Source organism: Buteo buteo, chromosome 2 (assembly GCF_964188355.1).
Source record: "Buteo buteo chromosome 2, bButBut1.hap1.1, whole genome shotgun sequence".
NCBI classification, from domain to species: domain Eukaryota; kingdom Metazoa; phylum Chordata; class Aves; order Accipitriformes; family Accipitridae; genus Buteo; species Buteo buteo.
This window is the reverse complement of record NC_134172.1, coordinates 42,803,142-43,066,429: the sequence shown is the minus strand read 5'-3', so window position 1 is coordinate 43,066,429 and position 263,288 is coordinate 42,803,142. Positions and strand designations below refer to the sequence as shown.

The window sequence follows — 263,288 nt, the reverse complement described above, 5'->3', positions numbered from 1 at the left end:
AGCGCACGCTACTTGCAAATATTATTTTAGCGTGTCCCTGCTCTTCCCCGTCTCGGCCTAATATTTGCAGTGGATAATTTCTAAAGCCTAAATAACATAAACTCGTGATTGAACATGCTTTTCCCGAGCTAAACTCCACCCTGTTCCAAAGTAATTGCTTCCTCTCAGTGCCCCGTGTTAAATCCTCAGGAGAACAGGACAGAGAGGTTCGACTTCTGAGTCTCACAGCCAAACCACAAAGCCCAGTGGTCACCCCCATGTGTCTGGGGGCTCCTGTATCACACCCCAATTCATCCCTCTTCCTTCCTCTGTCCCTCTGCACCCCGCTGTCATGAGTCAAGCCCGGCTCTTTTCCTGGAAAACAGAGGTCCCCTGCCTGGGGCTGGCAGCCTTGTGGAGCTCCTCCGGGTCAGGTCCCTGAACGGCCCGAAATCTCCCGCTCAGCTGCCAGCCGTGTGACAGGAGGCAGCGGCGGGTGTCACGCCGGGATGCATTTCAAAGCCAAAGAACCCTTGTTTTAAGTCTGTCACAAGCTTTGTGCAATAACCTTTCTCCCAGAAGATCGGTGATAAAGCTTTTAAAATTAATTTGCATAATTGGATCTTTAATTCTTTTTAAATGGAAACCAAAATGGCACTGTTCTCAACAAAAAAGACTTTCACAAAAGCCAAAGGATTGGTTGCAAGGTGGAGATGTGTCATTGAGCTGAAACTAAGCCCAGATAAAAGATATTTAGGCAGACTCTACCAAATTCTGGTTGCGGATGGAGCGGCGAGAGTTTGAGGTAACAGCACAGACTTCAGGAAAATTACTTCACGCTCGTGTCAGCATAACTGAGACTCGGTCTGCTGTAACTACTTTAATTTTTCAGCTCTGTGGTTAATTAGCAACCCTTTTAGTTTATGGTTCTTTTTTTATTCAAAAATTTATTAGATTAATAAACACTGCAGATATTTTTATGACAGTGGGGCAAATGTTCCATTTGTGTAAAAGACCAAGATACCACTTGAGTTACTCTGACTGTGATCATTTAATTCCGCAGAAATTTTGGCCCACTGAGATACTATCAGGAGAGCTGTGCATGGAAAACCACAGTTCAGCTAGTGAAAAACCATTCTCATGTGCTTGTAAATGAAAAGCAACATTTCTAATGAAGTGCAACATATTTTACCTTCCACCCCTCCCTGAATTACATGTGTGGCTTTATATGGTGTTTTTACCTTGAAATAAAAAAAGCAATTTTAATAGGTACAATCCACCATACTTGTTTCTAAAGAACTGGTTTTATTGTTAAAAATATCCAAATGGCAAGGTACAAACCTGTTCTACAAGAGAGCTTGTTTTTTCCCCCTGCTTGCAACAATTCATTCTTTAATCAAATATAAAGAAACTCCATCGATGTCCTCTACTCACCAGTGCTGTTAGTTACCCAAAGCAGCCTGAATACCAGCTAGAGGCTTATGGCTATAACCTCATTAGCCTTTGCTTTAAAACAGTAGTGAAATAGAAACACCGGAGCCGGGGCGAGCTGGCAGAATACAAATAGAAGATTTCTGCAACTTGTCAGTCCTCCTGGGTGCTCTGTCACTGCTTGTGCCATGGAAACGCAGCCCAGGCAGCGGGAACACGCAGGAAGCCCACAGTTAAATTCTGCTCATGGGTACCCTGGTGTAAATCCAGAACAATGCCACCGAAGCCACTGGACTTAATTGGGATTTTCACCTGGGCAACCAAAACGCCTGAAGAAGTAAGGCATAGCTGGGCTGCTGCAGACACTGCCAGGAATAAAGGTGAGCTGTCAAGGTTAGTTGCAAGTGCTGCTGCTCAGATCAATTTTAGCTGGTTTACAGCTCTCACAGATATCAGTATTGCCCATATTATTATTTTTGTTGTTGTTGTTGTTTTCTTTTGTACTTTTTCAAGGATCCTTGTAAGAATAAAAACTGTGTTGCTGTAAATTAAAAAACCCTCATGAAATATAGTGAGAGCAACACATACCACACCGTGGCACCAGGGATGTGATCTGTTTTAAGAAACACATGGCTTTATGTTTAATGAAGGGAGCCTGTTGAAGTATTGCAGACCAGGAGAGCACACTAGATTTGTTGTTTTATTAGGTTCTGGGTTACGTACTTCTCCTTTTGCTGGGTATCTGACAACACACGCCATTCCACTTGCAACTGAATGAGCTGGGGGAAGGAGGGCAGAAAAAAAGCATTTATGAAGGGCTGGAGTATTTTATTTTCTACTTTTTGAGAAAAGTGTTAAGGCAAAAAAATTGTATCTTTTTGTCTAAACTAGAAACAGAAACATATGGAAAGAGAAATGGAATTTAAGTAGATGGAGAAGAATAATCATGCTCTACAAGCACACAGAAGGAATTGTTAGAAATACATAAAATACACTCACCAACATCCACTTCATTGAAATCATGCACTTAAGATGCAGCAAAACCCCTCCAGTATATCAGGACTAGATCTTGGAAATACTTCACTGCCTGCAAGATTAATTGAAGGCACTTTCCATCACACATGGGATAATTTGCACTTTTGGGGGTCAGGAACTACATAGCTATGATCAGCCTGTGCTTGCAGGTACATGCTCCACACTCCATCTTTGGAACTGCCTGAAACTAGTGGGTAAGTGTATTGGTTTTCTGTGGCAAGGTTTTGGTAGCGGGGTGGGGTTACAGGGGTGGCTTCTGTAAGAAGCTGCTGGAAGCTTCCCCTGTGTTTGAGAGAGAGCGAGCCCATACCAGCCGGCTCTAAGACGGACCCGCCGCCGGCCAAGGCCGAGCCAATCAGTGACAGTGGAAACGCCTCTGTGATAACATTTTTAAGAAGGAAAAAAAAGTTGGGAAAGTGAGAAACAGTCACCGGAGAGAGGAGTGAGAACATGTAAGAGAAACAAGCCTGCGGACACCAAGGTCAGTGCAGAAGGAGGGGGAGGAGATGCTCCAGGCGCCAGAGCAGAGATTCCCCTGCAGCCTGTGCTGAAGACCCTGGTGAGGCAGGCTGTCCCCCTGCAGTCCAGGGAGGTCCACAGTGGAGCAGATATCCACCTGCAGCCCTGGAGGACCCCACGCCGGAGCAGGTGGGTTCCCGAAGGAGGCTGTGACCCCGTGGGAACCCCGCGCTGGAGCAGGTTCCTGGCAGGACCTGCAGATCTGCGGAGAGAGGAGCCCATGGAGCAGGTTTTCTGGCAGGACTTGTGACCCCATGGGGGACTCACGCTGGAGCAGTGTGTTCCTGAAGGACTGCACACCATGGAAAGGACCCATGCTGGAGCAGTTCATGAAGAGCTGCAGCCCATGGGAATGGCCCACGTTGGAGAAGTTCGTGGAGGACTGTCTCCCGTGGGTGGGACCCCACGTTGGAGTGGGGGAAGAGTGTGATGAGCCCTCACCCTGAGGAGGTGAAGCGGCAGAAAATAACGTGTGATGACTGTAAACCCCATCCCTGTCCCCCTTGTGCCGCTGGGGGGGCTTGGTGGAGAAATCCGGGAGTGAAGTTGTGCCCGGAAAGAAGGGAGGGGTGGTGGGAAGGTGTTCTGAGATTTCGTTTTATTTCTCATTACCTTACTCTGGCTGATTTGTAATAAATTGAGCTAATTTTCCCTAAGCTGAGTCTGTTTTGCCCGTGACGGTAATTAGTGAATGATCTCTCCTGTCCTTATCTCGACCCGCAAGTTTTTGTTATATTTTTGTCTCCCCTGTCCAGCTGAGGATGGGGGAGTGATAGAACGGCTTTGGTGGGCACCTGGCGTCCAGCCAGGGTCAACCTATCACAGTAAGGGGCACTGCTGAGGCTGGTGTTTGCTGTTTCTCCTCATCCAGCATCACTGCATGCCACTGCCAGAAGGGTCCGTCTCAAATTCCTCTCTAACCCGGTCTGTCAGCAGCAAGGTGTCCCCACCGCTTTATTTTGGATTTTGTGATCCTGCAACCAGTGCTGCTCCATTTCAAGTCTGCCCAGGTTCATTTCTCAGCAAACTGCCCTTTCCACACATGCCTCAGAAACCTCTTGACATCAGGTTAGCAAGTCGTGCCAGTTTGCCTACAGTTGTAACAAGGGTGAGATCTGAGGCAAAAAGAGATGAACTGGAATCTGTGGCTGAGGCAGAGGGAAGGGCTGGATCTCCTCTTCCAGCAGCAGCCTACATAGGTGTAGCATGAGGCCACAAGTCTAAAATGTGATCCGAAACACCCCTCAAGAAATCCAGGCCTCCTGCCAGTACACCATGGAGCTGCCAGAATGATCCCACAGAAAATATGAACAACAGAGGTGGTCTCCAAAATCCTTCCCTGCTCCCAAACTTCAGCAGTGGATGAGGGCTGCAGGAAGGTTCACTTCTGCTTGTTTGAGTTTCACAGCCCCAAGCCATCTCCTGAAGGACATAGAAACTCTCCTGCAACCTTTAACATGGTAGCCTTCTGTTCAAGACATTGATTCAAGACATGTGGAGACTTGAGCTCAACTCCCTTCTAACTCAGACAGGAATTAGATCCACACCTCCTAGAAATTTAAGGAATAGGTGGGCGTGAGGACAGGGAATCCTCCTCTCGATAGTCTAGCGGTGTGTGGCAATGAATGCATACTGACAGGGTTGCAACTAAGCAGAAGAGAGCATTAACCCCCTCCTCCTCTCCTAGGTCACTTCTTAGGGCAGTGAGTATAACTCTGCTCTTCAGCTCTTCTCCACAACCAAGATCAACACCTTGGTCTGCTCACCTCTTCAGAGTATGATGGATTTCATGCATTTGGCACTTTGGTGCTAGCAAAGCACTTAACACTGGCATGCTTTTACCTAGTAATGTCTTTGTTAGAGTATTTTAAGCCTGTTGCACAATGAAATCGTCATTACGGTACTCTGGTTCCACAACACCACCCCCTCAGGTGGGAACTCTGCACACTTTCCACTCTCTCTTCAAGCCCCTTGGAGACCACTTTTTGACCAGTTTTTTTTAAAAACAGTATTTTGCACAGGCTCCAGAATATTAACAGCAGGAATTTCTCACTCCCACACAATGCAAATATCCTTTTATTAGATACTAGAGCTACTGGATAAACTGGTGACAGTGTCTAACAAAACTCTCGTGCTAGTTCAGTTAACAGACCCCATATTTACAGTCTTCAGTCTTGGATATATAAATAGGCTAAGGCTCTGGGGATAGATTTCCCCCACCTTGTTGCTGCCAAAGAAAAATCGGTGAAGAAGTTGTCCAGGCAGAAGTGCTGGGTGTGACGGTCCCCTCTCTGGCATCCCGGGCTGCGCTCCAGCGGGGAGCGCAGGCACCTCTCTGCTTGAGAGCTCCATGCAGCAGCCCTGCGGAGACGGGCGTCCGTCCCATGGGGTCACCCTCTGGGGACCACCTTTCACTTTTAATGGTAGAGGGAGATTTCAGTTTTAATTCCCTGGTCACTTTTCCTCACAAGCTCAGGATAATGAGCTGTGACTCTTCAGCGAGAAAACCAATGCGTTTTAACATTTCTCTGAAAACATTCGGAGAAAGTCCCAAACCCATGGGGTTTTATTTATAATTGCTGCCAGGCTGATAAATCCTGGAGGCAGAGGAGTCTATATAAACAAAAAGATTTCCAGTAGCACAGGAAAACTGTGCAATACCAAGATATCATCACCTTCTAATAGACAAAACATTTATAGTTTATTGTCAGGAGGACTCTGGCTGAAAAGCATTTGCCTGAGCCAGAACGGACTGACCTTTTGCAGTAGGCACAATAAGGCAGCGAATACCGCTGAGCTGTCAGACCTTCTGCAATAAACCCAAATCCCTTTTGATAAGGGGAATCAAAAGCACACAGCTCCCCACCACCTCCTAATAATGCCCATGACTTCAATGGTGCCTTACAAATCTGCCACATAGTTTGAGAACTAGATGCAACACCTGCTTCCTGGCAGCAGGATTTTGTTTTCCTCTGGATAGGTGCTTAGTGATTTCAAATCACGTTCCCCGAGTGCTGGCTTCAGAGCCACAAGACAGTTTTCATTTCCTATCATGCTATCCTAACGTGACCTGTCCAAGAAGCCTCATCAATATTACAGCAGCAAATAGCTTGTCAACTGCCTTGTAAATAACACACTCCCACTCTGCTTTGTGCTCTGCATTTATTACTGTACTGGATATTTTAGAAATACCGGGAATCTAGTTGAAAGCATGTAGTAATAAGATAAATGTTTTGCCCATCAAGGGTCAAAGTGCAGGTTGCTTACTCCTAGCACCTTGTGAGTCACTGCTTAATAAAGCAGCAACCCAGAGAAGGCTCCAAACAAACCTGAAATGGGTACAATTACTTCTCCCTTTGTATTGTGTGTGTGTATATATATGTAAATTAAAAAAACAAAACACACCCCCCCCAGTATCACATTATGGAGTTTAGCAACTGGTCCTTTGTATTGGCTTTGTGTGGCAAGGTTTTGGTAGCAGGGGGGCTACAGGGGTGGCTTCTGTGAGAAGCTGCAGGACACTTCCCCTATGTCCAACAGAGCCAACACCAGCCGGCTCTAAGATGGACCCGCCGCTGGCCAAGGCTGAGCCCATCAGCGATAGCAGTAGTGCCTCTGGGAGAACAGGTTTAAGAAGGAAAAAAATTTGCTGGGACAGACAGAAAATGGCAGCCGGAGAGAGGAGTGAGAACATGTAAGAGAAACAGACACTGAAGAGGGAGGGGGAGGAGATGCTCCAGGCGCCGGAGCGAAGATTCCCCTGCAGCCCCTGATGGTGAAGACCATGGTGAGGCAGGCTGTCCCCCTGCAGTCCATGGGGGTCCACGGTGGAGCAGATATCCACCAGATATCCGTGGAGGACCCCACGCCAGAGCAGGTGGGTGCCCGAAGGAGGCTGTGACCCCGTGGGAAGCCCACGCTGGAGCAGGGGCCTGGCAGGACCTGTGGACCCGTGGAGAGAGGAGTCCATGCTGGAGCAGGTTTTCTGGCAGGACTTGTGACCCCGTGGGGGACCCACGCTGGAGCAGTGTGCTCCTGAAGGACTGCACCCCATGAAAGGGACCCACACTGGAGCAGTTCATGAAGAACTGCAGCCTGTGGGAAGGACCCACGTTGGAGAAGGACTGTCTCCCATGGTAGGGACCCCACACTGGAGCAGGGGAAGAGTGTGATGAGTCCTGCCCCTGAGAAGGATGAAGCGGCAGAAATAACATGTGATGAACTGACTGTAAACCCCATTCCCTGTCCTCCTGCGCCGCTGCGGGGGGTAGGTAGAGAATCCAGGAGTGAAGCTGTGCCTGGGAAGAAGGGAGAGGTGGAGGGAAGGTGTTCTGAGATTTGGTTTTATTTCTCTTTACCCTACTCTGGTTGATTGGTAATAAATTGAGTTAATTTTCCCCAAGTTGAGTCTGTTTTGCCCGTGACAGTAATTGGTGAGTGATTCCTCCTTGTCCTTGTCTTAACCCATGAGCCCTTTGTTACATTTTCTCTCCCCTGTCCAGCTGAGGAGGGGGAGTGATAGAACGGCTTTGGTGGGTACCTGGCATTCAGCCAGGGTCAACCCTCCACATCCTTGCACATACCTAGCCTACTGCAGCATCAAAAGCAGCAATCCATTCAAATCTCTTGCTTGATTTGCATTAAAAGGAAACAATTACTTTTATTTCATAAAACTTCATTGAAAGGGGGAAGGGAAAAAACCCAGAACTTAGGGAAAAATGAAACAAAGCCAAATAATGCCAGCCTGCTGGGAAGTCACCAGCCTTGGGTGGTGAACTTGAAATGCAAGTCCACATTCAGAACCAGGGTCTCAGCACCTAAGCCAGAGCACATGGGTTCAGGTATCAGCTCCAGGGGAACTGAAAATCAAAAGGAGCTTTAAGTTTTTTGAGTTTAACTGCTTTTTCAATTGGTTTAAACAGTTACTTAGATATTAGAGTTTCACAAACTCTTAAAAGCCCCTTAGTGCTTACTATGTCAGGCTGCTCAGTGCCTTCCTTACACTCAAACCCCTTCCTGTGCTTCAGTCATTCCTCCACTGATGTGGGGGTCCTTTGCAAGGTCACCCTGAGCCCAAATAATTTCGTTGAATAACTGGATATGAACTCCTCTCCTTACAAAATAAATACAAACTCTGGATCCAAAGAGGACGGGGGGTTCTTCCATGTGTCTTTGATTCAGGCAGTGAAAACCTAAGTAGAACGCAGGCCTCTCCGTTTCACATTTTTTGCTGGCAATGTAGGAAATTCTCCACTCAGCACGCAGATTTGCTGCAGTTTGCTCAGACACCAAGCCTCCATCTGCTCTGTCAGGGTTGTAAACCTCTTGCCTAGGGTCTGGGTTCTGCTAGTCCTTTGCCTCCCTTGCCTTCTTTCCTTATCTGAGGATAAGAAACGAAGTGAGAATAATAGCATTTTATTGCTGCACAGCGGGACTGCAAAGGTAATTAAAGATTCTGAGGTTGGAGTAAAAGGAGATGTACCTGTTCCCTGGATAGATGCATTTATTTTCATTTAAAAATGTAACCCCCAAAGATGACTGTAACAGTACGTTTCCTTCTTCCACCCCAAACAACTGAATCCATTTACCTGGAGTTTGATCAAGTTACAGCACAGCAAATCCTGTTTAAAAACAGGGCCCTCCTTTTTCCCTTTTTACTCTCATTTTACCGCTTTACAAAGCAAAACTCCAAACACTTTGTGAGTCACATATCACTACCAAATAAGTAGCAGTCATTGAATGGTGCCTCATAAAGGAGGCAGGAAACAGGAAAAGCTCAAAATAAAGCTGTTTGTAAATTAAAGAACTAAGGGGAAGAATGGATAGGAAATGAGCCCCTTATTTTTTCTTCAAAATTATTCTGATTAATGAGGAGAAAGATCAATAGTCTATCTGCAGCTGCCATTGGGAAGACAGGGTGAAGAGTGAATCCAGACCCAAGTATCCCCGCGGTGCCAACACATCACATTCTGCACAAGCTCGATATAATGAGCTGCAGAGTGAGATCTCATGTGACTGCACTACTTACCTGTCTGTCCATTCCGTCCCTTCATTATAGCTTGATGTGATCAGCTATAGGGTACCAAAAGGAGAAATGCATGGCATATATTTGTGAGCAGTCAGAAGAAGGATTGCTTTCATTCCCGCAACACAGCTTTCCTCCTACTGTAACAAGAGCCCCAAATACTCTCAAATTTCTCTGTGCACTGCTGCTGCACGCAGCTCTGAAGTCATGTGCATCATTTCCACAAGACGCAGCAACACCTGGGCCCATGGCCTGATGCAAAACATACTGAAAGCAGCAAAACATTCCCACTGACATTTCTGGATTTTGTTTTTCAATCAGCCCCTAAATGAAGTGCCTCAGATACTGCTGCTTCCTTTATTAATATTTGGTTTGGGGACTTCATAATTATGTTTAGCAGCTTTTGTGGGCCAGCAGATTCCTAGGCAAAATGACCTGGCAGGCTGCTGAGGCCATTTCCACTGGTTTTGGAGCACTGCATAAGGAGAGAATGACTGTTATTTGGATGGAGACCCTGAATGAAACAAGACAAGGCATCATGCTCCCATCCTCTTTGGCTTGCCCAGCGACGGGGAGAAAGTACCCAGCACTATTTCATTAAGGTCTTGGCATGTTCCTTAATCGCACTTGTCATAGTTACAGGCACAAAGGAAGCACTTATCCCCAGTCCCTTTTCCCATCTGCGGCCATTCATTTGCAGATCTGCCCAGAGATCAATCCACACTGGCAGGAGAGATAAGAGGGGACCCTGATGCTGGGCTTCAGAGATTACAGCAACCAGGCATGCTCCAAGGGCCAATGCAGAGCCACAGAAGGGTATTGTATTTTTGAGTATCCCCTGGTACATGCAGCCCAGAAACGCTATCACTGTCGGCCTGCTCCAGGCTCTGCAAAGACCTGATGGACACCAGCACTCAGATGCGGTTAGGGTGCGATTCCTCCTTTCTTCAGCAACTGGGAACATACAAAGCAACACGCAGAGCAAGGCTAGTGCCAAAAAATATTACCGATACACATTTGTAAGAGAAAACTCTGCTTCCATTGCCAGCTCTCCAGAAGACACAGTCTTCTTTCTGGCATTACCCTGCTCCAAATGGGGAGGCAATCAAAGGGCTTTTAGCAGAAACCCATTAGCAAGAGGTACTGCTCCTGCAGCCACAGGAGTGACTAGCAGATAATGGGATACAGTTCTTAAAGACCTGCCTCCTTGGCTATATATACATACATACGACATTGAAAAATGTTTCATGTGAGTATTTGTGAAATCAAGAAAAACAGATATACAATGCTCGTATTTAGACTTACTGAGGAAAATGCTTTCATTTGGTAGAGTACTTAACTGTATCCTTACACTTGGGCTTAAGCCGTCCCTAAAATTGGCTCAGGCTGCCACAAAACAACAGCTTAAACCAATTTAATTGCTGTCTGCTGCAATCCCACCCGCCTTCCCACCCCTGGTTGCACATTCCCTGTCTCCTTCCTTACGCCAGCTCTCAGTGCTCGTCTAACCCTGCTCTGAGCCATTTGTGAATGCAAGCCAGACACACACCCGTGACACCCCAAACCCCATTCTTTTCTACCAATTTAGCATGCTGGAGTGACACATCACCAGGTCAGATGCACACTAGAGCCAGTGTAAAGAAAGGGGTGGAATTGCTCAGTTGAGGCAGGGTGGGACCATCTGGCAGCTCATCGCTGTGGTCCTGCTCCCTCCACCTCCACCCATGCCATTTAATCCCATCCCTTGCTGAATTATCCAAATTCAAATTGGTTTCTGCAAGGTCGGTAAATTGAATCAGCTCAGCAAGAGTCCTTGCCAGCATGGAAATGCATGACTGGAGGTGAGAAGGGCTGCTCCCTTTCAACACCATGGAGCCATTAGATCAGCTAAGTGGTGGTGTCAAGCCGTACCCTCAGGCTTCTGCATGCATTTGAGTCCCTGTAACCCTAAGGCCCGGACTACAGAAGTGGAGACAAAGCTTTACACTGAAGAGGGCAAGGCACCCGCTGCAGCGAGGAGCTGAGCAATAACCATGCTGCTGCAACCGTGGCTACTCCTCCTCGTAGCAGCTGCCCTACCTGGTCATTCTAATAGCCCTGTTTTAAGATAAGGATACCAAGGACTAAGCCAGATCTTTCAGGAAGAGATGTAGGTTAATTTAAAGGAAATTCAAAGACACTGAAGTAGCCAGAACCTAATAAAAATAAATGGAAAGGGGGAAAAAAAAGAAGCAAAGCCCTACAGCAGGAAGGCAGCTGAAATTTCCGCCAGGATACCCTTCACTCACTGTCGATTTACCAGTGTTTTGTGATGTAGACAGAATCTTAAATATGAGGATAAACGCTCATCTGTAATGAAGTTTTCTGCATGCATTATGTAGCACTGACTCTTCCACACTTCATATATAGCTGTCTGCACCTATAAATAGAAATGATGCCTCATGTGCATTATCATATATTACAACCTCTGACGATGTGGTAAAGGAGAGGAAATGAGCAAAGGAAGTGCCAGAGCATACGAACTTTGCAGGGCCTTGGTAAATCAGCTTTCGGGCAAACCAGTGCTGTGAAATAGCCCAAAAACATGTGGAAAAGCAAAATGATGATTGAAGAGACAGTAAACCGATGGGTTTATTGCATGACAGAACAAAAGACCAAGTAATCCTGTGGAGAGCCTAAAAGACCAAAAAGAATCCTTGCACGCTTAAAACTGGAGTATTGCATGAAATGGCATGGCAAAAGTAGGGAGAAGCAGAATAAACAGGCCAGAGCAGGCCTGCTGGGAGGAAGATGACAGACAGGGGATTCCTGCAATGCTGAGTCTAAAGCCAGAGTCAAGCCCCAAATCTGCAAGAGATGGGGGGGTGGGGCTAGAACTGCTGATCTCTTCCCTTTTTCAAAATGTATCACCTTTGCATTGTTTGGGGTTTTTTTTCCTTTTTGTTTTTTTCTTCAAAAAAGAAGAAAATTCTTCTTCATTCTCACACATTTTATGAACTGATGAAATATCTTCAGGACTTGTTCTCATCCGTTTTTTCTTGTTTAGTATTTCAGACTGACCACTGTGCCTATGGGACTAATGAGCTGTGACTGGCAATACAATTAAAGATAGATTCAATGGCATCCTAGCAGACAAAAGTGTTTTAATTAAACTGAAAGAAAATTGTTGTTTATCATAGAGTTAGCCAGGAACCCATACGAATAGAAAAAAGTAAGCCTTTTGATAGGAAAAATGGGTGCCACATCTAAGGGACAGGGAAACTGAAGTTTAAATCTTGCCTCTAGCAGATTTCCAACAGACCCCATTCCTTTGGGCCAAGAGCATGTTTTGACTTGCCTTTTGGAAGACGTGGACAGTTCAGTCTCAGCCTCCTGAGAACTTCCTGGCTATTTTCGCTAGGCAGGGCTGAGCAGAGCCTGAAGGAGGCTCTGCGCTGCTTAGCGTCAGAGCCAATTCCTAGTTCTCCCCACAACTTCATTTAATAGTAAAACTCAGAGGTCAGTCATTAGAAGGCCAAGCTAGATTTGAGTTAGCCAGGGTTACACTGAAAACCACGAGATTTATAAAAACCAGTTCCCTCTCTCAACCTGTTAATGCTCAAACAAATAGCAAAATTTGCTTTGACTTTACCAAGAGTAAAGTAAAGCCTTCAAGTTTGCTATTTTAATCAACTTCAGTTAATTCTCATCAGCTTTGAAAGTAGTATAGTTTTGAGTAATGCCTGATTCATTGTGGAAGCAGCATATGGAGAGAGAAAGAATGGTAATGAATCAGTTCCTCCAAGATAGAAATATCACATATAGGCATTTCAAGGCCAGGTAGGCAGCATCCCCTATTGAAGTTGTGCAACATCTTTTCATCTTAATACTGCATCATCACTTGTTTCACTTTGTCAGCTTTTGCCGCTTGGTCTGAAAGCTCTCACTGGATGGCACAAGTTCATTGAGAAGATGCTTCTTCTGGTTTTATGCAAAGCATTTCAGTTTTCTTTAGACTTGTCAGGAAAAAAAAAAAGAAAAAATATCTTTAATATTTTTATTAATACACCTCCACAGCTGTGACGGTATACTTTATTTTCAGAGTCCAATAAAACAATTAAGTATGACCTATATGTAAGAGATAAGAAAACTAAAGTTGTTACACAACTGACAGGGTAGCCCATCTGTTAATGAGTTCACCATAATTGAGTGGGAAGTACAGAGGCAGAGGATCATTTACACAAGAACTGAATTTGATTCAAGACCACCATTATCTCCCGATGGTCATCTCTCTTTTAATTCAGATTCAAAAGTTGCGGTGCTTTACAGGTCTCTCACACTTTCTGGGGGTGTCTTTTAAGCTGCATGTAAATCCCCCCATTTACCATCAGCTTTCACCTGAAACAGAAAAAAACATCCCATGGTTTTATCGACTGAGGCACCTCCCGAGGCTTCAGTTGCTGCAACAAAACAGCTTTTTGTTTTGCAAAAAAGGATCATTCGCAGCAATATTCGTAATCCTTTCTCTTTTTCCCCCGCTCCACCACGTGAGAAGTCAGGTCTCCTCCCAGACAAGTGCAGGAGGAAGCCAAGCGTGGGGCAAACCTGGCTGCCCCTCCCGTGGCCACCTCTCCGAGTGAAGACATCCCCGGCAGCAGTGGGCAGCTGCAGCCTGTCCCGAGTGGCAGCAGGCCCCCCCCTGCAGCACGGTATGCCCCCTAAGGCGGCCTGAGCCACGCAAGCCCACAACCTCTGGTGATGCTGTCGCCGAAGTACGCATCAAGAATACACGGTTTTAATTGGAGCCAACTCGGGAAGAACAAGCACACGTTTAAGCTCCGAGAGCCAGTCTAAAGAAACTAAAAAAAAAGAATAAAGAGTGTCTTACAGCCAAATATCAACGAATAGAAAGGGAATCATGCCATTAGGCAGCTCTCCTTAACCTCAAGTAAAAGTCCTACTTACCCTGGCTCTAACTGTTGCTCCAGCACCCAACTTTTTTGGTAGTCTCCTACACCTGACCTGGCCAGCACAGGATGCCTTCATCCCCTCCCCGCTCCCCCTCCAGCTCCCACCTCGGGGGCTGCTTGTGGTGGCCATCAGCCCTCGAGGACAGGCCACTGAAAATCTCTGCAGCTCACTCCTCTGCTGCCAGGTTCTTTCCTCCTGGCAGAGGACAGCTGCTCTGAGCACCAGAGCCAGGTTGAACTCAGCACATAGTAAATCAAAACCTCCCTTTGCTTATGCTACTAACGACACCTCAGATTACTAGCACTTAATTGAATTTACTTTTCAGTATGCTTTTTATGTTTTGTTTTTCTATCAGCTGAGACAATAAAAATCAATTCCTGTAGGGCAATTTCATTTAGGTTTATATGGTGTTTTATATTCAGATTTTCAATGCTGCAACATTTGAGTGGCAAATCCGTGGAGGACTGTTTTTTAAGTACTTCTGTGAAATTAAAGCAGACCCATACTGAAGGTAGGCACTTTAACAAGCAAAATACTTTAAAAATAAATAAGTATGACGGAAAAACAACATCCTGGAGAAAAGTTATTTGGCCAACTGAAGCAGATTCATTAGAGAGATCTCATATACGTGCAAGAAATACAGTTACAGATATAAATATTTGGAGGATTGGTGACACAGATAAATAGTTACTTAATCATTCTTTTTTCTGTTGAGCTTTACATTAGATTTGATACAAGATACTGGTGAAATATTCCCCCTGGGCAAAACTACCTACCATATGAAAGGTCTTCGATTCTGAAAAAAGTCTTCACGTGCTCAGCTTTGTGGATCAAGGGCAGTTGTGCAGATCTACAAACTGTGTATAACTCGCAGTGCATGAATTTAACCATGGGACTGGTCAGTTGAGACTCTGCATGAGTCTTGTGGACCGTCCCTCCGGCTCAGGCAGGGTGGAGCAGTGTGAGAGCTGCTGTAGGGAGTAAGGGAAGACTTCTGAACCACCAGCTAGCACCTTACCACTTCCCTGGAAAATTATTGACATAGATATATTTTACTTTTCCCAAAGGATTTAATAAAGATTTGGAAATATTTTTTTTCCCCTTGCTGATGGGCTTTGCTGATTTCTGGGAGTGGAAATGCTTCTTTGGAGAAACAGGCCTTTAAAAGACAAGTATTTAGTATTCAGGAGTTTAGCATGGGGAGTGATTTTCATTTAGCAGTTTTAAATATTTCTAATAATAATTCTGATTAGGCTGTGTAATAACATGTATGAATTACCTGTCCACAGGCAACTAACGTTTTAATAGGTGTCCCCCCCACTGGAACAAGGCAAGTCCATAAATTTCAGGGCTGTGTACTATGTGTCTAGTGGAAGTGGCTCATCCCTGTTTTGTCAAAGTGTAGTGCAACACTAGACAGGGAAAAGCTGCTCTGTACTTAGGGATCTTCATTTATGCCTGGAAGGTGACATTTTGATCCTTAATTCACCCATTTGGACAAGTTTATTTCTGCTAGACCTGCAGAAGGTTTTCAGTGACATTTGCCCCCTTTTTTAATTACTAAGTGCCTCACCATCAGTTCCCGTTAGTGTTATTTTCTTTATTTTACCCTGTGCAGTGCTGGAACCACCCTCATGGGCGGCACCACGGGTCGTTGCGCTTCCACCCACCACCAGCACGTTGTTGGGGGCACTTGGATGTTGAACCAAACCCTCTTCGATCCTGGAGGTGCCAAGCGTGTGTCCAAAGCAGGCATGTGTATATGTATATAAAACATGCATCAGTACACATATATCACACATATATAATATACATATATATATATACTCTCAGGTGGGCTGGGGAAGCACCAGGCTGGTACCTGATTTTAAGCTGGGTCTCACAATTGTGAGTTTTCTTCTCCTCGGCACCTCTGCCCTGGCCCTCTGTATTGCCTCTCCTCCAGCCCTGTGTTGCTCTGCGTATGTGTCCTGGAGGCAGTGGTGGGATGAAGAAGGGCCTGGGTGAGGGTCACAGGGCTGTGGCCAGCAGCTGTCCCCTCTCCGGCCATCCCGAGCCTGGCTTAAAATAATATAGGAGAAGGATTTATAAATAAGAACACATGCAGTGTTACCCTTCAAAGTACATTCATCCATTGGCTTGATATAACCTAAGAAAAGGCAGGGCACGTCATCCACAAATACGGTCCAGCCATCTGGGTAAGCGTTGTGTTGCCTCAGCTCTGCACACATTTGGCAGGCTCTGGAGGGGAGAAACTTCCTGCTTCTCAGTTTTTTTCCTGCTACTGATTACATCTTTCCCCACTTCTCAAAAAAAAAATTACTTCTAGATCCACATACATGCAGGCTCCCAGGCTCAGCCTGCTGGGTTCCTGGGGGCATGGCAGGGGAGAGGCAGGGAGGGTGGGAAGAGAAGAGGAAAGGACCCCTGCACAGTGTGCACAGTGTTGGGTTTTTTTAAAAGAAAAGAAAACCCTTTGCACCAAAAAACCCCACAGCGAGTTTCCTAATATTGCCTCTCAAGGCTCGCGACTGCTGAAGCTGTGCCATGAACACGCCGACTTCCTGGGTTTACGCGTTCCATTCACGACTGGGAGCCTGGTACCCAGGGTGGCGGGGTGACAGTCCTGTCCTTGCGTGGAGACCTCGCGTGTCCTTGCCTTGTATGGGAGAGCAGTACCTGCTGGCAGTTTTGGCTCTACGTGTGGCTTCTGAATCCTGGAAAAATCCTTCTGGTTCTGTGTTAGATTGAAGTTGAACATGCCAGAGGCATGGTGGTACCTCTCGGGGGTCTGAGCGGCGGCAGAGGGGCTGGATGCGAGAAGGGGAGGAGGGGAGGGGGGCCTGGTCCCCTCAGCCCTTGGGAGCAGGGGTTTCTGCAGGGGGGACAAGCCAGGGGCTCTACCCTGAGCGAGCTGCAAGCTGGATTTAAAGCAGGTGCCAGGTGCCTCAGCTGCAGAGGGAGAACAGCATCACCCGGCAAGACACAGCCCCATGTCCTCCTCCCGCTAGTTTTGCATCATTGCAGCACCAGCAGAACTGCTGCCGCCGAATTTGCCCGGGCAGGCTCAGGCCCAATAGCATCTGATGAGTGGGATCAGGAGGAGGAGAGGGAAGCCCCTTTGTTAGGGGGTTGCCCTCGTGGGACCAGGAGAAGGCACGAGTCCCTCGGCTTTGCCATTTAACACGCCGACTTCCCGGGTTTACGTGCTCCCATTCACGAGCGGGAGCCTGGTGCCCAGCGAGAGCAGCGTGAAGCTGTCGGCTCTGGATGAGGTGCAGCAGTATGTTTGCTCCAACGGTTCGGCCGCCTGCAGCTAGCAGAGTGTGCTTTGACCCAAGGGGGATGCTGCAGTGTGTATACATCGTGACAGGAAATCTGTGCGCATGAGTGCAGTGTTTATTTCTGTAATTATTTTTCTTTTCATTTCTTCTTGGGGTTTGACTGCATCTCTTGTCCTTCTGCCTCCAGAGTTTCAGTGCCACTCTTCGAAAATTAGACAGAATTATTATGCCTAACAGCTCCAGCCAGCACATTAGCAGAGCTCGAGTGACTGCTGTCATTTTTTGTTTGCAGACTTTGCTCAATCTTTTTTACAAATTGAAAGAAAAAAGTTACGAATAGGATTATGTTTTTTAACACAAGTCCGTCCACACAGTACCACACTACTCAAGTAATAGAGTCTTCTTCTCCCACTAGAAAACTATTGATTAAAGATATTCAAATCTGTATTTATTTTAAATAGATAAAATGGCAAATGTACCCAGTAATGAAATATAGTATTTAATGATGTATATTATGAAATAGAAGAGAATGAGATTATTTCTTTAAGCCTATCAATTATTAAATTATCATAAAAATGTATGTATATAAATAATTCCATGAGCCTTTCTGATTAGATTACCTTGATATGACAGAGCATGTTTTGATTATTCTTTGATGCTTTGCAATAAGGATTTAAATTCTAAGTAGATTTCAGGAAGATTTTCTTTTAAAACTGCAGCAAGAGCCTGTGGGTGGACAATACATAATGAAGCAGAACAGGAAATAGGGGAGACTTTTTAATTCACACAGTTATTTTCCTGTGTAAAAGATGATGAAGTTCCCACTGCACACAGATTTTTTTGAAAGTTGCTTTCTATTTATTAGATATGTAACATTCAGGGCATTTAATACAAACCATTTTGCTACTACTTACAATACTCCTCCTAGAAGACCAACGGAGAGTGCTGTCGTGAACTTTGATACCAGGAGACCAGCAGAGAGTATTTATGCCTTCGTGTAAGTGCTGAGCACCAGGAGCATTACGTGCTCTTTCACATAAAGGACAATAAAGCAGGTTTTCATCCCTCTTTTCGCAAAAATGGCAGCAATCTCAGGCACTGGGGTGGGCTTTCCTTTCCTCGGTGAGATGTCAGCGCACTGTGGTGAGACAGCAATGGGCTGCGAGGAGCCTGGAGCACAGGTGACTGGTGTTCAGTGTGTCGGTGGGCTTAGCAAGTGGGGTTTGGGTCCCTGAAGCCTGAGTGAAGAAGCAGATTTAGGAACTGGAGAGCAGCAGAGAAGGAGCAAGGATGAAGGTCACGTGGTCTGAAGCAAGAAGGAAGCAGGATTTTTGCAGGTCCTTGGTGTTGAGGATTGCTAGAGAAAGGCTCTTCTAATTGAGAAGAAATGTCCGAGAAATGTAAATGGGAAGAGTTTGAAGACCAGCGAGAGCACAGTTAAGCTTTGCTACGAGCAAGGTGTTTCCAAAGTGCAATGGGCAAAAGCACTTTCTTTGCCTGGTTTATGACAAGTGGAGAAAGGAGCAAGGCTGTATTGAAATCTGTGTGGCTCCATTCATGTGAAGAGACTCCGTTCAGGGTCTTACAAAGGGTATGAGTCAACTGCAAAGAAAGGAGGCATTTCACAGAAACTGAAGTGTGACCCTTTGTTTTTCCTGACCCCAAGGTCCTCAGTGACACAAAAGGGGACCCCAGCACTGATTCTGCAGCAACAAATGCCTGTTGTGAGTGAGTGTATTTGAGGAGCAGTGACAATAAGGAATGACCCGAGGTCCTTGTTTCCAGCCCTTGTTTCCCAAGGGATTGCCAAGGGGGGAGTCCTGCATGCAGCCTGGCACAGAGGTGGAGATGAGGGTGCCAGGAAGCTCTTCCTAGTGGAAGCATTTCCCTAGAAAACCTCTCTTGAAACGCATGATGTGACCATCCACATTTACTATTGGGACACCTGGATAGTGGGTTTTTTGGATTCAGTTCTGCAAAATCTATAGAAGTAAACACAGCTTTTATTTAGCCATTACGTGAAGTGGGTTTTTTCTAACTCAGGACTGGCAAGGGATTAGGATGGCTTAGTAGCCTTGTCTTTATTTCAACGGTCCATTAGCCTGTGACTACTTTCTTTCACAACCAAAGTAGACATGAAAGGGATGTTTTGCTTTGCCCTTTTCATTATCCCGAAGTGCTGCAGGTCCCTATTAAAGTTCATGATGGAATTAGGGTGCAGAATGATGGATTTAAAGGTATCATAAAACTCTTCCTGGTAAATAGTAGCCCCCAAATATATTCCAGTTGTGACCTGAGAGAGGCTGCTGGAGGTGTCCCAAGCAGCCATGTGTTGGCTCTGCAGATCGTTTGAGCTGAGGAAATGCATTTGCATATGGATGTCATGCTAAGGAGGCAGGCCAGCCCGGATTTCATTACTGCTAATGACGTGTGTGGGAGAAGTGATTTAGTTTATAGCCAGTGCCAGGCGTGGCACAATGAGGAAGTACTTAATTCATACAAAGCTCTTTCTTGCTTCTAAGACCTAAAAATCAGGGGATTTCAGGAAGCTCCGGGAGGCCCAGTGTTATGTGACATGGTCTTGTTAGCACCAAGGGAAGAACAGAGCCCTGACTGAGGTGAAGGAAAGGTGGAGAAGGAAGCTTCAGGATTTAGCATTGATGCTGTGGAGGAAAGGATAGGAGGAGAACCGAAAGGGAATGAAAAGGAGAAGAGAAGAAAGAGCAATTGAGGATGGAAAACCAGCAGGCAGCTCTGGCTCTGCAGGAGTCACAGCTGCCAAGGCTGGACCGTTGGACTTTGGAAACTCCAGAATTTTTACTCTGAGTCCTTGCTTTAGTCTGCCCAACTCAAAATGCAGGCAAGCGCATTGGGCCTGGGGCAAGATGTCCAAGTTCAGAGACAAGAGAAGTTTCTGAGAACGGGCAAGGAGAAAAGGGACCCCAGGATAACGCTGGGGGTAGAGTAACTGGGAGTTGCTGTGCTGTGAATCATTGCGTGGCATCTTCGTACTCCAGTGGCCCCGCCGCTGCTTTTCCTGCCGCAGTGGGCACTGCTTTAGGCAAGGGGGAGCAGAGAGGGGCCTGGGGGCCCATTCTGGGCATGTACTTGGGGGGACAGAGATTACGATGCTCAGGCAACTTCAGGAAGAGCTATTTGAAATGGGATCAGTGTCTTGGGTGGCCTCTCAGCTGCGAGTAATGAATCAGTGAAGCAGAAGAAAGCAGGCAGAGAGAAGGAAAGGGTGAATGAGAAGGAGGAGTAAGTCAGAGGGATTAATGCTGGAGATAAGACAGCCAGCGAGAGGGAGCATGCTGTAACAGCAGCTCAGAGCATGCACGGCACCCAGAGCCTGCGCTGGGCCAGAATTTAAAAGGTTGAGAGGGCCTTGAAGAGAGGCCCAGTTTTGGGGTTTGTGGGGCACAACACCTCTGGTGTTTCATACTTACATAGTATGGCTGCACAGGGTAGCAGGGAAGAAGGGCTGCGAGCTGCTGCCCATTGCCTGGGCATGGGATATGACTGTGTATCCATCTGCAGCTCACAATAGGAAAACCTGAGGAAAGATCTTTGAAGGGGAATTATTCCTGCCTTATTCATGGCACAGCAGCTGGTTTTAATGGATTTTAACTGTTTGGCTGCGATCTCTCACAATGCATGTAATCAAAAGGGTTATGAGCTGCTAAAACTCACTCCTGGAGCAGTCTGGAAATGCTGTCTCTGGAAATACAGGATGGGTTTGGGTACCGTAATTTAAGCTACATTGTTCTGCAGTTTTCTGGGCAGGGAAATCAGCTGGTCAGTTGGACAGGGGGATATGAAGGACACTTAAATAATTCGTGTTTGGATAGTAATAATAGTTTGGAGAGTTCCCTGATTTCAGCTTCATCTGAGTTGAACTCAGAGTATGGGACATATAGCTGGGGTTACTGGAAATTAAATACTGTTTACCTGATATTGCAATTGAATCCAGAAAAGCTGTAAGATGCCTTTAAAGAACAAAACCAAGTTTCAGCATTTGTGTGTTCCTGAGAAAATACGGAGATTTGCTGAAGTGATGGCCTTTATATGCTGTTTTAGGACAACTGTATGCTATTGAATGTTTTACTATGTGTGAGTCATTTGAAAGACCTTCATACCCACTTGTAGGAGGGCAGCATGTGGGCTTCACCATCTAGAAGAAGTTAGAAAGATGGTTTGACATAAAAGAGGAAGCAGGAATCAGCTAAATTTGCATTGCATCTGAAGAGCAAAAGTGAGACAGAGTAATGTGCAATGTTTTCTCTATGTAGGAAAAAGAAAAAGAGAAAAAGAGACTATGCCACTATATTGTTGTTCAGTGGGGCTCTGCTGGCAAACTGAATTCTCTTGGGGATGGCTCATTTCTCCTCAGTGACAACAGCAGGTTTCAAATAACGCTTCGTATTTCCCAGGTTTCGCAGATGAAGAAAAGGAATTTATTGGGAGGCAAGTAGAGCAGATTTGCAAATAGAGGAGAATGTTTTATGGCCAGACTTGCAAACATTTGGCTCCTGCAGATGCCAGAAGAATCTGCATCTGCTTTAATCAACATGGGTTGATCCTTTCTGATTATTTCTTTGAGATCCCCATGGTTCTTAAGGCAGTAGTTTAATATTATCTAGGACAAAGTGACTGTTCAGCTTCACACAGAGGGCAACTTACCTGCAAATTCAAACTGCGCAGCTTTTGATTGGTAAGAAAGGCAAGTGAGAGCTGATGAACTGAGAATAGTCATTTATTAAGAATTCTGTGATTCCCCCTCCAAGGTACCTCAGCTGTCTTTCAGTTACGTCTTCATTAGAGATACCATAGGCTCTTCTGTTTATAATGTCTTCTTTATATTTTGGAAAAAAAAAATAGTAGGAATTAAAGACTTCTTTTTTCCAAGCAGGTTTAAAATGTACCTGGGAAATTACTGCATTTTGCTCGGATGAGTGTAAATAAAGGCTGCAGAGTGGCAGACACTTAAAGTAATTCATAAGAAATCTGAAATTGCCCATTAATTGCTGTCTCAGGGGATACAGGTCTTTTATGGCAGCAATAGCTTCAGCAGATGGGGTAAGAGGAGAAGTAATGCAGTCGCTGTACTGGGCAAGATGCAGTTGTTCTTTTTAATCCTTTTATCCCTTTGTTGTATTTTTACAGCAGGAAGGTTCCCTTCAGATGTGAAGGTACTTTGTGGCAAGTTGCATAGTGGAAGCAACTTCCAAAAGAAGCATGTGTAACAATTGTCCTGACAAGGTGTTCTGGCTCAGAGAAATCTGGTTTTGGGGTTTTGTTTTGTTTTATTTTTGAACTGTTATTGTTCTTTCGCATTGGTATTTAGGATCTGTTGGCCTCAAAATGTTGTATGGCCAGGCTTGTAAACAGTTGGCTTCTGCAGACACCAAAAGACTCTGTTTGCTTTGATTGAAAGAGACTGATTATTTCTTTGAGATCCCTGTGGTTCTTGGGGCAGTAGTTATATACCACCTACAACAAAGTCAACATTCAGCTTCTCTTCACACACAGAGGACAACTCACCAATAAATTCAAGCTGTATGTGTGTTCAGTTATTAGCAAATGGCTGAGAGAAAAACAAAACAGCCTGGAAATGCTGAGCAGCACAGTGGTTGGCGTAGAGGCCCTGTGGTGTCACCTTGACTGCTTTAGTTTTCAGGATGGTTGGAGTGTAATGGGATTGGGTCTCCCTGTATGTTTATACTGTCCCTATTGCAATATATCTTCTTTAAGATAAGATCTTCTTTAAACATAAGAGGCAAGGAGAGAGGGGAGAGGGCAGGCAAGCACTGTGTATAGCATCTGTAATGTTTAATTATATGAGACAGGGATTTTCCAATATGCCTTGCAACACAAAGAACATTCAGATATCAGCATCACACTATATATTTTCTAAATCACAACACCCACAGATTTCCTTAGCCAAGTAGAAGTTTTCCTCCTATGGCTGTGTATCTAAAATTAGCCTGAAGGTCAAATCTGAATAGTAATACTCTTGCCATTGAACGTGCTGGGAATGATTGGTGCAATGGGCTCAATTTTCCCATTGAAAACCTTCATTTATTTTTTTAAATAACAAACAGTTGCTTTTACAATTAAAGAGCTTGGAGAAAGGCAAAATGAGGCCGGCTGTATAAAATAAATAATCATCAATATTCCGCTTCCACTGCAAGGCTATTTTTATAGCCAACTATTTTACATGTAACAAGATGGATATAGTGAAGCCATAGTATAAAAGATGTAGCAAGAGGCTTCTGAATAGCTGACCTGAGCACCGGCATGTGAAATAAAGGCCTTAAAATTTGGAAGATGTTTGTATATGAAAGATACACACAATGAAGAAGTCTAAGTTAAGAAATGCATTGCTGAGAAGAAATGAATAGTTTAGGTCTAAAAATAGTTGCTTAACCTGGAGTTGTATTACGTGAGGACTATGCAGCCTATACTGCAAAAAGCACCGTCTTGCAAGAAGTGCATTTATCAGCCACAGTGTTTTATTGAGTGCTTTAATAATACAAGTGTACATCAACTGATCCACAGTCAAAAGTGGCAGGTCCCTAAGAAATTTACAAGCACTTTTCTTCTTTTAAGTAAATCAAAATACATATTAATTTGTTCAATGCAATAGCCTTTTGTGTGGGAAACAGAAGGCTAGTGATAAACACAGTCTTAGTAATGCACAGTGATTCTTGATTTTAAGCTTTTATACAAAACTTGTTCCCAGTAGCATGCACCCACCATTAAAGACTTCAGTACAAAAAAATAACCCTAAACACTACATTTAAGTAGAAACGAGATATAATTCTGAATTCATTTGTTTTCCCCAAAACCACATGAAAGAAAAAAAAACCCCACACATTAATACAAAGCTTTGTGACAAAGCTCTATACTATTACAGATCCAACATTCTTTGCACTGATAACCAAAATTCCCTGCCTACATTTGAGGGAAACAACTTTCAAGTTAACAGAACAAAAAACCCCAAAACAAATAAAAATAAAAATAAAACCAAAAGGAAAGGACAACCTTTTGTCACAAAATGGTTCAAAATTTAATAAAAAATAAGAATGAAGGGAAGGGCTATTGATGCACTTAGTGAATGTGCTTGCACAGGTCCAGCAAATCCTAGAGTAGGTTCCTATGTGGCATATCGCTTGGTCCACTGTCTGGCCATTCTGTCGTGCTCTGCTCTGTTAGTCATATACTGAGTGGCAATACTTCCAACCAGGGGGTCAGCTGGAAAGGAAACACAAACCGTGAAATACTCGTCAGCCTTGGAAGGATGAAAAAGCTATTCTTAGATCCACATTCATTCAGTTCTCTTAGGTTTAACTGTAAGAACAAGGTGCCTACATATACTAGTCCCATTTTGAAAGCATACAGGCAGAAAGGAAGAAGAGGATGGGAAGAAGTTGGCCGGCAATTAGCTATACATTTCTGGTAAACATAAAACTAAAACCATTTTCTAAAATTCTGCATCACAAACAGATGTCCCAATAATTTTATTTTGAGTTAAAAGTCACATTCAGGTGATAAGAATAAACATACTATGCCATTTATTTATGGTATTAGACTCCCGCAAATATCTATACTATCACCTAAGAAGAGGATGGGCTCTAACTATTATCAGGTTCTTTTTTTTTTTTTTAAAAAAATACTTTTAGTTTTAATGCATAAAAAAAGATAAGGAATTAGGACAGTAAGTACTATTTTCAAAGCAACAAAAGTTAATTCCAAACTTTGGGAATTGGTATTTAATTTATTAGATGTTTCTGAGCGTTCATATGGCCAGAATGCTGCATGATTTGGTCTGAATGTACAAATTACTTCACAAATAATTAATCAAAACCAATCAGCCCTCTAAGAAAAACAAACCAAGACAAGGCTTTCCTAGAACTGACTACATAATCAACATTTTTCTCTTTCAGACAACATTTTTCTCTTCTCAGAGAGATTTTCCCTTTTTTGGGGAAACCCATACTCTTGATATTTCTGCTGCAACAGTGAATTTCCTGAGGTTGTACCATGCAAGTTCAGCAGTACTGATACCATGTTTTTTCCTGACTTAGGACATACGAACATGAATTCTTCCGAAAGCCAGTTAATAATCAGCTTTGTAGTTGACTGAAGATGGTGCCATTGAACAATACGAATCTCGGCTTCCCCAGTACAGTCGTAATCTCAGTGTGGCATTTGCATTATTAACCACTGAAATTCCTGGGACTAGATGTCAGGCCTTCCGCAAAGCAGAGTAAATCTGGGCTTGTTTGTTTGTTTGTTGATAAGAGTTTATGGTAGGAGAAATACATTGGTTTAGCCAAAAATCAATTGGTTGGCTTACTGCCAACATTACTGAATATTGGTGAATAACATCTAACAAAAAAATCTTTTGCTTTGAAAGTATACCCTGTACTTTCAGGAAGAGCCTGTGATTTGAATCTTAATTTTGCGCCTTCTAAATTAGTAAGGCAAGTTATCACTATGACTGTGGTGTACTAAGTCCCCGTAGTCTCAGTCCTGCAAACACTTACTGCATATGCTTACCTTTAATATCTTAATATATCCAGAGGAGGTCACCGAGGCCTGGACTTTGCTATTTTTACATGCATGAGTGTCAAAGAAGCATATCTGATCTAAGATCCATTTAAAAAGTTTTCATACTAGAAAGTATATCACCTTTAACTCCTCAGCCAAGGAGAAGAACTATATAGGGGATTACCAGAAGGATTTTGTTCTGTGCAAAAAGAAGGCTAACAGTCTACGGGTGTTTAAGCAGCGTTTAAGTTGTTCATGGCTGGAATGAGGTTTGAGAAGCACTGTTGGGTAAATGGGGAACTTGGGGAATGAGAAAGGGCAAAATGTCTCTCAGCAAAAAATTTAGGGAGTAGCCACAGGGGAACCTTGTCATAGTGTAACGTAGCTCAGGGATGAATAAGCCTGACAGCACTGCTGTGAATTCCCACACCCTCCTTGGATGCAACACCACTGTGCGAAGAAACACTTTCACAGACACATGGAGAAATGGAGACTAAGGGCTGAAGTTGGAAGGAATCCTTGCAGCAAAATTTGATGAATGCGCTGGTTTTCATGCTGTTGAGGAAGGTGGGGTTTGGCCTCTGAGGCATCTGGCTGTGATGGGTTGCAAGAAAACCATGGCATTATCATCTGGAACGCAGCAAGTACTTAATGAGGTTTAGTGCGTATTTAAAGTGCTGCCGCTAAGATCTTTATAAACCCTTATGTGAGTCAGTGAAAAGTGATGTGCCGTAGTAAAGGTTTACCCAGTTCAAATCTGAAAGTCTTTTATGTGTGGGATGAATGTTTCTGTGAAAGTGTGTCTTTCACATTGAGAGCTGTAAATCAATTTCCTTGATATACTGAAAGGGTACTGAGGATCACATCATCATCACCAATCCTGGATGACAGATTACAATGTTTGGTTTCCTAGTGTGGGTTTCCATCTGTATCTCCTTTTGGGAGCAAGGAAGTATTTCAACAACGTACATCTTTGGAAGGATTTGGAAGGTACAAGCTCTTCCTCTCACCTCCTCCCAGCATGGGAGGGTATCTACTTTCTTTTGGGGTGGGGGAATCAGTGAGAGGAGTTCTTGATTAGAAAGTGGGGATATCTGTTGAAGGCTGGTAATGTAGGGAACTGGGCTGTTTATTTTTCCATATGTTCAAGCCTTTGTCTTTGCAGTATTTTGTTTGGCAGTCGGGGAAAGAGTGGAGGTGGCGGCCAGCAAGATGTCTGAGGTCTACATAGCTTTTGCCATAGTTGTGTAAATTCCCACCGAGTGACCTGTGAATCAACTATCATCTCAGGGTGCTTCCCTCAAGCCACTGCCTCCCTCCATCGGCGTCTGCCTATGCGAAGTAGGACTGCTGAAGCAAAGAGAGGTCCTTGCCTGCTGTAGCATGAGTAGGACCAGCTGCACCCGCAGCCAGCTGCCGAGCTGCCGCTACTAAAAGGTGCTCTCGGTAATAACAGGAGTAACACTGTTCTTTGCAATTTGGCTATACATTTTACTGGTTATAACAATATTGAATAAAAGAACAAACCCATAGTTTGGCAAAACCACTTGCTCGTTTGAGAGTCCAAACCGAAGAAATAGAAAAACAGTTACTGCCAGAGAGGCCCAGCTATTTCACATCCCTGTCAGAGGGTCTGGAGGTGTGTTACCATTACATGTCATTATTTATGAGGACTTTAACAAGGACTCTTCAACAGGTGTTTGAAGAGCTGGCTTATTTTAGCAGTTCCTGTGAAGCCATAAAACCATCAGAAGGCACAACTGCTTTGTTTGGGAAGTTGGGGCAGCTGGTGAGGAGGGAAATTTTAACTTCGAATCAAGGCCACCCAATCAGTGGCACACTGGCCAATTCGATGCAGCACACTGCATTTGTGCCAGAGGACATAAGGATGGCCTGTCAACTCCAGAAATGCAAATGGTCCCTTTCTCCACCTGCATGGGCAGCTTCAAGCCCATGCCGTATTGTCCCCCGTGGAGGAGGGAGCCGGCTGGCAGCCCCAAGGAGACAGATCTCTCAACACTTAATGAGTCATGAATCACCATTGCCATGCAGTTCACGGGGATGGGCCATAAAATGGAGATTACAAGATAAATTGAAGCACCTTCATTAAAACAATTAAAGGATTTAATTCCCAACATGCACGAGCCCTGGTCATAGTGTCCAAGCCCTACAAAACATCAAATATGAGGAACAAACAATAGTTCCCATTTACCCCCTAAACTAAGTAGCACATGGCTGAGCACCACCTGGTTCTCAGCCAGGCTGCACTATTTAAGGAGTATTGTGAAATCTCCATTATGGCCAAATGTCCAGTAGGGCCAAATATGTATTTATAAAACAACTGCTGTGTAAACTATCTAATTAAGAGATAAAAAGGAATACTGGATCTCAAAATCCATAACGGTACTCTTCCCATGTTTCCGTTTCTCATTACTGTAAAACTGTTTCTTATTTTCCATTTGTATGTATCTGTGGTTTTATTCTCAACGTTAGAAATTTGTTTCCATAACTAGCAAACTGCTCTAGCTTTTTCTTTTATTTTTGTCTCAGAAGTAGCGTGATTCATCAGTGAATCAGGGTTCATTTCAGAAATTCACTCCAAATGGGACTGTGTCCAAATGACAACGAAAACCAGGGGATCAGAATGTAAAGCTACACCAGAAATGTGTAATCAGGACAACCTAGTGAAAGAAATGAAAATAAACCCACAATAAATTAATAACAGTAACAACAGAACTCTGCAGCTCCTAGCCTGCCAGGAGGTGCGTACTCTGGGACCTCTCAGATCACCAGATGCACGGTGCCTAGCCTGAGACCCACGGGTACCCCATCCCTCGGGGCACTGGTGGCTGGAGAAGCCAGGATGAGGCAGAGTGACCGTGTGGGGCACTCGGCAGCACCGAAACCCGGAGGCAGCCTTGCGGGTGGTGCTGGCTGCAATAGCCACGCGTGGGGCGTCATGCCATGGCACGTGCTGTCAGCTCACCAGAGAAGCTGCTGCAACTCTGTGGACCTGGAAATCTTTAAAGTCTCATAATTTACTGTTCGTTCTAGTCCCAGACTCTCACTTCTAGAAGTCCGCTCCAGGATGCCTCTATAACCTTTAGCTTGTTTAAAGAACATTTTTTATCCAATACTCTGATTAGTTCCATGTAAAATTGGAACACAGCAGGAGTTACAGCATCAAATTTCACGTTAAAGGACAGCGCAAGAGTAATGAAGATATATAAAAAAAGCACCAAATTAAGCAAGCATGGACAGAAGCTAAGATTCAGTGACGTAGCTTTCATGGAAAATGTCAATCGAGAGAACTAAAGTATGAAGAAAAGCTTCTGGATGATTTATAGGAGGACCGCAGCTGCTAAATCCCCCCTCACCTCAGCATATGTAATCCTTATGTTATATCAGAATTCATGAAATTACCCTGTATTTAAATGTAGTTTTGAAAGCTGGGCGAGCTGGAGCTTGTCCCTAGCTTAAAAAGGTTGGATGCGCTGCTCTACAATGCCTTGTCATCTTCTTTTGCAGCCACTTAATACGACTGTATAAGGAAGAACATTTGTGTCTCATGTCTGTTGTAAGGCTAATCAAATTTACAGCCCAATTCTAGGGAGTTAATGCTATTGGGGATTTGGATGAGCTGAGGTTTGGTCATTACAAAATTTCAGCTGTGTTTAATGCTAGTTATACTGCTTTATCATTCAGAAGACAGACTATAATTCTTCTTTAAAACTACTTTTCCCCCAAATAAATGAAAATATATTGCTATACTGTATTTTTCTCCGCTTGTATTTTTACAGCTATTTCTATGTCAGCAAATAGCAATTTCAGAGCAGAACTCATCTCCTGGGCTTTTCAATGCTCTTTTAAAAATACAGGAAACATACTCCAGTGAAATAAAAAATGGAGATGGTATGTTTAACAGCTTGATTTCAATGTGCCTTCTCCATCAGCCACATCATATGCAAAGAAATTCCAATTGGTAGTGCCAACATGGTTAGAGAGACACACATTTAGACTTAAAATGTACATTACGGGTGTTTGTTTGCATTTTATGTATATTTTTTATGAGCATTTATAAACTAGAATTATATTTCTATTGGAGTATTTTACAGTTTTAATAGAGAACAGCTGATGGAGCCAGTTACTACACCATCACAAGTGGGTTCTCAGAAAGATTTCTGGAGCACCTTAAAAAACTAAAAAAACCACAGCCCTGTAAAAACCTCACAGTTTCTTTAGCCAAATATTTACAATGTTGGTTTTTTTTTTTTTTTTTGGTCCAGGTTTAGATTCAGCTCTGTATCAGGGGGAATTCAGAAGAGCTGGCCTCCAGCTGAAGAAGCAGAATTAAACTGGAAGAATTTCCAAAGGTTAGATGCAACTTGAAAGGTCTTATTCCATCTCCTGAGCTATAAATGACTCCTTTCTCATAGCTGTGAAAGGCATCCCATTGAGAAGCTCTATGGAACTACCTGTACCGAAACATCAGTCTCCAATAATTAAATCTGCTTCCTTTTCTTTGGACAGGCTGTGTGAAATGTAGAAGAAAACAACCAAGTAATTTCTTAGTTATTTGGACTTCAGTTACACATTTAGAAGAGGTTTTCGTTTATGGAATACTAATTGTTTTTTTTAGGGCTGCCTCTCTTTCCAAATATTCTGCTGTATTTCTTTTTCAATTAAAAAATAGGGAGTGCTTGGGTTTTTTGAGCTTTTTTTTAGGAAAAGTCCAGGTGCTCTGTATGTCGTCTCTAGGAGAGCTGCCTTGGAGTCATCTTTATACAGCAGTACAGGCAGGATTGGTTACCCCGAAATTAAACCTCCCCAAAAGAAAACTTCATATTTTCAGTAGCTACATTTTGTTTGGTGATTTCAGTGCAAATAATAGCACTGTAGGACAGAATATATTCCCATATTGGCTTGTAGTCAAAGCCAAGTTTTCTGAATCCAATTTTTGTGGTTTTTTAATATTGTACCAACCTTTAAGAAATAGGTCCCAAAAAGCAAACTAAAAAAAAAATAAAGATTGGGGAAAAAGCAGAAACTAATAAATCACTGAAACACCAGTTTTCTTAACAGAAAATGCTGACAGCTTGATGCACACCAAAAATATCCTTAAACTTAATTTAAAAAAAATATTTAACATCTAATTATATTTTCTTATGTTGTTTTCAGTGGCATCTGGGCTAGTGTTATGAGAAGACCAGTCAGTGAAAACTGCAGACAAAAGCAGTGTGAGACATGCTATACCAAATATGTCATAGAACAATTTAATACTCTGAGAGGAAGGGATTAAGAGAAGATTAATTGTTTGTAAGTAATTTTATTTATAGTGTCACTTTGCCTCAGGAAGTTTCCATAGTTAGCCACGTGTCACCTGTTTTAAACTTAATGAACTCCTAGAAGACGACGTCAAGGATACTGTGAATCTTGATGTGGAAAATGAGGTATGTGAAATGCATCATGGTATCCTTCAGTGATCTTACAGAAGCAGCATTGCTCTCTTTTGCTATGGCTAATAATAATGCACGGACTAAGCAATTCTTTGGAGGGAGAGACAGGTGAAGCACACTGACTTACTCCACTAACCTTGCAGCTTTGAAAAGAGTGCTCAAAATCAGGGCACAAGTGAAAATGAGTGCAGTGCAGCACTAATCCCTGTTTGTGCGGCAATAAAACTAGCCTCGCGGTTGGAAGTCTGATCAACACATGCGTAGGAACTGGAACAACAGAGTGATTCAAGTCAGAACAAAGGGCCGTAGCAGGGCTCTGAATTGTTTTACACACCCTACAAGCTGAACCACAATTTATTTCTGACTTTCATAAAAATCACACTTCCAACTATCCATATAGAATGTATTTAACCATCTACAAGGCTCTTTGAAAACTGTATGGACAAATGATAAAGTGATCAATAAACACCGTATTAAAAAAAAAGCGAACTAATAAAATTAATTGTTTCAGTAAAATAAAAAGGTAATCCTTAGAGGAGAAAGGAACAAATTCTAGAAAGGTCTAATGTCTACTAGGAAAAAAGTCAGTGAAGCTAATATCAATTTTAGCAATTATAGTTTACAGCAGAATTCATATGATATGGAGTATAATGAAGTCTGCTTCTCATGTCAGGAACTAGTTTTGCAGATTTGGTTGGTGACATCTCAACACTCAATAGAAAAATTCTAATATATAGGCTACGTCAGTGTGCTAAAACCTCAAAATATTCCTGCTGAAATTGCCTTAGAGCTCATGTACCTCATTAGGCTGGCTACTATGGTTGACATGGCTTTGACAAATTGGACAACCATATGACCTTCAAGGGTTGTTCCCACCAAAGGGAAATAAGAAGAGATGCAGTAAGATATCCCTTGACATAGCATTCTTACATACAAGGGGATCCAGTGTGTTGGAGTTAGGAGAAACAAAGGCTGACTTTGTTATGACACTTCCCAGTTTCAGATAAAACCCAGGATTGTCTTTCCAGGTATAGTATGGGAAATAAGTAAATACAGGGCAGATGCATAGGAACTTGAGACACAACCTTTAGAAACCGATCTGAATGTTTACACTAACCACCTCTGCATTTAGAGAACTAAGTGAAAACTGTGCTATACACTGTAGCTTAGAGACTGTGTAACTTTAAAGCCTAAGTTTGCCAAAAGCTTTTTTGTCCCTACATAGGAAAGCTGACTTAACCTAGCGATCACTGTGCTAACACAGGGCTAAAGGACTTAAAAGTTTTGCACCAGGCTTCCTATGAAGCCGTGTTCACCAGTACATCCCACAGTCCTGTTCACTCAGTCATCCAGTCCTTGGCTACCTCTCTAGCTATACACCTAAAGTCTTCTTCCTGGGAGAAATCAGCGCAGGTGCAGGAGGAGAAAGGGAGGGTGAAATAAAGCATGGAAGACCCTGAGGTTTCGTTCTGTTGTATAGCCAAGGTGTAGCCAGGGTGCACATATGGGCAAGTAAGCAGCAAAGCGGTCATGTCATACTGTTTGCAGGAGATGAAACTCTAGAGCATGAAGACTTCTTGGTCTTCATGGTTTGCAAGTAGTCATGATGACTCCAAGAAAGTGAAGTGGTCTTACAGTGATGCCTTAGTTTCCCATCTGTAAAACTGGACTAATGCTTCTCTATCACCCAGGATATTCTGAGAACAAATATGCTAGAAATTGCGACGTATCTGGATACTGTGGTAAATGCGGCTGTGTAGATGTGTACCGTAAAGACACTGATATCCATGACTTGACTCTAAATTTTGAGCTCTGATTACTGTCAGAAACACCTTTGACTTCTGTTAGTTTGTACAATGATTGAAGTTACACAAATATTAAGGCATGTTTGACTTGATTCCAATGTCCAAACTGTTGTTTGGAGAAAAATGCTACCTATCTTCAAAAATAAAAGAGCTCTGCAAATCCAGTTTAGAACACATCCATTTACTAAAATACCCATTCTGGATACATAGAAGGAGAAATTCATTCCTCTCTCTGGACTTGCATTTGATTGCTGTCAGGCTACCTACCACAGATCTGTGTGAAATATGAGGCTGCCTAAGAAAAAGATGTTTCAGAAATAAGGAGTATTATCTGGCCCAATTTTATTAACAGGGCTCTTAAAGGAAAGCATTGGCAGTGATTCATCTCTGTATTTTGCCAAGGGAAATCATTCTTGTTTAAAGAGTAAGGTTTTTTTCAGTCTTTAGTTTTTAGCAGGATTTCTATAAACTTCACTGGCTGACTGGGAGTTAGCTGAAGCAATCATGGATCAACGAGGCACAGTGTACTGATCTTGAAGAGTTGTCTTTAATTAAGGAAGAACGTGCACCTATTAGAAGTGCCAGCATGCTGGAACAATTAAAGTTCTGAAATAACACACTTCACTTTGATGCTTGGATGCGTCTCAAAATTAAAAGCACAGATGCATTAGCAATGTATCTGTTCATAATAATGAACTCAGCTGAGAAACAGTCATTGTTACTAGAAAAAAAATTAATAAAAAGGTGTTAGTAAATAAGGACTTGATATGAAAGATATTTCATGGCACGTGGCTTGATAACATTTGCAGAAAAAGTTACAGCGATATGCATTTACCTTGTGGGAGATGACTGTGAGTGGATAATAAGGAAATCACAGCACTCAGATCTCAAAATGCTGTCAAGCAACCAAAATGCTGAGATCCATAATGTAACTGGCATGTATCCACAGGGTCATAAATGTATTTTCAGAAAAACACTGGATGCTTTTTTTTGTCTGAAGATTTACTAAGGGAAGAACAGCTATTCTATAGGAATTCCAGTGTGTTTAGCATTTCTTTCACTGAAAGAAAAAATAACCAGTTTTCTTCTGGATTTCTTTCTTCTCACTTTCCACTAATCACCATCTCCAGGCAAAGGAGTGACCTATGGGTCTTACACATCCTGAACAAACAGTTTAATCCCAAAGGAACTGGGTGTAAAGGCATTCCCTGTGACCATGTTTTGTGCAGTGTTAGACATCCTATAATCACTAGATTACTCTGCAAGAAAACCAGGAGGTCCAATACAATCCACTTAGCATGTGGATTCCTGGGGGACTGGGAGGGGAGCAAGTCTTACTGCACGGTCTGGTCTTCAGTGGCATTTAGACACAGAGGAAAAGGAGTCCTAAAGGCATCTTCACTTTTAGTAGAAGGGTTTGAATGTGAGCCATACCAAAATCTTCAACTTAAACACATCGGGATCATTTTAGGTCAGATGCAGGAGTCATCTGAATCCTGCTCTTGAATCTATCCCTTTGTTCCTTTATTGCAATTAATCCTTGGAGTAACTAGAAAAGCCTACATATGTAATGTATGCTGCTTATTTTGGTTTAATCTGATTTTCTCCTTCTCGTCCTATTAAATCTCATTATTAATTTGACACATTTAAATCCAAACCTGTTATTAGGAATCCCATACAAAATGTCAAAAGAATACAAGAGGCTTTTATTTACCAAAGGGGGGGCTGGTGATGAATTTCATCCCTACTAAAGGCCAACAGGACTCTTTCTCACAGGCCAGAGCCTGAAACAGGAATAGGAACTTAGGTGTGCCTTGCATTAACACACCTCTTGCTGTTACCCAATCATAACACAAAAAAATAGTCAGGCCTCTCCATTGCCTCTCTGTACTTCCCTTTCTCCCAGGGAACATGTGGAAGGAAGTCACAGGCTGTATCTGGCTCAGATGTGTCTACGTTTATACCTGCATCAAGAGGCAGGGGAAGGAAAATGCCTGGAAACAAATTTGTTCAGGATTTTTGTTGGTAGGGCCCAGATGCTCTCCTTGATCGGGCTGGCTTCTTAGGGCTTTTCTGGGCTGCAGGCATGGATCGTTTGAGCCAGGTTGTGTGATTGCATGTTGGGACTGTGCCTCACATTGCCATCTGCATCTGCAGTCCATACTATCCTGGAGGAGGCGTCCCAAAATGTTACTGTGCTATAAATGTAGGAAATAGGTGCCATCTCAGGAGAGTATGGGGCAGGGACCTCTGAAGTAAGTCTCACTTCTAACGTGTACCTTGACAGGTTTCTGAAAGTCCAGCATGGTGAACTCCGATCCCTTGAGTGCTGCAGAATTTGCAGCAATACTGCCCTACCAAAAGAGGCATCCAGTGAAGATGCTTGTACCAACACACTGTGGCTCAAGAAAGTATGAAAACCAGAGTGCCATCCTGCCCTGAAGATTGATACAGGCCAGTTACGGCAATATTTCTGGAGGCTGATCACTGAGGTGACATGGGATATCATATGAAGGGAGCAGGGTGGTGTGAGCTCTGGCAATGACTGAGGAATCAGTGGGTGAGTAAGAAAATAACCTCATTTTAGTAACCACATGGACTATCCACTTCTAAATTAACTTCAGAACAGGAATATAATTAGGCTTAATTACAAACAGGTTCTAATAGGACTAGAAGGAAAAACAGGTTAAAGTAAATAATTAGCATTCATCATGTAGGCAGCTTTAGCTCCTGGATTAGTTGCAATGAAGTTACATGGTAATGTTGAATAAAGATTGCATTTATGATACTTACAGCGATAATTTCATATTTATTAACAGGTAAAATAACTTTATTTGGAAATCCTATCTTTCCTGCGTGAGGGGTCACATTGACTCCATTGTCATGCCTGACTAAATGATAATCACTTTGCAAAACGATTTCAGGTGTTGGCATAAAAAGTCCTAAGACTGAGCCATAGAAAAAAGCTATACAAGGTAGAGATGGAAAAGACATGGAAGGTCATGAAGACATTCCTTCTGCTAGTATAATATTGTGTCTTACAGTAACTTCTACTTTCATGCCGCTTTATCTAATTGGTATTATAAAGACCCAAGCAATGAGGATTCCAGCCCTTGAGAATTTTCCAAAATCTAATTCATCTTAAAGTTGCAAATGCTCCACTCCATAGAAGGGCCTTTTTCTAAGCCTTGTACAGATGGAAAATTCTTCAAACAATTTACTAATCAGAGCTCTATTTCTGTATCCCATATGAATGTGAAATCTTACAGTACAGCCCATCCTCAAATTCGGGACAATTACACCACACATTTTGCTATTTAAGTAACTGTCTGCTACTCCAGTTAATGCACCTGAACTTAATTTGCTGTGAAAATAGGGATTCTGAAACACACACTGCATATAATTTGTTTTATTTGTTGCCTTTAACGGATCTGCAAAACTGTAAAAAACAAACAACCATTTCCTCCTCCCCTGCTGAATAATGTAGAAAATTAGCCACGCAAAATAAGAGAGACACGTCTTGCAGTAGTGTAGATCATCTCTGAAGGTAGAATCTTAACAACTCGGGAATACTAATTTCTGAAATCTTACTCAAGAAAGTGAGAGACTAAATGATTTAATAGCTAACATACTTATATCCAGGATTATAAATTTTGCTTTTCAGGACTGACTCTACATTCTTGTGAATCTGCTAGAGAACCAAATGTAGCAGGCTTCTTTTCAGGAGCTTAAAGAATGTGGAGCAGTACGATTTCTACAGTGAAATAAGAATAGTTGTATTTTAAGAACAGGAAGAAGCAGCCTTAAAAATAGTTGTGCTAATCAGTGTCCTGAAGGTGGTTCATAGGCAGTTAGAAACATATGGCAAGAAATTTGAAAAACCTGTCCTTGTCTTCATGTTATAAAAGGTACACAGGAAAAAAACCCAACTCCCCAAACCCCACTTAGTAAAATGGAACAAAGTGTAAATGAAAAATCTGGGGTACAAAAATTGAGCAGGACTGATGCCAGTTTATTCCATCTTAGATTTGAGCTATTTGTACTAAATGGGAATAATGAATATTAGATTAAATTATCATGAGATTAGAGAACTAAGTGTAGGAATACAGGTAAAATGTGATGTCTAAATTTATTGATTTTCTAGTTTTAATTATTTTTCCTTTAAATATATACAGTTCTATTAGTGAGAAAATATATGCAGTAGAATCCAGAAGTGTTGTATCTACTTAATTCAAAAGATTCGAATGTAATTAAGGACATGTCTGTATTGGCTAGAGAAAACCTGCATAAACCAAAGAAAATACATGTAATGACTGTAAATGATTGGAGTATATTTTGAAAGTAAAAGGCAGTTTATTTTGTATCTTGGAATTAATTCGAATTAAGCTAGGATTCGTATTTTATACATGAGAAATAACTAACAGCTTTATTTAAATACTTCACATTGTTAAACATTTAACATTGATGGCTTATTTTAGTCTTGGTTCACACAAAGATTTATTATGTGTATGCACTAAATTACCCATCTTCTCTCTGAGGTAATGGGCATAGGAAACCTCCGCTGGTACTATTTTAAATTACACAAGTTTATTGGAAGGAAAATGAATTGTAACCTTTTGCATTTGTAGAATCCATCACTCATGCATTTTCTCAAGTACTTTTGATTTAATGATGGGTAAGGTATAGCTCATAGAAACCCTGTGTTTCTTGAGCAGAAATGCACAAACTTTTAAAACCCCTGTATGTATATTTATCATATAGCTTTTATAAGCTTCATGTAAAAAACAAAAATATCAAAATGGCAGGTGTATTTTCTTCCAGTTTTACTTCCATTTTGTGATAAGACTGAATTTTGTATGTTCTGGAAGCCCCTTTTGAGGAATAATACAAATTAGGAACAGTTGAGGGTAGTGACAAGACTCTTTTCTCTCATGAGTGCCAATTACATCCCTTTATATTTATTTCTTGACACAGATGTACAAAGCCTCTTTACTGATTTGGATCTTAGTCAATCTCTGATTTAATCAGATGACATTTAATAAACTGATGGTTGGGTATTATTATGTCTGAAGTTCAATTTTTCTCACCTTGTCTTAAATAAAAACAAAATAGAAGTAGAAAACGTATTGAAAAGGACAAGAAATCATTAGCGGCACGATCAAACCTTTCCCATTTAGGGAATGGTTGAAATCTAAACTTATTTCTTCTAGAAAAAAAGACAAAATAAGATGTGACAGGTAATTTTGTAAGGAAGATTATTTTAAAAAGTGGTCTTGCTTATCTTTTCCATAGTAAGAAAAGTACACAAACAAAAACCGAACGTATTTAGCAAAAATTAAAAGGAAGTAGACGCTTCATACTCCAAATAGTTAAACATATGCAAGAATATAGTGTAGGAATATTAGAAGGCGATTTAGGAAAATTAAAAGAGAATTAGAAAACACACTACTCATGGCACCACCTAAGTTACCATTGCAAGGGCTATTACTGCTCATGCTTCAACACATAATCTGATTGTTAGCTGTGGTTAGGAGGGAATTTCCTCTCCAGTATATTACTGTATGAGTAAAGTGCTTTGAGGGAATTTTACACTTTTCACTGAACCACTGAGCAATGAGTAGTTACAGACAACGTACCTGACTGAACCGAGTTCTACTGGTTTTCTGCTAGAGGATGACTATACTCCTAGTGATTATTCTTTGTAGAGTTACAGATACATCAGATAAAAAAAGAATAGGGTAACTGTGTGTGTGACTGGTATCTGGAGCTATAGCTAGTGACTACTTTATGCCTTGGATACCACAAAATCCAGATCACACATTTTATTTTTAAAAACTAATCTGTACCATTCACTTTCTAAATTACATAAACCCACTAGTATTATTATGTAAATAACTCCAGACACTTTTCAGAGAAAAAATTACTCAGACTGTATACTTCTGAAACCATAATGGGGGTTTTAAAACTAAATATTTCTAAACAACCTTACTTCTATAGTTGTGTTATCTTTTTAATGATGTCTTGTGAGCTCTGAATAGCCTAAATCTAAACACATGAAATGCCTCTATGCTCACAAACAACGCTCTTCTACCCATAAGGTGTTGTCAGTGTGCAACTGAAAAGCGCAAAGATTTAGGCCAACATAAATAGTAATCCCGATCCAAGCCTCTTCCCCCTGCACACATAATTAGGAGATATTCCAAGACATATTTTCCTGAGAACTACTAAAGGGATGACAGTTCACAAATGTTTTTCCTGCTGTTATAATAATCCCCACAGTCATGGGTTCATGTTGAGGGGACTTACTCAGTTGATAAGAACAAAATCTTGTAACATTTTCATCAGCTCTTTATGGCAAAGCAAATTAATTCTCTTTCGATGCTTATCTATGCATCATTTTCATAAAGTACTGCTGCACCGCTTGCATTTACATATGTTTAATTTCATGTTTATAGATCACATCCACAGAGTTTAAGACATATAGGTGTATGTGTCTGCAAATATTTGAAGACCAGACGTATAGAAAGTCTCTTCCTGGCAGTGCAGAGAGACTCCTAGCAGGACTTTGGATGCCTAAATCCCACGGGAAGTACTGAACACCCTGCTGGCTGGCTGCCGGCATCTTTAAGTGCCTAAACGCCTTTAACATATTGGTACTGTGTGCCCAGCTCAGAATATGAGAAACTTGAGAAACTGTAGTATAGATAGTATAGTACACTACCTTTCAAAAGGAATGGAAAGAGAAACCACTGATAGACTATCAATAAGTTGTAAACATCAGCTCTAGAATATATGATACGATCAGTCTGAATATGTACCTATTACTTCAATAAATATATAGCAGGTTCTACAAAATTGGCAGGGGAACGTAAGAGTAAAGATAAATAGGTACTTTCTGGCAAAAAGAACTTTGTTGCAACTGATGGGGTCATTTTGCTCATGTGAATGAAGTTGATGGTGATGGGTTTTTCCCAAAGCAATCCCACCTTTGATGCTGTTGTTCTGCACTCACTGAGAACAAAACAAAACTGATCAGTTTTATGATGCATTTTCCTTTCATGCTCCTTTAGGACAACTTCTTAAGATGGCCTTTATGTAAAACATCCATTCACTCTGCTCCCAGTCCAGCAGCACCAAGACAGCAGAGCAAGCACACACTATATTTTGTATTTGCTAAGCAAAAGCCTGCGGAGTGAGCTCATTTCATTTGGAGACAACCCAAGGCACAGATTTAAGAAGGGACAGAAAGGTTATGTTGCAACTTAGAACAAACCAAAAAAACATTACTACATGAATTGATTCCTTGCTGCTCTAACTTTTCTACCATCTCTTACTTGCTGCCATGCTTGAGTGACACAGCGTATTTTCCTGCTCCAGATACAAAGAGAGCATTTTCCATTGTGCTGAAACAGCCCAGAAACCTGCCCGTTTCCTGACAGAGCACAGTACATAAACTCTGAAGAAAAGGAAAAAAAAAGCTCCAAGCTAAAGAATATAAATAATCTCAGACAACAGAGCAATTTCATTGTTTACACGACCCTCTGCTGCTTATAAAAAGGATATATGGCAAAACGAGATTATTTTGTTGTATGTCTGATAGTACTGTGCTGTGACGTTGCACCTGGTGGCCTGTGGGTGCCAGGGAAGAATCAAAACAGCAGGGGTTAGCCAGCCTCATAAAATTGGACAAATTAAACATAATTTTGCCAATTTCTATGTATTTAATTCATTTTCCAGAATATTCATCACATTTGACAAATCTACTTAAATATGTTCTGGATTATTACAGAAGGAGTATTTATGATTTTCCTGTCTTCTATATGTCTTGACGAAAATGTTCTAAAAGGAAACAAAATTTCATTACAAACCAGCACAGGATACATTTGGGCACAGGAAAGACTAGGAGTCCTTTCTGATAAACTGAACAAAACTGTTGAGCTCCTAAATGAGAAAGAAAAAAATCAGATTGGATTCTGAAGCAAAGTTTCTGATAGTAGCAAAATGTGCAGATTATGGCTTTAAAGAAAAAAATTACAAGAATGAGGAAAATAAGAAGTGGCTCATCCCTTGAACTTGCTGGCATCCAGAGGTTCTAAATTCACTTCACAACTGGGGGTGAGGGGAAAAGAAAGAATGATAATTGGGAAGTCTAAAATATTGCAGAAGGAACATCTGACGTGAACTGGCACTGACAGAAAGCAGCCTCTGCTATGGAGAAGCACCAGATGAGGAGAAACATCATACACGCTTCCTGTTAGATCGAGATGTATAGAAGAACAGAGAGAAAAAAAGATACATCCAGTCGGCTGAGTGGCGAGGGGCAAGGACCTGTTCTTCATTACCCAGGGCTGGGTAGCTATTTTAAAGTTTGAACATGGAAGCCAAACAGCAGAGCTGTGACCACAAGTCAGCCAAATCCTCACTTGGAGCCAAACGCTCCAGCATGGAACAGATTTTATTTTTACAGCTATATTACATTTTCCTTTATTAAGCTGCCTTAGATTTATTTTTAAACGTTTTTTTTTTTTTGGACAGGCTAGTGCTTTCAAATCTCTCAGCAATTCTGAAAATAGATCTTTTTCATTGATACAGTGGACACCTATTAGTGTATTAAAATGCATGCTGGTATGGCTGGACCTTATCGGCTGAAAAAACAGAGCTATTCCTGTGGAACCTAACGTGTCGACACATGCTCGCTTTGCAAGTGGCCATGGCAATTTGGAATGTTAACGCCCCTGTACCAGAGATGATCAGTCCAAAGCAGAGTCAGGAGAATGGAGAGTGTCGGTGGGCATCACATTGAAGGCTGACAGCCTTGCTCCAACTCCCGGTGGGAGATGGGTTTTCCCGAGAGGGTTCAAGGGAACCTACTTCCCTTTGTCTGGGGTGTGCAGAAGACAATTCCATGGGCTTTGCAGGGGGCAGGAGCTCCTGGCAGCATGGCAAGGGACTTCCTTAACTGGCTGATCTAGATTTACCTGTCAATACCTTATGCAAATTGGCAGAGATTAAGGAATTGCTACAAACAAGCATTTGGATGAAGCTTAAATTTCCCAAATACTAACAAAAATTCAAAATGTGGAGGTGCTCAAAACTTTCTAAACACCAGATCTATCCATGTTGCCCTTGCGCCCATACCCTGGGGCCTCCTGCTAAGCATGTGGGTACGCACCCCAGCCGGAGCGATTCCGACCCGGAGCGTTGGGGAAGGCTGCTGAAGACAAACCTGCCAAGGGATGGGGCAGTGGCATTGCAGCAGGACACCAGCTTCCCTCCAAAAACATATACTGCTGGCTGAAAGGGAAACGGGCTGAGAAATCGAGACAGCATGCTAATTCAGTTCTTCCCCTTGTGTGTTGTCTGACTTAAGTCTCCCCACCTACCACTGTTTTGCAAAGGTCCTGGAAACAGACAGCAGCAATTCTAGCAGCTTAGTAGCAGGGCAAATACCGTTCAGGCTTTTAGAGCTTTTATGCTTATGTTGAAAAGTGACTCTCCAAAGTGCTGTTTCAGATCCCACTGAGGATCAAAGATATGCATTAAATTACACTATTGAATCCTTTTCTGCAAAGGATGACAGAACTGGGATTTTATATTCTCAGCAGTAAGAGTACAGAACCTTACAAACCTTTAGGAAAATAACAAGGACAAAATAAAAAAAAAAAAAGAAAAAGGAAAAAAAATAGTGTAATAACTGCATCCCATCTCTAAAGTTTCCTAAACACCAGCACCCTCATGCAGGTAAGTGTATTAATACTTTCTTTGGCAGAAAATTTAGGCAAACCTAAATCATGCTAAACCACATGGATAACTTGTAATTGCAATAGAAAAAAACCAATAGTATGCTATCCAAAATTGCCAGTTTTATCTACTCTGTGATGAAAACAATGAAGTTTCTGGGGAAGATAAAGGCAAAACATAAGAATGACTCATATAAAGAAAGCCTGAAAGCATGTCTTGTGTCCCTTAGTGAGACAAGTAAAGATCCCCATAATCTTAGGATCTTGTTTGACTTTGTTTATCTATGCTTAGATGAATGTAAGTCATTAAAATGCAGAGCCACGTTACTTAATGTGGGTTAACAAAGTATGAAACCATCTAGTAAATACATGATTCATGGCAGTACTTGTGAAACACCAGCACATATACTTCTAACCGAGGTACATTATATTTGAAAACCACAATATGCGTTGCAAAGTTTTTTAACATAAGCAGTCTACTTTTCAGACGTGCTGAGCAACTGTAGCAGTCTTTGTCCAACTCATTTACTCTTATATTTACTGTGAGGACACGTCACTTATATTTACTGTGAGGACATGTAGACTTCAATCTCAAACTACGTTCACAGCAAACTTTACCTGTAACACTGAACATACCATCTCACACTTTCTGGTAGGTTTAAAGGACAACAACAGACAAGCAGCTTTATGCTGCTGATATAACATGCCACTGAAGTGTCTGAGAGCAGAGTCAGACCAACTAACCTGGCTAGTGCTGCCCCAGGTGAAGTGGGTACTGCTGTCAGTTATTTGTGCATTTCCTTTGCCAGAGGTTAATGCCCTTTTCTAAAAAAAAAAAAAAAAAAAAAGCTTTTTCTTTCTTTCACTCTTCCTTCCTTTTTTTCCTTTTCCCATCATTTCACTAGATTGGGTTGTAAAGCAGACAAAGAGTGAAAATGACAGGGCTAAGAAAGAAATAACCTTTGACGGGGCTGCCAGTGAGATAGGGACATCCAACAGGGAGCAGTAAATATTTCGGTGATGAATTATGATGGTGATGATGAGCGGGTTAGCCTGTCTAGCTGTACCTCATGCCCTGATGAACTCCACATGAGTCAGGCACGTTCAGGAAGGATGACTGCAGTGTGATGCTGGGGCATGGGAGGGCTGCGAGGACAAGCAGGGGAACGGAAAACCTCTCTTACAGAAGGAGGCCAATAGCCATGGATCTGGTTAGTGTGGAGCAAATAAAGACCAGGGGGGAAGAGGATGGTTCTTCATTAATACATAGGGAATGAAAACCAGGAAAACAGTCACTCAAGCGATAGGATAAGAGTTGCTTAAAAACAAGTGGGTGTAAAATTCCTGCGAGTCAGTTCAGGCTAGCAATCAGGCAGAGGTTTCTAAAGAGCAAAGCAAGGGAGGCTCTGTAGAGCCCCTCAGCAGTTACTTTGGTTACAGCTGCCAGCCAAGCATTCAGCCCAACTGGGCGCATTTGTGGGAAAGCAATGCCGTGGCCGCTCCCCAACTCAGGCTGTCCCTCTTACCCTCTGTCTGCACCACCGTGCACATCCCCATCGCAGGAGCTGGCAGCTGGGCACAGCCGGCCGCACGTGGAGAGAGCCAGGAGCATCGCTGAAGCATTCGGTTTGGGAACGTCAATTGAGGGATAAAATCCCCACTGACTGCGGAACTTGTGTGTGGGAAAAACGGTAAGGAGCTAGAGGTGCAGGATAACACCAAAAGGGAAGAGGCTGGTGTGAGGGAGGTGTAGCAGGCTTTGTTCTGATGTCCTAATCAAGGCTTAGCCACGTGTTATTAAGCAGACACGATTTGACGTTAGACTGTTCAGACGTTGGGGATAATGAGGCCAGCCAAGTTCAGACTTTGAACGTATGAAGAAGGAGGCCACGTGAAGAAAAAAGTTGCAGTGCAGTCTCGTCGGTGTTTCAGTTTATTTTCTCTGAAGCATTTGCAAATAAGAATTTTCCTGGGGCTCGAGAACCTTTGGCAGGGCTGGGGTGGCAATGACCGACTGAGAACAGTAAGCATTTTAACCCAGATCAGCATCACCAGCTCTCTAAATATAAAAATAATTAATTTGTTTTTGTACTTCAAGCTCAGTAAAAACACAAAACCTCAGGGGCCATCCATACTTGAAAGCTCCTTTAGATTAAGGCAGTGTGGGAATTTACACTCCCTGGGCTCCGCTTGAATACTTAAAGTACAGTTGACTTTTACTCCAAGTAAGACAGTTTTTCGTGACTTGACTTAATACATTTTCAAAGAGGGGAGCGTCCACATATGGAGTTACTCTGGAATAACTACCCACATAGGCAAGCCTTAGAAGCTAGCACTGGAAGTAAGAATTTTCAGTGCTTGAGCACACAGCCTATGAGCACTTACTCACATACTCGGTTTCATGCAGATGAATGTATCTGTCAGGTTTCACAGGGCTGCTCATGCACGTGCCAAAATATTTACAGGATTGGGGCCCTGCTTTGTAGGAAGAGATGCATGCTGTGCCCCAGAGTGCCACCTTAAAGAAAAATACGAATCCCCGGATTGAATGCTAGTGTATCCCATCATCTCTCCCATCTCTCTGATACCATTCCAGTTGGCTCTCTCGCACTCCCAGATAATTCACACATGTTTACTCATACACAAATCCTACGGCACCCCTTCCCCCCATGAAAAAGTCAGCCAGCTGTTACAAAATTCAGACATTTCATTAACACAGTTTACTGGCTGATACTGCCAAGCAAAATAGAGACAATTAATAATAATCAGGACTGAAGGGTCTGAGACAGCTTATGAGTAAAGGATTGTATTAGTTGCTTAAAAAGGACAAACTCACTCCTGCCTGGAGTGATAGGGAACAAAGGGCGGTGATGTATAACCGGGGAGGAAAGAGACTCTCTCCGTGGCTTTTGTAGATTACTGTGTGAATGACAGGAGCGGCAGGAGCAAATACCTCTTTTCATTTGCTCAGCCTGCTGGAGAAGAATAGCAGCGCTTGCCAATGAAGCTGCAGCTGTGCTCCAGCTCCGTTTAATCACTGTGTATGACTGAGGGTTAATTAGCTGCCATTCTTACTTCTATTTGTTGTTCTAATGAAGATTTGCATAAATGTAAGACTAGGGGGTAACTGATACTTGATTTTTCCCTTCAGAGAGGCTGGGGGTGGAAAACTCGCCCATCCCGACTGTTTATGTTTGCGGGAGATTCAGTGTTGCCTTTCCATTTGACCTGATCTGCTTCTGGCTGATGAATGGTGAACAAAGAGTTCAAAGTTGCTTATCAAATCGAGACCCCTGTTGGGTTTCTGCCTGTAGAAAGGGGCAGACTAGTTAGATGAAGAGAGGATCGAGGGATTAGAAAACTACTCCCAGCTGACAGAGAGGAAAATACATGTATGCATGTTTCTGTATCCATATGCGTAGATATATATGTGATATCTTTCAGCGATAGGTATCTCAGTGATATATATATATGTGATGTATATCTCTATTTATCTATCTACCTATCTATCCATCATGTTCAATCTGAATGGCAAGGAACCAATCATTTGTTAATGATACAATGTCATAAAAAAATAATGGGACAGGCAGTACAACCAGAACAAGCTGTAGCGTATTAGGCAATATGCTGAAAAGTAAGAACTTGTAAGTTTTTACAGGCCTTCTGTTGTACATCACTAACATTCAAAGTTCACTTTTTAATAAGAAAAGTATCTAACACAAAACAGGCAATCTCAAAGGAAGTAAAAAATGACTCAGCAGTTCACAGCTACCTGCCATCAGCTCCTCGTAAGAGGGGAATTCACAATTCAAATCACAATTCAAATCAAGAAATTGCATTCGTTCCTCCAAAAATTATAGAAAGATTTTAACATGAAGCAGTAACAAAATCCGAAACTACTCTGTAATTAAAGAGAACATTTGAAAATGAAATTTCATAAAATTGTTTTATTTACTATGGTCATGAGAATGCTCACAGCTACTGAAAGAAACTGAAGAGAAGAATAACCTCCCATTTTTAGTATAACTTGTTGCATATGATAATATATTATGGGTAACTGTTTTCAGGGTTCCTCTTACACACTTGGTCAGCTAAAACTGCTGCTTGACAGCATCTGCAAAATAGTCTAAGGGAAAGAAGAAGATCGAGAGGGCAGAGGTAGTAAATTTCTAAATTTCAAATCACTACTGGAAAGTAGCCAGCTTTCAAGTTGACTGTATCCCTCCAAAGAGAGGTGACCACAAGTGAGCACATACTTATTGCCCATTTCTCAATCCCAACACAGCTTTGCAGTGTCTCTAGCTCTTTACCTGGTCTCTAAGACACATGAGCAAGTATTAATTTGCTTTTCTTTACACTTCTGTCATCAATCCACCTGACTTCCTACAGGCACCTCTGCATATCTTGGGGTAGACACTACAGAAATCAATCTTTCTGAGACATAAGCAGAAAGCATCCAACACACCTGAAATACATGTGCCTGAAATGGTAACACAGGGCTCCTCTACCGCTCCAGCTCTTAGATGGAAGGAGCATCATGGGTTTTAATGCTATATACAGTAAAAAACCCACATGAAAATAAAAGCAGTCAATTGCATTTTTGCCCACTTTCACCTTATTTTGAGCTTTGAAATAATTCAATCTTCTGTTACAGTTTTTGATTCAGCCCCCGGTTACACAAAAATCTCACATTCTGCCCTTTGCAAAGCAATTTTTAGCCCTTTGGTTGCGGAGAAAAATTTAAAAACAGGAAACCTAAAGGTTTAAGAACTAGATGGCAAATTAAAAAGATACTGAATTGTGCAGTAAAAAAACAAACCAGCAACAACCCTCACGACATGTAAACAGATCACTTAAGTTTTCTTTAATGTTTCTTCAGTAATTTCTATATACTATCATTTTCCAAGGCTATAGGGAGAATCGTTCATTGGTAAATAGGGTAAGAGAAAGTGAAATTACAGATCTAGTGGTCAATAACAGAAAACAAATCTAAAAGAGCTGAGGGAAGAGGTTAAGTGCTATGCTAGTTAATAAGAATGACAGCTTGCTTTGAATACTCATACTGGCTGTCCAAGATATTGAATAAACCTCATTTAAATTAATTTTCATTATTTGTAGAGTCTGTGTTAGACATCTATCATTGTCAGCACTATTAATATTCTTTTCAGAGACCATATTATCAGCATATTTAAATGAAAGCTTTCCTTTTCAATATTTATTAATTCATTAATATTTCTTGGTACTAATATCCTGGTTGTAATACTCAAATTAGTGCCTACTACAAGGTATTTTCTACTGATTCAACTTTCTGAATTAGAAGATTTTTATTCTCAGGTACTAAAAATGCACTTGAGCTCCTGAAATTGTGCTTTCTCTCTATACTAGGTCTTAATTTAAATGAATGGCATTTCAAATTTACATTTTTGTCTTTTTTTTGGTAGGTAGCAGTAAAACAGTGCACTGACCACATCCTAGTAGCTGACCAAATATGAACTGTGAATGAACGCAAACGTGAAATTTAATTCATCTTACCCGGGTTGCAGTCTGTGAGGAGGGAGCAGATGGAGAGGAGAACTTTCGAAATGGTTAACGCTGGACTCCAGTTGTCTTTTAAAATGTCCAGGCAGATGACGCCTTGGCTGTTAATATTACAGTGGTAGATTCTTGTCCGAAATGTTACCTAGAAAAGACAGCGTGTCTAAGTACAATGGTGTTCAAGCCAATAATTACATGATTATTAAGCAATTAAAAAATTATACAAACTAACATTCTGCTTTAGTGGTTGAAATGACAGTACTCTGCTACTGTCGGTTAAAGACTGGGCAAGATAGGGACATTCAAAAGAAAATAAAGAAAATAAAGTCTGTCTCTTCCACTTGTGGCTAGCAGTGGAACTGGTTTGTGCAAGGCGGGAATGGGACATATTTCCCGAGCTTCTTCTTGCCTTGGTCTCATCAATCTCATTATTTTTGTATGGGGCCAAAAAAACCCTATTCCAGCCCCTGATGTGGACAACATTCATAACTCAGGCCCACAGCTACTTCACATTTTGAAGGGAGGCAGAAGACAGATTCTTCTGCTGTCTTCATCAGTTCATCATTTGACCCAATAGATCAGGCTGGAAAAAACAATGTGGAGGCATCACATCAGTGACTCCTGGAAAAAGCAGAGTGAAATATCTTTGAGAAAGGATGCTCAAATAAGATGTTTTTATTTTCACAATTCAAGTAAGTCACAGCTGAACCAGTAGAATTGCTTACAAATACTTTTTGGGTTTTTGTAGTTGATTTTGAGGATTTCTGTATCTATTTTATATTGTCTCATAGGTGATCCCATATGTAACAAACCAAGAAGGAGATCACTTCTTTAGCCCAGAATGACATGCTTCTGCTTCACGTTGAAGATACAGGACTTTTATTTTAAAAGATGGTCAGCTATGAAAGTCCACATCATAGTTCAAAATGAATACTGGGGCTACTGGATAGGAAGGGACAGTATAAAAAAACATCTCTTGGGGTCATCAAGGACTAATTTCTCCATCAGTTCTACCCAAATGACAAGTCAAACCAGAAGGTTTTAATGACCTGTTCATAACATCTAAAATTAAGATGCACAATTTCAGTGGTCTACGCCAGCAATAACCCTGTCAACAGAGGGGCTGAGTAGGCAGGAGACAACAGCAGGCAAAGCACCCCCCAATTTAGGAAAGCTGTGCTCTTCACTAGAGTTGGACAGTGCTGATAACTGGGAGTGCTTATGCACCTATCCCTGCTCTACCACACAGATAAACCTGCTTGTGGAGTGTAATGGAAACTGATGACGGGCATGCTCCTGGTCTGATTTTATTCAACATCAGGAATCTCTGATTTCAGTGGGATTGAGATCAGGCCACTTATCAGAAGCAGAAGAGAGGATACAAGTGAAATAACACAGTACCTAGTTTACTTCTATTAAAAAAAACCCCATACTCTAACACACTGAAAAATTCTGTCCCTTTGGATTAAATCAAGCAGCTTTGACAAAATAACAGAAAGAAAAGGTAGTGGATTTCTGGTATTAAAACACTACATTCATCAGGAAATACTTATTCTCATGAGTACTTTTCCACATAAATCTGGGAAAGCACTTTCAGAGCCCACTCTCATGCCCCAGTGAGTTTTGTAATCAAGATCCCAACAAAGCAAGTTCATCAGTTTTTAAGCACATCTATGTCTAAAGGTATTGCCAATTAATAGGGTAATTTAATTGTTTGCCACTCCATACCCTACATATTTGTAGGTTCTTTCCTTCTCCCCCCCACTACAGTTGTGGTTTCGCCTATTGTTTTCCAGCCTAAGTGCTTCACTTCCGGAACTTTTATGAGAATTTAAAATATTTCTGGCACAATGAGCTCAATTCATCCAAACACTATAGCCAGATGATCTATTTTTTTCCTCTCATTAGGAGTCCATGCACATTCAGCATTTGTAGTGAAGGAAGTGTTCTGCAAGATCAAGAAAATAGTATTTAGTGATAAAATTAAATGTTCGTCTACAAAGGGAAGCTATTTTGAACAAGGAAGGTTACAAATCCACAAAAGTGTACACTACCTTACACAAAGTGTAAGTGTCAGAAGCGTCCACAAGGGGAGGTGGTGTGGAGGAGCATCTTGAGAATTGTAGGTCAGTGCTCATTAAGTCCCCAGCTAGATTAACTCCAGGCATTCTTACCCTTGAGATATAAGCAAATCAGGGAATGCTTCCTAGCAGCATGTCCCATGACTCAGGCAAACAATTTAGCACCTACTTAATTTTAAGTACTGTATGCTCACTTCTCAGTACATTGTTGGAATAAAGTTTTTGCTTAATTCTTTTTCCTGAACAAAGGTGCTGCTTTCCTATGCTTCCATGATGAAAAATTTGAGGATTTTATTCAGTGGTATCTGAATACACCGAGTAATAAGATACATGTGGTCTCACTGAATGCGGGGGAAACACGGAATCCATCGCACAGATTAAATTATACCCTCTAAATTATTTATAGACAGGTCAGTCTGAGCTTGTAACCTGCTTAAGAGAAGGCCATCAATTTGAGTCTGTATTTTAACATGTAACTGTTTTGCTGTCAGCTGAGAGGACAGACACTTTGCCACATGTTCCCCTGCCTTAGTTGCTTTTGAAGCATTGAAGCAAGGACACTGGGAATTTGGCAGGATTCAGAGAGCCACTGGGATGAATGGAGGTAGTTCATGTGTTTCCTAAACTGTTCAACGCTCCATTGCCACCTTAGGCGATATGGTGGATAAATGTCGGTAGGACTACACCCCTTTGTAGTTGGAAGGCTATTTTTAGCAAATACTTAGACCTGAAATGTAGCATTTTTTCACTATGAGCACATCTTAAACCCTTGACACTGAAGAAGGCACCCACTCACAAGATAAAGGCTTGCTGCTTATCACTGATAAGTATGTCACTTATCGCCAAACATGCCAGTGCACTTTAAAATGCCTGCCTAAGTACAGTGACACATTTTAATGACAAAAAAATCAAAGTTTTCAGAATTTCAAAAGAAGCTGTATTAATGACAGCCTTAATACGCTGGGAACTGCGGACTGACAGTGGCAGGTAACAGTGTTCTTATCCCAAAGCAGCACAGAGTACAACTGGGATGATATACTGCTTTCCTCATCCAGGTATTGCCTCAAATTGCAGCTAGTGCTGGAAATGCTGACATGTAACTTTCTGGATGTTGTGTTTACCATACCCACATTTTAAAGTTATGCAGGATCATTCCTATTATATGTGTAGAGAGAAACTAAGTGATAATACCATTCCAGGGGAACTACATTTTCTTTATTATGGTCATATTTTTACCTCTGATGCCACTTAAATCGTTCCTATAAATGGTGCACTCTAATTCTATTTATCCCCTAATGAAAATACCTGAGCAATCCCATGTAGGGGCTCAAGGGAGTGTGTGGGTGTATAGGAGAAGTTATCCTCAGACAATTGAATGGTAGAGGAGTAATTTATCTTTTTTTTTGAACGATAAGTGTCCTCCATGGATTTACTCTCTTTGATTCTGCAGTTTTAAGAGGGTATCTCATTTTTGTTGAATAAAAGTGCAGGTCAGAAAAATGCAAATTACAGGAAACAGGGAAAAATGGGACTACCTTCTGAAAACTGTAGGAGTACTATAAAAAAGCTTTTGAAAGGTAACGATAAGGAATTTATATTCAATCAGTTTTGGAAGTAAACAACAACAAACTCATCTGTTTATTGACTGCTGAATGCCAAACCATTCTGAATACTGTAAAACAGAATTAAACAAATTAAAAAACCCTTTATACGGTCTCTAAGAAGAAAATGAGGTTATCTATTCAAAGGCGGGAGAAAAAATGATTAGAAGGAAAAGAAGTACACGTAAAGCTATGGCTGCCTGTTACTGGATAAGCTTTAGGACTGAAAGAAGACTGTTTATAAAACCTGGGAAGAGTGAATTAAGATGTATTTCAGTTGAGTGATTGGAGGCAACTGGCTATAGGCAAGACAAATCACTCCTGGATCTCAGAGTGATTTTGAAGACCAGTTTTCCAGCATGATGTAGTCCTAAAATCACTCACTATCTCTCTTTTGCACTGAATGTTCCCCTGTTAGGTCTAAACCCAAGCAGCCACTGCAGCGCTGGCATCCATGTGTGTGACTTGCTTAACCTTTGCTGTGAGATTCAGAGACAGGCACGTAAAGGCACCACAGCTCTGAAAGGGCTGGTCCCACAAACACATCTCATGCACTTTCAGACTCCACTGAATTCAGTCGTAATTCTCTCCAAAAACGTCATCAGGAGGAAGAAATGATTCTCCAGTTTTGCATATTAGCACGCAAGGGGTTACAGTGCGCACGCAGGAATTTCTTTCTTCAGCCTGTGTGGGTTCAAACCCTCACCTCCCGTTCCTCATTCCTCCCACTGAAGCCTGGTGACTGTGCAGGGAGAGATGAAAGATTCCCAGAGTCAACAGGAGAATAACCAAAACCAACCCCCTTTTGCTTGGCCAAGACTGGAAGCAGGGCTGAGATGCCAGGGCTCTCGTTCCCGCAGTTTTGGGAAGTTCCTTTCAAGCTCTTTCATTTCTTACAAGGGTGCAATCCTGCATGCCTACCTGAGATGAAACTTCTGTCTTCCTCAAATATTCCCCAGGAGTTCTGTTTTAATAAAACTGCGGTGGCACTACCTGAAGTGGAAGAAGTTGTACTGCATACAGAAAAGGTTATATATATATTAAAAAATATGATGCCCTTTATGATGATGTTCATGCTGCTCAGGAGGGAGTAAGTAGTTCCCATCTCAGTTTGTCAGACTTTATGAGCAATAGATTTGTCTGCTTGAATAGAGAGAATAATAAAAACAAGATCAGGCCTACACTCTTTTAGTCATATTAGAAAAAATACTCCAAAACAACCTAAATGAAAAATATCTATAGCTCTGAGTGACACGATGTTCATGCAACAACTTTTACATTAATTAGCATCCTTAAATTTGTTACAGAGTGCACTTCATTTTACCTATACCCAGCACTGAGGCTGCCTTTCTAAGGCAGGGTGGTCCATCTCTGGTTTGTAACTACAGATTTGCAGCATGCACATGAACAACTGCTGAGATACTTAGTGGATTATCACATAAAGTGCATAATAAATGACCAACCACATGATGCTCATTGCTAAAGAGCATGATTTAAATATGTGCCAAGAAATGAACTTCAGCCAGTTCTTAAAAAAACTTGCTCACACCTAATTTTAGTTGGTAAAGAACAGCTATAGTTTATTTTACTGAAGGAAAATATATGTCATCTGCTTGACTTACAGAGAAGTCTGATATGCAAACTACTCTGGGTTTCTGTGGTAAAATGCACCATGTGAGACATAGCTAGCCAAAAGTGCTAATAATTTAAAAGGGATATAATAGCATCCACGTGAGTTAACCTTTAATATTACTGAAAATGAAACAGTATGCCATATGAGTAATTATTAATTATGTTCATGGTAATTATGAAGCTGAGTAACTACTAACACTGTGTCATTGAACAGACTGTTGCAGGGAAAAAAGTATTGAACAAGCACAGCAATACTAAAATGAACTCATTTTGCACACAGATTTAATAGCAGAAAAAGTAAAAAGCTACCTTGGTAATCTTTGATATACCTGAGAGGGCAAATAAAAAATTATCCTAAGCTGTGCAGTTTTCTGAAAATAAAGGAAGAGCAGGAGAGAACAAGGGAAATGGATTACTGTTCGGGTTAGGGACGCTCAGAATAGAAACAATATTGTAAGATGCAAAGCATCAAAAGCTTTCTCTGACAAAGTCAATATGAGTTTTTATAAAATGATTTTCATTTAATCAGCATAATCTTTCTTACAATTAGTAATTCCGTATGGAAAGTCAGCAATAAAGTCCTTTTATAGAGAGGAACTTCTTTTAAGATTTACTGGCCATTTAATTTTTATAAAATAAATCCTCCCTTTCGTAGTTGAAAGCATGCAGGCTGTATTGTCCTACACACACGCCTCTCTGAGCTTGCCAAAGCACTCCTTCATGTTTGCTTTAATGCAATCCAACTCTTCTTACCTAAATGTGAGTAAGCCTAGCACATAGCAACTTTTTTATTCTACATGAAAACCATCGTATATCACCATGTGACAGACAGTACCTGGCGTTTTACTGTTCTTCCTAACTCTGCTATGCTTCTGTAAGAAGGGAGCTCCGGGCTCTGCTGCGGGAATCGAGGCAGAGGCAAGCACTTCCACGTCCTAAATTTTCTTCTAAAAAACTTGGACTTTTATTTTTTTTCCTCACCCAATTTTAATAAGCCTTTGGGTATTTAGGTGCTCCCTACATGAGAAATTCTAGGCAGGTGGACCTTGAAATCATAGTTTTCTGTCCTAATCACTTCATCTGCTCTTATTCTATAGGAACAATGTACATAAAAGTCTTTCTCTCACATCTGTATATATATCTGTGGGTGTGAACGAGGACAAGAAAGAACATTGATACATGATGTACTTTTAGATCATGTGTGGATCTTATGCAGTAGTAAAATGTGTGTGATATGGTATAATTACGTAGTTTCTGAAACATCCAATAGACACCAGAAGTCCTCTTTTGAAAATGTATTTGACAGGCAGTATGCAAACCACTGCTGTGAGGCAGAACATACTCCCCACAAGATGCCTCTACAGGCCCTTCTGAGGAGCTTCATGTACTGGGTATTTACAGGAAATAGAAAGAAATTACAAACCACCTAAGTTTTGGAGAGGGAAAACAGGAGGATTTTAGCTGGATAGGGACATTTTCATCAAGACTAAATAAATCAATACAAACTACTGATATAAATTAGTATATTAAAAACAGAGTGAAAAAGAAGGCTATTCATTAGAAGAAATGGCAATTCAATTTGGCAATTACTAGAAGAATTATCAGATAACTCAATTCAAAGGAAACCTCAGAGATTTACACGGTATTGTTCCCATCAGAAGTGACTTTTGCATTTATTCACAATAAAAGGTAGTTATTGATCCTTTCCTCAGCCTGACATGTACCTGCTTGCATCTCTGTCCTCCACTTTACGTCTCTGTGATTCTGTCATTTTGAGAGACGTTAAAGTTTCTAAAGGAGCCGCCTGTGTTTGACCTGTCCCGAGCCCTGCACCGCTGCATGCTGCCCTGTAGGTTCGGTGTTACCTGAAGATACGGGACCTATGGAATGAAGAGAGTTTCACTGCGGGTGGGAACCACACGCTGTGGTTCGTGTGCCTGGGAAGAGTCGCTCTGAGGAGAGCGGGACTCGGGCTGATACTGCTAGCTCTGACGCCGGTCCGCTGGTGGGAGGTTGTCCATTTCTCCCTCTCAAAGACTCCCGTGCATCTGATTTCTGCGTGCAGCCACCCAAAGTCTTCGCTCGCTGGGAACGCCTGCCGGCTCCATTTATTGTCATGGATGGAAGGATCCACGGGCTGCTCTCAGCGAGAAGACGTAAACAGCAAGGCCGGGTGAAGAACAAGGGAGTGCGGAGGCACAGCGAAGGGTCCGGGGAAGGCAGCGGTGTGGGAGTGCCCCAGGTGAGGGACCACCAGACAGACCGTCAGGAGGAGGAGGATGGGGAGGGCAGGAGGCAGCTGAGAAAAGCTGTGAGCAGCACAGCGCTGAGAGCTCACGTGATGTGACAGAGGCTACGAGAGAAGTATGACGAGGCAAATGAACATAAGGGATGACAGGAGACCATCGCATTTGAAGGCTGGTCATACGACGGCAGTATCTGGGGGGGAGGGCAAGAGAAGGCAGATTGAAGCCCTACCTGCACCAGGGTTGCAGAGATGGTAAATAGCAATGATCAAATAGGCTGTACTTAAGGTTATTCCGAGTTTGAGAGCTTCAAATGTAAATTGTGTTAATAGTGAGTGTGGGTCTGCCTTGTAAGGTTCATTTTAACAATTTAGGTTAGAAACACCAAGGAATGCTTGTTTTTTCTCATCTACTCTTGTAAGCACTGTTTTTCTATTACACTGCACATAATAGTGTCCTTAACAGCCAATCACATATAAAATAAGTATGAAAAAGTAGAGTAGAAGCCGGGAACAAAAAGAACTGCCCTCATACATGAGACAGAACTTAGGAAACAGGTAGAAAGTTTCTACCACAAGAGAAGGATTCCACATAATGATATTTAGTGCATAGAGATTAGTGCTATATGACAATTACCTATAAAAAAATTGAAGAGATGCTTAATATTGCCATTAAGACCAGATTCTATAGACACTGCAGTATATTTACAAAGGAAAAAGACCCTCCTTGCAGTCCAACAGCTGATTTAAAACAGCTAAGCTTTCAAATGCTGAGAACAATTTTTCAGTCAGTTGATAGACATAGCAGATTTACAAGGAGGAAATGGAGTTTTCTGTTATTTTAATTTTGATTTAGGGCTGATTTAGCATGTTGCAGCTTTCAAGTCCTGCAAACCATTTTTCAGTCAGCTGAGATTAAAGTCCCTAGCAAGATTAATTGTAGAGTTGGGATTAAGAGATCTTATAAATCACTCGAATTCAAAAATAAAGCTAGCAGAGTCCTAGGATAATGATAGATATATCCATATTGTATCAGCTACAGCTGAATTGAATTGACACTGTAATAGACTGAATGCAGTCAAATATGAGAGTAGAAGTTATTAATAAAGATTATTCTTTATGAAAATGCAGACACCACCACAGTGACAATTCCTGAGGGAAAAGTTCTCCTGGAGAGCATTCATTTTTCTACAAACACCTGTATGAAAGACCCTGGTATGGCTTCCTGATTTGTCAAGGCTTCCTGCCCCGGAGGGACAGTATGCAGGATAATGAAATTACTCCCCTTCCTTCAATAATGATAGTGAACATAATGATGCAGTGTTAATTTGTTGTTATGGCTAAACTTTAAAGGATCTCAGATCAAAAGTTTGCATACTTGGGTACTCACCAATTTCTTGTGTGGACTGAGGACAGAAATTGAGCTGAAATTCTTTCTGTCAGATCAGGCTGACTAAAAGATGTGATACCTCCTAGTCATATACACGTGTGTGTGTGTATATAAGTATATATACATATGTGCACCCACAGATTAACCCCCCTCCACCAAGCCAAGAGACATCTATCTATGTGTAGCTATATATCCCATTCAATACCCCAAAGAAAGAGACAGAGCAAGAGAGAGAGCTTTCCTTTGTTAAAGCCAAGGGGCAAAGTGTCTGAATCCATTAAGGATGAAAGGAAGATAGTTAGCAGGAAAAAGAAATCTCAAAGGTATTTCTAAAAATGGTTGAGGGGTCACTGAGGCACTGGAGAAATGTAAGGTTATTTCCTTGGCAGGCCATCTAAGTATTTTTATTCATTTCTTTAAGTGGCTGCTCTGAACAGGGCACAGCTTTCTCTGTTCTTCAGCCCACTGCACCACAAGGGAGATGCTGTATTTTGGGGCTGAAGTGAAACCTCACCTTGTGACCAAGACTGAAGCCTCAGCAGCATCTGGCCTTTAGCAGAAGGTGAGATCACATCCACATCTATGCCTCGCTTTGTCTGTTCCATACCTTCCTTCTGTCTGGTATCTCATAAAACCAACGTGATACTTAGGATGCAGCTGAAAAGAGAACGGCGATTCTGCAGGCTGTCCGCTTTCTTGCTGACTCAGCCAACTGGGTGCTCTGCTAATTTCCGCAGTGCTACAGAAGCTTCCTCACAGTGGAGGCGAGGAAGTATTTTTAATTGATTAGAGCCTCCCAGAAAGCCAAAGCTAATTTGTCAGTTCTCAGATGAGCTGTTCTAAAAATCATGTTCTCTGGTTGTAGAGATAAACTGGAGTTAGGCAGTGATGGCCCTCCATCACTCCTATTCAGGCTGCATCAGTCACACGTAGATAAACTTTTTTGGGGAAGAACAACTCCCTCCTCTGCATGAGCATGCTGCAGTTGTGAGTGAAGCCAAATGCCATTGATTTAAAAGGAAAGCAGAGCTGAAAGGGTCAGTAACCTCTGGCTCAGAAAATCTGGAGTCCAGTTTCAAGGCATAAGACAAAGTTCAAAAGACTGAAATAGACTGACTTCAAAGGGGGAAAAAATGAATATCACGACAGCAAATTATACTCTGACTTACCACACGGTATATTCCGTTTTGGTGAAGAATAACTTAGTTTGATATTACGCTTATGGCTTAGCTTTAGAGAGACACTGACAGGTAAGGACAGACAAAAAGAACCAGACAGACAGACCTGTAGGGGAAAGACTGGTTGGTGCAGACTGGAAGGGAAACCTGATGGCAGTGATGCTTGGCTGTACAAAATGAGGAATGTGAACTGGACCACACGGTATAATTAGAGGATGTAAAGAATAGAGATAAAACTTCAAAATCTTAAGGGGATGTGATGTTGAAGACTACAAAGGTGTAAAAACTGAAGAAATACATAAAAATGAAAGTTTTGGATAGATACTTTTTCTTTGTTTAAACAAAACCTGAATGAATGAGTGATTCAATTTCTTCTACGTGATAAGGTGGGAAAGCAGGTTGACTATCTAGAAGAAATGAAAATTACTTCATACATTCATTAAAAAAACCCCAAATATAGGCCAAACATCTTTTCTTCACGTGCGAATGTGCTCTCAGATGTTTAATTTTATTTTAGTTAATGTTTTCCAATATGCAGCAAGGTACCAAATGATCAGAATAGGCATCAACATTGTTTACAGAAGGAATCTGGATCCTTTGGAAAACATAGAGAACTTTGTATAATACAAACCAAACAATGGTTACACCACAAATGTATTTTAATTATAATAATAAAAATAAAAGATATTTATCCAGAATCCACTTTCAATATATTTTTCTTATTTTAAAAATTATTTTACCCTTCCCAACATCCATGTGCAACATACACATGCACGATAACAGAGTCCATAACATCTGAGCATAGATAAGGAAAAGGGATTGTGGAAATCTTTCTGCAGATTTTAATACACTTTGGATTAGGCCCTTTAACAGTAACTATGTTAACTGATATGGGCATTTGCCTTTGGAACCTCAGGCTGGGTCAAGTAATTGCATCTGGGAAATACAGTTTCTGTTTCTTCCCAGGTCTTTTGTGGTCACATTTTTGGAAGATCAATTTTGACAGTACTCATGTAAATGTTTCCTTACTTCATAGTAAAAGAGGGATGAAAATGGCCCACAGAAATCTCAGGAGTAATGTATGAATTCAATCATAGTGAGAAATGTGAATTAGACCCTTTCTGCTATGTACTTACAGGGAGGTAATCTTGCCAACACTCAGGAATACATTTTATGTCTTTCTCAGTACATTCCACAGTCTTGTACTTTATCTCTAGATTTTTTAAGATGATAAGGAGTGGGACTATACTCAGAAAAAAATCTAGGATGATCTATTCCCATAACCCTAGGACCCATGATTTTGAGAACAGCACCAGGTATCACAAATCTTGTAGTGAAGTAGAAGAGATGTCAACACGCAGTGACACAGATAGCACCGTATTGTGAGGCCGTATGTTATGTTCCACATACTCACTACCTTTCTTTTGCTAGAAACAAGCGTGTGGAGAACATATTTAACCACCATTTTCCAACACTACTGACTGGCAGCAGCTTCCTTATGATAAGCAGTCATCTTCCCACGCTGCTTTATTCAAGGGATTTCCCAAACTATTCTACCTCTGAATCAGTTTCACAGGGTCTGGAAAATAGGTGTAATGAAATAGCAACCGTTTGAGAGATCCTACAGCACAACTGAAAATAGGGGTCATTTACAACAGTGGACAAAGTAAATAGAATAAGAATCCATGTGTACAAAATACGCTAGCAACATAGTCGGTCATATCTGACATTAGTCACCTGTGCACATGTACTCATTACTTTCTTTCAGATAACAATTTCCTCATCATAAATACTGGCCTTTTAGTAATACAATACGGCATCATCAACTCTCTCATTCTTTATCAAGCAGTACATTTTCATGTGATTTATATGCACACATTTCTTACAATGACAACTGGCATCAAGATAAAGGCAGACAAAAAGATCTGTTACAAAGCAGGACAAGAACCACCTCTTTGCTTGATATTTCATTAATAAGCAATGCACAGCTGAATTACTGATATCTCAAAATAATACAGTCACCAAACATAACTGAGTGTGGATTGAAAAAATCTTTACCTCGTGGTGAAACAGCAAACTGGACCTTCACCTTCTCTTTTAAAAGGATGCCTATTGCATATATTGCCTCAAGACTCAATAGATTCAACAGAGAGAATGACAAAAGACATCCCTCAAACTTGTATTTCACATCTAGTTCTTCAAATATTAGGTTTGGATCTCTTAGAGAACTTCAAGCTCCATTTTATACTCAATAAATCCATTTAGTGGATATGCCAATATCCCCTAAATAATATAATTTTAATTTGCTGGTGGACTGAATGTAACCATTGCATTACAGCTACTACAAAGAGACTAAGCCCAGCAAAGAAGCAAACAAAAGGGTCCTGTTAAGACGGACCTTGTATAGCAAGTAAGAAGTCTGGACTGGCCTGGGCTGGGCGGGAGGCAGGAAGACTAGGGCATCACCCCAGCTCAGCGTGCCCAAAGCTTTAGCTAACTGAAGGAGAAGTTATAAAGTTTCAAATTCTTTCTTCACTGTGTAATCACAGTTACCTAATCAGAAAATGTGCAGTCAGCAAGGTGTACAACCCCTGTAAGACTTGTCATTGACCTCAAAGCTTCCCTAAACTGGAACTCTACAAGTGGGAAACAAAGTTAGACTACCTCTAATACTGCTATACTGACCCATCTTTAGGTGACTGGCTGGGAAAGTCCAATTTACAGAATGACAAGTACTTTGAATTCACATCTCTCATTCTTTTATTAAAACTTTTCCTGATAATATCAATGTTAACTACTATAAACATTACTACTGTGGCATTAAAATTCTGTTTATAAAGACCTCTCTTTCAATAGTATACTCATGGTAATCAAATAGGAATCAGCTACTCTCTCTTTTAATGCAATACTTTTCTATTATAGACCAGTGTGGCATACCAACCCTTTCACAAGTGTGTCAAAAAGAAGGTAAATATTTTTGCTCCCATAGCTCCTCCTGGGGAGCTGTTCTAGACCCTCACTCTCCACACTGGCAAGGTGCACAATTCACCTCTTTTCACTTTGTTTCATAACAGACAGGCATCAATTTACTTGATTCTATTAACAGCCCTGTGGGGTAAATTTTCCCAGTTTCTGTTCCTGTTAGTGAACACATATGTTAAGAATTGCATTCAGTCTTCCAGACAAGGTCTTGCAAATGTCTTTATATGACATTTGTAATTCCTTATCTCTACAGGTGATGCCAGAGGATGCATCTTAGGAGTGTATTTGCCTTTTTTATAGATGCATTAGATGGGTGGTTTGTAATAATCCTGTGATCACCCAATAAAGCCTCATTTTGACACCCTCCCTCAATTACTGCTACTGGTTATCGATGCCACTCTGCACTACCGCAATTCATCCCATTTCTGTTTTTCCAGTCTTCAGAATCACTAGATTTTTCCTGTTTGACATTCTGAGCCTATTCGACCATGGTAATGACTGGCCACCTTCGTGTTGTTAGTACAGTTCTACGTCTGTGGTTAGCGTCATTATTGACAGCATTAGAAAATGAATCTGTAAGGAATTCTGTAAATCTCTGTCTTTCACTCCAGTTTCTTGCATTTGCTGCTGTATTTCCATGTTCTTCCAGAAAACTGATGTAAAGCAATTACTTATAACTTCATGAACAATAGTGTATCTTGCACCTGCAGAAGTAATTTATACGGGGTACTGCAAAAGATGCATATTTTTGTCACACTGCCACAGACCCCTGATGAATGATACGGGTCAATAGGAAAGATTAAATATCTCCAGCTGCTTATAAAGGGGTACAACTCCAATATAAATGCTTTCATATTAGAAACAAATCCAAATCAAACAAATAACTGCTGGAAATTATGCAACCATTTGCTAAATAAATCCGTATCCATCCAGCTATACCAGCAACATGCAGGCAAATTTTAGGCAGTTATTTAAATTCTTCACATCCAAATACTCAGTTTAAATATTCATTATTGCCTTGAAAGTTTTATAGTTCATCCTACAATGATATACCAACATACATGTTAAAAAATATCACGAGGACTCCTATCAGACTTTTAATATCCTCCTACTAACCTTAGGTGGTTTAAAAGGATAATCCGGTGAAAAGGTAATGTCAAGGAAGAAAACTCCACCTTCATATACAGACCCTGGAGGCCCCAGTATAGTTGACCTCCATTCATAAATGTTGTCTCCTTTGGGTCCAGCACTAAAATAGAAAACAAAAATATAACATAATAACAACATACAATCAAGAATATACTGCATCAGTTACACTCTACTAGTAGTATCACTGGTTTTGCAGTAACACTACAAGTTAAAATTGTGTATCACATCATTAAGTTAGTCCTGGATAAAACATGTAACTGGTGTCCTAAGCTCTGTCAGTGAAGTGATATATTCAGCCAGGATGAAGTATTAAAATCACATTATAAATTATTCAAATAAGCACAGAAAAATTCCCGACTGTCTTATGTCAAATATTTTAGTGGGCAGATGTGAAGTATTTACAGTGCAAGGATACAGAGACTTTGCTGAGATGTCTTGTCACTGTCTTGCCTCACAAGCCATCCTATTTTCACTTATCTCCTCATCCACCTACCTCATCAGTCAGTAGCAGTATAATTACACACATTATTATACAGCACAGACTGTACTAAAGACTGAGCAGGGTACAAACGACCTTGCAGCTGCACTTTCTAAGTTACTAACCCCAGGTCTCCAGTCACTAGTACAGAAGGCTGCTTTACTCTCAATTGTTACCCTACCTTAAAAATATTATAAACAGGAAGTGGGTTAAACTGTTGGATTATGTTAATTCAAAGTCCTCGTTTAAAAACACAGTACTGAAACAATATTCAAAATGTACAAACCATAATCCTGTATGTGAAACAAGAAAAATCTCTCACCCACACAGTCAATTCCTGATGAAATCAAATTAAAAACTAATAAAAGTTCTTGGACATGACTCTTCCAAAAGCCAACACAGCCTTCTTTCATACAACATAATGCTTGACCATAGAAATACATATTTTACTCAGGGTGGCCTCTTAAGGAATATGAAGATTTCTTTTTTGGTTCACAGCTTGCTGATACCAGTCACTGATACAGGACCTGAATTTTAATTAGGACCAATTGGGATGGTGACTTCTAGATATCTGATTAATATTTTTCAGAGGAAGGCAGTGCTGGTAGATATTTCAAATAAGTGATGTGGTATTGTCTTAAGGCATTTCTTGTGAAACAATTCTTGTTATGTTTGCAATAAAGATTTCCACAGCATGCAGGAGTTTGTGAAATAACCCTGTGTGTAGAACAGATGAAAGCTCTTGGCTATGCTCCATGCCTCACAATGTACCCAAGGCATACAATTATTATACGACATCATGTCATGTTCACTGCTCAACTATTCATTTTGTTCACTGAAAGTTAATAAAACCCCCTTTCACCTGAAATTCCTTGGGCTCCCTTCATTAAAACTTCTGACTGCATGATTCCCTGCATATAACTGCGTGACTTAGTACTGCACAGTGTACTTCATTAGTCATGGTATCTACATCAATTTTCTATAATAGCTGTTAATGCTTCTTGGCTTTCCAAACTACATGCTTTCTTAACAAAAATGGGTTACAGAGACTATAACATTATGGAACATTCATTTTCTGTCGGCCATAGTAACAAAAGTAGCAATTGTTTTAAAGATAAAATCTGGCTTTTTAAGTGTCACAATAGCAGAAGTGTTGCCATCCATATTTCACAGTGTCTATAATACATCAGGTTGCTAGCTGCCAAACAAATTTAATTTACCCAGTTCTCAGTTTGCATTAACCTTTGAATAATAAAGCACAGCTGAGACTGCTGTAAGAAACAAACCAGAGAATGAATAATTAAAAACATCTCCACTGCCTTTAGAAAGACCAATCCCGAGTCAACAGGGAAGGTTTAATTGTGACTGAACTAGGCATTAAGGGGCTAATTGAACTCTTTATAAGCCCAAATGAATGTGGTCCTACATCAGTGCTATGGTATACAAGGTTCACAGAAAGTAAAACCCTTACAAAAAATAATCAGACAATTAGTTCAAATGGAAAAGGGGCAGTCTAAAACATACATGAAAAAAAGCCCATAATATGTGAAGGAAATCCTTTCTCATTTTCTGTAGAGAAATGTTGTAATGCTTGGAGAAGCAATGACTCAGGTGATGCCAGCAGGTTAAAATGGAAGTGATATAAACATCGATCCCAGAGAAATGGTTGGAAAAAGCAAGTAACAAAAGCAAGCCCTGTCTTTTTTAGACCTTATTTAGCCAGAAGGGGATGGTTGGGCCCTTTCCGGGTTTGAGCGAGGCTCGCTTTTTTGATCAGAACTCTCTCTGATAGTGGCATTTTCATAACGTATATTATTTTTATTTGTTTTGCCTATTTATTTAATTGCATTAACATTTGAAATGAGCAGTCATTAATTAGAATAGTTGGAAAATGCTCCATCTGCCAGTTGAACTGTTTCGGCACGTCCAGCTACAAGCCCAGCCTGATCACATTCTGAGGATGCTGATTAACATTAATTGAAGGTTTTCTTTGCAAATGAGAGATGAAGCTTTATTAAGTATTATTATTAATTTGAAGAATAGCTTGAATTGTATGGAGTGTGGGAAGACTGCTGTTATTGATGCTGCCTGTTAGAGTGCTTGCTGGCAGCGAGGTTGTTCAGCCGGTGTAAAATACCAATCCATGTGCACTGGCAACAGCTGGTATTAAGGGCAACAGCATGCACAAGCATAACGTTTTTTCACTTGCATATTAATAATACAGAAAGTTTGACAGGTGTATTATCTTCGTTTTCCTTCTTTCCTAATTGTTAAGCCTTTTATTTATCCACATTATTGGCAACAAGAACGACGACTCATCAGGCTTCACCAGAGAAAACTCCCATATGTGCAAGACCTCAGCCAGAGCCTTATTCTATAAGGTTTATAATGCAAGAGGATTTAATTGCCCTTCTCTCTACATGGATATCTGCCCGGCACACTGAAGCCCAAATGTTTTACATTCAGTATGATTTATATTCCAGCTCTATTAATGTTACTGGCAACCAAACCACAGATCTCAAAGAAAGCAAACCAAACATCTCAGTGCCTGAAGTTCTGTTATCTTTGGAAGGACAGATTCAGATGTGCACCCGCTCGGCAAAGGGCAGGCTAAATCTGTCTTGAACTCAACTGACCGAGGGCTGGAGCAGAGGCGTGCTGTCTGCTACTAACCCACTGCTAAATCAGTCGGCTTCAGGGCAGAAATAACGGTGGCGGTGGCAGCTCCGTGTGGAAGTGGCTGAACAATATGGATAAGGCAGTCAGGAGAAGGACAGGTCTGCTGTCAGACCAGCAGCACAGCCTCCCGGTTTGAGCCCCGGCGCTGAAACCCTCGTGAACCTGCAGGACGAGGCGATGACGGAGCCCAGCGAGAAGCACGTGGTGAGACTCTGGAGCTGGCACTCCCCACGCCTCCAGCATGATCGCCCAGGTGGAATTTGTAGCATGGGACCAAGGAGGTGCAGCTGAGCATAAAGGCCCTGGAGACTTGAAGTTATCAATGTCTTATTGAGAGCTAGCTCTCTGCTGTCATTATGCGCCCATAGCTGACGAGACGCTGCACAGAATATGGCCTGGTTTACCCGCTGCGGAGGCCTTGCTCACCGGAAGAGCTGGGGTGGATGGACATGGAGCCAGCCTTCTTCCTCTTCCAGAATGTGACATCAGTATGGGTGTATGAAATTCAGGACAAAGGAGTCAAGACGTGTAAAATAGTTTCCTTTGCATTTCACTTTCCTTTGCCTCTCCTTACGTATTTCAGTTCTGCCACTGCTTCCCACATACACACTTGCAGGTGAAATGTATGCACATCAGTTACAGTTAGTAGCAAAATACTTTAAATGCTACTATAACTGAATTCATTTTGCTTTAAATATGCTTAACGCGCTGAGTACTTTCTATTCCCTCAACATGTTTTAGGCAGGCAGTCACTTGAAAGTAGTGCTGCTAAAAACTGCTTGGCCAGTACAATTCATTATAAACACCAAGCCTTCCCTGCATTTAGAGTATCTTGAAATATTAAAATTTAAAATGATGTATTAGGAGAGTTGTGTGAGAACAACAGCATCTATGAGACATACTAGATGAAAACCTGTCTGGAGAAGTTATGAAAATACAGTTGATTTTTAGTTTTATCAGAGCTGCAATTTGTATAAAAATTTATTCAACTTCCAGAGAATAACCCAAAAAATAAAAATGCAGAAATTCAAAGAAACAACAGTATCCCATGTTTATCAAGGAGTCATATGGAATAAATTAGTCAAAATAATATTATTATTTTCTAATCTAACTTAAGTTTCTTGATGAGGGATCCCCTACTTCCCCAGAGCTTGTAACTGGAGGTAGCATAACCTTATACTGTAGAAAATGAGGGCTAGTTCAATGTCTTCCCTCCCATTCTTGGTCTCTGAATCTTGCTGGTATCCACATTTAAAGTGTAACGGTACTCTTTAACACAAGGGAAAGGCAAGTCTATAGCACAAATGAAGGAAGTAAGAAAAGGAATTGTAACTTAAATTGCCTTCTAGTTCCGACACGCTAATGGTGTGTGTGGGGAAGCGATCAGGCCAAATAAAACAGGAAAGCGAGACAGCTGGGAGGCCTTCCCATTCCTCAGGACTCAGAAAGAAATGGAAAGATTCTTCTGGACTGGGTGAGTTTAAGTTAATTTTTATCCTCATCCTTTATTGCAGGTCAGAATAAAGCAGGACCAGGATATTATACAAACTTTGTCCACAAAGTTACTTTCCATGGCATTGTCTATGGCAATTCATTCTTATTACTGCATTACCTAATCTAAATTGCCTTAGCACACAGAAAACCACATCAGAACTGGGGTACTCCTGCACTAGGTGCAGTCCATGGAGGATGTAGACCCTCCCAGCTAACTTCAGTAACATATGACAGCAGAAAGCAGAGGGGTACACCCAAGTCTCTGCCTTTCCTTTTATTACAGAAAGCCTTGGCTTTACTATTTAAGAGATTGCCCTCCGAGGAGAGAAGCTCACCACAGAATTGTCTCCATTTATAAGACATACAACAGTTTTTCTTACAATCCTGTTTCTTGCACATCTAACAGTTATGGTGGAGAAGATCCTGCCTCTAGCTGCCCTCCGTGAATGCTTCTGGGGAGCCAGTTGCCCAGCCAGCAAAGTGGGTACAAAAGTATTGGAAGATTGGCAAAATAATTTAAGAGCACAGCTGGTGAGGGAAGAGGATGGATGTGACAAAACAGAAGACTGAAGATTCAGTTTTCAGTGAGATACATCTCTTGAGAAGCTCATACGAATCTCATTAAAATAAACCCAGTACATACCTCTGCTCTCTGTTTTGAACATGGTGCCGGTACCGAAACTGGTCCTAAGCAAAAGCATTGCTTTGGTCTGTACCACAGATGGGGGCTGTCCCCGTGCCTGGGGACAGCCGCGAGATCAGCAGTGGGGCTGTGCTGGCAAAGCGGTTGCTGGGTAATCTCAGACTGGAAGAAGTCAGTCAGCAGGAGCTATGCTGACACTAACATCACCCGGTGACTCAGACCCACCTGTGCACACAGCCCAGCCCCGTCCAACAAAATGCAAAACCAGAGCCATTGAGGAGCATTGGCATCACAGCTCCGTGAGCAACTGGAGTTCTCAGCCCGCCTTTCCCACTGTTGTGTGCCAGTGGCTTTGGAACAGATACAGACAGTGCCAGCAGCACCGGTCATCTGCCGAATTTCTTCTGTTCTTCTCCCAGTTCTCTCCCCTCTCCATCCTGGAAGCCCACCTGATCCACCACCTCTTGAGCCTTCACCCTTTCTCTTCCCTTGTTACTGACAGTTCTTCTTTGTAGAACCTGTATTTCCTATCTTCTGCTTGAGGGTGGTTTCCCTCCCACCCCCTCTCTGTATGGTGATAATTCATTGCTCCTTCTTCATGGTGCACGGAGGATCCTTCCTCCCTTCAGGTACGTGCAGAACCCCCTCCCCTCAACGTCCCCTTTCTTTTTCTCTCATCAACAGCCATCAACACATCCTGCTATTTTTCACCTTTCTCCAGAAAGGAGGAGGGGGTGGAAAATAGTGCAGGGGGATTTTATTACAGTACAGCAGTTACTCATTTTGTTTCTTTCCTTCCCTGTTGCCCTTCTTCTGAGACGTAGAAAATGAAGAGCAAGCAAGCAGAGCGGGTGCTGCAGCAACAGCGGCATAGGGAAGGGAAAGGGAGTCACAGCTGCCTACCCAGATGCTACAGTGATATCAGTAGGTACTTTTATAAATGTATGTAATAAACAGTTGCCACAGCAGCCAAAGGAATACATTTCTACAAAACCAAACCAAAGAGACAGTAGCTAGCACTGAGACTGCCTGTGGCAATGGGCACAGTTGTATGGTTAATAACACCTCTGCTATGAATAAAATTAGCAGGCTAGCCTCCAAGAAGTAAAATCAAAGAACAATTAAAGAAATAAACCCCTTCAGAATTAGAGATAAGTGCTTAGTTCGGCTATAATATCGATGACTTAAACTCTCATCAAGAAATAAACCCTCCCCAAATTTGTACCTTTGGAATGCATAAACTTTTCTTAATTTCCTTTTTTTCCTGAAGATCTGCTGAAAACTCCTAAAATCTTATTTCCTTTTTTTTTTTTTACATTTATCCTCATCTCAATTCCTTCATCTAGATGGTGCAAAAAGTGCCATTATCAAAATACTGGAAGATGCTCATGGTTTTTACTCATTATTATCTAGACCAAAGTTAGAAATTCTTCAGCATTAAATTCGAGGCTCAAGAAATCTGAATTACTCGAAGAAAATTAACAATATATATACATTTTTAAAGAGTTGTTCATTTTACTTTAACTAGACACTATATGTAGTGAAAAAGCTTGGCTTTCCATGATCTAACACTGAAATTTGCATCTATGCTAGATCCAATATTTTTGATCACCCTGCAATATTACCAGGAATTTATGTTTTACATGTGTTGGAGTATCAGCATAATTAGATGAAATAAGCACGATTTTTGGGTAGGTATCTTTCATTAGACTTAATTATTCATAATGGAAACCGAGGGTGAAGCAACCGGGCCACTTGTAACTCAGAAAGGCTTTGGCAGAAAGAGAAACTTCAGAAAAATCCCTTACACCACTTAGTTTCCATTACAGTGAGAGAATTCAGCTGAAAAATTTGGATCAGACTTTCTTCCAGTTCTTCCAGTTTTCTGACTGAGACCATCTTTCCATAAGAAACTTTTTTTAAAAAAGTACTTTTAGGCAAGCACTAAGGGAAGGAGGATATTAAGACATTTTTCTAACTCATGCTACAATTCTTTCAAAGTGGTTAAATCCTGCTTTTATCAAGTACTTTTTATTGAAGCCAGTTACCATTTTCATCTACACTTTGGAACCAATATGTTTGCGGTAAATGCGATTGTAAAAATATCTAGGAAAACTGATCCCAATGAGCTGTGAAAGGAGCAGCAACATATTACAGGACAACACAAGATATTGCTTCTTATGCTTATTGAGAGCGACTGAATTCAGTACAGTATGGCATTTTTTCCCTGTGAATTTTCTCTAGTTTTAGCATGGTGTTTCTAGAGGTCCATTTATCACCCAAAGTGATGTGCAGTTTAACTCTGGGACTTCTGCTTCCTTGCAGCAAACCTGCAGCACACCAGGTCAGTGTGCTGAAATTCTGTATGAGCCAAATCCTTTTTTTCTTGTGATTAACTTTCTCTGCCCTCCTGTCACTGGAGCCATTAAAAATTATTGGCTGAAGCTGCTGAAGCTGTGTTGTGTTTAAAATTAGTAAGTTTTGGCCACCATAAAAATAACAAAAAGATTAAGACCAAAGCGAATATCACTTCTGAGTTGATTTTATTATTCACTTCTAAATAATATCACTAACAATTATTAAAAGTATCCTAGCACTTTAGCAGACTGGTATTATTCAAAAAGTACTTTGATGCTTTTCTTCTCTGAAGTCCTGTCTTCAGAGCATTCCTGAGATAGAAACCATCATGAAGAGAACTGCTTCTTAATGCACAAAACAGTTATTTATATTATAGTATCTACAGCAATTTATTCATTGCAAACACCATTACACAGTGTATGATCACAGCATGCTGAGTATTCACAATGAGATTTTAAAAATGGCAATTTTGTTAAGTATTCTCCACTTTGTTCAGCTGAACAAAATTACATAAAACCCTTCACAGAAGGCTTTCCTTGTTCAACGCCAGAAACAATCATTTGCCTCCTATTACACATCTATGGGTTCGATTCCCTTTTGCCATATCTTTTTCTTTCTTTTTCTTTTAAAGTAATACCACTAACTGTAGTTCCAGCTCTTTTATACCACCAGAAATGGACTGTATAGTTTAAATAAGATAAAATATTTATCAGCCTGATTTGCCTCTGTGGTAAATTATATCAAGCATGATTTGTAGTCATATTTTAGCAAAAGAGGAAAACACAAGTAACTAGGAATGAAAAACACTACAAAAAAAAGGAACAGATTGTCCTGGGACCTTGTAATATGACCTCCAACCCTGCAACTTGCCAAGTGATATTATTTCCATGTTACTCCTAATTTGCTTTTCCTTGATTTTTTTTTTTCTTTCCCAGGATTGCCATTTATTTTTCAAAACATAACTACTTTTTAATTTCACAACATTCCCCTTTACCCACAACAGCTGTAATTTACCATTCTATCTTTTCTAAGTTAAACAGAAAACATGACACGCAACAGTGGGGTGGCACCATCAGGCACTATATTTTTAAATTCTAAATCTAATTTAAAAGGATGAGGTGACTGAGTGCGGACAGATAGCACAGAAACCCCATAGCAGCTGGAAGATTTAAGAGGTGTAGTAGGGAAGAAAGCATGCTTTAAAACAGCATTGACTTTTTAGTTTCTGTGGAAACCTTAGAGGCAACGCAGGAGAGAGAGGTAGACAAGGCTAAAGCAGACGAGCTCAAACAGACTAGAAAGACTTGTCACGAATGGGTGCAATATACTTGAAAGCTTTGGACTTGAAAACCATTTGATATGTTGATTTGATCACTTATAAAAAAATGATTCCAAACGCCTGCTCTTCATCACAAATGATGAAAAATGGAAAAAACCCGCAACCCAAAACAAAACATGAATAACGTATTAGCGATGAATGGATCAGCTGAACTTCAGCTAACGTCTCTCTCACTTTCTGATGATGGACTGATGATTTCATGTAAGAAATTTTTTGAAGTCTTACCCAAAAAAGATCTCTACAGTATCTTACTTTAAGAAATATTAGTGCAAAGATAACTCTGCAGTAGTCAGCCATTTCAGTAATTGAGAATGATCTATACAGGATTATTTCTAATATATGTATACACACACTTTCTGATTATTATGAATACTATAAGCAAGGCAGTAATATTTTTCAATGACTGCATATTCTCTGTTCCTCACAAAGCTGGTTTTCTGTATAACCACTAGTCATTGTATCTTTCCCCTACTTGGAAATGATTTATCCAACTGCCTATAAAGAGGTTTGATTTGTTCAAGACTGTCATCTTTAATAATCCTATCTACAGGCAGTTGTCTAAATAGGAGCCTGGAAATTTTGAAACCTTATGCAACAAGAATAATTTTGTAGCTTTTTTTCTGAAGGGGCCCAATTCTGAGATTTCCTTTTGTGACATTTTAGAGACTTTCATTTCTACTCATAAGCTGCCTGTAAAACTGTCCCAAAATATTAATGAGGGAAAGCAATGAGAAGAAAAGTTAAAGAATTAGTATTTACAGAGAGACATATCTCAAACATACATTACAGCTGTGTAACCAACAAGTCTGCTCTTCTGTCCATCCTGTAAACAGAGGAACAGGCTTGAATACAGACTCCCCTCATTTCAGTGAGAGATTCACACATGCTTACACGTGAAATGCTTGCTTACACAAGGAAACAACTCTGTATTCTGGTACAGATTAACTAACATGATGTTAAACACATTATAAAACAAGTCATTTCCTCCTGAGTAAACAAGCCTATAAAGCCAACAGGCACAGAAAAAGGAAATTTGATTTTGAAATCCATATACTTCAAAAGCAGATTCCTTTTATTTAGTCAATTTAGTTAAGAGGCTGTCTTATTTCTCCAGATCTCTGGTAAACAGAAGAAAACACACTTGGAAATTACTGGCAAATGGACATGTTTTCACAACATTTGTTCTTAATTTGAAATTATTCTCTTCAAATATGGAAACCAGCCATAGGTCCAAGGTGAAAGAAACCTTAAAATGCCTCAACTTTTGATTGAGACTGATTGCCCCCATTGCAGCTCACATTCTGACTTACCAGAGGGAAAACACTATTTACAGACAATTTTCTTTGCAGTGTCTGTGAGGACTGAGCAATTTACACCACTTGACTGACTAGTTGAAATAAACGGGGATCTGGCAGATTCTTGGGGAGTGTTTATGTGAGACTGGGACCTGGTAATGTGGCTTCTTCTACTTCATTAGAATATCATTAAGACTTTTTAATGTACTCCCTCCCTCAGGTGGGGGACTTATCTGGAACCATGACAGGGTGAACAGAAAATAAAATATACAGAAATTTCTCATTTTTCTATCATCAGGGTAATATTGTCCTAGGATCTTTTGGGAGAGTCTTTGGAGCTGAGGTTAGGAAGGGGCTTATGTAGGACCGAGCTTTCTGTACCGAGGTTGCTGGAAATCCTCTCAAAGTCAGACCTGGAGTTACCAAGTGAACTTGCTAAAACAGTCCCAGAAACTGGTTAGGCCACAGACTTCACTATAAGAACGGGGTCATTCCAATGTGTTTTTCAGTAAAGGTGAGCTTATCTGCAACAACCGAGGCTACATTCTTCTCAGTACACAGACCTCCACTGTGTTCCCAGGATCAAGTCTTCTGATTAGAAACCCCTTCCCTATAAAATGGCTTAGTTTCATCCCTTGCTTTATTCAAAAGCATTAGGATGGAAAGATGGAAAGTGGTCCTGGGAAGGATGATGGCAAAATTGGTTCAAGAAAAGAAGGACGCTTGCTTGTCATTTGAAAGCCATAATGAACGCATATGGCTGGAAACAGAAGTGCTCAGCCTGTGTTCTCAGGATGGGAAGGCAAACAACCGGTGTGCAGGTATCTGCTTGTGAAAAGTCTTCATCTTAGAGCTGGAGTTGGGGAACTCAGAGGTCCGTAAAATCCCTCTCAAAGTTTCAAGTGACACTTTCACTGCTGTAGGCCTCACACATGATTCACTCTAGAAATGACGCCTTGTCTAATGAAGAATCAACATTTCTAATTAATAAGGGAGAACCAGCAATTTAATTTGTAAGTCGTAACCAACAACTCTATCATAAAAGAATAAAACTTCACGTATGTAAGACCTGGGGTTTTTTATAACCACAGTGTATGTTCCCTACACCAAGATATAATACCAGCAACAGTTGAAATTGCCATTATAATTTCCTTGGCAGCAACAACTTGGAATCCTTACTCACACAGATGTTTTTTGCATGATAAAAATTACATTTGAGTTATTTTCTTTCCCATTTTCAGTTCCAGCTCATCTCCTTGGTTCAGCTGCCGGTGATACCTTCTCTCATCATTGTTTATTCACTCATAGTATGACTGGTTGTGTGCATTAAGTGACAAATGACCAGTCTTTGAGTCACAGCTACTACCACAAGGAGAACCATAGAATACTGCACTAGTCATCCTGAAATTCACAACAAAAAAATAACATGTAGCTTAACCTATGAACACTAGAGTTATATTACTTATCTTTATCATGTGTTACTGCTTATCTTTATTATCCTGAACACAGATGTGTAAGTCTTGTGTATTCAAAGCAAACAGCTGGAGCAAATGGCTATGAGCTACAGAAATGTTCATCTTGTGGTCTTTGGTTCAGCGTTAGCCTAGATGGCTTCTGTCCAAATTGTTCGTACTTGGAGGCTCTTTGGTGGTCTGCATCTACTGAATAGGTTTTTTACAAATTTATTTCTTAGTGGACAAATGTCCCAAGTCATAAGAATATCACTGCTGATTGCAGCCTCACTGGCAACTTTGAGTGGATGGAGGAGGAAATACTCTTTGGCTGCATGTACTAGCTCTTGGTTGAGGCCCTGAGAATGCTGCGGAAACACGTGCCAGACAGCTGCCTGTCTTTACTGGTTATTCACAGGTTAATTAGGAATATATCTGTACTAATCGCTATAACGGTCAGTTGGGTACTCTTCCCAAACATTGCATCGGATGGAAAAGTTTTAACAGAAAAACTTTTTTTCTAACGCAAAGGGAAGGCATGGTGGAGATATTTCAGGTCATATTACTGTTTAAATAACTTGGGTATGATCAAGATCAGCAATGGTTCACCCGTAGTGCTTGTGATAATTTAGCAGAAATCTAGCTGCCTGAGAAGGATTTAAATATACCACTTTATGTATTAAGAGGAAAAAGTGTTCCTCTGTCAGATCATATTGAATCACCAACAGTGTGCATATGTATTCCTGTCACAGTTTTCTGCACTTCTACTGGTTCTGACGCCTTCAAAAGAATCTTTTTTAAAATTAATGTACTTGCCAATTGTATGTTCTGAAAGGGAGAGCAGCTGTTTCCTCACAACTGTACACATAGCCTTTCGAAGAAATTTTGTTTATTAATGGTAATCTGTTTTTCATAGCTTCACAATTTCTTAGGTAATAGGGTAAAACACAATTTTCCTTTCATGTTCTCTGTATACTGAAGAGAGATGCAATTGCAAGAGACTACTCATGCTGAGGGCAAAACTTAGTACTGCTTAATGTGACTTACTTAATGACTAAAAAATGTGTATCATTTATAGATGACATCTAGTACTCAGCTAAGATATTATTATGGTCAATGAGTACTCTTCCCTGCCAGTCAGTAAAAGGATTTGGAATTAAATTTGGAATTAAATCTGTTTTTATTTTACTTGTTCAAGTGGACACACTGAAGGCAACCAAGCTAACCACATAAGTAACACAAATGGGATTTAATTCTTGCTCTTAATCTCTTTCTAGACAGAAGCTCACATATAACAATATATATTTTAACTTGAAACACAGAACTGAGAGAAAAAGGAAAAAAAACCCCTCACGACTGAAGAAAGGCTATTTTACAGCTACATAGACATGTAAACACCTCCAGGAACTTTGCTTAATAAGGCCAGCTACTTTCAGCTATCACTCCACGGCCCGTCACAGTCTTTGCATGAAAGCATTTCTTTCTCCCCCAGGCAACACTATCAAGTTAGTGCAGTTCCCTCGAAATACATAAATGCTGTATTTAAAGCTAAATGTATAGCATATGGAGGACTGGAGCTGCGCCCTGGAGAGCATGCCCCTCAGCCCCCGACAGCACTCAGCCACGCCAACGTCCCTACGAAATGTGGCAAATATGACAGGGAAAATGTTAGAATGCAGAAATTTCCTGTAGGTTTTAACTCGTGTCAGGAGACACTCTTGTGTAATAGAGATACCACAGGGTCCACAACTGATCTTGAATTACCTCAGGACACAATGTACACAAAGAAGTAGTCAACTCAGCTGTGTTAAATGCATGGGCGCTGTTTCCCTTATGGGATACATTACTTAGCTTTTCCTAAAGATACCGAAATGCTTTACATGTTTCTTTACCAAACAAGGTGCATTCAACCTCAAAGCAGAGAAGCTGTGACTGACAGTCAACCTTCCTGGGAAGCGAAGGCTCAATTTAGTGCACTCAGGAGCTGATCTGGGGTTCAGCGATGCCAGTGATAAAACTCCTGCTGACTTCAGTACATTGAAATGCACAAAAAAAGAGCACTTACGAGCCACTTGTAAGCACATAAAATGTGCATGCAGGTGTGCTTGCCATTTTGAAATCCCCTGTTTTTAGTGAGTCTTGTTTAAAAAAAAAGTCTTGCACGTGCAATTGTACATTCAAATTTATGTTGACCTACTTTAAATTGTTTTCATTCATATCAAGTTAGGAAACATATTCTAAAACTGTATGCTCAGATGATCAAAAAACCACCACCCCAAACCTTCCAAATCAAAAAGCAGTGGGTGGTGGTCCGGTCCCCACAACCGCCAAGCTTTGATGAAGGTTTTTCCATTACAGCAATGTTTTAGAATCATGCAAAAATATGAACCAAACTTGTTGGTTGACTTCCATTCCTATCACTTCTGTGGAGGTCTGAGATTGTGCAGAACAATTTAAATACAATTCTCTGACATTCAGAACTGAAATGTCAGTTCCAGTGTGAAATAAGAGAGTGCAATAATTTGGGAAGTCTATTAACTTATTTGAAAAACTAGATTTACTACAGTTTCAGCGTACATTCCTTCATAAGCTAATATTCCCTATTTAATGAATATTTCTATTTTCATTTGCATTTTTACACTTATTTTCAAGTAATTTTATCACTAATAGGGATTATTTTTGGGTTCAGGGCTCAAATCTTACTACAATTTAAAAAATGGGAACACTTTTACACATAAGGTCACATGGAGTAGCAGTAGACACGAGAAAATCGATTAGCAAACTGAAGGAAAGATAATCAGTCTGGTTTCAAGGTTAACTTTCTGTTATTTATTGTAGGTTGCTTTTTTTTTAAAAAACTTCTAACAGTATGCCAATCCAGTGCTCCGGCTTGCTGTGCTACCACAGCAGAAACTGCACAAATAGAAACAATGTCTAAAAATCACAACCCCTTTCAGAAACCCACCCCTGCTCCACAGCTACTCCCTCCTAAAAAATCTGGAGCAAAGAAACACCCTTTTTGTTGCAAATCAGGAAATTGAGGTCCTGGCAAACTGAAAGGTAAAGTAAATTTATCTTCCTCAAAAACATGACTGTGTGAATAAGAGGTGTGCACAAATGTAGAGTGGCCAGCTACCTCCTCGGATGTGACTGTAAATACTGTGTTTAAATACAGAATCATAATATTTACAAATAGAAATTACACACAGCGTGTCTTCCAAAATCTGTCTGCCATTGTCCAGAGGTTTTTGTGGAAAACAAACCAGCATAAACAGTGGGAAGTAAAAGTGGTTGAAAAATAATTTTACTTTTTGCAGATGAAGCAGTATTAGCAACATCAACAGCTACTACTCTTGTATTGACACTGTCGTCTTATTTTATTCCTCTTACTTTAACTTCATCAAACCAATAAATATATTTTACTTCACAAATAGAGGAAAATCTGCAAAATACAACTTTTTCTCACTTTGCAAGCTTTGGAGAATTTATCTAAAAAATTGTAACACTCAGAAGCCCAGAAGTTATGCCTGAACTTTCACCTATTCCCAAAAAATGACAAGAGAGATTTAGTGCAAGTTAGATGGCACTGCCACAAACACAATTTCAATTTATGGTTATCAATTTAGGCAAAATAGGATTTCCCAATGTTAATTAAAAGTTTTGTATTGATATATCTCTTGTCCAAAAAATCAGGTACTTTTTTCATCCCTTTTCATCTCAGTTTTCCTATTATAGCTACAAGTATTTTTCATTTGTGGGCTATAAAACATTACAGTTATTCATTACATATGGTATTGGCATACTTGTTATAGCTACCTAGTGTACATCTCAATACCAAAATACATTTCTCAGTTTAATACACTACTAATGAATCAAATAAAATACAAGTGGTTTGAGGCTTCAGCTGACACTTTAACTTATTACCCCATAATCACATCATGAGCAGAAGTGGCCTTGTACCTCTTACTCCATGTTCAGGCAGTTGCAGTGAAACTCACTAATAATATTCTTGCTCTGTGGTTTATAATTAGTTCCATATTTCAGAAAATGTATTTACATGCCCATTAATATTTTTTTCAGGGGGGTTTCTGTTATGCTAGCCACCACAGATGCCCCAAAATAAACATCCAAAAATGTATATTCAAATATACATCCAAAATATTTTTTTTAGCATTTTAAACAAAAGACTTTGCTTTGTTAAAATACTTCACACCACACTTCCTCATCAGAGACTGACCCAGAACCAGAAACTCCTGACCGGGGAGCAGGGGCGGGCAGCTGTTCCCTTGCCAAATAGATTTTCAAACCCTTTCACAACCCACGCTTAAGACGTTCTTCGTTTATTCAATAACATTACTTTAACAGGCACAGGGAAGAAAAACGAGAAAGGTTTGGAGCAATGCTCAGTCCTTTGCTGTGGGCTCCCCACCACTGCCGAGAAGACCTGGACTGTAGGTGTTAGGGAATACTTTTATAAAGTTACTTCTCTGCAGTCACATGTAGCACAGCTTGCAGTCATTGCTCTACAATATTTAAAACTTAATAACATGTTGCTGCAAATACTTTCTACCAGGTGACGCCTATGAAAATATTCACAGTACTATAAAGAGGAGTCATTAATTATCTTCAGGTCTTACAAAATGTTAGGACCTAGTACCAAAAATACACATGGACGTGAACAACAATGTTTTGTGTGCATAAAGCTACTTAAGGACACAGGCTCTTCAGGACTCAACACTTCCCAGCTGCAGCATGCTGGTTTTGACAGCAAAATGAAAAGCTGCATTCCAGGAATTGAAATACATTTTTTTTATAGCGTTATTTTTCAGCTAGTACATTACCAGGAGGCACTAATAAGCAAGGCCTATTTAGTTCTGTTGGGCAATGAATAAACTCAATTATCCAAGCATGGAATATTTCAGAACAAGTCCTAAGAGTTTCATATTGGATTTTCAGGGGGTGTTCTAGAGCTTGAGGTGAAGGGACCTAACTGACCTCCTCACCACAATGCCTCAGTGTGCTAGTGGCTGTCTGTCGTAATTGACTCTTTTAACTATAGAAATAGGTTCAGCCTCATTGCAATATATATATTCTGCATGGAGAGGAAAATGAGAAAACAGACTGTGGTACCTCTAATGAGTAGAATTCTTCAGTCCATATTCAGTCAGATTCACTGATTGTGAGGAATCTACTCTAAGCTGGGTGAGCAAAATCTCTGTCAATGGGTAGAATAAACACTATTTAGAGTGGAATCACTTGTAACATGCTTTAATTAGCAATTTTCCCCTAATGACTAATATAACATCTTTCATATGAGGATTCTGCTGCTGTGATTTTTTGTCCCTGTATTAAGAGATATGAAAACTGATGCACAGAATAAATTCTCTTAATAACAGTGCTTAGAATAATACATCCATTATCACAGGGATCACACTTGTCTCCTATAACTACAGGAAGCAACCAGAGCAAGAAAGTAATATAAAACACTCACAAACTTAAAATCAACATCTTTGCTTCAGAACAGATGGCAGTATAAAATATGAATTAAGAGTAACATCACATAAATTAAGCAATAAACTTATATTGAATAGTAGAAGACACCTGACTGTTTAGGAGCTGTGCTTACACTTAAAATGTTTCTTCCGCATGCAGGTACGGCCAGGAGGTTCAGTCAACAAAGAAGGAATTGCATATGTTTTTTGTAGGCTACTCAGTGGCTTGCAGACTAGACAGATTGACAATGCCAAAATGTCACTGAGGCCATCTTTCAAAGGGACAGCTGAAAGAGTTCCACACAAATGTAATCTGCTCCAGAGAAAAGGTAACCTGAAATAATGAAGTCCAGTTGACTGGGGGCATCCAGGAGCTGGAACATACTCTCACAGAAAATTGCTGAGTGTTGATAAGGTGAGTTTCGTTGGTAGCTATACTATACAGTTTAACTGGAAAGTCTCAACTGAAGAAAGTTTTAATTCTTTATCTTTTAAAAAGGCTTTTATATGCTCTGTTCTTCTCACTTAAATTGGGCAGTACCTATCCCTTAAGGGTCTGTAATGGGACCAATACCATCTTCATTGATGACGTTGACAGTGGGACTGAGTGCACCCTCAGCACATCTGCGGATGGCACCAACCTGAGTGGTGCAGTTGATATGCTTGAAGGAAGGGATGCCATCCAGAGGGACCTTGACAGGCTCGAGGAGTGGGCCTACATGAACCTCATGAAGTTCAACAAGGCCAAGTACAAGGTCATGCACCTAGGTTGTGGCAGTCCCCAACACAGACTGGGGTATGAATGGATTGAGAGCAGTCCTGCAGAGAAGAACTTGGGGATACTGATGGATGCAGAATTGGACATGAGCTGGCAATGTGCGCTCACAGCCCAGAAGGCCAACCGTCTCCTGGGCTGCATAAAAAGAATCGTGGCCAGCAGGTCGAGGGAGCTGGTCCTGCCCCTCTACTCCGCTCTGGTGAGACCCCACCTGCAGTACTGCATCCAGCTCTGGAGCCCTCAGCACAGGAAAGACATGGACCTGTTGGAGTGGGTCCAGAGGAGGGCCATGAAAATGATCAGAGGGCTGGAACACCTCTCCTGTGAAGAAAGGCTGAGAGAGTTGGGGTTGTTCAGCCTGGAGAAGAGAAGGCTCTGAGGAAACCTTATCGTGGTCTTTCAATACTTAAAGGGGGCTTGTCCTGGTTTTGGCTGGGATAGAGTTAATTTTCTTCCTAGTAGCTGGTATAGTGTTATGTTCTGGATTCAGTACCAGAAGAATGTTGATAACACACTGATGTTTTCAGTTGTTGCTAAGTAGTGTTTATACTAAGTCAAGGATTTTTCAGCTTCTCATGCCCAGCCAGCAAGAAGGCTGGAGGGGCACAAGAAGTTGGGAGGGGACACAGCCAGGACAGCTGACCCAAACTGGCCAAAGGGGTATTCCATACCATGTGATGTCATGCCCAGGGATCGCTGCTTGGGAACTAACTGGGCATCGGTTGGTGAGTGGTGAGCAATTGCATTGTGCATCACTTGTTTTGTATATTCTAATTCTTTTATTATTCTTGTCATTTTATTATTGTTGTTATTACCATTATTATTTTCTTCTTTTCTGTTCTATTAAAGTGTTCTCATCTCAACCCACGAATTTTACTTTTTTTTTCCGATTCTCTCCCCCATCTTACTGGGTGGGGGGGAAGTGAGTGAGTGGCTGCGTGGTGCTTAGTTGCTGGCTGGCTGGGGTTAAACTGTAACAGGGCTTATAAGGAAGATGGAGAGATATATTTCACCAGGGCCTGTAGTGACAGGGCAAGGGGCAATGGTTTTAAACTGAAAGACAGTAGATGTGGACTGGATATATGGAAGAATTTTTTTTATGAGGGTGGTGAGGCACTGGAACAGGTTGCCCAGAGAAGTTGTGGATGCCCCATCCCTGGAACTGTTCAAGGCCAGGCTGGATGGGGCTTTGAGCAACCTGATCTGGTGAAAGATGTCCCTGCCCATGTCCCCTAGTCCAAGGGTGGGACTAGATGATCTTTAAAGGTCCCTTCTAATCCAAACCACTCTGGTTTTCTATGATTCTATCATGTTGCTCTATATTAAAAAATAAACTGGACGATCATAAAACATCATACTCTATGAGGATATACACATTTCCAAGATTTCATTTTCACTAGAATAAACACCTACTTTTATGTTTCCCAATGTGTTCTTATCAGAATATATACTCTTTCAAGAGTTCACCAGTACCAACTAAAGCTGCTTGTAGCAGAATGAAAAAACCTGCTTCTAATACATGAATATGTAAAAAACCTCTCGTAAATTAAAGTAATGGGGCAAACATTGTCATGATACAATTCACTGACTTCAGTGGAGTTGTACTAGCTTACTTAAGGATTAAACTTGGCTCAGTGAGATCATTAGGAAAATAAAGGACTGCAGAAATAATTTTTTGAAATCATGAAAGTGGATTGTGTAAGACCACAATGGAATAAAAATGTAAATAGCAGGATAAAGATAATTACACAAAACTCTGTATGGGTACCCAGACCAAAAATTGTCAGAATGTGATCTGATGTAAAGAAACACACATACAGTACCATAAGAACAAGAATACAATAATTTCTCATAAGTTCAATGCAAAAGACATTTTCCCCTTAAAGAAAACCTTACAAAAGGCTTCCCCCCTTCAGAGAAGGCAACGGAATGGAAGGGAATGAAAAGTGATAGGTAAAACCTCTGCATCTCCCAACATTCTTCAAAGTTAGAAAATGAAAATGTTTCATTACAAGATGAGGAAAAAGACATAGCTGATCAAAGTCAGTCAACTCGCTTACTTATATATCAGCAAACACCTCAGGTCTGCACTTTGTCAATCTGCAGAAAGCAAAAGATTTTTCTGACCTCATAAATTGGCAAGAAATGGCTTGTGTACTAATCTATTTAGCTCAGCAGATAGTGGGCACCATTTATCCTGGGTCTTACAGAACCAAATACACCTACCATGAGGGTGATTGCTATGGAGTTTCTCAAAGTCGTTTAAGCAACTGGTACGTCACAGTGGTGTCATGTTGACTCTGCTCTAATTGCCTGACATAGCTGAAGATGGTGACCACTGAATGCTACTGTCGTTGCTATTCTGCAGAAATACTGACTCTGTACACACTTCTAAAAAATTGTCAGCAATGTCATATTAAAAAGTTATGAGGAGATGACACCTTGTTTATGACCTGGAGGTTTCGTTCAGCTTCCCAAATCATTTGCTATCCAGAGATCACCACTGAAAAGTTGCAATATAGTGCTGTACAAGCACGGAAGCATTTAAAGAGAATGCCACATCTAAACATACAGGAGCAGCTGAATTTGTCCTGGTAATATATATTCACGTTCACATTCATCAAGAATAACCTGGTATGTGAATAGGAAGTAAGGTGTTTATTCACTAGCCTAAATGAGATTTTGCAGTATCATATTCATTCCCTCTTAGCTAAGTATGCATGCTGGCAAGATCCATGTATGGATTATATGCTTGGACTAGACTGTGGACAGAATTTACTCTTTTTTAAATAATGTTAACTTTCTTAAAAATATGTATCTTGAAGAAAACTCTTTTAAAATTTTCATTCTGTAGTTTAAAACTCCGGAGCCCCTCTCCCATTTGAACGGGGCATTTGAGAAATACAACTGTACTGTCTCCTGTTCTACGTCAAGACTGTCATGCACATCCACTGATAGCGAGGCAAACATGTCAGACCTGTGGCTATGGAGGGAGAGTTTCTTCCATGTATTGTTTCTAAAATTAGTACAACTATTTTGCACCTTCTATATGCATCACCTCTGCAGAACAGATGTAACCTCAGACTCCTTTTCAGATAAGCTGGTTTTCTGTATCCTGATGGTTTTCTTTAAAAAAATATCAGCATGGCCAATTAGCTCCACTACATTAATGCAACCTGTATAGTGAGGACTGGCCACCTAGCAGATGCTGTGACAGCTACCCTTTTAAGCAAAAATGAAAGGCTGTAAGAGAAGAATCACCTGTTTTTATTTAGGATTTCACATTACCTCTTCAATGGTTTCTGCATGCTGACAAGCAAACACGACCTAGGCATCAGCAGCTAGAATTACCTATTCGCTGAAAGTGTGTATTTGCTGACTTAATGCCTTTGCATTTGTCACATGCACAGAGGAGTTGACAAATACAATCTTCTTGTCCTTACTTAATAATTTTGTGGAGCAAGGGATGACTCAGTTCATTCTTCTTCCTTACTTTACTTGCTCCTAACTGTGGTAGTGTGCCAAAAAACAGCTCATAGCCATTTCCCTTCTCTAACACACAAAGTCAAAGTAAATTGCCAGCTGGCGAATGAAATGCAATGTTGATTAGGAATGCAATATATTTGAAACATTTGACCTTTAAAGTACAAAAACCCTTGCATTTGAAATATAGTAAGTTTGTCACATATCCACAAAGCCACATCAAATCAGGAAATGCAGTTGTTAGAGCTAATTAATGCTGACTTTGCAGTTTCATGATTTTTTAATGTATGTGTCATAGTCCTAACTCTGTGGAAGAAACACTGCCAAGTACTTGACTTCCCAAATATGTTCTACTTTTAAACCACTATCCTCTTGTGGAATTATGTTATATATATTCCAATTATATTATGTTTAACTAAGATCTCTGCTTTTACCTTCAAACTGACAAAGTGTATCAAAGAAAACATCTGAGAGCTTGACATTGAAATACACTAAATCTTACCAGTTTCATGCTATTGATAATTGCTGTGTCAAAAGTCATCAAACTGAACTTTCTTCATACTATTTTCAGCTCATCCACTGAAAGACAAGTTCTAGAAAGAGCTTGACATTTTTTTCCTGTGCTGATAAACTGATTTCTGTGCTCAGACATTGTCTATCAGGTGTCTAACAGTAAGAAGCACAAAAAATGAAACACTGAATATGAGAAGTGTTTAGTTATGTACCATTCGATCACTTAAATTCAGGTCATTTCCTCATTCTATGCAAGTGTGGACTTAAATTCTCTCCATATGGAGGAACGCTTATTCAGACCTTATGCTTCAGAGATTACTGCACCAGTTAGTTCTTCCCAGGACTTTCTTCATGGATCTGGGGGAAAAAAAAGTTGGGAAAAAGGGGAAAGAGTTCAGGTATGCACAAGCTCTCCAGCTCTTCCTCTTGTGTTACAGGCTGCAACATGAAACATAGGGCTATGGTGATTAAAAAATAGCAGCACAATTTCTCTTACAAAGACTTATGCCAGCAATAGGTTGAATATTATTCGTGTTGAATACAGGCAAGTTGGCAGCACAGGCTCCTGGTAAACTGTATGATGTTTGGGATTCAGATTTTCCTCTTAGAGATTAAAAACATTCACCATTTGTACCAATCCCGCTTTAACAAGACTGGACAGAACTTTGTACTGATTTCAGTAAAAATTAAGCTCTTCACAAATACAGTTTTGTATTTTGTTTACTTGACTGCACAAGCATGTTTGCCAGTAGAGGGGGTATAGCTCACTCAACCGTTTCTCTTCCTAGAAGGGGCTGTCCAACTGAGGACAATATGAAACAGAAGAGGTAAACAGGAAAGCTGTGCAAATTTACATGCCTTTAGAAAGAGGAGCTGCAAGGGGAGAAGGGCTTCTGGAACACAAAAGAAAAAAGCAGTAGGAAAATAAATATTAATTTCAAGCTTCTAGCAGTTTAATATAAGCCAAACAAAAGACAGAAAAAATCACAAGTACCTTCAATTGATTTCAGACTGAAACCTCTTCTGTTAAGTATTTTAGCTCAACAGTGTACATATCCTACTTATTTTACAGAAATTTTGCCTGTTAAAAATTCCAGGAATAAAACCAAGAATCATGTAATTCAATGAGTTTCTGCATTACAGCAAAATAAGGTGTTGATGCATTCTCCTTGAGAAATGATGGGTAAAAAACTTAACACCATTATATGAGTCCAGTCTAGTTGAACTGGAACAGTTGTATGACACTTTGCTATGTCCCCATTGGTAACAGCAAATTCTGGTGAGGAAAATTCTCTCCAAAAATATGGAGCACGCCTCAAAGACAGACAGAAGATGCATTTTTATGTTACAGAATTCCTGACTGCCATCAAACCAACAGCAACTAGCTAAAGGAAATTTTTCAGCTTTCCAAAAATATGCTTCAAGAATGTTGACAAATATATGAGCTGCCATTAACAAGCAACTTCAGGCTCAAACTACCAAACCAATCTCTCATTTAAGAGGCCTGGGGTTTTGAGTAACTATATTAGACATTTTTATGTGAAGATCTCACAAATACCTTTGAGGCCAAGGTGTGGTTGCCCAGCACTTCCCAAATTAGACTATTAGGTCATGATTCAAGAAAGCTCTTTAATAACTGCTTAATTACTAATCCAAATGCATGGGTGTTATCCTGACCTTCAAAGCCAGGCTCCGGAAACGGCGGCACCCAACACAGGAAACCCTTTCTGAGTTTGCTCCAGCCCAGTAAGCGCAGCATGCCTTGCAGACCGTGTCCAGGAGGACGCCTGGTCAGTTTTGAATTCTGCAGAAGCTTTGTAACACTGCACAGAAATACCCATGTATTCTCAGACTCTTAACTGTAGTGTAGTTTAAGATAAAAAAACCTGCTACAATGTCTTAGAAGGTAAAAATGCTTTGTTATAGACCAAAGCAATTCATGTTTCAGAGGCATAATACCCTGATGCTATATGTCCAGCTACTCCTATACTGTAAAAGTGAAATAAATTCTAGTGTTGAGTCTTACAGCCCATGGCTTCAAATGGAGTTAAAGGGGTGTAATTCCAGACAGCATTAGCTCAACTGTGGCCACTCGATTTGTATGACTAAAACCAGTACCAGATGGGCAACCGTGCACATCTGTTCTATTCATGTAAATGGCAGGGGAGGGTATACACATCAATTTTGTGCATGTAATATAGGCATCTATCAGTTAAAGAAACAAAGTGTACCTGTGCTACCTAGTTCACTGTATCTCTGTTAATGATGTTCAAGGTAATCCCAAGAGGTGCTTCTTTTTTACAGGCCACACACACATGGGATGATTGTCAACCACAGGGATCCAAATATACTTAGAAATAATTTTGTCCATAGGAGGGAGTCTTTGCCCAGTGTACACTGCACAGCCACCTACCCAGCTGAAGGCTTATAAAACTCAAGTCTCCTTTATCCTCTGAGAAACCAAAGGGAGGGAGGGAGGGAGGAAGGAAGGAAGGGGAGACATCAGTGCAGTAAAGAACAGAATTATTTCTCGCACTAGGCTGAACAGGCACAAGTCCTGCCTGAGTGACTCTTTAATCTCCCCATTTGCCCCTTTTTCCCTTTAATCTTTTGTAATTGCAATACTCTCAGACAGTCCTTCTCACCTCTAGTAAACTGCACCTTGCAGCTCACATGCTACCCAGAAAGATAGGATGAAAAACAAAGGCAGAAGGCCCCACTTTGCCCAGCAAAAGGTTACACAATTTTCTGGACCTAAAATGTATATCCATATTACATTCTTTTCAAGTGCCAGGAGGCTAATTATATAATTAATGGAAGGTCTGACATTAAATGAGTTAATTTTGTTCTCCTCACTGTGGGTAACATCTAAATTTGAAATTTCCTCTCAAATCATTAATTAATTTTTCTAATACAGACCGTAATTCCCCCAAGTGAAGGAAACCGAAGAGAAGCATGTTTGGAGCCCAGGAGTGCCGCTGCCTAACAAACTGCTGGGGTCAATGCTGAACAGAGGAACATCTACCTCTGCTGTAAGTAAAGCAGTGGGGAGAACCATGGCCAGTTTGTTGCAAAAAGTTTAGATGATAGTTTCTGGAAAAAGCTGGGGGTAATCTGTTCAAATGATGTCTTCTGGCTTTAGGAACCCTGGCTGTATTCGTACCAGTCTGGATCGAAATCTGAGAGATGTGGGTTCAGTTCCTGGCTGTCACAGGCTCCTAGGTCATCAAACAGGGCAGAGGAATCAATTAATTTCATTATGTCTCATTTCCAGTTGTAAAATGAAGATAAAAAACTCCTTTATGAGGGCAAGAGAAGAGGTGGACCAATCACCTATGAAAATATTTAAAAATGAGTAACTGAACTCCTTCCATAACACCAAGTTAATAAACTTTTAGGAAAAAAAAAAAGCTCTTAATTTTTTAAAGAAAACAGAAGAAATCAGTATATATATATATATATTTTTTTTTTTTTCCCCAGCAAAACTATCTGGTTTATTGAAAAAATATTTTTAGTTTAAAACAACGAATGGCAAATTTCACCCAGTTGTGCTCACTGAGGATTACCTACAAGTTCAAGGACTTGAAAAAATACATCTGTAATCTTGATTTAGACTTTGTCTCACACACAGGCTGCAGTTTCATGAGTAACATCACCTTATTTACTGCTACTGAGAGCAGCAGTCCTGCCCTCCCCGTTGTCCGTGATGGTGTGCTCCAGCGCCCTTGTTTGTGCTGGCATCAGTGCTCGGGCAGCTGTGCAGCTGGACTGAAAATTAATCTGACCACAGGAAAAAAAAAGGGGTTTTTTTCAGCTGAAGCAGCTCCCTGAACTGACAAGCCCTGTGCTGACACAGAGAGGGGCAGCAATGAATTACTGAAGGATAAAGCAGAGGGAGGGACAACCTCTTTCAGTGACCCCAAGGATTTAAATAGGCTTAAATCCATCATGAAACCACTTCCTCAGCCTCACCCCCACTGGCCAGAGGATCCTTTTATATCTTTGGTGCGGAAGAGAATCTTTGTACAGACAGAAGGCTAACAAGTTACTCCTCACAGATGCTATCGGTGCATACATAGGAAATGAAAAGCTACTCAAGACAATTTGGCCTGGAATAAACCAGAGGTAATCGACATTGCATTTACCATGGGACAGACTCTGCCCATGGTCAGTCACCACCACAGCATCGCATGTGCTTGGCTTACGTCCCTTTTGGTAATATGCATTTTTACTTAGCATAAAATATATGGTAACTCAGTATTTTAAGTCCCCAAATAATGTTAGGAAAAGATTTATTTGACTCAAATTAATGCAGTAAAAGGGATCATAAAACTGATTTAATTAGAAAAAAAAAATGGTTTTGGTCCACACAAAATAATTTGTCCAGGGAAGGACAGAAACATTCTAAAAGTAAAAATCTAAATATTCCTACAATGGGTACCCAGCATTACAATTACAGCACTCCTAACATTTTTCTTTTCTATGCGTCTTTGACAGAATACTGATTTTAATACAAATACTACCATCATCAGGATAATCTCAACTTCATTTTGAAAAGACTCACTTTTCCTGAAATTCAATTTTGATAATAAATGTTTGGTCCTAGATAAACCTTTTATTTCTCAGACTCTGGTGAGAACTTACGAAAAGGGTCTCTAGTGACATTAGCTGCATATTCCTTGCAGATTTGTAAAATATTTTGCAACAGAACTGTTGTAGAAAGTAGAGTATCATTTCATTGAAAGTTGAAACATAATTCAGTAATATCCTCAACTTTAATTTTTAATGATGTCAATACCACATTGATACTTCAATGTTGTGTTGATTACATTTCTAATACTTTTTTATGAGCAGCTTAAAAATAACAGAGTAAGAACACTGTCTTCATGTGATTTAAAAACACCAACAACTGAAATGAATCTTCTGTGTAGTCATGCTTAAATCAATTAAATAGATCCAGATCTTAGGGAAGTTCTCTAATTATACTTCAATTATTACCCAAGCTTTAAAAAAATACAGAAAGAAAAAAGCTTGAAGTTATCAGGTGCCTCATCTTCCTTGTTATTACTTCGAATACGCAATGTTAAAAGATATCGTATGTTAAAAGACACCAATAATGAGTTCTTCATTTATGCCAAGTGAGCCGATCATTTTCTTATGATGAAAGTATTTCTCTGAGCAGTAACACTTACTTAAATAGAAATATTCACAATCTTCTTCTCCAGCTAATTAAAAGCACTCAGTCTGATTAAACATGAATCTGAACAGTGTTTTCCATCCCTATCCCTCCCTATTCCATTACAAATCAGTGCTCTCGAGTGAGCAGAGGCTCTTGTTTTAAGTACTGTCCCTACACTAATTTTATTTTTGTTATTTTAAGAGTTCTTAAAAATTCTAGCTCAAGCGAAACATGAAGGTGTGAAGTCTTTCCATGAAGGCCTAACAGATGTTTGCCAGCTTATTGTTTCTAACACTTTAATAAATGACCACTTCCACAAAATGAAATAGGTAACATTTTGCGCTGTTGCTGAACGGTCGCATGGGCCATTCGGTAATTGGAAAGAAATTAGCTGACTCCCTCTTCTTAGACCTCACACAGCAGCTCGTCCTACGGCTCAGGGACTCGGTGCAAGTTCCAGCCAGCAAACCCTTCATGCGTCACGCTTCCCTTGCAGCCCCCGGGACCCCTAGACCGACGGTCTTCCAGTGGCCATGGCTCTGGGACAGCCACCTCGGCTGCCTGGCAACTATGGAGGGATGCTAGTTTTCATCTGGTGCTTGTGAGTTTCCCCCGACACAACACGGGGTCAGGCGGCGGTGGTGGCGGGGAAGTTGGCCTCGGCCGGTGCCCGGACAGCCGGCTCAGCTTCGCCTGCTCCTCTTCCTCTCGTTGCGTCTCTAACCGCCGTGCTTGGCAGCAGCCAGAAGGTTTTAGAAGCCTTTGAATGGCTCTTGTCAGGCAGTCGTTTCTATAGATGGGGCTGGTAACCTGGCAGACCCCAAGCAACTTTCCTGGAATTAAGGGTAACTGGAAGACTAGACTATGCTCTGAAACATAGAAAATGAAAGGGTACTAAAACAAAGACACCCCTGCAACCACTCTGCATCATGAGTATCAGAATAGGGCTGAGGTAAACACGGCTGAATTAACATATTACCTACACGTTTCCCATTTTTATTATACGAATTCACCTGGTTAACTTAGCTGTAAAAAAACCAAACAAGCCCTGCCACAAAGCCCAGTATTGCTACTTGAACTATCAATAAACTGAGCTTTTAAACCAGTTTTGTTTCAGCTAGTAGTGTTTGTAAACATGTCTGAAAGTCGCAATTCATTCTCATAATGTAAAAAGAAAAATGTTTTAAAAATATTGTTTTAATTTTTTTGAATGTTACCACTGTAAATACTTGAACAGGTTACTAAAAAAAGCCAAAATAAGACTTTGGTGCACCTTTTATTACTTACTATACCATTTGCTGTTAAATTTATAGTACGATGAAAAACCTTTTTGCTAAAACCCAAATAATTAGGCATGCAGTGTATTTTCAAAGGAAGTCCTAGTCCATGTGAACAAAACACCACACCACCATTTTAGCTCTCTGCAAAAATAGATGGCTAAAGATCGTGGCCTGCTCATGAAATCTTTTTTAATTTTGCCTGTGGAGCTCCCATTCACATCATGCAGCCTCAGAGATGGTTGAGACACACATCCAAGAAATATGATAATTATTACTTTTCATAAAAGACAGAAAGCATAGCTGTAAGATTACCTTCTAAAATGCCTCCAGCTATCTGAATTTGGAGTAACACCCTTACAAGGGTAGAAGGTAACATCTCACAGTATCAGAGGCTGGGAGGGAAAGACAAGAGTTTAAAGGAAAATAGCAGCTCCTCTTTTTTGAATTTGAAGCCTAAAAAGTTTGAGGTAATTGTACAACTAACAGACCATGTTTAATCTTTGAAAGAACATTTGAGAGATCAAACACAGAAGCTGTAAATTACCAGTAATGACAGTAATCTTTTCATTTAACTATCAGTATATCAAACCACAAACTCACTGAACACATAATAACTCGAAGATAGGAATCTAAGGAGACTCAGCCTGTGTATTTGTTTGGTTCTCAGGTACACTGTTAAGCTGGAAGAGACAAATATGTTTGGTTTTCTCAGCAATAATAGGGATATAAAAAGAGGTTTATGCAAGAACTAAACCACTGAGTGCCAAAAAAATTACATTTCCCAAACACTGCAGGTACAGAGCCAGGTGCAAAAAAGCATTTTATGCTGGAACACCCACACGAAGGGAACGGCTGAGGGTTATTTCAGTGCAGCTACCGAAACAAGGGGGAGCAGCCCAAAGGCTGATCTCGCTTGCACTCCCATGCGTTCTGCCTGGCTTATCACAGCCTTGAGGGAAGAATGGGACCATGTGAAATATTGAGATGAGTAGCTCTGGAACACCTGGCTATGTCTTCCGTGCCACAGGCAGCACCCGTTGGTCTATTACCGGTATTCAAAACTCAGGATGTGAGCTTGTCATTTTTGAGAAAGTTTGCTGACATCATGTGTAAGCCTGGGAGTCTGGCCTGGGTCATACCTGAGAATTCTTCCCGTGCAATCAATTTACTCACATGTGCATTATTTTGGTACCAAGACATTCCTACTTGGGAAAGGCTTAGTGAACATATAACTACAGGGCTTTACTGATACCTGTAGCAGTCTAGTTACTTCCTTTTCTAAAGCAAAAAAATACACAAACATAAGGAACCTCTGTATCAGTATAAGTGAACTACATGATGGCAGCTGTTTAAAATACATGTATGGATTTAATTAATGTGATAACATTTTATAATATATATAATGCAAAAACAATCAATGATAACCAGCCACAATTTACTCTGTAACAAAATAAAAACAGGCAGTAAAACCATGTGCTATTTCAATTACAACTGCTTCTGTTTTTCCTAACAGTGAAGCACTTCATACAAATATTGCGCTTTCAGTGCTCAGTGTTAGAGTCTATAAGGGAGGATCTTGACCATACAGCAATCTGACTTTATTCTTCTCTTTTTTCTTTCCCATGGAGTCTCTTTGTGAAAGCAGTATTCTCTAAAATTGTTTCACATCAATCAGAGCCCATGGTTTGCAATCTATACATCACATCCTTTTTAAGGCATGACTACTGTAACTTTCTTTAGATCTTTAACACTGCACTACACATCCACAAAGTCTACATTATGATCTAACCGAACACCATATCCATTTTTAATGGATGGGCTAACATCTCTCTTGCCTGTTTTTCTTCTCACGACATACACAGTGTCACTTACCGCTTGTGTCCAGTTTATTACTGAGTGACTGGGGATGTTTTCTGCAGCCGCAGGAGATTAGCATGTGTTTGGCATTAAATGTGTGAAGGGATTTGGGTCCAGCAATACTGAGGGTCATTACTTCTCATCCTAAATGCCTGGGATCCAGACTGAGCCGCTCAGGACTGGGTTAGATGCCTGAGGTCTCTGCCTGTGGGAGAATCGGATGCCTCGGAAAGGAATTCAGAGCAGACAGTAAGGCTGAGCTGGGAGCTGTTGAAACTAGCCAAGAGAAACACTAAGGGAAGGGTGTGCCTCAAATTCTTCTCCTTTTGCAGCTTAGGTATCTTTTTTATGGCCTGCAAGGCAGTGCCTATGTCAGATAGGGTTTCAAAGCCCCAAATCCACCCTAACTTGTTCAAGTGCCTTGCTTCCTCCTTTCACAACCAAAACACAATAGATGCCTACTCTTTAAATACTGTCGTAGGTTCAGAATACAGAGGACGTGGGATTAATTCCTGGTTTAACTCCTTCTCTAGCCTGGCATGGTTCACACCTATACTTCTCACTTCCCAGCAGAATGTTCCAACCCCATTACGCTGGCGAAAAAACAGAGGTAGGAGAGAACAAGGGGTTACTGGCTCCTTTCTGTCTAAATTGTGCCAGTACTGCAATGAAGGCAATTTACTTAGTTAAAGCAAAAGGCAGTTTACAGTAGTCTGTTGCTCTTTGGACAAAAGTCTGAAGTCTATTGTTTTTTAGATTATATTGCCCATTACTTTCATATTCTTATTCCCTTGCTATGTGACAGTCTCTTGGGATTCTTCACAATTCTATTTAAATTCCAGGGACACGCTGCTTAGCAGTGACATTCAATTAGTTCTCCACTTAAGAAATAACTGTAAATAATTGAATATCTTTGTAAGTATTAAACATAGAATATATTCATTGTTAAAATTTAAAATCTTTAGTTATATGCTTGGAGCCAGTGAATGGCATTGTTCACATTAAAATAAAATCAAGGGATTACAACACGAATGCTTATGTTTAGAAATGGATCATTTGCAATTTCAGAAAACAGATAATTTACAAAGTTTAAAATAAAATGCATGATTGCATTGTTCTAAGCATTGAGGGACTGAACAAAAGGCTTCCGCTTTCTTATCAGCATCAATTATGGCATGCGTATGAATAATATGAATTGTGATTGAATCATTACTAACCATTTTTGCATAAATTTCCACTTTCACTTCACCAATATAACATTTTTATAAAAGATAAAATTATAATTCTTCTAAAAGCCATAAAGAAAAAACCACAGAGCTTGATCTGTGACAATTATTAAGAAGCAGATACAGATGATCTCTCTATCCCCAACAGTTACGGCTAATAACACTCCTGCGTCCTATTTCCCAGCCATTGCTCCCCACGCAGAAGGCCTTCACCTCAGTTTTGACAAAGCCAGAATTGGGACAAAGTTTTTCTTCTGCAGTCTGTTATGCTTTCAAGACAGTCAGAATCAGGGGACCAGGTCTGCCACACAAACTGGGTGCCAGCAGGATTTGTTCACTCTTTTGAGAAGCCACAGTAGGTGCAGAAAGAGAAGCTGGCTTGCTTTTGGCCTGCGTTACAGGGATATACCCAGTTACACAGAAAACTGAATAGCATCTGGTGGGAGGACAGAAACTGTGGTGTTACGAGCGTGTGAGACGTAACCAGGCTGGGCATTGCAGCCTATTGATGTAGGGGATGGGGGAAGAGTGATCAGTCCTGTGTTAATTACGGAGCCAGCAGATCATTCAGCAACTAAGACTTCTTTTGCCTGCAAGGTGACTTGAAATGGTGACAGCAAAAGATGATTACCATATAAACACTATAGATTTCTATACCTTTCAAACGTAAGCCTTAATTTGGACCAGGAAAAAGATGAGATTAAAAGAAACTTGCACTTAAAGCATACGATAACCAATCATCCAGAAAAAAAGTTTGATTATATGTATTGTGTTACTTAAGTGCTCTTTGAAGGCAGATGTGATGATGAAACATATGTTTAAATATGTCAAACATGTTCAAGGAATATTTTAAACAGCTATTGTACACGAAGATGTCTTAAGGGATAGGCTCATGGGACCATAGACTTGGGCCCTCATTTTGAAGTGGGATACACCGAAAGGCTGGACTCTAGGTTGCATAAATCACTCCAGACATGCACATATGGGGACAGGGACTCTAGCACAGCCTTTTTGCTACATTTTCAAGAAAAATTATTGTTTTTTCCAGAACTTATTTAACACGCTGAAAGAACCCACAGAATGCAGCAGGAATCAATGTAATACTGTGTTTGGTAATGATTTCTCTCCATGTTTGTGCAGTTGTCTCTCTAAGGATCATCTTTTGTGAGGTTTTCTTTAGGAGTGTCTGGATTGGTAAAAAGCTTTTAGTTTTTCTGTTCTCTGATGGTTATAATTTTTGTCATGTATCAAAGGGACTGCTGATGCATATAAATCATTAAACAAAATTTAATGAAGGACAATACAGATGTTTAACTGTAAACACCTGCTATAAATCTTTCAAGGAACCCTGGGAAGTAGGGGGCACAGAGATTTATCAGGGTCTTAGTTGTGGAGGCATCTTCATTTGAATAAAACTAAGTGAAGCACAAAGGAAAGATTTGTGAGACAAAAAAACTGTGTTATTACTACAAGGAGTTTTTTCTATCACATAAAAAAATGAGCAACAAGTGTAAGCTAGGTCTCCTGCTTTACTCAAATGAAAACAAAAAACTGCACAGTTACTTAAATACCTTCCAAAAGAAATTTTATATGAAGGCTCCAAATTTCTTTGTGCCACACAAAGGATAAAGCAGCCTAGGTGAACATTCAGACTTTTGGCAATCCCTGTAAAAATTAACTGTGTTAAGATGAAAACAGAGCCCTGCCCAGTAATAATGCCTGAAGATGCTGCATAGCCAATTCCAACCTACCAAAAGAGAAAAGAAATCAGTGTCTAAGAAACTTGCAGAGGACAAGGAAGAAGCTGATTACAGAGAGATGTTTTACAGTCCTCTTTTACAACCCAACAAGGACACTAGAAGGAATGCCTGATGATTGGAATAACTGCATAAACAAACACACTGATAATCAATCAAGTTAACAGATAAATTAGTATGGCTTTCCTAGGGAATTCAGTTGTTTCAAAAGCTCAAATTATGGCAGATGGCTGTAGGATGTTCTCCATTACAGACCTGTGGTACCAAACTTAAAATATAACCTACTTATTCTACACCCTCGATTTAGGTGGATCTACCCTAGGAGTTGGATGGATTGCCCTTGAACATCCAGAGGTAGTGACACAGGGTCTTATCATCCAGACCGCTGCCCCGATGTATCTGGGTTCTATGGTATTATTCAAAATGAAACAAGCACTTCCTAAGTTTCCTTGTGTTGAGCCATTATGTATGACATTTGCCTTCTGAGCATTGCTTCCCTGTTGTTTTACCATGCTCGTGTGGTTTTATGCAGACGTGCTCATTTGCACTGCAGCCTTCTTGTAGAGCATCTTTTGTAGGGCAGTATGAACGGCTGCTATGCAAATTGGGAGGCTCTTTATGGAGGACACCCCTTGTGATACTGCTTTCCACTACTTTCTGTGCACACTTCCGAAATTACAGCCAAACCCTGTAATTTTGTATTCAGAAGCTACGTGCAGAGCTTTTTCCAACTCTAAGGATTCACTCCTTCCTGGAACTTGTAAGAGTATTAGCTTCTTAAAACCACATTTTCCAAAACAATTATTTAAGAAGGCCATTTTAGATATTGCTGTGGTGATTATCATGCCTTTCCACAAAGGTGCTGGCAACCAGCTTCATCCCATAGCGTATCAGGACCAACCCCACTGGCACATGCAGGCACAAATACTTAACTACACAAAGACACCTACAGTCTCCGTAGTATAGCCATCACCCTCAGAGGACCTGGGATGGGGAAGGGGTGTAGGTGCCACAACCCTTCAGTCTCCCTATTGCCAAGCAGGTGGACCAGGTCCATGGGGCCCCAGGGAGGCACCGTACCCTGCCAGTGAGTTAGTGTGGGCCGGTGTCTCAGCACTTGCTATGGTCTCTTCTGCTTTTCTAGGATTTTTTATGGCTTTCTCCATGATGTTCAGCTCGGTACTAAGCAGGGACTGCAATGAAACTTTTGGTGTGAATTTGTAGTCTTCATTTCTTAGTTGGAGCGTTCTTCCTTTTGTAAAGGTAGTGCAAAAACCATGCCACATGTAATACTTTTTTTGGAATAGTCTTTACTAATCTTAAAAATGACTGCACCAAACTTCCTCATCACTGTTTTCTTTTATGGACACCATGCCATACCGAGATGTAATTTGTTTTTTTTTTATATCTATTTTTTTCCCATAACTTTTTTACTGTAATGCTCAATAAATACTTAAGTGCCAGCATGAAGTGGATTATTGTTAACATGTTGCAAGAAAATTGCACAGTGCTAAAGCTTGCAATAAAACTAAGCAGAACGCCCACTGTTAATACACTGTAGTTAAGTGTATTAGCTGTTTTCAAAAGCATTAACTCCCACACAAATAGCAATGCTATTTTGTCCAATATATTATTATCAGACAGTGAAAATCAGTTGGGGACTATCTAAAGCCTTTATGCCCATATGTATTAAAACAAAATTGTTTCACAAAATTAGGAAATTGTGTGGGGACAGCACTTAAGATTTTACTAGGTGTAAACAAATAATAGTAATAAAAAATTATGAAATTACATACCAGTCGTACAAATGACTCTTCCCTGTTCCCCACCTGATATTCAAAATCATTGAAAAAAACCTTTTTTTCTCCACCTCTCACTTTTCATTGTCTTTTATGTTTCATTAGCTGGTGAGACTTCATAAATTTTGAGCTCTTGTACTTCTCCCTTCACCGGAGTGGGAAAACTAATATTGGATAAAAATGATACATAAGAAGAAGCAATTGTTAATGATACTAATGCGGCAGTGGAAGCTCTTCATGAATTTACTGATCATCCTTTTGTTTCTACTTCCTGTTCATCTGCCTCAGCAGCGACATCATGAAAATAATAATAATTTGCACCCAGATTCTCAAAGTGGTTTGCAAATATTAATTAATTGCAAACCTAATTAAGCCTCTGAGACAGATTTTATGCTCCTATTGCGCTCCAGAGACCTACGTGCATCTCTCCTTAAAGCGTATTTCTTCTCCTTATGGGGCTATTCAAACCCCTCTGAAGTTAAGGGGGAAAAAAAAGAAGAAAATTAAGGGGCAGGAGAGGGGGAGGGAGAGAAGGGGGAGCAGGGGAGGGAGAGAGGGAAAGGGAAAGATAGATAGAACAAACCCCTCTTATTTTTCTAGGTGCTGTACTGGGCTCTACCTTCCTGATAGAGGAAAAACGCTGTGTTTTCATAGCATTTTCTGTTAGCAGTAATATTAAAGATGACTATGTTTTGTCCTGAGGTACTGTTATGTGACAGAAGGCAAAAACATGACTAAAATGGTAAAACCTGTCAAACTGTGTCTTAATTTAACACGTTCTCAGATGACGACCATCATCTGGCACGCAGCAAGCTCTGCTTCACATGTGGCTGTGGTTTTGGGTTTGAGCTGAGCTGCAAGGTTGCGCTGTCACGCAATCGGGCATGCTGTCACATAGCAGGTATAAACCCTGCCACATCTCCCTTCTGGTGTCAAACCATCACAAGCTCAAATAACAACTTTTCAACAACAACAACAGAGAAACTCTTGAAAATGCATCTTCCGGGGAAGCTACTCAGGATTTTCCTTTTTTGTTTTGGAAGCATACTTTGGTATGAAGCCAGCATATGTGTCCCTTGGAATAACAATTATAAGAAATGCTTCTTTTACACCTCTTTTTGTTATGGTGGTCTTATTTCTCTTTCAGAAAATCCCTCATCCCTTTGAGGGATCAAAATATAGACAATACTGCTGGTTACCTTTTCCTCACTTTAACATCATGGGTAGTCAGTCAGGTAATTCTGCCCTGCAAGCACTATTTTTCTGCCTTCAAAAATTAGGAAAGAATTATTTCAGTCCTAAAAAGCTGCCATTTAAGTCTCACCCCCTTACAATAAGAACAAGTAGAAGAACAGGCCAATCAGAGCCAGCAAAACAATTAGCTTCAAATCTCAGATTGTCACCAAAATATCTGTTTGTCCTAACGGAAATACACATACTTCCACAACATAGGTGGTTTACCAAACGGAACAAAGCTATGCAGTCCTCCAGATGTTTTACCAAAATTAAATATTCTCCCTGTAGCAGCACACAGGCTGATGAAGAGCAACACAAGAACTAGAGCTCAAGCAACATTTAGGACACTGCAGGAGTGTAGAAAATTCAGGTAAAACTGGGATGACAAGTTTAAGATATTTTCTTTAAAACCAAAGTAATTAAAAGTGTTTGAAATCACTTATCCTGACTAGCAGAATGTGAAAAAGTGAATACTCTTTGAAAACCTCAATCTTATTTTTAAAATTCTTACTTTTTTCCTTTCTTCACCTAACAGCCTTAAAGTGGACTGCGTAGCGGTCAAAAGGATTTACAAATAATCTATTCAATTAATTCTGTCAAATGCACACTCTATAATGAGTATCTGACTTTTAAAATGAAAGCAACTTCTCTTGATATTTTGGTCAAATGCAGTTATTTGGTTTACTCATTTTGTTTCTGAGAAGAGTAGTTGAACAGCTGACAGTGGTTCTGCTCCTCCTAGCATTTCCACATTTTGGAATACAAAACCATGGATAATGTTTTAGAGGTGAAATTCATATGAGACGAAATAGCTGAATGCATTGAAGGATTTAATAAGATGATCAAAAGATAGAACAAAACAACTTGTAGCTTTTTCACCCACTCATTCCCTAAATCTTTAACCCCATTTTTTTAATAAAAAGCAACTTACAGGCTTACAAATCAGAACATAATTCTTTAAGAAATTGAAAGCCTGAGATGTGAAGCTGTATCAGAGTCTTGCAGAAAGGGAGTTGTAATATGCTGGCAATGATCTCTGGAGCAGCAGATGGCAGGAGTAACTCTGTCTCTTACCTTTATTCACCATATGCCATTTGACTGATTAAACTGTATTTATGTAGCAAAAAATAATACAAAACAACACACGTAACTACAGCTCTTCAGTGCACATCATCCCACTAATTTTTTTGGTGTTCTGGTAATCCATCTGCAAACCTCACGCATTTTTGTCTAGGTTTCCCCTCCCTGCGTGAACTTGCTTTATGTTTCTGCACCCCTGCAAAATAACACATATTCCAAACTGTTAAAGCTGTGACCTTCCTATCTGTCTGAGTAAACACAGATGATTCTAGAAGAGGGAAAACCTGTAGAAAGGATCGAGGCACTTCAGAAGGTCTTGGCAATTCAACAGGTGGCAACTTTCTTTCTCGGCAAGAATCTGTAGCGCCAAACAGTGTGGGATGAATACCACCGCATCTTTAATTTGAGAATGAGTTTCTTCTATTTTGACTGATTTGATTACCACAGGGACCAGCCAGGTGAGCATCAGATCAGCTCGCCACGCACCTTACACATCCTTACATGACGGCTTTTGCCCTTCTCCTCCAGCTACCCAACACCTTCACTCCTCTTCCCCTTCTCCTCTGAATACCAGCCTTCATCCCCCCATCTCCTCCAGCAGCGCTCCTGCTCGCCTCCACGGCTAACGCAGCACTGTCTGTCCACGACGGGCTCGGTGCTGCCAGGCACCTCCTGCCCCAGCCACCCTCGGTACCACTGCGTACCTCAGTAAGAAAACAGCTGTCGGGAGTGAAGAGAGAAGTGGACGTGTGTCACTGCTTTGGGTCAAAACTGTTGGTGATGCGCTCTAACTTGCCTTCATTAACACACAGTCATCTGTTTAGCCAAACTCTGCCGAGCCCGGCAGGTAGTCCAGCACATCCCTGTGGCTGCTGCTTTCGAGCTTGGTCCTGGCATGTGGGCTAGCCACACTGTCCCCTCTGGAGTTCTCCCCGGCTAGGTCTTTTATTTGTAAAAATGGCAATTTTGGCAACTCTATAAGAAAACCATGAATGGCCTGTAGATATGAGGTGAAGTTTAATTTGCTTCGCTCTGACCTGATTTTCTCATTTCCCTGAGTGAGGTGAGGATCATTCCCACCTTGTTGATGAAGGCTCCACTGATGTCAGTTATAGCCTGGAGTCAACTGGGCCAGACTGAAGTGGCTTGGTAGTAAAGAGTGAATATAGGAAGATTAAGCAAAAACTAGAGACCACCAGGACTAAAGCCAGTGGAAGGCAGCGGGCTGTAGGAAGTGTGGGAGAAAGACATCAGATATGCACCCAGCCGATTCTATTTAAACCCGGCAAAACCTCATTCTCAAATAAGTGTGCTAAGACTTCTCTGCAAAACTGACAGAATCAGCAAACTGGGAACAACTGGTTGCAGTGATTGCACCGACTGAGAGCTCCTCCGTTTGACTTCAGCAGGGATTTACCATCTGCATCAGCTGACAATTGTAGCCCATTGTTAAAGACCGCTTCTAATAGCTTCGGGCCATTATTCTTTGTCTTGATATCCTCCCAGACTGGGAATAATTCCTTCCTTCATCTACACAGTTACTCTAAAAGTATTTATAGATGATAATTGGGTCCCTTCCTTCCATCCTACTGAGTTTTCTCTAGGCTGTAGGACTATCTTATCATTTGTTATATTATCCTATCCTTCAATCACAATGCTATTTAAAAAAAATGCAGCTTCAGATATAAAGGCAATCAGAACCATGTAATACTTCTGATGCTGCAGGATCCAACAATGTGAAATACACATTTATAAACTGTAGAAAACAAAGTCTAAAAAGAGAAAGTGAAATAAAGTAGCTCTCTCTCCACATTCAAAAGATTCTTTGGATGGGGTCTGTGAATATTCATTATACAGGTCAAAATTTTTGTTAGTTAACGCCAATAAAATACAGGAAGGAAAAAATAACAAAGATTTTAATAACATTCAGCAATCAACTCAGTGAAGCTTCTGCTAGTTATTAAATCAGTTGTGGACTTTTTATAAAATATTCCAAATTACTTAAACATACAATTGAAATGGTGAATCAGAACGTCTTGCCAAAATGTCTTTAAGGGTACAGATAATTTGAACTACACACAGATCTTGGTTTTTTTAATTCCAATATGTTATTAATTCTCCTTCCTCTGTAAGTAATAAATCAGATTCTTATTTTAGCTAGCTCTGGATTAAATGTGGAGTATTCTCATTGAAAAGTAAAATTTTAAAAGATGGCCTAAAGTGCCCTGATTAAAAAACCCAAAGTATTACCATTTTGCATTTTTTTTGTTGTTTTAGGGGTTTTTTTTTGGCATTTGGTAAATAAAATTTTGACACCACATGTAAGGCTAATACAAATTTGAAAGAGGTGTACTAATCTGAAACAGGTATTTAAAAACTGGATTAATATTTCCCTGGTACACGGAAACCAACACAAACTAGCAAAGCTACTGTCCCTATAAAAAGTTCCTCATTTCTATTTAACCCTGCCAATTTTCAGGGTATTCATGAACTATTTTCAATATTCCCAAAGATGGTTTCATGTTGCCAAGAGTTTTTCATCCTCCCCTTTCCAACAAATGACATTATACTCCTTCCCATGCTGACTGCCTACCAGTTTATTTGGTGAGAGATTATTATTAACTATCTTCAAAAGAAGAAAACACTGTTTTATTTGCATACATCTGGTAATTATATTCCTGGGTCTAGACAGGTGAAACAGGAGTTAGACAAGATACGTTAGTGAACCTAGTTCTGTATTTCCAAAAGAATAAAAAGGTAAAACTTGAGAAAAGTGATGTAGTTCAGTACAGTTAAAAAAAATTAAAAATGCTACCAAAATGTTTTATTCAAGCCTTTGGAAATTGAAATAGGGATTCTTGCCATCTATAGTGATTCAGTAAAATAAAGCAATTCATATCAAATTAAGCATTAAACTGAAACAATACACCCACTCCAGTTAAGTGAAGGAATAAATAACAACAAACCTGTTTTGTTATAAAAAACAAATAGAAAAAACTTCATTAGCTTTTATTCATAGATATAGCAAATATAACATCCTGCATTCAGGAACATTTCCCTGTCTCGACATTATAAGGCATGAGATTATTTCAGTAAGATTTACCCCTGACAAATCACAGACAAATTCCCAATCCACTTAAACTATTAACTCCATGGATTACATGTGTTATGTGAAAAAATTTAACAAACAAAACTGAGCCCTCCTGAACATAAATATAGTATTTTTTTAAAAAGCCCCTGACAGTTCTATCAAGTGAAAGAACAATTTGTCTCAGAGTAGGTCAGTTTTGGACATAAAGCTCTTTATCCCACAAAATGACAAAAATATTAGAGTAAGGTGGTATTATTAGGTATTGTTCTCCTTATTAAAAATCATCAACAGTCTGTTTTTATACCTATTGTAAAACTATAATGATCATACAACTACCTGACTAAGAACTTGCTCTTAGCTATCACTGTTTGAAATCTGTAGTTATCTATTCATTTTTGATGAGCTGTACAACATTTAATTGATTTCATTATTTTATATACATATATTATATGGCTATTTTATATACATATATTATATGGCTTTAGCATACCATACACTAGAAGTCTATTATTTATCTATAGGATTTATTTGTGAATTTAAGAATAATTGTACTAGATCCAATGCAATTATAATCCAAATTGCTAATTTGATAACAATTGAATTTATATAACATCCCAACTGCACTGAAGTCAGGTAAATACAACTTACTTATTTCCTCCCATCTGAGCCATGGGTCCAGTGACAGCTCAAACTGTGCAGAGACTCGTCAGATATAAGTCTATTCTCACCAACTCCAAGTAGGTCACCTGCATAAACCCCATTTCTTAGGATTTGCCAAGGCAACATGGATTTTATCATAATATTTAGAATTAAACTGATTATCTTTAGAAATCTCCCCAAATCCTTCCAGCTAGTTACATGAGACTGTCATTACAGTGTCTTTCCTCTATGGAGGACTACGATCTTGTTTCTGTTTTTTCAGTTTAGAAAAACCTACAGTGCTTTATTTCATTTACTTTGCTCCTGTAGTTTTAAATGAAACACTGCCTTGGGCTAAGGAACTTCTGTTAATGATAACACAAGGTTACAAAAATTAGTCCAGATAGTAGAAACCAGATTAAGACTGTGTTAATCTAAATACCAGACTCCAGATTTCCACCATCACACATTTTTATATGTATTTATCTCAAAGAAAACAAATTACTATCATATCCATTTTTCCTGGAGAACAGATGATGCTTGGTGTAATCAACCCAAACTTCTTATTTACACAAATCCTCCAAGAACGATAACCCTGTAATTTAAAGTAAAACAGAGACAGTATTATTTATGTGTCCTGAACTGAGTTATAACCACCAGGCAAGTAGAGAGAATATTCCTGCAGAGTCTGGATCACACCGGGGAGTGGCTGTGAAAGCAGAACGTGGAGCTCCAGCTTGTGTTAGGTTGCTGAGCAGATGTGTGCAGTCACTGAGCGGGGCCAGGATACAGATATGGGATGAGGGAGGAAGGGGCAGGGAAACCCAATGAGGACAGCTATTACTCTGAAAGAATCTTGCTAGGAACTTCTCAAACTCGTCTGTAATACGGACCTTCTCTAACCAAACACACTACAGTGAGGAAAGCCTGCATATTGCATCAGTGGGAACCAGCCTACGTCCTCATCTCCTAAGATGCGTAACACCCACGTGGACATTACTGCAGCTTTTGGAAAATGCACAATGTCTTAGGGAAGCATATATGTATTTTTAATCATCTTTCTATGCATGTTAGTAGGGATCAAAGCCAGCTGCTCATGAGTGGCGATGTCCATTTGGAACATTGCAAGCATTTCATCATTAAGTCTGGGGGCCTGTTTTCAATTTGGTTAAGTCTTCTGGAGTTTGTTCAGCATGGTGATATTTTTAATAGTATCCTGTAACATTACATATATCGATGTACAAAACTGGGTAAGAAGATCTCAAAGTCAGCCCCTAAAAGTGATGTACCATGAGAGAGCATTTGGAGCGAGGGGCAGAATTAGTTGCTTACTATTTTCTAACCATAAGGCATTACATTCATGAATATGAATGATATTATTCTGTATGGATCATATGAGGCTCAAACGTATCTGGATTCAGTGATCAGCAAACAAAACGGCTGAGCTAAAGAACAAAGATAGCAGTTTGTCTGTGAAATAGAAATTTCAACAGTAAGGCTGTAGACTCTTGCAACTGAAAAGTGTGTAAAATTAAATTAATATTCCTAAGCCCGAACCACTGATTTATAACAAATTTTATGTTTTATATAACTTTTATATAAGATTTTTATATAAGCTTTTATATATTGATCTACTGTTTCTCATAATTATATTGCTATATAATGATAATTCATTACAGGAAACAAGGTAATTAAAAACTGTACCTAGAAAGTGTCTTATTTACACCTCATTTTGTTTTAAATCTGCCTCTCTCAGTCTACTTGTTAAGTGATTTTTCTATCTGATATCCTTTCTTTCTCCCCAGAATATTTTAAAATGGTCCAGAAATAAACAAACAAACAAACAAAAGAAAACTACATGGCCAAAAAGAAACACATTTTTAAAATTTTTAACTTGTCTTCAGCTAAGTTCTGGGGAATTTCAAGCACTCAACAAATAGTATGCAGGAAGAGGCCCATTGCTCACGTTTGGCTGAAGACTGCTCTTTGCCATCAACCACTTGATCTATATCTCTTCCTTTTATCATTTCTTGTCTGAATAAACAAGCTTTTCAGGAATGAAATTATTTTTGCACAAAACAAAACTGCACTCAAGATTTAAGTTATACAGCAGCACTTTCTTCAATGAATCAGCTTTAGTTTCTTTCTTCAACTACTTTACCATTTAAAAAACCCACTTCTTGTTGCACAAAGATGTTTTTCATGTAGTACCATGGATATCAGACTAAGTGAAATATTCTGCTGCCTGATAATTATCTATCTTTAAAAGATTAAATTATTTATTTGTACCTTCTATGGTATCCTGCACTTTTTCTCCTAAATACTTTTAAGGTCACTTAAAAAAGCAGTAATTTAAACTTCTTGTGCTCCTTTTCATTTGTGGCACAAACTAACAACTCTTGTAAAGGTAGCTATGTAAACTTCCTTTGTGGTTATTTCAGTAGTATTATAAAAATAAAAAGCAGCTGACTTCTGTATTATTGTAATTGTGCTCTCTTCATTTCTTGTAATGCCAAGTTACCAAATTGGTTGTGGTTAGTCTGAATTATTGACACTGCTTGCTTCTGACGACTCTGCACTAGAATTTGTTATGAAATGTTTGTATTTTTTTCTCTTTTTCACATTCTCAATTTATATAATTGAAAAGGTAACAATTGTAATTAAATTGATCATGGTATCTTCAGTATGCACGCATAGAACTGGATTTTCAAGCAAACTGATATTATGTATTTTAGTTTTCGTATTTTTCCCAAGGCATTAAGAAATAGTGATGCTGATATTCAAGTACAGCATCTGTATCAACTGGGGGAACAGAATCTACCATTATTTCAGAAAAGACTGTAATTTTCATTAATAAATGGTATCTCTTTATTAGGTATGCTAATCAGTTTCACATTCACCCATAAAGTAAGCATGAAGAGAAGTACCTTAATTTCCTTAGTGATCATAAATCAAAAAAATGTTTTGTAATCTGAAAAATGAAATACGCCATTGAAGGTAAGTTTTCTTAACTAAACATTAGGCTACATGACCCCTATTTTTCTAAGTATATGGTTTATTAGCTCATGGTATCAAGGCCTGAACAATACAGGTATTGTAATATGAAGATCTATGTTTAGATAGGTGCTAACTCTTTAATCTCACTTGTATATTGCTAAGCATATTTGAACAATTAAAGTAGCATTTGCAAAGTAATACCAAGTACCAATTTGAATATGACGAAATTTGGCACTTGGAGACATTAACACAGTCATTATAATATTGTACAACCTCACATTTGCTTTAAAAAATCATAGAAACCCTGTATTAGCATAAGCTTGCTTTTCACTGTAGTGGGGACTAAATGATCCAGCACTCAAAAAGCCTTTCTTAGTGCATCATTCAGTACCTAAGTGTGCATGATCCTTGGGTAGGTCCTTGACTATTTCCCTATCAGACACGGTCAAAGAACTCAAAACATAAATAACAAGGCTGAATATTTAACCCACATGATACTATGCTAAACATATTCTGAGTGTTTCCCCAAATGGCAGTTATGGTCTTGAAAATATTAAATCAGCATAAAGATTGAAATATGTCAAAATTACTGACAGCTAAAATTGAAACCATATTAATTTTTATTTTGTTTGCACTTAATTGGGCAATAATTTTGAGGATTGGATTTTATTAATTATCTTGGGAAATGGTCTTTATCTTTCTCTGTCATGATGAGAAACATCAAACATAGTAAATAAATTTAAGAAATTTACAAATATTTCTGCAATATCCAACAGGTACAACTGAAATACTTCTGGACTGAGAAACCAAAGGAGTGACTCTCCAAAGAACAAAACACAGAGTTCTAGGTACATGTTTCTTATTGCATTTAGCGCTTATGGGTAAATACACTCGATTAGACAGAAACGCAGAGCTCAACATCAATTTATTCTCTTGTAAAATTATTTATTTCAGACATTCTCGACATATTTCCTGTTTGCTGCTGTAAACACATCATCTTTACTCTCCTGATACTCAGAGACTTCTTTACATAGTGATCCTCATGAGTAAGCTTAAACACGTTATACTGAAGATTTTTCTGCAAAAAGGAGCTTTATTAAATTAAATTGCTTCAAAATACCATTTTGCCAGAAACTTAAACTCTGTTTTGTGAAATTTAGATAGTTTACATCCTACGGATGAAGCCAATAGCTTCCTAAAGCTTTTAATAGTAGTTGCAATTGAAGCAGAGCCTGCCAAACTAAATTTTCAGGCTATGAAAGCAATAGGGCTTTTTTGTCTGGATTTTTAAAGATATTCAGGCATCAATGGTCAAGATAATTTCAGTACCAAAGTTCTGTTTTCAAAAATGACACACACAGATATCAAAAAGATGCAAAAAATGACACAGGCCTAACCTCACTGAACGTTATAAACCTTCACTGCTGAAACACTGTATAAAAAGTTAGCAAGGCTAAAAAAAAGCAGGACTAAATATTTTTTAAAAAATGACAGCTTACTTCAGAGACGGGATTACAATATCTGAACAACACAGTTCAGACTGTATGGCTTAAGAAATTGTGTACCCATAACAAGGAACAAGACAAACAACTGCACAAAAGAAAACTCCTGCATGCATAAACACTGAAGAAAATAATTGTGTTTAAGATGCTTAGACTTAGTGCCTACCTTCCCTGTCTCCCTGACAAATTCTTTTTCTTGCTTTTTTCAATACTTCTTAATAAATGCAGTGGTTATGGAAGCCATAATTACTATTTGGCTATGTATTTTACCTGCTCACTGTAGGCAAGCACACAAAGCTACAGAGATGGGCAGCGTCTTTATAGTCACTGGATACCCAGTAGCTTAGTTCCCCTCAGCTTCCAAAATCTGTGCTACTAAGAATGATTTTTTTCTCAAGCATCCTACTAAGTAGACTTGACTGACATCTTCACAATTATAACTTTAAATATTTATATGACATATAACCTTTTACTAACACTGACTTATCACAGGATAGTCAAATAGGTTTAGTGCCTCATCTGCCTAGTAACTAGGGCTAAACACACTGATCTCACCAAATCCACGAGAGCTGCTTATTATTTTTCATGCAGCAAGGACAAGAGGTCCAAATCAAAGGTCAACATCCCTTTAGGTAATACAGCCATTGCATTTAATGAAAACATGGTTCCAGTCCAAAAAGATATACAGTATTGTGGTGGGTTGACCCTGGCTGGACGCCAGGTGCCCACCAAAGCCGTTCTATCACTCCCCCTCCTCAACTGGACAGGGGAGAGAAAATATAACAGAGAGCTTGTGGGTTGAGATAAGGACAGGAGAGATCACTCACCAATTACTGTCATGGGCAAAACAGACTCAACTTGGGGAAAATTAACTCAATTTATTACCAATCAACCAGCGTAGGGTAATGAGAAATAAAAACAAATCTCAGAACACCTTCCCTCCACCCTTCCCTTCTTCACGGGCACAACTTCACTCCTGGATTCTCTACCACCCCCCCAAGCGGCACAGGGGGATGGGGAATGGGGTTTACGATCAGTTCATCACACGTTATTTTCTGCCGCTTCATCCTCCTCAGGGGCAGGACTCATCACACTCTACCCCTGCTCCAGCGTGGGGTCCCTCCCACAGGAGACAGTCCTCCACGAACTTCTCCAACGTGGGTCCTTCCCACAGGCTGCAGTTCTTCATGAACTGCTCCAGCATGGGTCCTTTCCATGGTGTGCAGTCCTTCAGGAGCACACTGCTCCAGCGTGGGTCCCCCGTGGGGTCACAAGTCCTGCCAGAAAACCTGCTCCAGCGTGGGCTCCTCTCTCCCCATGGGTCCACAGGTCCTGCCAGGAGCCTGCTCCAGTGTGGGGTTCCCACGGGGTCACAGCCTCCTTCGGGAACCCACCTGCTCCGGCGTGGGGTCCTCCAGGGCTGCAGGTGGAGATCTGCTCCACCGTGGACCCCCATGGGCTGCAGGGGGACAGCCTGCCTCACCAGGGTCTTCCCCATGGGCTGCAGGGGAATCTTCGCTCCGGTGCTTGGTGCACCTCCTCCCCCTCCTTCTTCACGGACCTGGGTGTCTGCAGGGTTGTTTCTCTTACATGTTCTCACTCCTCTCTCCGGTTGCCATTTTCTGTCTGTCCCAACTTTTTTTCCTTCTTAAAAATGTTCTCCCAGAGGTGCTACCACTATCGCTGATGGGCTCAGCCTTGGCCAGCGGCGGGTCCATCCTGGAGCCAGCTGGCATTGGCTCTGTCGGACACAGGGGAAGCTTCTAGCAGCTTCTTACAGAAGCCACCCCTCTAAACCCCCCCGCTAGCAAAACCTTGCCACACAAAGCCTTCTAAACAAAGGAATAGTGAATAATACTGATGTGAATAAATCTTGATGTAAACTAATTCAAAGAAGCCAGTGTACGCATAGGCAAATACAATTTCAAGAAAGAAAGAATTTCTTTCATTAGATCAACTGATGCAGGTGGAGAGAGAGGGCATGCTTTTAGATATACATGCTCTTCTTTCCTCTACACACACACACACACACACACACACACGCTTACCACAGGGCAAGGCAATTTTAAGTTATCAGGGATCTCCTCTACAGACACAGGGCAGGTAGAGCAGGGCACTGTAGGAAGTCAGCCAGCGGAGAAAGTGAGTGGCCATGAGAGTTCAAAGCTCTCCTGGACAGGGTCACCATTCAGCTGCTCACAGCAGACCACGTTTCAGGCAAATAAAGTTGGTTTTTGATTACAGAAACTGTATCAAATGTACTTTAAACACTCCTTACATGTGCCCATTAAACTGAAAGAGGTGACACAGTAAGAGGTTATAGGACTGCTTTGACAATCTTTAAAAGGTCTTATCCACTACACACGACATGTATAGAGGAAACACAATGATACACATATCACAAGGACTAGTTTTTTCTGACCATATTGTATTAATCACAAACAACAATTACTCCAGTGCCTCTAAGGCTCTCATTATGGCAATTTCTTTACTTTGGTAAAGAGGCGACAGATCTTGGCAATAGGTGAAACATCAGACTGTTCATTTGCTACTTTAATTGAAACTATCACATCTGATATAATTATGATTTCCTTTTCCCAATATATAACTGAAATTCAGGATCATAGGCATCAGTCTTTTTCTTTCCCAAATTTTAAAGAAACTGGACTTTTTGTGGTTTCCCTTGACCATGTTGGTGGAATTTAATTAGACACAAACATTTACTAGAAGTCATATTTTTATAAGTCTATGAAGCTATGAAAGTATTTCTCAACCTGCTTAATGAAACAACTGTTAACCAGCACAAAGAAGATAGCTGTTGAGATACAACTGTGGTTGGAAAAATGACTAAGTAAAAACAACAATATTTTTTCCCAGCAGTTTTACTATCTGAATGAGTATGCAATTGGTTGGGTTTTGCAGCAAAACTACCATCTTTTTACTGCACTTTATTCATTGGTATGGCAGCATCAGCACAGGCGTGAGAGACAGGGAGCAGTAACTATTATCACCTCACATTTTAACAAGTAGGTGTCAACCATTCCCCAATATGTCTTTGAACTAGGAAACATGAAGGTGAGGAGAATACTTTTAAGTGTTACTATCTTCTCTGCTACATCCCACAGAAACACTTAAGATGAAATGAGAATCTCCACAGGAAGGGTGTAGTAAATATAAGAATTGCCTTTTTGTTTATAAACTGACTATGCTATTTTATAAATAAGTAAAAGTTGGCCATTTTGAATTGTTAGAATACTGTTTTTTTACGTTTACAACCACCACTGCAAAACTGACATACTCAGAGAATGTCACAGCTTTTTTTTTAGTGGTGTTTTCACACTATTAATAAATGTTTTGTGGAAAGAGATTGCTCAGCTTTTTTTGGTACTACTTTTCAAAATATGTCCCTTTTATTAAATTGACCATGAGTAATTCAGAGCAGACTAAACAATGCTCAACTACTTCCATTCACGTTCACTCATTTTCTAAAGGTATCTTAAATTTCATTTGCAGTATTTTTTATCAGTTTTTCTCCTCCTTGGACTCCCAGTCTAATTTGCTGACAGGTCAGTGATCTGCTTGTAAATGCTAACCACAATACATATACACCCCTCCTCCCCCCTTTCCTGCCTTTTCAAACTTTATTTTGTTAGGCTATCTCCAGCCGTCTTTCTCTCTCTTTTGGCCGTCGCTGAGGCAGACAGGTAGTGTAAATCTGGCAAATGTTCTGGCTGCATGGGTAAGCTTTTAAAGCTGAATTTCTATAAATAACATAGGAACATTCAATTTAATGAGAAATGACAACATAAAAAATGGTAGAGAAATGACACATTCATTTTTTACACGAGAATTACAGATCTCATTTTTTTAGAGATCAAGGAAGTCTAATGCTTCACAAGCTTAAAAAAATAGATGCATAGAGATGAAGGGAGATCTCATTTGTCTGTTGTTAGTCTTCTTGTGCCTTTTTTCATGCATCTTTCAATGCAAAGCATTGGCCTCCCAGTATGGTTGCTTATATGCTTTCTAAATATGCATCAGAATTAGATAGCCAGAATAAGTGCCCTTAAAGATTTTGAATAGTACTGTGGTAGTGAGGGGCTCACCAAGTTAATGAATCTGAATCATTTTCACTCAGTTTTTTACTACGTGATAATATCTGCAGATTGACTTGGAAATCCACTGTGGCAGATGTTATGCACACAGACAGGACAAATTGCTTCCTCTTCCAGGGAGTTTATGGTTGCATTTTGAAATTAATGGATGGTCTTTCTGGTCCTTCTGAAAAAAGTAGCAGCTCAAATGAAATAGGTATTAAAATTTCAACAGCTATGAAAATCAAAACATTCCTCCATAATATTTACTGTCATTGCTATATTATTTAAATATTTTGTTTATTACGTGATTGGACTTTAAGGTTTTACCTTTTCTCTTCAGGGTTAAGAACTACACACATTTCCTCCCAACAGTTTGGGCACAAAGCATCATGTTCCGCTAGTCCATATGAATATTAAGTATCCACGTGATTCTCTTTCCTTCACTTATATTTCCCTCTGTCCCTTGCGGCTTATAATTTTAAATAGATTTGGATAGAAAGCTGGGAATGAATAATACTATTGTTGACTAGAGTAAGACTTCCTTAAACAAAAGCAAAACAAACTGCCACCCAATATTTCATTCCTCTTGCTGCACAGTGCAATTCGGATAAGGTCACCCTGGGATTTCTCCTTCTGCAAAGTGACAGCAATAAGGAAATGACAGGAATAAGGAAAATGTCAGTAAAGCAGGCATCCAGCTTTTTGGTTTTTAGATGACCTGCCTACCCTGGAAGGATGGATCTTTCTCTTTGCTTTTCTGCAGCAGAACCAATCAAAAACAAGTATATGAAGCATACGCCTGTATATGAAAAGGGCAATTGATGTACATAGTCATAAAAAAAAAGTTAGCCAAATACCTGTGAAAGCATCCGCTGAAATCAATGTACTTAAAGATGCTATAATATCTGCCATTTATAGCATCCTATAATCCAGTTCCTAATCTATGAAATATTTAGTCTACTAATAAGATCTCAAGGCCATAGTTATCTATTAATTAATCCATTTTAGTATCATGATTTCTGCAATAAGAAAAAACCCAACCCATTGCTTGCTTGTGTCATGTGATACCAGAAGCTTAATTAAAGCTCTTTAAAAATAAAATCCATTGGATGCCATAAAAGTGCCAGGTGTACAAGTCATTATCTCAGGAGAGAAAAAGACACATTTTACTGGCCATAAAAGATATATTTTTCAAATACCAGCACCAATAAACCTTTCAGTTAATCTGAAAATGCACAGTGCTTGTTAAAGGTAACCACAATGAAAGTATTATCTAGGACAATTTTTCTTCTAATGAACAAAAATGTAAAATTAACTGCAAGAGAGCTCACAGTATTGACTGAACATGAACAACTGGAGACTGTGGCTACTGCATAAGTACATACATTGTGGAACAGTCGGTTTAAATAACCCACAAGTTTACCAGTTCTTCTAGAGCAATCTTACATACTTAACAAGTATTAAGAAAAAAAAAAAAAAAAGTAGTACCCCAGCCCTTTTAGTAAAAGGCAACTTGGGATACCCAGTGAAGAATGATGGTAAGAACTCAAAGTCTGTTAGTATAGGTAATAAGTCTAAAGCAATTACTACCTGCTACGGAAACAGTCTATTGATTTGGCCACTTAAGTTTGATAAATGGGTGTCATATAGCAAAAACCATAAGAAGGAAGAAGCTCATAATCCTGGCACTGAATCTTAATTTATTGCAAGAATGTCAAAGTCAATATTTAAAAAAAATACTGGTATTTGTGATAATGCAGACTGCTTTTCAGATGACACCCTCTTCCCTTCAGCATGCCAAAATGTCGCAAGCATTAATATTTCATTATAAACTGCTTCTTCCATCAGAGAAGTTGCAATATACACCACACAATTGTCTGCAATCCAGAACATAGAAATAATACTTGCTCTACTTATTAATAAAGATTATTTTAGAATTTTTTGTATCATCTGCTGGCAACAACAACATCCATATGCCATTAGGATTTTCACATCTTCAATTTACTTCTCCCTCTGTGATTTACTATATAGAATTTACATGCCCAAAGCACTGCAGCACAGGACTGATAATGAAAATGCTCTGCATGTATAGAAACTTGTTCTAAACTTTAACAGCCTATTGAAATACCATGCCTTATTATTGGTGTAAGTAGTTAATACCTGTAAGAACCATTTTGAAATGTACATACTCAAATCACTATTGTATACAGTTGCATGCTTTAAGAATTTTTGCAAATTCTGTGGAGAACTTCCAGGACAGCAGTTTGCAAAACCAGAATAAATAATGAATTCATAAACCTTTATGAGAATAGGAGATTTACTCCCTCAAAAGGGACTAGACAGTTTCTAGATCATCAATAGACAAGCTTGGGATGGAAATGGTGGGAAAGTGCACTGAAACAGAACATTTGAATAAATTAGCTAACGGTAGAGTCCTACATCTTTGTAAACTTCTGGTTCAGCTGTTAATTTAACTACCTCCCAAAACATCCACTAAAGGTTTTGCATTCACATAATGGCCATGAATGAGGAATAGCTCATGATTAAACAGGTGTTTCTAATACTCTTTTCCAGGAGTCAGTTCTTGAATCAACACTATTCAATCATTTTCATTAGCGATCTGAAAGGCGATTTCTGATAAAACCACAGAATGCCACAAAGATTGGTGAACCACAGTAAAACGTTAAAGAGGATATTGCAGTCACACAGGGCTTGTCCACAAGGTGCACTGATGGTGAGAGAGGAACCCAAACTTCATGAAAACCTAATGGGAATTGGTAAGTATTCCTAGCACATTGCAGTGTGGCAAGGACTGACCAGCTCAGATCTCGGAGCGGCACGGTACACTGCTGCTGACTCAGCAATGCTACTTTTAGATTGAGGCAGCTCGCAGGACTCCAGCTTGGGGTTGTCTAATGCAGACACAGCTGAAGAGTATTGGGGTCTCTGGTGTAGAAGTGACTGCAGAGCAATCTGGATTATATCATAAACTGAGCCCAACCAGACAGAGTGTATTTTAACACACTGAAAACGTTTAGGGACACATCATGCAGGCCAGGTCTTCAGAATGGGAGACTGTAAAGTCATGGTTCTATAAAATTACACTGGATAAGCAATGTTGCATCAATATTCAGTGTTGTGCAGTGGCAAAAAGGACATATAGTCAATAGAGAAATAACTTTACTTATATAGATGGTGTTGGAATACTATATAGTATTCTGGTGCTCATATTTTCAAGAGATCTTGGAAAATCTGGAGAGTGTAATGAAAAGAAGCATATATATGAGTCAAGGTCTGGAAAAAATGCCTTATTGTGAAAGATATAAACTGCTGAATACTGGACTCTAAAGAAAGCTTATTTAGCAAAACAAAGTACAATATGTATGTGAAAGCTTAAGCCAGATAATTCAAATTGGAAAGAAAATATGAACTCTTAGTAGTGAAAGTGGTAATTCACTGGAATAAACTGCCAAGGGAGGTGGCAGGTTCTTTTGATATCTTCCAATCATGAGAAGATCTCTTTCCGGAGGACCAAGCATAAGATCAGTCATGCGGTAAAGGTAAATGGTGGAAATGAGGGTCTGTGATAAACAGGAGGTTAACCTGCCTCCTAGTCTTCCCTGTCGTAAGCCCTGTGAATCTAAAAAAGTAAAAAGCAGGTAACAAGAGCGTAAGATTCTTCTGTATCCTTTCATTTAACAGTTATAGTGTGAGGTATTGATCCCACTGTCCTCTGGAGAGAAATGGATCAATAGAACAGGCGCACAAAAAGAAAATGAAGTTTGGCTCCAAAATTGGTAACTACATCTTCTAGAAGTAACAAGCTGGCTTCTGTGTTTTGACTGAGAATACATTCTACAAACAATTGTAAAGTTTGATAAAACGGGAAGAGATATGAAACTTAGGGCTGATATTTTTAGGTAACTTGAGGCAAACTGGGGATTTTGAGACCTATCATTGATGCAGTTAAACAGTTGTATACAGAATTTATTTGCTATATCAGGAAAAAGAACATGACTTCAAACTGGTCATTGAGCCAGGGAATTATTTCAGTGGTGCATAATGTTGTGAAGGTTGCCTAAGAACTGGTAAACAAGTACTCAAAATGAGAGAGGAAGAATGGGCAGATATAGCAGTGAGATATTTTTTCCACTGATAGCCAGAGGTCAGTAATTACATGGAAAATCTGTAAGCAATGTCACACAGGAGGTGAGAGAGGAAATGAAATATGATTAAGAGTCTTATTTAGGCACGCTGTGTGAAAGGCATGTCTGTTTGCCACCTCAGATAAAGTTGTTGAGGATATCACATTATAGACAGGTCTTTTTAGAAAAAATATTCTTCTGATTCATATCTAATTGACTAGTGTTCCATATGCCTGTACTAAGTATGTTATGATCTTCTGAAATCGGGTCATGTTAACAAGTCTTGTAAACTTACCATCTCATGCGTGCCTTTGTTGACCACTGATTTTTACCACTGTTCTTCCATACAGATTAGCAGGAGAGACATCACTGCATAGCAGTTTTCAGATGCAGAGAGCCATTTTGACCAAGCCAGTGGTGGGTACTGGGGCTGCCACCGCTCCATGGCACCATGTGACAACCAGAGGAGTAGGTGGACCTCAAACCTGTGCCCAAACGATTCCATTTCTTCCCAGAAGGACAGAAAGCTCTGTATTAAGCTGCTGGAACAGTCAATATAATTATATATATATTCACAGTGAGATGAACAGTGCATGCACCTCACCCTAAATGTATGGACTCTGATTTGCATATCAGAAATATTGATGTTCTCCTAAAAGCACTTTATTCGTAACTCGAGGCAGCAGATTAACATGCCAAAATTTAGACATGACTTATTTATTGAAAGGCGGGCAGATTTCCATACTAATTTCAGGACTTGAAAAATAAATTTCACTTTTTAAAAAGAAAAAAACCTGCAACATGTTTATGAAATTCCTGTGGATTGTTTTCTTACCAGTGTAACACTGAATAAGTTCTTCCATTAAAGTGCTTTAGTAAAGGAAAAAACAGACTGACTTCTGCAGATTTTGGGCCAAGTCTTTTGCCTAAATAGTACATCCATATTTTCAAGTGGTTTTCCTAACAGACTGATCTAAAGCTCACCAAAGTTCATCAGATTCTTTCCTTTTGAGTACAGTGAAGTTTGAATCCAGCCTATGAAGCAATCATTCCACAGGATCAGACGCATGTCTGAGAGGAAAGACTGAAGTTTCACTTTAAAACTATAGGAAGAGTCAACTTCTGTCCGTAAGAGCGCTTAAAAAAGAGAAGTAGAACCATTAGACTACAAAGAGGGTTTGAACCCCCAAAAGCCTGGCACTCCTTACTACCCACACAACTCCTAAAAAGTAACTAAAAAACCATGCAGAAAGAATACCGGAATTGCTGATTTCTTTGTCTCATGCTGAGTCCAGCATTCACCATTGATGGCCAAAATACGGCGTCTATCTTTGACAGTGTCGGCTACAGTCATGCACCTTCAGCCACAATGATTTTCTAAGTGACAAAGCAAGAGCAGGAACGTGCATTATTTTTAGGTAAAGCAGCCTTAAATGGAACTTTCAGGCCCTCAGCTGGGTCAAACACTTCCATAGAGGAACTGAGAAGGAATTTCCCTAAGTAGTCATCAACATCAGGACGCCACTGGGATAACCAGATTTAAGAATATACAATCCTGCCACACACACCACCACCACCCTGGTGTAAAATACACGATGTTAACATTTACAAGTTGCTTCATGAGATTCCTCTAAATATTTTTCTTTTTCAGCCATGCAAAATGGAAGCTCAATGAAGACAGATATCTTTTATTAGATCAACTGATGCATCTGGAGAAAAAAGACAAGTTTCCAGTCACTTAGCCCCTTTTTCAGTTTTCAGTTAGAAGCAGTCATCTTCAAAATGAAATACAAATTAGGGACAACTGTTCTAACTAGATATATTGATCAGTCAGAGCACCCAAAATGAAAGGGATACAGTATCTGGGCAGTCGATGGGGCATTAGCAGGAAGAGGGCTGATAAAGTGCTTATCTCTATAAGAAGGAAAGACACAGGTAAATTATCAGGCACATGGTTCATTCTTCACTGTTTGAAGCTTCTCTATTTGGATGAATGGCCAAGACCTTGAGTAAGAGATACTAAGACTGCTTTTTAGTAACATATGCCTTCATGATGTCTATACATGCACAAAGAATCACTTCAAGAATTAATAGTTTATAGCAGCTTGGAGATCTACACAACATAATGAACACAAGCAACAAATCTGAACTTGAATCTGCTACAGCTGCAGTGCTCCATGTATCGCTAAGCAATATACTGTAAATTTCATAGTAGCCTTTTTAGCTTGTTTTTTCAGTCTTAGAAAAGGAATGTAGTAAGAATCTTTGGACATTGAGAAACTGTGCCTCACTTTCCTGGATTACTTCTCTGGGGCACAATGTTACTAGAGAAATGCCTCTCTCTGTGTTTCAGGCTGAGAAGTCAGTATTTGTACCTTAAAGGACACTAACCATCTAGGTCCTGGATCCAGGCATTAAAAGAACACTCATTTCATCAAGAAATGTATCACTGCAATACAGAGGAATAGGAAAGCTGTGCCTTTTTTTCAGTAAGAATCAATATTAGGATAAGATAGGCCTTTCTTTAATGTTTTTACTCCCAGCAGGAGTAGTAGGCAAGGTAAGAACAACTATTTAAATCCTGAAAGTTATGGACCTAAATCCTAAATTATCCTAATCCTAAATGATCCTCAACAGTTTAGGATTTGATTATTCCTTTTTATTATCTTTCTCAATTTTATTGGGTATTTTTGTCCTAAAACGTTCTTAATCAAAACACAAAGCATTGTTTAATTCTTATTTAGATTATTTTGATGATAACACTCTACCTTTTCTATTGAACTTACTCAGGTACTTGGTGTAACTGATACACTCCATGATATTTAAAGGATAGCTTTTAAAAGTTTATTAGATTATTTCCTAATTCAGACGTTTTGCCTAGTATTTTTCTCTTTCTGCAGAACAAAGTAGATCATATCCTCACAGGAATTCTGTTACTTCCATTCCATAATACGTCAGCGGTAGTTTTTAAAAATTATTTTTATATGACTGCAGCTTCTCTTTTTTTAAACATATGATTTTCACTGTCAAATGGGAAAAGTGACTGAAATAGTACAGACTTACTCTCATATCTGAAATGCTATTTTTTCATGCTTGGAAGTATTTTAATGTTCAAGGGAGCAATTAAAATTGTTCCACTGTGTGGTAATAAAGAATATGATTCTTAAGCCAAGTGCCAGCCAAGAAGGTTTCGTAAACTAAGAGAACACTGAATTTCTGGATGTTATAATATGCTATATAGATATTTACTCTGAAATTAACAAACTTCATTATAGTTCCAATTTTTTAACAAAAAAGTGAGAAAATAATTTAAATAGTGTCCACAGCATTACACCAATGCAATGGACCACTTAGAAGGCAAACCATTTGATCAATAAGATTAAAAATCTATAAATATAAAAAATATTGTTTTATAACTGAGCAAACATTTTCTTTCAGGAATGTTTTAATTTTGTATCACATACCATAAAATATATTTGGTTTCACCATAAAATATATTTGGTTTCAGTGGCTTCACCAACCTCAACATTGCATTTTTCTATTTAGAGTGACAAACTTAATCCTATTTCTCCTTCTATTATATATTAATGTTTACAAAAATATTGTACCCATGAGAGTTATATTTCTAGGATTCAATTTCAGTACTTGAAACAGCACTGATTCAAAGGCTTTTATAGAAATAATATGTGAAAGCATTTCAATGAAACATTAACTGCTTTAGGATTTCCCTTCAGTCCCTTCATGACACACTTAACAGTATTTCTCACACTTTCAAAGAGATCTGATCTCTTAAGGAAAATACAGACAAAAACTGTAAAAAAAAAAGGCATTTTGACAGGTATCAAACTTAAAGCAAAGTGCAGTAACATTAACACATGGCAAAGCATACCTCTTTACTATGCACAAATCCTTTTTCAAGAAAAACAGTAAGAGGTTAGTATAACTTGTAACACCATCCCTTCCTCTCCGCCTTTTAATTATTCCCAAGCTCTCAATTTTATGCAACTCCTGAGCCACATGCTCTCCAGCTTGGCATTACACACACACACCTGAGACTAGGTATTCCAGATAATTACTCTGCGCTGAGCAGGCAGGACTGCACAAGACCTTTATTCCAAACTAAGCTACTTGCACACATTAAAACCAAAAGTTTTTCTAACTGTGCAATTTCAGTGCGATGAAAGATGTCAGTGGACACGGATAACAGGGGAGCTAAGGATACATCAAAAGCTCCAGTGCCATTAACTGGTGTAGCGTGTCTAGTGGTGGTAGTGGGGTGGTCTAGTTGGATCATATTTCTTCAGCAGGTCTCCTTCTGTCTCCTATTTTACATTTATGTCACAACCATCTGCAAGTTACAGTTTCTTACCCATAAAATTAGGAACGGCTTTTTCTACATGAGTTCTTTTGGTTGTCATTTTATATATGTATATTTATTATGGACATACTGACAACATTGCCAGTGTAAGTCAGACTCAACGTAAGAGCTAGACAGGCTACCCTGGAACCACAGAGCCAAGGAACTCACATATTACATTTTGCACTGAAGAGATGAAACAGCACTGTTCAGAGTTATCTCGTTCAATTAAATGCTCCACCGTTCTAGCTTTGTAAATTTTATAAAAGTAATTCTGTTCTATGTAACTGTGTCTCAGAACGAGCAGACTAGGCACAGAGCACACTGACACTGGGATGGTGCATCATTTTACTTACAGCAGATATCCCTTCAGCAAGATACTCGGAACACACATTGTAGATAAATAAGCAAGGCCTGAACCATATGCTGAACAACTATAGACTTAATCTGTGCATCAGGCTCAAGACTCCCCCTGCCTGGGTCTGGCAGAGAGATCCAAATTTCAGGCACCTCCACAGAACTGCACATACTTCTACTTCTCTCTCACACTTCAGCGATGGAGACAAAAAGGGACTGGCCTGAGGAACGCAATCAGTTGCTCTGCTCTGTTGTCTTTTGTGGAGCAAGAATTTGTGGAGCAAGAATCCCTTGCAGTGAGTGTGAGGTTGGGCAATGAAGTATGCAAAGGGATGGAGAGGTATTACACAGTAAAGAAAAAACTTGAGGAGGTTTTCTTTCTTGTATTTTAGTATTACTATGTTTTGAAACAATGGTACATAAATGAGAGTTTTGGAGAAGTATCTTTCCATATAAATAAAAGGTAATATCCCAAAGAGATTAATTTCTATTTAAAAATTTAAAAAGTAAAGATGAGGGTATCAACAGAAGGATCTAAAGACAGCTATAGTATAGCCATACTAAGAGTACATATAAATTAATACTACAGAGTCAGCACACTGCATTGTAGTTTGGCAAAGAGCTCAGAATTCCTGAACCCTGGCCCAGGGGATCAAAAGGTGAAGATCTCAACATCTGGCTGATGGTGGGAGAGAAGATAGTTTAAGTTTCCAGTCTCTTCAAGTTGGCTAATATGTCAAGCTGCATTTTCAGCACAGTAATTGATCTCTTGATTAAAACAAAGTGTTCCAGATTTCAAGGAAAAAAAAAGCAAACACCCTTATATAAAAAAGAGAATATTTTCAAAAAGTTTGGAATCCTCAAAGCCTACAAATCTTTTGTGTCTAACCAAGTTCAACTTGAAAATTAAAATGAAACTTTTTGTGAAGTTGACTGTATAATTTTTTTTATTTAAACGTTTGAGGTAAATTTAATAGGTATCCTTTGCTTCAGAAACATTAAAGAATAGCAAGTAGTATTTTTGCATACTAAAATAGCTTTGTTTAGTGTTTGTAAATGGCATAGAGAAAACTCAAAAATGTACATTAGGGCAATTTCACACCATCTTTTTATCAATTTTACAGTGGGTCAATGTAACAGTGGGTGAACAAGTAACACCTACAATGAAAAAATCCAGTGGTAATGAAATAACCATAACTTTTCATCTTTTCCTTTATAATATGCTTGTATGCTTACACAGAAAGTGTTACTCTGTGATTTGAGTAATGACTGCAAGACAGAAGTGTCAAAATAGTCACTGCCTAAACCAAAATAGTATCTAATTTTTCTTCAAACAAAACAAACAAGAGTTTCATGAAAGAAAGTATCCTATGCTGTGGATGATGGCTAAAATGGGATGGGAAAACCCAAGCATTTAAATATCTTTGAAGATATCCTAAGAATTAAAAATAGAATCGAGTTGGCATACAAATAAAAATTCAAGTGCTGGACTAATCACTAAGAGCACAGCTGGAACAGCAAGGACAACAAAGATCTGGGTCTCTGCCATTCTTCATAAAGTAATGCTTTCCATGCTTTTTTAGCCAAGGATCCCATGCTTTTTGAGAGCTGCCTTACCATTATGCAGAGGGCAACCAATGCAATACAAGATCCTCTGACTTCTCTAGGGTCATGTAACCAACCAGTTCAAGAAAAGAAAAATCCATCCCATATCTCTTCTCGCCTACTCCCGTGCTCTCAGGTTGTGTGCTACTCCACCCCACCTTTCAACACACATTTCGGTTTGCTTAAACTCATCTTTCAGGGCAGCTAGAATGAAGTCTATGGACCATGCTGCTACAAGAACGTGAGCTTCATAGCCACAAACACACTTGAGCAATTAAAGACTGTATAAGTAACACAGAAAAGTGAAAACAACAAAATAAATCCTAAATAATGGGCTAGATTAGCTTCTGCTGCTGGAATTTTAAGCCTTTTTGGGCTCTTTCCTCACTGGCTGTTTCAGAGTAGATGGAGTTCTACCAAAGTCTGCATTAATTTCCCATGCTTACCAAAGCCAGGGAAACACAGCAATAGAAGAAAATTGCATTCTTTTAAGACTGAAGTATTCAAATGGCATAGCAAATGCCCAGGGGTTGGCTCTGCACTTCTCAGGCTTACTCAGGCTGGCAGAAAGGAGAGGTTCAAAGGGATGATTTCATCTGAGATGTGACAAAATGCAGAGAAGGGTGCACCTGCTGAAATAAATTGTTTTGGTTTGTGTGTGCTGTTTTGTTTTTGTTTTTATTTAAGAAAGTAAAGCTCTCATTCAAAGAGAGGTTTTCTTAATAAAAATATTTTTTATTAGGGATAACTGTGATAAGAAGGCTTTCTACTTTCTAGATGTAACTAAGATCTCTTTGATTTATTCAGCTCCTTTATTCTAACCTTCAAATGACTCCTGCAGTCTTTTTTGCACAGTCTGAATACAAGAAATGGAAAGCTTCACAAATAAGAAAAAACTGTCATCAGATGAAACTGGAAATTTGGAACTCAAATTCCTCAGACTGTAAATGGCACAAAAACTCAGCCTCCCTTATCCTTGGAGACTCATTTGTGTAGCTACAAATCATAGGAAAAATCTTTCAAGATGAAATATGAAAAATGATAACAGAAAATAATTGCTTAACACATGCATAAAAGTATGACCTGAGCAGTAATGCTGTGATTACATTTACTACCTGAATAAACACTTGGCTTTGAGGAAAAGAGATTCTCTCAAAAGACGTATCTATAATTACAACTCCTTTGAAATGAATGTTGTACAAGTCCTTAGAAAACATTACACACCACTAAACAATTTCTGTAGCTAATATACAGTGGAGCCTGAAAACCCTCTGGTACATGTTACATGAAAACACCAAGTTTGTCTCGTTGTGAATTCCTTCTAAAATTCTGTACCTCTCTGGTAATGATCCTTTCTTTACTTCATTCTCTTTACATGCATAAATACTACTAGAAAGAGGAAAAGGTGGGTGGATACCTTTGGAGTATATGAACGTTAACTATCCATAACTTTGCTAAAATTTCTCTAATAAATGACTGAAGCTATGTGAAAAAAATTGCATCACTTCATGCTGCCTGTGCAAATACCTCTTCATAACTGATCCTTTACTATAAACGGTTATGCTTTTGTTATTTTTAGTTAACTCTACGCAGGATGCCCTCGGGAGGCACAAACTCCAGTTATAATTGCAGCTACAGTTTTGAATCTATCTTCTCACGTGCACAATGCCTTACACTGACCATCAAACAGAAGTCATATACAGAGATTTCTCATATGCTTCAACAGAGCAGGGTGACCTCTGCCTGGTAATTAATGTAATTCCACCTTTATTGTAGGCTCTGCTTGTGTGTTTCTTTGTTTAGTCCTGTCTGGCTGACTGGAAGATGCATGCCCTCATGTAATCCTTCTCCACCTTTGAGTAGTCCACCACCTTTCCCACTGAGTACCTACCTACTCCTTCACTGGACAGCTGCATAGTCCTGATTCATGGCAAATGTGGCAAGAATTTGTTTCTAAGTTATATAATGATCTAAAAATGTATCTTACTGGTTGCTTCAAGTCAGCTGGTATTTCACAAAATAAATTGTGTGGGATATGCTGTGAGGAGTCTGGAAGAAAAGAGCAGTAACGCCTGAGAAATGCAGAGAAAAGCTGCAATACTTAAGATTTTTAAGTATTTGGGGAGATTTTCAGTCTCCTCTTCCATTACGCAACTTTTTCATGAAGTTGTATTTTCTCAGTTCTTAAAACATGACCACATTAAGTATGTGCATTTCTATTTTACACAGATGTAAAAATCTCTGATATATTGATATGTAGCTCATTAGCAGTGTTTTGCAGTATCCAGCCTATTGCAAACACTAACTGAGAGGAGAGTTGGTGCTTTCTGAAAAGACGCTGTGGTCTAATCCGGCCGAACCCTTCTGACACTGAGGCAGGATCTGCCACTTTTTCTGCACTTGGACAAAATTTCCCACATGCTTCTTTCTGCCTGGCATGTACTCACAAAGAAACCACTCCCACTAATAAAATGCAGATGAAATGCAGAATAAACAATATACTAAGTATTAAATACAAAGCCATTTCAAGTAAAATATTCCCAAATCTAACACCAATCCTATGATCGTTCCAAGTTCCTTACAGCAACTACACACACTGCACTCTCTTTTCCACCCTTCATGTGGACGACCCAGAGTATTTCCATCAGAAAGTTCCTATGCGAACCATACACCTCCTTCTCTACAGATTTGGGAAAAATCAAGCCTTGGTTACACCTTCAGAGGGAGCATTCCTCATCCCCCTGGAGACCCCGTTTCTGTAGCTTCCTCATCTATGCTGGTGTAACTGCTTGATACAGCTATATGATGAACTGATACAGCTACAAAACAATAAGCAATAATAATGGCAATGACAACATTGAAGATGAACTTAGATAGAGGCTGGAGGTGCTGCTGAAGAAAGACCTGGATAAGTCTGGTCACAGCGGGAGAACATCTGCAACAGTTACTTGTGCACCAGCCAATGCAGATAAATCTCACGCTCCAGGTGTACACAAGTATTTGCAAGACAGCAGCAAATGAAGGTACCTAATATATTGGCTTGTAAACTTGACAATTCTGAATATAACCCCATTCCTAGCTCCTACTACATTGATTTTTTATCCACATTTCTCTACCACAGGATCCTAGCACTTTCTTTCAGAGGGGACAGCTGGAGACAAGGAAAATGCCCATGAAGTGGGACCCAACGTGATTATTTCATTCTAGCTTCATTCCAAGCTGGAGAGTTGTAATTTTACTGATTTTGAGTTAAAGTCAAAATGAGAAGGATCTCTGACCTCTGAAATGTTACATGGGAAATTTTTGCTAAATTAGGACTCAAATCTCCGTGAGTTGGATGCACATATGTTGTGCGACAGGTATGTTTTACGACTGATAAATTACTTAAAACACATGCAGTATAAAATATGGTTAAGCATTTCAGCAAAACTTAAAATAACAACCACAAAGCACCAGAAAAATGCTGTAAAATACCCATAAGGGCTTGATTCAAATAACAGAAAACAAGAAATTAGGGGGTTGAGGCCTGAAACTATCAGAAAATGCCTTAAAATCACATGAATTTCAGGGAATTAAAAGATGGTTCCAGGCTATACTTTGAATTTGGAGGCATCTATCACTATGAAACAGGTCATTAACAGTATTTAAAACTAATCTTCATGTGAATGCGTGGATGTTTTTAGTTGCATAACATTATATAAACAAAAACAACCAAGGGCAAATTTGATGTTTTAATTTATGAAATGGTAGAAATCCTGCTTTGCTTATGCACCTGACCTTGCTATGCTCATGGTGTCTCTTTGCAAAACTGCTGAATGCTAATTTTTAAGCACGTCGTCCTTCAAGTGCTGTTTTAAGCACCCCCTACTACATGAACAGATGAAGCAAACTGCCGACAAGCTGCAAAGCATGTAATACACACAGTGTGGTTTAACAAACAGTGTTCTGTAAAACCACGAAGACCAACTAAGTCTCTGATTAAGTCAAATGAAATCAGTATTGTTACACCAGGATTACATTTATATCTAATTTCTTAAGTTTTAGGCATCTCTATCTATTTAAACACAGATGTCTTGAAAAATTTCTTACCCTCTCTGTGAAAATATTAGACAAAACTAAGCCTGACCTTGGAGAAAATTTGTAGAAGGGGAACAAAGCAGCAATTAACCCCTAAGACTTGCACTTCCATTTTCTACCCTCCCACTGCTGACTATGTCATTCCTTTAATAACATAAGGATTTTCCAAATTTCTAGTCCATTAACCAACAGCTTGTGGACACCAAGAAGCAGACGGGAGAAGGCATATTAAAATTAGGTTTTGTTCAGGAAGGTAAAAATAGAAAACGCTGCACATAACTGTACAGAAAGGAAGATGATATCAGACCAACTCATAATCTGAAGCTTTTAAAAGTATTTAAGGATGTTTCTATAGCTTTAGAGGACTCAGGCTTTGGAGTCATGTTGATAACCAGGACTATTTTCTGCAGAATTTCTATCCTTTTTACCATGAAGAGATAAAATATATTATTCAAAATCTTTGAAAAATAATATAGAATCAGTCTTAATGTCTGATACCTTAAAGCTAATTAATACAGATGTACTGAATTTTATAAATTAAATGTTACTTTAATACTTTACTGATTCAGTGTGTAATATGATGTATCTATAGATATCAAATTTTACAATCAAATGCACTAGAATAATTAATTTGTAAAAATGCCATCCATTTTCATGGCTTTATTTTATATATTTAACTGAACTTTCTACATTGTAAATTACATTCTTAAGGGACAACGTCTTCCATTTCATCAGATTAATGCTCTGCCAATTTAATATGCTCACTAAGAGTAGTAGTTTTCATAACAATCAACTAGTTCTCTGAATCCTCTTTTGGATGTTAAAAAGACATTATTTCTATTCCTAAGATCTTTGCTATTACTCTCTCCAGACCTAGCCTTCCTCATAATATTAGCTATCAGGAGATTAACATAATGTGCTAAGCGCTAATAGAATCTTTTATATGTTTTGTATTTATTATTTGAGAATTTCTACTTTCTCTCTTTATCAACACAGTGCTGTGACAAAGATTTGGACAGCAATTCTATGAATTGCCGTAAGTTTGTGATGAAACATTAACTGAGATCTGTGTTCAGGTTATACTTTGACTCCACAGAATGTTCTTCTTGAGCTCCCTGTATGGAAATGAGAATGAAGAAATAGAAATTCCTCTGAGGTTATAAAGTTTCTGGTGTCTGATAGAGGAGAGAGGGAGAGAACAAGAACTGTTCTTCTACCCCCCAAGTCATTTCACACACACACACACACACACAAAATCAAAGATAGGCAGCCCTGAAATGCCGAAGCTCCATTTCCTGCTCCAGTCAAGGAGTGATTATTTACACAAATCCAAGCAGCACCCCGGGGATACAGCAAGGGTACACCTCCTTGGAATATGCCACAGCACAGGATTTCCCCAGTCATCTTCACAGGAAAAGTCAAGTCTACTCAGGCCATAAAGGAAACTGCTCAAGGCTTTCCTGCATCTGGATGCATTTCTCCCTCCTAAGGGATGGAAATAACACCAGTTCTCCTTCTTCCGCTTTTATACATATACTTGTTCATTTTTTTGGTTTTCTTACAATTTCATGAGGGCAATTTTGAAAATATTTGAATTTTTTAAAGAAAAAATGAAAGGAAATCAAAAGAAAATGGAAAGAATCTGAAAACTTTCAAGTTTCTCCCTCTCTGCCTTCCCAAACTCTCTTCTCCTGCTCACGTTTTGGTTCGCATGTGAAATTACAGATTCCCAATGAGATTTCCCACTGTATTAACTTCAGCATCAAACATTTTTGGGTGGTTGCATTCCCTGCATGTCAGAGTGCAGCACGAACACTATAAGCCTCATCCAAAGGCTCATAATCCTAGAGTTCAAGTTCAGAACTTTATTTTTCATTTAAATGACCAAATATGTTTTTGTCCCTCATTTACAAGGAAGCTGCATTTCATGCATTTACATTTACAGAAATCTACAAAAAGTCCAAGATGACAGCTTTCTGGGTGTTAATTACAAAGCCCAATGCTCTAGGGAATCCCACTAGAGCACAAGCAGGGGGCCAGACATGTGCCAAGAGATTAAGTAAAAAACCCCCACTACCTATAGCTGGAGATACATTTCAACTACCAAGTTAGCATTTAGAAGGTTTCTTTTGCAGATGTACCTGCTTAAGGAAATCTGCTTTTTCCAAGGCGAGCAGACTATTGCTCTATCGGATGTTGTTGCCAGTGCCCCCGCCTTCGACATCAAGAGTCTCACAGCAGCTCTTGGATGATTTACAGAGCCATGAAGCAACGGCTGGTCTTAAGACTGCCTTAATTAACCCTGATTCCCCTCACCGCTTCTTTTACCTTTGTGATCCACAGATCTGAGAAAGCACTTCCAATCCCCTTCCACACCTTCAGCAGTCTCTTTAAAAGGTGGCAGCTGGTAGTGTCACTCTCCTCAAATTAATCTAAATAGCTTCATGGGGATATCCATCGCTCGGTTTTGTGATGCCAACGGTCTCATTACTGCAGGACCGAAATTCCCACAGCAAAGTGCAATAATTTTAGGAGGAACCACTCTCAGCCTCTGAAGTATCTCTCACTGTCGCAAGGACACAGAGCTACACAAGACAGAGAGAATAGCCTTCCCCCTCCCCAATCTCTGCGATAGTTGCTCAAACAGGAAAAAGCTCACAGATCTCTTCCCCCTCTCTTTATCAAAGCAGAAGAGAGCAGGATACATTTTTTTGCTCCTTGCACATAGTTGAATGGAGAAAAAGCATCAGCTGGATCCACACAGCTCAAAGCCACTGCTAACAGCAAGAATGTTGCTGGTTTTCTCAACATGAGACAACCGCAACCTGGCAGATTAATATTCAGACAATACTTAACCAGTGAACCCACAGACCAAGGGGCACTTACCTAACTTCTTATCCTCTGCATCAACAAATATCAGAGGCTGTATCTCCCCACAATAGACAGGTTTTTTCCATGAAAAGATTCATGTTACTCATTTAGTCACACGTTTCTTCAACTTGTTAAATTCTAGGAGGCACTTACACAGATGCATACAAATACGCCATTTATATATCAACAAAGGACTAAAGCAATTACAGAGTGTTTTTAAATGTTACAGCACATACTGTATTATGCAAGTGAGGAACAATATATTAGTCTCACTGTTCTCCTAGTTGAATATAAATGTAGTATTTGTATAATCCAACCATTCATATCTCAGACAAATATTGTAATTACTTACTTTGTCTATGTTGCTCTGCAATATCTTACAGCACGATGGTATCACTTAAAACAAATGGCAGGGTACAGGCATTTATAAGCACCAGCCTTGGAATATGTACATATAGCATGGTTTGGGGAACCATTCTTAACATAAACTGTAGGACATGTATGGGAAGATCACCTGCCAGATTATCCCAGGGGGAAAGGAGCTGGAGTACTGCAGATCATTAGATATGACATACTCATCACCATTACAGCTGTGAAGAAAATGAGGGGAGAAGAACTGTCACAGAGGATCCTACAGAAAGAACTCAGTAATACAGTATCATATATAGGCAAAAGTAAACAAGAAAGAACCACCCAGTGTTCAAAGAATCCTAATTAAGTTAAAAAATCAAGTGCTTGAAAGTTTGAGAATGTCAGATTTACATTTTCTGTGCACTTGTATTTTCTGCTCATTGTGCAGTTGTCTTCTGTACTATGTAAAGAACAACCTACCCATCTCGCCACTTTATTTACACAAACACACAGAAGAATTATCTCAAGTACTTCTTTGTCCACATTTTCAGTGCATGGTTATCGGTTCCACTGAATTTATTCTGCATTTACTACTAATTGACATGAATGTCGCATATTCACCAATTTAATGATAATCTAAGGACTTTTAGAGATAAGGACAGGAAAGAAACAAATGTAAAAAATACATACACAATCTCAGAAGCATTTCTCACTTTCTATTTTCTTTTCTCTCTCAAGTGAATTGGAACTGAAGCAGAGTAAGGATTTACTAAAGACACTCACTGTTCTGCTGAGATGAATCATTTCACCTCACTCTCAAACTTAATTAGCAATATGTTAGCGGGTGGAGAGAACAGATAACAGGCATCTAATCTGCCAAATGCTGCACCCACAGAGGCCCATTTATCTAACCTGTGTGGTGTTTGGTGAAAATCTGGACAGATTGCTACGCCCTTAGAGAAGACGGCCTTTGTATCAGACGTGACCTTGCAATTTCTGAAACACCAGGTTTTAAGTTGCAAGTACTGAATATTAGGGTATAAAATACTGAGCTCTGAGGTAACATGAAAAATTGATTCACAGTGATGCATATTATACTGAAAAAAAAATCTCATTGGTCATTTAGGAGCCATTACAACTATTACCTCATGAAGGTGATTAATCTCTTCCAAAAATACTGGGTTTATACTTTGGGACCCATTTCATTTCATATTTTAGTTAATGACCTTGGGATGAAAATAAAGATGCATGAATGCAGTTTGTTGAGGATACAAAGTCAGGAGGTAGAGTCTTCCTAGAGAAGGAGAATTTGAATGTCCTGTGGGGGGAAATGCACGATCTTGAAGACCCCAGGAACAGAACTGGGTTGAAAGTAATAGTCCAAAGGGCACATGGGACTAACAACAAGAATTCCTGATATATACTGGGAGCTCATTAGTTGGAAATAGCAACCTATTTTAGTCAGTCACAGGATTACTATGAGCCACTAATTGAATCTGATCATGAAAAGGGCAAGGCAAGCTATTTTCCTAAAGAAGAGGGATTCATACCACTGTATAGCCTGTACTGAGACCTCATCTGACACATTTTGTATAATTCCAGTTATACATGTTCAAAAAGAGAGAGGAATTCCAGTTTGAACAGGTGCCAAACAGGACTATTACAGAGATCAAACATACCCCTATCTATGGGAGGAGATTGAAGGGACTTGGGTTTTTTATGCTGAAAAATGAAGCCTGGGAGGAAAGATGATGGCTTGCAGCAAATGCACTGGGCCCAAACGATTTCTTAAATCTATGAGAGAATGTTGGTGTTAGAACAAATGGGTAGAAACTGGTCATGAATAAATTAAGGATAGAATCTGGAAGAAGGTTTGTAATCATCATTACAGGAGTGTGGTCCTACAGCAACCTTCCAAATGGAGAGACTGGGGAAGGAAAATCTAATAGGTGGAACCTAACCAGTCTATGAAAAAGACTGTATAATGTTGCATGCCACAGCAGAGGACTGGATTTGGTGACCTCTGAAGTCCCTTAAAATCCAGTGTTTCTATTGGCTTAGCTGAAAGCCCTCATGTCTCTAAAGAGCTGTTTGTAGATATAAGCACCACAGCCACCACAGCCCATACAGTTGTTAAATTTGTTTTAAACAGCCTTTTTCATTCTGAACTATATTTATACTTCAGAATAGCCATTTGTAAAACCTTAATGAGGCACAATTGCTCAGTCATACTTTCAGCACTCATAGGAGAATTACGGTCATGCAGTTCAAGATCACGTTCAGTGTCACAAGCTGTCTACATCTAAAGCGTACAAGTTGGAAGTGCTCTGCATCTAGTGGGCATGTTTGGCTTTTAAATGTGGTATCTTGTTTGAAGCGGCCAGCCCATCTCAGGATAAATTAAGACCATAAAAAAGAAGCCATTTTAACCTGTATAAGGGAGGATGCTAATAGCTAGGACAATGACCTCTGGGTATTTATTATCTACTTAATCAATTGTTTACTAAATAAAGCCTCTAAATAAACCAAGAGTGAGAGAAAAAAGAAACTCTTGCAGCATGATATATGATAAACAATAATTCCATATTAAATAATTATCATCAATCTCCTCTTGCTTAACCAACTACAGCAGGTGCGCTTACAGGCTTTCATAATCCAAGCTAAGCAATCTATATATAACCAAAATTTGATGAATGCCAATTTCCAGTACTATTCCTTTTTGTCTCACTAACATAGCTTTTTGTGATTTTCTGTGCCTCTGCTGTATAAAAGTTCTTCCAGATAAAATATGATATCTCAAGATAGAAATAGTTTCACACAATTATTAGAAGAAGTCAGTCATTTGCTCAGTTATGAGTTATAATATGGGAGGAAGCTTCACAATGTCCTGTAATATTAAGATTTCTAAATGAGCATTTCCATAATGTTGACTGAACCTTCTAAGTATTTAAAGATGTGAACAGTTAATATCACAATGTCTAAAAGGCATCAGTTAGTCCATGTTCAAATTCAGAGACCATTAGAGAACTGCTTTCTCATGTAGAAGAAGATTCATGGCAGCCTAAGTAATTTCTCAAGACACGAAAGAGTTGTTCGAACTGTTGTGTTGTCTGTACAACACTTATATAAACACAATGGGAGAAGATAAGCACTCAATAATTTAGTTCAACAACAATATAATTCCTTCTAAAATAGCTTGTTGGAAACACTCTGATTTTAACTCTATGGAAAGAGCTTGTCATCCCATTATTAAGGCCTGCCAGAATAAAATAAATCTGACACAAAAGCTAGAGTTCTTAATATTTATCCAAATGTAAATTTTCAGCAAAATTATTCTCTACTCAGAGAGTAATTCCTCTTTGTTAGAAGATGATACAGCATTTTTCATACAGCACAAACCACTTTGATTCCTGTTCTAAGTGTAAAGTAAAGCTATTCAGTCAAAGCCAGTTGGTACCTCTAGAATGCAAAGTCACGTCACACAGCTTCAGAATACGCTTTGAAGTTACATTTGGAGCTTTACCCAAAACAGAACCGCATATACACAGCCTGTTACTCTCTTGCTGGGAAGGCTTATGTTTCCATTCATCAGAACAGAGTAAAACATTTTAAAATACTAAATAACTAAACAGATTTTAAAAATATAGCTAAACAATATGTAATTTCTTCACAGACAAAGCCTTCAAGTACTATCTGAACCAAGGGGCTTGTGTCTCTTAAAAAAGGAGACAAATCATATCAGCTGATTTTTCTATACCATCCAGTGCCCAATACAAATATTTTTACATATTAAAAAAATCTGTACATATGGTGAAACTTCATAATACACATAGGGATGTGCCTGTGATTCTGAAGAACTGGGTTTACTTTTACATAATGAGATCAAATTGTTACATTGGAAAAAATATAATTAACTTCGCTAGATTTGCTCAACTAAGGAAACTACAGGATCATGTCAAATACATGCCTGTCTATAAAGAACTAAACTGTGAACTGACAGTAGCAGAGGTTCACCCTAAACTCCAAATTATTTTGCAATTGCAAGGGTCGTGTGCTACACCTATAATCATTACAGTTTTGCCAAACTGTCTCGGCAACTTACTAATAAAGATATAAAGTACATTCACTTGACACAGTGATTGATAGAAATACTAATGGTATTCTGCCTACTTATAAAAAAAAAATTACTCTGGCTCTTCAGGCAAGTTGAATTTTATGAAACTGAGGTATCACAATGTTAGTTTACAGTTTGCAATTTATATTAAAGGATCCCTTTACAATTAAAGACTACCAAACCCCAAGTTATTATGTGATCAGGGGATATAAAGAAAACTTGCCCCTTCCTGATATGTCTTATATCCTCCAAAACTCTTGCCGCAATAATCTAATGTCCTGTCAGATGTCCTCCACAACTGCTCTCTAGTTCAGTGCGATACTGTCACCGTCTCCCCACTCACTACTCCTCAACCCACCCAGCTTACACCTTTCAGCATTTTTCCATTTTCTTCCAAATAATTTTGGGCAGGAATACCTGTGTGTGCACAGAGTGGCTAGATATTGAATGTGGGCCAAATTAACTTGAATTTCTCAAATTTATACTGCAGACCTTCACCAAGCAGAAGAGTGGGGGGAGAAGTGGTAAGAGAAGCTCATCAGCAGCTCTGCTGAACTGTTGTTTTTCATGAAACTTGTAAAACTGACTAATGAATGTACAGAGAGGCAGCAAAATAGTGTACATCTCATTTAATGAGAAAAATAAAGTTTACAATTGTCCAGACCAACTCAAAGAAGCAGAAGAATTTCTAAGAGGAGTATGCTGTACTTATTTTGCCATTTGTGGTCAAAATTACTTAACCCTGATAACTTAATTTACATTTATTTCTTATCTGTGCTCATTGTTTTTCTTCTCATGCCTGAGCTTTTTTTCCGTGTTTTAATTTTAAGGCACAGCAGGGTTCCTGCTCTGTTCTTAATAGCTCTCACTGACAAAAGAACACATGCCCATAATACAACAGTGAAAAAAATTATAAGCAGAAAGCAACCAAACCAAAGCAAACCAGCACCCAAACATGCACACATACAGTAGGGGAATTCTCGCCGACTTCAGCTGCTGATAGCTTTTTCTTTGGCAGCTTTCTGTTCCCCTGAAAAGCTCCAACCTCATTTAAAACCTGGCCGAGTACGTTCAGCAATAATTCCGCTTTCTATTAGTTTTAAGTGGCTAATAACAGGATGTTTCTATACAGATGCCTGGAAACTCTGCAGTGGCCCAAGGCATGATGTTTCATTCACTTGAGGAATTGGTCCTGGAAGAGTCAAGTTCAAGTCCCTAAGACAGCGGTGCCCCAAACAAATTAAGAAAGGCAAAAGGACAGTCCCTCATTATACCACAGGCAAGCAAGGCCCCTAAAAGAGCTTCTAGGTCAGCTGCCCTTCAGAAGAGAGGATTTTTCTACAGAGGAAGATTCTCCACTGACTCCTCTAGAAACTTTAAGTCCTGTCATCGTGTTTATGCAGTACAATATAGCTACAGTATATCAAATAGTCTAGTTTCTATACTCTGCCACTCGATAACTGTATATCTACAGTACGCAAAGAGCTGGGAAGTTTATATGGCAGTATTACAGACTGACAAGCAAAACACAAATATATGTTTCCATGTGAAATGCATCTATTCCAGTAACAAATTTTATGGTGCATTGTCTACATCAGCCATTTCTCAGTCAGCCATTATAAAAGCACAAACTTAGATCGACTTGAAACACCTGCACTTGAAATTCTGTGTCAGCAGCAAGCTGATAACATAAGTCTTTCGTGTTAATAAACAATGTAATGGAACTGATACAATGTGTGGCTATTGTCCTTTCAAGTTGCTTTGAGAACATCTGCATAAATTAAATGCTCCTTTTTTCATTATCAAATCTCTGAGGTTATGATGTGCTGTATTTTATTAGTTCAGCAGTCTCAATCAAATAGTAGCTATCTAACACAATCCTTGCAATTAGTACCTTATGTACATTCTTGAACCAAATTCCTCCTCTGGGATTTAAAGAAAACCCAGGGTCTCATTTGAGCCTCTCTTGTAATTCAGCTACACGCTACACTTTTAAAGCTATGCAAATTAGCTTCAAGGAAAACTGTGATGTACAGCAAAGGAAGAGATCTGAAAATTAAAATCCTGCAGGAGAGAAAATATTTAAAATTTCCTTTACATTTTTTCTTTTGTTTAGCTAATCCCTAAAGGCATTAGGGCAGCATGTTCCATCTTGAAAGTCCCTGTAGAATCATGTACTATTGAGCATAACTACAAATGTGATGCTTTGAGCAGCCAGATAATGGTTTTTAATTGGCTCATCATTGCAGCTTCAGCCCAAAAGCACAAAAATGAATTTAGAACCAATATTAACAGGTGATAATTAAATTATGGGGTCTGCATGCTTAATATATTGGAATAAGGCAGATGAGGCAACTAAGACCATTAACTTTAATAATGGAAATCAGTATCTACCTTAAGTAGTATTTTATAGCACATTAGCAATGGTTGATTAGTGTTAAATCATAAAGTAAATTTTGTTTTCTTACTGAAGCTTTTTTTCACTTATTCTACTCTGTACCCGTGTATTTAGCATGCACACTACACTAAGGATGCCCATTTAAACCATTGGGCAAATGGGCAAAACCCACAAATAAACCAGCTAATTAATTCATTGTGATGACTCAAGTACTTTTATTTGTTACTTGAATAAGTTATTTACTACCACTTAATATTAAAGCATATGTAGATTGAACAATGAGTGCAGTGGGAAACTGTTCGGAATTAAATAGTTTTAATAGAAGTATTCATCATTCAGTCAGCAAGCTCCATAACCTGGGTTTCCCGTTCTCCGTTGGTGAAGCAGAAATACCTGGGTGCACTGTTCTTACCACTGTAAGAAGTGATGCCATGTACAGATTAACCCTGCACTTCCTCAGAGCAACAAAAACAAACTTCGATGATGTGTCAGCATCACTTGAACTCAACAAAAGAAAGTGCTGTTTTCTCTTTTTTCATGTTTTCTTTTCCATGCCTTTACACCTGAGGAAAGAGGCAGGCTTTGAATTTTCCTGTTGTCTTCAGACAGGCAGTCCACTATGTGTCTTTTTCTCTATCTCCACTCTCTCCTCCATTCAATTTACCTTATCTAATACAGCACTATCTCCTCAATCTTGCAAAACTCTGTATCATCACCTATTCTAAGGCTCCCATGACTGCTGCCTCCAAATTAAAGCTTTCATTCTGCTTGCTTTTCTGCTGCTACCTACACTCTTTTGTCTTTTCTGCAGTCTATCCTGTCAACTTGCTCTTTCCTGTTACAACAGAGTGCTAGGGTTCCTTTTTCTACTTCTATGTCTGCTCCTTTGGCTTGAGTTCAGCTATCAGCTTCCCCTATTTCCACTCCTACTTAACGAGTGTGAGCTATCAAGTGCTTTAGGAAACAGTTTTTCTGTGAGACTTCTCTCCATTTGCGAAGTCTCATTTCTGCTTCTCTCTTCCTGCTCGAGCTCAGTTTTGATCAGCACTTGTACCTTCCATGCTATTGAGGATTTTCCACGTTCGGCCTCCATCTGAAGCAGCCTTCTTCAAAACCTAGCCATTCATGCTCTGTTACTTTCTTTTCCTGCCTTTTAACTTTTTCTAACATCTTTCATCTGGATGGACACATATGAAATCCCTTCCTCCCTATAAAAAACAACATAAAAATGGTCCATGAATCTATAGAGTGAACCAGGCATAAAGTTACTACAAAGCTACCCATTCCCACTAGTGGATCCAGTAACATAGATAAATTAAGCCATGGAGGAGAAATATGGAGGTGTAACCACTTGTTTAGGCAGCTATGTATGAATACAGAAGCCTGGGTACCTAAATCTTTGAATGAAAGCACCTATTAAGCTTGAAGGATTGAAATAATCTGCGGACCATGAACCACAAGGTTATCACTGGCCCTTAGGGAATATATTCCATAACTCTTTTCAAAGGTGCATGGTTTATTAATACATACTCTTAATATCCTAAGTACTGAAGTCAGACTTTATGTAAAATGCAGAAGCCAGAGGTAAGGAGGTGGAAATGGCGCTTCAGAATATGAAAATCAAAATCTTGAAGCAATTACGTAGAAGTCAAATGTGATCCACACAAGTTTCTTATGACATCATTGCCACCCTACGGTTGTTAAGGTCAAATTCCAGTGGAGTGCTATATAAGCAACTGAACAAAGATTGAGCAAAGATTAAACAATTGAACTAAAGAAACAACAATTCTTCAAAAAACAATAATTCATTTCAAACTGTAAGTTGAATTTTATATCCAAATAACATGAAATTGTTGCAACACCTGTGATTTTCACCAAAACCAAAGTAAAATAAATGCTTAATATGCTTAATGCAGCTGTGGTGAAGGCTAAAGATAGACCAGGTCTTGAATGAAAATGGAGCTTGTCAGTTACATAACAAAAGTTTGATACACATATGTGACTGTAAAAAAAAGAAAGATTGTTACACTCACCCCAATGAATTGTACAGCTAAGGTTTTACCATAAATGAGCCCAGCAATATTGCCTTATTTTAGTGTAGATCATCCCAAGGGAGTGTTCATAATACCTGTTTTGCACCACCGTTTATCATATTTATAACACATATTTTGCAGACAATCTATTTTAGATCCATGTTAGAGATTTACTTTTTTATTGATAATATTTCTTATATATCTACATGTAAAGCCACTTGATTTTATTATCATGAGTTCAACTTTATAGGCCTTAAAGGGAGAATAAAATGATAATGAATATATTTCAATAACCTATGAAAATTATTAAAATATATTCCCTATAAGTCATGGTACTACAGTTTTAACATCCAATAACTCAGAACCTACCATAAATTGAAAAGAATGTCTTGCAATACCAGAAAATGGAATTTTCAGCTCTATTGATTAAGCTTTTAACAGCTTACAAAATATTGGCTCTTAGACCACTGAGTAAGGCACAATAAGACAAAAGCATTTTAGATTTTTTTCAAGATGCATATGGTGCAGGGGAAAATAAATGTTTCTATTTTACAGGATGATACTTCCACATAACACTGAGTCCAAATCAAAATGAATAGTGATGAGAATAAAGGTGAGGCAGGCAAACATGCATTGTAAATGAAATTTATCTCACGGTTCCACAGTCTGTCACAAAAATCCCACTGTCAAACATACAATGTATGCACAAGGCATGTCCCATCTGCTGAGTATCCTTCAAAAACACTGCAATTCTCAACGCTGAGATGGCATTTGCATCCAGCATGCAGAGAAACACAGCAGAGAAAATGAATTCTAAAGAAGTATTTATGTATCTTTCAAAATGAACCGGTACAAGCTTGGAAACAAAGTTCATTAAAGAACCTCCAGCTACTGCTGAAGAAACTCCTTTGAACTTCCAGCAGCAGGATTGAAAGGTCTTTCAATGAAACTACTCTGTAGTTGTTGTACCATTCATACACAGAGTACCTTACATGGTACCATGGTCTTCTGTGACCTGGTAAGAAATAACAGCATTATGGGGCCAGTAATACTTATGTGAAGTGACAGCAACACAGAACTCACTGAATTCTTCTGCAGTTTTCATTGATTTTGACAGCAGTGTCATCCATGCTACTGAGAGACAGATCTAGTTGTTTTTAAATGCACTTCTATTCTCACTTTGTAGAAGTCTTAAACACACAGTGTTCAACCCTGCATTGCCAACTCCAAGTACTCAAATTAAAATGGTAAAATAATAACATATATTCGGAATTCCATTTATTTAACTTCATTACTAACTTTTAGGAGCATGTTCTTTTGGTTTTCTCCAAAACCACAGGAATTAGACATATTCTTCTTAAACAAAGGCTGAGTTTTTAATGTGTGTGCATATCTCCAAAAGTACGGCACATACACACACACACACAAGAAATATGAGAGTCCCAATGAAACTCAAAGGTTTGTCAACATTGTGTAAACATACATACATCTTCTCCAAAGGGAAAAGTTATGATGAAGCTAAATAATAGGAGAGCTTATAAAAAAAGTAAAAAAAAAAGGTCAGGCATTATAGCAAGCAAGATCAAATCAGTAACAAATCACGTGTCAAATAACGTGAAGTGTTGTCACTTCTGAAGTCCTGTAAATGTGCTTCCTCTCAAACGCCGCGGCAACGGAGTCTCAGGTTGTTCACAAATTCCTCTAACTGAATACATTCTTTGGGCTTGCCGTTCAGAAAATATGTTTTTAATTCAGAATGGTGAAATGCCACATTCAGAATTCCTGTTTCATCTATGCCTGGAGCTCACAAAAATGAAGAGCCCAGGGAGACCCCTGTTTGCATGGAAGTACCCGTGAGTGGAGGCAGGTTTTGGCCACTTGTGAAAACAGGATGTGGGATATTCCATTTGCCTTTTTTGGGGAACAAGGAGTGCTACTAATTGGCTCCAAAAGCCCTTTATTTTTGACCTCTTTATTGCAGATTCCTCTTCACAGGACCTTCCATGCAACACTGCAAGGAATCTGGAGAGATCCCAAACCTCCTGCACAACCCCAAGGCAGCAAATGCTGGAGCAAATGAAACCTAGCAGCGAAGAGTGAGCAGCTAGAAGGAGATCAGAGTAGCAAAGGGAGGAAGAGCTAAAGGATATACTTAGATAAACAGTTCGCAGACAAAGTGTCATAGAAGGAAGTCAAGGCTATGTGCCCCACTGGCTTTTGTCGAATCAATGCATCTTGCTGTACACAGCAAATGATTGCCTCCGTGCAGCCTTTCACTTCAGGTCTTAATAATGTGAGACTTGTATTCCTCTTCTATTATTACCTAATATTACTATTATTGATTTATATACCACTGCCAGACAGAAAATTTAACAGACGGAGCTGATTTCAATAAAAGCTTTTACTAAAATGACACTATCTAATTATAAAATAAAATTGAAGTTTTAATTTTAAAACACTAAACATGGAAAATGAAGAATTCATATTTATGAAAAAAGGGAGATTGCAGTTAATACACAAAACCTTTACAAATCATTACACTCGTAAGTTTAGAAATGGAGGATCCCTGGCAGCAAAATTGTGAAGACAGAATGTTTATTTATTAGTGTTATTTTTAAAAGGATGTTCCAAGTCAAATTCGACAGCTTGTTTACAGTGGGGTCCTGCCCAAGGGTGGCTTAAAAGATATTAAACAGGCATACAACCAGAATATCATGTTACTGTACAAGATACCAGTTCGCCTTTGGCTTGATTTTACCGTGACTGCTTTAGCAATTTCTTATTTATTTTTCAGGAAGCACTAATCTGTTCTAGCTTCCCCTCCCTCTGAAAAGAAAAAGAAATGCAAGACAAAATCCTTCAGGTATATAAATATATATAAAATATATAATTCTAGAATCAATAGAATATATATACACACTCATATTTCTATATGAACAAACTAATAGGATGATGCATAGAATCCATGCCAAGTGTTGCTGCTGTTTCCAGGTGTTGACTTTCTTCACAGAACATTAGCTTTTTCACATCTGTAATAATTTTAAGGAAGAACAAGATTTTTTGCAGATTTCTCAATTTCCAAAATGGTTCTTAAAAGGATGGTGATTTCATTACAGAATAGTAAGTGTTTGGTAGTCCTTCCCACAATACAGGTTTGAAAAGGAACAGCTTTGAGAAGGGATGAATTTCCAGCAGGCAGTACTCTTGGTAACATCATAGAGGTGAGAGTTATTTTGGAAATACAGCAGCTGTTTCTGAGGCTGAGAACATCAAGTTGGAAACTGAGAGTGGGCTAATGGGAAACGACCATGCCAAACCTGACAGAATCCCTTTATTTTAGAAAAACTTGTCTTCAGGGAATATTTAAGTCTTCATATAAATATTTTTCCTATTTTATAAAAATGGGTTTTCTTAAGAGATCTACCAGTTAAAATTCTCAATAGGAAAAAGAAAAATGACTTTGCAGAAGATACCCCCCTGATTTCAGGATCTCCAATCTAAACTGGCCTCAACTTTAAATTATTTTAGAGCTGCAGCTTCTGAGCGGCGTTTGGCTGAGCAGAGCTTACTAGAGGCTGATTATTAAAATCCCACAATATTTCCCCAGCACTGTGAATGCTTCATCCCAACATCATGTCACATGCTGCTTGCTAAACCTTCAGACAAGACACAGGCAAAATATTATGGCACAAGGGGTAAGTTTAATGTTAGTACTTTCTGATTTTTTGAAGTGTGGTTATGCAAAATGAAAATTCAATTCACACAGATGATGTTACATGTGACATATGCCAGGTAATTTTCGTGTGCACATATAGTGCATATAACTACAACATTCAAAACAGGGCTGGTCTACAGAAGAGAGAAAGTGGAAAGGAAATCATGTATCAGAACTTCTAAACCACTACACCAGAATTTCCTCTTCTACTACTGCATTTGTCTACGGAAATAATAGATGTGATGCACAACACAAATCCCTACAGGGCTTGATAATAAAATACTTATATGAAGCCATAGATGGCACAGATTATATTAAAAGATATGCAATAATGAATGCTTTGTATGCAAGGACTAAACTGAAACTTTTCAGACAAAATTTTTGCTCTAAATTACATTTTAATCAGCATCACTAAAGTAAATAGGAATACACAGGTATAATGGAGGCATAATCTGGCCCCTTGTAGCTATGTTTGGGTTTTCCATTTGAAGCAGAATCTAATTTGCAATATTAAAATAGCATTATCAGTCATTTATGAAACATAGCAATAAATTTACTACCTCCCTAACCCAATAATAATGTTTACCAAAGAATCAGACAGTCCAAATTTAAAAAATGAGGTTTGCATTCTAGATCAATTTGTCAAGACGGTAATTTCTACTTTGACAATAACGAAGCTTTCCTGAATTACCATTTAATGTTGGTATTTAGATGGAGCAATCTTTTACACTGCATTGGAAGTTTAGGCCCGTCATGCCTCCACTTCAATAGTATTCTGGCACTAGTTCTCATTTTTTCCCTATTTTTTTGTTGCTGCCTCCAGTTTGCCAGTACAGGGAACTGATCTACCTCAAAAATAACCTTATTAAATTTTTTTTTTCTGTAACTTGGCTCAGATGCCTGATCTGGTTCGCTGCATGGCTGCACAAATACTTCTACCAACACACCCAAGGAGCTACATGGGCTGTATAAGCCTGAACTGCAGCCAAAACCAATTACATGTTAAACTATGGTCTACGTTTGAGCAGACAATTTTAATGTACTAGATATAAAGGATGTTGAGAGGTCTGTAAATGTTATGATTACATAGCTAGCTGATAACATTGATTTATGTTGTCTGCTGTCAGAAGAGTGTAAGGGGTTAATTCAAGTGCATTATTTAAAGGGGTTGGGCACAACAGCTTCACATGGGCCCATTTGAGAAAGCAGATGTCATGGAGTTTTAAGTTTTACAACTGTAAATGTTTCATATATATGAACTTTTCAAGTCTGGGTGAGTTCTAATATAGACCATGCCAGAAGAACCACAGCAGCAAGGACTTTTTGTAAAAAGACTCTGAGAATGAATAAAATGCCCAGCCTTCAGAGACAATACTAGGAGGCTGACAGTGAACAGTGTAGCATTAGAGAAGAATAACACCTCTCCCACTACTTTTTTGCCTTTTTTTCCTGATCGCAGTTCCAAACTGCTCTCGTAGACCCTTTTTTGAGCACGAAGGCAGGGTAGAATAGTAAACCTTTACTAAACTAACTCAAAAAAACCCCAAAAGCAAGCTCATGCCTTACTACCAAGTACTGAAGAATCCACACAAAGAAGAGAGTTGGTTAATGTGGCTACCTACTGTCCTTCTGTCACTCACTTCTCTGACATCAAATCCTCATCTGGAAATAAAGAACACAAAGGAAATTACTTGCTCTTCTCCACATTCATTCCTCACCAACTCTTCCAGTGTGCACCTACTGTTGGGTCTAAATTGCATTTCATAAAGGTTAACTTTAGCATACGGAGACTAGTTTTCCTTTTCAATTAGTGGTTAAGAACCTCAAGAGAACAATTAATTTAGACACCTGCTCTCTGAAATTGCCTTTTGGATATATGTCTCTTTTCACTTGTTCTAGAGAAAGACCAAAGGATAACCTACCCAAGGAAGGCTATCCACTAGTTGTACCCATCACCATGTTACTATGTGCTCTGTTACAGAGCAAGCTTAGTCCGAAGGCCCAACAGCTTAGCAGTCACAGTTAGCACTTAAGAATAATCTTAGGGCCCAAACTAACAGGAAAGGAATCACAGGCTCCTTCCCCTTGAAACAGAGAACAGCCTGTTCTCTGCAGAGAGAACAATGTACAGCTGCTCTGTGAATCGCAGGACGCCGAGCAAGTCCATGCAGGTGGCTGCGCAGTGAGCTAAGGGTGTGAAATTGCAGCGTGCGTACAATGTGAAGTGTCAGGAAATTTGCAAATTCACAACCTCAGCTACTGTGCCTGGGCCCCAAAGCCCTGAGAACCCAAGACAACACGGAGCTGGTGCAAGGCATATCGCCTCCCCGACACCGCCTACTCTGGCAGTACAATATAGCACTTCAGCACTATCTACTCGGGTCACAGCTGACCATTTTAGAGTCTAGATATTGTTAACTGCAATTGCTGTGTTGGCTGCATGTGACAGCAATGGATCTGAACATAGTTTTTTCCTTTTATAAATTCTATCTGTACTGTGCTTTTGAAAGATAGTACTTCCTTAATCTAAAATGATCACAGGTAGTACATCTCTGTTAGTTTCAAATGTGAAAGCCAAAATTCATGACACCATAGTTTAATGCTGCTCTTATCAGAAACCTGCAGAGATTAGAAACTGTAAGAAAAACATTGATGGACGTTTTCAGGCTTTCTGGATTAGTTTGGAATTAACCACCGGTGGCTTGCTTTCTTTGACAACTCTTTTATAATTGGGCACAGATGGATGAAAACACAGTACAAACACAGTGAGATTTTCTTTAATCATTAATTTTCACTTAATTTGCCAGATGGCTTTGGTTTCTAGTATACACTTTATTTGCTGTTCTGTCATTTGCAGGGTAAGTTTTACTTTTTTTGGTTAAAGTTTTACGTCACCTGAAACCCTTATTTTAGTATTGTCTTCCAATCTCTTTCTAAAACCTAAAGAAGATGAATTTGTGCATTTGATTGTTTTACTGTTAATTTCTTGTAAGGACTTCAGTTTTCCTTCTCAGAAACAGAAGACTTTTACACTACCAATAAAGTTTTAATACTGAAAGTTAAAACGTAATATGTTACTTTCCTAAGCTCATGTACAAAATGTGACTCTAAAAGTAGCCTGATTTTTAAAACATACATGCCTTTCCTAATTATACATGTGTATTGTTTGTGAAAATGGGGCATTTTCATTTACACATTTGCATTGCTTTTCCTGGGTACTCTTCTCTCTGCCTTGCCTCACACTGTAATTGTTGAATTCACACCTCTTTGTGAAAGTATTTGAATGGAAAAATTAAATACTCTGTTCAGAAAAAGAGTGTTTCTTAAACCTGCATTTATTCCACAGTTAGGAGTGACTTCAGAAACCATTTGTGTTTCATGTCAATTAATTTTCTGAGGCTTTGCTCATTCCTGACATAAGCCAAAATGCTCCTTTGCAGGTTTTTCATTGAAAGTCCTTTTCTTTAACCAGGATGACAAGATGCTGCTGCTCTTTTGGGTTAAAAAGGGAGATAGCTGTTTAAGTAAGTGGAAAACTTTTCTGATGTTGAACTACGTGTATTGGAGTTTCTTAGTCTTTTTATAGCCCAAGATTTACTCCGAGCTGTATGTTGTCATACTTCCCTGCAGGACAATGTCTGGTTCCATGACAAATGTGTTGGACACCAGAGAGGGCAGCATGTGGAGCGAAGAGCTTCTCATCGTAGGTGAAAGCAGCAGAATCTTTTAAGGAGTGTCAAGTCTCTGATAAGCAAAAGGACTAAAGGAAATGCTAAATTTGAACCTGTGCATTTTGCTGCAATGGGGTTCTCCTCTGCGTTTATACAACCTTGGTTTGTTCTTAGCCACTCTTCCTTCAATGAGGCACTGATGAGATTATGTCTGAAGGTCTTTGTTATTCTTTCTGCTGATACATTGGATGTAACATTATTCTAAACTGATGAATGAAGGCAGAAAGAAGAATGGAGAAAGTGTTAAATGGATATGAAATGGAATATTCAGAAAACAGCCCCAGGCAATTAGAACAGGGCAGGGATGAGTGAACAAAAGAACAAGGTTATCTACTCTCATACGTTAAAAATTCTCAGGAGGCTCTGTGTCAACCTTTAAAAAACCAAATCAGAACAATACAGCAACAGAAACAAGCAAGGAAGAAAGGAAAAATTTCCCATTTCTTTCCTGTCTGCAAATGTTACTTTATCTTCCATTGCAGCAATGGATGCCTTTACAAGAACAAAAGGGAACGAACAGAAGGTATAATTAGACTTTCCAACACTTAAACAGTTACAAAACTCTTTTTTTTTTTTTTCCCTAGAGAAAGATGATTCAACTTTTTTAATACATGGTATTTAACTTAAATAATATAGGGAGTGATGCAGCTACAGCACAGGCTGAGAGCTAAGATTCTTTGCACATAAAACTGATGGGCAAAGTTATTCTGTAGAGCAGTCTGCCTGCTTAGGTATTGTCCTGGTTTCAGCTGGGATAGAGTTAATTGTCTTCCTAGTAGTATAGTGCTATGTTTTTGAGTTAGGTATGAGAAGAATGTTGATAACACTGATGTTTTCAGTTATTGCTAAGTAATGTTTAGTCTTAAGTCAAGGATTTTTCAGCTTCTCATGCCCAGCCAGCAAGAAGGCTGGAGGGGCACAAGAAGTTGGGAGGGGACACAGCCAGGGCAGCTGACCCAAACTGGCCAAAGGGGTATTCCATACCGTGTGACGCCATGCCCAGTATATAAACTGGGGGGAGTGTGGCTGGGGGGATCGCCACTCGGGGACTAACTGGATGTCGATCTGGGGGTGGTGAGCAATTGCACTGTGCATCACTTGTATATTCCAATCCTTTTATTATTACTATTGTGATTTTATTAGTGTTATCATTATTAGTTTCTTCTTTTCTGTTCTATTAAACTGTTCTTATCTCAACCCATAAGTTTTACTTCTTTTCCCGATTTTCTCCCCCATCCCACTGGGTGCAGGGGAAAAGTGCGTGAGTGGCTGCCTGGTGCTTAGTTGCTGGCTGGAGTTAAACCACAACAGGTATACAGGCAGCTCTCAAAGTGAAGAAGCAATCTGAACAATATAAAAATAAAGAGCGTGCATTTCCACTGAGATTCCTAAGGCTTTTACTGGAAATTCCCCTTTGATATGCACTTATATTTATAATATTAAAACAAACTCTCTTCTTTGATGAGTTAGAATTACAACTATGAATGCAAGTTTCTATTGATTTTCACACTATTCCTATTTCTTTCCAGTTTCTTTTTGACAAAAAATAAAATCACAAATCCAAATTATTTCTTCTGTAAAATTTAAACAATATGTCAGAAGTTTCCAAATGGTATAAAGAAAAAAAAAAAAGAAAAGCACTTGTATGCAGAATCCAAATGGTACAGGCAGCTGTATCAGTTGTACTAGTCAAACCATGTCCTGCAGAAAGCACCCTGGATCCTGTTGACATCAATGGAAGCTCCACATGCAGAACTGAGTTTTGGCATCAGACTGCAGTTGATGGCAAATGTTTACATCATTTTAGTCACATCTGATTGATACGTTCATGGCAGATATGGATTTCAAGGTATGTATAAATCAAGAATAATGAGTGCTGGGCGTGACACTTCAAAGAAGGGGATTAATAAGAAATGCGCAACTGAATTTAAGTAGTTTGGCCTTTCTTTTTACTGAAGAGAGAAAATTTAAGGCTCAGCAAACTAATAGAATTTTTATTTGACTAATATTAGCTTTAAATAGCATGTGTTGTTAACAATAGCATTTAAGAATAGGGAAAAACCAGAGTTAGTGAGGCTTAAAACCAGCAAGAGAGTAGAATATGTTCCAGTAAGAAAGCATATGAATCACAGAGAACTGCTTTCTGTTATAGCAACAAGATCAATTAGATCTGCAACAGCTGAAAACCATTAACTGCTGTTGGCTGCTGTTAGTGTAATGGGTTTTTTTCTGCTCAGTATTCTGGTGTCAGTTTATCACTTTACTACCCAAACAGTTCTGCCTGAAGCCGTGGTAATCTTAAATATAGAATTGTTAGGAACAGAAGAAAATCTCCCGGCATACAAATTGAAGTATTAAATATTACTAACCTGTTTATAGATTAAACACAGCTTCAGCTGCCAAAATTGTTCAGTATAGTGTCAGAGATGTCTTTGTTTTATGTTTTCATTTTTTATTTTGTGAGAGGCAGAGACAGTTGCCTAATGTTAGTCATGTTAATTAATTTCTAGCCAGACATATAAGGGGGAAAAAAATTGGGGCAAGAAAAGCTTCCTTAGAGCAGCCAGCAACAACACTTCTTCTTTCATCTCCCACTTTATGGAAAATAATCAAAATTAAGTTTGTGAGACTGCTGTTCTTCTCATTGTCCTGGGGTTCCTGTACTGTCCCCAAAGTTCTGTACCTACTGCGCTTGGTCCTTTTCTCTTTCAAATTAACAACACATTGCCTTCTCTAAAACCATGGCATCTTTTTACACAGTTTATCATACATTGTGCTATTACCATAGCACAATTTATTAGTTTCTGATTTTCAGAAGAGAAAAATTGTATGTCTTTTTCATGTTTTCATTTAAATATTCATAGCATAACATTCAAAGTGACAGGCGGTCTTCTTCTAGATGAGGTTTGTTTTCTTTTGCTCATTAATGGTTCAACCTCAGGCAGCATTATTTCTGTAACTTGTCAACTCTTTTTTCTCAGTTCAGTGCTACTCCCTTTCTTCATCATCTTGGTGGCTGCTTTTACAGGCTTTCAAATTGTTGGGTGGGAAATATCAGGAACACCAGTGCTTACTCTAGGCTAGATTAATGCCTCCCATATGAGGAGCAACGTAAGCAAGTGTTGGGGGTTTTTTTTGGTAGCGGGGGGTAGGGGAAATGAAATGCCAACACTGATTTATGTTCACAGGATTCAATTGAGAGATAAGCCTGTCTGCTTCAAACAACGAGGTGTGGTGAAGAGATCCACAAGATGATAGTACTGAACCAAGAGAAATGTTTGCACAGGACACTCAGACACTACGCTGACCTAGCCAGGGGGTGCGAATTACAACAGACCCCAACTTCAATTAAGAGGCAGCACAGCTAGCGTTAGCATGGTGCCACACTGAAGCTAGTAAGCTGTGTCTTTTAGGACCCCGCAGTTTAGGCACCCACACTGCCTGCAGTTTTGGAGTAAGTCACCAGCAGTTTGTACAGACCTCTGGTGCCCAACATAGGCGTGCTTGGGTGACAGTCCCCGCAGTAGGGATATGCTTAACACCCCTATCTCTGTCCCAGGCACAACTACATTATGACCCTCTCCGACTAGAGGGGCAATAAAAAGCTGTTTTCTTTACCGTCTTCATCGAAATTCTCTTCACCCTATCCTTGTGTCTCAGACAGAGCTCTCTGTGGTTAGGACAGGACTGATGTGCTTTCAAGCCCTCAATACATAAGTATTTAGAGGAATACCCTGCAGCCTCTCCTCCACCGCACCACTTGGCTGCTTGGCATCATCAGAGTATCTTTGTATGAAATTATAGGAAATCATGTTGCCAAGAGCCACCTGTAAACACAAAGAGGAAATCGGTAGCAAAAGACTCCACCCTCCCTTTTGTGCACGAATTATGACAGATAAATAATAATAAAAAAGAAAAATTGCAATATTTCATGATAATTTATATAGCAGCTAACCCACTTTTCTTTACTTGTCCTAACTTACATTCAAACTTACAATGCTATAGCTTCACACTTCAATGCCATTCAGTATCTACCCCTGTCTTAGAAAGGAAAACAATTGGGGAAAGTCCTTGTGCAGCTGAGGCAATGGGGTGGAGAGAAGACAAGGTGGAGACGGAGAATAATGCAACCATCTCTCTAAGGATCAATTAAATACCAAATTTTGTTTTCACCTCACACACATAGTTGTGTTAATTAGTGAAGTGTGCATTTACAATAGCCAGCCAGAAGTGTGAACAGTGTTTCATTTTGTTTTTCTACACAGACATGGATTTTTTATAAAAAAGGGAGAATATTTTCAAAGCTTTCAAGATCCATCTCTCAAAACTTGTCCTTACTGCACAAGGCGGTCCCGTAAGAAGGGACCTGTGCTTGCTCCAGTATTAGAAGCACTAGGTATGATAATGTGGGCTGAGGCTTGAGCTCTCCTGCATGAAACGCAGGAGCATTCTGCCAGCTACGAGGTCCCCATTATCACAGTCCACACGTCTGAAACTAGATGACTAAATAAATGTTTAATATCCCCCTGAAGTATCCTGACTTTAAAAGGCAGCTCGGGAGCTTAATAAACATGCATCCCAGGGGCATTTGGAATTGCCCCAGATGGGTGATTTTCATCTTTTCTGGGAGGCACTGAACAAGGGCTTTTGTAGATTTTATGTCTCAGAGTTTTAAAGTAACAGCATTTGTACCTATGAAAATAACCACAGACAATTTCATAGATTCTTAGGTGTTCCAATGTCATGTGTTCAGAGATCTTCTGCCATTGAATTCTGCAAAGAAAAGGGACTATACCAGAGAGACAAAATACTAAGCCAATCTTTTTTTTTTTTTTTAAACCACTATTAACTGTATAAATTACACAGAAGATAAGCAAGAGGCTGTGTAAGCCTTTTGGGGGGCGGGGGCTAAGTCACAATTCCCTCCCACACTCCCAATTTAGGAAAAACTCTTAAATTCAGCTGGTGTGACCAGGGTCTTGAACAACTGCCTAAGATCCTTTTTAAAAAACAAGTCCTTAACTGGGGACAGAAGAAAAGTTAATGTAGAAGATCTGTTCCCCAACAGTGATGTAACATAAAACACTGCATTTTTCCTGTAAAAAAAAATAATGTATCTGTCTTGTTTAATATTGAAGGCTAAAAGTGAAGAATTTCAAGAAGCAATTACAACCCTTCATGTGCAGGTTTAAATAAACTTCAATCCATGGCTAAAAACAAACCCCCAAAACTTCTTAATGCAGATGTTACAAAAACGGTTTAATGCCTTCATTCCTTAAAATAACTGAATCTAGTCTAGTCTAAATTAATCTTGCTTTTTCTTCATTTAAATCTGCAATCTAGGAGGCATTCTTTAAAATTCTGATGGTGGGCAGGCCTTTGAACAACATGAACTACTGTGAAATGGCTGACAAATAGATGCTTATAAATTACCGTGAAACAGCAGAGAAATCACTCTGCTAGCTAATGCATATTGAGATGTTCCTTTATATTGTATCTGTTAATCAGATACTTGAATGGCAAGGCATAAAAACAGAGAAGATATTGCCCATATAAATTGGCTCATGATGGCCTGTTTTTAAATCAAAAATTAAATCTATATTGACAGAATGGTTACAGATAAAAATACAGATCTCTGGCATTCTAATACAAAATGGTGTGTCTCAGTGAAATAATGGGTTCATTTTTATTCTAATTAATAAGAAAATACCAGTTTACTTTAGGAAATGTACGATCATGGTGCAGAAGTATCCTGCTTTACAGTAAGCAGTATAAATCCAACTCTTTACAACAAGAACTAAACAACTATTCAAATACCAATGACTGAAGTTTTAGTGAAGACTAATGCATTGTATCACATTTAAAATTTTAAAGTGTTGGCTTATTTTAAACCTAGGCAGAACATTTTAAATGAAATGAGATAAAAATGGTTTTTAACAGGACCAACATAATTTTCTCATGCAGAATCCTAGCCAGCTCTCAGTATCTTCTGGTGTAGCAGCACTCTATTAGCCACGCAGTTAAATATTACGGTATTGCCTGAAAAATTTCACAAATCCTTACTCTTTCCTGGAATTATTAATAGCTTGTATACAGACTTTTGTTTGCTATAACAAGACAATTCATCTAGTAAAACAAACAAACATCTACTAAAACAAATCATTTCATCTGTTAAAATCATCATAAGCAGAGGCAAAGTATATGCCTATGTTGATATCTGAAAACATAAAGTGAATGTTGAATACCATTAAGTCCTTGACCTCAGGAAAATTATTATGCTAGACTTTGGCATTGGAAGGCTTGCAATCCTTAAGAAATTTAGATACAGGATGAAAAAAGTGGTCTGTTGTTTTAAATCCCAGAAAATATATCACATTTTCCAAATTTCATCTAAAGAATAAAGTAGGAACCTAGAACCAAGCTGGAAAATGCCAACAAAACTGCCTAGAGATAGCCAGGTGGATAGACATATACATACGTAATTAGTGTTCTGCTAAACAATTAGGCCTGCATTAATTCTGTTTTAATAGACACATGATAACTGAATTTTTCTTGCAACCCTACTTTTTCTCAAATACACAAATACTGGGAAATCCTGTCTCATCACAAGTAACACACAAACATTTTCTTTTTTTCTTCCTTACTGTTACCAGGAACAGAATAAAAGGAAGACTTTCGTTTGGTAAAAGCTATTTTAAGATTTGCACTATTTTTAGCAAAATACTTCTTAAGCCGAATACTTATTGTGAAGCAATGTGAAAGTAGGAAATAAAGCAGGTGCAAACAAGTACATTTTCTCAGGAGAGAGTGTTCAAATGTGAGTCCTGGCCTCAATCCCCGTGGCAGCTCATAGACTAATGCTGCCCAAGTTAGAGAGTGGTGATGATTCTCGATTGCTCCCAGTACAAAGAAATAGACGTTACAATGTTTCCATGGACTTTTTACCCTCCTTCCTGCCTCGAAGAATATCCACTGACTGACTAATCTGGTAAACTATACAACTTGATCAGCTGTTTTATGTGATCACTAGGTTAGATTAAAATGAGAACTGCTTTAGAACTTGCAGAGTTGGCATCTTTCCACGTGTAGCATTTCAAAGGCTCAAGTAAATCGTTCTGCCAAGATAACAACAGCGTAGACTGAATAATAAGAAAGTATTTCAGACATGAATTTAATTTTCAGTTCATGATTAAGCTTCCGTGAAAGTTACTGTTTGGGGAGAAATCCAAGCTTCGGGCCACTACAGTGCTGCCTTACCTGTTTGCAAAGGTTCCTATCACTGTATACTTAGTTTACATTATTGGTACAGGGTTTGAGGAGAACCTGCACCATACATAAAAGAAAGAAATCACATTAAGGTCTTTATTAACTGCCAACATAACCAATAATTTCTGTTAGAAATTTGTATGTGATGCCATTAAGGGAAAATTATCTTGCGTTTGCCACTTTGAAGATCTTCTATCTTCCCCCAAAGCAAGCAGTTTTGACTCTGAATGACATGTCAAATTCTACATTCCCATAGCAAAGAACATATTAAGAAAGCAGTAGAATCAACTATGCAAAACATAATAAAAATAATTTTTAAAAGTAAGGAAGGGAGAATTAGTTCATTTGATGAAAAGGAGCACACAAGACTTGGGGAGATGATACTCAAATTCACCACTCTATGGTGACAGTAGTCTTGCCACCCTATCTAGAACAGCAGAGTAAAGGATCAACACAACAATTTTACACCTCTCTCCTTGTACCCAAAAGATTATAATAGGAAAGGAAAAAGAGACAAGCTTGTTGAGGAAGGGAGAAATCACAACGTAACAAAGAGACAGCCCATGGCTGTCACTGAGGAACCAGTCTGGAAAATGTTCTGGTATATTACCATTTTCTGCAAGGTTTATTTTTGTAAAACTGAGGGTAATCTCAATGTCTATAATACCAGATACAGATACCAGGAATAAAGCATTAAACAACAGCTAAAGTATAGTACCTAAATAAATACCATTTTCAGAAGTACATTCACCTTGTTATATTCACCTACTTCTATTTTTTAAATCTATGCTTCAAATTTAAGTGTAAATAGTTTAAGCACAATGCTGAAGCCCTCCTAAGTGTATATAAAAAAGAAATACTCATCTTGGTTATCAGTCTGTTTATAGGATTTAAAAAAACACCTGCAATCATAAAAGATTTTCTAAGCCCTGTTCCGTGACAGTTGTGTGAAATATCTTCATTCATAACAATGGAATTTTTATTTGAAAACTTGATGGTATTACTTAGTTTTAGTATCTGACTTCATGAAGTATCTTGTGTTAAAAACCCTTAGTGGACTTCAGAAAGCATCAGCTAGCATTTATCTCCTTTAAAAGAAATGCTATGCCAAGAGTGTTCTTATGAATTCCCTCCTTTGCCTGTTAGACAGGCAGGAGGATTTCTTGTGGGTAAGGGTCTGGGGTGGGAAGGACCCCTGTTACGAACACTGCCTTTTGTGTGAGATGAAGCTTTTTTGAAGAGAATGGTTTTGCAGATGTTTCCTAAGACTGTTTACACTCTAGCTTCATGTAATTTCTCAGGGATGTTTATTTTACATGGAGACTGTGTTGGTGGAGGTTCTTCATCCCCACTTCTCGCATGCTTTGCCTTGGATATTGCCCAAGTAAAAACTAATCATTTCACTGTTGATCACTTTATTAAAGCTGCCATCCGAAATAAAGTATATCCATGCTTGAGAGACTACGGCTTTAAAGGAGAGTAAGCTGTAAGGAGGGAAAGGAAAGCGTTTCCTTGCCCTGGAGCTTACACCAGTGTCTCGGATGGGATACAGCACTTCATCGGAGAGGGAGCTGCTTTCATGCAGTCTAAATTGAATCTCAACCAAGAGGTTTTGCCATTGGAGCTACGCCTGGTGGTGGCACAGTATTTTCCACCTTATGACTGAAATAATCACAATGGCAGAACTTGAAAGCATAAACCAGCCACAGTCCTGTGAATGAGATCAAAGCCACATCTTTTTTTTTTTTTCCCCTCTCCCTTTTTTTTTTTGCTCGAAGGCTTTGTTCTAATAGTAATAGTCAGCAGAAAAGCAGAATAGCCTGATGATTACTCTGTTTTTAACAGATGACTCATCTTTTGATGAATCTTGAGGGAAAAGAGCACTCAGTTTGCTTATGTCTTTCCTGGAGTAGCTTCAGGCCTGAGTGAGTCAAGCCTCATGCGCTTAGAAGCACAAGTCTACAGCATTTGCCACTGTGTTAGTAATGAGCATGTTTTGCATCAGCTAGCGTACATTTCTTCTTGAGGCATATATTTAAACCATATTACTTCAGCAAACATTAGATAATTGGCAGCTCTTAATTCTAGTTTCATTTCTTACCTTTTCCTTTAAATTTTAAAATGCTATCAGAAATAAAAGCTGTTTCAGTGCTTCAGAGTTGTTCCGTCTTGCATTATTCCATCAATTATATCTGGCAGGAACCCAGTTAAAATGTTTTGCAAGTTCCTCCCTGGGCTACAAAAGGGTTAAATAACCAAGCCAAAAAGCCTTTAATGAAAATGCTACAATGACTTTAATTTAGTTTCACAATAAACCTAGATATTTATAGATTTTCTGTGCACTAAGAACACAAGATACAGTTGGGCCAGGTAACAAGTGCGGTTTAACCTTACAGTTCAGTGTGTTTAGCTCTGTAACATGTGCGGGCACACAGCATACAATTGTATCGCTGCTCTCTTGACAAAGCCTACGCCAGCTCAGATATGGTTATTAAGTACATGTGGTTTGAATAGGGAACACAGCTTTTTACAGTAAGGAGTTGCTTGTACTAATTAGGCTCTCATATGTTCAAGCCACTTTTGTGATTCGGTTACATAATATGAATGTTCCTTTTCAGATGTGTCCTACACATAAGATCACAGCAAAACAGATGCACAAGAAAAATGAGGAAGGGGGAAGGGGAGGGAAGCGCTTTCTCGATCATTTTAAGTTCCTACCATTGCCTTTGATTTTTCAGCCCCAACACCCTCACGATTCCAAGATCCTTTTTTAATATGTTGCATTACACCAGTCTATTAAGTAATTTTAATTGCAATTTGATTATATTAAGTGCGTATTTCAGTTGTAGTGGAATTTTTTCTGCACATTTACATGTACTAGTGACCACTAAAGTTTGCTGTTAAGCATTCTTGCAGAATATTTCAGTTGCTGTTTAGTTTGCTTGCCAACTCTCTTCTTAAAGATGGCAAATAAAAAACGCCCAAATCTGTGAGGGTCTAATTGTTATCTAGGCTTTAAAAAGCAAACAGGGAAGTATTTGAAAATGTTTTTTATATGAAATATTATTGGAAGATAATGTATTTATATGACTTCCACTGTTCTAGCATCATTGCATACGAAAAGTTTCAGGAAATTTATCTTTACAGCCATGCTGCAGGATAGGAAAACTCATTATTCCCATTTTACACATAGGCAATTAAAACATACCAAGACTAAGCAACATGCCAAGTTATGAAAGAATGTGGGACTGAACTTTTGTCTTCCAAATCACACACTAGCACTCACATCATACAAGCCTGATTGCTTCTTTTTCTAGAGATAAATAGCAACCAGCTCAACTGAAGGAGTATATTAGAAGGTTCAACTGCAGAAAGCACCTTTCACACAGAATGTATTCCTGACATATTTTTGAGATTTAACAATTCTTAACTATCTTTCCCCATCAACTTAACCCATCCCCAACAATTACCCAAACCTACAAATAAGGTCAACCAAAACTATCTCAGCCATGAATCCAAGTTACAAACTGGCCATACAATAACTTGGAACGAGGATGTTAGCCTTTCTAAATGATTGTATTGGGAGTTCAAGTTCAGAAAATCTCCTTTGCTTGTTCCCTCAAAAATGATGCACTGTATGTAAATATTTCACTTGCTCACATCCAGTTTATGTTATCTATGTTGTTCTGCAAGAATAACCCATGCCGTTCATTACCACTCCCCCAATCACTTGTGTGAATCAAGTCGTGCAAGTAATTTTATTTCTACCAGCTTATTAATTAAAATGTTATGCAATACAGAGTGAAGAACTGATTCCACAAGATCCCAATAGAAAATGTGCCTTGTTTACAGGTGTATTGACATCCCTTCGTTTGCCAATTTCTAATCCAGTTAGAATGCCAGATTGATCTTGTATCATTATGTTTAAATAGAAATGTTAGACAGTACTATTTCAAGCCTCACAGAATTCTGTATATCTTATAGTAATAATATTAGCTTTCATCAGCCAAAGTTTTAATCTAATAAAGACAGATGTACAGTTAAACGAATATTGATTGGCGAATGTTACACTTTTCTCCTTTACTTTGTATCAATGGAGATCTGCATCAGCCTTTCCATTACTTCAACTCAGAACAATGTCAAGGACAGGCTATAATCACATCAATAATTTTTGTTAACATTAAATACTTGCTTACAGACAAGAGAATTTCAGCTAAATTAAAAAGAGGGGAAAAAGACCTAAATAAGAGCTTGCTGGACTAAAGACTTCTGAATGTTGGCTTCTAATTTTGAAGTAGTTTCCTCATTGTTCCAGGAACTTACAACATGCCTCACACCAGGAAGACAGGGCAAGATTTTGGTCATTGTTATCAGTCATTTCTGATGCTGCATTTGCCAAAATGGTGCAGGGAATTATCTGGAGAGGGAGGAAAGAAAGAGGAAAGAGGAGAAATACAGGGGTAAGAGGGAGAACAACTTATTTTAAGTCCCCTCTTCCCATGGAAGCAGAAATACCTCTAAGGTCAGGCTTCAAGAGTTTCAGTTGTAGGCTAGACTGGTCTCCCCATCAGTGAACTTGCTGAGCACTCCCATGGCATTAACATTAAAGTTTGCTAAAGTGAAGCAATTTCAAATGACCAAAACTCGTATATGCAGTTACTCATTTTAAGTGAATACAATGCATTTTCCTTGTCAACCTTGTTAACGCTCAGTCCTGAATCTTATTTCCCTGCCTTTATGAATAAGGTTTCTGCATCGATTCATGTAGGAAGCAACCCAAAGCAAGTACTGTACCTACGCTGTATTTCAATTCTCCACAGTCTGACATGTACAATTCCCAGTTATGCCTTGCTTGCACCCAGGACATGGAAGGGAGGGCCCAGATGCATGTTCTTGAACAACTCTGTAGAATAATAAGGTAACACCTTGAAAAAACTTAAGACTGCCTTCAAATCAACCATGCATGCGAAACACACATTATCTAGAAACTCCTCTACATGGGAAAAATAATTAGGCCTAGTTGTGTTAAACAGAAGATAAAGAAAATACTTACAAGGATATTATTATAAGGAATGTGAACAGATTGTCCTCCTTCATTTAGAGTCTTATCATGGAAAAGAGGATATGCTAGATGTAAAGCTATATTTGGCTAGACTCAGACTGGCTGAATGAATCTAAGCCACCATTTCAGTTTATTTAATTTAAAAAGCAGGTCAAAGTGCTGCTTTTAGCTACCTATTAATATTGAAAAGATCTTCTGGTTATTACAGTTATGCTCCAAAATGTCTTCAAAGCATTACAACTATACTAAATTGTATGTCTTGCTGAACAAAAAGAATGATGACTAAACAATTTTTTGAGACTTAAGAGTGCAAAAAGATCATTAATAACACTAGAGTAAAAAGAACCAACTTATTGCTGCCTGATGTTTTCAACAAAATGTATCTCAAAACACCACTTTGGACTAATCAGAAAAAAATGTTTTCATTAAAAATAAATTCTCCCTGCTGTTCTGCCTTTTCTCCTCCCCTGGTTGCATTTATTTACTTTGTGAGCATCTCTTTCCTCCATACAGTAAGTCCTAATAAAATTATTAACCAGAGAGTAAAAAATTCTGGAAACACTATTTAAAATTACATTTTTTACAAAAATAATAACAGCATTAAATTTAACCTTATACAACTAAAAAAGACTGATTGTTTTTTAATTTGAGGGATCAGAGATCAAAACAGGGGACAAGTCGAATTTTAGCAAAATTACATCTCCCATATTACACTATCTATCCTGTAATACCTTGAGTTCCTGCGACTCAATTTCATTACATCCTTCTGCTGTTCATTCATACTTTATTTAGAGTGATGTTAAAATGGGTATAAAAAGCTAGAATACTTCCATAGTAGAGCTTGATACACACTTTGTTGCAAATGGTGTAGGACTGAGAGAAGATACTCTTTGCACTACAAGCTGGTATTAGACCCTGATTTTGAAACTTGTATATACGGTGAAAAGCGAAGAGGGCTACATAGAGTGGGTGAAGTTAAGCAGGTGCCCAAGTTTTTGTAGGATCACAACCTTAATTCTACATTAAGTGCGGTTTGCTTATTTCCAAGGACTAGAGGGTTACTAAAAGCTCTGTTTTAGCTTTCTCCAGATCAGATTTGCTACAATGTAATGTCCGTGATGTTCCTCCTAATCACACCATAACATGAGGTGTTTTTTTTTTAATGAGAGAGAGAGACAGAGAGAGAGAGAACTGAGTATTATTTCAGCTAATTATTAGCTAATCAAAACAGAAATTCCCAGGCTATTTACCATTAACAGTATAAGCAGATTGCTTTGTGGAGAGAAAACCGGACAATCATTCAATATTCTTGTAATAATACTGTAAGTTCCTGTTTCATAACTGCAATAGTCTCATTTGTTCAATTTATAACTAATCAACAGCAATCATTTAATATTTTGAAGTAAAGAATTCTATTAAGAAAATGCAGTTGTGTGCAGGATGATAAAGGCTATCTGTTCACAAATTAATGCTTTGCTTCAGAATTAAATATCAAGAGTTGTCCTCCAAACAAGGACAGATTTGATGGGGAGGCTGAGGGGAGTACAGTACAGCCTGTGTGCTCTAGGCAATTTCCCCATCTGTATCATAGATGCATCCAGCCCTGTCCAACCCCAAACTCTCTAAGTCTGAAAAAAAAGAAAAAAAAAGACTCATCTAAGTGACTTTGAACTTGTTTGCTTTACACAGTTCCAACAAAACCTCACCTATTTGTACTGTAAAGAAAATGATGCATTTTTGCACAAACTGTTCTACCTATTGTAAAAAACCATGTAATAAAAAAGGGGCCATACCAAAATTGGTACAATTCTGAAATCAGAATGTACTGGCAAACACAGAAACAAAGGCCAAACCAGATGTGTTTTCATGCACCTTTGGTTTGCCTGGGCAGATTCTGAGATGCCCAAGCAGTCCAAGAGTTCTTATATGAAACTCAAGTGTGACTATCCACAACTTAAAGCAAACCATTCCTTTTTTTTTTTTTTTTTTAAAAAAAAAAGGACAGTTGGAAGAAAATAAAATGTTACAGCTTTAAATTGATTTCAACCTCTTTTGGTACTAAGTAGTCTCTGCTTCCAGCAAGCAGGACAAACTTAAGTATTAACCGTTCACATGAAAAAAAGGTTTGCAGAAGCAATCTCTAAACTATGTAACTAAATTCTTCTCAGACAACAGAATGAGTATCAAGCATATTGTTGGACAGCACTGGAGTAAAATCCATCTAATTTAATAACTACAGATTTGTGAGAACTTAGAAGGGGCCTCTAAATATATATTCACATTTTCATCAGACTGAAAGGTTTTGGTTTGACTGTGTATTGGGTTTGCGTTGCAAGGTTTTGGTAGCAGGGGGGCTACAGGGGTGGCTTCTGTGAGAAGCTGCTGGACACTTCCCCTATGTCCAACAGAGCCAACACCAGCCGGCTCTAAGATGGACCTGCCGCTGGCCAAGACCAAGCCCATCAGTGACAGTGGTAGTGCCTCTGGGAGAACAGATTTAAGAAGGGGAAAAAAAAGTTGCTGTGGGCACAGAAAATGCAGCCAGAGACAGGAGTGAGAACATGTAAGAGAAACAACCCTGCAGACACCCAGGTTCAGTGAAGAAGGAGGGGGAGGAGATGCTCCAGGCGCCGGAGCGGAGATTCCCCTGCAGCCTGTGGGGAAGACCCTGGTGAGGCAGGCTGTCCCCCTGCAGCCCAGGGAGGTCCACGGTGGAGCAGATATCCACCTGCAGCCCGTGGAGGACCCCACGCCAGAGCAGGTGGATGCCTGAAGGAGGCTGTGACACCGTGGGAAGCCCACGCTGAAGCAGGCTCCTGGCAGGACCTGTGGACCCATGGAGAGAGGAACCCACGCTGGAGCAGGTTTTCTGGCAGGACTTGTGACCCCGCGGGGGACCCACGCTGGAGCAGTTCATGAAGAACTGCAGCCCGTGGGAAGGACTCACGCTGGAGAAGTTTGTGAAGGACTGTCTCCCATGGGAGGGACCCCACCGTGGAACAGGGGAAGAGTGAGGAGTCCTCCCCCTGAGGAGGAAGGAGCAGCAGAGACAAGGTATGATGAACTGACCCCAATCCCCATTCCCCATCCCCCTGCACCACTGGGGAAAGGAGGTAGAGAAAATCGGTAGTAAATTTAAGCCCAGGAAGAAGGGAGGCGTGGGGGGAAGGTGTTTTAAGATTTGGTTTTATTTCTCATTACCCTGCTCTGATTGGATTGGTAATAAATTAAATTAATTTCCCCAAGTCAAGTCTGGTTTGCCCATAACGGTAATTGGTGAGTGATCTCCCTGTCCTTATCTTGACCCATGAGCCTTTTGTTATATTTTTCTTTCCCCTGTCCAGTTGAGGAGGGGGAGTGATAGTGTGGCTTTGGTGGGCACCTGGTGTCCAGCCAGGGTTAACCCACCACAGAGTGTTTATACATTGCTGCTTATAGTGCTAATTTTCAATATATCATCACAGCATCTAAGAAACACAAAGAAAACCGATTTCCTTCATATATTTGAACTGACAAAACACTGAAACATTAAATACATTATCTGAAGCAAGTTATTACTTAAGCATTAAGCTAATGAGACAGTCAAAATACTGGAAAATTATAATCTTATCACAAATCAGATCACAATGTATCTCTGCCAATTAGCAGCAGAAAAGCAGTAATAAATTACTTGTATTTCTTGTTGTCCACTAAATTGGCTTTCAACATATTCTATACAGTTCTAAATATGAAACCACTGCTTCTCACTAATAAAGAGTTATTAAAATACCAGATTCTTATTGTTTTAAAGCGTTTAGTCTTGGAGAGCTCTATAGAAAATAACAAAGATTTTTTCTGAGGGGGGGAGCAATGGATCCTTTCAAATGTTAATAGCAGCATTTATCTAACATACCTAAAATATGTGCTGGTGTCTAATAACTAAAGGCATAAAGACACTACAGAAAACACTTCCCAAGCACTTTGAGCCCAAACTCAAGTGCAGGTCCCCAAGGCAGCATGAACATTCATTCAAAGTTCAGGTCTAGGATAAGGCTGGTAGCTCTGCTATTCCCATTGGAGGCACCGCATTTCTCATACCTCCCTAAACTGGGGGTTCTCAAATCAAATTACGACTGAACTTCTGCTCAGTCCAATGTTTGGAGATAATCCAGAGGTTCATTTTCACCAGTTGTCCTGTGTAAGAATTTGTTTCATTGCAAGGCTGCAGATTGGTGTGATGACCTGATTACCTTCTTGTTATTCCAGAATACTATTTTTCAGACTTCCATTCTCATTTACTGCTTTTTACATGATGGTACAGAAAATGAGGCAGTAGTCTCAAAAAAACAGAGCAGAAGGACTGTTGCCTTCTGTGACATTTACCCGCTGAAGAGCTGCACTGCTATGGATGAAAGCACTAAGCAACACCTTTTGGTGAATTTGGGGAAGGTGAATGAGTAACAGTTAATGCCGATCCTGATGGAGAAAAAAAGTTGTCTATGAATTTTATTCAGACTCTACAGGGTAAATAAGGATATCAGTGACACATACTTCTTACACAGACAAAATATCATTTAATTGGGGACAGGAATGTTCAGAGGAGGAATGTTAGTGTTAAAAAGCCTAGTGAAAGTGGTTGTGGTAGAGAAACAGAGAGAAAACGTTTTCACTCTGTACCACATTTCACTTCTTTCACTGTTCAGCTTCACGTCCTTTTTCACGGGAGCATCTGCCACACGAGATGCACTCACAAGGGGAAAGTCCCTAACCCGAGAAGATTCCTGCGTCAGGACAGACAGAGACTGGTGAAAGAGGAACAAAGATGATGACTATTACTTTTCAGCAAAGCGAATGGAAACACTTTATGAGGTTGAGTCAGAGCACTGACACACTTTCCAGTGCATGTGTACTCCCTCCCCCACCACTTCCTACACAGACTCACCCCGCTGACAACAATAAATAAGTCAAAATCAAACCCAGAAAACTGCTCAGTTATCAATTCAAAGTTGCAACTGCCTCCTGAAAGCAATTAAAATAGCCAGACTTGCCAACCTTCTGCTTGTTAGTTCAGGGTCTCCCTCTCCTGTACCACAATCTTTCCTCAGTTTGCTTTCTTTTCAGTCAATTCTAGTCCAAGCATCCCCAAGTCCCCCAAGTGGGTTTATTTTCCTTTTCTTCTTGCCATAGAGCTGGTATACCCCAGAAGACTTTATTTGCATCTGTAAATGATAAAGACCCTTCAAAGGGTTAGCAGCGGATGGGGAATGAATGGTGGCTGGGGAACTCTGAAGAGGTGAGCAGTGCTGAAAGCAGAGAAGCAATTGGAACAGACGATTCAACAGTGTAGGAGAAAATACTTATTTTAGGCTTTTAAGCTGTGCTGGAAAGGGTATGGTTGCCCCCTGCAAAGGAGCTCCCTGAGGAATAGCTCATTGTACTAGGAGTGGGAAACATGAAGGCAGGGGAAGTATGAGCTCAGATGCAGAGACAATGAGCACAAGGCTCCTTCCAGAGTGACTCATCCAGCCTCTGGGACAGAGGAAACCGATCACTCCATAAATCAGCATCTTTTGCTAACTATCCAAGTAGTGGCACTTGGCAGTGGGGAAAGCAGCTGTTCACTGCTTCTAACAGCACATGGGATGGTGCTGGGAAGCGGCAGTTAAATAGAGGTTTGGGGGAAATGACATTTGGTGACAAGCCGAGAAGGAAATAATACAATAAGATACTTAAAGGAATTAATTTGCCTTTGCATAAATAATAGGCAACTGGATCAATGTAATATTCCAGTAACACTAAGGTTCTGCTAGAGCAAAGGAAATTTTCGAACTTGTGGGCCACTGAACATTTTTCTTGTAAGCAAGGGTTCATTTTTACATAATTTATGTGCCAGTAATGTAGTTCTCTCATAACAAAGCCCACTCTAATATCTGATAGAAAGGAGACAGAGATTTTGGAAAAAAACATGCTTTTTCACATAGTTATTAGATTTTATGTAATAAAATTACATGCAAACTAATTGGGAAAAAAACCCAGTATTTATTCCTCAGCTTTACTACTTTTAGCACAGTAATACTTAGGAGTCTGCAGGGAGGAGTCCCTTTTCTCATGAGCATTGCTCTCATCTCCTGCCTCGAAAAGCTAAAGAGCTTCTACTCTTACAGAAGGCAAATAACATATCAGAACACTGAATTAAGTGATGCACTAAATATTATGTTAGTTTCACTATCAATTAATCAGGACCAATGGTTTGAGAATAAGATTTTTTACTAGAAGTGGCTGCTTTCACAGCTTCTCTTACAGCCTAGCAGTTACGGATGTCTCTTCTGAGCAGTTTCTCTCATCTCCCTCTAGCCCCAGAAGGATTGTTAAAAAACCTCAAAACTGATTGTTTTTACTATCTTCTCAAAACTATCAAGGATACAACCTAAAGTATCATGAAGTTTTCAATTATATTAACCAAACAAATCTGATGTAGATAACTGAGCCAGGAAAGCTCACCCCAGATGTTAAGAATCAGGCTGGGTCCTCTATAGCTTACCTATCACCTCTGACTGCATATAGACCCCTACAACCCAGCTACATGTGCAGCAGCTCTCAAGGAGAGCCAGGACTACTGATACTTGAAGTTCATTGCTTCTACAACCATCAGGAGGGCCCAGGTGCCAGCTGGAACTGTTCAATCCCCTATGATCTCGTTTCACATGTGGGGAGCTGAAGCAAAGGACAAGTGGGATTCCTACTACATCAAAAGTTTTGAACAACAGAAATCCTCTCCCTCCCATATTCTTACCAGGGAGCCATAAAAATAATTAAAAAACCAAACCAAGCCAAAAAAACAGAAAGAGGTTAGTTTGCAAGCAACGGTCGGTCCTGAAGAACTGCACTCAGCCATTTCAGAGGTGACTAAATATTCTGAAAACCATTTAAGTGTTTTTGCGCTGGAAAAAGGCAAAGAATGGCAGGCAACAGACACAAACGCTCCCTCTCCCCCTCCCTCTCCCCCCGCCTTTCCCAGGAAATGCAATTTCCTTTAAAGAACTGGGATAATCTACCAAAACTGGAGACTAATCCTTTAGAAAGAGAAGCCTGTGGTTAACGAATCCAAGCCATTTTGACTGAAATAGCCATATTTACAGATAAATAAACAACTGCCCACCAATGTCACATCCCTGAAACCAAGAGAAACACTTCTAATCTGAACACTGAAATATCTAACTTTTTTCAGAAAAGCTTCCTAAGGCAGCCTTGTTTGAGAAAGAGAACTCATAACATCATTGAGAAATCTTTCTTGGGCTGGGAAAAATATTTCTTCAGTTTTGACAATCTGGTAAAACTCTAGCCGTGATAGTAAGCGCAAGATGAAAAAACAACCCTGAAACAAACAATCTCACTTTTAGCCTTTCACACATTCTCAGTGCTTGATTTCTCCTACCAAGAGTAGAACAGCCTTGAGAGGATGAGCAGCAGTGTCTGAAACCATGGAAACTGTAGTTTGCCTGTTTTTCTTAAGAGTTGGGCAACAGGCCCTGTCTGAAATCTAGTTTCCACAAGGTTTTGCAATTAGAGAAGTTGAGTATGAATGCAGCAAGTTAGGGAACAAAAATAAACAACATTTCATACTTCATCCTAAGAGTTTCTGACTTGTTATGAAAGCCTTTGCAGAACCACCCTTTGAAACTGAAATTACTGAGTTACCATCTGATTTTCTGACCAAGAGCGCTTGCAATTTAAAGAAAAGCAGCATAAAGAGCTGTACTGGTGTGACATGGGTACTTTGCAAGACAGAATTTATATACCTTCTTTTTTTTTGGTATTTGACATCTTTCTTGAAATAAAAATTTTATTGAGACATTATAGAGCAGGAATCCAGTTCTGCAATTTGCCCAGAGAAAGACACATGCAGACCAATGGAAAAGATGAGCAATGGACAAAGCCTTTCAAGACAAAATCCTTCATGAATGTTGACTAGAATTTCCCCATCACCCACACAGAAACTGGTTAGATGTTCAGAATGGGGCATCACAGAGAAGACATCAACTACCGGACAACTACTGGGGTAACCTACATTTTTAGTTCTCAAAATTGCAAATAAATCCTGCATTACCTTTTGCCCTGTCCTTCAACTTCCTCCTTTGAATTTTACAGAAAAGAGGACAAAGAAGATAGAAGACATAATTTATGACCTTCAGAGTACTATGGTTTGTTGCAGTTTCTTCTGCACTTCTTTGTATCCTCTAACATGCAGCAGCTGGTAGAGGGTAAGCAAGATTCAGCTACAGAAACCAGAGAAGGACTTCCAGTTTCTGCTTCACCCACAGGCCTGAAGTCCTTCTTCAGAGGCGTAAAGACTTTGCTGTGATACGTATACAAGACTCACCACTGTAAGTCTGCTGACACTGTCAGACTGAACAATTTCATCTCTTTGCCTCTGTTTCTTCGTATTTTGCAGCTTTTTAACAGAAGGACTGTTGTTTTGTTTCTGATTGTACCTGAGACTTATTAGTCCATTGGGGGCCCAGTAAGCACTCTACCGTAATAAGAATGGATAGCAGGAGAAAAAGATCAGCTGGCCACTTCCTAATACCCTATGAGTCTGCTAATCCTTTGAAACTTGTGTTCTTGTGGATAGTACTGCAGTTTCTTTCCCTCTAAAGAACAGGAGATGTACAGATGTGTAATTTCCTGACCCATTAGATCCAATGCATGAGTCCATAAAAAGGAAAGTGGTAAATTGGATACGCAAAACTACAAGGCGGCAGAGTAGCATTGTGGCCTTTCTCTTAATAACTTGACTACTCTGCTCTTCTGTCATGGATATAAGTCACACAAGAAAGTATTTGTTCCCATTAATTAGCCCCCAGACCAAGTATCATGCCTTGCATTTCCACTACTATGGAAAGTCTTCTATGGATAACTTTTACTAATCCCTAAGTAAATTTATAGCAAAAGAAGGAAACTATATTTGAGGTTTATGAATATGAAGTTATTGCTTCACTAAAGACAAAAGCCAGAAGAACAAAGCTGGCATTTTGCTGAAGTACAACTGAATAAAGAAGACTTTTTAAGAAGCTCTGCATGAGCGGGATTATAAGCATTACAAATGTGAAGGTTTACTTTGAATCATGGTGAAGTGCAACAGAAAGCAGATCTACTGAAGAGAAAAAGTGCACAAGCCAAACACAAACATAATCACCATACTTATTCCTAAGACTGTTTATTTTTATAACACATGCACGGCAGTTGTGCTTATCTGTAAAACTGCTTACGCGTAACTTAAAAATTTATGCAAAAGGTATTACTACATCAGTGCTGGATAAAGGAATTCTTGGATGCCCTAAGTTGTTCATTAGAGAGGTGCATCTCATTTCTGCTAGAACAGGGACAATAGCCATTAAATCTTAGCACAGACACCCTCTCTTGTCAGGTAGAAACAAACTGGAGAAATAGCTGAAGACTAGGAAAACCAAGTTTGAAGTGATGTATGGGAAACTGAGTTTCAAACCATAGGAATGAAAGCAACAAAGAAAACACCAACCTCCCCTCTTCCAGCATTTTTACTGCTGCCCCTTCAACTCAGAATTTTTGGAAGACTGAGCAATGCTATAGGGCATTTCATTTCATATATATACCTTAGAGTCAGTTTAACAGACCTTTAGGTCTGCTGGAATAAATAGGTTGCAATTTAGTAAAGATGTCAATTAAGATTCACAGGTCACTTACATTCCTTAGCTGACCAGACCTTATGTGCCAAACTTTGGACTTTTCACTTTTACTCCCCAAAAGCTTAACAGACAACGTGAAGAACATGCTCTTTTCTTTTAAAAGCAACATCTTCAGGAGGAAAACTGTTCACAGGCTGAAAATATCAGCAAAGATCCAGGAACAACGAGAAAGACTTGCATTCAAACACTGACCTACTTCCTATTATAGCTTTCCTCATAGCTGAAGAACACACAGTGCTTCTTTAGTAAAACTGAAATGCTGTGGCATATGCTTCTGTAGACAAATAAAATGCTGACAGGGAATGCAGTAAACCGAGCCATGCCACTTTTTCCTCCTGTGAAAGCCCTTTAAACATCAGTATTACATTATTCACTCGGATAATGACTGAATACTTTATAAATGGGACAGAAAGTCAATTATTCTACACATTCACCATCACAAGCAACAGTGTAAGATCAATGTGCCTATAACCTATTTTATAAATACTTTAACAAAAAACAAACAAGAGAATTAAGTTTGTAGTTTCTTAACATTTTTCCAGAGCTGCTAATGTATGCACTGTAACTCACAAAGGCTATTTATAGAGGCGAGCTTCTGCACAGCATTCTTAGAAAATCGTTTTTATTAACCCTCAGATACCATGTTTGTTGAAGCCCTGAGGATGTGTTACAATTAATAATTGGTGTGAAATTTGAATTTCAACAGTGTTTTTTATTACCCAGACATAAAATGCTGGTTGACACTTTGTGATTAAGATGAAACACTATGTATTATTTGATTAAAATTAAAAAAAGAGCAATAAAAGCTACCAGTCCTAAATACCCCAGTGTTAAATGCAACATGTCTCTCACTAGGATGTGCAGCAGGCATACTTGTTGAGAAACCTGCACAGCATGGCTATGACTTGCAAACATGCAAATTTAAAAGATCAGGATTTATTTTGAAGCAAAGTACTACAGGTTTAATATTAAATACCTTTTTCTTCAGCAGTTTGGAAATGAACCCATCTGCTAGCATTCATTGCCTCAATTTTCATTTGCCAAAATAAAATGTTTGGGTTTTTTTGTAGAGCAGAGTGTACCTTAGTTGTGTTATGAAAAATAACACAAATTCTATGGAGATCCATTTGTCGGTTTATCCTAATTATTACAGTAAAACATGTTTATTGTTTTGTTGCCCATATTCAACACATTAAATCTACTTACAGTTGCTAAATTTAGGATTATCCCTACATGAGTATATTAAGCCTGAAAATGAAATGATTCTAGAATAGGCTACCAATTCTCTTTAAATAACTGAAATGTATATTTGTTAAGTATTATGCTGTTCCAATGGATAACTCCTCTATTTTAAAGAAATTAATTAGTAAAATATATGCATAATGTTTAGGGGTGCAATTATTAAGTCTAATTAAAGAGACCTTATCAACAGTTTCTTTCTGCAAATTCAGACCAACCTTTTAAAGCTAGACAGAGCATAGTTAAATGTATTTAGTAAAGAAACATGCCAGAGGGAGGTTTTTTGTTAGCCTTCTAAAAATATTCTGTGCTAAATATTTTTGCCATATACTTAAATTTCACTGGGAATGTTTTTAAGCAATTTCCTCTCAATGCATTGTCTAAAAATACAATATAGTATAGTAAAAATACTGTCTAAATAATATGGAATATTTAGGAAATTTCGTTGAGTATTTTAACAGTTCATAAAAATCTGCATTAGCATTTTTTGCCATACCTTGCTAAACCTGCACTTAATCTTGCATATTAAAAAACAAAAGGTAGCACTGAATTCCAATAAACATCCTCAATAATTAAGGAAAGACAGATGAACAAATGCTTCTGAAAATAGTTTAAGTAATAAAAAAGACTGAAAGAACATTTATGCAAAAAAAGAATTAAAATACTATTCAAATTCTTGAATATGAAAGATATTCCAACAATTCTGGGCATAGTATATTTTCTCCAGTATGAACACTCCTACCTAATGGTGAGGCTATCAGAGTGGATTATTGATATATTAACTTCCTCATATGGAAGCACAAGTAGAACCCAAGTATGAAAATCTGTCACAAGAGCATATGAAATCCCAGACTATATTAGTGATTCTATGCTCTGATACCAATAATTAAAAGTGAGAATTTGCAGAACCTACTGCTTGATCAGTACAGATAATGAATTATAATTAGAGAAGTATACTTAAAAAGCATTGGTGACAATGACTAGGTAATTTGTAGTTATGCTTTCAAGACTTAATTAATAATTTGAACTTCAACCATGTCTGCTTCAATATGCGCCAGCTGCAGCCATTATACGATAAGGTTTGGGAAAGAGGAGCAGGCAGTTTGCACCTGTAAATCTAGCCCCCATTGAGACTGTGCCAACGCATGCTGGAGCAAGTGCTGTTTTGCACACTAGGATTTAGACCAGAACAAATAGCCTTGTCTTAGCTGGCTACAAACATGCAAGCTGAATCCCAAAATAGGCAGGCCCAAGTATACCATTAATGTATTTGTCATAATATAGTAGTATTTTGAAAACCTCCACCTAAACATAGCTATATAAAAAGGAGGATAGAATCTGCTTTAGAAATTCATTGTAGCTGTGTAAATCAAAAGTTAATAGAAGCAGATAATTCAGCCCTTTTTACATTCAGAAGCATTTAAGAAGGTGAAAATATAATCTGTTCAGGAAATATTTAGTTTAGTTTAAAAACAACCCACAGGGAAACTAATGATAAAAAGCAAGAACAAGTTATAACTGAGTAGACGCATATTTCATTAGAGAAACAGATTCACTATGTGCAAATATTGAAGGTGGTTGTAGATCGGTATTTAGGAGATGTGCCTTTTTAGGTTTTGCCTTCCAAATGTTTTATGTGGGTTTTTTTCAACGAGTCAATACATTTGCTGTAACAACTTAACATCTTACTGTTGCTTTTTTACTAACAAATAACAACACTGTGTTGGGGGACAAATAGCACAGGCACATGGTAGTACAGCTCATGGGAGGACCAGAGAATAACTCAGAATCATTAGTATCTGTAATTACTCTGGTGGCCCCCATGGGTTTGGAAGCTACTCAGGAAAATTCAAAGTTGGAGGAGTCCATCAGCATCATGCTGTAAAAGAGCTATAATTTCTATAACAAAATCAGGCAGTGGCCAATTCAAAGTGGAGTAATTCCAATCCAAAATGAGTAAGGAGTCAAGCTGCTGGTGATGTAACTTGTAATGGCCAGAAGACCTGAATTTTCTATGTCTCAATAGAAAAAAATATTTTCACACTATTTGTTTTCCTTTTATTTTAAGCATGACAATATTATTTATTCAATTTTTAGAAGTATGTAACTTGGACTTGGCCCCAGTCTGAAATTAGAAAAGAAAAAAAGAAATCTGTATCTATCTGTTCACTTTTAAAGGGTAGATACTGCTGATTCTACAACTGCCATAGTCAATGTTGTAATGATTAAGAATCTCAATGGAATAGTCTGACCATTATTATTGTTTCAAAGGAAATTTAATAGCAGTAGTAGCCATGTAGAAAACCATGACTCCAGGAATAAAGTCAGACAAACAATTCTTATTTTTTATACTTGAATTTTGTTTTTATATACCTGGCTTTAAATATTTTAACTATGTTATAGTCTTTGACACCCTGTCTCATGAAAGCACCTCTCTTTCTGAATTCTGATGACAGGAGATGAGACTGTGTCTAACAGAATCCAACACCACATAAGCTAAGAACTCCACTTCTACAGCTCCCTGCTTTTATGGAGAAGTAGTGAGCGCTTTGTAAACAAGCTTTAAACGTTAAGCATCAGCATCCAAAAATAAATGCTCCTCTATTCAGAAACAACAACCAAAAAAAGCTTTAAAAATAAAAATAATTTAAGGGTCTATTTTTAAACAGTTATTTTTAAAGAGATCAGCCTTGACATCAGAACATTCTTCTGTCATCATAAGAAAAGGGAGTTTAATTCTGAGGGATCAAGCTGCTTGCTTTACTTTGAGTTCCATAATTCTTCCTTTCCAAACTTAACAAAAGCTACCAGAGTGTAACTGCTCAGCAGTAATTGACTTAAACATCTAGAGAAAATAACAATTAAAAAGGTACAAAGGGTTCCCCGCTGTACAAATACATTAAAGTAGGTAAATATGAATTCTGAATAAATGAATTTTTAATACATTCACTCTTTGAAAAGAACTCTTTTATTCTGTATACACAAGCATCACAAACTGTTTATGAAAACAACTGTTTTGAAAAGTAAATAAGACACTGGCAAAGAGTGTGTTGTGTCCTACTTCTGTGGCTGATCTAATAGCTGATAATTCACTTCTGTACTTTGTGGTTTCACTCCTTTAGCTCAAGTATTACAGTGGGTAGATTGAAGGGTCACCTTCAGGGAGACATTGTATTCCAATAACTTATTTCAATGTTCATAATATCCAAAGCAGAAATACTGATAGACAATAGCATGTGATGACATATGTCAACCATGGGAGGGAAGTTTAATAAAGCAGGACATGCCATAAGGAAATCTGGCTTCAATTTCTGGCTCTGATACAGCTTTTCTTTATGTGACAAATCATTTCATCTGCCTAAACTGCTTTTCCCACAATTTAAATTGGATAATATTTGTTTACTTTTCCAGATAATGTGAGAATTAATTTTTTCATACTTGGGAAAGCATTTCAAATTTGTAAAATGGGAGTCTCTACTGGACCTCAGCATAAAGTTGACCTGGGACTGGGAAGACTTCTTGTCAACAGCAAGCAGTCAGGCTCAGATATCTTTATCACAATTTGAAACCCCCTTCATGCAACTTCTGCCACAACTATTAAGAGAAAATGTTTATTCCTGGCACACTGGCATTAGCAGTCTTAATTATACCAGTCTTATATGTGAACACACAAGAACAGTAACCAAATTAAATTTATTGCACTGCAACTGGATTAAATTTATAGCACCTTCGTGGTCTCTAGCATAAATATAACAGGTCTTTTTAACATCTGGAGAATTTCTCATTCTACTACCTATCTCTACTTCATCCCCACAGTCCCAGAGCTCCTTTTTTGCCTACGTGGTAAAGACTTAAGGCTCAGGTATAACTGGCCCAACATGTGGTACCCCCCCGCTAATGGTCTGAGTAGTAAAATGTAAAAATACACATAACGTTTTTAAAGTCTCCAGATCAAGGCTAAAGATATTAAGGAAAAAATATATAAAGATACATTTGTGGCACACTGTGGAAACAGAACCTCAGAACTGTCCTGAATCATTGTCAGAACAAACTGTCTCAGCAAATTCACTGGAGACTGAGTACACCACCAAGGTTCCCTACATGCACATCCCATCAACCCAAAGGAAGATGGATTTGCTCATTAAATTATAAATAAGTTATCAGTAACTGAGCTCTCAAGAAAACACAAATTAAAATTATGACTTTTGAAACTCCAAATACCTAGTTTAACAGCTGCTAAAGAGTAGGAAACATATAAAGAGGCTTACCGTCAAGTGTGCAAAATTACAGAATCTAATAGTGTGAATGGCCAAACAATTCTCCTGATATCACAGTTAGGTGCTGATAAAAGAGACAGTTTAATCCTAGATTAATTTTTATTCCAAATAATTGGAAGAAAGCTCTTGATAACAGTCGTGCATTCCTGGCAAGTATCCAGATGGTCCCAGGTAAAGTATTTATCATTCACACAACACTTCTACTATCTATTTAGAAGAAAGTGTGCCTATTTTAATCAACTGAGATTGTATTTCTATACCAGCAGTATCACATTCACTTAGCTTAGAAGCTGAAACTAACGTAAGTTGGTATGAATTAAGAAGGAACCATATGTTCTCCTTGTAAAAAATAAACTAAAAATTTATAATTACAGTCTTTAAAGAAAACAACTAATATTGAAAACAAACAAACTTGTATCCCAACCAAAATTTCAAATTCTTTTTTTTCTCTCCAATCAGGTACTTTTAGAAAAAGTGAGATAATTCAAATCAGTTGACTCATATTTCATTACCTTGAAAGACCTCGCTTTTGCCACTGGTTAACAGCACATATGTGGACAGATCAACTTGTGTTCCCCATTTGTCTATCTGTCTAAACCCACAAATGAAGACTAAGAAAAAGAAATAGCCATAGCTCCAGTGCGCATGAGTTTTAGCCAGTTTGCCATGAAATATGGTTCAAAACTGTTGTTGCTATTCCCTATTCTCCCTAAAATAGTAAATGGCAAGAAGTGTCAAAAGAACGAAGCACTCACTGAGAAAAGGCCAGCTCTGGTGCAAATCCAATGCTATTAAATTATAGAGTGGCAGTAATGAAGTACAGATTGTCACCTGCTGCTGTTTTATTCTTAAAAACTGAAAACAACAATTAATTAATTCTAAATTAGAAACGGATGTTCCAGTCACTGAAGGGTTGCAAACATACACACCACAGAAAAGGCAAAGCAAAAACATCAGCACAAGATGGGATCCTACTAGTTGCTGCTGCTTTTGGAAAAAAGTGGTGTTTCTTCAGAAAGAAACAATGGCCATGAGCAGCAGAGGTGTCACAAGACGTGCACTAACAGATGCTAGTATAACTGCTGATCAGGACTGAATGACAAAAAAAATAATCAACCCTTTCTACAAACTTCAGAAGAGAGGGAGATACAGAATGCTCAGCAGGACAGTTTGCCTGAAAAGGTCCAGACCATTGAGTCCCAACAGAGACCATGACAGTATTTGTACTTATTTATCTTTTTTTGTCTACAATGAAGACCTATAAATCCAACACAGAGCATTCCCTATGCTGTTCTTTGGTTTGTTTCGTTAAAAAGTATGTTGAATTCTGTGTTAGACTAATGGTGATTTGTAATTAGTATTTTATGCCGGAGTAGGAGTACGGTACCTGTAAGGTATGCTGGTCAAAACCCCGTTTCCCGTGCAGCAGCTAGTGGCACAGAGTCCTTTAGAATTCAGACAACCAAGGAAGCAGACCGCTGTGAGATGTCCTGCTCTGAAATACCACTAAATAACTCTAATACTCCCAAAATGAAAAGATAAATTAATATCTAACTATCCTCAAAAAAAAATTTTAATGTCTCTATATGATTATCTTATCCAGCTAAGAGCTCTAAAATTCTGAAGAAAAGAAGAAATCTCTGGCTGTGTATTTATTATGCTTACAAAATGTGATGGGATAACCTTTATCCAGAGGACGATGTTGGACATCCTACACTGTGCTGTGAAGCAGCAGCAGCAGAGTAGCTCACCATATACCTTGAATTTAACCTGCACACACTCATTCCATAGGGAAACACACCTAAGGAATCCATATAGTGATGGAAGTGGGCCAGGGCCTGATCATAAAAGCTGGGAGAGGATTCAGTTTAAGGAGCACACTCTCATTCACTCTCTGTCCTCCCTTTCCATTATGTTTTCTATGGTTTTTCTCTACCATCAGTGCAAGTTATTGCTAGGCAATAACAAGAAAAAAGAAGGACCTAAAAATACTTCAGCTGATGTTCTCCTGCCTTGGATTCTGAACAGAGCAAGAGATTCTCATTTTAATTTAGTGAAGTAGAGTTTATATAAAACTTCAAACAGTTTAGAGTTATTTGACCACATCAAATGCCTAATCTGCACCTAACAGAAAAAGTCCAAAGCACAGTCTTGATGTTACAAAGAAAATAGAGTAATTTAGATAAAGTACTAGAAGCCTCTTACATTCTGGAGAGCTTTTTAGGATGTGGCAATGCTGGGTAGCAGGGATTAACCTGCAGGTTTTCCTCATTAGATCACCTGGTTTTGGAAATTCTGTCATTTACAGAGCTCTGTCACCTAGTAAATCCCCCCCCCCAACTCAAAAGAAACCGTAGATGATTTGGGTCATTCTAATTCTTTCTAAAAAATCTCCAGAAACTTATCAACTCATTAATGGATTTAAATTGCCCTTAGTTTTAATGGCTGTGCATGCTGGCAATTTATGTTTTGTAACACCATTTTGTTACTTTCCTTCTGTAGAGTATAGCCATCCAAAAAAGACTATATTGAGGAATTTTTTTCCTTGTTTCTTAATGTAAAATACTTCAACTGTTTTCTTCCCCCAAAATACCAATACATAGGCAGCCAAACTCTCACGCACAACCTAGATGCAACAAATCCTTATATAGGCAATATAGGGGAAGAAAAAAGATCAGGGAAATATTTCAGTATTAAGCTTTTGTTGATTACAACAGATGACAAAGTTTTGAATGAGTACAAAAATAGTAACTATGTCGTGGTTTGTTAGAACAACAAACTCCTAAACAATGATATGCTTTCCGAGTGCCTGAGCTAGTGATACCATCAGCTGAGAATCTGATGACTCAGAACACTGTCAATTTTGTTTGCCGACATTGTTAAGCTGAGTACCCTATGTCACAACCTCTGAGTAGTTTATCTACAGTAAGCCCAAAGAATGCAAACTTTATTATTCAAAATTAGTTACTGTGCCTAAATATTTAGGAAGAAATGCCAAGTTTCAAACACACTGGAGTATTTCTCATAATTTAAAATTAACCCTACAGCTGGAGGCCATATAAATTCAGTACCTAAAGTAGAATTACTTGCATGGAAGATGCCTTATGTCATACACAGTGCAGTGGGTCTGGGCTGACCCATCTGAGCAACTGCTGCCTTGTCCCGAACGCAGCTGCTCAACAGGCTCTGCCGGCCGCAGCGGAGCAAAAAGAGGGAGCCCAGCTGCTCCCCTGCCTCGCAGAGCACCAAGACACTCACTGAAACCACCACTTGCTTACAGCATGTGCTTCCCTGCTGTGAGTTGTTTCTTACTTCACCCGTATAGCCAGCCTAGCAGAAGGCCAATGCAGAATCTGGGAACCAAAAAGCATTGCCCCCTCCTCCTTTCCAGGCAGGCCATGCAAGAAATTATTCTACCTTAGGTCATCAGAGAGCTGTGGATAAAACCAGAGATGCTCTCCTCCCACAGCACCCCGGGTTCTGCCTGCTTCTGGGTTTCAGCAGTGTTGGCTCTGCACTGCTGGGCTAGCTATCCTTGTTGGGGTCTTCGGTGTAACTCACATTCCTTTTATATTTTGTGTAAAAAATAAGGCAAAACATGGGAGAGAAAGTATGTCAAAATATACTTTGTGGTCTCTTAACCTTTTGCTAAGAGGAGTATGTTCAACCCTCAGGCTGCAAACCATGAGCATCACTATAATATATGCTTCACTGATATATGTGATAACATTCTCCCTATGCATCACTTTTTATTGTAGCTAGGGAAGGGAAGAGGAGGAAGCTAAAGAAATCCATTTAAAAGAATTGCATATTTCTTTTAGCTGCTGATTTTCCCAACAATTACTAATGAAATACTTCACGGTCCTGTTCTTTTTATGTAAAATATACTTCCAAATACAATCTCTTTCTTCTTCAGCCTTCTCATTTATTTTATACACATGGACAATTACACACTTACATCTTCCTGGTACCTCACCATTTTCTCTATCCTACGAATTTATGGTGAAAAGCAAGGTTGTTGAGATAACAGGGATGGGGAAGATGGACACATGAGTATGAACTGTATATCCACCCTTTCACACTTTCATCCACACACACCTCCCCAATCTCCCTCTCCATCTCCTTTGTTTCTCTTAAAAAATAAATGTCACACATTTTTCATTACGTAGTATAGAAAGAAACTTACCCTTCCACATCCACTTGTCTCTCAGAATACCTTCCTCTACAATGATAAACTGACAAATGACGAGTCTTACAAGTAAGGAATCTTCCTGCCACTCTTACAGTATAGATTTGCATTCTGCCTTTCATCACCGCTAGCCTCCACCACTGTCAAAAATGATTGATTGGCTGTTGAAATATTAATACTTTCATCTCCTTTTCCATTCTGGTTGTTTGAACTGATGTAAAATGAGATCACAGCCCAATACTGTAGGCGACACGTGACATAAACTGTCACATCTTCTGATTTCCTACTCCTCCAATCAATCGTTCAAGCATCTCCTTAGGAAGAGCTTCTCCATCTGGACTTGGAGAACTACCCTCTTCAGGTAGAGAGGACACATTCTGTAAGTCTTTTTCTAATTAATTCCCTTCACTCTCTGCACATTATAACCAGATAAAGCCAGCACCAAACACAACTACCATTTTTCAAAGACCACTCAGACATCTGCCATTATTTTAGATACACTGCATTCTCTTGACAAAATCAAAATATAGCTCCATCTCTCTAAAAATCTGCCAGCTCACATCCAGCCACCAGTCCTGTCTCCTTCCTTTACCTCTCCAAGCACTATCCTCACCCTGCTATTATGCAAGCTGATAGTTAAGGCGATGTTTTTTTATTTAGGTCTTCTAGTTCTGTTGTATTTGAGTCATATCTAAATGCTTCCTTTGTCACTGCCCCATGACTTACATTTTTCCTACCCTTCACAAAGCATATTCCTATTTGGGACCTGATCATGTCACATTTCTTTATTGCACCTTCTATTTCTCTGGCCTTTTTCTTTCTCGTTTCTTTAGCAAATACATTTTACCACATTCACAACTGCTCAGAGTGCACCTGCAAGGATCAGTTTCCTAAGCTCTTTGAATCACCATGTAACCCTCTTTATAAGTTCCCCCCACTAACACCTGCTCCTCCATCTTATTAAATACAAACTATTTGCCTTCACTTCATGCCCTATTTCCACTTCACCATTTCTCATTTTTATTAGCTCTCACCTCCAACTGGCCAATATTACTTCCCTCCATCATTCACTTGTAAAATTCCTAAGTGCTGTTGTCTAGGGTGCTGGTCCACACTTACACTGACCTAGTACTGTGGTAAAGTTAATAATGTTAATTCTGTGGCATCCATTGAGCATTGTCATGCAGAGGTAGTAGAACAGATCTCAACCTAATTAAAAAAAAAAAGTCACATTTACTGTTCCTTGCCCATTTCCGGGCAAATATGTCCTGCTCTTCTTTTTTAAATCTGGCATTCCGACCACTGCTGACAATCATCATTGATCATTTAAATGTTCCCATTTTCTTTTGCATCGTAGGCAGGTATGCTGTATTTGGTTAGGTGACAGCCTGTGCTTACCTGAGGATGGGTTCATTAAACATTACTCATTCACCCACCTCAACACTAGTTGCTTTTATTATAAAGCCTTTTCAACTGAAATAAAGACAAGCTGTTTTCACTTATGTACTAGGTTTGTGTGCTGGGGTTTTGGTAGCAGGGGAGAGGCTGCAGGAGCGGCTCCTGTGAGAAGCTGCTGGAAGCTTCCCCGGCTCCACGTCAGACCCACCTCTGGCCCAGGCCGAGCCCATCAGCGACGGTGGTAGCGCCTCTGGGAGAACAGATTTAAGAAGGGGAACTTCTTGAGTAGGGGGACTGGGAAGTGAGAGAAACCCCTGTGCAGACAGCAAGGTCAGTGAAGAAGGAGGGGAGGAGGAGCGGGGGAGGAGGGGATGCCCCTGCAGCCCGTGGTGAGACGGCAGGCTGTTCCCCCCCAGCCCACGGAGGGGAGCGGGGGAGCAGATGCCCGCCTGCAGCCCGGGGAGGACCCCACGCCGGAGCAGGGGGATGCCCCCCAAGATGGCCGTGACTCCATGGGAGAGCCCGCACTGGAGCAGTCTGTGCCTGAAGGACTGCAGCCTGTGGGAAGGACTCACATTGGAGAAGTTTGTGGAGGACTGTCTCCCATGGGATGGACCCCGCAGTGGAGCAGAGGAAGAGTGAGGAGTCCTCCCCCTGAGGAGGAAGGAGCAGCAGAGACAAGGTGTGGGGAGCTGACCCCAACCCCCATTCCCTGTCCCCCTTGCACCGCTGGTGAGAGGAGGTAGAGAGAACTGGGAGAGGAGTTGAGCCAGGAAGGAGGGAGGGGTGGGGGGAAGGTGTTCTAAGATTTCGTTTTACTTCTCATTATCCTACTCTGATTTGATTAGTAACAAATTAAATTGACTTTTGGTTTTTTTTCTCCAAGTCAAGTCTGTTTTTTGCCCATAACCGTAATTGGTGAGTGATCCCTCCCTGTCCTTGTGCTGACCCACAAGCTTTTTGCTATATTTTCTCCTCCCTGAGAAGTGAGTGAGCCGCCTCATGGTGCTTTGTTGCTGGCTGGTCTCAAACCACAACAACTTAAGAACTTGAAAGTCACATTGTAAATGACAGCAAATATTTTAAAACACTTTTATATCTCGTTATATACAACACCCTATAACCCTATGGAGGGTTTTGTTTACAATAAACTATTAGTGTATCTGTACTCAATTATTTTTAAAGATTTTTAAAGATTTTCATAACATATTCTACTGCATTCCCTGCAGCAATATCTCAAAATCTTTCTTTCAGTCTTAACTTTCTTTCTCCATTATAATCTCCACTCAAACTTACATCTTTGCAGAAGAAAATGGTTGCAATGATCTTTTCATTTGTTACCTCCAAATAGCCTGGACTACTGCAATTCATACAAGCAAAGGCAGCAGAAGGCCTACATCGATGAACAAGTAGCTCCTGCCAAAACTCAAGCACAAAAAGGAAGTGTACAAGAGGTGGAAGCTGGGTCAAGGTGACCAAGGAGAAATACAGGGATACTCTAAGCTTGCAGGGATGGGGTTAGAAAAGCCAAAGCAACCCAGAGTTGAGTCTGGTGAAGGTACATGGAAGGCGAAAAGGGCTTCTACATGAGCAGCAAAAGGAAGACAAGGGAAAATGTGGGCCTGCTACTGAATGGACACGGGTCCTGGTCACAAAGATATGGAAAAGGCTGAGGTACTCAATGTCTTCTTTGCCTCAGTAAAGAAGGTAAGACCTGCCTTCAGAAATATGAAGCTCCTGAACCAGAGGGGGAATGTGGAGAAATTAATATTTTCTCTTAGCGGAGAATGATCAGGTTAAGGGACACTTAAACTGGACACACACAAGTCCATGGAACCAGAAGGGATGCAACAAAGAGTGCTGAGGAAGCTGGCTGATGTCATTGCAAAGCCACTCTCAAAATTGTCTTTAAAAAGTCATGGCAATTGGGAGAGGTTCCTGATGACTGGAAGAAAACAAACTGCACTCCTACCTTCAGGAAGGGCAGGAAGGAGGATCTAGGGAACTACAAGCAGGTCAGCCTCACCTTGATTGCATCTGAACACAAGAAAACACTTTTTTTACTGTGAGGGTGGTTGAACACTGCAACAGGCTGCACAGAGACATTATAGAGTCTCTATCTTTGGAGATATTCATCTAACTGGACACAGTCCTGGGAAAGCTGCTCTCGCTGATCCTGCTTTGAGTGGAAAAGTTGGACTAGATGATCTTCAGAGGTGCCTTCCCAACCCAGGCAGGCTGTGATTCTGTGAAATACCTTATTTAAGAGTGAATACTGAGTCCCAAATACGAGTGCTTTTCCATACAGTCTTTCTATATAATAATCCAGAACTATGCTATCTTCCATTAGATGCTACTGGTTTTCATTTACCAAATCTTAGGCCAAGTGTCCTTACTTTCAAAGCCCTCAGTGGACCTAACACTAGCTACAAAGGCATTTACTGCTACCAGAACAAAACACTGTGGTTTTCTTCAGCAAACACAGCTAAGAAAACTGGCACAAAACATGGGACAGCAAGTGAAGACATTCACAGTGGAGGGAGCCTGGAACAAACTTGCAAATCTAACCAGATTAAAAATGCCTCGTTAGTTTTAAAACATAACAGAAAATTGCTCCTCTGGCTACAGCTTTCCTAACTTTATGAAGAAATTATACAAAAGAGAACCCTATTTAATTTTTACTTACCAAAAATACATCAAAAAGATATTCAGAATTGGAAAAGGCACCATTCCATGAGAAAAACCTGCTGGTATTCCAAAACTACTTAAACCACAGTATGAAAGCAGCCCAGAAGGTACTTTAAGGGATTTGATGCTGCCTGCTGGCAAACAGCTATCATGGTGGAACAGAAGCTGGTATGGCGTCCACAGCCGGTAGCTCTGAAATTATCACTGCAAGATTTTATCTTCTTCATCAGGGCAGATTTTGCCTGAGTCAGAAATCTGGGTTTGTTTTCAATTAAAGCATTAAAAAATGAGGGCAAAAATTTTAATCAAGAAACTTATTTATCCCATAGCCAAAGAATACTATGTGGATTAATCATTTCTGTTCACATGCTTTTTTTGTTTTTGTCAGGGGCAGGAGAGTTAATAGCATATTTGGGCATAAACAGTGAGCACATGGCAGTTGAGATGCTCTAAAAGACAACTCATGTATGACCTTATATCAGACTAAGACTTGGATTCATTTAGCAGATTTAACAGTGCTACAATAAACATCATGGGTAATTTCCTGCTTTGTCTTAGGTAGGAGAAGCTGGCAGCTATCTACAGAATGAATCAGAGATTTTTCAGCCTTACAATTTGGGGCATAACAAGAGCAGCAAGTATGACTGAGCTTGCTTTCCCCTTTTATAAAGCCTTAAAAAAATTACTGTAAATATTTTTCAGTAAATAGATAACTAATGCTATTGTTATTTAATAGGCCTGTTTTTCAGACACAGTTATTTTTATTTTGTATACCTACACAAAAGAAATCATTATTAAAATAATGTAACATAATAAGCCAATGAAAACAGATACTGTGAATTTGTACTTCAGCTGAGGACAAACTAACAGCATCCAGAAGAATGATTTAGCAGTCTAAAAGGATGTGATATTTCTTAAAAACAAAGCCCCCATACCCTGACAGAAAAACCTATCAATATGTAATGCAATATTCTCTGGGCTTCTTTTTTGTCAAACTGCTAAACTTTAATAAAACCAAATTAATATTTTCAGTGAAATAAAAATTATCTGATATTACTGTAGTAGACACTTAAAAATAGTCTAAATGAAATTGGCAGCTGGGTATAAAAACTCATTTAATTTTCATGAAAGCTTTTAAGTACTGTTGCAGTGAGAAATCAATATTACCTAGCTGACATAACAGTGAAATAGTTGGGTGCAAAGCAAAAAAAAAAAAAAAGTGCAATCAAAGTAAATGAACTGTGATCATACCAGCAGGCCTAGCAAAATTAGCTTTAATCTTGGGAATATTTATGAAGTCTATGTGTAATTTTTCATGATAAAATTTCACCTATGGTTCAAAGCATACCAATAAAACACTTTTTGATAGGTACACAAAACAGTTTGATTGGAATTACTTATCTACCAAGTGCACTTACACTAGAAAATAGACAAACTTCACAACCAAACAGAATGTTTTTGTCTCAGATTCTGGTTTCACATCTGCTTATGAGGACTGTCTCCTTAATGAATTAATTATCATTAAGGAACCACACACATTGTATCCACTCCCATTAATAATATCTTTTAAAATAACCCTTCAGGTATCTTGGCAGGCATGGTAAAATTAGTATTTAATATTTCTCCATCGAACTAATTAGGATGAACATAAAATATGAGATACAGGATTTGTAAAAATATTTTCTTACGAAATTACACATAATTATAGTCTTTTTCAGCTATGTGTGCCTTTTAATATGGTACTTAATCTCTCTTCTGTTCTATGAAAAATGTGAAATAATAGCAGGACCTATAAAGCTTTTCTTGTATCAATGAGCTGAAGAAAACTCATCTGTACTTAATGCAATATTCCCCTTGTATTTGTTATTATGAACATATTTATAGTATAAAAGTTACACTAGATTAGAGGTTGCATAAATAATTTCTATACATTATTCACTACAGTTTCTGTGTGTCAGTAATTTCAGCCTCACCAAATAATTTTGTGTCTGTTAGAATCAATTTGACCTTTCTGATTCCCTCTTTCCCTGATTTACATCATAAATAATATAATCATATTGGCTAACTACACTTCCATTATATTAACTTTTTAAATAAAAATATTTCTTTGCTGAAGACTAGTGATAGACATTCATTCTGCAACAAAGTAAAATGGCCATCACAGCAATAAAAAAAGCACCATAGCCCTGTGCATCTTCTTTGCTTTTTCTAGTCTTCTTTTCATTCACCTGACAAGCCAGCTGCCAGTGGAGCTTTGTAGTGGAGTACCTACAACCCTCATGACTATTAGACAAGCAACCATTTTTCTCCTATATAAGTGTTCCTACTTCAGTAAGAACCATACAAGTCCTCAAGAAAGCATTTGTTGAGAGCAAGATTCACTTCAGGGAGAGATTTTGGCAGTGGAAGTAGAAAATACGCTACCACATATAATAAAGAACAATGCAGGGAGTAAACTGATGAGATAGACAAACAGACAAAAGTAGGAAAGATTTGGCATTTCCTTGGAAAAGAGGGTTCTGCTTTTCCAAGGCAATATACACCTTGGAATAAGAATCTGCTAGTTATAAGTGCCAGTAAAGAGAAAATTGAGTAATTAAAGTATCCACAAACAGAATGTAGAATAAATGTGGCAGAAGAAAACACAACTTTTTCTGGTGTGGTACTACACTATTTAAATTTACAGTTTTGGAAGTACCTGTTCCAGTGTCTGGCTTTTGGTGTGTTAAGTGGCCATGCAAAGGAGGCCCTCTGCATCCCATGGGAGGCATAAGCCAGGGCAGCTTGGCTGGAAGAAGAACTGAAGCCCTCAGAAGAAAGGTCTGGGCTAAAGTAACTCATTTCACAAGATGGAATGAGAGAGACTCTGGTAATGATTATTTGCTGACACTCGGTTCTGATTATTTTTTTTTTTAAGTGATACAAAAGAGCTTATAATGCTGTCACCATGGTAAGTCTACAATTGTTCCCATGGTATTGCTGAATCACCTTGTTTGCTCCTTCTGAAAACCAAAAAATGATATGTGATTCTCACTTCAGACAGCAACCCCTTCTCTTCTTGCAAACTTCTCATACGTTCGGTGGCCTTTTCTCTGCCAAAACCATACTATCTCCATACATGTAAATATTTTTCCCCGACTGTGAAAATATCATATTACCAGATGATCAATTTAAGTGGGAAGATATATTGTTAAAACTGCATCTGGTTGTAAATTCTTGGTGTTCTTTAAATACAAAATTCCACTTAAATTAAATGTAGAGTGGCAAGTGGAAAGATACGTTATGTGAAGAAGAAATGTTGCCTTACAGAGCAGAGGAGGAGATAAAAATCTACTGTATATGTAGAAGGTGATGTTCTGGTGCTAATGTAATCTAATGTAACCGAGAAGCAGAAAGCAGGGGGAAGGATGAAAATTCCAAACTCTCCAGAAATTTCCTCTGTTCTGATTACTGTTGCCTGCTCTAATTTCAGTAAAGCTTTCATTTTGAGAAGGTGGGGGTAGGAAGGCAAAAAAAGCAACACAGCAAAAGAAGAATTTAACTTTCAAAAATTGCAAAATCATCTACTTTTCATTTTTTGCAACAGATTCTGTAAACCTAGCCAAATTCTGTGCTTAGTTAAAAACAGAACAAGTAAAAATAGATGCTAGAAACCAGGCAAGATACTACAAAAGTGAAGCCAAACAATGAATTTGTATAAAATCATGGGATATGCTTTGTGAACGATAACAGGGTGGAATAACTCAGGATGATTTATTACCAAAATAAAGTTGGTCTTCCTAGAATGTATCAAATAATAGTGGTTGCTGGTACTGAGGCAATGGAGTTGAACTTCCTCAATGGTTATTTTTTGTGGTTAAGGGAAAATGTTTGCATACCCTATCAGTAATTCATGCAGGCTATCAAGTACCTCACTGTATTCCAATATTTCATGACAGCAGATTTTAAACTAATCCTCGTGAGTGTGCTTGATGTTAAATTTTATTACTGCTATCAACCTGACATTAACATTGCCACTAGGCTTTTTGAGATTTTGCGAACTATGCTTTGATGGCAATAAATTATAATAGAAAGAAATTCAAATGGTCAAAGTAAGCTTAAGGTACGAGCTGCTTTCTGTGTTTTACTTACCTCTCTTTTGCCAGTTTTTCTATGCTAACTTCCTTACAGATTATTCTTTCTTTTGGCAGGTAAACTGAGCTTGCTTCTCAAAAATAATGAAAAGCAAAACTAAAAAGATATCCCTCTTTCATACAAATGTCTAGGAGCTGTGCACTATTGGTAGCCACAGAAGGCCCATTTAGATACACGGTTGTGAAGAGCTCTGCGCAGCACTGGGTCGTTTCACCTGGATGATAGAAACCTGCTTCAGCTGCCGTGGCTGTTTGCAGGTGGGCAAGAAGGGAGCTTGCAAGCCTCCAGAAATACGGCAGAGAAGGAAACCTCCAACGTTAAGTGCTGTACGAGACAGTCTAAACATGCTCCTGTATTCATATACACATAATGCCTCCTGGTCAATTTTAGCATTTGTTGTGTCACTGGGATTTAAATAGGATACTTAGTGAGGACTGTCAGGATTTTGCTCTACTCCCACTCATGCCAACAAAAGGCAAGGCTTAGGCCTCAATTAAGCAAATACTTACCACAACTTCTATTTTAACTACATCTCCTAAGTTAACAATTTGTTCCACATTAAATGACTTGTTACATGCTACTATGCAAGACAACACGATAAAGGTTTGCTGTATCAGAAACCACACAGGATAAGTTCATAAAAGTTTCTGCCCCCCCCCCCCAAACGTGAATATAAAAACCCCCAGAACTACGGGTTTGATTTCATCCATCAAAGTTAGTATTTTCTAGCAAAAAGCAATCTACCAAATGCATTCAAAAATGGAACATGGCTCTCAAGTTGTAGACACTACTACGGTCAGCAGTGTCCTTTCTTCCCAGTTAATCCACAGAATTTCCACTGGTGTTAATGTGAGCAGAAAAATATTGAATGTACTCTCATCTCCACCTATGAGCATAAAGGCAGCCAGCCTAGGTCTGAATCTTGTTTCTGACAGTGGCCAAAAGGGACGTGCACATAAGAGATCACAGCAGGGTCACTATGTAAAATACCTTTTCCAGTGCTTCCCATTCTGCAACCGAGGGACCTTCTGCAGCTAAGGCAAACATGGTTTCTATATGCATCATGGATGTAGCAAGAATTTCTCTTCTGGGCACTTTTCCAGTCTCTCCTTGATTCCACGTGAAGTTCTAGCATCCACAGCAACTCCCAGAAAGGACTTCCCTAGCTTAAATAAGTATTCTGTGAAACCCTCCATAAATGAGTCAGCTGTTAATTTCATTTGTTGTTAATTCCTGTATCTGAAAATGTGGAGAACTACTACCTCCTTGTGAAACATGTGATTTCACACAACACCATAATATCAGCTCTTTGGTAGTCATTATTTCACACTGAAGAACCTTATTCAGGTTTTGTTTAATTGGGAGAAACTGTTCAGTACTTTTCCAGAATACATTAGGAGAACTTAGAAGTCTGACCTTCATTCACAAACATCACAGCACATATTCACTTGAGCATCTGCAGAGTTGGAAAGACGAAGTTTAAAATAATAGTTAAAAGTTATATTTTAACAGTTGGTATGTTCGAAGTTTTGAATCTCTTAAATCCTCCAAAAATTCAAGTCCAATTTATATTAGTGCCGAAGAAATTAAACTGAATTCCAAAATGGGTGATGGTTATTCATAGCAATGCAAGTTATTGGACATGGCATCACAGAAATCTCTTGACATGACTAAAATAGAATTCTGTACTACACAAAAAATGGTAAGTAAGGGAGTGTTAATTTTCTTGGTGTATGGAACTGAACTGAAACTAAATGATACTTTCATTATTTTTTCAGTTTCATTATTCTTGCACCAATAATAATAAAACTAAATAAAATAGTTATTGTTGCTATTTCACAAGTTAGTATGACAGCCTGTCTCTAATTTAATTCTGGAGGACAGAGGATAACAAGCTTTTTCAGTTCTGACCACAGTTCTGATTATGAAACCCACTTCAAATGGCCTTATAAACCCAAATATTAATATAAACAAATCATTTCACTTCTCTTGGGTCACAATCTCTGATGTGGATCTGTTAAAAATGACTAGCACTTTCATGAATTTTTTTTCATGCAAGCTGTAACCCAAGACAAATTGAAATCTTGAAAACTTCTCAAAATACACAGTAAACCAGATATATTTCTCCATCTGATGAATATGAAAAACATGAAGCAAAGTTTAAATCTGGAGACTGATATAAAAAGAAGAATAAATAGGGTTAATACTGGTGTAGACAGCAGCTAGTAGGTGAATAGCCTTGTAACAAACTCAGAATATACCCAAACCGTGAGTAATTGCTTAATGGCTTCACTATTTACCTCATTCAATTATTTATTCACTTCGCACCGAAAGCATGGATGTTGCCTAATTATTAAGAAAGCAGAGACAAGCAGCACACAACATCAGTTGATTATATTTTATATATCCAGTTGCATTCTTTACATAAATATAAATTGCTTAATTGGCTAATTCAGTAGACCTTAATGTGCCTTTGTGCTGCAAAGGCGATCAACAACAACCTTCTTGGCAATTATATGACAGAAAAACAGAACAGGCTGCAGATGAAACATTAATCATTTCAGTTTATCCTTTTGTCCTGTCTGTGTTTGGGGGAAACCACTAGAAAGTTAAATACGATGTTCTGAACTTATTTTAATAATACCATCTATAATTTAACATGATAAGCAGTAGTCGCTTTTCCAACTCAAAACTGCCTTCCTTGAAAATAGGTTTTGAAATGTTCATGTATTTTCTTGCTGCACACTCTGCACAACCGCCTCTCTCTTCTGTAAGGTTGCACTTACTCACATATGCAGAAGACTATGTACATTAGAGAAACAATATTAGCAAGAGTATCTTATGTATTAAAACAATCAATTGTGAAATAAGTTTTTTTTAAAAAAGCAAATAACATTTTATGACAGCAGATGATCTGATGACATGTTGGCTTGGCTGCAGGAACCTTATCAAGTGTAGCAAGGGAACAAGAGCTGAACATAGTAGAGAAATGATGCACTTCCCCATCAGGGGCAAAATGAGAAAGCCAGTTGTCCATGAAGCAGTAGTAGACTGTCTGAACCATACTAGCCTTGCGTTAGTAGTTTTTCTAGATTTGTTTGCTTGCTTATCATTATAGATTAAGGAACAGTGCTATGATGCAGCCAACCAGGAGTAGTGAAGCTGAGAAAATGTATGCCTGAACATACATCAATGCCACAGTATGACAGCAAAATTTTCAGAGCAAATGAAATGACTGGAATTATGCAATCTATCCTCTTCTTTCTTTTCCTATTTTGATTAGTAACCTTCTGCCATGTTTATTGTGAACCAGAAGACTTCTATAATCTCTGAGGGATACAGATATTCTCTTTATTTGAATGGATTTTCTCTTGGAAAAAAGTCAGTATTCCAGCAAAGGTGCATAAATTTCTTAACTTGTTTTTCTGCAAATACAAAGTTTGGGCTTTGGACTAATGATACAAAACAGCTAAATGCCAGAAAATTAGACAGGTCATTTTGTGTGAATGAATGTTGTCACTTCTAACAGAAAACCAGAGGTAAATCCCTGGTGAAGGTCTAGCTGTGTATCTGCTAACAAACAAGCTTAGGTATATTTAGTAGAAAGAGTGTGAGACAAACTCATCTTCAGCTCTCTGCCCACTGATCAATGCCACAGGAAAACAGGGCATGTGTCTACATACAGAGTCTTGCATTTTACACCATGGCATCATGGTGAAAAAATAATTTTTATCAAAGGGGAGCCCTCTCCCAGGTAGTAAGTGCCAGCAGAGAGATCAGAAGCATCTGGGGATGGTAACACCTTAAGCTGTTGCGCTACAATCTGCCAGAACTCATTTGTCAAGAGTCCGGAGGCAGCAGGAAGCTGCTGTTGTCTCTCCAGATGTGGGTCAGACGAAATGTGTATAATCCCACAGGCCTGAGGGATGCAGCATCCTTTTCCAGGCTGTTTTTCCCCCTCAACCTCTTGGCTTTCAATGTCAGTTGTAACTAAAGGCAAAAGCTAAAGATTAAGTCCCAGTAAAAGGGTTTCTCTCAGCCAGATTCCTATCTCCACCCCTAAAATAGAAAAGGCAATCGAATGCAGTCCATAATAGGTCATTCACCTCTTCCCTCAGAGCTATTTTAATTAATTTTCATGAAACAGAGTTGGTTTTAGAGGACCAGCCGGGAACACTGTGGCCCGGCAGCAGGGCACCTCCTCCCCATTGCCACCCCTGCGCTCCGGAGCGGTGAGGGAAGCAGCTGGGGAAGGGGGCCAAGCCCTGCAGCCCTGCCAGAGCCCAGGGGCAGGCAGTGCGGCAGGCAGCCCCAGCAGAGCTGCCTGAGGAGCAGAGAGTGAATGGGACCAGCCAGAAAACACCCACCACCACCCTGTAACAGTCCACTTCACCAAACTGTCTAAACCAGCATCCTAAAGTCCCCAAACACAGATTTATGAACATCTAGTGTGAAGGTGTGAATATTTCAGAGGAACTGAAGTCGAAATCTCCATAAATGGTCTCTTCTTTTGATGGATTGCATGTATTTATTTTTTTTAAATCAACACCTGTTAAGAGTTCCCTGAGAAAAGCAGGGGAATTATAGCAGATTTATTGTCAGAAATCAGAGGATGTCCACTTCAGATTCAGAATGATTGTCTACCATGCTACCGGGCAAGTAGGATAGATTTGCTTTCTTATAATAAATAGAACAGTAAATTAATATTACAGCATTTTAAATGTGAATTTTGTAAAACACACCTTAAATTATAAGGACCATTCACAAGCTCTATTCTGAAGTTATACCCACGTAAGCAAAGATTAAAAGAAGAGAAAACGAAGTACTTCCACCCTAAGCTGTCTTTTTGAGAAACCGTTTACCTTGTAAATCCATACACTTAAACCACTTGAATTTACACATTGGAGATTTAAGAAGTACTAGATGTTTAAAAGTCTGTTTCAGTAGCACTACTAGATACATACACAAAGAGGTTCCCTGGTTTTGTTACCCTAACACCTTCATGACAAACAGAGGAAGAGACTGAATGACTGGTCACAGGTCTGGCAAAAATACATCATCTTTAAATTACACCACTTCACATCATTGTATTTTTATTTGCCAAAGGGCACCTACTGCACAAATAGCATCTTTGAAGATGATTGTGCAGAGAAGGTAACTGAACAAATACTTGACAACTGATAAGAAATTAGGTTGTTTGATTTAATAAAGCTTCTAACTACTGTTTTGTAATACAAAGCCAAACAATATAAGCCTGAAACTTGCAACAGAGCAGGTTAATACAAAGGTAAATTAGCAAAGCAGATTTTGTAACAAACTATACCTAATAGCTAGAGTTAACTAATATACTAACTAAAGCTAATGCATTTATTACCTCTGTGCAATAAATACATCAGCAAATGAGCCACTGAGATACACGGATATATGTATACATGTAGGGGTCGGCGTTCGGAAGATCTCGCGTTGTCACGGAAAGTTAGAGGGTTAGTCGCAGCCTTGTGATGTACCTGTAACCCCACCTCCCCTTGTTAGTATAAAAGGAATTAACTGCGCAATAAAAGCCGGAAGTTGGCGCTCACACTGTGTGTGTTATCTGTCTCTTTCCCTGGTCCGGGCCGACCAGTGATCTAAGCGTGGCACCTTGATATGTAGCGAATGCTACATATACACACATACACGTGCATGCAATTATCAACAGAATGGAGCCTTGAGAGGGAGCTTACCATTCTTAGTTCCCTACTCCAATGAATGCCTTTAATACCACCCAGAGCTGATGGCATTCACCAGTGTACAGGCTCTCTAATGCACCTGTTCAGAGTAGCAGAGTAGTAGCACACAGATTGGAACAGTACCTTCTTTACATCTCTCCAGCCCAAAAAACATATCTGGAAACTATTCTGACCTACAACAGATGACAAGCCCCTGCCCTTTTCTTCCAGCCCTTCTTTTTGTACCAGGCAGCTAAAATCAGAGGTCAAAAGCACTATAGATACATTTCCACCACAGGGACCATGGGGTAGGGGAGCAGCTTTATAGTCAATATGAAGTTTTCTTCCTCTAACAGTGTAGGCAGAATTTGCAGCCAGCCAAAACAAGCCAGATCTTGTGTGTCAGGGGCAATAATCCTGCCTTAAATTATTAAAAAAAAATGTTAATAGGAAGAAAAATAAATGTCTAGACTGGAAATCGATAAAACCAAGGAACCTTCAGCGTAGAATTTGTAAAGCATATTTGAAGGCTTAAAGCAAAAGGCCCAGTTATTTTTTTAAGAATAAATTCATTATTTTGGGGATTGAAGAATTGATACAAATCCACATTTATACAGACACACTACTGCAGAACTATGCATATATATCACTGTAAGTAGAAATAGTTATACTGGAGTTGCCTGTACTGAGAAATTATGCAAACATACAGCAGTTCATGTGCAGTCATTTTTTGTTTGTTACTTGAGGAGTGATTCAAATCAGAGTTAAAATTCAGTGCATTATCTGACATTTGTGATTGGTACTAAAAAAAGTAAAATCTTCATGGATTAGTTAAGCAAAAAGCCAGCAGCCTGGAGGAGCAAACAGTGTCACACAGAAACTGAGGGAATTTGTGTTTTATCAGGTGAGCCATCTCTTTTGTATTTACAATCCAATCCAACTGCAATTTTGCTTGCGAAGTACAGGTGAAGTTAGAAAGGCCTGCTTAATCATCTAGAGAGGTGCCATAAGCCAAAAAATTGCAAAAAATTCAGAAGCGATAGCTAGTTTCACAAGGCAATGAGGGAAAGAGCACAGACAACTACAACAGCAGACTAGGTCCACTGTTGGAGGCTCTCCTGATCCGTGTTACTCACCTGCTTGCTGGCCTTTGTTTCGATCGACTGCTTCCACGTTTCAGCCCGGTCTTGTGAAGGCTGTAGGCTCCGTGAGAAGGGGTGACATAAGCTACTACTGCACTGAGAATGCTCTCGTGCACGCAATCTTCTTTCAGGTAAGAAAGAAGGAACTACTTCACACCAATGTTATGAAAATTCCCTTCCCTAACTATTATATCAATCAGTCTTTATAGTATGAAAATGTATTACTTTGTTAATATATATATTAGTTCACATTATACACTGTCATGTAATGAAGTAGTGGAATTTTACTGGAGACTTTGGTATTGTTCATGCTACAGTGAAACAAACTAAAGAACAGCCTGGCCCTGGAAATAAGGACTTTGCTTCTTGGAAGCTTAGAGCTGTCCATGAAGGATAAAGGATACCTCTGAACAACCAAGATAACGCCACCACCCTAGCCCCTCTAACACATCTTTGAAACCCTCCCAGCATCATCTGGTGTCACAGATAAGTAACTCTAGCAAGACTGACTCCAGGGATATCTGAATCAATAGACAAATAGCAAGAATGCTGCAGAAACACAGTTGCTTTGCAAAGTTTTACTATGATTAGTAATCACTAGTGTGAGTGCTAGTAATTAGTCATCACATTTGAATGTGTAAAACCACATTTGGGGTGCCCCAGTTTGGCTGGCACACCTCATGCACATGAATAAATATTTACCCTTGTAATTTTCTACTTTGTGCCCTAGCCTCTCTCCTCGGTTGGCACCGGCCAGTTGTGAATCTTTGTAACACCAGCCATTGCTGTACCTACTCCATACAGAAGGAAAACCCCCCACGGGGATGGATGCTTCCCATTTTCGGTGTTTGAAGGCTGCTAATGGGCTTCCTCCCAGGTATTATGCAAGTCCACAATATCACGGTTATCAGTATAAAGGGAAAGTATAAAGCTATCATATAAAGGAAGAACAGGTGATATTACAGATCCAAGTGTTTGCCCATGATTCATGAACTTCATGGTGAAAGACACAATTCTTATTTCCTCTCACAGGACAAAGTACTTAGAGAATATTCATGCAGACTGAAAATAACCAGTGTTAAAAAGCTTATTATTAATTCACACTACCTGTGTTCATTTTTCATGTTATATTTACAGAAGAAGAATAAAAGGCCCGGTAAATACTTGGAGTTTGTGAAAGTTGTTTTATTGGGCCAGTTAACCACAGCTAACCTAGTTTGTTTACTCTAGCCATCTAGTTTATTTACATAATACCAAAGCCTTTTTTAAATTCTTGGAATATGTTAAGTAATTTTGTTACAAAAAGTCCTTAGAGAGAATTTGCAGAAGCCATTTTTGAAAACAGGATATTTGTTTTCTGTGTTACTTTCCTGGAGATACTAAGCAAGAGAAATTCACAATATCAATACATAAAATACCATGTATGCTTTTAAATCACAGTACCAAAAAAAAAAAAAAAAAAAAATTGAAAAAAGATTTATGCTTTTTTAACCCAGCCTAAAGCAAGGTGAACAGCTGAACTGCAAGCCAGTGTGAAAATGCAACGGAAGTGTACAATACTATGTATTAATAACTATTTTAAAAATAAATATGGTAAGATTTTAACAATATGGTACATTTAAGGACTATGTTTTTTTATTGGAGACTAAAACAAAAAATCCACCTATGTAGAATTATAGAATAGTTTGGGTTGGAAGGGACCTTTAAAGCTCATCTGGTCCAACCTCCCTGCAGTGAGCAGGGACATCTTCAACTAGATCAGGTTGCTCAGAGCCCCGTCCAACCTGACCTTGAATGTTTCCAGGGATGGGGCATCTACTACCTCTCTGGGCAACATCTTCCAATGTTTCACCACTCTTATTGTAAAAATTTCTTCCTTATAGCTAGTCTCAATCTATCCTCCTTTAGTTTAAAACCATTACCCCTTGTCCTGCTGCAAGAGGCCCTACTAAAAAGTCTGTCCCCATCTTTCTTATAAGCCCCCTTTAAGTACTGAAAGGCCACAAGAAGGTCTCCCCGAAGCTTTCTCTTCTCCAGGCTGAACAACCCCAACTCTCTCAGCCTGTCTTCATAGGAGAGGTGCTCCATCCCTCTGATCATTTTCATGGCCCTCCTCTGGATCCATTCCAACAGGTCCATGTCTTTCCTGTGCTGAGGGCTCCAGAGCTGGATGCCATGCTCCAGGTGGGATCTCATGAGAGTGGAGCAGAGGGGCAGGACCACCTCCCTCAACCTGCTGGCCATGCTTCTTGTTATGAAGCCCATACCTACATACATTTTTCCATTTTTGTTAGACAGTAGTAACACGTAGTACTACTGAGTATTTCAAAATTACATTCCTGCTGGTCTGAGTCAGTTCTTACCGAATGAAATCTAAGTGCTATTATAAATAGACAATTATGCTGTTAATATTGTCTCAGAAAGTATGACTGAATCCAGTTACCTAAGTATGGGAGCAGGGGCTTTAGTCCTTTGGTTAGATCACTTCTCTCAAACGCACTAATTCTGTAACCCCCGTTTGTTCAGGCAGTCGTTTCTCAATCCATCCGTTCAGAGAATATACATACGTATAGGTTGAGTTTGGCATAAAGACTACATTTGGCACAAAGCATGCAATTGCTGCATCACATTTTGAAGCTCAAGTGCATAACTGCTACCTTTGACACCACATAACTATGTATTCAGAGTTTGAACAATCCTTTGCAAAACTGGCACTGTAATTTTAATATCTACATTTGTCCCCTATAGCTTGTTTCATTTTTGCGATACACTTTATTTAAGATGGAATCATAAAATGCATGCTACTTTACAAGGGTGCTTAAACCCCTACCTGACTCTAAGCTTAACAAGAAGCAAGAAAAATAATGGCATACTCAATATAATACCTCCAACTATTGATTGCAAGAACATAGTTTTTCAAAATGGCATGTTTAGCTTATTAACTAGGATGCCATTACTGTTTTGTTGTGTTGAAATCCAGTTGAATCATCAGCAGTATGACGTGCAGAAGGATCAAGCTTAACATTTAATTTTTGAAACATCTGATTTTAGTGTGCTTAGCGTATGTAAGAAAATAAGTTAATGGCAGTAAGCGGGAACTTCTTCCATCTGAAGGCATTGCTGCATCACTAGACAAATAGATTACTTTGTTGCCTTCAACTATAATGCCTATGTTAATTATTACACTCTAAAGACATCCTGGCATGATGAAAATCGGGTAAAATCTTGTATGAGCTGGTGTGCAAGGCATACTCTCTTTATCTGGAATAAATATAAGAGATAATTAGGCTTCTCGAAGTGAGCAATTCAAGAACAATAGGAACCACTGGCTCAACCACAGCCTGTGAAAAGCTGACTAGAGGTGGAGCGACATAGGCTTTTGCTGGAGGTTGAATGCCACCTTAAGGATCCAGGTGTGGTTTGACATTCCTCTGATCCTGTGGTCATCGGCAGACAAAAATGTCGGGGTGCTAAGGATACTCTCAGGAAAGCATAAATAGTGTGCTTCCCATAGCCCTAGTAAAACTTCTCTGCTTGCAGCTAGGACCGTGCGCTCTGGCCTACAGTATTGATTCATCCTCTCTGGCATGCTTCCTGGAGACACAGGCTCTATCTGAAAATCATTCAAGAAAAGACGACCTTAGGTGCTGGCTCACAGATGCTTCAGCAGTCTAATCACACTTTTCCAGAGATTCATCCTTGAGGACACTGCATTTATAGCTCATGTCTCTTGAGACACGCACGCACAAAAGTTAAGCAAATGGACATTTTGGGCACTATACGGAGCCTTCTAGAAATCATTCTGCCTGTATTTTAAGCAGTACGGGATACGCACAGTTCTAGACAAAGCAGTTAAATGCCCATTTCGCCACTTCCCTGCAGGTTTCACTATTTCCCAGTTGAATAATTTTAAGGTTCAGAAAACAGGATCCCATTCTATACACATTGCTTTTTCTCTCCCCCTTTCTTCTCAGCTGCCAGTTTTTGTTGTGATTTGTTATGCAATTACAAGCACTGATCTGCAAAGAAAACATTCCTATCTGCTCCCTTCTTTTGTCCATGCTTTTTCTGCCTCCTGTTTCTTCCAAGATCTATTTTCGTAGCTGAGTCCCCTGACTAGCCTGAGTAATCAATACTTGCTTTTGTTACTCTCCCTAAGGATGAAACTTGAAAAGTTGATTTGTACAAGATAATTGACATCCTTTTGTCCACTGATATTCCATCTGAAACAGGATCAAAGTTTAAAAATTAAACTAAAGCAACTCCACCCTCCCCCGAAACTTTGTAACAGTATCCATCACAAAAACTTATCCTGACACTGTCTTGCAGTTTGTATCTGAACAGAGAGACAAAATGCAGCAGGGGATGCAATCTGCCCTCTTAATGAATCTGTTAGTGAAATTTGCATGCTAACCCAGGGAGACCTGGGCAATCCTCAGTACTGAGCAGAATAACAATTCTTAGGATTGCCGCAGTACCCTAGAAAGTCAAAGTAGAACAACTCTGTGGAAAAGAATTAAATAGAAACTTGTAATTATTGAAAATGTTTTCCTCATTGCTGAAATGCTTATTTACAAGATTCATAAATAAAGTGGTATCAAAGAAACATGAATTTTTCTGAAAAGACATCTTGGCAACACTGAATACTGCCAATGGTTTGAGTCAAAAAAAAAAAAAAAAGGGGGAGGGGGGCGGGTAACAATGTGATTGATAAAAGACTCTTAATAGTCAAAGCCTCAAACAATACAGTATCGGTACTTAGAATGTTTAATTGAAAAAAGTACTTGAATCTGGCTAAAACATATTTTTAGAAGCTGTAACTATCTGGAACACTGTTTAAGCTACTTAGATCTGCATCTGTAGATGTTACTTTTCAGTTTTATTAGTGAGTCTTTCAGTGTATGAAAAAAAAAATCAATGTCTTAACATTTTCAGATGATTATTTAAATCTTTGTTTATTTTCTTCAGTACTTAAAGTAACAGCATATAAAAGCCGAGCACTGTAGTTTTGAAAGTTAAATAAATAGCTGCAATATAAAATTACATAATAACTATGTTACATGTAGTAAGCTACTTACAATTGTCCAAGAATGAATATGCTCATTTAAGATAAATGGTTGATTAAAATATGATCCTGATCAAGAATTCTAGAACTCTGACCTGGAACTTCACAGAGCTGCATGGAAGCCAGCTGAGATTTGCATTAAAAAGGGATACACAAAAACCCCAGAAGTGATACACATATTAGACATACTACAGTTTTCATTTCTTACTATGGTTTTCATTCTCTTAAAGCACTTTTATTGGTGTAAATTTGGAGCAACCACCCATGCCTATCTCTCCCTGAATCCTTGTCTAGCTCCATCATTTTACATAAAAATGGTGATTGCTTCCTGGATGGACACAGTTTTAGTTCTATAAGAACCCTCAGGAAGTCCAAGATTGTTAATAAAAACATGTAATGAGAAGTCCTCAATGTTGTTGCAATCATCTTGCCCACATGGTTCTCCTATTAGCTGTTTATTTTGCCACAGCTGCAATCTTTCAAACCTTAATTCTGTACAATGCTGAGATCAGATCAGCTTACCCTCGCTTACAGCCAGCTTCCTAGCCACTGAAGGGAGGAATCAATTATTTAGTTGAGGTAAAATGCCACCAAATTCTTGATACATTTTCCCGAGAGAGGAACAATTTAGCAGTTTTTATGATAATATAATATAATTCCAATGTCCTTACTGCAAAGTTAATGGATATAGCGCACCTTGACTGACATTGCAAGCCATTTTCTCTCTCCTTTTTTTAATAAAGCTTGAAGAATACAGATTTTTTTACATCCCATGACAGAACTCTTCTAATCTGTGGTGACATTCTTCCCAAAGATCAGTAAACATGTGAACAGATGCATAATCGATTTTGCTCTCCCGTACATTAATGGATTTTCAATAGTATTCTAGAAAACAATTAACAGCTGCTTTATTCCAAATAAAAATTAGCATTTGAGCTTCAAGACTGCCACACTATCAAAATAAAAGTAATCCTCTCCCCCTCCAAACAGCAGAAACCTTTTTCACTTTTGTTCAATGCTCAAACTTGAGGAACAATGTTTGACACAGTAACAATTGCTCCATTGTTTCACAACTTTAATGTGGATTAAAAGTATTTCTAAAAGGATATTAAAATTAATAATTCCAGTGCAATGACCTGACCCAAATTACTAGAAATTATTTCTAGTTATTTTAGAGATATAATTCATAGCAAAAAGAAAACCTTTTCTTTTGATGCAAGACCTACTCCCATAAGAAGTAGATTGTCAATGTATCTCTTATTGTATTTCCTTCAATATTGGAGTGAAAATGCCACTTTCTTTAGAGGAAAGATGATCTATTCTACACATCTACCAGCATGCTGAGTTCACTATAACACATCTATTGATGAGAGCTATTTGCTATCATTCTTCGTCCTTTCATATTCAGTTATTTTTTCCCTGGATTTTATACAAGAGACTACTGTTGCTTTCTCTGACAATTACAAGCTTTGTCATCAGATATAAAGTTCTGCTATTTTTAAGACACTACATAAATTGAGCCTTCCATCCTACTAGAAAGTGTATGATCTTTTATTTGGGATTACATTTCCAGGATTTATTTGCCCTATCTTTGAGTCCCAACTCAACTGCCTAGAACAAAATTTGATGGTCCATGGCAATAGGGCTGTAAAACCCCAGTCTTCTGAATACTAGTGACAAGTGGAAAATGGTTTATAACCACCTTGTCATCTAACTCAATAATTGTTTTTATGAAAAATAATTACATTTTGCAGCAAAAATAGCTTCCTCTTTTTCTAGGGTAAAAATGTAATTTTCCAATTATGAACTTAATAACCAACTGTAAACCAGTAAGGCTGTATTCCCAAGACTAAAGAAAATTCTATCTGTCTGCACAGAGGAGCAGAATGAAGATTAACTTTTTTTTTTTTTTTTTTAGTGATTCCCTTCTTCAGTTGTATGCCAAAACCAAACTAGCAATAAGTATGTGAATCACACTCTACCAGTGAAAAAAACCCAACAAAAAAACTTATCATGAGTAGTAGCAATGACTCATTGGAAAGAGAGATAACTCCAGATAACCCCGATAACCCTGGGGAATGGTGTGAAAGACTTCAAAAATCCCCTTTTAAAGCAACAGCAGGCAGGCTGCAAAAGAAGCAAGCGATCTAATCCTAGCATTCAGCCTCACAGGCTCCAAAATACTTTGGACAGCCTGTTCCTTCCAGCTGCTAGAGGCAAGTGGAGCTTCAAATTTGTAAGATACTGTGTATTCAGAGACTGATACAAAAGGCAAAAATCCTTTATAAAAATCTAAGTGGCAAGGGAGGAAAGTCTCTAGCTGGGCATTTCCCTAAAATCTGTTTTAAGTACAGATAATACATTATCTTCCAGTGATTTTAAGTAGCTGGTTAGTTATTTGGCTGGTCTGATGCATACATGAAATTCTTTTTTCAATAACTGAATTCATTGGTTTATTACTGACTTGGTTTTTTAATTTATCGTGGTAATGCGATCTATTTTATTCTCTCCAGAGCAGGTGCTAGTCATGGGGACATGGTGCAAAACACCTATGAGCAAGTAGAGAACATGACTAATCCATCTTTGCGTCCCATACGTTACGCTATGAAGTAAGAAGTGAAACTTCCCTGTTCTCTCAGAGAATCTGATCTTTGTTCTGCCTTACTGATGACAATTGAATCCATGTTACACCACACTGGATTATCTGAACCCCTTCAATGTAGCCTCCTGTACTAAATTAAGTAAGTTTGACCTGATAAAAATACCATAAAGATACTAGTGAGGAGACCCTAAACAGTCAGGGCTATTCAAGTCTACCCTGAACAAGTCAAAATAGTAACTACAAAAACTGGAAATACCAATTTAGGTATAGCAATTACATAACACTGTGTGAAATATGTCTAAAAGGTTTGTTTAAATTGCCACTGTTATTTGTATTATTTTTTTTTTTTTAGTCTGGGGACTCAGCCTGATCCACAAGCCAATTTAATTAGGCCTTAAGTAAAATTGAGAATTAAGACATGAAACAACAAATGAGAATTGTAAATAACATACTTTCTCTAGTTCACAGTAAATACATATAAGCACTCCCTATAGAGCTCCCAGAACAACAGATTGGTAACAATTTTATCTATCGTGCCATGGAACTATATTTTTCTGTCACATGCAAGGAAAGTAATCTGTAAAACAATGTCATCCAAAAGCAGTTTCAAAACACCTTCATGATCTGCAAGGCAGGCCCAGAGGTACTAAACTGGCAAACAAGGGTGGATGTGAAATGAAAAAAACCACAACAACAAAAGCACAAGAAGAATAAAAAAACCATTTTTATGCAGGTTTTTATAATCTGCTGCCTTCCTGGGCAAATGCTACTTAAATATACATTGTCATAAATTACATGACTGCCAGATGCCAATGTCTACTGCAATGTTAGTAACATTCTGCTTAAATATTTGCTTGTTTTCAGAAGCATTTCCTCTTTGTATCTGACACATTCATCAACTTACTGTCTTTCCCACCTCCCTCCCCCTCAAGCATGCAGAAATACTGGAGAACTATCAGCATTTCTGATGGTTCTTACTACATCTTATTAAAATCACAATATTTATTAACTCCTCAAATGCTAGTTTAATTTATCTGCATGTATGTTAATACTGTTCTCTTTCACCTCTGCTATAGTGATCAATACTCATCTATTTCATAGGTCTCTGACAGCGCTCTCCTGCGTAACCACAAATATATTCAAAACAATTTCTCTTTGCTTGCTTACACTACAAAAATGGAATTTCTCTGTGATATATAATGAAGCACACACAGTTGTTATTGCCTGAGATGCTTCTATTATAAACTCAGCAAAGCAGCAGTATGATTGCAGTAGTTGTAATATCACTTCAGTAATCATCACTACCATTTGGAGCGAGAAATTTGGTATTCTGGAAAAAAACCCTAAATCAGATTTCCATAAAGTAATTCACATATTTCATCACAATTTTATTATTTATGAGCACTTCAAATAATTTCCTCACCTAACTTAAAACCACTGATTTTGTTGTTTCAGCAATGATAGTCCAAGTAGACACGAACCTCTCTGAATATGAAGATTTGCCAGATCATTGAAACATAAATAAGGATTTGTCCAAGCAACAGTTAATTGCCTCATTCCCTCTTCTGTAAAGCTCACTCATGTAGCACCTAGTATCAAGAATCTGAGACAGGAACAAAAAACCAGATAGGACACTGAAGACTCTACAAATTAGAGACTAACTTATTCTTCCAATTATGTATTTAGCAATGTGAAGGCTATTTATAAATAATTTTCCACAAAATTTGAAAAAAAGATTCTAATGAGGAAATGATTCTTTAAGCACAGCTCAGTCTAGCATATCAGCTATGGGATGTTAATCATCTAAGACTCGCAATCCGGAAGACGTTATGAGGAGAGGAAGGAAGAGAGAAGAGGCCATACTCTTCCAACCCTCTTGCAACATAAGAAATGTAGAAAATATGATGGCAGGGCTTTTTGCTCAGTCAGAAAAGGAAGAATTGAAACAATCTAGGAGCAACCAGTAAGATCAGGTCTTGGTGCTCTGCGGTTTCACATTTATATTCATGACCTGAATTGAACTAAATCATCACTGATAAAAATTACAGTTTCAACAGAGATGGAGGAAATGGAAAACACTGAAGATACAAAAAATGCAGGCCGTACTTTCAGAATAACAAAAAAACCTGATTTGGGAAGGAAGACTCATAAATGTGCCATAACCAGCTGAACACAAGCACCTTACATGATAATAGTTAAAACCTAAAAAGCTAACTTTAGAACAAGAACACTCCAGGAACTTGAATTATTTTGCTTTCAAAGAGAAGGTTAATGGAGAAACACAAAGCATGGAAAGTTAATAGAAAACACAAAGTACCAACAACAGAATCAGCATTTAAATATACTTTAAAGAAACTTTAAAGTAACTATAAAATAACAAACAGTAGCATATTTCTACTCTATTTTAACTATGTTAGGAAGGTAGAATGAAGTGTAGTATCTGGAAGTTAAACAAATCCAGACTGCAGTTCACCTGAAGAATAACTGATTGCTGAGACAAAGAGCCAAGGACTGTGGTTGTCCCCTTCATTAATTTGTTTCAAGCAGAAGTCAATCTTTTCAAGAAGAGATGCTTTAGTTCAAACAGGAATGAACTCAGAAAAGTCTTAATGTCACTCAATAGGCAGAAGGTCACACCTGATGATCACAGTTGTCCCTCCTGACCTATTGATCTATGAATGAATGTTACATTAACATCTTTGAGGCCTGCATTTTATTTATTAATACTGTGAGTATTCTGCATCAAATGAAACTAAAGCAATGTGTCATAATATGGCATTTGACTTGAAAAGGACAAAGCAGAAAACCCAACTATCATTACTTTGTCACATACACACATGATTAAATCTGTAGCTACAAAATGTTTCTATTATTTTTCTGCTTAAGTCATTGAGTCCCAAATGATTTATTTGGAACTGATGACAACAGAAAATTTGGGAAAGCATGATCCAAAAGAGAGCTGAGATTGTGCGAGCAATGTGCAGGTTTCACTTCTCATTGCATTAGTACTAGAAATAATGATAATTTTTATGGTACATTTTTGAGTTTCATGTTTAATACAGCTTATAAAAGAAGTTCAATATTACTCCCTGATGTATTACTATTCTGCCAGTGTACAGCTGCCAACAGTAGTTAAATCTGATTAAAGCCCCCTGCCGAGTTAATCAATCTGATAATGTCAGACATTATTAAGGAAGCATACATGATACGGTCACACTGTCTATTATCAGTGGCATGTACACCAGTGCCTTTGTCTTCACAGAGCACTGAAGCTACTTAAAATAGATAAGCATAAAAAGGATAAAAGGCATTATAAACTTTCAGTCTCAAACATTTGTATGCTAATTCCTGCTAAAATACAGCTATTTAATACAAGATACCTGCATTTATTTTCAGGGTTTGGGGAATAACAAAAAAACCTTAAAATTTTAGAGCAACAAAGCGCAGCTTAAGAATACATCATTCTGATCAATGCAAATTTGTTTCTAAATAAGAAAGTCTTTCATTTTAGAATAAATTCATTTTACAGAAGCTATGTCTCACTTTGAGCCATACTCATGCACAAAACCCACAGGTCTTCAAAACACTTACATACTACTTGACCTACTCAGAAGTCAGCAGACATTGCTGCTACACTATCATTTCACTAATACATCCTAATGCTGAAATAATTTGTGTTTTCAAAGGGAGCTGCTTCTTTTCTGTTTACATTATATTAAAAAGCAAAGTCATATCTATTTACAGTGAGCTGTAGTTAGTCTTTGGAGTTCAGCACTATCAGCAAAAATATCTATCATTAGCTCTAAATCAGCCCCTCAACAGATGAAGGCTTTGTAACACCTGACCCAGTACAGTTCCTTTGCAAAACGTGTGAAAAATGGCAGAGGACAGAAGGACACACCATGTTATTTCAGAACAAGAGACAGCATATATTCATGGGATGCGGGGGCAGAGCGTGGGGAAATAAGGGCAAAAGCAAGGTGGCCCATGAAACTCAAGCTGCAACTCTAAGTATTCAGCAATTACATGTAGCATAAAAGAGAGGTTGAGACAAATTCCTCTCCTAGAACTGGTGGAAAGGCAATTCCTGCAGCAGCTTACAATCCACGAAAAGTTGGAGGCTGATCCCTATTCTACCTACAGACAATTTCCTGGGTACCCAGCTGAAGTGCTAGAGTCCCAGATAAATACCTGTAATGAAATCTATTCAACTGTTCCTGACTTGGTTCAGTACTGTAACTAACATCAATTATCCCCTCTATATAGCTATCTATTTTATTGATATCACCTGTCAATCTGCTGTTCAATCCAGAATGAAATAATCAGTAGCTTGCAGGTCACCTACACCTGAGAATCATAAATGTAGGCCAGATCTAGATCTTCTAGTCAAGAAACAGACTGCCTAAACCGTTATTGAGGAGGGGACGACACACATGACACGACAGACTATTGGATCACAAACTTGAAGACTGAGCATATATAGTTTGGTAAAAATTCTATACAGCATCTTCCTATGCTCCACTAGAAGCAGAAATTATTTAAACAGTGTTATGTAACGTACATACAGCGGTACGTGTCTTTGGTAGGGTTTTGGGTTTGTGTGCTGGGGTTTTGGTAGCAGGGGAGAGGCTGCAGGAGCGGCTCCTGTGAGAAGCTGCTGGAAGCTTCCCCGGCTCCAAGTTGGACCCACCTCTGGCCCAGGCCGAGCCCGTCAGCGACAGTGGTAGCGCCTCTGGGAGAACAGGTTTAAGAAGGGGAACTTCTTGAGTAGGGGGACTGGGAAGTGAGAGAAACCCCTGTGCAGACAGCAAGGTCAGTGAAGAAGGAGGGGAGGAGGAGCGGGGGAGGAGGGGATGCCCCTGCAGCCCGCGGTGAGACGGCAGGCTGTGTCCCCCAGCCCATGGAGGGGAGCGGGGGAGCAGATGCCCACCTGCAGCCCGGGGAGGACCCCACGCCGAGCAGGGGGGTGCCCCCCAAGATGGCCGTGACTCCATGGGAGAGCCCGCACTGGAGCAGTCTGTGCCTGAAGGACTGCAGACTGCGGAAAGGACCCGTGCCGGAGAAGTCCATGAGGGACTGCAGCCCACGGGAAGGACTCACACTGGAGCAGTTCATGGAGGACTGTCTCCTGTGGGAGGGACCCCACGGTGGAGCAGGGGACGAGTAAGGAGTCCTCCCCCTGAGGAGGAAGGAGCAGCAGAGACAAGGTGTGGCGAGCTGACCCCAACCCCCATTCCCTGTCCCCCTGCGCCGCTGGGGGGGCAGGCAGAGAGAACCGGGAGAGGAGTTGAGCCGAGAAGGAGGTGGCGGGGGGAGAGGTGTGTTAAGATTTGGTTTTACTTCTCATTGTCCTTGGTTTGATTTGATTGGTATCAAATTAAATTGACTTTTGTTTTTTTCCCCAAGCTGAGCCTGTCTTTTGCCCGTGACCATAAGTGGTGAGTGATCCCTCCCTGTCCTTGTCTCGACCCATGAGCCTGCCTTTACATTTTCTCCTCCTCATCCCACTGGGGCTGGGGGTAGGAGTGAGCGAGCGTCTTTGAGGTGCTTTGTTACCAGCTGGGCTTAAACCATGACAGGTACATTCAAGATCCCTGTGCATTAAGTCAATACCTTGACTAGGAAGAAGCTCTCAGTTTTGGTGCAGGGCAAGATAGTCATTACAGACCAATCTGAAATATATCCCTATGTTTATATGGATAAAACCAGCACTTTCCATAATTGCAAATCACAAACATAGGATTTAGCAGCATAGTATTTCTTTCTCCACCATTTTTTGCTTTAGAAGGTTTTTCTGCCCCATGTTTGTTTCCTAATATTCAGCTGCACTTTAATTGCAGTATTTAAATTTTTTCCCCCCCATTTAAGAATAAAGGAGAAATAAACCACAATCCTGCTTAACTGCTGAATTAACTCTAGTTCAAGAACTGAGATGTAACAGGTATTTCCAGTTACAACTGTCAGAGAAAGGCTAAACCATAAGATTTTTCAAAGAAAAGACCACAACCTATGTTTAATCAGGGACATCCAATCCTTATCACATTGCCTTTTAGAAGAAAAGGCAGATTTAGTCATGTTAGTTCTTTAAAGAACAGCAATAACATTTTCAAAACTTGCTACAATTTTAAAAGAAACAGAAGTGCAACAGTTTCTTATTTTTAACGAGCATCTTCTTTTCCTCATTTTTCTCCCCTGCCCTCACAAAAAACCCAAACTGGAGATCAACTGGTAAAAATAGAAAACAAGCAAGATAGTGCCAGTAAGCAAGAGTTTATTATGGGTTTGTGCCTCACGGCTGAGTTCCCATGTGGATTCTCTAATGTCTAACATGGTTTGTATTTGCATATTAATATTTCCACAGGGCAAAAGTCACTTCTTTATCAGTCATCTTATTTTCAGTAACCTCATATGACTTTAATATACCTTAAACCTCTTTCACTCTGTCAAGTTTGGTTGAAATTTGGCCAGTGATTGGGGGAGGGGACAATACTGAGAAGAAAGGAGCAGCTGACAGGATTGACAGGCATATGTAGACAAACTAAGTGTGTAAGTTGCTTTTCACAAGAACACTTACCCAAAATCACATCATTTGAGCAAGACATTACAAATTCACACCTCTACACAGACCAAAGGTAAGAAAAGAAAAGCAGAATTGAGGACTTCCTTAGTTTAACACCAGTAAAACTGATACCCTCACAACAGGTAGACTAACTAGGAAGCGTATTCTGAAATTCCAACTTCCTTTATAACAATAAGCACCTTGTTGGCTCTTCTTCCTTCTCTGGAATGCACTGAACCACTGCAACTCTGTTCTACCATTAAACGTGGTCTATGCCAAAGTGATATAGCTGTATGACTTGGAAGGTGAATATTCATTCCACACACCTGACAGCACATATGCTCAAATACAGGGAGAGTATGCTGTTAATTCCAGTCAAGCTTTTTGGGAAGTATGCAAATTGTAATGGAGGGCACTTTTACCTCACTGGCTACAGCATACCAAAATGTATTTCATTATCTGCAAGAACAAATATCTTCCCATCCCTGTTGACCAAAGGAATCATGAATCTCACCTGAATCAGGCACAGAGACCACAGCCCCTCACAAAAGCACACCTTTTCTTAAAATTATTGCCTGCATAATAACAGCCCTATCATACCTCTGAAGGCTGAAGTTCAAGTAAGAACTTCATAACACCGAAAGAATGCCAGTCAGCTTACTGTCCTCCCACAATACCTGCATTTGGCAGCCTGAGACACAGAGAAAGAGAGAGAAGGTACTGGGAAATTTGTCTGCTCTAGCTCTATCCAAAACAGCAGATCCCTCTTAATATTATGTGTGGTGAGCAGAGATGGAGGTAATTCCAAAACCCAGCTCCCTCTTAATATTAAACATGTCCCTAAACAGGAACTTCTGCCTATCCAAAGAAAGTTGAGAAGCGTGTTTCGACCCTTTGTGTTGCTTCTGAGCTTATTTCACTAGAGAAGCTGTTGGAAGAAATTGGCTCTCTTGTTTTCTGGACGATCCGTTGAACATATGATGAGAGGGAACATGTTGCCCCCTGGCCACTGGCACACAAAAGCAATAGCTGCAAGGATTACGTGTGGGCTCTGGGCCATATGGTGTGTAGGCTTATTGTAGGAATTTAGCATTTTTTAGACTCCTACCTTCCTGTCAAATTGGTTGAAATTAGCCACTGAGCTTCCTCTCTAAAAACTTCAGAAACAACACTGTGATTGTATAATCTTTTGCCATTGAAGACCAGATTAAAAGGTAAATAAAAATAACATAAAAACTGTATTTCTGTTCTTCAGAAAGGCAAGAAGGAGAAGTTATAGGAGATGCTTTCACAAACAGGGATATTTACTGGAAGCTGGAGCTTTAATAAATGTAAGCTTAGCGTTACAGAAATGAGCATATATTACAGCATACAAGCTTACTGCTATGAAGGTTTAAAATAAGAGTTCAGAAGCTAAGCCAGTTTAAGCCACAGAGTAGTATTCCATTATCCTTCCAGAGAATAGTACAGAGTATATATGACTGACATACAAAACCATAATCTTATTTGCTATTTAGCTATTTCTAGAAACTCAGTATTATGCTTGGATGTCTGCAAATAATACAAATGCTGTTTTGTGAATGAAACAATACATCAAGTAAAATAATACAGTATTGAGGTCTATACCTGATGAAATGCTTCTAGCCTCCAGATGGTCGTGTTAGAAATGAATTTTTTTAAAATGTGACTACATCTATTCAAGATATTTATGCTTTATTGATACTCAGTCTGGAGAGAATATACACTGTCAATCGGGATTGTAGACAAAGTTAAATGAGCGTAGACAGGCATGGAGGGAAGGTTGTTTTAAACAGGACACACTTCCTTATCCACTAATGCAAACAGCACATGCTTGGCATTTCATTTTAGTTGAAAAAGTTTCATCATGTGGCAATCAACTTAACAATATTGTCTATTCATCTCTGCCAGTGTTCTGAATTATTTTAAAGGACCTTCAATTGTCTACCAAAATGCCTTCCCATCCTGTTCCCCATCAAAAGGTGAAGTTCAACTCCACAGATTTTTCATTAATAAAATCCAAAACCTAATCCTAAAGTCAAGCTTGTTTTGGCTTTAACAAAAGTTTTGCAGTATGCCCTCGTACTTCGCATCCCTCACAGTGAAGGGAGGTGATCAAGCCGCCAGCCCACTCAGACTACAAAAAATTTATGTACTACCTGTGCACTAACCTTCTGGCCTCTACTGGAACACACATAGGCACAACAAATTTAAAACTACAAACAGGAATAATTTCTGGAGCATGGTATGGCATTATACAATCATTTAAGACCAAATTGGCAATTGAAGATTTCTCAGTTAATGTATGTGGTAACGTGTATAGCAAGTATGCACCTGTTGCAGGCAGCTTATAGATGCCAGGGATAAAAATACTCTCCTTTGAAGATAGTTTGGCCAAATGGAAAAAAACCTACAAACCAACCAAGCAAAAAGCCCACAAACCAAAAAAACCAAAAACACCCCCAAAACAAACACACAAAGACAGAAAGATACATCAACAGGAGGGTTACAGGGACAGCACAGAGGAGTTGACGTCCAGGATATTACTCACTATTGCTGATGCTCAGGAGAAAAAAGTCCTGCAGTGGGAAGGAAAGGGGACGGGGGACTAATTATCAAATACACAGCTAGCTTCAGGATGCCAGGGAAGACCATATGATGATCAGCCTTCTAAGCACCAAAGTAGCAGACCTGACTTGGAATCCATGTGGTATGCCAGAGAGTGTTTGGGGTGAAGTAGTCCCCACTGCTCCTAAGAGTATTAACAATGCAGGAAGGGCTGGGAGAGATCTGGAAGCAAGATTTAGGAGTTAGGCCGAAGCTTGGGGCTCAAAGTGCAGAGCTGTATGCTCTGGAGTGTTCCTAGCACTATACCCTGGGCTACAGACACACAGCACAGTGGAATAACTGGTGTACAGAAGAGTTCAGTTTTCTTTTTGAGAGGGAGAACTTTTGAACTGAATAAAGTTGATACAGAAAGAGGAGTCTGGGGATGGAGAGGGGGGTGGTGAGTGGAAACCACTCCATGTGCAATCTTTTGGAACATGGAAGAAGTCAAGCTTTCCACTCCACGTCTTCAGGCAGAGCTTCTCTTTTATGGGAAAATACCTAAAAGTATGTCAAGCTTCTACTATAGTCCCTGACCAAATCAGTTCCCAAAAGTAATAATAATATTCTGTCTCAAAGGAGAAAAAGGTTGTTCAACTTGCAATTACATGACATTATCACTGGCTGATCTATTTTAGGTTAGGGGAAAGGCTGGTAGGGCAGAGATAACACTTACCATGCTCCAACCCTATTCAGGGCTCAGTGAACCCTGAAAGGAAAGTGATATAAAAAAAAAATCTCCAAGGAAAAACAAGCAAGAAATATGGTGGATAGAAATGGTTTCTTGCTCTCCCTGCACACACCCAAATAAAGAAACATCCAACAATATTTTGATTGCTGGACATCACCATACACAAAGGTATGTCTAGGAATCAAGCAGAGTCAATCAGAATTCCTATTAACACGGAAGATGAATAGAGAGTGGAAAAGACTCCAAGCTGATGAATCATGAATTACAACTGAGGCAAAAAGGACAGAAAGAAAAAAAAATGGTAGTTAGGCAGAATCAGCCAAATTTAGCCAAAGATATTTATTCTTATGTCAAGCAAAGACACAAGGAAGAATAAATGCTATTATAACATCTTAATTTATTGACCATGTCATTTTACTACAAAGCATTCATCATAATTATTAGAGTCAAATAAACTCTTTTTCACCACATGAAATGATCAAATATAGTTTGACTTCAGAACAGTAAATACAAGTGTAAATTTCTTTTAAAGCTAAACTACAAGAAAATTAAATTCAGAATTAAACAAGTGAGTTTCACACGCTCCATGTAGTAAATAAATAAATAAATAAAATCAGTAAAGCCAACACTGGAGCTATGTAACTTTCATTGGTTACTTCAGGCACACAAAGTTTAATAATTACCTTCTAAGCATGTTTTTGGTTCACATACAGCGAGAGGACAAATATGCTGTGGGATGGTCAATAACTCAAATTCAATTTTTACACATGGTAAAAAGTGACAAGATTGATAGCAATATGCCATCCATTCTCATCAGTCACACTTAGTCCTCAGACCTCTATTATCCACAAATCCTGCTATACAATCAAAGAGAAAGAACTACTGAATTATTTATTAAAACTGACACCATCAATTATACTCCCATGTAAAAAGTCACTGAGCAGCCATTTAAAGAATTAGAATGTACATTTTGGTAACTTTTGACCAGGTTAACAACTGCTCTGCTTTGGGAAAGGATGGAAGCTCTTCTCAGACATTTTACATCTGAGAAATTAACTTGCAAAAGCATATTTTTCTGCCATTGCAAACTGAAGTCTTATATTTCTGGCCAACAAAAGCTGAAAGTGTGATAGCAATACTCTTTTTCTTCCCTCCCTCTTATCACCTTTTGACATAATCTGAAAAGTCAACAGAAGCATACCTGAAGTGACAGCCTTGAAATAGTCTTCCCACATCGCAAGGCCAGCAACAGCGACCATCATCAATGCCAACAGCCCCAAATAATGAAATGGGGTATAGGTGATATTTCTTGGCAGTCAGCTGGACTCACACACCAAACTTCTGATCTTTTGGTACAAGCCAGGCATGCAGTTGTCTTGTTCCCTTTCGGCACGTGGGGTCCTTTTTAATTCACACATGATTTTCATGAAATTTCTATCACCTTTTAATATCAGTGTCATTACATTCATGTTTTAAGAAACATGAATAACTATATTATTGCTGCATAGCAATACCAAAACACTAACACAACATTGCATTCAGAAGAGCGGGTTACATTCCCAAAACATCCTGTCTAGACAATTATGCAAAACCACGGCCCGAGGTATTTCCCAGCATCACCTAGTGGCCCTCGTTCTGAGTAAATACAGCCCAATCATAGCTATGAAAGTCACTCTTTCAACACCACCCCACAGTAAGGGGGAAACCTATAAGTAATCTAACAGACAATTTGTATATAACCCCTCATATATATGCCCTCAGCATGGAAACGTGCCCAGATTCGCACGGTCTCTGTTTGCGGTGGTGTATAAGACAAAGACTGTGCTTATAACAGTAAATTAAACATGCCAGGACTGTCTGCTGGCACTAAGGCAAGCTGGCACAGAACAGACTGTGTCCATACTCCCTTACCCTTCAAAGTATGCAACTGCCAGATGGGAATGTCTTTTAGCCGTTGTTCTCCCTAGCCATGCTCAGGATTTGTTCAGGAGAATACTGGTTGCTGCTCTCCAAAGCCTTGCCAGATTGTTCTAATAACTAAGTAATACTAAAAACTGAGTTTCATAGTCCAAGGACACACTCTGGTATTGTTCATTTTACCTGTATAGACCTAAGTGACAAGTCCAGAGGGCTTGCCTCGCCTTTGTAACAAGAAGTAGCAGAACATAAATAAACAAATAAAGGGAGGTAACTGAAGTGGCTAGAACAAACCATGAAACACCACAAGGGATGGACATCTTGTTACCAAAAACATTAAACAGTTAGTTTTCCAAGTACTTCGGAAGAAAGAATGGAAGCTATCAGAGTAAGAAAGAAGCTCCAAGCTTTGGGTACCCAAGCTATTTTTCATTTGTCTTAATGTCATTGGTATTTGGGGGAATTACCATTACAAGGAGTATTTTTCCCAAATTCTGCTGCAGACAATCTACAGTCTAAATGGAACTACAATACAGTGGTTGATCTAGATATAAATTCTTGCCATTTCCATAGAACCCAGTGAAGTCCCAATGAATACCCTCAGTCTTCCCCCTAATTTCAACTCCTAACCGGATTACTTGGTTAACATAGTTTCTTCCAGTTCCTGTGGTATGAAAAGGCCACTGCTATGTCACACGCACTAGCATTTTTAATGATGAACAGATTCACTAACTACAAGGTCTAAATAGAGTTCTTGCTTAAACATATGACTATTTACAATATGAATGTTTATACAAGAACAAATTGGCAGCAAAGGTATTCTTGTTAAATTTATCCTCTGGATCGGCCACTTCAAATTGGATAGCAATTTAAAAGCTATTTTCAAAAGCTTTTTCAGGAATCTTTACTTCTTACATGAGGAACCATGTGGCTCTTTAGACAGGGTTCTTCAGGAAAATATATCTTTTAAGGAATACTTGGACTGTCAGCAACAGCACATTCCTCTCCCAGTGTTACCCTTATATAAAATAATGCTGAAGTTACTCCATTAAACTGTAATTAAATAATAAGATTTCAACTTTAATAATAAAATTACTGGGAGCATGATACAAGCGTTAACTGTTAAACCTTGAAAATTAAAGAACCAAAGCTTTGCAGTAACAAGAATGGACCAAATTGTCCACAAATGAAATCCAAGTGGTTTATAAAGTTAATGGACTGTAAGGAACAACTGATTTTTTGTTTTTATTTGGTTAAATTAAGTTGAAGGAAGAAAAAAAAAAAAAGAACACCAAAATGATGCAAACACTGCATTCCAGACTGATCAATATACCTAGGCTTAATGTGCAGCCCTTCAAAGGGACCCTTTAAAAGATTTAGAGTTTGGTTTGGTTTTGTTTTTGGTTTTTTAAACAAAAAGTGCTGAAACAGAAGAAACATTGTTTTTAAAAAAATACATGGCCGTCATTTTTTTAAACTTTATTCTTAGACTTTGTGAACTTTTAAATAAATTTCAACCCCAAATCACATGCATATTATATTAATCTGAAAGTCTTTCAAATGAATGTATGCGTATTATTTGTCAAAGAAAAAAATCATTGCATATGTGTATTTTTTTAATGTAGTCTGCATGCTAAATTAGTGTCTCCCAACCTTACAGAAGGTGAATTTCTCCCTATAAAATCAGTAGTGTTCCACACATCCCTCAGATCATTTCTTCTTCCTCATCTCTGGTGAAAGATGCTTCTATTTGCCATCTCAGGAACGGCACTCCTGCCTCAAGAATCACGTTCAGAAACTCAGTACAGTGGCGCATGACATGACTCTGTACAGAGCCAGTACAGGTCCAGACTTTTTATTTGCTTATTCAATGCCAGTTCTTCATCTAACCTACAAGATGCTCAATGTCTCTCATCAACAAGGACTTTTTTGCTGATTGAATGCCATTGTAAGGCAATTAAAGTTTATAATTTACTCCTTTTTTGCTGAGCTAAACTAGAATGCTTACTGTTCTGATATAAAAGAACATTTTGAGTAATATGGGTGAGGTTTTTTTAAACCACTTACTACCATTCTGGCATGCTAGCAAGACAGTGTTAGGGCAGACAGGGATCCTCTGTCATGCAGACCAGGAGCCACACCACTGCTGGTAACAGGGGGTTGGCAATTCTGCAGGATTCCTCTGAGGTTAGTTGCTGATTGATCTCTTCCTGGGGGAAGATGTGTCTGAGTATATATGAAACTGGTTACGTGTTTAAGAGGGATTTCAGCTGCATGGATTTAGAAAGCCTTAAGGAACTGGCTGGCTCTTGGTTTTTGATTCAAAAGGAAATGCAATAAATGCAAAGGAGTCCAGTAACTTTCAAGTGTGGAAAAAAAAAATTTGTTCAGGATAAAGAACAGAGTTTTTCATGACTGCATATATACTTCATTGAAACAAGCAAGCGAAAGCACTTAACAGCAATAAACTTTGCTGTTACAAGACAACAGTTGGCCAATTTCATTTATTAGAATCCTAAATAAAAAATAGTACAATCCAGGTGAGTAAAGTAGTTGCATGTTGCTCAAACAAAATAGTTCTGCAAAATTTTCAAAGATTTAATTAGTGAATTTAAATGTAAGGCAAAAACATTAACAGTCAATTCGAAAAGGGCAAAAGTTTCGCACATCCATTCCATGGCTTCTCTAAGTTCATCCTTTAGTTATCTGCAAACACAAGCTATACTCAGCTGTAACAAGAAACTGCACAGGATTTCTTAACGTACAACAAAGGCAAAATTTGCAATGAACATGTTTATATATGGAATAAAGCTAAACTCACAGAATGCGAGCCAACCACCAAGCACAGTCTATTTTTAAACCCCATCTCACCCTCATTGTTTCAGTCAAAAAAAAACCCACCAAAAACCTGACCCTAGTTTTTTTAATGACCTGTCAACTCAAAAATGCTGGAATATTCATGCTTTTCAACAAGAAAAAAAACAAACAATGTAATTATCACAGAATCACAGAACGGCTGAGGTTGGCAGGGACATCTGGAGGTCATCTGGTCCAAGCCCCCAGGACTGTATCCAGACAACGTTTGAATATCTCCAAGGATGGAGACTCCAGAACTACCCTGGGCAACCTGTGCCAGTGCTTGGTCACCCTCACAGTGAAAAAGTGTTTTCTGATGTTCAGATGTGGAGCCTCCTCTATTGCAGTTTGTGCCCATTATCTCTTGTCCTGTCACTGGGCACCACTGAAAAGGGCCTGGCTCCATCTTCTTTACACACTCTAAGTATTTATACACTTTGATGAGATCCCCCTGAGCCTTCTCTTCTCTACAGAATTTCATTTTAATGAAAATTGTAAAGCAGATGCCATTAAAAATGATGTTGTACAATATATGTTGACCTTCCCTCCAAAAAGTATCTTTTGTGTTAAAATAAGGCTCCTGTCAAATAGAATCATTGAAACCAATAAAATTTGTAAAGGTGAAGAAGTTAGCTATGGTTAGTTGACATTTCTCCAACACACTACTTAGTTCCTGGACTTTCTGTTTTTTCTTCAGAAAGAATTAATGAAGAAAGAAGCAAAATGGACACCTAGCTGAAGGCTTGCCTATGCATAAACTGGTACTGTTCAAGAAAAACACATGACTTAAGACTATTTCTAGCCAAACCAGTCAAAAAGCTACAGGAACATTTAGAAACAAGGTTTACATTGATTCAGTTTAAAATCAATAGCCTTAATATAACCCTAAATAAGACAGAAACTAAAGATTTCGAAAATCTATCTGGACACTTTTTAATTAAAATCAGTTTAAAACTAATTCAACCAATTCATCAGCTTTCATAGCCTGCATATTTAGATAAAGCTGATTCAAGGCACTGTAGCAAGGGGATGAAAGAACACGTAGCAGAAGCTGGAAGAAAAGAGCATGAGGCTTGCAAGCCAATTGTTTTGCTAAAGGGTGAGTGAAATGGTGAGCAAAATTAATCTGTAAGCTCAATGGAAATTTTAGGATTGAATGGCATTCACTCTTGAAAAACAGACACTAATATATTGTCTCTCCACAGATAACAGCAAATATACCTTTTTCTATTCAATATACAAGCATTCTATATTTGATACCGAATTCTCAAGAGAATGACCACTTTCTAGGACCTAGATGAAGCCAGGAATAACTCACAGTGGAATGCCACTTTGAAACTTGCCACAGAAAGACACAGAATGATATCTGAAATAGTTAGGGAGAATTAAAATTCTGAAGTGAAATACAAGAAGTTTTCTATTTATTCAACTGACCAAGTAACAGCAGTTTTATGAATCAAATACATTCAGATTCTTGCATAAACTCAGTAACAGTTTGGGGTTTTGTTTTATTTTCTTCTTCCTGCTTGTGTTTTGGGTTTTTGTTTTGTTTTGTTTTAAAGCTTGCTTCCAACAAATTCAGCAAAATAGACTGAAAAGCAATAAAAACAACTATTATGCAATTGAGTCTTCCCTTCATTACTTATCACACTGCATTGCTATTTCTGATTCCATTTCTTTAGTTCAATCAATACACTGTCAGAAAGGATGCTCATTTAGCAGCCTTCATAATTGCTACAATACAAATCCTGAAGTTACTTATCTTTGATAAACATCTGATAAACATTTTATTCTTTAAAAGTAACTGTCTTCCTGCCAGATATTTTTCACCTTCTCATATTTGCATAAAGTAAGCTCTAATCGGTTTGGTAGTTTGTACAACATATAGCATGAGCTACGCTTCTACAACACATCCATTTATCCAAGCAAAAAAACCTTTCATTTTTCTTCTTAGTAACTCAATGTAAATGGCTACTAAAATTAGACATTATCAGTGCCCCTTAAGTATTTATATGAATAACCAAGCTAGACTGCTTCTGTAGTTGGACAGTCTCACATCACTGTGGTACTTACTAATCATCTCCGCGTGTTTTCTCTTTGAAACATTGTTCTATTGCTGAGCTATAACAAACAAACCGTGTATGCCTGATTATGCTACTGCACTAACAATTACAAGTTGGCCCTTTTCCATTTTGTTTGTTAAAATCTTCATTAGTCATGTGGAAAGCTACTAAGCAATACAGAATCTAAAAATGTTACAAAAACGTATGGAACTGTTTAGGAGTGAAACAATCCATTTAAGAATTTATGATTCTCAGCCACAGGACTATAATGCATATTAAATAACAGAATTAAATTAACAAGTAAGTGGTCTCTTACCAGTAAGTAATGAACTGTCCTCCTACAAAGTAATAATATGCAAACACCTTTGCCAGGAATTTATGGATGGTCATGGCAAAAATCGTTCCCTCTACATAAACCACTATGGTAAGTTTATGTTATCTTTATTTCCTGAAGTCTTAAAAGTAACTACTTTATCATTTTACTGTGCTTTGTGCAATTTTTTTTCATATCTACAGTGTAGTCTGTCTAGTAGAGTTACACCAGTTATTAATTTAGCCCCAAAATTGCATCAAATTAACATTCTAAATAATAAAAAACCCTAAACAAACAGAACCCACTTCACTGAAAGATTAGCAACAAACAAATCACTAAACATAAACCAGAAGTTTTCATGTGAATCAGGAAAAAGTCAGTTCGGCAGTGCAGCAAAGAACAGCAGTACAAGTATCAAGATAAAGCTACTGCTGCACCAAAATAAATTAAAAATTCTCAAGGCTAGGAGACCCCTGCAGCTCATAATTTTTAAACAGCACAGGGGGAAAAAAAAAATCCTCCAGGGCAGCAGCAGGTGGAACAAAGCACATGCATTCTATTCAATTAAAATATTTCAAAAAGAGGGAAAGCTACACAGTAAAGCCTTAATTTTGAATACCCTAAGGTGAAAGAGGTTATGTAAATTGAACAAAGCCAGTCCCAGATTTTGGGGCAGCCTTATGGCTCTCTGGGATATAGGACTACACTGTTGCATACAGCTGACCAGCTCTCTTAAAAAGTTGTGCAGCTACTAAGAAAACCCAACCTGTCAATTTATAGTCATATTTGCATGTTTCTGCATTATTTCTCTGGCCACTGGGCTGCTTACAATTCCCCAAATCTAGAGGAAAAAATATAAGTTATCTTTAGAATCAGTGTGAGATATGTGGAGCATGAAGTAACCCTAAAAACTTGCAAGACATAATACAAATTGTAAACCTCTCAGATGAGTCAGTAAGGTCAGGTCATAGTGCATAAGGAGTCATACATAAGGTAACAGAACAACTGCTAAAAGCAACCACAGACATAAAAGAATTAGGATGTGTTGACAAGAGGAACTCAAGCTTAAAGTATTTCCCCACAGCCCACACAGGGGGAAACCCACTCCTCGTAAGTTCTGTAAATACTCAGCATGTTTTTACTACAGCGTCCATTAGTGATATTTATACACAGTGATGACCTCATTCTCTAGCACAGTGAATGAACATGAGAGAAAAAAATAAAATATTTTGGTTGTATATTTATCAGCATTTGGGCTCATTTAAATACTACTTGAATAACAATTATCTTTCTCAGCTGAGCAAAGCATCAGGTTGGCAGACTGTGCTTCACTTCTTCTCAAAGTGACAATTAACCTTGATATCAGTCTGCAAAGTGCTCTGTACTGGCAGCAGAATAAAATTATCATTATCATATAAATCATAAAGATTCTACTGAAACCGAGATAGCTGTCATCCCTCAGCTATTTGTATTCAGTAAGGAGCAAAGCAGGTTGCTGCAGAACATCTTAATAATGCGTCACCCTACAGCCACCACATTGTGGGTTTTTGAGGCTGTATTTGTGGCTACCTGAAAATGTATGCCACAAATACGTGCCAAAACACTCACAGTTAATATACATTATTAATTAAATGTCTCTCAGGGAGGTTTGCAATGCAGGAGGTCATTATACTTGAATCATGAATTTAAATCTGATTTACACTACAGTAATTCCAGACTCAAATGAGATTTTTGAGTTGATTATGTGGTGCCTATCAGCTAGACAGTTCCCCATCCAAATGGCACTTGTGATCACCTGATCTTATTCTTTGAAGACTACAGTTTACAAGTTAAAAAAACAAAAAAAATCACAACAAAAAACCCAAAACTATAATTCAGTTAATGCTGGATCAAAATTTGAAATAGTCCTCTTGCATTGATGCCTAATCACTGTGTTGATAGACTGTTGAGGAACATACTCAGACAACCAGCATTATAGTAGTTGTGCCCACAACAGCCCATTGAAATGCCGTATTAAGTAGATGCTGCTTCCCTTCTAGGCAGCCCAGACGTGCAGGGAAGGAAGCAAATTGAGTCATCTTCTCTAAAAATTTCCCACCTTCAAACGTGCAATGACAAGTGACTGTGAAAATGTTTACAGCCATTTTTGATATGACACTTCATTTTTGTAACGTGCACACTGTGTGTCAAAGTGTTTTACTGTTCTTGCTGCTACCGACAGGACATTGCTGTGAATAAGACATGGCAGCGAAGCAAGCCCTCTTTTGGAAACATTTTTATAGATCGACAGGTCTTATTTTATCTATAACAGAACACAAATAAGCAAACAGCTACTTGGGGGGGGGTGGGGGGGGGAATTGGGTGTTGGGATTTTCCCCCCATTAGAGCTGGCTATTTTCTCTGAGCCAAACTATGGCAGATCTTACACAAGTACCTCAGGAAAGGGAGAGGCAACACAAAGAACCTGCTCTTCGTACCCTAGTCACAAAGTGATTTCCAGAGGACTTTTTTTGGCAGACTGTATACAGGAGATACAAGAAGCCATGACTGTGTTTCTGAGCCAGCCAGCAAAATCAGTCCTTCGGGATGGGAGAGGTACTGTGCCAAGAAGTGCACTCCTACAAAGTATTTTGAATGAGCAAGCCCGAGTGTCTCCTATGATGCCGGCTGCAGAAAAATGAATTTACTCCAATATAACCTGGATCAAGGCTAACGCTCATCCAGCAATCAAAAGCCAGATGCTCTTCCGTAAGAAGTCCAGTCAAGAATGCCCTCTTTTCAAGCTGTCCAACAAAATCTGAAATAACGGGAATGGTCCATTTTCATGCTAGATAGTCAAAATTCCTGTGAAACATTCAAGCTCAGTTAACTGCAGCCAACCAGTTAAACTCCAGTTTAACCCAGAACACTTACCAGATCCCATCCACGATTACTTTATGTTACTGCAAAAGCTAGCACTGCATTTACCATAGCGCTTCTGAAACTGGTTTTCCTGTGAACCCACCCTGGCTGCAAGTCCCAAATTTGAAACTATTTTTTATCCCTGGTTTTCAACCTTAAATGCCACAGCTATGAGCTTAGCAATCAATTATTTATATTAACAAATCTGAAATTGCATGCTAGGCAGACATCTAATTTTTCAATCATAGAGTTATCTGAAAATTAAATGCATTCCATTCCATCTATCCTCTTTTGAAGGGTTATAACATGCCTAATTTTATAGGTAATACACATATTTATCCTATTTAGGCTACCTAAGATACCAAATAGTGAGGCTGTACAGCATTTTTAAATTCTCTGGATCACTTCTTCGGTAAAATGACCTTACAGTTGACACCGTATATTTATTCTAAGCATACTGTAATTAGCTTAGGAAAAAAAACAACCCAACCTATTTAGCTCTGAAGTATAAATTCTTTTATACTGCCTTCTTATGTGTAAACAGACTAATCATAAATTAGTGTAATAAAACATTTATTCACCATTTTAGAATTAGAACACCTTAAAATGTAAAATAAATCCGATTTGTTACTACAGGTTTCTATACATTTTCCATATTGTTATGACTGATGCAGAAGATACTGCGCTGGTGTCACAGAATGAAAAGAATTTCCTTTGACAATTTTGAAGTTATAATAAGAAGAATAATAATCTCTGTTAGATTTATGATGTATATTTTTGGCGGTGATTACTGTCAATACTTCCCAAACAAAAGTTAAATTGAACATCAGCTAATCTTGCAGAAATAAAAAGCCCTCCGCCCTCAAAAACCATCCTGCACTAAAAATGAGGCAATCGTTTTGAAAGAATGAAATTATTCACTATTTCTCTACTGAACAACAATATTATTTTCTGATAAAGAAATTTCATTATGAAGAGTCACTACTGAATTTATACAAAAAGACTGCCTACAGCCAGACAATACAGAACAAATGCCTTCAAAAGCTCTAAATTTCATAAAGGCTATACTAAGCTCCAAATTTCATAAAGGTTATACTAAGTTTTAAATAAAAAACCCAAACAACAAAAAACAAACAACACCCAAACCAGAAAAAACCTTGAGAAATTTAACCTTTAAGTTGTCAGCTGTGTCAACTGTTACTCAAAGAGTAATTGCTGTAACTGCGTACTGCTTATTCCTGAAAAATAACTCCATCTCCTAAACTAAGTGCAAACCCTTATATTACAGTCTTAGCTACAGAGTCACCATCATGGCCTCTACAATATTTACAACATTAAAAGGCTAGAAGTGTCAAGAAAGCATATTATCACTCACCTATAGCCTTCACTAAGCACAGTATGCATCTCAAGTTAATAAAGGCCACATAAATATGGCTTTTGTGCAGAGCAGACAGTAAATTATGTATTTAATTACATATTTCTCCCTTAAAAACAGAAACAGTTGGCTCTCTGCTATTTTTGTTAACATTAATCAGAGGAAACTTCAGATTCTGGCATAAATTTGACTATCGTACAAAAGGTAATATTTAAAATACATAATGCCTTACCACACAAACACGAGCTGCCATATGTGAGGCACTGCTAAGCATGGTTTCTATTAAGCCCATACACAGTAACTGGCTTCTTTCCAAGCAACATGGAAGTGTTTAAAAAACCCTGTTTAATCCAATTCCACAGCTTTGAAACAAAAATAAATTAAAGTGCTGCAAGAACTGTTAAAATGAAAAATTAAAGGCATGTAAATAAGTGAAAAAAATAAATTGTCAGAGAAAATGAAAACAAAGATTATTTCAAGTAGATATCTTAATTGTAATTAGCAACATTTGGCATGTGTTATGATATGATTCAAAGCTGCAGCCAATTAGATACCCCAAAAAGCTTGTAACAAAGCTGCAAATGTGTAACTACAGCATAAATAAGTTTTATTGCACACCAAGAAAACAGCACCCAGATCAATTTCATAGTTTGTTTCTGAAACACTGTAAAGCATGCTCTGTTATTAGTTCGTAACTTTTTAGTCTTAAACTGCAGCTTTTCTGCCAGGAGATTTTGGAAAACAATTTAATTAAATTCAGACTATTAACTGTAAATCTGTACACATTCTTTGTATACCAAGAATAAAAGATAAATTACAGCATTGCCTTAGACTGTCATGCCTATGTAAATCCAAAACAAAATCAGCAACAAACCCCCCCCCCCCCCAAAAAAAGTGTATAAGTTAACAGCTGTTAAAAAGCTATAGAATTGTGGTATTGGAACTGAGAAAGATTTTTTTTTTTAAAATAGATTTCCAAGGAGACAGGAAAACACTATTTTTTTCTATGGAAGGAATAAGAGGTACACAATGGCATTCAGGAAATAACATGAATTCATCAGATGCTTTTTAAAAATTTTCTTAAAAAGGAAATAATTTCTAAGTATTACATAGACGATCAGAGTTCAAATTATGATCAAATATGGATGTACTGAAGACAACAGCATTAGGCACTTCTGAGATTGTGCCATTTATTTAAGGAAACAAATACTTCATTATCAGTAATGCTGTCAGTCCCAAGCAACAGACAAAGTACCTTCCATTTCCCCCATTTATTCAATAATGAATAATTTACTAAAGGGTAATGAGTTGCTAATAAAAGCATGTTTCTTACATGATTATCATGAAATGGCAGTGATTGCTTGTTCAGTGCAATAGTACCTACTACAGTCACACTTTCAAATAACTCTGCTCTATCAAATTTCTGTAAAGAAATTGATCCTTATGTAGTTTTTATACAAGACATTAGTCTATTTAGAAAAAAAAACAGGACAAAACCCCCACAGAACTAGCTAACTAAATTTAAAAGCTACACATTTAGATATTTCTTTGCAAAGTCTCCCAACAATGATGTGAAGTCTCAGCCAACGTGGTTTTGTTTCCCTCACTGGCAAGCAATGACTGTTTATTTAACACACTTATTTTAGGGTTTGGTGGGGGAAAGGTTTTTTTTGTGTTTTATGAGGGTTGTATTGAGGAGATTACCAAAATATGCATACATAATATCAGTTTTATGTTACAAACCAAATTCAGGCTCACAGGGAAAAAAAAAACCAAAACAGCTTTGTTTAGCTATGTAGATGAGGGCAAAATAAATGTCTATGGAAGGTAGTCCTAAAAATTCTGGAGCTGAAAGCATTGTGGATTGCCCTTGTACTTCCTAGGAGACCGACTTACAAAGAACAGCTGCAACTCAATGAAACCACTGGAAGAAAATTCATCTGTTCAGAATTCCCCACACTAAAAGCATCAAAGTGTTTCTTTTTACCCTTGTTACAGTCTTCCACTCTACCTTGCCCACACTTGCAATTTAAACTAGAGCTTTACTAATCTTAGCACTAAGCACATTGCAAATATCAATGATCCCTTCCATGTCCTGTACAGGCTCCTTTTTGGGCACTTTTCTGCCCTTTCCTGCTTCAAGGAATGTGTGATCGTCAGGACTCCTTATATCCCCATCTCCGCTCATTTCCCTGCTTCAGCTGTCCCATGGGACGTGCTCTGGCATCCCCCTGACCTTCCAAATCTGCACTCACAAAATGCTTGCTGAAGTACTCTTATTCTTCTCTAATACTATTTTCTCTTTTCTTCTCCACCTGGGAGAGGAGTTGTCATCATTAAAAAACCGGGAGAACTGGAGAAATCATGTGGAAGTATTGTTATGCTGGGAGGTATTAATGGGTGTTGTCAGCCAGTTCCTTACTTCATCATCAGCGAGTGAAGTTGCTAGTCCTGGCAAGCAGCCAGTGCCAGGCTCCCTTTACTCCCCCCCCCAATCTTCATGAAAGTTGCTAGGGTTTCTAGCCACCAATGCCTGCAATACAACTTGAAGCTTTTGAGTGCTGCATCTAATCCATCCTAAAATCATCCCACGACCACAAGCAGAAAAGGAATCAAGCAGATATTCAGAATTCAGTTTATTCAATAATAATAAAAAAAAAGCTCAGTGCTTTCATAATAATCTTTCATATCAAACATACATTTTCAAAGATATCATATCGCTAAAGAAACATTAGCTATATTTTAGATGGCCTACCATGTACACTGCATCTTGACACATGGAAGACCCATGAAAAGAAATATCTGTGTGTTATTTTTTAAAAACAGATGCTTTGTGAACAATATGACATTGAAAGGTCACTTTTACAGTGAAAATAAACAGATAATTTAAAAAAAAAAAGTTCTAGTACAGTTACATGCTTCAGACCTTAAAGCACAAGTGACACTGTCCTGCACTGTCTTAAAAGAAAATAGCAGAAGGAATGAAAAGATTACACATTAAAAAGTAACCTGACACTTTTCATCTGAGGTACTTCAAGGTACCAAACTAATAAATCTAAAAAACCCACCAGTTATAAAAAACAGGCAAGCTAACTCAAGTGATAAAATATAGCATAGTTGCTATTATAAAATATAATCCCAGTGCAATCGTTAACTTGCATGTTTTTGGGACATGTTTCTTGCTGCTTTTCAAGCAGAAAGGGAATCAAAATTAAAAAATAAAGCAGTTGCAATGAGCACTCAAATACATTTGACATTCATTCTTATCCTCAAATGAATATTGATACATCATAGATTTAAAAACAACAGGATTCTGCACATTAATATCAACTGCTTCTATGCATATCTTTTTGATTAAGTTTTGCTGTTTGCTGTAAATTCTTAACAAGGCCTAGCCAGGCAAAGTTCTATACAATTTTCTGTGTCACATTTTCTCTAGAAGGTTATAGAAAACTAGCAGCAGATCAAAGGAAGCCTATACAGGCAGAAGGTAAACTCCACGGGTAACATAATGTAACGGGAATAGAGCCCAGATTCATACCAAGGAGGCTGGAAATGTTTGTGAGGAAAAACGTTCAAAGAAAGCATTCCTTATTCTGATTTTCATCCTGCTCACACATTAGCATCGCATGCATTGCAGTCATGTGCCTATGGCAACGGATTGATGCATCCCTAACTCAAGCAATCAAAATCACTGATCACAGTTCCTTTTAAAATAAAAATATAAGCTGTAGACCTTGGGGATTTTTTTCCAGTTGAATTTTGTGCCTAGGTCCTCCTTTGGTGAAATCCCTATCAGAAGAAATAGGATTAAGCCTTTCTTTAGCCAGAGGAGCCACTATACACCTATACTCCTAAGTGATACAATAACCATGAGTATGATGCCCATCACCTTTTGTGCCTCCAGAGTTTTATAAAGGAACCAGCAAATAACGACACACTGTTCTGTGCCTATGCTGCCTTGAAGTTTCTTCTTTGGTTTCAGGTCAAGGAAGCACCTCACTGAAGTAGCCTGTGTGTTCTGCACAAGGGCAAAAAGAACTCAACAAGCACATAAAGGCAGTGAAATAGGTAGTGGACACTACCTAAGAGGATGCAGTGTTACTGAGCAAGCACTTAATGCTACCAAAATCATTATGTAAATTCTCTGTGCAAGCTAAAGGAGATTAACCAAAAGATAAGCAAATTTAAGTTGAGCAAATTGCTTTAAAAACAGAATCCTTCCAGCTCCCAAGAGGAATTGTTTTTGCATTTGGAGAAGGCATTGCTCTGCTCTTTCCAAATATTTTCACATTTATTCAAATATTTTAAGGAAACATACATAGACAAATTATTCAGACCCCCCCAATCCCAAGTCAAACTGATGCTGTGAGCATATCATCTAAAAAATGGCAAGGCATCTCCTTGCTCACATCGGAAAGCTATGCGAGCGTTCCTGTGCTTGTGTGTGTGCACACACACAGGGAAGAGGGGAAGACTCCTTAACAACTTCCTTGAGTGAGAGGGAAGGAAGGCGACTCGACTACACCAGGGCAGCAAGATAAATACTTGCTGCAGCTGCTGCTCTAGGTCCCTACACTTCCATCGCTCTGCATCCTAGAGCAAGGCTGACAGTCTTCTCCCTCCCAGTCTTCCCATGAAATTGTGCTAACATTTGTTTTCTGATCCTGACACTTGTGCCAGCTTCTTAGCTTTAAAGTAGCACTAGGCAAGAGTTTAAACAAATGGCCCCGAGAACAATAACTTAAATTGATGGAATTCACGTAATCCCTTAGAGTTGTGAAGATTCTGGCCTCACCATTTCAGCAAAAACAGAATCAGAGCAATATTGAACAGGAATGTCGGACTCCATACAGTCGTTAATAGCGCAAGAGGCATCCATGAGGCACGCTGACCTCTCTCCCTAAGCCAAGTTGAATAATTTGCCATTCCACTTGGCTCTTCTCTACATCACCCTAAAGAGAACTGGTTTTAAGTCTTTTCAGTGTAATTACTTTTCACAAGCAAAATACTAGAATCAGGTATGTTGGTTGTTTATCAATTTTGCAGATAGTATAAGAAGCAAGGAATCAATGTAGTGATTCCAAACTAATAGAAGAGATAAGACTACATGCAGGGTTTTAAATGGACTGTTTTGGAACAAGAACCAGTTAATTTGCCCACTAAGCTGCACAGCCCTTTAAAGTATATTTCTGAGCCTCAAGCATCACCCAGGTTGCTACAAGGAAAAAGAAACAAAATGTATAACACATAAAAGGAATTGCAGTAAATACACAGAAAAGAGAAGAATGGTGACAAATATGCTACAGAACATCAAAAGAAAACATGAAGAAGAAGATAGGTAACAACAGTGACTTAATAGGAAAATTTTAAGCAGTTGCTCCAAGCGGTGTCCACAGAGAGCTGCTATTCGCTTTGTGCTGGCTCTCCTTGTTTCCAGCTGCTAAGTTCACATTGAAAGAAGCTAAAAATACATTAAATACTTTCCAAATATTTTTTCCCATGTAAGCAATTGGTATAAGTTGCCACAGAGATGTTGTTCTCTTGCCAGTGAGAAGGGAAATAGTATACAACACTGACAATAGAAGTTGTACTCTAAGAAATCTATTGTCTTGGACAAGACGCAGTTCAAAATATGGGAAAATTTGAAAAGGCATCATTTTAGCTACAAGAATTCCCAACTATTACCCTCTTCCAGCAAGGCAACATATGAAAATGATACTTAAAGATGGGGTTTTTATCACCCGTGAGAAAAGGTAAACTCTGCACTACTCAAAGCTGTAGTATGTGCAATATTTCTAGCAATCGAACTTTGGTATTTCAATGAGGAGGGAAAAAAAGAGAAGAGTGGCAAATGTCTACAATTTAAGTATACTGTCTCCTGACAAACTAAAATTTCACAACGCTGCAGGCTTAAAATACAAACGTACCTGCTTAGCATTCAGGACTCTCTTTGACAGTAAATTCAGCTCTATACAAAAGTAAAGCGGGGGGGGGGGGGGATGACACAGCACACACCAAAACCTATGCAGTTCTTTCTGTTAAATGTGAAGTATAACAGGCTTTTTTATGACATGCCTTCCTCCAAAAATAGCAATGATTACACTGCTCAACTCCCACATGCCCCCCAGATTGACTTTTTGACACTTAGAACATTATACATCTCAGTCCTGAGGAATGATCCCAAGTTTGTGGAGTCAAAAGGACTCTTTCCATTGCCCAGAACCCAAACTACAGAATATGAATACCTAGGGAGGCAGGCAACTCTGATTGCTTATAACATTAAATCTTCTTCTAAAGCCAAACATGACAGATTTTTTTGGGAACTCTGAAATCCACAGCTTTCTACAGTTTTGGAAAGATGCTGCAAGTCGCAGCAGTGATAATCTGCCAATTACAAGGCACATGTGTGAGCAAGACTTTTTTTGTCTCCAGACAAATAAGAAGATTATACAGCCTATTCTCTTAGTGGGGATGAGGCGGGGGAAGCGTTAAGATTGCAGCTGCTGCAGAAGTAGAAGCTGCAACTCCCTTGGAGCTTGTACTGACTGTGTAGCCTAGCATGCCATTAAGCGATGCTACTGTACTACAGATACAGTTCCATTTGGGTTTTTTTCCTGAATGAGACAAACCTGAAGCTTTGGCCTGCTGTAGTTAACAGAAAGTCTTGCAACACATCTTGCAATATTCCACCCAAGTTCCAATTCAGCTCAATATCCTACCTATCAGAACTTCCTAAATAACTACTTAGAGAGTATTCTTGAATAATACAGCTTTCCTTCACATCTTCTGTGATGTTTAGTTTTGAGATTTTTTACATTCCTGCTGCCCATACATGATTTATTTTTTATATAAAAGAGCACACATAGTGAAGGTAAGCTGGAATCACAACCATTTCAAGTAGCCTACATCTGTAAGGAACTTATATTTATGAAATATGCCTTTTTAATAGAAAATCTAAAACCTCTTATAACAATGGTCTAAATTTCACTAAAACCAAGAAAGGACATATCAATACTTTAGGGTAAGATATGCTGTAGTATAGCTTGGCTTTCTTCATTATGCTGAAGAATCATGTCTGGCTGATGTATTTATTTTGTAATGTTTAACTATAATAGAAAATAGATGAAGTTCAAATGAAAACACTGTTTAGACTATGTCAACAGAGCATAAAACTAAATGAAGTGATTCCGTATTGACTATAAAAACATATTTGCTAATAGTAAAGTTACTAATGGTTATCTATCAAGATCACAACATGAAATAATTCTGCATCTTAAGAACTGTGTTAAAGCAGCAGACACACGAAGTTAATGTAATTTTTTGATTTTGCAAAACAGCATCATGCAGTGTACTTTATTGCTATTTTATCATTAGTGTAAATAATTAAAAAAGCAGGAAATCTCCAGCTCTTTTTTTTTAAATTGCAAGTCAACAAAGGGCCTTCCACTAAGAAAGCCAATGCTTTACACTTGCTAGCAAAAGAAAATCAAATTAACAGTATCTTGTATACTAAAACAACTGCTTTGTTACAAAGGATTCAGAAAACTAGAACAAATGACACTGCTGTAAAAACTATAAGCCTTTTAGACTCAGTTCAAAGACTCATGCATTCTTCTACAACAGACTGAAGTTTTATATTCATCTCAGCAAATCAATCCACTAATAGGCATCAGTCATCAACACCTAAGTAAAATCTGCCATACGAAACAGCTTTGATGTGATTGAAGACTCGCACACAGTCGTAAGTATGACAGAACAGCTTAGCTATTAAAATGTTTTATCTAGCAAAGAATTGTTCATCCTAATTGACTGAAATACTCTTTGAACACTATTATTGCAAGGCTACTTCACTACGCAGCGCTTTAGTACGTAGCCACTTGACTTACATCTTGAGATCCAGCACAACCACATCAAATCTTGTTAGAATATTTTCTCACACATACTTTTGTCAAGAGACCAAAACAATAAAGCTGACTGTCATTTTTACTACCAGTTGCTTAGTTAATTCGATACTGAAACGTAGTGGGATTCATTATAAAAGCTGCATGCAATCAGCCATTTCTATCAATCTTTCTTTTTACTGCACTAATAGGATGAATCCTACTAACCACATCAGTTGAAATGGGTTGGCAGGACTGGATGGAAGCTATTCTTCTGCACCGAGCCTGACCTCTCACTGCGAGAGGTGCAGTGGCAGAGGCTCCTTTAAGCGGCACTGCGCAGCCCTGGCCCAGCTCCAACACTGACCATATGTCAAGCTGACAGATAAGAAGCCCGAGACAGCCATCTGAAAACAACTGTATACCGCCCCGGCCACCAGGCAGCGAGGGTTTCTAGGCCTACCTCATTACTCATTTCAAAGCCAATTTTAAACACACCGAAAGTAAATGTACCTGACAAAAAACCCAAAACAAACAAGCGCAAAGTCATTATTAGAAAGCCTATGCGATGATACACTCTATTGCAGGAAGTTTCCCCTGAATATCGTAATTGATCACCAGAAACACAGTCGGAAGATGAGTAATAGTTTGTGCCTATAACATTTTTCCTTCTCCATTATATTCACAGTGTGTTAACAATTTGCAAGAAAAAAAGGAATCAAACATACCAGCAACTGCCACCAAGATTACATTTTACAGAATCAAACAAAATGCTATTGATTTAATAACTCAAGTTAAGGGTGATTTGATTTTTACCCTGTATCTGTTAACACATCATAGGGTTCATCAGTTTTTACCATGACTTTTGTTACCAGGAAGTATGTCATATCGATTACTTGTATGTAGGCAAACATGTTATCTATCGGCTTTTATTCCAAAATTACGAAGTGATCACACAAAGGAATAGCTAAAATTTACTCCAGTCCCCTATGCAATTTCCATAATTCCATACATTCCATTTCCATATTCCAAATTAATAAAATCCAGGTGAACTTACCTACAGTTTGGAGGAGGGTCTAATGTAATTTCTGCAAGTTCTTTCTGAATTCTTAAGAGGGGAAAAAAAAAAAAAGATTATCAGGACTTTTTTCCAATATCTTTCAACTTTACGAACATTTCTACAGCAATCAATAATAAAAAAATACAATTCTTATAATTTCTGATGGAAAGCTGATACTATAAGGTTTCATGAAACTGCTCAAAAAAATGTGGAACTAAAAATCCAATCTTTTCAATCTTTTCTGAAAAATGAGCCTCCAATCTGTGACAAGTTATGCCATGAGCAGCCACCTAGAAAATCCAACTTCTTCTATACGTCGAGGTTCTCAGCTCTTTTGCTCACTTACAGATAAATTAAATGTCTTGTATACCCTCTTTCTCTATTTCCCCTCTGCCTATATGTCTCATAGCTTTTGTTCTCCAGAATATTTAGCTTCTTAACGTATCTCGTACTAGCAGGGGAAAAAACCCCAACTTCATAGGATAGTTGTCTCTCACCCTGCTGGAAAGAGCTCATGCTGGTCTTCTCCATAACCTCCTCCTCTAGGTACTGGGGGGCTGCTATCAGGTGCCCCAAAGCCTATCCTAAAAGTGAAGCGCTCCAGCTCCCTGGCCAGGCTGGGGACCTGCCGCTGGACTTGCTCCAATGCTTGCCTTCTTTGTACTGGGAGGCCCAAAACCAGGTACATGTTATTCCAGACGCAGTCTAATGAGAGCTGAGCAAAGGGAGATAAATCACTTTCTTCTATGTATACTGACTCTGCTCCTGTTAATACACCCCAGGAGGCAGTTAGCCTTTGTTGCTGCCCCGTGTTGAGCTTGCTGTCTGCCAGGGCCCCCACGTCCTTCTCAGCAGAGCTTCTCCCCAGCCTGTATCATTACAACGGATTAGCCCTTCCTCATGCATGATGTTACATTTGTCCTCGTTGAATTTCACTAGTTCCCTGTCAACGCTCTCTTGCAGCTTGCTGAGGTCCCTCTGAGCAGTAGCCCTGCCCCTGGATGTACCAGCTGCTCCCCCCAACTTGCTGTCATCCGCCAACTTGAGAGTGCGCTCTGCCATGTCCTCCAGGTCACTGATAAAGAGGTGAAGCTGGGCAGGTCCACTCCAGATCCTGGCAGTACTGCACTCGTTACAGGAATCCTGCTGGAGGTCCTCCTCCAGGCAGAGCAACTTCGTTGTTAAGGATTTCTGGATATTCCCAGGCCGCCGTTTCTATGCCAAGTCCTTGAATTCCTGATCTCTGCCACATCTGGCAATATGGGCTCTTTTCCGTTACACCAGCGTCTGATTGAGAGCCAGTATCATCCCCTCTGAAGAAATTTAAACATGCAGAGTAGGAGTTTACAGAGTTCCCAAAGGAACTTGTAGGAGTTTACAGTTCCCAAAGACTTGCCAGAGTATGATGCCATAAGCAGGACTGTGATGGCCACCTTCCCTATAAACTACGCCCAAGGCTTTTTTTATAGGCTACTTCAGTGCAAAAACACGCACATTTAGAAGGAGGAAGGAAAAAAAAAAACCAACAAACAATTCAATGTACCTTCAGTATTTTCTTCTTCCTTTCTCCTTCACAAGATTTCATGTGCAGGAGCAGATTGCTATTCCTGTTATTCCCTACACTAAAAAAGAAAACCTGCCATGATAATACCACCCAAATGCCTGAGAAACATGCTCAAGCCACAACTCAAAAGTTCAGGGTTATCTTGTTAAAAATGACTGCCATATCTTGTTAAAAATTACTGCCACCCATTTTGCACATAAATACAGGCAAAGAAAATGGTTTATCAAAATAAACATTCAGGTATACTGGCATATATAACAAAAATGAGCAGTTTAATTTTCTATGTAATGTTAAGATCCAAATACAATCTTACATGCTAAGGAGTCTCACAGACACCATCAAAATTCCCCTTATGCCACTATGAGCTGATTTTCTGGCTGTAATGAATAAATGAACCAAAGGCAGTAGAACTGGCCTGAACCAGAAACTCTAATCCTTTATCATTCACATTCTGAAATAATTAGGATGTATGTGGGGAAGATTTGTAGGTAGAGGCAATAATCATGTATTAGACCAGCTGATATAGCTGAAAAGATAAAAACACTCTTTCAGATGCTCAGCTTTTCTTCTAAACTCTATGCAGCCCAACCCTACATACATATAAACTAATTACCCCTGTAGAGGGGGAGAAATTCGATGCTTATTTGCTTTTTCTACTCATTGAAATATTTACATCTCCAGTACATAGAATTTGCCCAATATCATTCCTTTTTTGCAAAAATACAGGCACAGGCTGCTTAATCAATATTTGCAGCAAGTCATTGTAGTAACACTGAAAATTGACCACACTTTTTAAAAGGGAAAATCTGATTAGTGAAGTCTAAGCACAATAAACATGTTGCTTTTTAAAAGTTACTCAATTCTAACAATTCCAACAGTTCACACCTTTTAGAAGGGAGATGATACAAGTGTAGGAAATGCTTAAAATATTTCTTCTGTATATGTCAGATTTCTACTGTGTTTTAAAATTGTATACTATCACAAATTCAAATCACGGAAAACCTAGGTAGCATGGAATCTCCTTCAATTTCATGTTTTATGGGTTGTTTTTGCTTTTTCTGCCTTTTGGGAAGTTACAGAATGATGGCATTGCTACAGAGTCGGGGATTATTCCTTTGCTTTACATATAGTAGTGAGAGCAGTTAATATTTCACTGCATGACAATGAGTCCAAGACATATCAAGAATGCATTGACAAGTGTAGCTTAAGTCCTAGATCAAAAACCTTCCGTTCTTCCTCCTAAATCCTAACCCATGTCCCTTTCATTCTGAAAACAAAAGGATACACAGCTCTCTCCTTTTCTCCCTCTGTTCTAGTTCAACTCAAAATGTCTAACTTCTAATGCCAAGAGCACTAAAATTGTCCTTCATCAAGCTTTTCCTGTGACTGCGCAAACAAGAAGAAAACACCTTTCTGCCTCAAGCGATAATTGATCAGATAGTACTTTCTATGTATGTTCAAAAGTCCTAATTGCTTTTGCAAGCATCTAAGATAAAAGAGATGTTTCATTCGTGATTATTTTTACACAAACAAAATACAACATATGCATACGATACTGCCCATCAATTGCTCCTCAGCAAGCTGTCCATATTTATCTTCCTACTCTGTGGCATCCCAAACTAAAATTAATATATACACCTTACACCTCTTTTGTTACAACCTTAATTTACCTTGCATTCATGCTGAGAGCACATTCATAAACAGTTTCTGTAGAGCAGCTGACATGCAAGAGCTTGTTCACGTGTCACAGCATTCAAAGTTACAATTAAATCGTCAGACAACATCCCAGAGAGCCTTGCACTGATAGATACCTCCAGTGTGCAAGCTGGCCTTTGTCTGCACAAGTTACTCCACTGCTCTGGCACTTGTTTCATATCTCCATTGAGTTGCCCTGAGAATCTGGCACGGGAAAGGATGTGCCTCATTTCCTTCACTGACCACAGAGAGTTCACTGTGAGAATATGTGGCCTCTGGCAACAAAACATTTTTTGCAGGGTCCTTTCTGGCATCTCTTTCTTTGGATTTTCTGCCTCAGTACAGTTATGTTTAGCTATGTCAGAGAGTAAAAGGACTAAATTAAAATCATTGTATATATCCAGTTTATATTTAAATTAATGACATACTGGTTTACTATATATTGGGGAGTGGAGTGATGGCATGGGGAGAAGCCCCTGCTAGTAATCAAAGCCTTGGGCTGTACACATAGGATATTTAATTTGCAACGTCTGATCTGATACTCTTTGTTTGGTCTTAAAGAAGTCATTTGACCCCTCACTCTCTCATATATATACACACACACACACACACATATAAAAATATTTTTCCCCTCCACTTTACTAACAGAAAAGAACAAACATAGTTGCCTTCCAGTAATAGTGCAAAGGTTAATCTACCCCTAAATTCAGAAGCATGAAAGTACATTGTGGATTTCAAATATTATTAATTCTCAGAGACACATATTTACTACTGTTCCAAGCCTAGGGGGACTGTGTGTTGTTTCCTTCATGAAACAGTTGAAGTTCTCTAAAGCTAAGAAAGAAATGAACATGTCAGAGGATTTCCCAGGAAGATTAATAGGAAAAGAATTAAAATAAAGGACTACATGACAATGAGCTATTTTTACCATGTCTACTTTTCTAAAATATATGCCTCTTTACTCATAAAAGCCAGATGAGCCTATACTCCATACTGAAGAATACGCTATTTAGAAAATACTAAGAAATGCAATCACTGGTATGTATTTCAATCTTACATAAACTGTGACTGAGCAGGAAATTGATCTAAAGATGGTTAGATTCATGCTGGAGGAAAAGAAATACCCTCGCCTCCATACTAGATACACAATAAATGACAAGGATATTTCTTATAAGAAAAAGCACTCCATATTTTGCCATCATATTCAACATGCTAAATATCATTCCCAGATTCCTTGAAAATAGTGCTGTGATAAACTTCTCTGAGAAAAAAAGAGGGGAAAAAAGCTCATTTTTATTTTGTTGAATTTCAAACAAATTTAATCCATTACCCATTTGCTACTCCTTAAGTTTGTAACTTCTTTCAATAAAGAAAAGATTACAACTAAAGTTTTAAAGTTCCCAAGTCATTGTAGGCACAGATATTTATAAAAAAATTCCAGGACTGGACACAAAGGTTGACAGATTTTCAACTATCAACTTCAGAAGCCAAGCAAAACAATACATTTTTTTGTTGAGCTACTATGTCAGCCAAGAATGGTTACACTTCTCTCAATCCAAAGGTCATGCTAAGATTTGCTACTTAAGAGGTAACAAGATGCCTGCTGTTTTCAAGGACAGCAATTCAATTCCATGTCTGAACTGTAATTGTGATGTGCAGCGAGTTTCTCAATCTTGACATGTTAGGTAAGAAAGGTTGCTATTTAAGGTGATGCCCTCTGGGTGAGGAAAATTGAAGGACCGTTACACTGTATGACATATACTGTAAGCTATTACACCTGTATAGCAGCTAGCCCTAAAAGTATTAACAGAGAAGGACGGCGTGTGATGGCATTCTGCCTTCTTGATGCCATCTACAGCAATGCTAAGAGAAGAAACTCCATATCTTAAAAACAAAAATCTTACTCAAAAATGAATTCAAGTGGTTTCATATAGCCTCCGTAATCAGATCATTTTGGAAAGCAGTAAGCTGTGGGAGTAGTATACTCATACATAAGACATGCTAGCAGTTTACTTTTACACAAGCAAAAGTCAGCATACTGCTAAATCGTGATTTATATAAAAACCTAATGCTACTGAAAATTCCTTAAATCTGACTACATAAACATACAAATAAAAAGCAAAACAGAAGTATTCCAAATACAGATGCACAAACCTTCATTCTAATCCAAGATATACAGTAGGTATCATAATGTAATCCAAAAATACTGTGACTACAATTCCATATGCATGAAAAAGCTTTCCAAGTGAGAAAACATGACTTCCAGACTCAGGTTAGAATCAAGTCTGCAGTCTGTAACCTTAGCTCCAATGCTATGTTAACTTGCTGGTATTCTCTGCTTTAAACAGGAATTAAGGAATCTTGACCAAAGCCACAACTTCAGTACACTCTGTTATTTGGGGTTTTTACTGATTTTAGCAGAGTTGACTCCTTTAACTATAATGGAGTTATCAGAGGGAATTGCATAGTAAAACACTTAAGATTATTGTGACTTTAGAGTAATGCCATACGAACCCACAGAATTAAAAAACTAGAAAAGGAAAAACTTGCTAAACATATATTCAGTCTTTTTTCACTAGGACAGCTGAATTACTTCAATTTATTTCAATTTTTAAAAGATTACTATTTTAACCTGGTCAATAACAACATTCCCATTGAAGGAGTATAGCCTTATTCCTGCACTATTTTTCATTTCTAATGAAAAAAAAAAATAATATTACTATGAAGATATTTTATGTAGACAGTTTCTGTAGTACTTATCACATATTGAGGACTCTATGCCATTTTGTTTCCTTCATGTTACTCCTCTCCGTTTTATCCTCTACTTTAATTTCTGATTTTCCTTTCTTGAGGCATTACTGATTTTAATTAAAAAAGCAAAGAAACAAAACCTGTGATATGAAAACCTGGTCGGATTAAGAAAGTTTATAGAAATGTAATCCCAATTCTAACACAGTGACAAACTACTGAATACTAAATAAAAAAAAAGAAAGAAAAATTACTATGATACTATTAAAAAACCCTGTTAGTATAAATCTGTGTTGCTGTGATCCTTCCACAAAGTGCTATGACAACTACCACTCCTAAAATACATTTTTTTTTAAAAATATTATTTATTGTGCACATACCTACAGAACTCTTATAAATCATCACAGCTTTTAAAATGCATAATCAAAGACTTTCCCTCAATATTAGTACACATGTGAAACGGGCTTTAGAGTCTAACTGGCAAACGTACTGATGTCAGCAACTGGCATAATTAGGTTCAGCAGAACCATAAGCAGATATAATTAAACTTTAAAAGGTTTAAGTAATTTTATCACTGTGAAATGCATGTTGATAAAAGCTCTAAGCTTTGAAGATACAAAGCTAAGATTAATAGACCAATTTCTGACATATCATTATTAATTTTTTAATAGGAAACTGTCCACAGGCTCTTGTCAGAATTGTGGCATCATTACATTAGGCATTGTACAAAGTTCAGAACACATAAGACTCTTTTCTAAAGATGTTAAAACCTGGTTTTTATGACCTTAAAAGTCATGACTAGTCCAATATTCCTAATATTTAAAAAATAACAATAGCAGGAAGCAGACAAAAGAGAAGAAGGCCAGAAACCATAACAGCTATGAGAATTAACTACATGAATAACATCATGGTTTGAAGTGAAAGTTGTTTTGTTTTGTTTTTTCCCTTTTAGTCATAAAAGGAAACATGGGCAAGCTTTGCTGGCCATCCTGTAAGTGATATGACTAGGTTGTCTCCTAACAGTGTCACAGTAGGAATGGGTCTCCAGAAAGCATTTCACCGGGGAAGGAAAAAAAGAAGAAAGGCTAGCTGTAATGAAGGTGTCTATGGCAGAAGAAAAGCATGACAATACTTCAGTGGAAAGACAGAAGAGACTTCAGTTCAGAAAAGTACGTAAATGTTAAGGAACAGATTAAGCCAAGACAAAGACTTGAATCCTGAAGGGATGTATATACACATTTATATACCGGTATTGATGGACTCCTACTACATGCATATGTTATAAATTATGGCAATTGGGCCTTGATTCTTCTCCTTTACCACAGCACCATAGTGGCACAACTCCAGTGGTTTTTCTTGTAGTTTACATGGCCTTGAATTAGCAAAGAAACAGGATCTGGGAATTCTGCATCAGGACAGTCTGCAGAACTGGTCTCTTGTCAGATTATTTTAAAAGTGTTTTTTAACTTCAGTCACTATAATCCCATTTGAATTCTGTTGCCTAGACTAGCACCCCTACATGTACTAATGGAGCAACACTAAACTGTAAATTCCTTCTGTCTGGTCCAAGGAAGAGAATCGTTAGCTGGAGATTGACATGATAGCATAGAATAATTTAAATAGCTATTCTACAAACCCACCTTTCCTCTCAAGCAGAAAAGAGAAGGAAAAGAAATGGGTATTAAAACAGACCACAGTTTAAAGTAATGAAACCAACGTGCATTTGTTGTTCACTTAAATATTTCTGACCTGACCATCTGGGAAAAGGAAACGCAGTACTTTACAGCAATAGGTATTATGGTAGTCCTAACATGCTGAGTTACTGAACTGTCTGAAATGTTTATGGGTAATTAACTATAAGTTACACTGACAAGTTTCAACATCAGTCATACATACACATACAGAGATATATTTTATAAGGCTACAAAACTGTCTGAGTTTTACTAGCAATAAAAAAATGTCAGCTTTTATCATGCAAGCTACTATTAAAACCATGTGAAAGAGCCAATCTGTCAAAGAAAGGAAAAAAGTATACAAGTCTCATTATTGTGACCAGTCTCAAAAGGCTATTACACTGACATAGTAGTGTTATAATAAAACAATAAGAAAATTAATATACTGAGTCAATACATACATCTGATAGTCAGCTGAAAAAAGAGGAAGGAAGATAAGCAGCCAGAAAGAACACTGTACCTTTTAGCACTAGTTGACAGTTTAGCAGCTGTTTTGCTTGATATTTTGCCCTCTTTTTTCTTGGGTTGAACTTGCTCCCTTTCTTGTTCCTGCTGAACACCTTCACGCTGATCTCCATCAGAGCTGCCTCCACTAGTGCTTGGACTATCATCAACTCTCTGCCCCTCTGTAGACATGGCAGATGCTGCACTGAACAAAAACCAAACAGCAAAAGTCAGCTTTTTCAGAAGAAACTGTCCAATAGTATTTCTTACATGCCTTAAGGAAACAACACATGAGATTCATGTCTTTGTCTTAATACATAATACTTGTGTTACAGTACTTCAGTAATCTTAGTAATGAAGAGTTTTGCCATAAGCATCTTAACAGTAATTCAGGAGTTGGTAATTTTAAACCCCATACCAAATAAATAATAAACCCTTATATATACAAAAAGCATAAATTATTGTAGTTAAGCTGGAACCATAATTCTGTAAGTGTAATACCATTCACTGTGAATTATATTTTTCAACCACTCGGCAATATCATGAGTTAGCTATCTCATCACTATGCCACCGGTTGAAATCTAGAATAGTTTGTTAAAAACTGAGAGTTATCACTATCTTAAGACTCTCTGTTATCCCATATGAATTGAATCTGTAGGCTCATTCCAAGTCTATAATGTGGGTTTCCACATTACAAACTCCACATCTTGGCATGCTCGATGGAAACATTAACAGAACCAAAAGGTACTAACACAGGACTATTTGTATTTACTAAAACAGTACGCTTCTAGAGCAGTAAGCACACTGGTAGAGGATATAAGGAAGTTTTTTCCTGACAAATTCTGTTCAGGCAACATGAGGCAACAAAGCTGTCAGAGAACACGAGCGACAAGAAATTTCAGTATATTTCAGAAGTCAAGTTAATGCTTTATTTGCATGCTTCTGATACTAGTTAGCTATTTTCATTTCTTTCTTCATTTTAAATAGTATAACAATATGCCGACAGATGAGGAATTACAAGCCCACTGTTACAGCTGTCATGACTTCTCAAACTGTTCTAATGAAGGGCAGATGTCCATGAAAAACTCTTACTGAATTAGCCTATGTGGTGGCAATGACTGTTAGAAAATTTTACAAAAAAAACCCCCAAATGGTCTTTCCTTTAACTCCAAACCTGTAATTTATATATGCATTTTATATATCGTCCTCTAGGTATTTTAATAAAAGAACCGCCTTCAAAGTGCACAGGCCCAAATGTTACTTGCTTACACCCACGCAATCCCCATATATCGGGGTGGTTTTCTGATCAAATCTGTCTGAATCAAGAATTTGCTCTTTCATACACAAAGAGTTTTAAAATGCTGTGAACTTCGACTTGCTTTTCCTCTTACCTATGTACAGACACCATCACAATTAAGAACAAAACTATTCACCTTGACTATTATATGTTTTAATACTCTCTCAAGGGAGAATAATGAGATTGCAGGCTCAGATTCAACCATGCTCATTCAGTGGATTAAAAAAAGTTCATCTCCCTGCACATATTTACGGAAAGAGATAGCCAAGGAAAAGTAAAGTAACATCAATGCCAACAGGGTTAATGTTGAAAAGGACAATTTTAAAAAGGCCATAAGTGTTCTAGTTATAGCTGCATGTAAGAAAATAAATTTACTCCTGTTCTGCAATTTGATTCTATCAAATAGTGCACACTGTGGAGTGGAAGAACTAAGCTTTTCAGGCATTATTGACACAATCCAACTAACTTCAGGATGAATTGGGTCTTTTTTGTCTAATTTAGGAAGCTATACTGAAAAGGAAATCTGGAAGTATGGCATCCCTTCAAAATGTTCAGATGCTAAAAGAAACAGCAAGTAATAGCAAGTGATAGATATGGGACTAGGTTTCCCTTAATCAGCTTAAGCTACATTTTGGATTTTATTATGGAAAAGAATATTTTATAAATATATTTTCATATATAAATTTATATAAAAACGTAACACCTAGCCTGCTCATTGAAGTAACTGAAATAATGCGTAGTTTGCATCCTAAAATTAAAAAACAAAAATTGTTCATTCTTAGAGAATGATCTTTCCTACAGTACAGCTACAATACTATATTTAACATAATTCCTATATCTACACAGGTTAATATTTAGATATTTACATCCTGGTTGACAGATTTTAAGATAAAGCAACAGAAGATTTAGAGGTAATAAAACAAAAAAGCATCGCATTCTGACAAGTCAAAATATGCATTTAATAACAGTAATGCAATTTTGATAGTAGGTACCCGTTTTCTTTGCTGCTACATACAGCTAAAATACAATCTCATCTTTTTTTTGTAACACTTCTGATGGCTTTTATTTACTCTAGATTTTAGTTCTGATCTTAATACATTTAATTTTAAAGAGAAAAATCCTCTTCACAATGTACATAGGCTTTAACACTGCAGGCCACAAAGTTACAAGCATATTTAATAAAGCCTATATGCATAGGACATCTGCTGTGAATAACCTTGGCTATAAATATTATTATTATCCAAAACCAACTGTAATCACTTTGTAAGTTCAGGTTACTATACAGCAAACAAACACTGCAACAGTAGCCCAGAGCATGTAATTACTGTAACATGTAATGCCAGCATTTACAACAGGAAAATACTTAAATCTGTCATTTGATGTCTGGCTAGTTTCTTGAGTTTTTTTCCTCCCTCCTTCCCTCTCTATCCCCCTTTCTGACATCTGGGCAGTTCTTTCCATTGCCTTTCCTCATGATATCTGCAATTTTAGGGATTTTGCATAGTTCAAGGGATGCTCAATACTGCAGTAAAAGTGTGTTTTAAAGGGCCCGAAGTTAGATACTTCGAACATGGTCAAACTTAAAAGACAAACAAGCACATGAACAAATAAGAGAAGGGATTAAAAAAAAAAAAAATCAGCCGAGAGGGTGACACTGTTAGGAAAACATTTCACTGCCACGAACACAGACAGAGAAATACAAGATACTCCTTGAATCTGGACAGCCATGAGTGTTTGCAACTGTCACACGGAGTGAGAGGAAAGACGCACGACGCCCGGGTCCCTGGCTGCCAGGCTCTTCTACATTCAGACGAGGGTTGCTAACCTCCCTGCTGTTTTGCTGAGAAAAATGAGCAGAGGGGACAGAGGAAGGAGTGAAAGGGGACTTAAAAGTCTCTCCCTTGACGTGAGATGATTCAGCAGACAGAGAGATTATAAGCCTAACTACAACTATCAATTCTAAGTGAAGAGTGTCCAAAAGATCCTGCTTCTGTCATATATATCCACTGGCACCTTGCCCTCCCTCCTCAAAAGGGGAAAAACCAAAACCAAACCACAACAAAAAAAACAACCACCCCCGCCCCCCCCGCCCCCCCCCCCCAAAAAAAAACCAACAAAAAAACAACCAAACAATCCAGCAGTCAGGGACAGAGAGATCCTGGCAATGTGCAGATGGGTCCCTAGGGCCGCAGAGCTAGTGATGATGTCTTTCTAAAGCGGTCTTAATTTCCTATAAGCCAAGATAAATTGAGTATTTCTGCAGGGTCCACGACGAGCAGCAACAGCAGCGGCCGCCTTACTTCATCTTCATTAGAAACCGTAAAGGGCAAAGGACCAAAACACCACCGGAGGGGACGCAGAAGGAGCCCAGTTTCTGTCCGGGCACGGTCCGCCTCCGAGAGGGGCACCCGGAGGGACGGGACGGCAGCCCCCGGCTCCTACGGCCCCACCGCCGCGGGTGGGCACACACGCGACTCGCCCGTCTGCCCCCGCCCGTCGGGGAGACCCAGCGTGCAGCATCGGGCCGTACCGGGGGGCGGGGGGGGGGCACGGGCACCCCCAAACGCCACAGGCACCCCGCAAACCCCGCCCGGGCAGGCGGCGGCGGGGCCGGGGTGAGAAGTAGGAGACAGCCGGGCAGAGGAGGAGGAGGAGGAGGAGGAGGAGGAGGAGGAGGAGGAGGAGGAGGAGACTGCGAGAGGAAGACGTCGGGGGCACATGAGGGAAGGGAGGGGGTTGGGCTGCGGGGCTCCTCGGGGGACCCCGGGGGGGTTGGGGGGGGCGAGTAGTGCTCCTCCCGAGGGGCTCCAGCCCGGGTCGCCCACAGCTGCGGCAGGGGTGTGTGGGGATGGCGTACCCCGGGAGGCTCGGACATGGCGGGGGGGGTGGGGGGCGGGGGGAAGGCAGGGGGTCCGCCGGAACGACCCAGGGGCGCAGCGAGTGCCGCGGGGACCACGCGATCGGCGCGGAGCGGGGCCGGGGGGGGAGCGGGGGTGGCCGCTGCTCCCGCCCGCAGCGGGGCAAGCAGGACAAATGGACACGGAAGAGTTGTTGAAGGGGTGTGGGGGTGCTGAGGAGCAATGGAGTCTGGAGCGATGACCGGAGGATGGATGGATGGAGCCGGGGGGAGCGGGGAGCGGTGGCAGAGATGCCGAGGTGGCAGGGGGCGGCGGGGGGCGGACGGGACTGTTGCTAAGAAAGGGCACGGCCGGGGATGACGGGGGGGGAAGGGGGTACCAGGCAGCGCCGGGGGGATGCGGAGGGGGAGGGGAGATGAAGGATAAAGGTAGAGACCGGGGGTCGCAGTTAAAAGGGGGGGGGAGGCTGCCGTGAGGGAGGGATGGCGAGGGACGGGGGGGGGTAGGAGCCTGGCGGGGGGAGGGGAGGCAGACGGGGACCTAATCCGGGGCAGAGGTGTACCTCGGGAGGGACGGGGCGGGCGGGGGGGGGGGACGGGACACAACACGGACACGACCTCTGCTACCTGCAGGCGAGCGCAGGTCTCTCTCTCTCTCCCCCTCTCCCTCTCTCTCGCTGGTGCCGGGCACAGGCTGCGGGACAATCTGACGCGGTCGCCCCGACTCCGGCCGGGCGCGGGGCTGGAAAGGGGCTGCAGCCGCTCACGGAGTCATGAGCCCGCTCCCCCACGCTCCTCGCCCTCTTCTTTCTTCCCCCTTTTCCCCTCTCTCCCGAGCAGCAGCGGCGGCCGCTGCTGCTGCTGCTGCTGCTTCTCCCACCGCCGCCGCCGCTCCTGCCCCCGCTGCCCGAAGAGAAGTGAAGCCGCTGCCGCGCGCGCGCGCGCGCCCCCGCCGCCTCCGCGCGCGCCCCCGCCCGCCCGGCCAGCGCCGCGCGCGCGCCCGCCAGCCAATTAGCCCGGGCGCTCGCCGTCCGCCAAGGGAGGGGAGGGGCGGGGCGGGCGGGCGCGCGCGCGCGCGCTTTCGGCGAGGGGGCGGGCGGGGGGGAAGGCGAAAGTGACAGGCGGGCGGGGGGGGGACGGGGACGGGCGCGCGCCCGCGGGGGCCACTGGAGGCCGCGCGCGCCGCCGGGGCGGGGGGAGGGGGAAGAGCCTCCGGCGGGAGCGCGCGTTAAAGGGAAGCACGGGGGCGGGGCCAGCGGGGCCGAGTAGGAAGGAGGCGTGAGGGGATGGGGGGAGCCCCAGCCAGGGGGTCGGGCTGCTGCGCAGGGGGATGGAGGTTAGGGTACCCGGCCCTCTTGCCTCCCGCGGCCAGGTCAGCGCGGCCCCACGCCGCCGCGTGTGCCCGGCTGCGCCGCCGGCCCCCCGCGAAAGTCCCGGAGGCGGGCGGGAGCGGGGCGGCCGGGCGGGCCGGGACAGGGCAGGGCAGGGGGGCGGCGGGGGCCGGTATCAACTTTCTTCGCTCTTCTCTTCTTTTTCTGCCTCTTTGTTCCCTCCGCCGGCCGCCCCCCGCCCCCGGTCCTGCCGGCCCGCTGCCCGCACCTCCCCGCGGCCTTTGTCTCCGCGGAGCCACCGCGCCTCTCCCTCCGCCTGCCGGGGCAGCCGGAGCCCCGCCGGGTGGCCCTGGGGGAGCGAAGGGGGCGGGCGGCGGCCGGCGGCGGCCGGGCGGGGAGGACGAGTTACCTGGCAAGGGGTGGTGGGAGGGCAGGCGGGGGGGGGGGGCGAGGCCGGTGCCTGGCGCTCATCCTGTCGCGTCTGTCGCGGTAGTTCCGACCACACGGCTGCTGGGTCGCGTTAGCGCGGCGCGGTGGCACGAACAGCCCCCGGCCACTAACGACGCCGGGTGACCCGCCGCATCCCAGCTGGAGGTAGGCGCTGTAGCGCGGTTGTAGTCCGGCAAATGAACCTCGCCTCCCACGCAAGTCGGCATTCCCTCCGTGGCAAGCATCGCAGTGAGGAACGGGAGAGGCCAAGGCAGAGCCACGCTCAAATGCTGGATTTTTAGCATGAATGATATTAACCTGGAAGGAAACAAACCTCTGACAGAACTGGCTGTCAGGTACCCGGCTGTGTTGGCCTGAGATACTTGGGTCCCTGTCCTGACCCTGCTGCTTTAATCCTTACATAACCTGCCGTTTATGCTTAGCTACATTATGTAAACTTTTGCCACCTCAAACCTTTCTTCGTCTAACAGGGAAATAGACCAGACGAGGGTAAAGAGGTCACGGCAAGTCAAAATATTTTCCCCCTTTCAGCAACTAACAGGAATTAAAAAATAAAATGTACGAGGAAAAGTTTCTCCCTGCTTGAGCTGTGAAGTATTGTACTTTTTCTGACTCATGGTTACAGTGTAGGTGGAGTCCGCGCTACCGAACATGCAGAAATTAAGAACTTGAAGCACTGCTGAGATATTTAAGGATTAGAAGCATTATTGGCACCTGCTCTCATGTTATATCCAGACAACAGAAGTGATTTTTGCAGTTTCCCTGTACGTAAAATTAATCTTTGTTGAGTAGTTGTTTTGAAATAACTTGGTTTATTGTCTCTTCCTATTTCTTTGTTAAATAATCCCAGTGACATTTTCACCTAAACTTAAAAATACTGCAGTCAGCTAGTTCTTCCTATTTCACGTGCATTTACAAGATACTTTCCTACTTCTGATGAATTCAGGGAGAAAAGCTCCTAATGTCAGCTAGGTGGGTTTCTGTCTGCTAGCGTGCATTGACTTTTCACAAGGACTAATAACTAAGTAATTAGCAGAATATGATGCGTAAAAATCCTTTAAAGAATGCAAATCTCCTGCAAGTAAAGCTTCTCATCGCACTGAAAGGCTGCTGGCTGCATTGCGTGCTCTTGACATCACGGCCCCCTTTTCTAAGATCACTTAAGTTGTGCCTTCTCCTTTCAGTCATTCCAAAACAGACCTCCTGAAAACCACCCAGGAAGTGATGAAATTTACTTATAAATGAGCCTTCTACTGTATTTTCTTAATGTTGCTCTGAGTGCTTAAAAGTGCCTTAAAGGAGGCATAAATTTTCCTGTTCGGATACCCCATCTATTGAAACTCCTCAGCCTGTGTCAGGACTGCACTTCAGTGACAGTTCGGTGTGCTTCATTATAGTTCTTCTTTTCTGCTAGGATCCACAGGAAGCACAGAGAGAGAAGCTCAGTGAATAGCCTAATTCAGACAGGGGCAGGACGGGGCCATACAGCGTCCCAGAATCTGGGTCATAAATTCCCAGTGCCAAAAAAATCAAGGGAGCTCTGAAGTGTTCCAGTACCAAGCGAAGGGTTTGAGTCATCAAGAGTCAGGCCCTGATTTTTCTTTCGGTGTGTAACCTCTGGCCCAAAGCCCTAAATGGTAGGGCTTAAATTAAGGACTCCCCAACTAAACTAGGGAGAAGGTTTGTACTGCCTTGTGAATAGAACATGCACGCTGAGGTGTGCCCTATGCAGTGTAAAGAGAATAGGGCAGGGTAGTCTACTGCTCCCAGTGTTATCCTTTTGACCTTTCAAGATAACGTGTTTGGCCCTTGGATGTTAAAGGTTGCATAATATTCTATTATTCAAAATCCTTCGGAAGACTTTTGTTAGTTTGGATCATATAGAGTGAAATCCTGCCCTTTTGAAGTGAGTGGCAATACTCCAGTGTTAGATTTCCCCCACGCTGGAGTGCTAAGGCGCACACATTACACTTCCCCCTCCCCCCCGCCCTGCTTAGTTTTATGTGGTTTCTAAAAGCTGACACTATTTACAACACCAGACGCATCCAAAACAACCCGAGTTCTTTACTCTCTCAGAAGCTTGCTGCTTTCTTGGAGAGACACACTGGAGTTCAGCTCACCTGGCACAGACAGTCACGATTTCAGACTGTTATAGTTAAGGACACTTTTGTTAAGGCCTCTTGATTTAGAGTGTCTGTTATAAGGACAGATATGTCAATCAAAATGCATGGAGTTGGAGAAACCTGAGCCAAGTTTCCATTTAAGAGTGTTTAATTTAAAGAAGTATTGGATCAATTTAGACTATTAGACTTACTTAGTTGTACTGAGATCTCATTTATGGCAAGTTTTATCCGTTTCTGTTCAGTTAAAAAACAGGGAAATTATAAGTTATTGTTACATGTCAAAATAAGAAATAGGAAAATGCAACTTCGAGGTTTCTTCTGCATTTCTATTTATGAAGTATTGTTCGTTCCCATTTAAAAGGACACTTCATTTTAATACTTAAGTTGTTAACTGTCATCAAGTTATAACTGATAAAAAGGGATCAGTTCTGTGAGGTGGAGAAAAGATGAGGAATTCTCTCAACTGTGATACAGCTGAAAATGTAACAGCATTTCTCTTGCGATAGCATATCTCTCTTTCAAACTTTAATATTTTATATTAAAAAGTGAGATGGAAATATTCAGTTTTCCATGGCACGCCCAGTTGTTCTATCAATCTCTTTCAACCAAATCCTAATGAACCAGATCATTTCATCCATCTGAACTATTATCAGCAGAGGATTGGAGGAATAGGGACAAAGGTGCCTTTATTCATTCTTTACCTGATTCCACTTTTCAGCTCCGCAGGAGCTATCCCAGCTTGTGTCACCCCCGCCATTTCTTCCCTGCTGAGTCTGGGGCCCCATGGGGCTGTTCGGAGAGCAGACAGCAAGCAGCTCTCAGCAGCAGGCCCTCTCTTTCCCAGTCTTGTCCTCCATCCTGAGGTGAGGTGGTGTCCTGGTTTCGGCTGGGATAGAGTTAATTTTCTTTCTAGTAGCTGGTATAGTGTTATGTTTTGGATTTAGTATGATAATAATGTTGAGAACACACTGATGTTTTCAGCTGTTGCTAAGTAGTGTTTATACTAAGTCAAGGATTTTTCAGCTTCTCGTGCCCAGCCAGCAAGAAGGCTGGAGGGGCACAAGAAGTTGGGAGGGGACACAGCCAGGACAGCTGACCCAAACTGGCCAAAGGGGTATTCCATACCATGTGACGTCATTCCCAGTATATAAACTGGGGGGAGCTGGCCTGGGGGGGGGCTTCGGTGCTTGGGAACTGACTGGCATTGGTCGGCGGGTGGTAAGCAATTATTGCATTGTGCATCACTTGTTTTGTATTTTCCAATTCTTTTATTATTATTATTGTCATTTTGTTATTATTATTATCATTATTAGTTTCTTCCTTTCTGTTCTATTAAACAGTTCTTATCTCAACCCACAAGTTTCACTTTTTTTCCCCCTGATTCTCTCCCTCATCCCACTGGGTGGGGGGGAAGTGAGTGAGCGGCGTGGTGCTTAGTTGCTGGCTGGGGTTAACAAACAGACACAGAATGGCATGAGTCTCTGCAGTAGCTTTATGCCGTTACAGGATTCCTTTCCTATAGCTGGCTTTCCTTATACTACTGTGATGGCACACAGCCATAAGGATAGTCCAGAGGATCTGGCCTGTTCTTTATTCTTTTTCCCTCTCTGATAATTCTCTTTCTTCCATTTGTAGATTGTTTATTCTCACACTGAATCTAATTTTTTTTTCCTACAATATTGCTTTGCTTTTGTTGCCACTTGGATGAATCCCACTCTGTATGTTGGCAAATGTAAACTGAAATTCACAGGTACCCTGATCTCTGAAGTACAAGCTGTGTCTGAAAATACAGCATTTGAGTGATTCAGAGATCAGGATTCTTCATTTTGTCCCACTATCTGCATGTAGAGTGGAGTAGCAAGGAAGGTATGTGCAGCAGAAATTTCATTAGAGTTTCCAGCTAATTGCATATGTCCTCATTGCTTAAAAACCAACATCCTATACCAAGGAAAACATGATTGAATCCTGAACACCAGGTAAGCCTATTGTTCAAATATTGCCTTGACAGAAATCTTTTTAGAGTGTGTTCATGGCATTCTGAAGTAAAATGATTATGCAGGCACAGGGACAAGTTATCACCAGCCTGACTTCTTTATTTGCTCTACAATAGTGTAAACCCCCAAATCATTAGAATTTATTCACCCTAATCTTTTCAAGCCATTAAATATGAAAAGAGTTGCAAGTTGTGAGGTGAACAACTTTTAAGATCTCTTTCACTCTGCTCTAACCTAAAAAGCTAAGAATTTGCAGCTCCTCCTCCCCTTTGCTCAGAAGCAGAACAGTTCCCACTATCATTCAGCTGGAACCAGAAGAAACAACTGGGACAATAACCATGTCGCATCAGAGATCCTGATGGCTCTCGGCTGCTTTGCTATCCAGGATTGTAAAGAATAAAGATAAAACATATTAGGGATGGGTGGGAGGGAGGTAATAACTTGCTTCCATGTCCTTAACGAAAGCCTGGCTTTTTCTTTAAGATAGGGAATAAATCACTGCTTAGTGTCCGGTATAGAGGTTTGTTTCTATGTGCTGGTTTAGAGCCCAACTTAAGATAATTGCACAGGATAATTCTCTGATAGTTTCTAGACAGAAATCGTTGACAACTGAATCCTAGAATAAACCACTGCTTTAAAAATCTCATCTTGTATGTACTGAAGGGAAAAATCTTTATTTCCAAAGCTATTGTAATGCAGTGACCTGTAACTGGAAGAATTCCCTGCATTGCCTGTCTTAATTCATCACCATACGTGGGAGAGAATGTTGAAAAGTGAAGATAGGATAGAAAAGAAAATCGGGGTTTTTTAGGTGTTATTTCCACACGCTCTTCAGCACCTCCGCATTCCTATTATTTTGTGTTGGTTTCATAACATCTTAATTCACAGGATCAGAGCTTGGTTTTCTGATTAAAGGTGGGTAAAATTCTGAGGATCTCTTGCGGTTCTGTAGGGAAAGTTACATCTTTACACAGAAAGAGAAGCCGTGGGCACTCAAGTTCCCTTTTAATAAAGTTAAGGTTCCAGAAGAATGTGGGCTAATGTCCTCTATGGTTAATGCATGATTAATGCATGCTTAAGGAGTAGGCTAGTGCATCCACCACAGCAAACCAAACCCCATACAGCAGGCTTGTTCAGTCCTTTCAATATGAATGACCAAATATATTTCAGGAGCCCAAGGGACCACAATCAGTCTGAAGCAGATTGTCTGCCTTGTACAGAGTGGAAATTACCCACATGTTCTCTGCAGGGGATTCCCCCAGTGAAATGGAAGTCCCCTGCAGCAATAAGTCAGACTAGTCATGTTCTGCACTTCTTTTCTGAAGATCCTGGCCAACCAGCCTGATTTGGGCTGTACTTGAAATGGATAAAGGGGAATGTCTGCAGTTTGATAAACCTAAATTATCCCTTCTGCTTTATGGAACCTTATACCGAACTAGTGCCAATACAGCAGCTGCCAGTGGCTAAGTCCAAGGACAAACAGAGGAAGAAAAAACCAAACATCTTTTGTCTTGTCCTTGGTGGTAACTGTTGCAGGGAATAAATGACATTTTTTGCCTATAGGTCTAGGCAGAGCCTCACAAACTCCTGCCTGCTCTTCCCTAATCATCTTCTGCAGAGCCTCAGGGAGCAGGAAACAGAACAGCTAATGCTCATCTTCCTCACCTAACCCAAATGAAGCAGGCAAGCAGTGGAAGCAGCAACTTCAGGGAAGGGACATACTCTCTTAATCACACTGGAACTGTTCCTGAGGCTGCAAAGTCATGGGAAGGCAGTGGGGAGGACACAGGTAAGGCATACACTTCGTTTAAAAAAGCTGCAAGGCACACCATGGGAAAACACGTCTACTTCTTAAGTAAGCAGATTTTTTTCCTGAGTATCCTTACCGCAGTTCAGAGCCCTGAGCAGGACCAGTGGGCTCTTGGACCTCTTAATCTTATTATAATGAGTATTTTAAGGAATTTTGCTTAACCTTATACCTAAGTTCAGAGCCTACCTAGCCATATTTATTACTGTTTTTTAATCCAAGTAGACCCTTATTTTGACCAGCTTTGCATCTTACATAGCCATTTCTACCTCTGAAAAATGGATGCTTCTTGTATTTTACAGTTAATTTGGAAAAGTGGAAAGTCATTGGAGAATCCAATGCACAGTTTCTCTTTGAAATGTTTGTCTCAATTTCCTGTGTTCGGCAGAGTTCTTTGAACGGGAACCCATGGCATAGCTGAGGACTAGGCCCACAAAGGCAATTTGGTATCTTTGTTGCAATTTCTAACTATTGATGCTGTGTTGGCTAGTGAAGTTCACAGTTCTCAGGGAAGGCCATACATTTCAAGTGAAATACATTAGCAGAGCTAGATATTTAGACAATGGAAGTCCTCAAATATTTGGCTGAGTAGTGAGCCACATAACCTAGTCATTAGGAAGTGAAAAGGAGAGAGATGATACCGGCACAGTGTCTTTCACAAATGTACGTACCTATCTCCAGCTGGGGCTTCTAGCTACAGGGTTCCTAGTTCCATCTGGATCTAGCAGAAGACCCTTGCCTGTTCAATCTTCTGGTGATGGAGGCATCACTGATAATGTGGGAAATGGAAATTTAATTCTGTCTACTGAATGAAAGGACAAAACTACGCAGTTTCTAACTCCCAGAAGTGTGTCCTAACCACTACAGCATTTTGGTGCTTGGCTTATTTGTTTTCTCTCATTGCATCTCTTCTTCTCTCTAAAAAATACCTATGTCTACACTGGATTGGAACTGCAAATGTGAGAGGTCTAACAAAAAGGCTAAAAGTCATTCTCTATCTTTTGATCTTTCACTCTTTCAATATTTAATGATCCCATTCAAAATGGAACAGCATTAGCAAGAGAGATTAAGAAGTCCCCCATCCCCTTCCCACGCCATTGCCTGTTTTCAAGACAGCAACCCAAGATAACATGTCCCTTCAGGAAAACGGATGGTTTGTGCCCATGTCTCTGACATCCTGAGTGAAAGGTCTAAATGCTTCACATTTCGATGAAGTGCTTCTGCCTGTGCTTTGGTGAAGGTGAGAGTGCTTGCTCTGCTAGGCCAACGTCCGCAGGCAAGATAGCAGGATCCTCAGCTTGTGAATCATCATTCTTGGGATCACAAATAGCTGTTAAATTGTCAAGACTTTGGGTTTCTACTTGTGAGACCCAAGACATGACTTAAAACCAGAAAACACCACAATCCACCATTACCTGGAAAAATACATTGAAGTAACAAAATGCATGTTACTGATTCAAAGATGTTGTGCAGCCGACTGTGTGCTGAGGCAGTGGTGAGATTTTCAAGCACCCAGTTCAGACTGAGCAGGACTGACGGACCCGACACGACAGGTGAGTGGTCAGCCTCCGTGAGGACATCTTTGTCCGAAAATTCTCGCAGTGCTCTGCCCTGCCCTGCCCTGCCCTGCCCTGAGCATCGGGCACCTCCCTGGGACGGGGACAGGCCAAAGCTGCGGGCCAGGCTCGCAGGTGGGCCTTGCTTGGCAGGGCCCATGGCCAGCCTGGGCACGGCTGCAGGGAGCTGGAGACCGGCCCTGCTGTGGCACGGCTGGGGCAGGGGCTGAGTCCCGGGGGCCTGGCATGGGGCCCTGGGCCCTGGGCCCTGGGCAGGGTGGGGTGGGCTGGGATGGGGGAACCCCCAGAGGAGGCCGGACAAGGAGAGTCGGGCTGGGAGTGCCCTCGGGGCCCTGACGCTGTGTCAGTGGAAACCGCTTTCAACAGCCGTCTATTTTTGCTAAAGAGCATTTTATTTTGACTATAAACACATAAGGAGTCTAATTCTGAATATCACCGCTTCTGAATTTCTCAACTTTAGCTTTCATGTAGTTATATATAGAGAAATCCTGTTTTTCAGGTAAGAAGAACTATTATCTCGGAAAAAAAAAATGCTCTTTGTGAAAAGCAGAGATCAGTCACTCCCAGGAATGCCCACTAATTCAGCTAGATGATTATTATATTCCACAATCAGCCAGCCAGGGTTTATTATTCCTCTGAGACAATGGAAGATATGATTTGGTTTTAGAAGAGTTTCAACGATTGCTTTTCACTCCTGCACGCCAGCAACTTGGATCACACTGTGTTACCGGACCAGAGTTCCCAGTTGTGGGGGACGCCAGCTACAGGGTTTGCTATGCTGCATCTCCCATGAGGTGAAATGCCACGGAAGCTGTGAGCTGCCCAGCTGCCTCAGCATCTGCTCGCAGAGCCCACGGATCTGAAACAATGGACCAGAAATTGGCTGGCAATTTAAATATAATGGTCTGGCCATTACTGGTAATTAAAAATCCATTGGTGAGAGCCCAGAAGGTAAGGGACGCCTGTGAAACATACACAGGTTTCCTCTCACCTGGGTGGACTAGGATAGGCCTAGAAATGAGCGTACATCTTTTTTTATGTGGACCTACTTCCAACTCCTTTGAAATCAATGGAAACATTCCCACTGACATTAACGGACTTTGGATTAAATCCTAATTGCCACTATTAAACATTTTATTGATGCCATACATTATTTGCCATGTATGTATTTTAATAAAGTGGTCCTGAATGTACCATAGGGAATGTGCTTCTTAAAATGGATATCTTTTTTGAAACTCTAACAAGGGTAAGCCCTCTGACAGGAGAATTTAGTTTTACTTTATTTTTGAAGGAAGGCTTAAAGCATGGTTTAATTTTGTAGGAAAAATAGAGAACTGTGCAAAAGTCTGCGGGTTTCTTTAGGAAGAACCTCACAAAAGCATTTTCTTTATTCTGATTCATAACAGTTCATTCCCTCAACTATGGCTTTGGTCTGAAACTCAAAATGCAAACCAAAGCTGACTAAGAAGCATCAAAGCTTGGGTGGTCTGGTTTCATGTTCTTTGCATAGTTTGGTCACCAAACCAGATCTATAAGCAAGTTTGCTCAAAACAGTATCTAGATTAATTCAAGAGTTCATAAATGTCATAGTAAGGCTTCTTCTAAAAATGGGCTAAATTTTAAACTTACATTGAAACTTTAAACCAGCCTAGTTTCATGTGATTTCAGATTTTGCTATGAGTGTCTTGGAGGAAGAATGGTCTTTCCTGGTAAAACATAGGATATAAAGTGAGGAGAGCTAAGATAACTTGTGTAGCTACACAAACTAAGTAACTTTTCCTCAGTTTCCCTTTCACAAAATATACACAATATACATGGATGTCAAAAAGCTCAGACCGCCTGATATTTGTATAGAATTATGAGTCCTTCAGGTCAAGGTGCAAAATATTAATATAACTCTTGAAAGCATCAGTGAATACTACAAGAGATTTCATTTTCCACAGCATAGCTGTAAAGGTGAATTGTGATACCATTTTTCACTCCAGGAGTAGAAGGAAACATACATCCGAGATCTCAGATTGCAGCTGTATTTTTGATAGCAACAATAATGTACAGTTTTAAAAATGATATGGGAAGACAGGGATCCTAAGTAAGCTACAAATGATTATTATCACAGTTTCAGACTAAGCTGTAACTTTCTGTTTGCTTGGTTTTCTTGTGGTCTTCTCCACAGGGAACTCCCCATAAACGTGTTGGCACACAGCTAATGGTAGTTTAAAATTCAGTGGCTGATGCAATTAATGCCCCCAACCCCCAACCCCAGCCCTGTGGCAGGGGTGGCTGAACAGCTCGTGAATCAGCTCCTGAACCTTACAGTTTAGCATAAACCAAAATCAATGTTGGTTTACCTTAATAGGCCAAGCTGTAAGCTGCGGTGGTTTAGAGCTGATTCATGAGCTGTTCAGCTCCCCCCTGTTAAGAGGTGGCAACCACTGGGAGAAGTTTAGTAACCTCTGTAAGGATTCCTGGGAGAAGAGCAGCCAACACTTCAACCTCTTCAGTTTAGTTTGCCGCCATTTACCACAAGCTGTAGATCTTTAGCTATCATATTCTTTCAGGTGCGATCAAGATTAGGACCTGTGTTCCCCGCTGCTCATAGCAAAGATTTATGGCTGCGTGCCCTGATGTGTTATCCCAGGGGGTCTCAGTTTAGATCAGCATGTAGCCTTGAATCTGAGGGTCAAAGATAGAATTAACTACCAACCAACTTTACTGTTTGCTGATGGAAAAAATTATTATGGAAAAGATGTATTTCAACACAATAATCAGTCATCAGACATGTTTCACTTGCCAGATACTGCCCTTCTGCATGAGTGCCTGGCAGGTCCCATGTGCAGGTCTGTCACCTTTGTTCATAATGGATCCCTCAGTGTTTCAGATGAAGCCTATTTCTGTTTTCTTTTTATTGCCAGTCTTTCATATGAATCCAAGAGGTTTTGAAATCTCTCTGTGTCCAAAGTTCATTTCTACCACAGTTTATGTTCTAAAGCCACATAGTATTGTAAAGCCTCATGGTACCAGGTGCACCCTGGGAGGGCATATGCCTCAGCAAAATGTTCCTTTTCTTTTGCCCACAGTCTCTTTTAGATTTTCCAGGTACAAAAAGCAGCAGGTGGCCTGCTGTCTGTTTCAGAGGACCCTTTGCATAGTTACCCCAGTAGCAAAGCCACAGGCCCATCTCACTCCCCTGTGCTTTCTCGCAATGCTTCACATTTCATCATTTGAAGACAGGGATTGCTTTCGTAGCTGGCCTTCTGCAGCCAATGTGACTGTTACGGCAACTCTGTATAATGCCTGCTTTCCACATGATGTTGCTTTAAAAGGTTGTGAGCCAAGGCAAAATGTGTCTTTGCACGAATAAACTGTTTTATCCCTTCTATCCCTTCAGTGAACAGATGATAATGTATTATAAATTTGACTTGTCTGTCAGCTTATGGCCTTATTCATTTATTTATTTAGTAGCAAACAGATTTTGGCATCTGGAATGAAGTTCTCTTTCATTAACTACCTTGAGAAAACTGATGGAGCTGAGTATTTTAAGCTTTAAACCCCCACAAAACTAAAGCAAAAAAAGAAAAGGGCCCCTACAGCAAGTGGAGAAGAGTTGTACTAGGGAGAAAAAAAGCTATGATGAGTAATAACAGCATCTCACAGTCTAATTCTGTTTGAGTAAGCCTCCCGTTGTCTTTTCACACATTTCTGTACCTTTGTCTTTGCTTTCGTTTCACCTTTTTTGTCACTTACTTTTACCTTCTATTTTCCCCCTGTTTTTCTTTGAATAAGGCTTTTGTACCTGAACTGCTTGTTATTTTTCTCCCTCCCTTCTTCCCTTTCCTTTTCCAGCCACTCTATTTTTCCCTGTTGTCTCTTTGCACATGTTCTTTTTGTTGACTTTGTCCCTGGATGATCTTCCCTCCCCCAATCCATTTGTTGTGCATTTTTTCCTTCCAGATGTGTAAGTGCGTGCCTTAGTCCCTCACTTCACAAACCATAACTCACAAACCGTTGGTTGATGATTAATTGGGAGGCTGTTGATCAGAGAAAACTGTTCTTTTCCAGATATTGAGTATCTGAACTACCTTCAAAGACAAAGCACGTCAGATACCTAGCTGGTATTATTTCCTGCATAACTGTAGATGTTGTTATAACATCATGAGGGTACAGGTCTATGCAGTTCTGAGTAAGAGCAGGTATTTATGCTCCTTGCATGAACTCTGCTAAGATGCCACCCACACTAAAAGTTGGAGTTGCTAAAAATCCGAGGCAGTAGTTGAAATTTCAACCTTCTCTCTATCGGGCCATTTAATAATCTAGTGATATAGTGCCTCCCAACCTCTCAAAATATGGCATTTATGATTAGGTGGTCTTCCTTTTTAGTCTGAAGACCTCGTGGTGGCCTTGGTTCATACTTTTAACATATCTGCAAACCTATAGATGGGATTCTAACGTACAGTAGTAGCAGTCTCATTAATGACCGATTTCAGAAGTGGAAAACATTTCTAGATTAGCAGCAACTCCCAATGATATTAGAAGTATTGTAAGGGGGAGAGTTTGATTAAAATAGGAATAGTAATGTCAGAAGAGGATCTTTTGTAACTAATTATATTATGGGGTTACAGGAGTAATGAGCCTGACGTAAACTATACATTAGATCTGAGCTGTGTGGATCTGAAAGGCCAAAGCAAAGGTAACTGCCTTACCTTTTCATTACTTTCTTGGGCACTGCCCAAGACAAGAAGAGCGTCAGCTCTTGGGAGACTCTCTACTCCCTTCAATGTACTGGTCAGCAAACTGAACAGGTCAGCAGTATTAGAGCAAAGAAAATAACAAGGATACTTCTCTCTCTGGGTCCTTTCCTCTACTGGCCTCCAAGTGATACCTGTGTGTTCTGCCATGACCCAGGCTGTTATTTTACAGTTTAGCACAAATGCTTTGGTCCAAGGCACTGTTTAAGTGCTGAACTGGAATGCTTTGATAAATCAGTCTTACTAAGGAGGGAGACATTGTGAAATATCGAAAAAGAGTCTCCTTTAACTTTGAGCCATAATAAAGTGATTTCTTAAAGTCAGTTTACATGCAAAACAAACCCAATCATAAACATGAAACACCAACCATATTTCCAGAATCAGTGCTTTGCAATATTCTTTAATCAAATTTCAGTGAGACTCACAGAGTAAGCATAGGTTAAGAGGACAATTGTTTGAACAAGCTAACTCCAAGTATCTTATTGCTAATTGATTTATCACATCTCCTTCAACACGCTTTTGGGGGGGATTCTTCCTGTTCTGTAAAAGAAATATTTTTAGGTTTAGAAATGAGATATACAAACAAAGGGCACATAACTCATTTCAAGCTGAAGTAGACCAGTTTTGGAAATGTGATATTATGGCAAGCCTTAACCATGCTTGATTCAGCTGGGTTGTATGCCATTCCTCGGGGAATACTTCAAAGAATGACGCAGAGCAGCAGCAACTGGGAGGATACAGACAATTCACACAGACTGCATGCTTTCACACCCTTGTCTCAGATCAGCAATCCCAGATGGTGATCACCCAGAAGAGTCTCAATCTTTTTATAGTCAATACTCTGCAGTCACAAAGTGATTTAACACATAAACTCAGTAAACTCAGACGGGATTGACATTACCTTCAGTAGGCTGAGCACTCTTCTACATCCACTTACTGAAGGAAATTAGCATGATCACTCAGGGACAGTTCATACCTCTGTAATTAATGGTAGTATGAAGTGGGTACAAGGACACATTCTTAAACACTGTTGCTGGAGGGATCTGGGCATAGCAAAGTAATACACATCTCAGCATCAGTAAGGCTAGCAGGATATAACAATCGATTACACCAGTGTAAATCCAGATTAATTTAGCTGACTCCATGAGATACACGTCATCGTAGTTAAGACCAGAATGGTACTCTCAGTAAAGAAAATAGCAGAGTGATTTTGGCATCTTATCCGACAGAGTGAAGCACTCAGCTTCTCTTCCAGTGGGCATCAGTTACCGATATTTATTCCTTCATGTAGGTTAAGCCTTAGCTTTTTTCCCCCTTTCTTATCTCAAGTCTCTTGAGAACATGTTAAGACAGCAGAAATACCTGCAAACTAGTGTCTAGTGTGACTATTTTGTGAGGTCAGAGTAGAAAGGGTATGAAAAAGAAAACGGTAATATTTCTTGTTTTCTACACCTTTTATACAAACAAAAAATTCAACAGCTTTTTACTCTTAGCTGCTACCCAGTTCAACCTGTCAATTGTGGATTTGGTCGTCTATATTACTGTGCAACATGATTCCAAATTATTTTCTACTCTGGTAGAAAATGGGTTTGTCCATAACTTATAGTGGGTAATGTTTGCCTGGCATGGGCGATCCCATTGGTGTAGAGACTCTGTCTCCAAGGTAAACCACTCCTTGGCAGAAAGTCGTCATTCACAGCACCATGATAATATGAATCTGTTCCTCCCAGCTGTGGAACCAGTGTGGCTTCCTATACCTCAAACATCTTTACACCACCCTCCACTGAGTGTTTACTTCCACTGAGAGGTCTCTGAAGCACAATAATTCCTGATAATGGAATGCACATGTTAAACAGGTTATTAATTAAGACAAATCTCATTATCAAAGAAGACTATTACTAAAGCACCAGGTTTTTCACGTGAAAACAATGGAATTCCTACACCACTCTCTGGTTCTTCTAGAATGCCTCTCGGTCCCATATCCTGTCATTTAAAAATAATTCTACAGTAAAAATACATTTTCTTTAATAACTTGTAAGCTTTTTATGAACTGGTTCCATTTAAAATTTTATTTTAATCACTTTTTCACAGCAAAGAGAAGATATAAAACCATGTAATTCGTATTCATGACAGCAGACATCATTGCATCCAGACAATGCTGGGGAAATTTTGTGAGACAGAGATAGGCAAATCATTTATAATGAAACTTTTGTTTACTGAATTCTTCTTGCTGGATTTTAATGTCTGGACATATATATCACACATGTATAAGCTATTTTGGAATGATTTAAAATTATTTGTGAGACTCATAAAAAAATAAATTAGTCTGAAATTTGTACTTTTGGAATTAGATTTAGCTGTCTGCTCTGTCCCCTTTGTGAAGTGCAAAAGGGGAGATATTGGCTAGAAATGCGCTGTGTTTACAGAAAGCCAACATGAAAGACTTGTGGACAGATTCACTTTGAAATTTCAACAAATGTCATAAGTGTTCTTTTATTCAGACTCTAAAATGCTTTGGAGCCAAAAAAATTACAAGCATTACAAAAAGCAGCAAGGAAACCAGAAGTAATTTCCAACTTTCCACAAGGCAGTTATTATTGTGGCTGCTAGATATTACATTATTTAGACCTCCATTCTCCTCTTGGGTGCTCACATTGGATTTGTTTTATTCCACCCATGCAAATAATGTTGGGATCATCAGAGCTCATATTTGCATACTATAGGAGTTAACTGCACTCTTTAAAACAAAGATCTCTAATCAGCCAGGCCAGGTATAGTTGTAGCAGGGAATCCTGTACAGCTTATTTAAGCAGATCCAATTTTTTTTCTATTATAAAGACTGTATTCGCTGGTGTGTTCTGGGAGGAAGGAGAGTTAAAGGCATAGATGTAAAAGATACTGGGCCAAATCAGATATCTTTACTAACTCAATAGTTGGACAAACACACTTTGCCAGTAGTAAAGATTTGAAGATCTGGCCCATAACAATCCTTACAATAGTAGACAGTATTTTGTTCTGGCGGAGAACCAAATCTAATTTACTCTGAATTTACAGGAGGGAAAAAAAAAAGTGCTCTGCCTCCCATTTGTTACAGCAGCAATCTCGAGCAGTGAACTGCCGACCTGAATGGCAGCAAAAGAACCAGAAGAAGAGCTCTCTGCTCTGCCCGTGTTGGTGCCGGTGACGTCAGGAAATCAGTCTCCTGAGGACAAACAGCCAGCACAGCAACCAGCCTTTGTTCTACTCCCCCCCCTCCTCTGGCACATTAGATTTAGCAGACAGATTTAAATGTTAACAAAACACTAGTATTTACACGTGTTTTCCACCTGATCTTCAGAACTAAACAAGAAGAACCATGAGCCCCTTGCTGCCTTGGCTTGTGTGCTGAGGACTGCGGAGCCGTATCACAAGTGACTTCACCTAAAAAGTGCCTGCAGATGCCATGCGGCAGGAGAGAGGGCTATGATGTGATACCGTGTGACAACAACAGTTCCTTGTACCTGGGGCTCGCAGGCAGGGAAGAAGGGCTGTGTGGTCAGTACAGAAACGCAAGAAGCCAAAGTCAGTATAATGCCCCCGAAAAGCTGCCCAGCTCTCCATGGGGAGGCACAGGAAGCTATTGCTCTTCCAAGCAGTAATAATTTGCATGTAGCAGCCCATGCACCTAGGTATCTCTCAGAACCAGGGGAGCAGTGGCTGACTGCTGGCATAAAACTCATGGGACTGGTGTGAGAGTGCAGGCATCATATATATGCAGATGCCCGATGTTTGAAGAGAGTGGTATGCCTTGCCTTCATTCCTTTATTTTCAACAACACTGAAGTGCCATTTTTGAAGGCAGACTGGCTTCTGAAGGAGTGCCTGCAGGAGCTCAGCTGGGAGGCAGGATGCAGCTGATCAGCTGCTCCCAACAAGGCAATGGCTGCAGCTCCTGCTAGATTCCTGCAGGCAGTGCAGAGCAGCCTGGTTTGACAGCCACCATGTAGGTCCAGAACCCTATCCCTATTGAAGCACCATCCCTTCACTTTACTTTCTCTAAAAATAAAGTAAAAACCCTATAGAATTCAGCCATGTTTCTCTAGTTTTATGTCAGCATCATCGATTCCAAAATCTACCCCACCACCCTTTTGCTGTTACGCATTTTATGACGATTGGGTACATGTATTTTTAATATGAGGCTCTCTATACTTTCCCCACTGATTTCCAGCATTGGTTAGCATAAGTCTTCCTGTATATCCAGCTACTCACCTCAACGGATAAATTACTGTGGAATCAAAAAATGTTGGAGGAATGCACATCCCAAATTGACTTGAGGAGACAAGAGTTTAAAAAGAAAGTAATGGAGAAGGAGCTCCCTCACAGACAAAACCAATGAGGTGATGAAGGGTCTCATCATCTGGGGCTGCTCCTGCAGGAGTTTTCTTCAACTCCCCCACAGACACATTGGTATCTTTAAAAAAAAGAAACAATTCTTTCCTGGCCCACTGTGTTCAAGTCAGGTTACCTCAGTTGTGGTTTGGAGGCTTGTGAATTTCTTTGCCATTGGTATGGGATATAGAAATTTTTAGCCCAGGATAAAGACATCTAATACAGAAGAGATGAAGATTTATTTGAGCACCCGCTAAACGACAACAGATTTGCAGTTCCCTGCTGTAGAGCTCTCTTTTCCTTTTCGGCCTTGTACTATGTAATTTTGGCTGGGCAGATTTTTAAGTCTGTGTTTGCTATCAAAAAGACAGCAGCTCCCACTGAAGCAACTCTGACTGTGTGTTCAGAATCTTTATGTCTGGTTGCAGACTGGAAGCTGCTGGTGGCCTTTGAAGAACCACTATCAGCTGTAGAAGTTCAAACTGGTTGGGGGTTCTTGGACCTAAGTTTTCCCTCCACCCCCCCTTTTTTTTTTTTTGCTAAAAGTTGTGGGAAATGCACTGTTTTTCTTAGCTCTCAGATGGAACAAAACTTCAGTCTTATAAACTACCTTGATAAAGAATTCTGAACACCTAAATTGTCAAATTTTATTCCTTAGTACTTCACATTATCGGATGTGGATTGAATAGTTCCCACAGTTACATTTTCACGACATAAGGTTCTCATTTGGCACCATTCATATATTTATATTAATGCGATCTTGCTGTGTGACTTTGTGTATCTTTGTATTTTGAAGCCTTCAGATGAAATGGAAAAAAATGTTATTCACTCATTTTATTAGCACTGTAATCAGATTTTCATGGAGTTCCACAATAACAGGAGAAGCTTGAAAAGTAATTAAGAGATTCTCCAACACAGCAGGAGTTTTTGTTAAAGGAGAGAACTAATTCAGACTGTAGTTTGCAGATACAAGAGGAGTTAGGGCTTGAGTCCAAGAGACTCCTAATCTTCAGGAAAAGTAGATGCTCTGAAAGCCATGGGGAGGGAGAGGTCATTCATATACTTTTGTTTTCCTTTCAAAAAAGGCAAACTTTTAGGAGCTTATCTAACAATTAAAACATCTGCTTCACAAAGGAAAGCACATGTCAGCTTGCATTACCTTGATTGAAAGGATGCATTTTATTACATAACTTAATTTGGAAATGTAAAAAGTAGTATATTAATTTGTGTTTGTAAGAAACACAGTTATTTCCAAAGATTAATAACAGACTATACATGTGCCTTTGAGAAAGCACCCAACCACATAAATGACGGTTTCCAAATGCACTTTCATTTAGATTTAACCAGATCCCATATACCCTGCTCTATGTAATGCGCTTGTAAGTCATGCCAAAGATTTTGGTGTTCAGTGTTGATATTATCATAATGCACTGACATTTTCAAAACTGCAAATCTTCTAAACAACATTTTTCCCTGATGCAGATATAGATGGTAACGGATGGTAACAAGTAACTTATTTGTAAATCTTTGCTATCTCTGACTATCTCATGCCTTCCTTGTTACTGCTTTCCCTATCTCATCTGCCCTTTCCTGTGGCTAGCTGCCACCTCTACTACTGCTTTGATTCTGCTACACAGACACAGGTTTCATTAATGCTTTTCAGCAGCTGTGCTTGGCTTTAAGCTTTTATTTTCTAACAAAAAAGAATTGTGAAGAACTGCTTTAATAGAAAAAAAAATTGGTGCAGTCTCTTGTGCTAAATAAGCTAC

The 263,288-nt window shown here is 39.4% G+C and overlaps 1 protein-coding gene across 4 annotated transcripts; it reads right to left on the bottom strand.

Annotated features, from left to right (window-relative positions):
• Positions 1-23,736: 23,736 nt before the first annotated feature.
• On the bottom strand, positions 23,737-244,049 carry LOC142042345 (ubiquitin-conjugating enzyme E2 E2). Of its 4 annotated transcripts, none has more exons than XM_075052189.1 (6): positions 243,753-244,049; positions 238,988-239,176; positions 230,785-230,835; positions 62,541-62,673; positions 48,313-48,460; positions 23,737-24,480 (listed from the first exon to the last, which is right to left on the bottom strand). In XM_075052189.1, exons 2-6 carry the CDS (start codon positions 239,161-239,163, stop codon positions 24,383-24,385), a joined length of 606 nt encoding a protein of 201 aa, XP_074908290.1. In that variant the 5' UTR covers positions 239,164-239,176; positions 243,753-244,049; the 3' UTR covers positions 23,737-24,382. The 4 variants fall into 4 exon arrangements, with proteins under 4 accessions (XP_074908290.1, XP_074908293.1, XP_074908302.1 ...); XM_075052192.1 differs by having other exon boundaries at positions 238,988-239,171; XM_075052201.1 differs by lacking the exon at positions 243,753-244,049 and adding an exon at positions 242,395-242,886.
• Between the last annotated feature and the right edge of the window lie 19,239 nt (positions 244,050-263,288).

Bases quoted from the DNA above. Each gene is read 5' to 3' on its own strand.
- LOC142042345 (XM_075052189.1), bottom strand. From the start codon at position 239,163: ATGTCTACAGAGGGGCAGAGAGTTGATGATAGTCCAAGCACTAGTGGA. The intron at 230,836-238,987 runs GTACAGTGTTCT...TCCCCTCTTAAG, and splicing joins CTGTCAACTAGTGCTAAAAG to AATTCAGAAAGAACTTGCAG. The intron at 48,461-62,540 runs GTTAGTAGGAGG...TGTCTTTTCTAG, and splicing joins ATCCTTTTAAACCACCTAAG to GTAACATTTCGGACAAGAAT.